The sequence below is a fragment of the Callithrix jacchus genome, chromosome 16, assembly GCF_049354715.1.
Source record: "Callithrix jacchus isolate 240 chromosome 16, calJac240_pri, whole genome shotgun sequence".
NCBI lineage: Eukaryota > Metazoa > Chordata > Mammalia > Primates > Cebidae > Callithrix > Callithrix jacchus.
Window position 1 is genome coordinate 14,711,415 of NC_133517.1, and position 211,922 is coordinate 14,923,336.

At 39.6% G+C, this 211,922-nt stretch overlaps 4 protein-coding genes, 2 long non-coding RNA genes, 1 other non-coding gene and 2 pseudogenes across 16 annotated transcripts; 5 read left to right on the forward strand and 4 right to left on the reverse strand.

The window, feature by feature from the left end:
- Window positions 1–35,054: 35,054 nt before the first annotated feature.
- On the reverse strand, window positions 35,055–45,751 carry CYP7A1 (cytochrome P450 family 7 subfamily A member 1). The gene is made up of 6 exons (XM_002758928.5): window positions 45,608–45,751; window positions 43,153–43,393; window positions 41,533–42,119; window positions 39,904–40,034; window positions 37,858–38,033; window positions 35,055–37,280 (listed from the first exon to the last, which is right to left on the reverse strand). Exons 1-6 carry the CDS (start codon window positions 45,685–45,687, stop codon window positions 36,981–36,983), a joined length of 1,515 nt encoding a protein of 504 aa, XP_002758974.3. The 5' UTR covers window positions 45,688–45,751; the 3' UTR covers window positions 35,055–36,980.
- A 40,880-nt stretch (window positions 45,752–86,631) lies between these two features.
- SDCBP (syndecan binding protein) lies at window positions 86,632–117,664 on the forward strand. Of its 8 annotated transcripts, none has more exons than XM_002758929.7 (9): window positions 86,632–86,677; window positions 98,014–98,079; window positions 103,142–103,220; window positions 104,432–104,541; window positions 108,458–108,619; window positions 110,402–110,577; window positions 114,124–114,295; window positions 115,355–115,446; window positions 116,500–117,664. In XM_002758929.7, the coding sequence occupies exons 2-9, from the start codon at window positions 98,029–98,031 to the stop codon at window positions 116,552–116,554; spliced, it is 897 nt and encodes a 298-aa protein (XP_002758975.1). In that variant the 5' UTR covers window positions 86,632–86,677; window positions 98,014–98,028; the 3' UTR covers window positions 116,555–117,664. The 8 variants fall into 8 exon arrangements, with proteins under 8 accessions (XP_002758975.1, XP_008980932.1, XP_008980930.1 ...); XM_008982684.5 differs by having other exon boundaries at window positions 108,461–108,619; XM_008982682.5 differs by having other exon boundaries at window positions 98,017–98,079.
- Window positions 112,302–113,381, forward strand: LOC144579697 (ribosomal protein uL30-like pseudogene; annotated as a pseudogene). The gene has a single exon (XR_013527846.1). The product of XR_013527846.1 is annotated as a ribosomal protein uL30-like pseudogene (transcript).
- Window positions 117,665–118,332: 668 nt separating the features above from the next.
- NSMAF (neutral sphingomyelinase activation associated factor) lies at window positions 118,333–200,351 on the reverse strand. Of its 2 annotated transcripts, XM_008982687.5 has the most exons (31): window positions 200,211–200,351; window positions 182,104–182,193; window positions 167,094–167,172; window positions 166,931–166,998; window positions 166,814–166,850; window positions 164,381–164,431; window positions 158,918–158,989; window positions 158,582–158,629; window positions 158,428–158,480; window positions 145,235–145,364; window positions 143,081–143,152; window positions 141,117–141,225; window positions 137,976–138,152; window positions 136,677–136,756; window positions 136,056–136,146; window positions 135,895–135,958; window positions 134,759–134,810; window positions 134,541–134,661; window positions 134,016–134,147; window positions 132,994–133,036; window positions 132,515–132,678; window positions 130,840–130,948; window positions 129,480–129,538; window positions 125,459–125,526; window positions 124,612–124,679; window positions 124,057–124,180; window positions 122,382–122,465; window positions 121,297–121,447; window positions 120,741–120,843; window positions 120,494–120,603; window positions 118,333–119,041 (listed from the first exon to the last, which is right to left on the reverse strand). In XM_008982687.5, exons 7-31 carry the CDS (start codon window positions 158,981–158,983, stop codon window positions 118,947–118,949), a joined length of 2,373 nt encoding a protein of 790 aa, XP_008980935.3. In that variant the 5' UTR covers window positions 158,984–158,989; window positions 164,381–164,431; window positions 166,814–166,850; window positions 166,931–166,998; window positions 167,094–167,172; window positions 182,104–182,193; window positions 200,211–200,351; the 3' UTR covers window positions 118,333–118,946. The 2 variants fall into 2 exon arrangements, with proteins under 2 accessions (XP_008980935.3, XP_078208631.1); XM_078352505.1 differs by lacking the exon at window positions 200,211–200,351 and having other exon boundaries at window positions 124,063–124,180; window positions 182,104–182,178.
- On the forward strand, window positions 126,070–126,460 carry LOC108588627 (large ribosomal subunit protein eL37-like). Its single transcript, XM_035277550.3, has one exon. The coding sequence runs from the start codon at window positions 126,098–126,100 to the stop codon at window positions 126,389–126,391; it is 294 nt and encodes a 97-aa protein (XP_035133441.2). The 5' UTR covers window positions 126,070–126,097; the 3' UTR covers window positions 126,392–126,460.
- On the forward strand, window positions 159,935–166,267 carry LOC118148568 (uncharacterized). The gene is made up of 3 exons (XR_004735427.3): window positions 159,935–160,039; window positions 163,013–163,078; window positions 166,047–166,267. It is a non-coding gene; the product is annotated as an uncharacterized LOC118148568 (long non-coding RNA).
- LOC144579678 (large ribosomal subunit protein eL6 pseudogene) lies at window positions 183,181–184,061 on the forward strand (annotated as a pseudogene).
- A 2,922-nt stretch (window positions 200,352–203,273) lies between the features above and the next one.
- LOC118148715 (small nucleolar RNA U13) lies at window positions 203,274–203,377 on the reverse strand. The gene has a single exon (XR_004735631.1). It is a non-coding gene; the product is annotated as a small nucleolar RNA U13 (small nucleolar RNA).
- A 6-nt stretch (window positions 203,378–203,383) lies between these two features.
- Window positions 203,384–211,666, reverse strand: LOC108588629 (uncharacterized). Its single transcript, XR_004735454.3, has 3 exons — window positions 211,574–211,666; window positions 208,333–208,439; window positions 203,384–203,508 (listed from the first exon to the last, which is right to left on the reverse strand). It is a non-coding gene; the product is annotated as an uncharacterized LOC108588629 (long non-coding RNA).
- Between the last annotated feature and the right edge of the window lie 256 nt (window positions 211,667–211,922).

Consider the following 211,922-nt stretch of genomic DNA (forward strand, 5'->3'; position numbering starts at 1 on the left):
TGTAACAACTGTGAAGGAAAAATAAATCTTGGGACCCCAGAATCACTAAACTAAAGGAAAGTCAAGCTGGGAACTGCTTAGTGCAATCCTGCCTCCCATCTCCCATTCATTCTGTTCAAAGTTATCCCGCTGCTCACGGAGATAAAGTCCTGTCTGCCTCCTTGGGAAAGGCTAATCAGAAACTCAGAAGAATGCCACCAATTTTCTCTTATTTACCTATGCCCTGAAAGTCCTCTCCCTCACTTTGAGTTGTCCTGCCTTTCTGTACTGATCCAATGTTCATCTTACACATATGGATTGATGTCTCATGTCTCCCCAAAATCTGTAAAACCAAACTCTGCCCCAACCACCTTGGGCTCATGTCATCAGGACCGCCTGAGGCTGTGTCACAGGTGCACATCCTTAACCTTGGCAAAATAAACTTCCTATATTGAGACCCATCTCAGGTATTTGGGGTTCGTGCAACGTATATTGTTGAAAAGTGTATCATGTTAAAGCGGCCTTATCTGGGATGACACCCAAGGTTTGTTGTCTCATGGCCATGGAGATCAAGGATGCCAACACACAAAGGGGTTAGGAGCTGAAGTTTAATAAGCAAAAGAAATAGACAAATGGGATCAAATTAAACTCCAGAGCTTCTGTACAGCAAAAGAAACCATGATTAGAGTGAATCGGCAACCAACAGAATGGGAAAAAAATTTTGCAATCTACGGATCTGACAAAGGGCTAATATCCAGAATCTACAAAAAACTAAAACAGAAATACAAGAAAAAAACCCATTCAAAAGTGGGAGGATATGAACAAACACTTTTCAAAAGAGGACATATATGAGGCCAACAAACATATGAAAAAATGCTCATCATCACTGGTCATTAGAGAAATGCAAATCAAAACCACACTGAGATACCATCTCACGCCAGTTAGAATGGCGATCATTAAAAAATCTGGAGACAACAGATGCTGGAGAGGATGTGGAGAAATAGGAACATTTACACAGTTGGTGGGAGTGTAAATTAGTTCAACCATTGTGGAAGACAGTGTGGTGATTCCTCAAGGATCTAGAAATAGAAATTCCATTTGACCCAGCAATCCAACTACTGGGTATATACCTAAAGGACTATAGATCGTTCTATAAAGACATGTGCACACGTATGTTCATTGCATCCCTGTGTACATAGCAAAGACCTGGAACCAACCCAAATGCCCATCAATGATAGACTGGACAAAGAAAATGTGGTACATATGCACCATGGGATACTACGCAGCTATAAAAAAACGATGAGTTTGTGTCCTTTGTGGGGACTTGGATGAATCTCTAAACCATCATTCACAGCAAACTGACACAAGAACAGAAAGCCAAACACCATATGTTCTCACTCATAGGTGGGTGCTGAACAATGAGAACACATGGACTCAGGGAGAGGAGCATCACACACTGCGGACAGTTGGTGGGGTAGCGGGGAGAGAGCGCAGGGTGGGGAGGGATAACATGGGGAGAAATGCCAGATATAGCATGCACCTAAAGTAAAATAAATAAATTAAAAAAAGATTTTGGATGTGCTGATTGCTTTTTATAAATAGAATTTTAAAATAATTAAAAAAAAAAAAAGGAGACGAGCTCTCTACTACCATGAGGGGTCCTGGAAAAATTGGTTGCCGATCCGCAGTGAAATGCAGGGAGGGTTATAGATGAGCTAGTGGGGAGGTCTGATATACATAGAGTACGAAAAACCGGTTAGGACCATGTGTGCCATCAGCATAGGGTGCAGATCTCTGGCAGCCCCCAACCCAATCTTCTATTATGCAGGTGGGTTCTCTGCCTGAGCTTCTCCATGTTACCCATTTCTTTCTTACTGTACACGTGCTAACAAAGGAAGATGACGCTTCCATGGTGGACATGCCTGGCCCCCAGGTAGCCCTTTTCTATTGGCATAGCTGCAGGCATCCTCCCATGGAAGCTTCCAGCTTTCTTACCTATGTTTGCAGCTCAATCTTTCAGGCTGCTCTTTCTTAGAAAAGAAATGATTTCTAGGGCTGCTTCTTGTTAAAAGGGAAGTTCCGGCCAGGCGCGGTGGCTCAAGCCTGTAATCCCAGCACTTTGGGAGGCCGAGGTGGGTGGATCACGAGGTCAATAGATAGAGACCATCTTGGTCAACATGGTGAAACCCCGTCTCTACTAAAATTACAAAAAATTAGCTGGGCACGGTGGTGCGTGCCTGTAATCCCAGCTGCTCGGGAGGCTGAGGCAGGAGAATTGCCTGAACCCAGAAGGCGGAGATTGCGGTGAGCCGAGATCGCTCCATTGCACTCCAACCTGGGTAACAAGAGCGAAACTCCGTCTCAAAAAAAAAAAAAAAAGGGAAGTTCTGCCGAGGATTCTTTGGCCCTCACTATCTGCTTAAATAATTTATTTCTAGCTCCTGTATTAGTGTTTGCCTCTTAAGAGTGTCCCTGATCAATGATATGAATATATATAATCCTCTGTAAAGTTTTTAATTAAAATATCTTCTAACCCAAATAGTTTATAAAAAGAGCCCTAGTGCACATGTGGAACAAAGTGTGTGTGTGTGTGGGGGGGGTTATAGTGTATGAAAATAGCATGTGTGTCCCAGAACTGATAACTAGCTCTAATCCACTTAGCTTAACAGTTTTGCCTCTTGGGGATTTATAGCTATGACCTGGGGACGTGTGCAGGGGAAAATGCTCTTTTAGAAAGTTTGAACTTGATGATTCATTGTTGTGATGTTTCTATGTAAAGCAGAGATACTCAGAATCATCCTAAGCGGTGGCTACCTTAAAATTTCCTTTGAATCCTATAGTTTGATTTCAGGTGGGTTCTCTGGCACAGTTCCAAGTGCAGCTACTCAAAGGGAAGCTGCAGGGAAAGAGAATGCTGGTAAACCACTGTTTTGTTGATTACATGGCAACACTTCTTGCTTTCTTTGGAGGGGGTAACAAACAGTTAAACTAACTTACCAGCATGGACTTAAAGACTTCACACGTAATTAGCAATACAGTGCTTTCTGAGGGCTCAGGATTATTATTGAATTAAGGAGTGTATGGTAATTAGGCAACATTAAAAGAGGGTTAATAGAAAGTTTTTCCTCACAAGATTCTCTTTACTGTCCTTTTACCTCCTTCCATTTGCCTCCTTCCGTTTACACTGGCTTGGAAATAGTGTTTAAAATGGCTCACAATTAGTGTCCATATTTAAGCCAGTGCCTTTTCTCACTTTAACCTTGGAGATAGAAGAATATTTAAAATGAGGATGTGTCGTTTCTGTTATGCCTGTATTGATTTTTTGTTTGTGTTTTCCTTACGTAGTATGCTTTTCAAGGTACTCTTTAGAACATTCTTAATTATGAAAAGCCTTTCCTCATAGTTTCTGCATTTAACATCTTCCCTGTTTTATTCTTCAGTTTTATCTTTGTGGGAAAGGCTTGTTGAACAGACTTTATCATTTTTATCAGGAAAGGTAAAAACTACAATGTTTGGTTTTCTTTTCTTTTTTTTTTTTTTATTTTGAGTAGGAGTTTCACTCTTGTTGCACAAACCGGAGTGCAGTGGCGCAGTCTCAACTCACTGCAACCTATGCCTCCCGGATTCAAGCGAGTCTCCTGCCTCAGTTTCCCCAGTAGCTGGGATTACAGGTGCCTGCCACCATGCCCAGCTAATTTTATGTATTTTTAGTAGAGACAGGCGTTTCACCATGTTGGATGGACTGGACTCCAACTCGACCTCAGGCAATCCGCCCTTCTCTGCCTCCCCAAGTGCTGGGATTACTGGAGTGAGCCACCTGGCCTAATGTTTAGTTTTCTATAAGCATCTATGTTGATTAAAAAGCAGCAACAATAAATACAACAGATATTCAGAGCACCAGTAGACTTCAAAGTGAAAGCATGAGCTAGCTGATACAAGTGGAGTTTCAGCATTTCAGGGGATGAGGCGGTTGTTTTTATTAATATAGTAAAATTACCTGCAAATACAATATTTTATACATGTACTTATAAAATACATAATATTGAGGCTAGGAGGGTTTTCTTTACCCCTTGAAAACCTATTATAAGTATTTGTAATGCTACTAGATGTTAGTGTCCAGAATATTGTGTACGTTAGTATTCTGTTGCAACCCAAACTAACCTGACTTTATATTATTTAATTTTAAGCATGTGTTCAGTGCATTTGCAATAAGGTGTACATAACTTTTGGGTTTTTTTTCTTTTGTTTTGGTTTTAGTTTTTTGTTTGAGATGGAGTCTTGCTCTGTTGCCCAGGCTGGAGTGCAGTGGCACGATCTTGGCTCACTGCAACCTCTGCCTCCTGGGTTCAAGCGATTCTCCTGCCTCAGCCTCCTGAGAGCTGGAATTACAAGTGTGTACCACCATGCCCTTCTAATTTTTTTGTATTTTAGTAGAGACGGGTTTTCACCATGTTGACCGGGCTAGTCTTGAACTCCTGACCTCAAGTGATTCACCCACCTTGGCCTCCCAAAGTTCTGGGATTACAGGTGTGAGCCACTGCACCCAGTCAGCAGTACATAACTTAGAGATGACTACCTGGACTATCACTTACTGACGGCCTACCAAACACACAGTCCTGCATTGGCAGGCAGCACGTTACTCAGGGTAAATGACAGTCTGTTACACAATTTGTCCTTCTGACCTCAGCTTAATAAATGCAATGTCTTCAGAAAGGCCTTCGCTGATGCCTCAATCTAAAGTCATCTCTTTTCTCTCTCAGTCACTTTTTATACTTTTTACCATAGCATTAGCAATACCTGATATTTTCTTGTTAACTTGTTTGACTAACATGCTCCTTTCCCATTCCCCCAGACGCTTCACTTTGTGTCCCTACAGCCCAGAACAATATCTTACATACGAGAGTCACTCAGTACATGGTTAATTAGTAATAAATCAGCAAATGAAGAATAAAACCCTCCGGACCTTGGGAGAATATATACATTAATGTTTTTTAAATGAGAGAACAGTGGCAACAAAGTTGATGCTGGTGATAGAAAATGTATGTTGGCTAGGTGCAGAGGCTCACACCTGTAATCCCACCATTTTGGGAGGCTGAGGCAGCAGGATTGCTTGAGGCCAGGAGTTCGAGACCAGCCTAGGCAACATAGCAAGACCCTGTGTCTACAAAATATTTTTTTAAATTAGCAGGGTGCAGTGACACATGTCTAGTAGTTCCAGCTACTCAGGGACTAAGGTGGGAGGATCACTTGAACCCAAGAGGTTGAGTCTGCAAGTGAGCCATAGTCAGGCCACTGCACTTCAGCCTGGACAACAGAGCAAGACTCTGTCTTCAAAAACTATATATATATAATATATAAGATATATAACATATATAAGACAGAGTCTTAAATACTATATATAATATATATAAAATATTTGGGATTTAAAAGGAGAAAATATATAAATACGTATTTATGTATTTTTTAAAATATATAAATACATATTTATGTATTTTTAAAAATATATAAATACATATTTATGTATTTTTAAAATATATAAATGTATATATTACATTTGAATTTGTATATAATATATATTATATTTATATTTATACATAATATATGTGTTTTGATTGGGTTTTAAAGGGAGAAAAAAGGCATTTTAGAAGAGCTGTTCATTCCTTTCTGGGTGTTGGTAATATCTGTATGGCTTTAAATGAAGTGTCCTTGGCAGATTCCTATGGTAGAACTGGAAAGAAAAAGGCTAAGGAATGCCCATATGAAGAACTCACAGTGTGTGAAATACCGAGGATTCAAAGTCTCACTCTTGCCAGGCTGGAGTGCAGCAGCATGATCTTAGCTCACTGCAACCTCCACCTCCTGGGTTCAAGTGATTCTCCTGCCTCAGCCTCCTGAGGAGCCAGAACTACAGGCACACACTACCATTTTGTAATTTTAGTAGAGATGGGGTTTCGCTAAGTTGGCCAGGCTGGTCTTGAACTCCTGATCTTGTGATTCACCCACCTCGCCCTCCCAAAGTGCTGGGATTACAGGTGTGAGCCACCGCACCCGACTAGATTTTCTTGATTCCAGCAGTAGTAACTGCTGTGATTCTAGAAGTCTGGAAATAAGGAAGGACACTGTGCTATGAAGACATTGTAGAAAACCCTCAAGCTGTTCAGTAACTATTTTTTTGATTACTCTGAAACAACCAGTTTCCTGGTCACTTGTCATGCAGTCTGATTGTTTACAGTATGATTCTTACAGATTGTATTTTTATATATAAGCTCTTTTTATATAACAAAGGCTGTATAATACAAGCCTGTGCAGTAGTCATTCTTCAATTTTTTATTGTTTGACATATTCCAACATTTTTAGGCTTTGAATGTAATATCTCATCATTATTTGTTTGTTACCTGACTACTGACACCCAAAAATGACAAAGAGAAGTTAATGAGATTATAAATGTACATAATGACTTTTTAAATAAAAAACTGCATAAAATTAGATGACACTAGAGGGTTTAATTATGTGGCACTCCTGCCCCTGAAATCAAACCAGATCAAGTAGCTGTTGACTTTGGCTACCCACTCAATTTGGCTGAACTTACAAAAAACTTCTCACTTGTCATTCTACATTGTTCTTGTTCTCTAAATTAACTCACTTATGCAATCTTCCACGCAAGCAAAGGCAGTAGAAATGACCTGCAGTTACAGATTTCCAAATAACCTTTATAAACAGACAAGGATATCTGCAAACATGCATGAGTTTCGATGTTGGTTTTGGAATTATTTTTCAGAAAAAAATGATATTATAAATTCCTCTTAATTTGGATGGTTCTTTAAAGTGCCCTTTTATGCATGCTAAAATATTTAACCAGTAATTACTTAATTTCCATGGGTTTTTATTACTTATAAATAAAAATCTTAAGTATATTTGACATTAAAAATGGCACTAAAGTTTACAAGAGATCAGGAGTTCTCTATAGTTAGTTCTTAAAATGAGAAATTACTTTTAACATAGGACTGTATCCACACGCATCTCAGTCCTTTTGTTTTGAGTATAATGAAAATAGCAAAAAACCTTGATGGGTTTCTAGGTCATGTTCATGCCACAGTGAGTGCATGGCATGTATCAACGTGATACAACCTTCTCAGATGCAAAGGATCACTGGATGACTCACAAACTATTTTTTTCTTTCTCCAAATTAGCTCTAAATTAGTGAAAATCATAAAATCATAAAAGATAATTGCATTTCTAAGAGTTTTTAAATTTATGACAGGTTATATTTATGACAAGTTATTTTATACTTGCAAACAGACATTCTAATTCTACTTTTTCTCACTTTTGATGGTTCACTAATCAAAGCTTTTACTTAGATAATGCATTCAAGTATATGCAAAAACGTATTTATTTCCTCATTATTCTTCCTGCTGTAAGCAAGTCAGTATTGACTTTTACTTGTTGTTGTATATATGTTGTAGATAGGTTGTATGCCAATATATCTAAAAAATCTTCATGCTATATGTATGTAGGGTGGGGTAGTGGTGGTGGTTTTTCATTTTACTCATATACTTCTAAATCTCCAACCAACTTTCTGTAAACTTTCATAAACTTTCCACAAAGTTTCAAATCCTTCATAAACTTTCACTTCCCTTCCTCTTATGTTCTTTTATTTCATTGTTCTCCAAATACTTCTAAATATTACTTCCAAACCTTTCTGACTCACTGGGAGCTTTCCTTGGAACATTAAGTTCTCCTGACAGTAACACGTCAGGAGAAGTACAAGTGTGGATGGAATCTTCCCAGCAGCAGGGCAGAGGTGAAGCATCATCAGCTCTAAAAAGGTTCACTATAGGATTAGAAGAGCAAAGCTCTGTAACACAGACAGCTTTCATCGGAACATCTTTACATATAAAATAACATCGGTGTTGGTGCCAATTCAACTTCAAAATAAAATAGTTGTTTATAGATGATTCTCTATCAAGTCCCTTAAGTGCAATCTGAATGATGTAACTATAAAAATAAGTTTACATTCAGCACTTGGGGTCATCTCATTTGTAAACAGAGATATATCTGTAAATACCAACAATGTAAAATCCTATATAAACATAAATCCTAAAATATTTCTACTATGCCAGCACTTGAGTTTATATAGCTTTCCCTCCATACATTATTTCAAAAATATGGCCTCCACAAGAACCCTTGGAGGAAAGCAGAATAAATCTTAGCCCCATTATGTTCCTGGGTAAGAGTTAAGTGACATGAAGAATCACACTGTCAGTAAAGATGAAGTATCTTTTTATGGTTGACATGGTTCGGTTTCTATTCTTTTACAATTTGGGGTAACAAGCACTGTCCTTCTTAATAGTAAATAGCAGTGTAGGTACAGAGATATTGAGATATTCATTTTGTAGATTATTATAAAGGATTAAGTAGTTTTTTAAAGGATATTCAGCAAATATGGTGAGTATTCAACAATACTATTTAATATAGTATTCAGCATATTAAGTAATTTTCCAATGGATATTCCACAAATATAATTCTTGGCTTCACTGCCAAAAACATCTTCAGATGAAATGTTAATATATGAAGATTTGGTAGTTTGGGTTCTATTTAACTCTCTTGTATTGAATGTTCTAATGTTTTGATATATTTTCCTTGAAAGTTTATTGTTTTGTTTTTCAAACTTATCCTAGAAACTTTATTACGTCAGGCCGGGCACAGGTTCCTCCTGTAATCCCAGCACTTTGGGAGACCAAGGAGTGGGTCACAAGGTCAGGAGTTTGACACCAGCCTGGCCAACATAGTGAAACCCTCTCTCTACTAAAAATACAAAAAATTAACCAGGTGTGGTGGTAGGTGCCTGTAATTCCAGCTATTTGAGGCAGGAAAATCGCTTGAATCCAGGAGGCCGAGGGTGCAGTGAGATGAGACCGTGCCACTGCACTCCAGCCTGAGCAACAGAGTGAGACTTCATCCCCGCCAAAAAAAGGAAATTTATTACATCAAAAATGATGTGGCAGGAAAAACCAGCGCATTTGAAAGGCACTGGCACTAATTCTGTAAGAATATTATGTCTTTCTTTAACTGGAGATAGGAATATCAAATTCTTTTTTTTTACATTGATCTAGTGCAAGAATCTGGTATTCTTATTCAGTTGTAAGACAGAAAAGAGAGGACTACATCAGATGTCGTTGGTTGACAGCAATTAGAAATATCAAGAGTACTATTGTTGATTACGTTTTCACTTCTTTGACAAAGTAACTTAGATATATACAAAGACCCAGACTGTAAGACAACTGTGTGGTTTCCACCTACTGATAGGTATGTATGGGTGAGGAGGCACATCAGGTAACAACGATCAGGTAACAATGAGAGATGAACTGTTTTTGGTTTTTATTCCAACGTGTCATTATTTAGCAATAGATACTTAAGGGCAAAGAGCCTGTTAATCTTTACAAAATCAAGGTGCTACTGGTAGTAAACCAAAATCTTGTGCAGTACTTACCTTTTGACAAGTTAACATCAGGTCATCAGAGTATGGGAATTCGGTTGCTTGTTCTCGTCTCCACCAGGGGGTGTATAGGTCCTGGGAAACAATCCATGCCAGTATCTTTCCCTTAGCTGCGTTAATAAAATGAAAGGGACAGGATCAAAGCTACTTGTTCAAATAAGAATTAGAAATTACCCAGACATCACTATCATGTAGATACAGTTTCTGTGATCTCCTGCAGTATAGATGAGGAATACTTGGCTGAATATAATTGGCATTTTCAGAAATGTAAAATAGCTAATGTCTAAACATAGAAATATTGAGAATGTCAGTGTAGTAGGCCTTGGGTTCTTTTTTTTTTTTGAGATGATGTCTTGCTCCGTCACACAGACTGCAGTGCAGTGGTATGATCTCGTCTCCCTGCAACCTCCACCTCCCAGGTTCAAGCGATTCTCCTGCCTCAGCCTCCTGAGTATCTGGGATTATAGGCATTTGCCACCATACCTGGTTAATTTTTTTGTATTTTCAGTAGAGATGGGGTTTCGCCATATTGGCCAGGCTGGTCTCAATCTTCTTACCTCAGATGATCCACCTGCCTTGGACTAACAAAGTGCTGGGATTAGAGGCATAAGCCACTGCGCCAGCTGGCCTTGGTCTTTTAGGGTCATATTGCCCATCAGATTTTTCCCAGATGGTCACTACTTGATTGTATTACTCACTGACCATGCTCCCTGGACAGCATTTAAAATGCCCACTGAGTGCTCCCCTGCCTTCTCAATAATGCATTCTCTATTTAAATGCGCTGCCAGAAAAGTTAGTCTCTAACTCTTTTTCCTTTCTTTTCTTTTAAACCCATTCCATGTCTCCTTCTGTTTTCCTTGACTAAATTCTGATTTCTCAGGTTTTAATTCCTGGCTCTTTTCTACCGTTGCAGTCCCCAGTTCTCACCATACCAACTTCTACTTTGATCTTTACCTTTCCCTCTTGCAAAATGTTGGTGCAACTTTACAATTATCAGGTGTGCTAACAGAGATATAAGTGCCAAAACTGCAAAATGAAAATGGAGAGAATTAGCATAGGAGTTGGCTGTCCCGAATTTGTAAGCCTCTAACACCGACTCTGCAAGTCTCTAGTTTCTTATCTGCAGAATGAGGAGAATAGAACATAATCCTTCGGGGACAGCCATGATGGAAAACAATATGAAGGCTGCTCAGAAGATTAAAAATAGAACTACCATATGGTCCAGAAATCCTACTTCCGCATCTAAATCAGACTTTTTAGTATATGTCCAAAAGAGATAAAATCACTGACTTGAAGAGATGTCTGCACTCCCATGTTCACTGTAATGTCATTCACAGTCTCAAAGACGTGGAAACCGGAGTGTTTGTTCCACAACAGGCAGACGTTTAAAGAAAACATGGTGCCTATACACAACGAAATAGATTCCATTTTTCATTCTTCAAAAAAGTAGAAGGAATTTTCTATTTTTTCTCTGCCACTTGTGATCACATAGAAAAACCTGAAGGACAATATGCTAAGTCACATAAGCCAAGCGCAGAAGGATAAAAAGGCAAATACTGCATGAGCACTTATATGTGAAATTTTAAAAAATGGCTGAACTAATAATAGAACAGTGATTACCAGGGGTTGGGGTGGGGCAAAAATATATTGATCAAGGACCATGAACTTTCAGTTATAAAATGAGTAAGTTCTAGACACCTAATGTCCAGCATGGGGACTAAAGTTAATAATAATGTATTACATACTTGAAATTCGCTAAGAGAGTAGGTTACAAGTGCTCTCACCACACACACAAAAAGTGTGAGATGATGAAGCTTTAATCAAGCTTCATGATAATTGTTTCATAAGGTATACTTCTATTGAAATGTCACATTGTACACTTTAAATTAAAAAATCTTCAAAAATGTAAGTGGTGATGGGGTGTAGGTTTTGGAGACAGGGCTGGTTTGACACCTGACTTCATTTACTAGCGAGTGACCTTTGGTCAAGGCATTAAACTCTTTATGCCTTAGTAACCTCATCTGGCTGTACTACCCTTGAAAGATAATGCATATAATGTACTACTACTGTGCGTTCCCACTAACATACTGCTGGTTGGCCCATGTACTTTTTTCTATTCGTAATTCTTTTTAATCTCTTTTTTGTTCGTCTCTGTTTTAAGCTTTCACTGGATTTCATTCTTATTTCCACTCTTGATTCTTTCGATCTGTTTGTGCACTATGAGAACTCAGTGTGAAGTTACCCTTTGTTACCTGTGTTTATGCCACTAAGTACCCCATTACATAATTATTCACTCTCTTAGGTCTTCTTATCTCTAAAAAGTTCAACAATCCCTGCCTCTTCATCACATTATAGCTCTTCAGTTAGGACAATACCTGTTTTCTTATCGACTCTTCATAATCTTCTTTAGCCATTCATTCCTAAAATCTCTTCCTCCTCCTCCTCCTCCTCCTCCTCCTCCTCCTCCTCCTCCTCCTTCTTCTCCTTTCTCTCTCTCTCTCTCTCTCTCTCTCTCTCTCTCTCTCTCTCTCTCTCTCTCTCTCTCTCTCCCTCTCTTCACCCCCTACACCCTCCCGTATAGACCTTTCACTCTCAGTACTAAGGGATGTAAGGGAAAAATCACTTTTCTTGTTGAACGTTTCTACGCCTCTGACATTCTCATATTTTCTTTATCTTGTACCTAAGCCAAAGTTTGAGAGTAAACTCTAAGCCAAAGTTTGAGAGTAAACTCTAACCCAAAGTTTGCTTCTGAAGTTCTTTGCACATGCACTTGAATTGCCTCAGCTGTCCGCTCTCCAATACTCTCCTCAATTTGTGCTCTTACCTCTATCACCCTTGGTTGTCAGACAGCCATAATGTCTTTTTTAACATCTTTCTTAACTAAATTCAAAATCCCCATTGTTAGCTTAAATCTTCAAATGTTCCAGTTACTTGTGATCGTAATTAAAATACAATCTCATCTTCATTAATTTCCATCCAACCAGCTTTCTTACTTTCCCAGTAATTTAATTCTACCATTTGACTTCAGTCTACTTCACATTCTCTCTCACTCACCCCTCATTTACCAATAATGAAGGTTTCCCCATATTTTCACATATTTAGTTTTTAATTCCTCCAATGTCTGTGTAAACAGCAGAAGCATTCTATCTTCTGGAGTAAATTCACCCAAGAAAATGGACTCTCGGGAAGAACTAATAGTGAAACATAAAATAAAAATGATGATATAGCAAAGGTAATTAATTCCTTTGAAAGCTCCTACTAATTTATTTAGGTATCTGAATATATAGATCAATAAATAATTAGGGTCAATAATATATGGCAAACTGGGATTTCTAGATTGTATGTCACCAGCTGTTCTCCCCATTCCCATAACCATGCACTTCCTCAGTTCCAGAAGGGTTCATGTCACTTTTGTGTGGCCTCGTGGAATAAATATTGCCCTGGAGTTGGACAGAGCTCAGTTAATTCCTAGCTCTCTTACTTATTCCTGAGTGGCTGTGGAGAAGTTACTCGGAGCCCTAGTGTCTCCATTTGTAAAATGAAATAGAAGCTAGGCCGGGTGTGGTGGCTCACACCTATAATCCCAGCACTTTGGGAGGCCGAGTGGGTGGATCACCAGGTCAAGATCGAGACTATCCTGGTCAACATGGTGAAACCCCGTCTCTACTAAAAATACAAAATTTAGCTGGACGTGGTGGCGCATGCCTGTAGTCCCAGCTACTCGGGAGGCTGAGGCAGGAGAATTCCTGAACCCAGGAGGCAGAGGTTGTGGTGAGCTGAGATTGCGCCATTGCACTCCAGCCTGGGTAAAAAGAGTGAAACTCTGTCTCATAAAAAAAAAAAAAAAAAAAAAAAAAAATCTAATAATGTCTTGCAAATATCCTACAATGGTAATAACATTAAAAGTTATGTAAAGATATTTACATATTTCTAAGCACACTCCTCCTTGCCTAAAGAGAGAGACAGAGACAGGCAAATAGACAAGGGAATTTTACCAGAAGTAGCTGTGCTTTCTCTTCTTTTTAACTTCTAGATATGTTTGGCTCCAACTCCATCCTATATCCTGTGAAAGTGAAAAGCCCTTCCCCACATTCCCCCAGCTCCCCAGGAGACTTCATTTTTATGAGCGTCCTTACCTGAAACTCCTCGCTTCTATTTAATCAGTTTGATTTATTATCGTCCCCGTGCCCCCGTATGCAGTATCTATTCATACTGCCTTCACACAGATGTCAAACTTAGAGACCTCTGTGTTCTCTGCACCCATCTTACCCTCCCCAAAGGGAAAACCCTAGAAGAAAAAAACACAAAACTCAGTACACAAACCCGTCTTGATTTTGGCAGCCCATGTTAACGAAAGAAGCTTGCAGGAGAAGAAGAATGAAATAATACAGTATTATAAACAACTGCAACAGAATACTCGACATGCGTTCATTTATTTTTTCATTTTTGAGACAGAGTCTCACTCTGTCACCCAGGCTGCAGTGCAGTGGTACAATCTCAACTCATTGCAACCTCCACCTCCCAGTTCAAGTGATTCTCACAACTCAGCCTCCCAAGTAGCTGGGACTACAAGGTGCACACCACCAGCTAATTTCTGTATTTTTAGTAGAGTCGGGGTTTCACCATGTTGGCCAGGCTGGTCTCAAACTCCTCACCTCAAGTGATCTGCCCACCTTGGCCTCCCAAAGTGTTGGGATTATAGACGTGAGCCACCACAGCTGGGCAACATTTCTATTTCCAAGTCCTTCCAACTGTCCATCCTTGGAGTTTTTCTTTATCCACCTTGTTCCATGCCACACTCCCAGACCTATGCTGTCACACCAACTTCATGTTCCCTGTTTGCAGACAAGATTCTTCCTGAAACTCTGATATGATTGGCTGTGGCCCCACCCAAATCTCATCTTAAGTTATAGTTCCCATTATCCCCACATGACATGGGAGGGACCGGGTGGAGATAATTGACTCATAGAGGCAGTTTTCCTCATCCTGTTCTCATAATAGTGAGTTAGTTCTCATGAGTTCTGGTGGTTTTATAAGGAGCTTCCCCCTTTGCTTGGCACTGATTCTCTCTCCTGCCACCCTGTAAAGAAGTGGCTTCCACCACGATTGTAAGTTTCCTGAGGCCTCCCCAGCCATGTGGAACTGTCAGTCAATTAAACCACTTTATTTATAAACTACCCAGTCTTGGGTATTTCTTCATAGCAGGATGAGAATGGACAATAAATTTGTCCTGCAGAGAGTGGGGTGCTGCTATAAGGATACTTTGTGTGGAAGTGACTTTGTAACGGGATAAAAGCAGAAGTTGGACAAGTTTGGAGGGCTCAGAAGAAGATAGGAACATGTGGGAAGGTTTGGAACTTCCTAGAGAATTGGAGGGCTCAGAAGACAGGAAGATGTGGGAAAGTTTCAAACTTCCTAAAGACTTGTTGAATGGCTTTGACCAAAATGCTGATAGTGATATGAACAATGAAGTCCAGGTTGAGGTTGTCTCAGGTGGAGATGAGGAATTTGTTGGGAACTGGAGTAAAGGTCACTCTTGCTATACAAAGAGACTGGTGGCATTTTACCCCTTCCCTAGAGATCTATGGAACTTTGAACTTGAGAGAGATGACTTGGGGTAACTGGGGTAAGAAATTTCTAAGCAGCGAAGTTTAGGGGAAGTAGGGCATAAAAGTTTGGAAAATTTGTGGTCTGAGAATGCGATAGAAAAGAAAACCCCATTTTCTGGGGAGAAATTCAAGCTGGCTGCAGAAATTTGTACACAGAGCCAAATGCTAATCACTAAGACAATAGGGAAAATGTCTTCAGGGAATGCAGAGACCTTTGTGGCAGCCCCTCCCATCATAGCCCTGGAGGCCTGGGAGGGAAAAATGGTTTTCTGGGCTGGGGAAAGGGCTCCCTTCTCCCACCACCCTCCCTCTCCTCCCACCCCCACCCCCACCCCCACCCCCACCACTCTGTGCAGTCTCAGGACATGGTTCCCTGTATCCCAGTTGCTTTAGCTCTATCCCTGGCTAAAAGGGGTGAAAGTATAGCTCAGGCCATTACTTCTGAGGGTTCAAGCCCCAAGCCTTGGCAGCTTCCACATTATGTTGAGTGTTTAGATGCACAGAAGTCAAGAATTGAAGTTTGGGGACCTCTGCCTAGCTTTTAGAGGATGCATGAAAACACCTGGATATCCAGGCAGAAGTTTGCTACAGGGACAGAATGCTCATGGAAAACCTCTGCTCAGGCCGTGTGGAGGGGAAATGTGGGATCAGAACCCCCACACAGAGTTCCCACTGGGGTACTGCCGATGGAACTATGAGAATAGGGCCACTGTCCTCCAGTCTGCAGTATGGTAGATCCACTAACAGTTTGTACTGTGTGCCTAGAAAAACTGCAGACACTCAACGCCAGCCCATGAAGGCAACTGGAGGGGGCTATATCCTGCAAAACCACAGGGGCAGAGCTGCCCAAGGCCATGGGAACCCACCTCTTTCATTAGTGTGCCCTGAATGTGAGACATGGAGTCAAAGAAGATCATTTTGGAGCTTTAAGGTTTGACTGCCCCACTGGATTTTGGACCTGCATATGGCTTCTTTGTTTTGACCAATTTCTCCCATTTTAAGTGATTGTATTTACTCAATGCCTGTACCCTCATCGTATCTAGGAAGAAACTAACTTGCATTTGATTTTACAGGCTCCTAGGCCGAAGGGACTTCCCTTGTCTTAGATGAGACTTTGGACTTGGACTTTTGAGTTCATGCTGGAATGAGTCAAGACTTTGGGGGACTTTTGGAAGGGCATGATTATGTTTTGAATTGTGAGAATATAAGATTTGGGAGAGGCCAGGGGTAGAATGATGTGATTTGGCTGTGTCCCCACCCAAATCTCATCTTGAATTGTAATCCCATAATCCCCACATGTTGTAGGAGGCACCCAGTGGGAGGTAATTTAATCATAGGGAAAGTTACCCCCATCCTGTTTTCATGATAGTGAGTTAGATATCACAAGATCTGATGGTTTTTTAAGGTGCTTTCCCCTTTGCTGGGCTCTCATTTTTCCTCCTGCCACCCTGTGAAGAGGTGCCTTCTGCCATGATTGTAAGTGTCCTGAGGCCTCCCCAGCCCTGCAGAATCATGAGTCAATTAAACCTTTCCTTTATAAATTACCTAGTCTCAAGCAGTTCTTTATAGCAGCATGAGAACAGACTAATACAAACTCCACATTCTCTCTCTGTATTAGTAGAGACAATTACTTCTCTTCTGCCTCTAATCATAAACTTAGCCCATGAGCAAAACCTGTAGAGGTCCTCAGCAGTAAAAGGTGGGGTGGGAAGAGTGCATTCAATAGGATTTGACTTTCTTAGAATGTGTAACAAATAGCATTTCCTTCATTCATTACATAGTGATTTGGGTCTTGTTCTTAGTGAAAATGTGGCTATTGCATTGCAGTTTTTTTTAAATGCCACTTAATTAGAGTGTATAAATCTAAGAATGTAGAACTACCTCAGCATAAATGTAAGAAGTACAACACACACAAGATCAAGGCTGCATGCCAGTGCAGTTTGCTGTCAATGTTCTCAAAAGGCCGTAGTCCGTAGTTTAAATAATTTTTAAAAAGACTTTGACAAATATTGTTCAAGGTCTACTCTTATCAGTAAACGGCCTTGATCTTCGCTCTTGGATCCAGAGTTGATGAGGAGCTGTATATCAGCTGCTGGCACATGTTGACTTTGGAAGATTTATAGCTCTTCAGTGTCAAAATGCTTGGCATTTCTAAGCTTTCTGATACATATGCAAGTACACAGCATTTCTGATACTTCTTTATGCTAATAGATACAGTCATGAGTTTACCTTTTGTATAAGTCCATTGTTGTATAAACTTTGAAAACTGTGCCATTTCAAAGCAAACAGAACAAAGAAAGGAAAATCATATCTTCAATTCAATTGACGTATCTCTACAGAACCAGCCTTTGGGTCCTCATGCTTTATTTGAGGTTTATTTTTCAAGCACTTATAAAATCTCATGTGTGGCCAGCAAAATATGAACTGAAGATGGAGTGGAGGCTGGTGTGTGGAGAAAGTTCTTACAACCTTTCCTTGAACTTCATAACGTCAAAAATCAGTTGAACAACTAAGAAAAACAGCATAGTCCATGACTTCAGATAATTGAACGATAATTTCTGTGAAATTATAGTAGATTAACATCACAGAAGTGAGCCAATTCAGTTGTTTGAAGTCCTTTGTTTCTCAAATGTCCATGTCTTATATGGATTTCTACTGGAGTAGCGTGATATACAGATGCAGTGTGGTTCAGGGGAAAGAAAATGATTATAACCTGAACCCTAGTCTATTCTACCACTCACCATGAGTGAGGCCTTGGACAAATCGCTCACCTCTGTAAAATGTTATACAACCTAACATATTCACGGGTCTGACTTCTATTTATTTAAGTCCTTATTTGCTTTGCTTACTAGCTGAAAAATAGGAATTATTCCTGTTACTGTTGTAAAATGTGTTTTAATCTTAGGATCTAGCCTTTTTAAAATAACCTGGAAAATGATGAAAGTTATCCAGTTGGTACTGTTGTGATCTTAGAGTTAACCTCTCAAAATGCCTCCTAACATTTGGCCATAGTAGTAATATGTGACCTAGAAGCCTACTTATTTCTCCCCAAACAAGAAATTAAAGATGAGCTGCCTTCTTAAGAGTCTTTCAACTTTGCAACACTTTGAGATTTTAGGAAGATTTTCATCAGGATGGCAAAAGATAAAACAAGTATAGGCAACAAGTTTTGCTTAGTCATTTATGTTTCAGTTAAGTGTAATTCCAATTCCATCCTTGGGCTGAATTATCCATCTCATGTTAGCTTCCTCTATGCTGTCCTCCCCATCCACCCAGCATTGTAAATATCTGAAATGTGGCCTTTCTGTTTTAGTTCTGAACTCTAGACAAAACTGAGTCTTCAGAAGTATTGTCTGGATATGTCTGAGTTCAGAGGTGGACTTGATCACCTACACTGAGAAAGCAGGATTTCCAGGAGGGCAAGCCTTCTTCTAAAGTAAGATTTGATAAAGCAGCTTCATTTCTGTCCTAACAAGCCACGAGCCCACCCAGACTCAAGGAGAGGGAAAATGGACTTCTCTTCTCAATGAGTGGAGCAATATTTTTTATCTGCCACAATTTCCTTGTCCAGACACATTACTCTCCAATGAACTTTTATGCATAAAGGGACATTTCTAAAAACCAAAATGGATTCTAAGAGTGACATAGAGCATTAGATCTAAGACACAGAGTCATTAGGACAGCTCACTTAGGAAGTTCTTTTTGGAGTTGTATACCCAAATGTCAGCACCGTGCCATTGCCCTATTTTGGAATCCATTTCCCTTGCTACTTAGCTTAAAAAATACTCACTCTAGATTAAGATAAGCTATTTCATTAGGCATTGTGGGCAGTTGGTTAGGGAGAGATGATTCTTTCTAAAACAGTTAATATTTATATTTGTATCAAAAAGTATTACTGAATGCTAGAAATAATCTCCCAGGGGCTGCTAGTAGTGCTTTACCTACTTTAATATATAACTACTACGTATTTTTATTTTAAATCCGGTATCTTTCAACTAACAGCAAATGGAAGCTAATCTGCTGCTATTAAGCACACATTGCCTGTGATGTTCAGGGTTTACAGACAGTACCAGCAGGTTCCAAAACAACAACAACTTGAGCAAAACTGTTCGATCTGCTTAGCTCTACGGCTTACACAAACTCACGTTGTCAGCTTTGGAATCAAGCCATTGACTGAGGCAACTGTTATATGAAGAGCCCCTGTGGATGGAAGCTTCTCAAGTTGTGTGCCGTGAATAGGTGACAGCAGGGCACAGAGAGGCAGCACGTGGCAGGCCAGTTGGGCACTGGAACTCTTAGAGCCCCAACTCAACTTCCAGCCTCAAGCAGGATCTTCTAGTTGCTCCGAGGGCCTAAAATAGAATTGTTGTCTGTGTTGTGCTTTCTTATCACGATGGAGAAAAAATTAACATGCACTCACCTAGTAAAGGTTACCATCACCAAAGTTCTTAATAACCGGGTTGAAAGATCTTCTGACCTAATATCTAGGCCAATTTATCGAAGAATACATTTGTTTTCTAATAAGAGCAAGGTTTCTGAACATTGATCTCACCCTCAGTGATTTATTGTATTAAAATACATGCAACAAAAATTCACCATTTAAATCATTTTTAAATAGACATTTCAGTGGCGTTAAGTATATTCACAGTGTTGTACAACCATCACCGCCATCTATCTCCAGAACATTTTCATTTTGCAAAACTGAAACTTTGTACTCATTAAACAAAACTCTTCATTCCTCCCTCCCCTGACTCGTCATTCCACCTTCTTTCTGTGGAAAGAAGAATTTGACTCCTGTAAGTGAAATCACCCAGACTATGTCTTTTTGTAACTGGCTTATTTCACTTAGCAAAATGTCCTCAAGTTTCGCTCTTATTGTAGCATGTGACAGAATTTCTTTCTTTTCTAAGGCTGAATAATATTCCTTTGTATGTATATACCACATTCTGTTTAGCCTGTCTTTGTTTTGGAGCAAGATCCAGATACCTAGATGTCACTGCAGTATGATCCTTTGTTTTTTAAACTATCCTTCTTAAGTAAATCCGTCTTCTTATACATCAGCCACCATACTTCATTTTTGCCTTGGAAATGTGTAATGGATGTTATATGATGAAAATGGGACAAACATTATTCAAACTCTAAAACAGGCTAAAGCATTTGAGTGCCTGTGACATTGAATGAAATGTCCTTTCTGGCTGGGTTCATTAAAGAATTGTATTAATGAAGACTCTTGTTTGCTAGTGATTTACTATGTATCTTACAGGATTTAAAGAGAATCTGAGGAGCAGGAAGGAAAGTATTCATTGAGGATGTAAAAACAAGTGGAAGCAGGAAATCAAATACCATTAAGATCTCCACTTACAATATCTACTTCTATCTGTCTCTACACACAGGCCTTCTCTCTCTGCACACTGGCCTTTTCCATGGCCAGCAAATATAATGACTTCAGAATCTAACTGAGCCTTAACAACTGTCAAAGTGTGGATATTTAATAGCCTTTGAGAAGGGGATCCTCCCCAAAACCCACTCCGGATGTGACTGTGAGAATGAGTACCTACTGCCCAGAGGATAGATCCAGGGACCCCAGGGAAGGACAGACAATGCATTCTCTATTGAGAGAAGGATCAGGGTCTGCTTAAGGACACACATACACACACACACTCTCACACTCACAATGCCACAGCAGTGCCTGCCCTGTGAGATTCTGACTTTGCTACAGAGCAGTGATCGTCGTATTCCTTTTACGAATGGGGGGTTTTTTTGTTTTTGTTTTTGTCTTTTATTTATTGTTTTTGAATTGACAAATGAAAAATTGCATATACTTGTGGTGTACAATGTGATACATGTTTTGATATATCTATACATTGTGGAATAATTAAATCAAGCTGATTAACATATCCATCACTTTCACATCCTTATAATTTTTGTAATGAGAACATTTAAAATCCACTCTCTCAGGAATTTTCAAGCATAGAGTGCATTATTATTAACTATAGTCACCATGCTGTACAACAGATCTCCAGACTGTATTTCTTCCTCCTATTTAATTAAAACTTTTTACCCCTTAACCAGCATTTCCCCATATCCACCCATACTCCCAGCCCCTGGTAACCACTGTTCTGCTCTCTGCTTCTGTGATTTTGACTTCTTAAGATTTCACATGTGATTGAGGTCATGCAATATTTGACTTTTTTATGCCTGGCTTATTTCCCTAAGCATAATGTTCTCCTGGTTTATCCACATTGTTGTAAATAAAAGGATTTATTTCTATCTTAACACTGAATAGTATTCCATCGTGTATACATATCATATGTTATTTATCCATTAAAAAACACTAAGGTTGCCTGGATGTTTTGGCAACTATGAATACTGCTTCAGTAAACATGAGAGTGCAGATATCTTTTCAATATATTGTCTTCATTTCCTCTGGATATATACTTAGAAGTGGGATTGCTGGATCATACAATAGTTCTATTTTTCATTTTTTGAGGAATGTTTATACTATTTTTCTATAATGACCATATTAATTTACATTGCCACCAACAATGTACAAGGGTTCTCTTTTCTTCATACACTCAACAACCTTTGCCATCTTTTGTCTTTTGATAATAGCCATCTTAGCAGGTATGAGATAATATTGCTCAATATGGCTTTGATTTGCATTTCCCTGATGACAGGTGATGTTGAGAACCTTTTCATATACCTGTTGGCCTTTCATATGTCTTCTTTGGGAAATGTCTATTCGGGTCCTTTGCCTGTTTTGTAATTGTGTTATATGTTTTCTTGCTAGTAAGTTACTTGAGTTCCTGATATATTTTGTATATTAACCCCTTATCATATTAATGGTTGGCAAATTTTTTCTCCCATTCCATAGATTACCTCTTCTTTTGTTATGCAGAAGCTTTTGGGGTCACATTCAAAACAGTATTTGCCAAAACCAAAGTCAAGAAGTTTTTTCAGGCTGGGTGCGGTGGCTCACGCCTGTAATCCCAGCACTTTGGGAGGCCGAGGCAGGTGGATCATGAGGTCAAGAGATCGAGACCATCCTGGTCAACATGGTGAAAACCCGTCTCTACTAAAAAATACAAAAACTTAGCTGGGCGTGGTGGCGTGTGCCTGTAGTCCCAGCTACTCAGGAGGCAGAGGGAGGAGAATTGCCTGAACCCAGGAAGCAGAGGTTGCGGTGAGCCGAGATCGTGCCATTGCACTCCAGCCTGGGTAACAAGAGCGAAACTCCGTCTCAAAAAAATAAATAAATAAATAAAAGTTTTTTCCCTATTTTTTTTATAATTTTATAATTTTCGTTCTTACATTTAGTCTTTAATCCATTTTGAGTTGATTTTTGTATATGGAGTGAGATAAGGGTTCAATTTTATTTTTCTGCTCTTGAATATCCAGCTTTCCCAGCACCATTTACTGAAGAGACTGTCCTTTCTCCTGTCGTGTGATCTTGGCACCTTTGTCAAAGATCAGTTGGCTGTAGATGTGTGGACTTACTTCTGGGCTCTCTACTCTGTTCCATTGCTCTATATGTCTGTGTTTGTGCCAGTACTATATTGTTTTGGTTACTACAGCTTTATAGTAGATTTTAAAATTAAGTCATGTGATTCCTCCAGTTTTGTTCTTTTTGCTTAAGACTTCTTTGGCTATTTGGAGTCTCCTGTGGCTTTATACTAATTTAAGATTGTTTTTATATTTCTATGAAAAATGTCATTGGAATTTTGATAAGGACCCTGCTGAATTTGTAGATGGCTTTGAATAGTACGGCCATTTTTACAATATTATTTTTTTCAGTTCATAAACATGAGGCATTTTTCATTTATTTGTATCTTCTTCAATGTTTTTCATCAATGTTTTATAATTTTCAATGTACAGACCTTTCATCTGTTCAGCTAAATGTATTTCTATCCAATTTTTATGCTTGTAAATGGGATTGTATTCTTGGTTTCTTCTTTAGATGTTCACTGTTGGGCAAGTGGGAGTTTTTATTGCAGTTATCTGAGCCTTGTACTCTACGTTCTTAGCTGAAACACAACACATCAAACCACTTTGTGGCCTCATTTTCTATAGGGTCTCCAAGCACACCTGTTTTTATTTGACTCCCTTGTTCTGGTCTCCAGTCCTTCCCTCTACTCACCTCTGCTCAAAGAGGGCTTAGGAAGGGAACAAAATCAATGTTCCTCCCTTTCTCCTCTTAGCCATTTTGTCAAGCCTATCTGGTATACCTCAGATCTTTCTTTCCTCAGAAAGAATTCCGTCACCATCTTCACCACAATCAGTGGCTAATGAGTTGAGATGTAGGTTTTAATTTCCCAATGTCATTAACATGTTAGTGTTGGTCTTTAGTGGTCTGCCCCACTGAGACTCCAGATGTATCAAAATAATATTACGTCCTCAGTGATGACTCTGACTTTGAAAGAAAAATCTTCCCATCCCCAAACCAACTGTTACTAACTAACATCTACCTTTGCTTCATGTGAACACCACCAGTAGGTCTTTGGGTCTTCGCATTGGTGCCTACGGGGAGAGGGGTGTGGTGGGTCAGTGCTAGTCAATTTGTGATCCATTATTACTATTACTCCACTCCTCACTCGATTATTACTATTATTATTTGAGATGGAATCTCATTCTGTGGCCCAGGCTGGAGTGCAGTGGTGCAATCTTGGCTCACTGCAGCCTCAAACTCCCAGCCCATTTTCCCACCTCAGCCTCCCAAGTAGCTGGGACTTCAGGCATGCACCACTATGCCTAGCTAATTTTTTGTATTTTTGGTAGAGAGAGGGTTTCACCATGTTGGCCAGGCTGGTCTCAACTCAAATTCCTGAGCTCAGTCCATCCACCTCGGCCTCCTCAAGTGCTGGCATTACAGCTATGAACCACCATGTCCAGCCCGCTCTATTATTTTATAGACAACAGTCTGCTCATCGAAAAGAAATACACACACACACAGACACACGCACACACACCAGTTATTCAGTTTGAGATTTCTAAGTTCTTTATTCTTAAACATTAGCATTCTGGTATAGAGCATGGGATTTCAAGTCAGATGTCCGGGGTTCAAATGACTGGTCACAAATTATTGATCTTCTATAAGTCTCAGTTTTCTCGTCTGTAAAAAGAACTAATAATGTTCATACTTCCTGTGGTGATTGTGAGGCTTGAATGGACACTCATGAAAGCCCTCGGTACAGTGTCTAACACGTAATAAACCTGCAATAAATGTGATATTATTACTATTAGTATCTTTCAGTTCAAAACATCGGGTGGAATGAGACACCTGAAATTTCTATCTGATTTAATAAATCAAAAGGTCTGATCCATGGAAATCTCAACGGAATTCCTATGTTACTTCCTATCACTAGGCTTTATTAATTACAATAGCTTCTAGGTGATTGATGTATCCACTGTCCTGAACACATGGGTTAGAGGACAGAGTAGAAACTTATGAACTCTGTAAACTTCTCATGCTGCACAACGTGCAGAAAATACTACTTTGGGAGATGTATCCCTGTGCCTTCTGTGATGATCCTCTATAAGAAGTCGGCAGTTTGCCTCTGAATTCTCTTGTTTTTACACTTCCCAGCTGGACAAGCAGATGATCAGAGTGCTTTCCCAGTTCTCTTTCCTGGCAGCTGCATGGTCGTCAGGTGTGTTAGGGAGGCAGAGCTGTCCCCTGAAATCAATACTGAGTTGCAGGGATATGTTTACTTTGACTTTAGTCCTATTGGAATTCTGTGACCTTGGGCTAAAATAGGCAGTTCTCAAATGTATTATTTCTGAAGGGCAAAGTTAAGAGATTTAGCCTTGGGAATAGGAATGGGGACATCAGAAATAGGACAGAGCTGCTGCTCTTCAGGTGCTTGAAAGACTTCTCAAGGTGAGACTTTAGTTCACACGGCGCCTTTTCGCCATGCTCCATGCCATGACAGGGGAACTCGGGCCACACTCTGTCTGGGCAGCCGTTTATAGTTCTGCTATTGCTGATGTTAAGCCATTTTATTTACCTTTCAGTACCACATCTCTCTGGATAATGCAATTAACAAACATAATGCCCACTGTGTAAACGACTACAGAAAGTTCTTACTTTTATCCCAGTAACATTCTGAAGCCCAGAGCATTAAGCAATCCCTTATAACAACGGAAACCTGTGGAAGGCTTACTCGGCGCCATCCAGCAGGTCAAAGCACTTGTTTACTCCTCAAAGCAACCCTCCGAGGTCAGTGCATTAGGTTCTGAGAACCGAAAGGTGAGGAAACCAGGGCACAGAGAGATGAAGACCTTGAGGCTAGGAAGTGGAGGAGCAGAGCAGTAAATGCAGCCTCCTGGTGCAGAACCAGGAGCCCAGCAGCCTCTCAGATGGTCCTCAGTGACCCCAGACTTCTGCTGTTCTCGCCCTTGTGTGGAAACGGATACAACAAAAAACGGTGGGATATCATGTCTGAGCTGAGGTTAGACTCATGTGTGAGTCTACATGAATGAGTCCAGAAGCAGACTCCTCAGGCCCCATCTGGCCTGCAGATGATTGCAGCTTCAGGAAAGAGACTGAACCTCGGGCACCCAGCTGAGCAGGTCTGGGTTGCTGCCCACAGAAGCCATGAGATAAAGCTTGTTGTTGTAAGCCACTACATTTTGGGGAAATTTGTGATACAGCAACATCACAACCCCTGAAACGTGCTGCCAGGTTTTTTGTTGTTGTTGTTGTTTATTTGTTTAAAGCAATATAAGATTTCACAATCAGAAGTCACATTTTTATGTTGCTTGTTAGTTATATGTTTAAAAGGCCTAGAGTTAGCGAGGGCACTTACCCTGCACCTGTGTTGGCTACTGACTCCACTCAAGTTCCTCATTCATGTTCAAGCAGGATTATTTACGTATCAACTCCATGATGATTGAAATATTTTTTTTTTGAAATTTATCAAGACTTTCTGAAATTCTAAACTTATTCACTGCTTACCCTTATTGATTTTTCTCTCTCAGAGAATTCCTCTGGGCATGCATACCTTACTGGAGTTCTGTGAACAACTTCTGTTTAGTGAAGAGTGACGGTGCCTCATAGTAGAGGCTCTCTGAGCTTGCATAGTGTGGAAGGATCACCCGTGGGTAAGCACCCCAGCCTGCCTGCCCCATCTGGTCCCTACAGTGCTTTTAAAATTTCATTTTGCTTTCCTTTATCTTTTCTTTCTTCTTCAGTGTGTGTGTGTGTGTGTGTGTGTGTGTGTGTGTGTGTCCATTTTCAGTCTTCTCCGCACCTGACGCAAATTAACATACTCTGGCCAGACATTTTTTTCCCAGATTCCAATGAAATTATCAAATTGTTTTAGGGTAGGTTCAATCGTTTTTCAACATTTATCAACATAGCTTAAAAATGCTGAGGGACAATAGTATAATCTTGTTTATTTGATAGAAAATTTGATCAGAAGAAACTCTTTAAGGTATTCCTCAGTCAGAATACAGGCCGAGGAGGTATTTAATCTGGGAGTCATCACTCTTTTTTCCTGAAGTCTTTGTCCCATAATCATGGAGAGTTCCATAGAATGCACCCTTGAGGGTTTGCCATTTACAATTGTGACCATTGTGGAAGGTCCCCCAGTGCTTGTGACATTTAGGAATTTGTGGTTTCACCAACTGAGGTTTGTGTACACGAGTGAGGCCCTCACCTAGCAGGTAGACACCTGACCATCAACCCCAACATCAGCATCTTAACAGAACTCTGTTTATATGGAACATAAGCAGAATATATGCAAGATATGGCAGGCATACATTGTGGGGACATTGCACATTACAGCAGTGCTTATAAGGTTAGGAGGTCTGAGAAATACATCTCTAAGAGCAAAGGGGCTACTGAATCTTTTGTCGTTTTTGTTCTCTTGTTTCTTCTCAAATTCTTTTGGCCTGCCTCACTTTTGGTTTGCCATCTAGAGTTGGAATTTTTGTTGTTGTTATTTGAAAATGTCTTTCCCTGCTCTTATTTTGTGTAAATGCAAAGTTTTACTTATAGTTGTGTGTGTGTGTGTGTGTGTGTGTGTGTGTCTGTGTACCATGCCATGCCATATATGGACAAGACTTCAGTTTTCTGCATTCTTTTTTTTTTTCTTTTGAGATGGAGTCTTGCTGTGTCACCCAGGCAACCTCCAACTCCCGGGTTCAAATGATTCTCCTGTCTCAGCCTCTCGAGTAGTTGGGACTGCAGGAGCACGCCACCACACCCAGCTAATTTTTTGTATTTTTAGTAGAAAAGGGGTTTCACCATGTTGGCCAGGATGGTCTCGAACTCCTGACCTTGCGATCCACCCACCTAGGCCTCACAAAGCGCTGGGATTACAAGTGTGAGCCACCACGCCTGGCCAGTTTTATGCATTCTTACCTATCAGCCTTACTGCTACCCTTCAGTGACTTTAGATTCAAATGCTGACTTACCAAGAATGGTTGCATTATTTCACCAGAGGTAACCAAGGTGAACCCTTTGTAAGCCACTATTGACTTTAGATCATCTGCCAAAATTTCAAACACCATGAGACAGCATTGGAAGACATCCAGTGAGAGCTTTCAATTTGGAGCACTGAGCCCCAGGGTGGTTTTGCAGGATTCATGTGCCAAGCAAGTAATGTTAAGGGCCAAAGAGTTTTAATGAGTAAAAAAAAGAGTTCAAAAAAATTACCCCTTGGTGTTTTTTAACTGAGCAGTCAAATAGAAGAAGCAGCCATTGTGTCCTTGAAGCTGGGCTGGCCACCAAAGAGCAATGACTCCCCAGCCTCACTTCAGCAATAGGAAGATGTCTTTACTTTTCTAGAATAGTATCACCCGCCTGCCGCTCAATATCCCTAATATTAGTGGGGCATGCTGGCTCATCCCTGTAATTCCAGCACTTTGGGAGGCCAAGGCAGGCAGATTGCTTGAGCTCAGGGGTTTTGAGACCAGCCTGGGCAATATCTTTATTTAAAAAAAAAAAAAGAAAAATAGAAATCACCTAATATAGAATGAAGTCTTTGCATTCTGCAATTTAGAAGTAAATATCCACACCTCAGAAGATATCATAATACTTTTTTTTTTTGAGATGGAGTTTCGCTCTTGTTACCCAGACTGGAGTGCAATGGCGCAATCTTGGCTCACCGCAACCTCCGCCTCCTGGGTTCAGGCAATTCTCCTGCCTCAGCCTCCTGAGTAGCTGGGATTACAGGCACGCGCCACCATGCCCAGCTAATTTCTTGTATTTTTAGGAGAGACGGGGTTTCACCATGTTGACCAGAATGGTCTCGATCTCTTGACCTCGTGATCCACCCACCTCGGCCTCCCAAAGTGCTGGGATTACAGGCTTGAGCCACCGCACCCGGCCATCATAATACTTTTCATCCACCCTTTGGTATGTATGGAGTTGGAACTAGATCCTTCTAAAATGACTGGACTAGCGCTGAGTGCCTTGAGGGCCGGGAAAGGGTCTTCTCATTTCTATAAATCACTGCTCCCAGCACTGCAGCTGGCACAGCCTAAGCACTCAACAGCCCTCAATTCTTTCCTGCATGACAGATGGACACTGTGAGATGAGGAAGGGAGTACCAAAGACAAAACACACTTCATACTTTTGCTTTGCCTTGTTCCCAAATAAAATAATGTTGGATTAGGCCAGCGGTCCAGTGTGAGTCCTTCTGGTTGCATGAATGCTGTAGGTGCTGGGTAGTTAGAATATTGCCATCAGTTTCCTTCTAAGGGACTCACCTCCTGCAAGGAAATGGAATGTATCGAGTGAGGCTGAGATTTGTTCTGTGATCCCTACGATTCTGCATTTGCCTACTCCAGAGGAAAACAGGAGTGGGGTGGGCCCTGGATATGAATGGATATTTACGCTATGTTTCTTTTTTTTGTTAGCACATCCAACACTCCCCTTGTTATACCTTAGATCCCAGAACTTGGTTTGTATAACCTTAGACCAGTATACACCCTTTGACCAATATCTCCTTGTCCCTGTAACCTCTACCCATCCCCAGCCCCTGATAACCATGGTTCTAGCGCTGCTTCCACGAGTTTGACTTGATTCCACATATAAGAGAAATCAGGCGGTATTTGTCTTTCTGCATCTGATTCATTTCACATAGCGTGTTGTCCTCTAGGTTCATCCACATTTTCCCAAATGGTGGTGTTTCCTTGTTTGGTGGCTGAATAATAATATTCCACTGTGTGTACATACCACATTGTCTTTTTCCATGCAGCCACCCAAGGACACTTGGGTTGTTTCCATATCTTGGCTCTTGTGAATGATGCTACAGCACGGAAGTGTAGGTACCTCTTGATACCGCTTTCGTTTCCTTTGTGAATACACTCAGAAGTGGGATTGCTGGATCATATGGCAGCTCTATTTTTAATTTTTGAGGAATTCCATACTTTTTTTCATAATGGCTGTACTAATTTACCTTCCCACCAACAGCGTACAAGGGTTCATTTCACTCCACGCCCTTGTTGCCAACCTTTGTGATCTCTTATCTTTTTGATGAGAGCCATTCTAGCAGGGAGGAGGTCATGCCTCATTGTGGCTTTGATTTGCTTTTCTCTGATTATTGGAGCTATTGAGCCTCTTTTTCTATGCTTGTTGGCCATTTGTACGTCTTCCTTCAAGAAAGGGCAATTCAGTCTGTGTGGAATGACACTGGTATTTCCAGCCCTGAAGTAAAAGTGAAATGCATGAGGATGAGAATTGAGGCTCTTTAGTCACTACACACGCGCGCGCGCACGCAGACACACACACATGCGCGCGCACGCAGACACACACACACACACACACACACACACGTCAGGCTGATTCAAGAACCAGCAGAAGCCTCCAGCTCCCTCTTCCCCACCATTGCTCAGTGGGTCCTGCTCTGTTCACTTGGCACCTTAATAGTACTACAGCCTCTTTAACTTTCTTCTTGCTTTTTCCCACTCTCTCTGCATGCCATAGGCTGAATTTTATTCCCCTCAAATTTGTATGTTGAAGCCCAAATCGCCGGTACCTCAGAATATGACTGGGCCTTTAAAGGGTAATTATGATTAAATGAGGTCACAAGAGTGGGGCCCTAATCTAACAAAACCAGTGTCCTTTTTTTTGTTTGTTTGTTTTTTTTGAGACAGAGTTTCGCTCTGTCACCAGGAGCCAGGCTGGAGTACAGTGGCGCAATCTCGCTCACTGCAACCTCCACATCCCGGGTTGAAGCAATTCTCCTGCCTCAGCCTCCCGAGTATCTGGGACTACAGGTGCACGCCACCGTGCCCAACTAATTTTTGTATTTTTAGTAGAGACAGGTTTCACCATGTTGGCCAGGATGGTCTCGATCTCTTGACCTCGTGATCCACCCGCCTCAGCCTCCCAAAGTGCTGGGATTGCAGGCGTGAGCCACCGCTCCCAGCCCAGTGTCCTTATAAGAAAGGGAAGTGACGCTGGAGATGCCTGCTCAAAGAGGAAAGACGCTGTGCAGGGACAAGGAGAAGGCGACCATGTGCACACCAAGGAGAGAGGCCTCATGAGAAACTAAACCGGCCATCACCTTGATCTTAGACTCTCCAGCCTCCAGAAGCCTGAGAAGATGCATGTCGGCTGTTGAAGTCACCTGCTCAGGCGAATACACTGCTCTTTCCCACTTCCTCAAATACCTCTGTATGGGGCTGTCTGCCCCCTCCCCTCCACTTCCTGCCTTTACTGGCAAAGCTGAATGAAAGGATATGCTTTGAGGGAAAAGGATAAGCTTTGAAATAAATAAAAGGATAAGCTTTGAAGTAAAATGAGAAATAGTCTTCTGTCTCTTGTTTTCCTCAGCTACAAAATAAGGGAGTTGCATTTGTCTGTAACTTGGAGACTCTGATTCTAAATCACCTCCTCTGAAACTGCCTCCTTTGAAAATACCTAAATGACTCCTTCAGAATCTTCATATTTCATCTCTCATCCTCTTTTAAGACATCTGTTTTCAAGATAAATTAAGACTAGTTCTTAATCAAATTAAAATGTTCATATTTCAACAGTGGGTTTTCTCCCTTCTTTACTTTTGCATTGTAAAATTACTCAAAACAGAGTGACTCATGATATTATGGGTTATACAAACTTTGTTTATTGCTCTGGGAACCTATGTCACATTTATAACATAATTTCTTCATACAATTTCTGAGTCCCAAGTATTCTATTCAAGAGTGAATCTTTGAAACATACCGCTTACGCATTGGGGAACATTTAAACATGGTTGACTTGAAAGATGTCACACATCCTGACACTATTTCTTTGGAAATAAGTTTACATTACTATGAGACAAATTGCTTGGCCTAATTATAATAAAAGGAGAAATCTAACAGGTGGCCAGCATTATGGAGCCATCCTCCAGCCCCAGAAAAGTGTGCAATGAATGGATTTCTTCATTGTGTCTCAAAGCAAAGGCCTGACTGGAACCAGAGGCAGGCTTAGACCTTCAGCAGGCTGAACATTCCTGAAGCCTCCCTTAATAAAGAATAGAAGATAAATGGGAAATTCAGTAAATTAATGACCGGATTGAGGGACAAAGAAGACTCGGTCTGCTTCCCTGCTGGCCTCTGCCCTGTGCCGGTCTAGTGACTGTGCCAGTGGGGCCCACCCCTCTGTGTCTCGGAGCCCCATCTGCAACCTGCTCAGCTGACACCTTCTCCACCTCCACTTTGTTTTAGCAAACAGTAAACCTGCCTTGTCACGCAGCGTGGGCCTGAGCACTAATCAGCTGTGTTCTCAATTCTGTGTGTAACTCTTACCCAATATTTCAATAGAGTGAGAGGTCAATACAGAGAAGCAAAAAAAAAAGCCTGCTAGTAAAGTAACCAAAGTGTTTGCAACTCACTAGAGCCCAAGAAAAACAGAGACCCCCAAAGTGCCCAACACCTCTGCACAAATAACACACCTATTCCATCCCTGTCCTCAACTGCTTGAGCTCTGACTATGTTTAAGGCATCAGTTGGAAGCCTTGGTGGGCTATAGAGTTGAATAAAATACGATTGACCTCCTTGGAGAACTACCACTTTCTGGAATCACTCCAGGGAACTGATGAAGTAAAGGCACTTACAGCCAAGTTTCTGAGAAACTGCTGGCTCTGCTTGATTGTCTATGTCTGTGGCCAGAGCACTCCCAGGGACACCTGACCTCATTCCGATACCTCGCTGTGACCCTGGCACGCTGTTACCTGGAGCGCTGAGTGTTTCACCGAGATGATGTCCCTGTGTTCCTTCATCTACCCCCAACCATCTTCTCACCAACACACTCCAAGAAAAACTGTGAGGAAAAGTATTTTCCTGTACATATTTTCCTGCATGCATATATTTTTGTGTTTGAAAATAACAATTTCTGTTTCCAGTGGAGTTTGAGTTTCACATTTTTTTCTTGCCAGAAAATCAAAAGAAAAAAAGGATCCATTTAGATATCTTGTTTTTGATAGTAGGAAAGAAGATAACACCGCATCACCTCCCTCCTGCTCCCTCCACGGCCATTCCTTGCTCTTCTCCAAATAATTATGGGAGCCAGAGATAAAACCCCAAATTGAAAACTTGAAAGGAAATTAAATATGAAAGCCTTAAGTGAAATTACTTTCAAACCATCTTTCTGAGTAAAGGCAAATGTGGCAAAATATTAGGAGGAATCTAGGTGAAACTGATGGGTATTCACTGTGTTCTCTAACTGTCTTTCATGGATTGAAATTCTGCAAAATAGCAAATGAGAAGCTGATCAGCCCTTCTCCTGTAATCCCTCACTTCTCTCATAAATTCTCTCAAACAAGTTGTTCTAAAACTGTCACGATAAATTGCTCCAGAATTGTTAAGTGTTGAATGTATATTCTAATTAACTTTGCCACTGATGGCTGGATAACTTTCAATGAGAAATGGTTCTTCAAAATGGAGTTGAGGATACCAAAGACTGTGAGTGCACAGATTTTTCAATAAAAGTGGGGAGTTAAGTTTATGAATATTTTTATTTTTTACTTTTTATTTATTTATTTTTTGAGACAAGGTCTTGCTTTGTCACCCAGGCTGGGGTTCAGTGGCCCGATCTTGGCTCATTGCAACCTCCACCTCCCAGGTTCAAGCGATTCTGGTGCCTTAGCCTCCTGAGTAGCTGAGATCACAGGCATGTGCCACGACACCTCGCTAATATTTCTATTTTTAGTAGAAATGAGGTTTCACCATGTTGGCCAGGCTGGTCTCGAATCCTGACCTCAGGTGATCCACACGCTTTGCCCTCCCAAAGTGCTCGGATTACAAGTGTAAGCCATCACTCCTGGTCAGTATTTTTATTCTTAATTCAGTAATTTTATTTGTTCATTGTTTTTTCATATGTAGCTTTACAGATGAAGAAATGGACTTTGTGGAGTCTATGAAACCTATGCCAGCATTTGGAAGGGAGATCCTTAACGTATGTGTTCGTTCAGTGGATACAGCATTTCATGGGCAGAGAGGGCATGCCTTAGAACTTGCTGAGCAACCCTTTAAACAAAAATCGCCTATCCTTTACCAAATGTCAGTTTCTAACTAAAATGAGAGCCGAGACTAGAGGACGTTAAGTAGCCTGTGAATAGTCTGTGTAGCATCAGTGCTGCTGTCTTGACTTCCCTTTGTAGGCCTGAGCCTCTGGTGATGTCAACCGAAGTGGTGGGGAGATGATGCTGGTGAGAAGCTGTATTCCATTATCTACTTATAAGACCAAGGCTGAAGCCTTAAGCCCTTTGCCTCAAAAATGTATAACACTGAGCCTAAGAGAAACAACAAGAGATTACACAATTAACTCCAAGGTGTTGGTGAGATGAAGAGACACCATCCTACGTGAAGGTGAGCACAGTGTATTTGATTATGCTGTGGCTCTTCACGGGCTCTCAGCTAGAGTCAGTCTCCTTCCTGACCTTCCTAGGCCTGGCAGCTACAGTGTCCCACACTCTGACCAACTGATCCTTCCAGACAGTGAGGATTTAGAAACAGAGTGACATGGATTTTGTTTACTGTGGCATATCTTTTCAATGACCTGAGTCAAGATGGTCTGTCACCTGGTCTTGCCACACAAGGAAGAGTGCTGGCTCTGAGTTGGAACAACCTGTACCCCAATCTACCCAGCTCTCACACCTGTCAGCCTTGTGACCTTGAGCCAGTGACCTAACCTTTCTGGAGTTCTGCCTTTCTCTTTTGTGACATAGAGGTAATAGTAGTACAAATCTCAAAGGACTCTTGAGGCTCTGAAGGGATTATGCACGGCACGTGGAGCAGTGACCTGGCCCTGGCATATGGGAATCTGAATGGATTTAACCATGAATACCTCGCGTCCCAGGTTTGTTTGATCTTACAATAGGTTATTATAATGTCTTTAAGTTAGATGCTTTTTCAAAAATAAAAATCTCTTTCCTAAATGGAATGGTTTCATCTCCAATAACAGTCTAGCTTAATGTTGTCTAAGAGAAAATTATATCCATGGCATTTTAAATGCATTCTCCTGACATGCTTTATTCAAAAAAGGCAAAATACTTCATATACTAATGCATTTATACATTTTTTAAATTAATAAAATTATAGTACAAAATGGCCTTTGGAATTGCTCTACGACAGGGATTGGCAAACATTTTCTGTAAAGAACTAGATTTTAAATATATCAGGCTCTGTGGCCACATGCTCCCTGTTGCAACTGCTCAGCTCCACAGTGGCATCGCAACAGCAGGCATAGACAAGAGTGCAGACAGTGGGCATGCTGTGTCCCAGCAAAACTTGACTGATGGGCGTGGAAGTCTGAATTTCATATACTTTTCACATATCATAAAAGATTCTTACTTTTTTTATACTTTTTCTAATCATTAAAATATGTAAAAACCATTCTCAACATTCAGGCTGCACAAAAACAGAGGCAGGGACCCTTTGGTCCGTGGGCTATCAGTTGCCAACCCTTGCTACCCAAGAATAAAGACATGGAAAGATGAGGGATGCATTCAAAAAGTCATAAAATCCATACAGAAATGACATTAGAAATTTAGTTTATAACCATTCACTATAAAGTAGATTTTTACTAATCTTGAACCACATCTAAATGACTTTAATTTTCTTAATACAAAAAATAACCTGCTTAAGGGATAAATCTGTGGTAATATTAAAGAGCAAGATGAAAAGTTTTAATACGTTTTATGTAGTATGAGGAGGGAGATTTTTGAGTAAGTTATTACTTTGAATATTTTTGGAATATTGGAAAATAATAGTATTTTGAATAAATTATGAATAAAATTGTTGTAGTTTGGCTTATCAGTGGACAAATGTTTTAAACGCTCTGAATAATTCAAAATTAAAAACACATAGATTTGGCCAGGCTTGGTGGCTCTTGCCTGTCATCCCAGCACTTTGGGAGGCTGAGGCAGACAGATCACCTGAGGTAAGGAGTTCAAGACCAGCCTGGCCAACATGGTGAAACCTCGTCTCTACTAAGAATATAAAAATTAGCTGAGCGTGGTGACATGTGCCTGTAGTCCCAGCTCAGGAGGCTGAAGCAAGATAATTGCTTGAACGCCGGAGGTGGTAAATGCAGTGAGCTGAGATTGCACCACTGCACTCCAGCCTGGGCAACAGAGTGAGACCCTATCTAAAAATAAATAAATAAATACACATAGATTCATACTTTATTTCTGAAAAACGAATCATTTCAAAATTATCAAATTTCAGAATATTTTCTTCATATTTGTAATATAAGCAAAAAGTTAAATATAATTTACATATAAATACTACACAGAAATATCAATTGACATATATATAGCTGATAATTCGTACTTAAAATATTTAATCAAGGCATTGTTGTACACAGCATTTAAACACTCAGCTTGCCTTAGCTTTTCTTCATCTGCAAGTCATTTAGCAATAAAAACCACTTAATGATTTTTATTAAAAACATAATGTCAAGCTGCACTTAACAAACTCCACACGTTTCATAACCAAAGCTTTCAAATGGTTATTTCCATCTAGTTTTAACTTGAAAACATATCACATGAAAGATACATATTTTCAGTGATAATGTGTATTTATTAATGACAGAAAAACTGCCTTTCTTAATCTCTGAAAAAACTCTCCTCATTAATATGAAATAAAAAAATAGAGAAGATAGTTAAAACCTGAAATAGAGTTTTCAGCAACAATAAGTTAAAACATAATGGAAAATATTAAAATCACCTTTAGTGTTTTGGGTAAATCAAGATTATCATTTTTAAAGCCCTAAATTTTGGATATAGAAAAAGTAGAAAAAAATTCCTTTTTATCAAAAAACATAAATACTCATTTGAAATATCCTTTATGATATATGATCATACCCAATAAAACCCCACCATTTAGTCAAAAAATAATGTAGTTTCACTAAAACGTGAATTTGAACATTTTCCATAATTTTTGGGCAGTTTTATAAAAGTAAAGCAGTTTCCTTAGGAAAAAAAGTCTGCCAATTAGAATACATTTTGTTAGAGACAGGGTCTCACTAAGCTGTCCAGGCTGATTTTGAACTCCTAGGCTCAAGCCATCCTCATTCTTTGGCCTGACAAGTAGCTAAGACTACAGGTGCCTGCTACCACACCTGGATGGAATGTGTATCTTCATTTTGAAAAAAACAATAAAGGTGTTTTCCTCTGAAAATAGTAAAATTCAATCTCTGGCTATATGAACATTCATGGACTTATACAAATGAAAACAAATTCTTGTGCTCCTAGAAACTAGTTCTTTTGACTAGCACAGTCTGTGATAGCATCTGGAAACTGTCAGCAAAATGTTAAGATTCACAAGCAAGCACTGGTGAACAGCATTGGACCTGGCGAATCATTTCTACCACCACTAAATGCATTTGTCCAAAGGGACTGTGTAGCGACGATGTCTTGCAGTCCTGTAATATCACCTAGTGTCTTCTTATTTCAGCCATGTATTCACAAATGCTTGAATTTATATTTAAACTCAATGTCATTCAATGGCGGCAAAATGCCCAGGCCTGCCCGGGACTGGTCCAAAGGCGGACATTTAGCTTGGCCCTCTACAAGTTCCAGTTCAAAATAAGAAAGCATCAGAATCAAAAACTGCTTGATTTCGTGGATAGCGAACAATCTTCCAGGACATATTGTAGCTCCTGACCCAAAGGGCATGTAGTGACACTTTAACTTGAGTCCATTACGATAGAAGGTAGTCTTTGTCTTCCCGTTTTCATCAAGATACCGATCATATTTAAAAGACTGCAATAAAAATACAAAGAAAACAAGTCTTTAAGTTAGTTTTAAAGAAATTTATCTCCTTCTCAACCTGGAAGCTCCAGAGAGTAATTTTCTGTTTAAATCTACTCCATTAGTAATTTAGCTTATACTCCACATTGAATCAGACAGTAAAAAGGAACAGAAGCTTTACGAGCTCAGGAAGTCTTCGGATACCTCCTATCCAGCTTGAACAATTAGTTCCTTAGGCAAAGCTACAGAGAGAAGAGTTCCCAGAAGAAACTAGAAGAATCGATATATTAGCCTCTAATTTCCTGCATTTGGGAGAAGGAGCTGCTTAAAAAAATAAAAAAGTGGCAGATTTATTATCATGACTGCAAATATAATCTAGCAAAGACTATATGATGGCAAATATCAGGACTAAAAATAAAAATACAGGCCATTATCTAAATTTTTCAAAATACATGAATATTTAACACAATTAAGGGGACAATCCCTATGACTACAATAATCAAATCAATTCTACCATTGTAAATTTCCTCTTTATTTAGATCTAGGTAACTATCACCTGGATATTGAACTTCAATGAACAGGCACTTACCGAAGGGTCTGGGTAGATTTCTGGATCTAAGTGCATTAACTGTGGATAAAGAGCGATGATGTCATCTTTTCGGATGTTGTAGGAACCGTCCTCAAGGAGCAAAGTGAAATCCTCCTTAGCTGTCCGGATGTTGAGGGAGGCACTGGAAAGCCTCAGCGACTCCTTGATTATACTATCTAAATATTTAGAAGAGAAGAGAAGAACAAATCAAGTATTTGAGGGTCACATAATATAGAGCCTGAAACACAGACAGCCTGGCAACCTATAACACAAAGGCTATGGGATGCTGATAAGATACAAATTTCCCAAACTTTCTTTCTCTGGCCATTACACTTTTATCAATGATTCAACTGTGTCTGATTTTTTTTTTGTTGTTTTGTTTTTGCTTTTATCCAGGGTCTCATTCTACCGCCCAGGCTGCAGTGCAGTGGCATGATCCTGACTCACCGCAGCCTCAGCCTCCCAGGCTCAAGTGATCCACCCTCCACAGGCCCCCGAGTAGCTGCCACCATAGGCATTTGCCACCACGCCCAGATAATTTTTTTTATTTATTGTTCGTAGAGACAGGGTTTTGCTACGTTGCTGAAGCTGCTCTTGAACTTCTAGGCTTAAGCGATACACCCACCTCAGCCTCCAAGTGCTTTGATTACAGGCATGAGCCACTCACCACACCTGGCCTGAATGTATTTTTAAATCTGATCATCTGAGTTAATAATAATTGTTGGATTAGAGATAATTGCGGTAATAATTGGGAAACAAACTGCCATCATTTTATAGAAAAGTAATCATCTACTAAAATTGGAAAAATCAGTAACCATCTTATGTAAATTATTCAGTTTACTGAGGACTTCTGAGATTTAATATACAGCTAGCACTGATATATACTTTCTTTTTTTAGACGTTTAATGTAGCTTCAGTTCAACATTTACAAAAACCTATTTTTATCCATATACCATTTGATGTGTGGCAACCCCTGCAGCCCGGTAAAGGCAAAAGGGACAAAAAGAATCAACTGAAAATGGCTGAAATATAGAGAGCTCATGAAACGTCCAGCCTAGCCTTTTAGCCTTATCCCTCGACTGTCGTATTTTAGGGTGGTCATTACATGATTGTGTATAAAATCCCAGAATGTTAGCACTTTGTTTTACAGATGAGAAAAGTAAGGCCCCCAAAAGAGAAGCGACATGTCCAAAGTCTCCCTAGTCAGACCCAACATGGAATCTAAGCTTCTTGTCTCCTTAAAGAAAATATCCAAAAAAAGGAAACTTTCTTACTATAAACATATCATGTTGTCAAGGTGTGGTGGTTCGTGTCTGTAATCCCAGCACTTTAGGAGAACCCATAACAGCCCATAAAACCCATCTCTACTAAAAATACAAAGATTAGCCGGGGGTGATGGCGTGCACCTGTAATCCCAGCTACTTGGGAAGCGGAGGAGGAGAATGACTTGAACCCAGGAGGCAGAGGTTGCAGTGAGCCAAGCTCACCCCATTGCACTCCAGCCTAGGCCACAGAAAGAGACTTTGTCTCAAAAAAAATAGATAAATAAAAATTAAAATATCATATTGTTACATTACTAGAAAATATAGAAAAGCAGAACAAAGAAAAATCAAAGAACCTTCAATTCCATCACTCAATCCATGCAGGTAATTGTGGTTTCTTAGTGGTTCTTCTCCCTCCTTTATTTTATGAAACTGACTAATATGCTTCCATTAACCGTCAGATTAGTGGTAAGAGGAATATGAGAAACAGTGTGTGGCAGTGCAGGGTGGTGGTTGAGAGAACAGCATCAAGAGTCCCACATAATAATGCATTTGATTCTACCCTGGCTGTAGCTTAACCCCTAGGTGTCAGTTTCCTCACTTGATACAAATAAATAGTAACAGTCCCAAATCACAGGATTGTTGTGAGTGAGGATTAACCAAGAAAACTCATATGAAATACTTAGCTTAATGCCTAGAATTCAGTAGGTATGGAATTTATGTTGGTCATTAGTGTTAGTTGTAGGACATAGAAAATGAAATGCAACATAACAAGTGCACCCACCTAGTACTGGCAGGTCATTCATTTGCGTTTGACTCAAACAAATGGGATTGCCTTCCAAGCTGACTTTTTGACCAGCATTCTCTAGTGTTCTTTTCACTTCTTCAGTAGCTGCTTTCATTGCTTCCGGGTTCCTATTAAAAGTTAAGAGAAAAGATGGACAGAAAATAAGCTTTTTCCATATTCTGAGATCTGCAAACTATTGGCCTTTCCCCCTCCTGTTAACTAGATGATGAAGGTATCAGTGGGGGAGGGAAAGGGATATTCCTGATTGCTTTTACTCCATTTGCAATTGTGTTTCTGTCCTGGGATATCAGTAAGAACTGCTGCCCTAAAAGGGCCTTGCTACATAAAAGTTAAACTTTGGTCAGGGCTTTTATAAATAAGTGTTTCTAATACTCGGTCAAGAGATCGAGACCATCCTGGTCAACATGGTGAGACCCCAGTCTCTACTAAAAATACAAAGAATTAGCTGAGCACGGTGGCGCGTGCCTGTAATCCCAGCTACTCAGGAGGCTGAGGCAGGTGAATCGCCTGAACCCAGGAGGCGGAGGTTGCAGTGAGCCGAGATTGCGCCGTTGCACTCCAGACTGGGTAACAAGAGCGAGACTCCGTCTCAAAAAAAAATACAGTACATTGAGTCTCAAATGTTTGACTGATAAGTATTTGCAAGACTATCATAAAATATGGCTACATTTTCCTTTATGATTTTAAATTGATGTTGTATACCTACTATAATTATGTGAATTTATTCTGGATGTGCTTTCTCAAGTAATAACTTTGGAAGATAGTTAACATTTGTGACAAATTAGTAATAAGTTCTTGTATCCGAAATTAAGTTTTAAAATATTTTATAAGACCTAAAGTCATCAGCCATCAATAGAAATTTGGCATTCCCAATCCTATGGAGTAGCAATTTTGTGTCTACATGATACTAAATATCCAATTTAATTAGAATAATTCAATAGACCATTCTAATTTCAAATTCCCAAAAGACTAACACTTTGGAGAGAAATCATGTTATGTAAAATATATCTTATTACAATTTTTTCTGTTACATACAGTTTTAAAAGGCAAAACCTAGCTAAGTCTCTTATCAATAATAATACAGTATGATTGATTCATAGCTCTTATAGTTGGTCAGATAAATAGAAAGACAGCAATTCCTAATTGAGTGAAAACATAAACTGTGAATGAACTAATAAAGACGGCATAGTTACTGCCCTGATTTTTGTCCATAAATCAGTAATCACTTAAACACATTTTTATGATTATGAAAACTGCATTTATGGACTTAAGTCAGCGTCGTGAGGAACAGCATGGAGTTAAGAGCAAGTGTGCTGGGCCGAGTGGCCTGAATTGACCCAACACCAGTACCTACAAGCTCTGTGGCTTGGGATGACATTTTCTCTGGGACTGTCTGTTTCTGTAAGACACTTTTATCAGTCATAGCTGTCTACGTTTTTGTGAGGACTGAATGAACTCATATATGTAAACACTAACACGCATTAGTGTTACGTTCTTGATTGATGGCATGAGAAAGCACTATGAGGCTTTTTATCTTTAAGTTAAAATGGTTTAATTTCTACTTTCTTCTAAAATAAAAAAAGAAACGGATAGGGTGTTAGTCACCTAATCATGTGAAATAAACTCCAGAAAGTCGCTGGAATGGTGTTTGCTTGCGATGCCCAGAGGATCACGAGGTGTGTCTTGGCCTTCTCCAGGTCATTGAAGGTGGACAACGTGTCATTCAGAAACATGCGCAGGCTGACCAGTTCTGAGACATTTCCCCTCTTTTTGAGGTTCTCGTGCCTCAAGCTCTCTGCCAGTTTTTCACGGGCATTGTGTGCAGTCCTAAACATGTGAATGGGGAGTCCTGCTACCAGAGCTGGAAAGACTTTGTCGAATTGCTTGAAGTTGTCAAGGTTGTTTAGAATATGTGCTCTCTGTGTGTCCTGACTTGTGAGATCTCTGCCAAAGAGAGTTAAATAGCCAGCTTCAAACATCACTCGGTAGCAGAAAGAATACATCCCTTCTGTCACCCAGGCAGAGGTCTTTGAGTTAGAAAAGACTGGAGGTCTCATGATACGTTGGAGGTTTTCCATCATGCTTTCTGTGAGGGAATTCAAGGCATTGCCCTGCAGGGTTTTGATGAAAGTGTTGTTTATGTTTTCAGTGGTATTTCCATCCCTCGGGTCAATGCTTCCATGCCCAAATGCCTGACACCAAATAAAACGTGTAGAAAAAAAAGAAATTAAACCTGACCTAGTCAGAGTAAATGACTGAAAAATGGATTAGAGACTTTCATAGTTCTTTACTTGTTGAAAATGGGAAATTTCCCTTGTGCAATTTCATAGCAAGTTACAAATAAATGGCCAAATTGTACCTTTCCTTTAAAGCCAAGTTCAGTGGAACTCCCCTGGATCACCCAAGTCATCTATTTCTTATTTCTTACGCTACTGCCCTTATTTACACATATTCCACATAAACTAATTGATAATGTTTTAAAATCATTGGTTATCATTTATATTATTTGTAGATTTCTTTTTCTTTTAGAGATGGAGTCTCACATTGTTGCCCAGGCATTGTGCGTGGCACAGTGATAGCTCACTGCAGCTCAAACTCCTGGGCTCAAGCAATCCTCCTGCCTCAGCCTCTCAAGTAGCTGGGACTACAGGTGTTCCATTGTGCTTGGCTGTAGATGTATTTTAACCAAACTTTAGGTTACTTACTCATAAAGACCAAAACTAATATTTATTTGCAGAAAGTAAGTAGTTGTTAGTTTTTTTCCTCAGTAACAGAGTTTCTTTTATTACATCTAAATGATGTTAAAATATCTTGCTATTCCTTAACAAAATGAAACACTGTGTGGTACGAGTGTGGTAAGACGATTGCTGAATGTTAGGTTTCCATCACTTGCACTCTTGGTGTTGCATAGACATTGCTGATGTGATGAGTTTTTATCTTTCTTACTCATACAGTGCCACGTGTTTCAGTAAAGCATTTAATGTTTATTTCACCCTCATTAGTTGGTTAACATGACAAATCTATACCTATTTTGACTTTCTAAATGATTATTACTAAGAAGCTATGTCTAATTTAATTTCTTTATGTTTCTAAGAATCTCCACACAAAGATAACTCTCTTCACCACTTTTATCTTTAAATCTAAGTACATCAAAATTTCTAAATAGAACCGCACGTAAAAAGGTAGAAGACAAACAGAATGGTATATTAATGTAAAACTGCTTACCTTTGCAGAAGTAGCAAAGTGAAATTTTTTCCAATCAAAATATTTTCCATGGCACAACACCTTATGGTATGACAAGGGATTTGTGATGAAGTGGACGTATTTTCCCATTAGTTTGCAGGTAAAAACATGACCATGTTTCCTTTGATTTGCCCTGAGGAACTCAAGAGGATTAGCACCAAATTGCAGAGCACAGCCCAGGTATGGAATCAACCCATTCTCCAGAGGCGGTTCACCCGTTTGCCTGTCAGACACATATGATAGACATGGATGATTACGTATTTGGCTTTTTACTTACATCAGGTATTAAAATTTGTCTCACTGACTTCAAACTTCAAAACCCTATAGTTTATTGATATTTGTTGTGTTAGATGGACCCTGCTCTTTCACTATGATAATAGGTTATATTAACCTAGTAACATGATATGTTGCTGAAAAGGATTGCTAAATCCATCCATTCATACCCTGTCCATATATACATTCATCCACATATACAGTCAGCAAAGTGACTATGTGCTCATCACTTTTCTCAATGACATGGGTGAAAGGATTTACATGGCCAACAAGATTCTTGCTGTGAGTGTGGAAACAAAATTACATTCTAGTGTTTATATTTTTGCTAAGCATACTTTGCCTAAATATCTCAAAATGTTTTTTTAATTATTTTCTTTAAAGACATAGAACACTGAATAGGAGAGGACTGCAGAACTGAAGTTTTCAAAATCTTCATAGTTTAAAGATATTACTGTTCTGTAGGGAGAGTTCAGAGAAGAATCTCGTGAGAAATTAGCTTATTATAAAATGAAATTGAGTAAGATAAACACGGACAGAATCATCTAGTGTAATTAAGTGCTCTTTTAAAATGTTTTTATTAGAAAATATAAACTTATTTTCCAACATAAACTTCTGTACCTCTTGATAGAAGAATACAGTATGGTCTGGGTGCGGTGGCTCAAGCCTGTAATCCCAGCACTTTGGGAGGCCGAGGCGGGTGGATCACGAGGTCAAGAGATTGAGACCATCCTGGTCAACATGGTGAAACCCCGTCTTTACTAAAAATACAAAAAATTAGCTGGGCATGGTGGCACGTGCCTGTAATCCCAGCTACTCAGGAGGCTGAGGCAGGAGAATTGCCTGAACCCAGGAGGCGGAGGTTGCGGTGAGCCGAGATCACGCCATTGCACTCCAGCCTGGATAACAAGAGCGAAACTCCGTCACAAAAAAAAAAAAAAAGAAAGAAAGAAAAAGAAAAATACGGTATAAAGTAATTATTTTTCTTCTTTTAGTTTGAAGATAAGTAGTTTAATTAAAAATAAAAACTATCAGGCCTGAATTAAAATACCTTAAAGGACAAACTTGCAATAGGTAGACAACACATAGCAATCTACAAAGCTGACATATGCTTGGGGTGATCTTCTCTTTTTGAGGTTAACATAGCAGAGAATATCTACATGCCCTCCCCACAATTACTCCTGGAGCCAATTAGAAGTTAAATAAATGCCGGGCACGGTGGCTCACGCCTGTAATCCCAGCACTTTGGAAATCCAAGGCGGGCAGATCATGAGGTCAAGAGATCAAGACCATCCTGGCCAATATGGTGAAACCCCATCTCTACTAAAAATACAAAAATTAGCTAGGTGTGGTGGTGCATGCCTGTAGTCCCAGCTACTCGGGAGGCTGAGGCAGGAGAATTGCTTGAATCTGGGAGGCGGAAGTTGCAGTGAGCCGAGATCATGCCACTGCACTCCAGCCTGGCGCCTGGTGACAGAGCAAGACTCTGTCTCAAAAAAAAAAAAAAAAAAAAAAAAAAAGAAGTTAAATAAACTGTGGTTCTGGATCTGACTGGTATTTGTATTTCTTGCATTCTTGAACCAATTGTAAATAAGTGAAATTGATGTCACATACACTTAGCAAAGTTTCCCAATTCACCATAGTTGATTAACATTGATTTAAAAACAGTAATAGAATGATCAACTCAGGCTCTATGCTCCTGTCCAGGCTTAGGCTGAGTCTATATGATGCACAAGAATGAGCTTAAAAGAGAACATTTATTTAGTGAGAGTATCCACAAAGTCATGTGATAGAAAGTAATCCTTTCCATTGCAGATTCCCACTTGCTACTTCTATCCTTACTAACTGGGCTTCCTCTTTAGATACACATATAAATGTACATAGAGACCTTATAAAATTTCTGTCAGTTATGTTTAACAGCAGTGTACATTTACATATTACCACCTCTATATGCTGATACTACCAAGGGAAGCTGTCATCATAGATTTTGTTAGATATAGTAAAAAAGATCTCTTAAAATTCAAATTAAATTTTTCATTTAAAAAATAAGGAAGATAATGCTAATACGTGTTAAGTATAGAAAACCAAATTTACTGTGTAATAATGAAGGTTTAAAAAAAACAAATGTATGAATGAAAGAGCAATTTAAATATAAAACATTTCTTACCTTCTCCTTATTCCAAGAATAAGCCATAGACAACAGCATGCTGCTATAGCAATCCCCCAAATCAAAGATATGGTCACCATTTTGCAAATCTAGGCCAAAATCTCTGAGGAAGAAAATCCCTGATTAGAAAGGAAGAAGGTCACTGAACAGAGACTCAAGCTAGGCTTTTTATATACATAGTACCCAGACCCATTAACTTGAGCTTGGTTGACCAAAGCAAACAATTAGCCATTTGTTCATTCTACTAGAAAAAAAAATGGTAGTAACTGGCCTTGAACTAAGTCCACAGGTATCAGAAGTGGTTCCAAAGCAATCAGAGAGCTGCAATACTTGATAAGTTGAAGGTCTCTCAAATATATGTTGACTTAACATTCGGACCTGGGGACAACAGCTAATATTACAAGTTTGGTATGTGTAAAAAAGAACAAATAAGCCTGTTCAAGATAGGCATAGCTAATAAGTATATAAAATATAATAATTTAAAGAAAAAGAAGCATGAGTTATTAAGCTTATAATTTGGTCTCGTTAACTTTAAAGAAGAATTAATTTAAATGCTTTGTCAGAGAGATGGTGATCAAGTTCAGAGGAAAGAGAACTGGTAAAGACATTTCTGTTGCTTCATGTTTCAGTGCTTTTATAAAGTCATAGATATTTTACTACATATAGTAACATGTTACTTACCTAAAGTGCTTTTATAAAGTCATAGATATTTTACTACATATAGTAACATGTTACTTACCTAACATCCTCAAGAGAATATTCTACATAAGTACATCCTTTAGATAAATATAGCTTATGGAAGCATCAAAATTGTATCTATCATTTTTGTAATTAAAATATGGTTATTAATTTTTCTAGTTGTTAAAATAATACATTTCATTTTAAGTAAGCTAAGACTAACTAAAACGTATCTTGGTGGAAAGTGAACATCTGTTAATAATTTCCCCACCACGCTACTCCACTACTCGGAAGTAACCACTATTAGCTGTGTGGCATATATTCTTCCAAACTTTATTTCTGTGTACCCAAAAATATTAGTTGAGCATTTAGTACATGACAAGAACTTTTCAAAAGTATTCTAGTTACAGGCATTAACAAGATAGGCAGGTTTCCCAATCTAATGGAAGCTAGTCCAGTGAAGAAAGAAATAATAAAATACATGTTATAAAAAAACAAACAGGTTATAGAATGCTATGGGGGGATGAGGACAACTTCAGATATGATGATCAGAGAAATGTTACCCGAAGATGTGACATTTCAGATTTGAAAAACAAGGCACTACTCGTGAATATCAGAAGGAAAGATATTCCAGAAAGAGGAAGCAACAAATGCAATGTCCTGAGTCAAGGATCAACTTGGTGAGTCTAAGAACCGGAAAGAAGGGAGTGTCCTACTGACGCAGAGTGAATGTGAACTCACAGAGTTAAGACAAAGGACAAGAGGGTGGGCAAGAGTACTGCGTGTGTGTGTGTCTGTGTGTGTGTGTGTGTGTGTATCTATACATATATATGTATAGATATATATACACACAGTATCCTCTCTATATATTTATATATATAAATATGTATAAATAATTATTTTGAATATGTGTTTAATCTTCCATTGGATAAATGTACTATAGTTTATTTAACTGATTTCCTATTGATGGACATGAGAGTTGTTTCCAGTTTTGGCTATAGACTCCATAGATTTATTTCATGGTGTTTTGTTTTTCTGTGGTTTTTTTTTTTTTTTTGCCTTTTTAAATAGAGATCGTACATCTTTTTGTGTATTTATCATTATAATTATTAACATCAATCATTGTAGGCAGTACATACATTTTTCTTAGAATCTAGGTTTTTGGGGGCCTTCATGCATATTATTGACACAGGTGGATTTTTTAAAAATTAATATATCTTTTAAAAATACAGCTTATAAATAAGCTGACCTCATACACAACCAGTCACAGCAGGGCATCCCAGTCAGATAAATTGCCAATCTAATACACAAACAATTCAGCCCTTTAGAGCCCCTTCTCAGACAAAGGAAGAACAAACACAAATGGAAGGGAGGTCAGACATGGTAGTGTGACGTGGTTTGGCTGTGTCCCTGGCCAAATCTCATCTTGAATTCTCTCATGTTGTGGGAGGAACCTGGTAGGAGGTGATTGAATCATGGGTGCAGGTCTTTCCTGTGCTGTTGTCATGACAGTGAATAATTCTCATGAGATCTGATGGTTTTAAAAAGAGGAGTTTCCCTGCACAAGCTCTTCTTTTGTCTGCTGCCATGTGAGATGTGCCTTTCGCCTTTCACTGTGATTGTGAGGCCTCCCAGCCACGTAGAACTGTAAGTCCAATAAACCTCTTTCTTTGGTAAATTGCCCAGTTTCAGGTATGTCTTTATCAGCAGCATGAAAGAAATGCATTCACAACCTTCCTCACCCCATCTCAGAATGCCAGGAACTCCTTTCAAATGTAGCCTTGTCAGTGTTTATCTAGATTTTCTTTATCCTAATCTTTTTACTCCTGCACTTACAACTCCTCTTTCATACAACAAAAGCACAGGAAACACACACACCCAGAAAAGCAGAGCCTTAAATATTCATATTTATTTATTTTTCTTATTATATCTGGTTTATATTTTCCCTTCTCAGGATGTCACTTCTTGCTGCTGTCATGTGTCCATAGATGGTACCTATCACAGCTCACATATGCTGCTTCTAATCCAATGGCGGAAATTCAGATAGTTTTGTTACGGTTGTCAAAACTATTAATAGACAATAAGGAAATACTGAAAAATTTTCTGATGAGTGCATGGATTTTGTCACATCTTGATGTGTTTTTAGCACAGTGCCTGGTACATCAATTATTGAATGAATGACAGCTCAATGGCATGTCCTTTGACTGTTTTTCTCTTCTCTATGTTTCAGCTGGTAAAGTTTTATCTATTCTCTTTATCTGTGTCTCTCTGTCTCACCATCTTTCTTTCTGTGTGTCTGTCCAGTTTCTCTGTCTCTCTGTGTGTCTCTCTTTCTCTCTCTGTCTCTGTCTCACACACACACACACACACACACACACACACACACACACACACACATCTACTACGTGCCTGGCTCTGAGTCAGCAGTGGAGACAGTGTCAACAGGAAAGCCCTGAGCCCTGAGCCCTGAGCCCTGACCCTGTGGAGTTTCTCCACATCAGGAGAAAGAGTAAGTGCTCTGACAAGGGACAGGGCTATAGTTGCCAGAAAACCTGGCATATAAACTGAGTTTATCTAAATTCTAATCCCGCCATAGCCTGTCAATCTCCTGTGTGTTTATATGGAGTAGTAAAGAGGGCCACACTTCCTAAAGTGTGGAAAAAATACTCGCTCGGGGCCTCAGAAAGCATAAAGCCTGAATCAGATATCTCAACCCCATGAATGGAAATATACAAAACATGGACACTTGAACCAGAGGAGTAGAATGTAGAAAGAACAATTAAAGCTATGAGCTTATGTAAACTCACTTATGGTATTAGGTATAGTTTCTATTAAATTTCTATGCAATGAACATAGAACACACACATCACTCTGATTGCTTTAAATAAAATGAACTGTGAACATGGTCAAAAAATTGAGTCAAACCAGTTGCTTTTCTGAATTCACAAGTTAAACCACCTCTCTATAGTGGAACACAGATTATCACAATTAAGACAGCACTTTGCATTTTCCAAGAACATTACAGAGCTGTCCTGAATCAAGACTGTATATGAGGTTTCTAAGTCAGAGCAGGTTAGTGGGAGTTTGTTGTGGAATGGGCTGGTGAAGTCTTGTGATTAATTTGGGGCTTTCATAATAAATACATTTGAGCCACATTTTCATGAAGCCATAGGAAAAATAAAACCAGTTATGGCAAATACAAATATAGATTTGAATCTTAAATAAATGGTTTTCAGGTTGTAAATGCCTAGCAGGACTAGAGAATAAGAAGGTGTTGACAAATTCTAAGAGAATCATCCTAATTTTTTACATCCATTTTGAAGTTTTCACTTTTTAAAAGCTTCTCATGTGTATTTTTCTACTTTAATGAAATAACTAACTTGGGCAGGACAGGTTAAAGATGGCCATGTTAAAGATGAGGAAATACAGACAGGAAGGTTTAGTGGGAAATGTTACACGGCTTGAATTAGTTTAAATAGTCAATGAAGAGAATGCTGCAATTAAATCTAGATTTGCATTTTGATCATTAAGTATTTACCTTTGAACAAGATGCCTTTCCTCTCCAAGTCTTTGCGTTCTTATCTGTAAAATGAGAATGATTATAGTGCATGACTCGTAGATATTGAGATGAAATAAGACAATGTGTATAAGACAGCCTAATGCTTGGCACAATCTATGCTCAAAATATTTGCTGCGGTTAAAAAACAAAATCCAGGATTCAAGCCCAGATTGTTCTGAATTGAAGTGCGATGGTCCAACACTTGACAGCACAGCGTCTCACAAGAAGGACAGGGGAGTCGAAGGCCTCCTGACTACAGGTTTAGGAAATGGTAAACATACCACCAACTGGGTGTGAAAAAATCACGTTTTTCATTCATTCCTTCACGTGAACTTAATATGTACTTTGCACAGGGCACCTTTTAGGTTCTGGAGATAAAGAGATTGAGACAGGCAAAGTCTCTGCCCTCTAGGGAACATAGCTAACCAACAGGAGAACAAGCATATTTATTTGATTTCTGACCAAAAAAAAAAAAGCACCATTTTTTTACTATCAGAAAAGGACTGACCAGTGCATCAATATTCAGTGCCAAGATCTTCGGAAACTTGCTTCATTTAATCTGCAGGGTAGTACCATGAAGCAGGCAGTGTTGCCTGAAGGTACGGGTGGCTGACTACAGCGAAACTCTGGTTCCAAGCCCAGGGCAGCTCCTACTATGCCTGCTGTAGCGCAGGAAGAACTCAATTCACCCAAGTTAAAGGCGGAATCAAAGACTAAGTGGTTCCTTTACTTTTGTGATAAGGTCTCATCCCAATCAGACTTCTGAAGCTTAGTCCAAGAAGCCCAACTCATTCAATGGACTCATTGGGACCAACTAACCTTACCAGTTCAGGTAGACAGACAGAGAGAGAGAGGGAGGGGAGGGGAGGGGAGGGGAGGGGAGGGGAGGGGAGGGGAGGGGAGGGGAGGGGAGGGGAGGGGAGGGGAGGGGAGGGGAGGGGAGGGGAGGGGAGGGGAGGGGAGGGGAGGGGAGGGGAGGGGAGGGAGGAGAGGAGAGAGAGGAGGAGGAGAGGAGAGAGAGAGAAGGAGAGGAGAGGAGAGAGAGGAGGAGGAGAGGAGAGAGAGAGAGAGAAGGAGAGGAGAGGAGAGAGAGAGAGGAGGAGAGGAGAGAGAGAGAGAGAGAGGAGGAGAGGAGAGGAGAGAGAGAGAGGAGGAGGAGAGGAGAGGAGAGAGAGAGAGAGAGAAGGAGAGGAGAGGAGAGAGAGAGAGAGGAGGAGAGGAGAGGAGAGAGAGAGAGAGAGAGAGGAGGAGAGGAGAGGAGAGAGAGAGAGAGAGAGAGTCAGAGGGAGGGAGAGAAAGAGAAGAGTTTTTTCCTGAATGTGAGCAATCCTGGCTCATTTTTTTTTTTGAGACGGAGTTTCGATCTTGTTATCCAGGCTGGAGTGCAATGGCGCGATCTCGGCTCACCGCAACCTCCGCCTCCTGGGTTCAGGCAATTCTCCTGTCTCAGCCTCCTGAGTAGCTGGGATTACAGGCACGCGCCACGATGCCCAGCTAATTTTTTGTATTTTTGGTAGAGACGGGGTTTCACCATGTTGACCAGGATGGTCTCGATCTCTTGACCTCGTAATCCACCCACCTCGGCCTCCCAAAGTGCTGGGATTACAGGCTTGAGCCACCGCACCCGGCCAATCCTGGCTCATTTTATCTCTCCAATCTCATGAAACTATTTCCAAACGGACATACTAAAGGAAACCAAATCTTGAGCCATAGAAGAAGCCATCTTGTCTTCTCAGGCCAGCGCAGGGCAGTTCATTAGCTGGGGTACAACTTTCACTTTCCTGACTTTCCCTAGCTCCTAGGAGGAAGGCCGAGGTTCCTGAGAGATGAAGCACAGAGAGAACAGAACAAACCTCTGTGTATTAATGGCTCTGGAGTTGTTCCTGAACTGGGTCATTGCTAAAGTACTATTTTCCCCTGCAGATAAAGGGATGAGAAAGAAGAAGAATTTTCCCTATAGGCTAACAGAACAGAAGGTGGTGAAGAACCATGAAGAATGTTAACACCTTGACCACTCACTCGTTCGTCTGTTCTGTTGTAAAAGCCAAGTTAAGTTCTGTTGTCTTCTTTCCGGTATTTTAAGAAAATGCTAAAACGTGATGAACGTATCACCAAAATGTGTGGCAGAGCATGTACTGTGGGGCCAGGGTCTTCACATACATCGTCTCATTTAACCCTTACAATACTGCGATGAGAAAACAGGAGCTCAGCGTTTTCGCAGCTTCCCAAAACTCAATTCACGGGAGTTGCAGATTTAGGATCCAAACCCAGGGCTCTGGGACTCTGCAGCTCACGTGCATGCCCTTTATATTTTAGAGTTTTTCTCCCAGAGCTCCAGGGCTCCCTGTTAGAGTGGGGGAGAAGACCAAAAGAGAGGCTCTGCCCACTGCCCTCTTCTGCTTCATGAAAGGGGACCCTATGTTTCAAGGAAGGGCTCCATAACTAAAACAAAACAACATGAAAATAGCACAAGCTCTTTGAAAATCACTGTGGAATGCCAGTTACCCCACAAACCCCATGCTGTCAGATATTAGCAATGATTTATTTACTTTTTATTCATTTTTCTTTAGATAAAGTTTAAATACCATGATATTTGCCCCTTTAAAGAGTACAATTCAAAATTTCTAACATATTTAAAGACCATCACCCCTGTCCAATTCTGGAACACTTTCATTATCACCAAAAGAAATTCTGTATCCATTTGCAGTCACTCTCCACCCTCCGTCCCTGGCAACCACCAATATACTCTCTGTTTCTATAGATTTGCCAGTGCTAGACATTTCATATAAATGATCTAACACTATTATATCTATATGCAAATATGTGTATATTTGCATCTGACTTCTTCCATTTAGCATAATATTCTCAAGGCTCATCTACATTGTAGCATTTATCAGTATTTCCTTATATGGCTGAATAATATTTCACGATATGGATACAGGACATTTTATTTACTAATCAGTTAATGGATATTTGGGTTGTTTTCACTTTTTACTTACTATAAATAGTGCTGCTGTGAACATTTACAGACAGGTTTTTGTGTGAAAGTATGTTTTAAATTTTCTGAGTATGTAGTTAAGGGTGTACTTGCCTGTCTTATGGTAACTATATTTAACTTTTTGAGGAACTGCCAAACTGGTTTCCAGAATTACTGCACCATTTTACTTTCCCATGAGCAAGGAAAGAGGGTTCAAATTTCCTCATATGGTTTGTCAACACTTATTACTGTCTGTTTTTTAAGTTATAGCCATCCTAGTGGGTGGTAAGTGGTATCTCATTGTGGTTTTGATTTACTTTTCCCTAATAACTAATGATGTTAAAAATCTTTTCATGTGTTTATCGCCCATTTGCAAATCCTCTTTAGAGAAGTGTCTATTCAAGTCCTTTCCTTATTTTGCTAATCTGGGTTTCTGTCTCTTTCATTGCTGAGTTGTAAGTTTATTCCAGGCAATTAGATCCTTATCAGATAAAATTTTTAAATATTTTCTCCCATTCTGTGGGTCATCTTTGCACTTTCTTGATACCGACCTTGATGCACAAAAGTTTTTGTTTTATTTGTTTATTTACTGATGGAGACGGAGTCTCGCTCTGTCACACAGGCTGGAATGTAGTGGTGTGATTTCAGCTCACTGCAACCTCCATCTCCCGGTTCAATTGATTCTCCTGCCGCAGCCTCCTAAATAGCTGGGATTATAGGCATACACCACCACACCTGGCTGATTTTTGTATTTTTACTAGAGACAGGGTTTCATCATGTTGCTCAGGCTGGTCTCAAACTCCTAAGACCTCAGAGGAAACACCCACCTCAGCCTCCCAAAATGCTGGGATTACAAGAGCGAGCCACCATGCCCAGCCTTTTTATTCTTATTTTTTGAGATAGAGTCTTGCTTTGTTGCCCAGACTGGAGTTTATTGGTGCAACCTTGGCTCACTGCAACCTCTGCCTCCTGGGTTCAAGAGATTCTCCTGTCTCAGCCTCCTGAGTAACTGGGACTGTAGGTGGCAGCCACCACATCTGGCTAATTTTTGTATTTTTAGTAGAGATGAGGTTTTATCATGTTGGCCAGGCTGGTCTTGAACTCCTGACCTCAAGTGATCCACCCGCCTTGGCCTCCCAAAGTGTTGGGATTACAGGTGTGAGCCACCGTGCCTGGCCACAAAAGTTTTAACATTGATGAAGTGCAATTTATCTATTTTTTCTTGGCTGCTCAGACTTTTGGTGTCATATCTAAGAAACATTGTCTAATGCAAGGTCATGAAGATGTATGCTTGTGTTTTCTTCCAAAGGTTTCAGTTCATTGATTCATTTTGTGTTAATTTTCGCATACGGGATGAGGTAGTAGTTCAACTTCATCTTTTGCATGTAGATATCCAGTTGTCCCAGCACTGTGGAAACCTATTCTTTTCCCCATGGAAATCTCTTAACTTTCTCATTGAAAATCAGTTGATAAATGCATGTGTTTGTTTCTGGAATCTCAATTCTATTTGATTGATCTATATGTCTGTCCTTATGCCAACAACACAAAGTTTTGATTACTATAAGCTTGTCGTAACTTTCAAAGTCAGAAAATGTAAGTTGTCCCAATGTGGTTTTGTTTTTTTTTTTAAGATGGAGTCTCATTCTGTCACCCAGCCTGGAGTACAGTAGTGTAATCTCTCCTCACTGCCACCTTTTGGGTTCAAGCGATTCTCCTGCCTCAGCCTCCTGAATGGCTGGAATTACACTTGCACACCACCACACCCAGCTAATTTTTGTATTTTTAGTAGAGACCAGGTTTCACAATGTTGGTCAGGCTGGTCTCGAACTCCTGACCTCATGATCCACCCGCCTTGACCTCCCAAAGTGCTGTGATTATAGGTATGAGCCACCGCCCACCGCGCCCAGCATAATATGTTCTTTATCAAGACTGTTCTGAATATTCTGTGGATACTTTACATTTCCATGTGGATTTCAAGATCAGTTTGTCAGTCTCTGTAAAACTGGAAACTGGAGTTTTGATAGGGATTGCTGTTAATCTCTAGTTCGATTTGGAAAGAGTATTCCATCCTAACAATACTGTCTTCTGATCCATAAACATGGGTGCCTTTCTATTTATTTAGGTCTACCGTAAGTTATTCTAATGTTTTGTAGTTTTCAGTGTACAGCTATTGTATTTCTTTTGTTAAATTTATTCCTAAGTATCTTATTTTTATTTATGCTATTGTACAAGGAATTGTTTTTCTTAACTATTTACAGATTTTTTACTGCTACTGTATAGAAACAAACTGGTTTTTGGATGTTGATTTTACATCCTACAACTTTGCTGAACTTGTTTATTAGCTCTATAAGCTTTTATTGTGGATTCCTTTGGATTTTTGATATGTAAAATTAGGTATTCTGAAAATAGTGATGATTTTATTTTCCTTGTATTTCTTTTTCTTGCTTGACTGCCTTAGATATAACTTCCAATACAATGTTGAATAGAAGTGGCAGAGCACTTGTCTTATTCCTGATCTTAGAGGAAAAGCTTTCAGTCTTTTACCATTAAGTATATTAGCTGTGGGTTTTTCACAGATTTCCTTCAATCACGTTGAGGTAATTCTCTTCTTTTTCTAGTTTACTTAGTGTTTTTATCATGAAAGGGTGTTGATTTTTTGTCAAATGCTTGTTCTGCATCTATGGAGATAATAAAGTAGGTTTTTTCCTTATTGTTTTAACATTGTGTATTTCATTGTTTGAATTTATTTATTTTTTATTTTTTTAGAGATGGAGTCTCACTTTGTTGCCCAGGATCGAGTGCAGTGGCATGATCTTGGCTCACTGCAGCCTCCACCTCCAGGTTCAAGTGATTCTTCTCCCTCAGTTTCCCAAGTAACTGGGACTACAGGTGCGTGCCACCAGGCCAGGCTAATTTTTGCAGTTTTAGTAGAGACAGGGTTTCACCATATTCTCCAGGCTGGTCTCAAACTCCTGACCTGGTGATCTGACTGCCTCAGCCTCCCAAAATGCTGGGATTACAGGCTTGAGCCACCTCGCCTGGCCTGTTTGATTTTTTTGTATGTTAAAGTATCCTTGCATTTTGGGGTAAATCTCATTTGGTCGTGTGTATGATGCTTTCATATGTTGCCAGAGTTGGTTTGCTAGCAGTTTGTCTAAGATTTTTGCATTACACTCACAGAGGATATTGGTCGGTAGTTCATTTTACTTAATATCTTTGTCTCATATGAATATCAGATAATAATGGATGGATAGAATGAGCTGATAAGTAGTTCCTTCTCTTCTAATTTTTGGATGAATTTACAAAGGATTAGTGTTCTCTCTTCTTTAAATGTTTGGTTGAATTGACCAGTGAAGCTATCTAGTTCTGGAGTTGTCTTCATAGAATTTTTTTCAATTCTATTTTAATTTTTTGGTTGTAAATCTATTTAGTTTTTTTAAATTTCTTTTTGAGTTAATTTTGATAGCTTGTATCTTTCTGAAATGTGTTTAATCTATCTAGGATATCTGATCTGCTTGCATATAATTGTTTTTAGCATTTCCTTATAATTCTTTTTATTTAAGTAAGGTTAGCAGTAATAATATACTCTCTTTTATTCTTAATTTTTATAATTTGAGTCCCTCTCCCCCTTTCTTTTTCAGGTTAGTTAAAGGTGTGTCAATGTTGTGTTGATATTTTTAAGTAATTAGCTTTTGGTTTTGTTGATATGTCTATTAATCTTCTATATTATTTCTTTTATTTCTTCTCTGATTTTTATTCATTCTGTCTTGCTGCTTGCCTTGAGTTATCTCACTCCTGCTTTTCTAGGTTCTCCAGGTGAAAGGCTAGGTTATTAATTTGAGATCTTTCTTCTATTTTAATGCAGGCATTTCAGTTATAAGTTTCCCTGCAAGCACTGCTTTTGTGGCATCTTGGAAGTTTAGATTTGTTGCATTTTTATTTTATTTTATGTATCTCGAAAGTATTTTCTAATTTTCTTTGTGATTTTTTTCTCTTTATTCATTTGTTATTTAGGGGTTAAGTTTTTTAATTTCCACATATTTATAAATTTCCCAGTTTTTTATTAAATTCTTTTTAATTTTATTTTATTATTATTATTTTTTTGAGACAAAGTCTCCCTCTGTTGGCCATGCTGGTGTGATCTCAGTTCACTGCAACCTCCACCTCCTGGGTTCAAGTGTTTCTTGTGCCTCAGCCTCCTTAGTAGCTGGGATTACAGACATGCATTACCACACCCAGCTAATTTTTGTATTTTTACTAAAGGCTTGGTTTTGCCATGTTGTCCAATCTGGTCTTGAACTGTTCTCATGTGATCCTCCCACCTCAGCCTCCCAAACTGCTGGGATTACAGGCATGAGCCACTGCACCTGGCCTGTTCTATCCATTATTAAAAGTGAGATACTGACGTATCCAATTATCATTATTGAATTGCTTATTTCACCCTGAAATTCTGTCACTTTTGCTTCACATACTTTGGGAATCGGTTGTGAGGTACATATATGTTTATAATTGTTATAACTTCTTGATGGATTTGCTTTGATCATTATAGAATGTCCTTTCTTTGTCTCTAGCAAGTTTTTGTCTTACATTTACTTGCCTTTTTCTCTATTATATGCATTTCTGGAAAATATTAAATATGTTACAATCAAAGCACAAATCAGAAGTAATATGAAAATAAGGTAAATATTTATTGTTCTAGAGTTCGTTCATTTTGTTCATTTCCTAAGGTACAAATGTTTGTGCTAGAAATTTGTTTCATGCTTAAAGAGACTAAGGTGCATATCGCCCTCTAGTGGAAAACCATGTACATTGACACATCCTCTGTAGTTAAGCATGAGGAGGCAACCATAACCCTTAGTGATAGAATCACGAAATAAAATCCTAGAAAGTTCTATATAAACCCAGTTCACACAACCAGATCCCAGCAGTCTCTCATGACAAATTTGAAAGCCAACAAAACCTGGGCTTGGGAAAGATTCTCTTTGGCTGTTGTAAGCCACAGTGACTCTGGTACAAAACAAGATGGCAACACCATTAAGGGACAAGATCCTGGAAAGCTCAGACCTAGAGATACCAGAACTAGTCTACAGGAGTTTTCCTATTTCCATAGCGTGTGGAGGAATATGACAAACCCAGCAGTGGGTCAGATTGCCAGTGACGGCTGCTACTTGACTCCTACTGAACATAAGATTCTTTTGCCAGACTACGCTACTGGACCATAGATAATACTTTTTTCTCCTCTGGCTGCCTTCGAGGTTTTTCCTTTGACTTTGCTTCTCATTGGTTTTACAGTGATATTTTAGGGTTTTTTTCTTTTGAAATGTTGGTTTATTTTCCTTTGTTGATTTTGGATAATTCTTGTCCACCATCTCTTCTTTTACCTCTCTCTCTCACTCTCTTCTTCTGGAGCTCCAATTACACGCATGTTAGACAGTTGTTATTATCCCACAGCTCTCTCTCTCTCTTTTCTGTTTGTGTTTAAGTTTAATTCCGATTTACTTACTTTCAAGTCTGGTGATTCTTCTGTAGTTTCCAGTTTGCTAGTAAGTTTATTGAATGAATTCTTCACCTCTGAACCCATGTTTTTTATTTCTAGCATTTCCACTTAACTTGTTTTTTTAGTTTCTGCATTTCTAATAAAATTCTTCATTTGTTAATGCCAACTGTTCACCTATTCTACTAGATCCTTTAACACAGAGGTTCTCAGCCCCCAGGCTGCTGATTGTTACCAGTCTGTGGCCTTTTAGGAAACACAGCAGGGGTGAATGGTGGGTGAGGGAGCATAACTGCCTGAGCTCCACGTCCTATCAGATCAGCAGAGTCATTAGATTCTCACGGGAGTAGGAACCATATTGTAAACTGTGCCTGTAAGGGATCTAGGCTGTGTGCTCCTTATGAGAATGTGACTAATGCCTGATGATCTGAGGTGAAAAGGTTTCATCTCCAAACCATCCCTCATCCTTCCCCCCAGTCTGTGGACAGATTGTTTTCCACAAAACCAGTCCCTGGTGCCAAAAAGTTTGGGAACTGCTGCTTTTAAATACTAATCATGGTTGTATCAAATTGCCTGTCTGTCAATTCCAACACCTGGGTCATCTCTGAGTTCAGATCTGCCAAATGCTTTAACTCTTGAAGATAGATTGATTTCTCCTACTATTTGTAGAATTTGTCTTTCATGAGATTTAAATGGTCCCATGTCACCTGGCAGGGGAAAAAAATCACCATGAGAGAAAAGGGAATTTACTAAGGACTGTGATTCAATAGGAAGGCTTGGATACTTTCAGTCAAGAGCAGGGTCTGGTCAAAGTATATGACTGAAGCAGAAAGGGTCTCTGAAACCCAGCCCCCAGGGAAGGCAGTCAAGCTTTTGGGGGGAAGAAATGGCATGTGAATATAAAAACTGTAAAAAGCCAATATAGTAATTTTATTGTATAATAAAATATCAGGTGGAACACATCCTGCTGTTTGCACAGGGATTCAGACAAGCAGCATCACAGAGAGTCATCTGGCTGTGTGGAATCAGTTGGGTTTTTTAAATTAATAGAGTTCCCTTTTTGCAACAAGTTTAGGTTTACAGAAAAATTGAGCTGGTAGTATAGAGACTTCCCAGATACCCGTTCCCCTCAGTTTCCCCTATTATTAACATTTTTCTATGCTATGTTACATTTGTTACAGTTGATATATTATTATAAAATAAGTATATTATTAATATTCAAGTTCGCTGCTTCTGCAGTCTTATGGGTTTTTATAAATGCATAATGTCATGTATCTGCCATATTACTATACAGAAAATAGTTTCATTGTCATAAAAATTTCCTTTTTCCACCTAGTCATTATTCCCTCCCCTCAAAACCCCTGGAAGCCGTTGACCTTTTTACTATCTATAGCTTTGCCTTTCCAGAATGCCATAGAGTTGAATCATAGAGTATGTATCTTTTTAGCCCAGCTTCAGTCTAAAAAGTCTGGATTTCACTTATAATATTTATTGAAGACTTTTTCCCTGTGTCATGGCCTGAGAATATTTTTTTTTTTTAAGACGCAGTTTCACCATATTGGTCAGGCTGGTCTTGAACTCCTGACCTCAGGTGATCTGCCGCCTCAGCCTCCCAAAGTGCTAGGATTACAGGCGTGAGCCACCGCACCTGGCTGAGAATTTATTTTTTTAATCATCGAATATATTTCACAGTATGGATTTGCCATAATTTGTTTATTAATTTACCTGTTGAAGGACATCTTGGTTGTGTCCAACTTTCAGCAATTATGAAATAAGTTGCTATTAAAGTTTCTGTGCAGGTTTTTGTGTGAACATAAGTTTTTCATTCATTTGGGAAAAAACCTTGGAACACTCTTATTGGCTTGTATGGCAGACTGTATATACCGCTCTAATAAATTGCCAAATGGTCTTCCAATATGGCTGTACCATTTTGTATTCCTACCAGCAATAAATGCAAGTTCTCGTTCCACATCCTCACCAGCATTTGGTGCTGTTAGCTGGAACCAGTTTTTAGTAGTGTCACAATGTGCAGCAACAGTATTTTAAATGAGAGTCCACTGGGGAACAGATGCGATTTTGTTCTGACTTCTCTTTTGGTGTTTGGGAACAGAACTGACATCTTTGGATTTAGTAAGTCCTTTGGGTGCTTGTACCTTGTTGATGAGAAGAGTTTATGAATGAGTACTGGATGTCCTTCTAATTTAAACAGGTGAATCCTTAAGCAATAAATTGAAAAAATAAGAACAATGTTTTTGTAATGCTACTTTAAACTACGTAAGGAGGAATGTGTCATAAAACATTGTCTCTGCTTGGAAAGGTATTTTGAACAAAGCTATTTAAAATGATCTCCTTTAAGAACCTAGTTAAGGGCTGGGTATGGTGGCTTATGCCACCTAGCACTTCAGGAGGCCAAGGTAGGTGGATCATGAGGCCAAGAGATCGAGACCAGCCTGACCAACATGGTGAAATCCCATCTCTACTAAAAATATAAAACTTAGCCCGGCATGGTGGCACGTACCTATAATTCCAGCTACTCGGGAGGCTGAGGCAGGAGAATCACTTGAACCCCAGGAGGTGGAGGTTGCAGTGAGCCAAGATGGTGCCACTGCACTCCGGCCTGGACAACAGAGCAAGACTGCCTTGGAAAAAAAACAAAAAGAACCTACTTAAAACTGAAGGTTTAGTAAACTGACTCCAAGTGAAACCATGATTATCTTTCACGTACCTCTGGCCCTCCACTTCCCACCCGCTGTCCACTGAGACGGGAAGAAGTGAGTCCAGGCATATTTTATTGGGCTTCAATTTATTGTGCATCTCAGATAGTGCACTTTTTACTAATTGAAGGTGTGGTAATCCTGCATTGAGCACGTCTTTTTATGAATAAGCAAATAAAGTGGTTTCTTGAGATGGAATCTACTTCTGGTGAAAACGCTGTGAACATTGTTAAAATGACAGCAAAGGATTTAGAATATTGCATAAACTTAGTTGATAAAGTGGCAGGATTGACTCCAATTTTGAAAGTTCTATAAAATGCCATCAAATAGCAGCATGCACCACAGAGAAATCCTTAGTGAGACACAGTCAGTCAATGCGGCAAACTTCATTGTCTGTGTATGGTATTCCTATTATGCGGCCAAATGCAAAGTTGAAAAAGAAGAATTTCTTTAAAGACTCCATTACTTAAATAGTGTCAGCAAATACTTAAAGAAGAATTTCCTTAAAGACTCCATCACTTGAAATAGTGTCAGCAAAAGTGACTATTTTGCCTTGTTGATAAAAATACTTATACTCAAATATTGTAAATATTTTCTGGTATACTTTCTCACTCTGTCCTCATGAAAGTCATCTAGACATTGTCTTAAAGTCTAATGCATAGACACCAATTATCAATGTTACTTGTTTCACTATATTAACTACTATTAAATTACTTCAAAAAAGAGTTTGAGCACATCTACAGTGGGATTTGCTCTCTTACAGCTGTTGTGCCAAACCCCTATTAACTTCAATAGGGAGGGCACCATGTTCAAGAGGCCAAAGAAGAGACCCGGAGCCAGCAAAATGAGACATGGGGTTGCATTAAGGGCTTATATACCGGGGAGAGAGTCCAGTGGTGTAGGCTGGACAAGAAGATTGCATTAATTACAGGAATGGCCCAGTGATGGAAAGCTGGGCAAGAACACTGCATGGTCCAGTGGTGATGGGCTGGGCAGAAAAAATGCAACCACCTGCAAACAGCCTGCAGTTTATACAGCATTTTCACTTAACATCCTCCCCTTAATGACCTCCACCTGGCAACCTGCATTTAACCCAAAACTCAGGCCCTCAATCTCCTGTACAGCCTGTGTGCCACAGGACAGGCTGGTGCTCGATGTTTACCATAGATAAGAAATGAGTCTCTGGGTTGGCCACTCCTGGATTCTCTAGCTTGGAACACACATTCAGATGTGTCTGCCATACAGGGTCATTCTAAGGGTATGCCTAAGTTATTGCTTTCAAGTGTGGGTACCCTACAGTCCACCCAGCATACCTTTGAATGGCCCTCACATTCTTCTGCAGGTTCCCTGGGGCCAGGTACGTGGAGCAGCATTGCAGCCAGATGCTAGAGCAGCAATAGAAACTCTAGCAACAAAAGAACAACAGATACAGTAACAATCACAAAGTTCCCCAAGCGCTTGGGAGTTGATCTCAGATGAGCCACGACAGGCCTGTGGTAGAGGAACGGGGCAGTCCTCCTCAGGCCCAATAGTCTATTTAGTCCTAAAGAAAGGCCACTATCTGTACCCAGTCAGCAGTGAGGTTTGCTGCACACTCTATGGGTGGAAGGTGAGATGTTTAGTGGGTACAAGCAAGGCCAAGTCATGACATTTAGTAAGACACAAGAAGTTGTGTCATTCATAGAGAGCACCACCCCTGGCAACAGCCTGGTACCTGGTTTACAATACCAAATAGATTGGTCCCATTTGTGACATGTGGCAGGAGGCCAGAGCAAGACACTGGCAGCACCACAATGAGAGGGTGATTGTCTCCCTATGTGAGGAAGGACCATTACTATTTGTTTCAAGAAATCGTTCCATTTCCTTCTTAATTTCTTCATTGACCCACTGGTCATTCAAGAGCATATCGTTTAATTTCCATGTGTTTGTATAGTTTCCAAAATTCCTCTTGTGACTGATTTCTAGTTTTATTCCATTATGGTTAGAAGAGATGCTTGATATCATTTCAATTTTTTGAATGTTTTAAGACTTGTTTTGGATATAACATATGATCTATCTTTGAGAACGATCCATGTGCTGAGGGAAATAATGTGTATTCTGTAGCCATTGGATGAAAGGGTCTGTAGATACCTATTAGGTCAATTTGTTCTATACTGCAGATTAAGTCTGATGTTTGTGATTTTCTGTCTGGGAGATCTGCCTAATGCTGAAAGTGGGGTGTTAGGGTCTCCAGCTATTATTGTACTAAAATCTAGATCTCTCATTAGGTCTAATAATATTTGCTTTTTGTATCTGGGTGCTCCATTGTTGGATGCATATATATTTGAAATTGTCATATTGTCTTATAACAACCTACAGAATTAGAGAAAATTTTTGCAATCTATCCATCTAAGAAAGGTCTAATATCCAGAATCTACAAGGAACTTAAACAAATTTACAAGAAAAAAAACAAACAACACCTTTAAAAAGTGGGCAAAGGATATGAATAGACACTTCTCAAAAGAAGACATTTGTGCAGCCAACAAACATATAAAACAAAGCTCATTATCACTGGTCATTAGAGAAATGCAAATCCAAACACGAGATACCATCTCATGCCAGTTAGAATGGTGATCATTAAAAAGTCAGGAAACAACAGATGTGGGTGAGGATGTGGAGAAATAGGGATGCTTTTACACTGTTGGTGAGAGTGTAAATTAATTCAACCATTGTGGAAGACAGTGTGGTGATTCCTCAAGGATCTCGAACCGGAAATACCATTTGGCCCAGCAGTCCCATCACTTGATTCGTACCCAAAGGATTATAAATCATTCTACTATAAAGACACATGCATATATATGTTTATTGCAGCACGATTTACAATATCAAAGACTTGGACCTACCCAAATGCCCATCAGTGATAGACTGGATAAAGAAAATATGGCATATATACACCATGGAATACTATGCAGCCATATAAAGCAATGAGTTCATATCTTTTGCAGAGACATGGATGAAGCTGGAAACCATTATTCTCAGCACACTAACACAGGAACAGAAAACCAAACACCGCATGTTCTCACTCATAAGTGGGAGCTGAACAATGAGAACTCATGGACCCAGGGAGGGAAACATCACACATTAGGGTCTGTCAGATGGTGAAGGGGAAGGGGAGAGAGAGCATTAGGACAAATACCTAATGCATGTGAGGCTTAAAACCTAAATGATGGGTTAATAGGTGCAGCAAGCCACCATGGCACATGTATACCTATGTAACAAACCTGCACGTTCTGTACATGTATCCCAGAACTGAAAGTACAAAAAAATTATTATATCCTCTTGATGAATTGACCCCTTTAACAATATGTAATGACTTTCTTTGTCTCTTACAGTTTTTGCCTAGAGATCTTTCTTGGCTGATGTAAGTATAGTGACTCCTGCTCTTTTTTGGTTTTCATTGGCATGAAATATCCTTAACCATTCCTTTATTTTCAGTCTATGTGCATCTTTATAGGGGAAGCATATTTCTTGTAAACAACGGATCATTGGGTTTTGTTTTTTTATCCATTCGGCCACTCAATGTCTTTTGATTGGAGAGTTCAGTACATTTACATTCATTGTTATTTTGGGTAAGTGAGGACTTACACCTACCATCTTGTTGTTTTCTGTTTATTTTGTGTTCTCTTTCTTCTTTCCTTTCCATCTTCCTTTTAGTGACAGTGACTTTCTATGGTGGTGTGATTTACTTTCTTGCTTTTTATTTTTTGTGTATCCATTTTATGTTTTTTGATTTAAGGTTACCATGTAGCTTGCAAATACTAACTTATAACCCGTTATTTTAAACTGATGACAACTTAAGACTAATTGCATAAACAAACAAAGCAAAAAGAAAATTAATAAAGATTCCACACTTCAACTTTGTCTTCCCACTTTTTAACTTTTTGTTGTTTCTATTTATGTCTTATTGTACTGTCCACAGCTTGGAATGTTGTTGTAGTTATTATTTTTGATTGGTTCATCTTTTTGTCTTTCCACTTAAGAGTAGTTCACACACTACAGTTAAGTGAATTTTGTACCTTCAGATGATTTCTTATTTCTTATTTTAATCCTTTTCTTTCTAACTGAAGTACTCTTTTCGCATTTCTTGTAGAACAGATCTAGTGTTGGTGAAATCCCTCAACTTTACTTTGTCTGGGAAAGTCTTTATTTGTCCTTCATGCTTGGAGAATACTTTTACCAGATATACTATTCTAAGGTAAAAGCTTTTTTCTTGCTTCAGCATTTTTAATGTGTCATGCCACTCTCTCCTGGCCTGTAAAACTGAAAATCAGCTGCCAGACATATTGGAGTGACACCGTATGCTGTTTCTTTTCTCTTACTGCTTTTACGATCCTTTCTTTATCCTTGATCTTTGGGAATTTGGTTATCAGATGCCTTGAAGTAGTCTTCTTTGGTTAAATCCGGTTGGTGTTCTATAACCTTCTTGTACTTAGATATTAACATCTTTTTCTAGGTTTGAGAAGTTCTGTTATTATCCCTTTGAATAAACTTTTTACCCCTAGCTCTTTCTCTCTCTCTTCTTTAAAGCTGGTAACGCTTAGATTTGCCCTTTTGCAGCCATTTTCTAGATCTTGTAGGCATGTTTTATTTTCTATTCTTCTGCCTTCTCTTGCCATGTATAGACTGTTTTCAAGCTCACTAATTATTTCTTCTGCTTGATCAATTAAGAGACTCTAGGCCAGGCACAATGGCTTGTGCCTGCAATTCCAGCACTTTGGGAGGCTGAGGAGGGTGGATCACCTAGGTCAGGAGTTCAAGTCCAGCCTAGCCAATATGGTGAAACTCCATTTCTACTACTAAAAAAAAAAAAAATTAGCCAGGCGTGGTGGTGCATGCTTGTAGCCCCAGCTACTTGGGAGACTGAGGCAGGTGGATCGCTTGAACCTGGGAAGTAGAGTTTGCAGTGAGCCAGGATCATGCCACTGCACTCCAGCCTGGGCAACAGAGCAAGACTCCATCTCAAAAAATAAATAAAAAAGAGACTCGAAGGCATTCTTCAGCATGACAATTGCATTTTTCATCTCCAGAATTTCTGCTTGATTCTTTTTAATAATTTCAATCTCTTTGTTAAATTTATCTGATTGAATTCTGAATTCCTTCTCTGTGTTATCTTGAATTTCTTTGAGTTTCCTCAACAAAGCTATTTTGAATTCTCTGTCTGAAAGATCACACATCTCTGTTTCTCCACAATTGGCCTCTATTTAGTTCATTTGGTGAGATCAGATTTTCCTGGATGGTCTTGATGCTTGTTGATGCTCATCAGTGTCTGAACATTAAAGAGTTAGGTATTTATTGTAAACTTCGCAGTCTGGGCTTGTTTGTACCCACCCTTCTTGGAAAGGCTTTCCAGATACTTGAAAACACTTGGATGTTGTGATGTAAGCCATATCTGCAGTAGGGGGGACCACAAGCCCAATAATGCTGTGGTTCTTAGAGGTATTGCCTTGGTGGTCTTAGATAGGATGCAGAAGAATTCTCTGGATTTACAGGCAGAGATTCTACTTCGCCTTCCTTACTTTCCAAACAAAAAGAGTCTCTCTTTCTCTGTGCTGAGCTGCCTGGGCAGGGGTAGAGTTGAGGGTGGACACAGCACCCCTATGGCCACCACTACTGGGACTGCACTGGGTCACACCTGAAGCCAGCACAGCACTGGGTCTTGCCCTAGGCCTGCCATAACCACTACCTGGGTACTGCCTATGGCATCCAGGCTTCACCCAAGGCCCTAGAATTCTGCAATCAGCAAGTGGTAAAGCCAGCCAGGCTTGTGTCCTGCCCCTTAGGGAAGCAAGATCCCCCAGGCCTCTGGCAGGTCCAGAGATGCTATCTGGGAGTCCGGGACTGGAATCAAAAATCTAGGAAGTCTGTCTGGTGTTCTATTCTACTACGGCCAAGCTGCCCCTCAAACCATGGGGCACTTTCCATGGGAAAGCACTCCCAGGGGCCTGTGGTGCTGGTGGCTTCTCTGCCTGTGGAAAGGGGAGGGAAGAGTAGCAAGGACTCTGCCCATTCAAGGACTCAAAGGGGAGGGAACAGTGGGAAGGACTTTTTCCACAGGCAAAGAAGCCTCACTCTACGGCTACCACCACCGTAGGCCCATGGGGGGTACTGCCAGGCCACTGTGGATGTTCTCTTAAGGCCCAAAAGCTCCTCAGTCAGCTGTGGTACATGTTGCCAGGCCTACGACTCACTCTTCAGAGCAGAGGGCTCTCCTCTGGCCCAGAGCCTGTCCAGAAATCTGGCAGGTGGTATTGCTTCAGTGCTACTATCACTGTGGGGCTGGTAACTGAACCAGCATCCGTTCCACATTGCCTCCACCCCAATCCTATGCTTCGGTTGGAATTTCCTGGCAGTTGGTTCGTGTGGGCTCCTGCATGATAAGAGATCCATTCCCAAGATGTATTCTGGGATGGGAGCTATGTATACTCAAGAGAGTTTGGGCTGCTGTTTCCCAACTTGTAATATTAGTTCAAACTGCCTGACTTTCACAGCTCCCACCCCATAGCCATTTATTGCTGTCACAGGCCCTTGGAACCAATGAGTGTTGCCATATATGAGGGTTCATTCAGCTCAGTATCCACTAGGGCAAATACAGTCTTCATTATTAGGTGACCAATATATAGCTAGCCCTACATGTAGGTTCCAGTCCCTGGATACCTTGGCCATCATTACTCTTATTGGGATTCTGAGGCCTTGGCCTTCATACCAGTTAAGTTAAAGGGGTTGTTGTGTGCCATCCCTCTGTGGGAGGGACAGTGGCTGAACCTGAGGCTCCCTAATGAACTGCTGTTTTGACTTGAGCTTTCATCCCAGTCTAACCAGAACAGCATTAGGTTGCTCATCTATTTGCATGGGGTGTCCCTGCCACTCATGCCACATTTGTCCACAGGCCACCTTAATGGGCCCCTTCACTGCCTCCTTCCCTTTGGCTCCCTTGTCTTTTTTCCTGGCAACCCACACACCTGCCTGTGCAGTTTCTCCAGTTCCCCTAAGGAAGAGGCTGCTTGGGCTGCCTGAGGCACTGTCTGTCCTACCAGGGCACTCAGGATAGACACCAGTGTGCCCTGCCATTGGTAGGGTGCCAACTCTAAGATGGCATCTTTTATGCTGTCAGTGAGAGAAGCTCGTTGTGGGACATAGGTAAGGCTCAGCATAATAGCATGCTTCATCCCGAATTCCCTGTGATGTCCCTCTACAGTCTGCCACTGCAAAGGAGACATGGGGACATCTCCCTCATTTGGCCAGGCTGCCCTGCAGCCCACAACCACCAGCTGAGGCCTGATCTCCATTACCAGCACCACAGAGGTGCTGCCTCAGGGCTGGGGGGTGTGTGGCAGATGCTATTTTACTCAAGTTCAGGGAGTATAATATCCTCCACCTTTGAGTTCATAGAGGAAGACATCTGTGACCAACTCCGTCACCTTTTGCCTGAACCTATTTATTGGCTTCTCTAATTCCACAGCAGTGCTGTCCTCATTGTGCTGTGCCATCACCTTTCAGGCAGGGACAAGTTTTGCCAGTGTGCTCCCTGCGGGCACAGGGCAGTCTACAGCCCTTCATACCGGCTACCCACCAAGCCAGGGTCTTCATCTCCGTTCTGTCTGGCACCTGCACTGTGGCGCGCCTGCACTTTGGCTACGCCAAGGTGGCTGCTGAGGACAGTGAGAAGAGCCAGCCAACTGTGGCTGCACCCCTCTGGGATCTGAGCCATCTTGTTCAGATGCACCCCTGCCACTACTCTTCCAGACCCCTCAGCATTTTCAGGGCGACCTGTATTTGCAGGCCCTATCCATCAAGGAGAGCTGCTATCGGGCTCCACGCTGAAGTGGACGGACCGGTAGCCTCAATTTCCTCTGAGGAATTCCCCTTCCCCAATTGCTGTGTCGAACCCCTCTTAATGTCAGGAAGGAAGGCACCAGGTTCAAGAGGCCAGAGAAGAGAACCAAGGCCCATAAACACATGGGCTTTCATAAGGGGCTTACATATTGGAGAGAGAGTCCAGTAGCAGTGGGCTGGACAGGAGAACTGCAATGGGCTGCAAACATCCATGCAGTTTTTGCAGCATGTTCACTTAACACCCTCTCCTTAATGTCCTCCACCTGGCAACCTTCATTTGCACCAAAACTCAGGCCTCAGTCCCCCACACAGCTCATCTTCTATGGGACAGGCTGGGGCTCAGATGTTTATCATAGATAAGGAACGAATCTCTGTGTCGGTCACTCCCAGATTTCCTAGTTTGGAATACACATTCAGGTGCATATGCCATACAGGGTCTTTCTAAGAGTATGCCTAAATTATTACTATCAGGTGTGTTTACTTTAAAACTGCTCAGTCTTTTCCCACAGATACCTTCCAAACATGCTACTGGGCATTTTTAATAATTAGAGTCCTTGGCTGATCACCACTTAGAGGCCACCATATGATTCACATTAAGTCTTTCCCAAACAGACTAGTTCCTCGTTAACCCCAGGGGCACACCCCAAGACCCCCCGTGGCTGCCTGAAATCATGGATAGTACTGAGCCCTAGATATACTGTGATTTTTTGATACAACCAAGATGGCTACTGACCGACAGGAGAGTAGCCCACACGGTGCAGATGACTGGACGGAGATGATTCATGCGCTGGGCTAGATGCGGCTGAACGCCCGGAGATTTCATCACGTTACTGGAACAGTGGCACTTAAACATTTATGAGCTCTTTATTTTTGGAACTTTCTATTTAAAAGTTTTAGATCGCTGTTGACTTCAGGTAACCAAAACCACAAAAATGAAACTGCAGACAAGAGGGATACTACTGTGTAAGGGTTTATTAGCTAGGCATAAGTCATGCCACTTGCCAATAGAAGGGAGAGTCTCTCATTCTGAATACTCCACATGGAACTCCAGTCTTGAAGAGTAGTTACTATCACCAAGGGGAAATGTACTGGGGAAAAAAAATCAAATTAAAAGATCAATTTTAAATGATTGCAGAATCTTAAATTATATTTGCCACCTATCCTTTCGCCTACATATTCAGTATTACTCAGCCATTAGCATTCCAATTTTGGGCTTAGTTACTAGATAGTTCATTTGACAAAGTAAATTGTCTGTTTTCACCGAAATCTTTTTGACACACAATCAAGTTCTAATTTCTCTTATTCTGGCTTTGTCAGTAGATTATTACCAAGTTGTTTCCTCAGTTTATGTAAATAAAAACTTATAAGGACTAAGCAAACAAATAAAAAGTTTGATTCTTATTCAAATAATAAATGAGAAGAATCAAGTTCATTGATTTTGTTAAAAATGATTTGTAACCATCAATATTCGGCATATATCTTGTTTTAATATTTAATATGATATAGAAAAAATAAGACAGTTAATTTAGAACTCTTGTTTCTACTTCCTCTTTATCTAAGAGTTATTTTGTTTCTGTTTTTTGAATTTTCTTTTTTTCTTTTTTGGAGACAGGGTCTTGCTTTTTCACCTAGGCTAGAGTGCAGTGCCACAATTGATTTACGGCAACCACCGTCTCCTAGGTTCAAGCAATTCTCATGCCTCAGACTCCTGAGAAGCTGGACTACAGTTACCTGTGTCTCCACACCTGGCTAATTTTTTTGTATTTAAGTAGAGACAGGTTTTTACCATGTTGACCAGGCTGGTCTCGAACTCCTGAACTTAGGCAATCCTCCTTTGGCCTTCCAAAGTGCTAGGATTACAGGTGTGAGTCACCGCATCCGGCTCTATCCAAGAGTATTTATTTATTTAGAGACAGAGTTTCACTCTTTTGCGCAGGCTGGAGTGCAGAGGCATAATCTCGGCTCACTGCAACCTTTGGCTTTCAGTTTCAAGCGATTCTCTTGCCTCGGCCTCCTAAGTAGCTGGGATTACAGGCCCATGCCACCATGCCCAGTTAATCTTTGTATTTTTGGTAGAGACAGGGTTTCATCATGTTGGCCAGGCTGGTCTCGAACTCCTGACCTTGTGATCCGCCTGCCTCGGCCTCTACAAGTGCTGGGATTACAGATGTGAATCCAAGAGTTATTTTAAAGGATGATTATAAGTTTCCAAATGGAAGGAGTTTGTTCTGTTTTGACTTTTGTTATTTTATTGTGAATTTCCACATTTACTGCACTGTGGTTAGAGAATGTAATCTTACATAAATTCCGATTTTTTAACTCTGAGAGTTGTTCAATGTGGCCTAATATACCATCAGTTTTAGTGAATGTTCCATGTGATATATCCAAAATAAAGCATGTATTTCTACATGTTAAGTATAAAATTCTATATCCTTTTATTATATAAGAATTATTACTTGTTTAAGTTTTTGATATTCTTAATATTCTTACTCTGATATTTTGATTTCTGAGTTGTAATGAACCTTCCTAGGATGGTTAAAGATTTGTCAATTTCTCCTTGTCATTTTGTCAGTTTTCTCTCTATATATTTGAAACTGTTTTAATAGGTACCTATTGGTTTATGATTAAGAAATGTCCCTCTTTATCAATAATAAAGTTTCTTGCCATATAGTCTAATTAGTTTTATTTTTATATTGTTATAACCACATTTTAAAATTAAAACCACATTTTAAAATTAGAAAATATCTTTTCAATTCTTTTTTGGTCATTAAAAATTTTTTTAAGTATAGGTTTTAATTGGCAAAGAGGTGAAATTTGTTTTTAACTCACTATGAGAGCTTCTGTCTTTTAATAGAATGAAATTACCCTTTTTGTGTTTATTTTGGTTTCTCATGTCTATCCTGTTTTTGTTTCCCAATTACAACTCTTTATTTTTTCTTTTCCCCTTCCTACCTTTGTTGGATTGAGTATTTTTCCTCCTATATTTTATTTTCATCCTCTCTGTGGCAAAGGAATTATAGATCTTATTTAATTTTTATAGTAGTTATACTCATGTTTTAAGACATGTATTTATCTTGTATTTTTTTTCTAGCAATAGAGATATTCTGTATCCTTTTGTCTTCTCAATCGTGAGAAAAATTTGGCATGATTTGATTTTCTTCATTTTTATATCCCAGAAACTATGTAGAGATAATTTACAATGTAAATTCCAGGTTGTTATTTTAAAGCACTAGTTCTTTTCACATTATATACCAATGATTAGACTTAACTATATGTTTTGCTAGTATTACTCACAAAAAAAAATGTGCTTTTTATATTCCACATATATATCCCCTTCCTTACAAACATTGTTTAATTTACTAGAATACACCCTCAAATAATTCTTTGAAAAAGGGCATGCTGATATTTCTTTAGCTTGCTTGACTTTGAGAGCTCTTCAGTCATCTGGAATAATTTCTGCCTCATCCAGTTACAGTTTTCTCACTTGGTGTTTTATTTGTGAGGTGACTGAGGCTGCCCTTTGTCCGCACGGGAGGCAGAGAGGGAGGAGGGTGAGTCAGTGTATCTGCTCTGCATCCAGTTCTTCCTAAATAATTCTGCCAAATATCTTGATGACTCTCTCTTGCCTCTTGTATTTAGCTATTTGGGCTTGGAGTTGCTGTGAAATGCACATGCCTTCAAGTCAGAGTTCTTTTGCATATATTTGGGCTAAAATTTTCCTGAGTTTTCTTGCTCTGCTTGGGGGAAAAAAGCCATCTCAGAAACCTGCCCATCACCTGAGTACTTCTGAGGCTCGCCAAGGAGGATTCTGCTTAACTGGTACCTCAGTGTGCTCACAGCAGCAGAGGGCTGCTGTTCAGGTAGGATTTGGCTTTGCTAGATTGTGTCCAAAGCTAAACAGTCTCTTCTTTTCATAGTGCTCCTGTGTGCTAGGGTGGTAGAGAGAATAATGGTCTTCCAAAGATGCCCATGTACTAATCCGAACAACTTGAGAATATGTTAACTTACATGGCAAAAAAGACCTGGTAGGTGTCATTAACTTAAGCATCATGGGATATACATAGTATCCTAGATTATCAAGGTGGGTCCAATGTAATCACAAAGGCTTTTAAAAGGGAAAGGTAAGAGTTTAGAGTCAGAAAAATAGATGTGATCACAAAAGCAGAGTTTGGAATGATACAAAGACAAGGAAGGGGCCATGAGCCAAGAAATGCAGGGAACTTTTAGAAATGGAAATGGCAAAGAAATGATTCTCCCCTAGAAACTCTAGAAAGAACACAGCTCTGCCAACACCTTGCTTTCAAACCAGAATATTCATTTCAGACTTCTGACTTCCAGTACTGTAAGAAAATAAATTTATGTTGTCCTAAGCCAATAAGTTTGTGTCAACTTGTTATAGACATAATAGGAAGCTAATACAGGTGGCATCTTTCTCCAGCAATAGCGATTCTCTGGGTATGCGATATGTATTCCCCATGCTGTCTTTAATGAAGTGCAACCCAAGCCAACTAGCCAAAGTTCTTCAGATAAACCTTAGTTTTCTCCCTCCCTGCCAGAGTTAAGAGAATGGACAGGAGCTGTGCTATCTACCTCGCAAATGGGGAGCAATGGTAGTTTGCACTTCAGTGGAACCATGCTATGGGGTCTTTTTGGCTGCTGGAAAGGCAAAATGAATCAGGAATGCAATTAGGAGATGAAGCATGAAAGAGGGTTTAGGAAAGGGGCAAAGATGTGAGCAAATGAAGGGCTGCCTGCCCTGATGAAACTATCACTGGTTACTGGGTCCAAGGCATGGACCATCTGGCTAAGTTCTCTGCTCCGGCTGCTTTCCAGAGACTCTTGGCTGTGAATCTCTCAGGGAAAGAAATCTCCCAGGATTATATCTTTGTAGTTCTTAAGTTCAAAGTATACATCTGGAAGCAATCTTCTCTTTGAGATGTGCAAGTACTTGTGAAGCACAAGTTGACTTCTAGAGGCTGAGGCTGCTCCAGCCAGGACCCCACCTCACAGGACTAGGAAGCTCCATGCTTCACGTCCTCTCTCTCTGATTCAACATGAGCTGGCTCCCCCTCCAGCCTTATCTTTACTTATTTCAGGCACCCTATTTTCTATGTCCACCTTGAAATTTTATCTGGATCATCCTGGCCAATTCTGAAAGATTTCCACAACTTCAAATCTTAGAGAATAAAGATTCTTTTCCTTCAAGAAGTCTCTGAGCTCTTTAACTAAATTGGTACGTGGTCCTCTCAAATGAGAAAAATCTTACTTCAAGGTGACTCTTCTGTCCCTGGCTGTGACTGTGAAGCAGGTGGCAGTCTCTTTATAAAAAGAGAAAAATTAGAGACATGTAATTTTTGGCAGTGTACTCTTTGGGTAAGGCACTCTGCCATGAGTGAGCTTGAATCATTGTTCTCTTACTTCCCACGAATTATCCTGACTAAAGTTATGCATCACATTGTAATGTCTCTTTAAAGGCAGCAGCCACATTTTACATATCTTTGAATTTCCCATTACTTAACGCCGTTTCTGGCGTATTATAAATGCTCAATACATATTAAATACTTTGAAACAATACTGTGGGGCAGAGAATGCTGATTGGCCCTTACATTTATTCTTTCTTTTTCCTTAGTAGAAGAACCCTAATAAATGTACTTGGATAAAAGATATTTCTTAGTTCCTTTTGCAGCTATATATGGCCAATGAGATAAAACTGTTCTGAAGCTCCCGGGAAGGCTTCATAAAACGAGAAGGCTTGTGGCCTGTGGCCCATCTGCTCTTCCTCCTTTCTGCTATCTGGAATATAGATGTCATGGTTGGAGGAGAATGGAATTTTTACAGCACGAGATGATTTTACTTCTAGATTTCCTTTATGTGAGAACAATTAATGTCTATCTTGTTTAAGTGATGTTATTTTAGGTTTCCGTGTACAGTTAAACATCATCCTAATTAAATCAAACAACTTTTCCCTTGATCATAGAGAAAAAGAAAAAAAAGGAAATATGGAGAGTGGATTGAGAGGAATCAGGACACATTTTTAAAAATGCAATCCAAAATCTATGGGTGGTGTATTCCCTAAAGTCTTTCAGAGAACAAAACAACCAGTGTGTTCTGCTACCACATATGTTTTGGTAATGTGAATTGCCTCATACAAAACTAGCAAATGGGAGAGTGATATTTACCTAATCATGTTGAAATTGTTTTGGTTGATGTGCATGTAATTCTTCCAGCATGTGATTTCCAAGAAATCAGGGGATAAACTTTCTTTACAATTAAAAAGCAAGACTTAGCAATATGCAAACACCTTAAGAAAAAACTTCTACAGTGGTACCTTTCTGTATTGAAAGCAAAGGCTGGGTTAGTGGTTTCAGGAACTGCTATGCATTTCATGATATTAAGCAATCTAGTGAAGTGTGAAGGCAGATAAAGAAACTGAAAAAAAAAATCCAGTTATGTTTGAAAACAGAAAGGCCCCTGAAGCAGATTTATTTATTTACTTTTTTATGTATTATTTTTGAGGTGAAGTTTTGCTCTTGTTGACCAGGCTGGAGTGCAATGGTGCTATCTCCGCTCACCGCAACCTCCGCCTCCCAGGTTCGAGCGATTCTCCTGCCTCAGCTGGGATTACAGGCATGTGCCACCATGCCAGGCTAATTTTGTATTTTTAATAGAGACAGGGTTTCTCCTTGTTGGTCAGGCTGGTCTAGAACTCCTGACCTCAGGTGATCTGCCCACCTCGGCCTCCCAAAGTGCTGGGATTATAGGCGTGAGCCACCATGCCCAGCCAGCAGATTTTTCAACACTGATAAAACTAGTATCTTGAAAGTAAATGCCTCCACATCTCAAAAGAGCAAGCCCCTGAGTTTAAAAAGCTACTCAGGGTAGGCTGCTAGTGGAGACTGACTGAGCCAGTATTTTACAAAGAGAGGCATATTGTTTTTGTTGAAGTTCTCCTTATAAAATTGGGTGGTATGGTCTGTCCCTAGTCCTATTTGTGCTATATGCCCTGTTATTCAAGTGTATGCTTTTGTAGAATGCAAAGCTGGGTGTGAATGCACATGTGGTTTTACAAAGACATGACTGTATATAAGAAAATAAGAAGACTAGCTCCAGAGCAAACTATAACTGATAAAATACTTTCCTTCACACCTTTTTTTAAATTGCATTTTAGGTTTTGGGGTACATGTGAAGAACATGCAAGATAGTTGCATAGGTACACACGTGGCAGTGTGATTTGCTGCCTTCCTCCCCATTACGTATATCTGGCATTTCTCCCCATGCTATCTCTCCCCAACTCCCCACCCTTCGTTGTCCCTCCCCTATTTCTCCCTGACAGACCCCAGTGTGTGATGCTCCCCTCCCTGTGTCCATGTGTTCTCACTGTTCAATACCCACCTATGAGTGAGAACATGTGGTGTTTGATTTTCTGTTCCTGTGTCAGTTTGCTGAGAATGATGGTTTCCAGGTTCATCCATGTCCCTACAAAGGACATGAACTTATCATTTTTAATGGCTGCATAGTATTCCATGGTGTATATGTGCCACATTTTCCCTGTCCAGTCTATCATTGATGGGCATTCGGGTTGGTTCCAGGTCTTTGCTATTGTGAACAGTGCTGCAATGAACGTTTGTGTGCATGTGTCCTTATAGTAGAATGACTTATAGTCCTTTGGATATATACCCAGTAATGGGATTGCTGAGTCAAACAGAATTTCTATTTCTAGGTCCTTGAGGAATCACCACACTCTCTTCCACAATGGTTGAACTAATTTACACTCCCACCAGCAGTGTAAAAGTGTTCCTATTTCTCCACATCCTCTCCAGCATCTGCTGTCTCCAGATTTTTTTCACATCTTAACATCAATCCCCAGTCAGAATTGGCTTTTTAATCCTGCTGCCTTCCATGATGTTATTTAACATCTAGAATCAAATCTTGAAAAATGCAATGCCTTAAACATTTTACCTTTCATGTTTCCTTTCTCAGAAAGTCACTAGAGGACATGCTCATCCAAGATAAGGCAATGAATGAGGGGCCGCAGGAATCAGGAGCTCAGCATAGAAAAACGTGGAATAAAGACACAGATGGTGGTAACTAAGTCCCAGGAAAATTGCTGTGTGGACAACTGAAGTGAAAACTGCTCAGACTGGGTTCTGGAGAGGGAGCTTCTGGGGCGACTAGAACTGAGGGACTATCCAGTATTTAAAAAGTAATGTCTGAAGGTGTTTTCCACAGATCTGTTGGGAATGCCACAATTTCACTAACTGAAGAATTATCAGTGAAAATATGGAAAGCCAGTTCTAACTTGATTTGAGATGTACCATTTCTCAAATCAAGTTAGAACTGATGGTACTTGTATTTCCCATCAGGGGAGTGGATCACATGTCCCAGATTGGCTCTTTGGGTTTAAGGACAATAAAAATGGATGTCATCCTGTTACTTTTTTTTTTTTTTTTTTTTTAAAAGATGGGGTTTTACCATATGGGCCAGGCTGTCTGAAACTCCTGACCTCACGATCTGCCTGCCTTGGCCTCCCAAAGTGCTGGGATTACAGGCATGAGTCACCACGCCCGGCCCATCCTATTACTTTTCAAAAGTCCTGGCTGGATGTGGTGGCTCACGCCTGTAATCCCCGCACTTTGGGAGGCTGAGGCAGGTGGATCACCTGAGGTCAGGAGTTCAAGACCAGCCTGGCCAACATGGTGAAACCCTGTCCCTACTAAAAATACAAAACTTAGCCAGGCGTGGTGGCAGGCTCCTGTAATCCCAGCTACTCAGGAGGCTGAGGCATGAGAATTGCTCGAACCCAGGAGGTGGGGGTTGCAGTGAGCTCCAGCCTGGACGACAGACTGAGGCTCAGTCTCAAAAAATAATAATAACAAAAGTCCCAGTAAAAGCCCGGTAGTTTTAATAGGAGATATACCTGCAATAACATGGGACACCATCCTGCTTTTGTGCCAGTGGTCTCACTCCAGAGGTTTGCTCTATTTCCCCAAATCATGGTCAGGAAGTCCCACTGGTGCACCTCCCTCACAGGTGCAACACAGGAACAGCTCTGTTATTCTGATCCTGCAAGCGGCTCTTCAAGAGTACCTCTATGCAGACCTTTGGTTTTACACAATGACAAAACACTTATTCCTCCTAATTCCTTATGTCCAACTTAGATGTTGATCCTGAAAAATTCTTCTGCTCACTTGATACACCTTGAATGCATGTGTTAGGTGTATTGGTGAGCAGGCTTTCCTTGTCAGGGATGAGACCTCATAGGGACAGTCCCTGATGAGGTTAATCCCCAGAGAGGAAGCTAGAAATAAAATGTGCACAGGGTGAGATAGGAAAATCCCATCCCTTTCTGGCCTTGTTTTACTGCCTTTAATTGCAAGCTGGTTTTGAGTTACTTCATTGTGTAATCTTTTTGAAGGTGCAAATTTCAGCAAAAATTGGAAATCTCTGGTTTATCTTAGAAATGTCATTGTTGGAGTGCTACAAATGCAAACGATAGAACTGAGGTGACAATCTGCTGAAGGGATACCTTTGGACTCTTGTTGAAGGTCACATGTGGGTAGTGAAGGAAACAGTCTCAACTTGCTTTTCGGGCCTGACAGTGGGAATATCCTTTTGCATTAATAATTACAGAAATCTTAATTTCCGGACTGTTAAAATAGTTTTTTTTAATGTTGCTCTTAGAAACAAGAAAATATGGTAGTTCTAGAACCAACCCTTTTTATTTCTCAGGCACTATGCCAGGCATCAAAGACCCTATAAAGTATAGCCACAGCTTTCAGGAAGTTCCTGTCAGAGGAAGGAATGATTGATACTGAGGAAACCACAGGGAAGAAAAGTGAAAAAAAGACCACTTCTGATTGCATGTAAAATTATACAGTTACGAACTATATTAACAGCTGAAGGACAAAGATGAAATCCAAAGGTCAAATAAATTTAATTCCATATCATCCACACACGAGAAGCTAAATGAATGAAAGAAGCAACAGTAATTTTCTGTATAAATATAGTTGAGCAATTATGCATTACCCTGGCTGCACAAATACGACGGCTACAGTTGATTCCGAACATCTGGAACACGTGTGTAACTTGGAACTAAGGATATGGCATTCTTTTTCAGGGTGTGTGTATTCACAGCTTAGGGAAGAATCCTAAATCGGATTCCACAGCTAAAAGCAAAAATAAGTTTTAACCCACTGAAAGAGTACACTTCTGCCTGGTAGAGAGAGATCAGCGAATAAATGATGGATCCCAGGGCAACTCAAATGCCTGGGGATGGCACGGCCATCTGTGGAATGTGGAGGCATTCAGACTTAAATGATTTTACTCTCTCAACAGAACGCAGACGCTCTTAAATATTCCAGATATTATTATAAATTGAACAATATAAGTAGCCACCAAATATTGTAGTTAGGGTTTCTATAAAAATTGTTTTGAACACTGAAGTAGAAAGAGCTGTATCCTTTTTACCAACATGGCTATTTCAAACTTACTATAATATATTATTGTATATTATTGATTACTTCTGTTATAAAATACCCTTTAAAGTATGCTAATATATGTGTTAATTTCTCTCCGCATAAATATTCATAATGGCCAGTCCAAGAAAGTAGAAAATGGGACCTTGAAATGCAACAAATGATCCAGTCAACAACTGAAATGCCTTAAAAAAAGAAAAGAAAAGTCACAAGTCAATTTACCTTTGCTTTCATGGTTTTTGGTAGGCCCATAAAATTGTCTAATTCTGTGGAGAGGAGACATTTGTAAATATAGTAAAATTTGTTTTAATTTTTTAGGAGAGCAGAATTCAACATATTTTTGAAAGAGGATCTAAACACTGTACTATAAGTTAATTTAACTTATATTTACAGGTTAGGTTTAACTTATTGGTATGTCAACCAACAATATTTTCACCACCTGTAAAAGGTATGGGTCATGAATGTGACAATCTTCACTACATAGGATTTCTTCACTATGGCAAAATATTGCATGATGGAAAAACTTTAAGAAAAGTAGAATTAAAATTACCCAGAGAAATGTTTAATTTAGCACTAGAGACTATTATAATTTATACAAAAATGTTCTATTTTAAATACCCAGCTATACTAAACCTAAAGTTAAAAAATCATGTTAAATAAGAAATAGTAATTCACCTTTCAAAAATGCCTAGCCTTTACGAAACGATCTGTTACAATGTTCTTTTCAAATAGCACCTTTAGAAGCACATTTAGAAGGTGACTAAATTGACAAAATATGATTTACATAATTCTTCTTAGGAACATATTTTCCTTCAAGTGAGTTCCTCTAAATGTACGTAAATACATTTGTTCCAGGAAAGTCAGCTGAAGAACGTTTTAAGTGGTGCTTTCACTGGTCAACAAAACATTGTTCATAATCTTGCTGATGGAACATAAAACCCTGAGAGGGAAATGTGTTCTGGAACAAAGGTTGATATTATAAGGAGTTTAGGGCAGACTGATTTATTTGTCATGTGGCTAAGATTTTTAAAAGGAAGAGGAAGTTCCATAATTCAACAGAACAAGTGACCTGCAAATAATCGACATTTAAAAAATCATTTACAGTGAAATAAAATCTTCAGAATGAGCAGTAGTGCTAATTACGATAGTAGTTTTATGTTGCTATTTCAAAAAAGGATTAAATTCTCAGTTCTGAAAATTTAATTAAAACATATGACAATTATTCTCATCTTTACTCCTACCCATAGCAACATTATAAACCAGGAAGAGACCTAAGAAGTATCATTTTGAATAAAGAATGCTGTACTTTAGGGATGACACAGAATATTAAAGAGATTTTTTATGCAATAATATCTTTGGTAACAGTGTATTTATATTTGTGGATTTGTTTTTGCATCAGACCACTGAAAGTCCTGAAGAAGGCACCATGTTCTGGAAAATAACTAAATTAGCATCTATAGTTAAAGTATGATCATGGTTTGGGCCTACACTACTAATACGCTGATCTTACTATGGTTTCATAAATATTATTCACAAATGAGGCATGCAAAGTAATATGATTACATATTGGTCAATTTACCTCTTTCCTCCCTTCCCTACGTTCCACCAAAAGTGAGAATCCCTCACTGTGTCCAAACACAAAACTTTTCTGAGAGATATTCCTTTTAGGACCCAGAGACATTCCTTCTAGGAGGCTCTATCATCCAATTCCAACTTGGATTTCTGCTCTCTGGGCCTTCTACATAACTGTCATCCCAGGCCTTCTCTTCAACAACATTCTGTCACTCTGTTTGCCTCTCTCCTGTGCCCCAGTGTTGTGGGAACCCTGTCACTGCCTTTTCCTTTTTGTTGTTGTAATCTTATGTTTTTGGAGCAAGTGCAACTTTAACTTAACAAAGGGAGCATGAGAAGTAAACTTTGATTTCTTATATGGATTAAATGTCTTCATTCTAGCATACTTGAAAGACACATTTGGCTCACTTGAGACTTCTGGGTTAGAAATAACTTTCCCATATAATTCAGAAGGCATTGCTCCATTATCCACTAGCTTCAAGCATTTCTGTTGAGAAGCCCAATGCCATTAAGATTTCCGGTCATGGATATGTGACCTGTTTCTTTTATCTGGGAACCTTTAGGGTTTTCTGTTCTCTCTCATATTCTAAAAGATCACAGCGATGTGTTATTGTGAGTCTTTCTTAAAATTAATTGTTCTGGGCAATTAGTGCATCCTATCAACCTGGAGACACCCATTCTCCAGCTCTGGTACTATTTGTGCATTAGTTTGATGATTTCTTCCTTTCCGTTTGCTCTTTCAGGTACCTCAGGTCAAAATACTTAACTTAATCACATCTGCAAAGACTCTTTTACTATATAAAGTAACATATTTACAGTTTTGCTGATTAGGATGTGGACATCTTTTGGGGGACCATCATTCAGCCTAGCACAACTGGTAACTCACAGGCCATTCCAAATTTAATAAATCCTAAGATAATCTTTTCATCTTCTCATCTCCAATATCTGCTCATCTCAGTGAACCCCATCTCAGCAAATGTGCCAATATCTACATACGTCCTCATGCCAGAATCCTGGTACTCATTTTAGACATGTCACATTTCACCAACCACAAGGTCTGCCTGATTCTTTATCCTAATCTTTTTAAAATTTTTGATTTTTTCCCATCTTCACTGTAATTGTCACATCAAGACAACTGCAGTAGTCTCCTAGCACAACTCCCCACATCCCAGACTTATTCCCATATCCAATTCATTCTCCAAGCAGTAACCAGAGTAATCATTTCAAATGCAAAACTAAACATGTTACTCTTTTCATAGTTCTAATTCTAACCACGTTCTTGGTGTTTCTTGTGACAAGCCTCCATCCTCAAGCTTTTTAAGGCCCCTCTTCCTCACTCCCCTGACATGAACTACCTCATTAACATAACAAAGATATTCCTAACACTCAGGATATTCCAAGGGTTTTTGAATCTCTGTACTAGGAACCAGAGACAAAGACTTAAATATATAAGCATGTAATTTATGTATTAGACCACATACTGTCCCATGGTTTTTGACAACTGCATAATGTTACGTATCAATCATTATAGTGTTAAACAATAGTTTCACTACCATAAAAATCCCCCGTGCTTCGCTTATTCGTCTGCATCTCCCCCAAACCCCTGGCAACCATTAATCTTTTTTACTGTCTCTATAATTTTGGCTTTTTTAGAATGTCATAATGTTGGAACCATACAGTATGTGGTCTTTTTAGACTGGGTTCTTTCACTTAGAAAAATGCATTTATGAATTTCCTGTTTTTTTTTTTTTAATTTAGAAATGAGGTTTTACTATACTATGCTGTCCAGTCTGGAGGGCAGTGTCTATTCATAGACTGCGGCCTTGAACTCTGAGGCTCAAGTGACCCTCCTGTCTCAGTCTCTCTAGTAGCTGGGACTACAGGTGAGTCCCACTGCGCCTGACTTTCCCATGTCTTATTAAGGCTTGATAGCTCATTTTTTTATTGTTGAATAATAGTCAATTGCATGATGTTCCACAGTTTGTTTCTCCATTAACCTATTGAAAGACATCTTGTTTGTTTCCAATTTTTGGCAATTATGAATAAAGCCTCCTTAAATATTCATGTGTAGCTTTTGTGTGTACATAAGTTTTCAACCAATTTGAGTAAATACCTAGGAACATGATACATGGTTCATATGGCAAGATTATGTTTAGCTTTGTAAGAAACTTCTGAATTGTCTTCCAAAGTGGCTAATAGCATTTTGCATTCCCATCAGCAATGAATGAGAGTCGTCACTCTAGTTGGCATTTGGTATTGGCAATGTTTTGGATTTTAGCCATTCTAATAAGTGTATCTCATTGATGTTTTAATTTGCAGTTCCCTAATGTTACATGATGTTGAGCTTCTTTTCACATACTTACTTGCCATGTCCTCCTTCTTTGGTGAAATGTCTGTTCAGATCTTTAGTCCAATTTTTAATTGGCTTGTTTTATTATTGTTGAGGTTTAACTGTGCTTTGCACATTTTGAATACAAATTCTTTTGTTTTTGTTTTTAAATAAAATAGAAATGGAGTACCACTAAATTGCCCAGGCTGGCCTCAAACTCCTGCACTCAAGTGATCCTCCCACCTTAGCCTCTCAAGCAGCTGGGACTACAGGTGTCTGCTAACACATGTAGCTAATTTTATTTTTTGTTTAGAGATAGGGTCTCACTATGTTGCATAGGCTTGTTTCAAACTCCTGGGCTCAAGCCATCCTTCCACCTCAGCCTTCCAAAATGCTGGGATTACAGGTGTGAGCCACTGCACTTGGCCTGAACTCTTTATTAGAAGTGTTTTTTTTTTTTTGAGACGGAGTTTCGCTCTTGTTACCCAGGCTGGAGTGCAATGGCGCGATCTCGGCTCACCGCAACCTCCGCCTCCTGGGTTCAGGCAATTCTCCTGCTTCAGCCTCCTGAGTAGCTGGGATTACAGGCACGCGCCACCGTGCCCAGCTAATTTTTTGTATCTTTAGTAGAGACAGGGTTTCACTATGTTGACCAGGATGGTCTCGATCTCTTGACCTCGTGATCCACTGGCCTCGGCCTCCCAAAGTGCTGGGATTACAGGCTTGAGCCACCGCGCCCAGCCCTAGACATGTTTTTCACAAATACTTTCTCCCACTCTGTAGCTTGTCTTCTCATTCTCTTAACATTGTCTTTTACAAAGCGAAAGTTTTTCATTTTAGTAAAGCCCAACCTGTCAACCTTTTCTTCTATTGATTGAGCCGTTGTTGTTTTATGTAAAATCTTTTTGCCAAAGCCGAGTTCACCTATATTTTCTCCTATGTTATCTTCTGGAAGTTTCATAGTTCTGCTTTTGAATTTGAGTCCATGATCCATTTATAGTTAACTTTTGTGAAGGGTGTCTAGATTTTTTTTTTTACATGTGGAAGTCCAGTTGTTCCGGCACCATTGATTGGGAAGACTGTCCTTTGCTACTTTGTCAAAGATCTGTTGAATGTATCCGTTTGGGTCAAGTTCTGTGCTTTGTATTCTGCTCCATTGATCTATTTGTCTATTCTTTTGTCAATGCCACGCTCTCTTGATTACTACAGCTTTATAGGAAATTTTGAAGTTGAGTACTTCTATGGACTGAATGTTTGTGTGCCTCCAAAATTTACATGTTGAGGCCTAATCTCCAATGTGATGGTATTTAGACCCAAAATTTCTGAGAGATAATTAGCTATGAGAGTTCAGCCCTCGTAATTACAGTAATGCCCTAATATAGGAGAGAATTCGCTTTATCTATCTCTCTCTCTCTCTCCCTGTTTTCTGCCATGTGGGAATACAATGGGAAGACTGCCATCTGCACACCCACAAGTAAGCCCTTACCAGATTTCAGATCTGCCAGCCACTTGATTTTGGGCTTCCCAGACTTCAGGAATCTGAGAAATAAATTTCTGTTGTTTAAGCTGCCCAATCTATGGCAATTTGTTAGAGTAGCCTGAACTAAGGTACTGTTAGGCCTCTGACTTTGTTACTCTCCTTTGGTATTTGTTTGACTGTTCTGGGTCTTTGATTTTTCTATATAAACTTTAGAATCAGTTGATACCCACAAAATAACTTGCTGGGATTTTGCCTTGAGATTGTATCAAATCTATAGATCAAGTTGGGCAGAACCGACAGTTAAATATCAAGTCCATGAAAATGGAATATCTTTAGATTTATTTATACTTTTTTGACTTTTTTCATTAGAACTTTGTAGTTTTTCTGGTATAAATCTTTAACATATTTTGTTAGATTTATACCTAAGTATTTCATTTTATTTTGGTGCTAATGTCAGTGAAGAAATCCGAAATATGAACTGCTCTAAAATGTGAAGCATTTTGACTGCTGACATGAGGACCAAGGGAATGGCTCACCGGACCATTTTGGTTTTTGGAGTAGGGATGGTAAAGCTGTAATTATATAATGAGAATTTCATAAATGCCAAAAAAAATCCAAAATTGGAAACATTTCTGGTCCCAAGCATTTTGGCTTAGGATCAGCTTGTTTTAAACTTGTTCATGAAAATTTACTGTAATTGCTTTTCATTCTATTTTTTAGGGGAGGGGTGTCAATTTTCCTGGATTTTCTATGTTAGATAACCATCTCATCTGAAAACAAAAAGTTTTATTTTCTCATTCCCAATCTACCTTGTGATTATTTTTAAACGTCCATTTTCATCAGCCTAACTACATATAACCTTACTGAGAGCAAAGTTTTCTTTTTTTATTTTTAATTTTTTATTGCATTTTAGGTTTTGGGGTACATGTGAAAGTTTTCATCTTTAGTTGTCACCTCTTTTACCCTCAGATTTTTTTTATTAGTTTTGCCAGATATGATTGTGGCACTAATTTAGCTATAAACTGCTTGTAAATGCTATTTTGTCAAGCACTCTACAGTATTCCACGGTAACTATGATTATTCTTGGGTAAACTGTGCCTCAGTCTGTCTGTAATGCGATGTTGTATTTATTTTATAGACTGATGTGAAGACCAAATAAGACTATACACTAAGTTCGTAGAGCTATGGCTGGCACATCATCAGCCCTCAAGAAATCATCGTTATGTTTTTGTATTAGGAAACAGTAATTACTTTTGCGCAGCACCACACAGAACTCTCAACAGCGAAGGAATATCAGCTCAGGCGGACAAAGATTAGTAACTTCCCCTTCGACCCCCCACATTTCAAACAGAAAAATAAGGCAGGAGTTGAGAAGGGGTAGTGAGTGAGAGGAACATTTGTGAGCCTATGGTGGAGAGGTACAGCAAGAGGAGAGTGAGGTTAGGACAGCAGTGGTGGAAGTCGAAGGCATCCCAAGAGGGAGCATGGGCTCCCGAGACCTGTTTGAATTGTAGGCGACCAGAACCAAGCGACCGTGAGCTGCTATACACACGGTAGTGAGTGGGTGGAAAGGGGCCAGCGGGCACGAACTGCCAGAAGAGCGGAGAAGACGCGGAGCATAACCGCGGGGCAGCGGCCAGTTGGCACAGCGGGCCACCTGCACGGCCCTACATTGCCAGATACCGGTAGCTGCAGGAACTACCCACGCCCAGGTCCCTTTACTCCCGCCGCCCGGTTACCTAGGGAACCGGATCACCTGACCCGGGGCCGTGCGCCTGCGCGGGCGGAAGGCGGGGGCGGTGCCGTGACGCGCCTCGGGGGCGGTCCTCCGGCTCTCGCCGCTCTGCTACCCTTGGGCCTCAGAAGTCCGTGCCAGTGACCGGAGGAGGCGGCGGCCGTGAGTGAGTCCTTGTGGGCTAGGTGAGAGGCCGAAAGGGGGCAAGAGGGACGCCGGTGCCGGGTCCCGGGCGCGGGGACGTGGGGCAGAGGCGTGATGGTCCCCGGGCCTTTTAACCGAGAGCGTCCTGGTCGCAGCCGTTTTCGGGAGGCGGCGGCGACGCCCTCTCCTCAGGGGCTCCGCGCCCCTCCCTGCGCCGTGCTGGCTGCGGGGCAAATTTGCGGGAGCAGCGCGCTCTGCTCCCCGGGACCCCGCGGGTTTCGAGCTCCTCTCCGGGCTGGGGCTGGGGCTGGGGTGGGTAGAGCCCCGAGGCACGGCCGGGTGAACGCCGGCAACCGCGGCCCCAGCTCTGGGATTCTTCCTGGGACCGTCTCTCGATCCTCGTTGTTCTCGCTCGCTAAGATCTCGAGACAAGTAAAGAAAGAGCCTCTGGCCGCGGTTTCTCCCCGCGTTTCTTGGGCTGCGCTTCCTTTTGGGTTATTTGGAACGTCCTGTCTCCCCGCGTTTCTTGGGCTGTGCTTCCTTTTGGGTTATTAGGAACGTCCTGGATTTGAAAGCAGGAAGGAGGTGTTTAGTGGGCGAAACCTTGACTTGTTTGGAAGCGGGTGGGGAGAGGTTGTTCGCCCTGAGCTTTTTCCTGGTGCTGTTGGACCTGAAGGAGAAACGTTTCCCGCAGAGTATGTTTAGAAGGAAATACTCCTGAGATCTGATGACTCACAGCTTTCCTTTCAGGATTTCCTTGTAATGATGGGAAAGGGAAGGCATATGGATGCGGAAAGTTTTTACTTTGATCAAAGTGGGATTATTGAGTCATGGAGGCTTCGAATGTGCACATTTTTGAAAGGAGTTTCTAGGATCATCTATTCTATATAACCGCATACACATTTACGGTTATTTTTTCCATTACGTACTTTCCTTAGAAAGTACACTCGGTTTACCGAGCTCTAACATCCGCTTGTTTAGTCTCTCCATTATAAACGAAATTGAACTTCAGAGACATTTTTAGTTTTGGGCATTATAGGAAAAGATGTAAAAGTCATAAAAGGGGAAGAATTTGCTAATGGTTGCCAGTTAAATGTACTGTTTAATTAAACAGTTTCTTAAAATGTGCGTGGCACAACTATTTTCCCTGTTGCCAGATTTGGGTCCTTTTTATAGGTATTAAATGCCAAGAGATTATAAAAAAGGAAAGCTCCCCAAACAACTTTAAAATACTTTCTACACTTAGTAATAGTTACGTTCACATTGATTAATTTTCTTTCAAGTGCTGCCAACATCTTTTGTAAATATTGTCTTCGAGTAGGTAAACGGTCACGTGTCTCAAAATTTAAGCAGCATACAAAGGTATATAGTATGAAGTCTCCTTCCTTTTGGCAGGCAGCCAACTGTTTTAAATTTCTTGGGTATTCATCCGGGAATATCCTATCTACACAGGCAAACATACAAACTGCATCTGTCTCCTTTCTTTTAACATAAACGTTAACATTTTATATACTGCTCCACATTTTGCTCTTATTTTTCCAGTTATTGATAATATTTTGGAACTTTCTAATATCAGCATATATAGCTTTCAGGTCTTTGGCTGTTACAGTCAGTGCTGCAGTGAATGAACTTTTACATATGTTGCTTCCTTTGTGCACATGTGTTTGTACAGTTCAGGTCTTGAAATGATACTGCAGAGTTGAAGGGTATTTGAATTTAGAATTTTAGTAAGCTACTGCAAACTCATTCTCCATGGGAATTGTACTAGTTTACGCTCCCACTAGTAGTGTATGAGTGTTTCTCAAAGCCTTGCTGTCGGAGAGTATTGTCAAACTTTGGATTTTTGCCAGTTCAGTAGCTGAGAAATGGAATCCTAGGGGTAAGAATTAATTATTCTACTTAGAGTGGACTTTATATGGACATACTTCTTAATGCCTGATCTTCAGAAACTCCCAGGATATTTATTAAAAAGCAGAGTACCTAAGTCCTTCCATGAAATTTGTATCTGTTCAGGAAGCTGAGGTTTTTTGTTTTTTGTTTTTTGTTTTTTTTGAGAGGAGTCTTGCTCCGTTGCCAGGTTGGAGTGCAGTGGCGCAATCTCGGCTCACTGTAACCTCCGTCTCCTGGGTTCAAGCGATTCTTCCGCCTCAGCCTCCCGAGTAGCTGGGACCACAGATGCATGCCACCACGCCCGGCTAATTTTTTTGTATTTTTAGTAGAGACAGGGTTTCACGATGGCCAGGATGGGCTCGATCTCTTGACCTTGTGATCCGCCTGCCTCAGCCTTCGAAGTGCTGGGATTACAGGCGTGAGCCACCGCTCCCGGCCCAGGAAGCTGTTTTTATAATAACTAGAGCCTCTGGTAATTTGGCTCTGATGAATAGCCATATTGAGAACATTGCTCTGGAAGGCTGCTTAGGATATATAAAATTGTGTTTCTAGACTCCATGTATGAGCTATCTGGAATGCTTACCATCTGGGGGACATGTTATTTTTTCATTTTTTTACTTTTTATTTTTTTTGAGATGGAATTTTGCTGTGTTGCTCAGGCTGGTCTCAAACTCCTGGGTTAAAGCAATCCTCCTACCTCGGCCTCCCAAAGTGCTAGGATTACAGGCATGAGCCATGGTTCCTGGCCTGATACTTTATTTTTATTTTTTACATTTTTCATTCATTTTATGAATAGTTCGCATAAGTGAAAATAAAGAGATAATGCAACACAACTTTACTAGAAATTTTAATAACTGCTTCAACAAAAGAAACACAAATTAGTATTCCAGATTTTCCTGGTTTTGAAGATATGGATAGTTGAAATAGGCAGCATCTTTAAATTTAACTAATTGCTCAACTGTCATGTAATATTTTTTAAAAATCAGTGATTCTGTAGTCCTAAATTTTTATTTTTCCAAAATGTTTTTAATACAGTGGTTCCCAACATTTTTGGCACTAGGGACTGGTTTCATGGAAGACAGTTTTTCTATGGACAGGATGAGGGGATGGTTTCAAAATGAAACTATTTCACAAGGAGTGTTTAACCAAGATCACTATAGGGTTCCTGCTCCTATGAGAATCTAATGCTGCCACTGGTCTGACTTGAGGTAGAGCTCTGGTGGTAATACTGGCTCACCTGCCACTCAGTTCTTGCTGTGTGTGGGCTGTTTCCTAATGGGCCACCGACTGGTATTTGTCCTCGGCCTGGGGATTGGGAACTCTTGTTTTAATAGCTTAGATTAAAACAAGCAGTCACACGTCGTTTTTAAGGGAGGTCAGTGGTAGTTCGTGGTTTGAGAAGATTAATAACTCAGAAAATGATGAATAGTTCCATTCTAGCTGATAGTATTTGGAAAACTTTGCTAATGTTTCCTACTTCATTAATCAGAATATTGTATCCAGAGAGCAAATAAACTAGAATCCCAAAATATCACATACAGCATTTGAGTTGAGGGCCTTTGTTCTGTGCACATATTTAAAGACTTCAAGGAGGTTTCTCTGATATTGCCCTGAAGGTGTTGAGGGACGAATGAGAAACTTGGTACTGAGGTAGACAATATAGATAGATAGATGATAGATATATACATGCATGCATATATACATAGTCAGTCTTTTGGTGTTCTGAATAAGGCCTGAAACTATCCCAACGACTAAAAGATCTCTTAATAATCCCATTTGGGAGTTATTTCTGAGGCCTGGGATACATTGCATTTAGGGGCATTTCATAAGGCATGAGTCACAGAGATTGCAAGTAACATAGCATGGGCCAAACCTGGTCAAAGGGTACGTGGGCAGTACCATTTCTTTCCAAGGAAATAGGCCAGTGGAAAAAAGCTGTAGTGGTCAGGAAGGTTTGATTAAACTCTATCAGAGTAGATGTGGGAGTTTTATCCTGTTAGTGGTTACTCAGCTCAAAGGAAATCCTAGAAACAAAATTCTGTAGTTTAGTTGGTACAGTAATAGTGTTTGATAAGAGTTGCAAGTGAGGTAAAATGAGATTCTTACACTGATGTAATAGTTACTTTCAGAATCCTCTTAAACCTCATTATTTGTCATTATGAAATTCCAGCCACAAATTAGAAGGATTTCTCAGAGTTAGCTTTGTGGTTCTTGCAAAAAGGCTGTGTTTCTGAGAGTTCCCATTTGATTTAAATATAAATACAGGTGACTTAATGGAGCCCTTCAGAAAAATAAAGCATTTATCATTTTTCTAGAAGGCTTTGTACACTGTTAGGTTCCAAAGTATAGACTTGCCCTAGAATATTATGATCTTTTCAATAAGTGTTTAAGATATCTTATTTACTGTTATTTTTACAATATTTATCAAAATATTAACATTTGATATCTTCTTTTTTTAATTTTTTTTTTAATTGGTGAGACAGGGTCTCAGTCTGTCACCCATGTTAGAATGTAGTGATGGGACGACAGTTCACTGCAGCCTCAACTTCCTGGGCTTAGGTGATCCTCCCACCTCAGCATCCTGAGTAGCTACAGGCATGTGCCACTGTGCCTAGCTAGTTTTTTGTAAAGATGGGGTTTTTCTGTGTTGCCCAAGCAGGTTATAAACTCTTGGGCTCCAGTGATCCACCTACCTTGTTCTCCCAAACTGTTGAGATTACAGGCATGAGCCCCTGCACCCAGCTACATTTGATATCTTTGAGGATGAGGATAAAGCGTTTATGCTATGTAAATATATTAAATGTGAATTCTACCGTCAAGTAATGGAGATAAACATGTACCAGCTATAACCTAAGGTAGAGTTGAGAGAAATTGAAAGGAACAAATAATATCCAACTGAAGCCATCAAAGGCACCGTTTTTGAAGAAGTGGCACTTGACCTAGGCTTCAAGGCTGACTAGGATTTTGATCGCTGGAGAAGTCCTGGAAGGACATTCCTGGAAGAGGATATACCTTTTGCAAAAATATGCAGGCATGGAAGCATGTGACCTAGTAATGAATGGTTTGCAGCTACAACATTTATTACTTGGAAATAAATTTAATGAAATGGGTCAAGAAAGTAAAATTGAGGAATGCTTTGTGATTTAGAAGAATAGTGAGAGTTAAGATCAATACACTTAAACCTGAAACTTACTTTTTATGGAAGTGTAAATTAGAGTAATATTTGTTATTTAAAAAAAATTTGAAAGTCCATTTCTCTTCTAGGCTTGAGTTGCTGGGTATGAATTAACTCAAGAGTTGTTCAGACAACTTCAGTTAATATTTGTTTGAAGAGAAATGTCTATGGGGAGAAAAGTTAGGAAATCACTTCATTTTTCAGGTTACAATGGGATTTTGAAGTTAGCCAGTGACAATCAAAAAAGAAATTAAAAACAGAAATAGTATTAGATGTCCAGGTAACATTCTTTTCAGTGCATTTTGGTTGTTGATATTGCAACTTGCTTTGCATTTTGTATATTATGCATCATATGCATTTCATTTATTATATATCATATGCATTTTGTTTATATTGATAGAATGGTTGAACGTTTTAAGGCAAAAAATTGTGTTTAAGGGAAAGGCTGCTAGGAAATTGATCCTTTGAACCCAAAGAAGGTAATTCACTTTGTTCTCCTGGATTAATTCAATTAAATCATATTTAATAGTGCTCTCTCAAGAATGTCCTTTTTTCCCCCACACAAACCTAGATTCTGTTTTTTCCTTAAGGACTGTACCAGGCCACTACTGTTCAGCATTGAATTGGAGATTATAGCCAGAGAAATTAGGCAAGAAACAAATAAAAGAAGGGTAATGTCAGCAAGAAGGTGCAACAGAAAGCCCACACGTTTCTTCTCCCCACAGAGATACTGATTCAATAACAATACACACCCCAGATCTCTTTGTGAGAAATCCAGAAACTAGTTAAGAGACTCCTGCATTCTAGGCGAGCAGAAAACCAGCTGCATCCAAGATGGTAGGAAAATTCATCCTACTTGCTTACCATGGTTCATTCCCCTGGCTCAGCATGGCATGAGCGAGAGGAAACTCCAGACTCCTGGCTTTTCCTTGGGGAGGGAAAGAGAACACTTAAACATACGTTTGAGGTCTGCCCAAGGGACTGGTTTTTATTTTGCCTGAATATAGGCTCTGACAGGAAAGGGCACCAGGTTGCAGGGTCATTAAAAACAAAGTTGACAGTTTAGCATGCACTCACCATCGTCCCTCCCTCTCCCTCAGCATGAAACCAGCAGGAGAAAATTCTCAACTCCTGGCTTCTCCTTGGGGAGACAAAAAAGTTGGAATGTGTGTCCAGTGTTTCGGTTTTCAGTAGGCTGAGGGACTGGCTTCTGTCTTGCTTATCTTGGAAAGCTGACAGGAGCTGGTGTGTCCTGGTGCCCGGGAGCCACTGAAAACAAGAGAGCTGTAAAACTTGTTGCTGCTCTAGAGGACCCATGGTGGAGCAGACAGAGAATGATACAGCTCAGCAGCCTCTCCCTAGGTGTGGCATGAAAGGCCCTGGGGAGAAAATAGTGGAGTATGTGTCTTATATTCCAGCACTTCAGAGAACTACCTAAGGGACTGGTTTCTGTTTCACTTGACTTGGAGCACAGGCAGGAGTGGGCATACTCTAAAAACCCACTGACAGGAAAGGGCACCAGGTTGGAGCCTCTGAAAACAAAAGGCTGGGTGGCTTGCAGCAGCTCCAGAGAACCTGAAGTACGATAGACAGATACCACAGGCAGCAAAAGATTATGAGATCCTGAAAAAGGAAACCAACAAGTTCATCTTGAGAATTTATACACACTAGTCGAGAAGAAGCATCCTTAGGAAAGGTTCAAAAGGTATGCAGAATCTCTAGTCAGGCTGATCAGTGAGATCTTTCTCTGTATAGAGCCAGTTCATAAAGTCTGGGAGAGGTGATATTTTTTCAAATGCTTGGATTCCAACATGATGTTAAAAGGCACACAAAGAAACAGGGAAACATGGCACAATCAAGGATCAGAATATACAGGAACCAACTTTAAAGAAACAGAAGGAATTCAGACTAACCACCATAAAGATGCTCAGTGACCTGAGGAAAATGGTGCATGAACAAAATGATCTCAACAAAGAGATTGAAAATGTAAAAAGAAACCAAACAAACGTTGTAAGAGATGCAATATGCTTCTTTGACTAAATTGATAGATTTACTAGAGGGGTTTAGCAGCAGTGTTTTTCAAGGAAAAGAATTAGTGAAATTAAAGCCAGTCATTTGAAATTTTCCAGTCAGAGAAGCAAAAATAAAAAGAATAAAAAAGAATGAAGACAGCCTAGAGTACTAATGGGATAGTATCAATTGTATCAATATAGATTGTATGGAAGTTCCATATGTTAGAAGAAGAAAGGAGCATTTGAAGAAATAATGCCCAAAACTTCCTAAATCTGAGGAAGGTAGTAGACATCCAGATTCAAGAAGCCCGAGGTAGAACAATCCGAAGACATCTACATGGAACCACACCATAATCAAATTGTCAAAGTCAAAGAATTTTGAAAGCAGCGGGAAAAGAACAACTTGTCATGTACAAAGGAGATACTGTAGGACTATTAAGTAGATTTCTTAGCAGAAACCTTGGAGGTCAGAAAGGAGTGGGATGATATGGTCAAACTGCTGGAAGAAAAACTACCAGCAAAGTACTGTATCTGGCAAAAGTTTCCTTCAAAAGTAAAAGAGAAATAAGATTCTCAATAAGAAATCAGCAAAATAAGAAATAAGTAAAATCTGAGAGTTCATCACCACTGTTTCTGAATGCTGGCAGTTTGTTAAATGGAAACAAAAGGACGTTCAACATGAAAGTTTAAAATGAAATGATAAAACTGTGGACAAATATAGATCTGCATATTCTAATGGTGGTGAGTAAATCACATTTATGTGACATAAATCTAAGACAAAAGTATAAGTGCCTGTAACTATAAAAATGTTAATGGATCCGGGCACGGTGGTGCATGCCTGTAGTCCCAGTTACTCTGGAGGCTGAGGCTGGAGGATCACTTGAGCCCAGGAGTTCTGGGCTGTAGTGTGCTATGCTGATCAGGTGTCTGTACTAAGTTCAGCATCAATATGGTGACCTCCTGGGAGCAGGGAACCACCAGGTTGCCTAAGGAGGGGTGAACCGGCCCAGGTCAGAAACGGAGCAGGTCAAAACTCCCATGCTGATCAGTACTGGTATTGCACCTGTTACCAGTCCCTGCACTCCAGCCTGGGCAACATAGCAAGACCTTGTCTCTAAAAAATAAAAAGATAAAAATGTTAATGGATACACAGCATGAAAGATGTAATTTGTGACAGTAATGCAGTATGGGGGTGGATGAAAAGAAGCAATATTGTATGCAGTTGAAGTTATCAGCTTAAAATAGGTTTATTATAAGATGTTTTATGTAAGCTCCATGGTAACCACAAAGAAAATACACACAAAAAAGAAAGGAATCAAAGCATATCTATTAAAAACTCTGAAACAAGCATGATGGCAAGAGAGGAAAGGAAGGACAAAAAAGCTACAGGAAAGAAAATCAATAACAAAATGTCAATTGTAAGTCCTTCCCTATCAGTAATAACTTTAACTGTAAATGTACTAAACTCTCCAGTCAAAAGACATAGAGGGGCTGAATGGATTAAGAAAAGAAAACCAAGAGCCGGCTATACCCAGTTTATAAGACACTCTTTAGATTTAAGGACACATGCTGAAAGTAAAAGGATGAAAAAAGATATTCCATGCAAATGGTAACCAAAAAAGAGTAGGGGTGACCATATTTATGTCAAATACCACACATCATGTACAAAATTAACAAAATAAATCAAACATATAAACGCAAGAACTAAAGACATAAAATTTTTAAAAAGAAAACATAAGGGTAATTCTTCATGACCTTGAGTTGTACAATAGTTTCTTAGATGTTACATCTAAAGCATAAGCAACCAAGAAGGAATATAGATTCAACTTTGTCAAAACCAAAAACTTCATACTGCAAAGTGTACTGTGAAAAAATGCAAAGACAATCCACAGAATAAGAAAAGTATTGGTAAATCGTATATGATAGTGGTCTATGCTGTGGTCTGAATGTTTATGACCCTGTCCCTCCATTCATATGTTGAATCCTGTAATCATCAAGGGGATGGTATTAGAGTTACCATATGACCCAGCAATTGCATGCTTAACTGTATTCTAAGAAAATTAAAGATGCATTTATTGAAAAAATATGTAAACTTACATATTATTTACTAACAATGCAAATGCTCATTAGCATTTGTAGCAGCATTATTCATAATAGTCAAAAAGTACATATAACCCAAATGTCATCAGCTGATGAATGCATAAATACAAGGCGGTATACATACAATGGAATATTATTCAGCTATAAAAATGAATGAAATACTGATACATGCTCCAGCAGATGAACCTTGAGCATTTGTAAAAAAAAAAGCAACATGCAGAAAGCCACATATTTTTTGTTGTTGTTGTCATTGTTTGTTTTTTTAAAGACGGGGCTTCACCATGTTGGTCAGGCTGGTCTTGAACTCCCAACCTCAGGTGATCTGCCCACCTTGGCCTCCAAAGTGTTCGGATTACAGGCATGAGCCACCACGCCTGGCTGTTGTTGTTTTGTTTTTAGAGATGGGGTTTCGTCTTGTTGGTCAGGCTGGTCTCAGACTCCTCCCGACCTCAGGTGATTTGCCTGCCTTGGTCTCCTAAAGTGCTGGGATTACAGGGGTGAGCCACCGCATCTGGCCAGAAGGCCATATTTTCTAAGATTCTAAATTAAGTATCCAGAATAGGTAAATCCAGAGGCGGGAAGTGTTTGTGTGGTTGTCTGGAGCTGGAAGGAGGGAAGAATGGGGAAGGCATGAGATTTCTTTGGGGTGGTGGAAATATTCTAAGATTAGATAGTGGAGATGATTGTAGAAGTCTGTGAATATACTAAAAACCATTGCATTGTATACTTTGAAAGGCTGTATTTTAGAATGTGTGAATTATATTAATTTAAAAAGGAACTATTATATACTGTCCAACTAGGAGACAGAGACCATATAGTGAGTTTAACAGTAGAGGTCTAATACACAGAATTATTAGTTATAACATGGTTGAAGAAGTAGAGATTGACTCATTAGAAGTAAAGACAACTTTGAAAAATACTGTAAGAGCAGACTTAATAAGCAGCCGCTAACTCCAGGGCTGCTCTCCTACTGGGGCTGATCCAGGTCTGTCTGAAGAGGGGGCAGATGTCACTGGCAGTTGGTGAAGTTGCCAGATATGCTGTTTAACTTCCCTGAAATTCTCCCTCTGGCGTGCTGAACCTTGGAATTTGCTGCAGAAGCCACGTGAAGGGGTTGAGAAAGCTGCTTGGGGAGATTTCCTTGATGGTGGCATTCTGCTGCAAAGTTACTCAACAGAGTGCTGGGGTGAGCATCTGCTGCTTGTGAAACTACTTCCTGCGGGTTGCAAGATGCTATAGGAGCAGGTGCTGTAGGAGTCTGGCTTGAGTAGTACGTTGGAACCAAGAAGAGAAAAACCTCTTACTCCTCCAAGGTACCTCCAGTTGCCTCTACTGACAAGGCTTAACATCATGCCAGCTGGCAACAGAGCAATATGGAAAGGGCTCAGCTCCATTTTGGGAGAGAAAGCAATGAGAAGTGGATTTGGAAATGAGAGGTAATAAATTGATATCTGAATCAAGAATCTTATAAACTGTATACCAGTTTAGCATATATTCTGTTTTATTGGGTTGAGTGCAAGTTATTTATCTCAAAACAGCTAAATAAAATTTAAAATATATATTTATATAATACGTTTAAAGAATTGTGTTTTAAATTATTACAAAACAATTTATGATAACTAAAAAAACATACTTCTACTTAATATAGAAGTATTATTAAATAAAAAGTAAAAATTTCCCTCTTATTCCTCATTCCATTACCATCTGTCTTCCGAAGATAAATCTGTTAGTAGTTGGTATAGTTTCTTCTCTATACATATATGTATGCAAACAGTTTTCTTAGTGATAGAGGTTTCATGTATTGATACTGCATATGATCTGCTTTTAGGCTTTTATTGTTAGAAGGAAATGTAGCTGTGTATTACACAGCTTGTGTATTACCCGAGGGCATTGTACTAAGGGTAGTTTCCTAGTCCTGGCTAAGTTGCAAGTACTTGTCTAAGTTAGGAGTAAGTCACATAACTGTTCTATTTGATTTTCTGAATTTGTAAAATGAAGGGACTTTTATTTGAAAGGAATTTAAAAATCTGTGATGTTCAGATCAGTAATAATATTAGGGAAGGAAGGGTAGTTTGGTAATTGTTAAGTATTAGCTAACTTTTGGTATAGCCTATATATTCCTATTTTTTAATATGTTTTGCAATTTAAATGTTGTTTTAATTTCTGTGACATCAGAGTAATATAACTTTTTTTTTTTTAGAAGAATCCAGCAAAAATGTCTCTCTATCCATCTCTTGAAGACTTGAAGGTAGACAAAGTAATTCAGGTATGATAGTTTAAATATGTTTTTCAAAACAGCCTAACATATATTCTACTTATAGGTGAAGTAAACCAGGATAGCTAAATAGTAGATATATTTGTTCATTTTTGCACTTCATAAACCTTTTTTCAGTTTTATTAATTGCAGGCTAACAAGTTTACGGAAAAACTAGCAATTCGTTTTTCATTTCACTGTGAATAACAGGAATGGGATTTTTTTTTTTAATTTGACTTACACTTTCTACGTGTAGCTTAATTTTCTGACTAAAATCATATGTAATATTTAAGTTGACAAAATATACTCTAATTTTTTAGATATTCATAGTTTTGTGTAAAATTGGTATATTTTTCTTTTGGATCTTTATGATCACTCTTTAAAGTAATTCTGTGCCTCTTAATTGAGGTTAAAATTACAGAAATAGTGGAGTGCATGCTGCTTTTCGAAGAGCAGTCATGTAAAAGCACAAGGAAAGTGTAGTGATTTTTTTCCTTTGAGAGAATGAGCAGCAGACATTTCACTTGCTCACTCTCTAAATTACTGTGTTAGAGATTGCAGCATTTCTAATTGTATTGAGTTGAAAATTTTTATAGTCCTTAGTATTAGCTTTGAAGACAAACGCTTCTGCTTAAGAACAATGTAGAATTGGGATCAATTCTGGCTATATGGGAAATTTTTGGTAATTATTTTAACTGGGAATAATTTGTAGTATATGATTAATTCATCTGTTTATGGTTAGCTTTCAACTTGATCTCTTATCAGTTTAGAATTTCTCAGCTATTGTTTATTATTTTAATTTGACAAGATAAATAAAAACTCTTTACCCTGAAGTTCATTTTACTTGAGGCCCTGTCTTCAATTTACTAGAAAGTGAGATTACTTGATAATTGAATTTTGGACAGTTGTTTTCTATCATAGATCCAGTATGGATATTAAAATGAGATTTGTAAAATCTCTGAAATCTACAGTTCAGCTGTCAAGACTTCGTTGCCTCAGTCATCTTTTAAATGTTCCTTTCAATTCTTCAGTGTTTTGTCAGTAATTTCTTCATGTGATTTTTATTTCCACGTAGTTCATCTAAGCAAGCACTCTTTCTTTTTTAAAGGCTTTTATCTGAAATATTTAGCTTTCCAAAATAACTACTTAACCGTTAATATGACATCAGCACATTAGCTGATAAGGATTTGTAAATGGACCTGAAAGTATGACTAATCTGTTCTTTGTTTTCATCCTTTTTTGTTAGCTTTTTATGGAATTGAATGTAAATCACCATAGTCAGATATGAGCTGAGGCTTATGATTTTGCAAACAGGAGAAGAAGAAGAGTTGATATTGACAAATACTGGAATAAAAAATAAAGAGGGCTACCATCTGCATCATGCTGTCCTCTTTAAGCAGAAGTGAATTGAATTACATAGGTTTTTCCATTAAAGAACCTTTTATGTTCAGAGCAGAAAGCAGCTGGAAGATAGAACAGTGAGTAAAGAGCAGAAAACATGATTCTTTTATTACCCCTGAAGTTGAATTTTAAAATGTTTCTAATCTAGCCATTAAACTCTTTGGCTATATTTTTTTTGCATCATTTTCTAAGGTGATGATTCTCATGTTTGTTTTTATTCTTAGGATTCCCCTGAAACGGTATTATGAAGGAAGGTAGTATTCATTTTCTTCTCTGGTGGCATTTAACACCACAGCAAAGCTAAATTACAGCAGTGAACCAACCATTCATATTTTTAAAACTATTCTGTAGCAGCCATTAGGCTGTGGCTTTTAGCATCATACAGTCCCTAGAACTCTATCCATTCCAAATCCTGACAAAAGCCTATGGTTCCTCTTCTTAGGCAGAGTAAGCTTTTAATAAATAATGATATACAGAACCAGAGCTTATCAGTTTGCTAATATCGTGAGCAGAATTTGGCAGAAGTGACTCTGTAAGCACGGTTTTTCCACATCCTTTCTGTTAATGACTGAAACAATAGGCCCTGGCATGCTCCTTGGGGCACCCCAACCCCTTTTTATTAGTAGTGTCAGATTTCAAAGTAAGTTTGAAATAGGTAGCTACATTTAATGGTTTACAGTACTTGAATTTGGGTTACATCCTTTTCTTTCATTTTTATTGCAAATAACATAATTAAATTTATATAACTTTGTTTACAGGGAGCTTTCTATATGTATTCTTCAGTATTCCTTGGATTAAAAACAATAGCAGTAAAAGAATAGAAAATCGTAACTACATACAAAGGAGAGGTATTTTCATTTAATAAGCTGTGTTTTAGAGCAATTTTGGATTCACAACAAAATTGATCAGAAAGTACAGTATACCCTCTGTCCTCACACATACACAACCTCCCTCAGTATCAGCATCTGCACCAGAGCAGTACATCTGGCTCACTAGTTACCACCCAAAGTCTACATGTTTACATTAGGGTTCACTATTTTGACAAATGTATAGTGACGTGTATATAGTCATGTATTGCTTAAAGATGGGTATGTTCTGAGAAATGCCTCATTAGGCAGTTTTGTTGTGCAAACATGATAGAGTGTACTTCCACAAATCTACATGGCATAGCCTGCTATACACATCTAGGCAATATAATATAGTCTGTTGTTGCCATGCTGCAAACCTGTATAGCATGTTACTGTACTGAATACTGTAGACTGTTGTTACATAATAGTATTTGTGTATCTAAACACGGAAAAGGTACGATAAAAATATGGTGTGAAAGATTTTAAATGGTACATCTATATAAGGCACTTAACATGAATGGAGCTTCCAGGACTAGAAGTTGTGCTGGGTGAGTCAGTGAGTGAGTGGCGAGTGAACGTGAGGCCTAGGACATTACACTGCTGTAGACTTCATCAGCACATTACACTTGGACTGCACTAAATGTATTTAAAATTTTTTTTGTTCTCAAATAATAAATTAAACTTAGCTTCCTGTAGCTTAATTTTTTTAACTTCCTACTCTTGTAACATACTTTAAAACAAACACATTGTACAGCTGTATAAAATATTTTCTTTCTTTATATCCTTATTCTAAAGCATTTTTTTATTTTTTAAGTTCTTAGTTTTTAAAAATTACTTGTAAGTTAGTTAAAAACTGAGACACATACTCATATTAGCCTAGGCCTGCACAGATTCAGGATCATCACTGTCTTCCACCTCCACATTGTCCCCCTGAAAGATCTTCAGAGGCAGTAACATGCGTGGAGTTTTCATCTCCAATGATAACAGTGCCTTTTGGAATACTCCTGAAGGACCTGCTGAAACTGTTTTACAGTTAATTTTTTTTTTTTTTAAGAGTCTCACTCTGTCACCAGGCTGGAGTGCAGTGGCTTGATCTTGGCTCACCGCAACCTCCGTCTCCCAGGTTCAAGCGATTCTCCTGCCTCAGCCTTCCAAGTACCTGGACTACAGGCGCAAGCCATCACACTGAGCTAATTTTTGTATTTTTAGTAGAGATGAGGTTTCACCATGTTGGCCAGGATGGTCTAGATCTCTTGACCTCATGATCCACCTGCCTCTGCCTCCCAAAGTGCTGGGATTACAGATGTGTGCCACTGCGCCTGGCCAAAAATTTTTTTTGTATAGACAGGGTTTTCCTATGTTGCCCAGGCTGGTCTTGAACTCCAGACCTCAAGCAGCTCTCCTACTTGGGCTTCCCAAAGTGCTGGGGTTAAAGGCCTGAGTCACCATGCCTGTCCTAATATTTTATTGTCTCCACACTTCTGCATTTTTCAAGATGTCATATAGTTGGAATCATAAAGTATGTAGCCTTTTGAGATTGGTTTCTTTTAGGAATATCCACTTAAGTTTCCTCCATGTCTTTTCATATCTTTATAGCTCATTTGTTTAGTGCTGCACAGTGTTTTTTTTCTTGGACATGATTCAAGAAGTAATACAACAAGCCACTAGCTCCTTTTAGCTAATAGGTGGCGAAAGAACTTTCAAAGTTCAACCATGTTCGGTTTGTGGATTGTTATTTATAATAATAAAGATTTTTGTGCTGTATTTTAAGCGTAGAATATTTAACAAATTATGAAATAATTAAAGGATGACTCAACAGGTATATCAGAATATATGATTTTAGTACCATTTATAGCTTTTGTAAGCGTATGTAAGCTTTCATATCTCTAAGCATCTTTAGGACTACTCTTGACATTGATTTTAGGGCTAGATTGAGATACTACTGTGAACTTCCTTTTTTTAAATGATACATTCCAATAAGTAAAAACTTGGTAATTAGAGATTGGTCATAGAACTTATTATCAAACTTGTCTCTAATGCCATATAGCTATTTAAGAAAGTCAGATCTAATTGTAAAGGATAAAGTGTTTCAATCAGTGAGATACATCATATGATGTAGGCCATCAAGGCAGCTCTCAGAAGAGGCTACTTGAGCGTGAGTAGCACTGATAAATATTTACCTTATCAGAGTGATTTTGGCAAGTTTGTTTAACAGTTACAAATTACATTACCCTGTCATCATCCATTTATGTCAGTGATAAAGTGTACTTTTTACATAGTTTCTGATATTTTAAAAGTACTTAGTATAGCATAAACTCCTTATTATTTATACTTGCTGCAATGAAGACAAAGATGATTTCAGTGGGACATGCTAAAATGTTAAATATTAGCAGCTTGGTATTAGTTTTTTAGGTGTTTTTCTGATATGTGACTTTTTATATAAATATGGCTGAGCTTTTTTCTTATGCAAATAAAATATTTTTACTTGGACTAGTAAAAGAATAATATAAAATTTATTCATTTTAGAATGCACTTTGAAAATACTTGTGGCAGTGCTGTGAAATACTGATTATAAGATGTATAGAATGGTACTTCTCCAGTTTTTTGTATGATAGCCTTAAAAGTATTTAGAATATCAAATATAGTTTTGATTTACAGATTTCCTTTGAAAAATGTATTGCTGACATGTTTGAAATTATACCTTGTTAAATAAGTCTTCCTTTTTTTGGTTTCTTTTTGGAAGTATTGGACTTAACTTATAAATTGTATAAGAATATAAAGTAAGTATGGCATATTGTTAGAATTTTCTTTGTTTTCTTTTTCAGGCTCAGACGGCTTTTTCTGCAAACCCTGCCAATCCAGCAATTTTGTCAGAAGCTTCTGCTCCCATCTCTCAAGATGGAAGTAGGTTTATATTTTGAGTTTATTCTCTGTGAACAGAAATATTGTTGTCTTCTTTGCTCAAACAAGGAATCCAAGATTTTTTTTTGACAAGCTGCATAAAATCAGTGGTTAAGCTCTAGTAGTTATTAATAAGAAAAAAGTTTACTTTAAAAACTAACCCTTTTTCTAATCAAGAGAGTGAACTGTGGCTATTCGGATGTATTTTATGGTTTAATGTAAATTGATTTTAGCCTCACTCATAAATCCCTTAAATGTGACTGATTCATTTATGAATGAATTATATCGATGAATTCACATATATAAGAACTATGGTTGCCCTATGCTGCTGCTGTTGAACTTTCTGAATTGTCCTCTGTCTTTCCTGTGGGAGCTTCTGAAATTTCCAACCACCTCCTCTTTGGGGAGCTTCCTAAAACTTGAGGTCTTTATTCATTCTCTGTATCCTGTCTTTGGTCCCTTTTTCTTCAAGGTTCAGAGGAATTCAGGACAAAGCTCCTAAATATTATAACTTAAGATACAAAATAAGTGTTAAATAGGTTTTTGTGGCCTGTCATTTTCAGTTTATAACATTGTGTCTCATAGAAAATGCATTTTAAGTCACAGATAATTCATTTTAAGTCTCATGTAAAAAAGAGCTTTCGGAAATAGTATATAACTACTAATAAGTGAAATAATGTTAATATTTAAAAATATTTCCAGGATTTCATTGGAATGTGGTTAACGTTATTAAAATAAGACTAAATAAATGTACAAGCGTTCAAAAAAATGGTTCAGAAGAATCATTCCATAGCCCTTTTTACAGAATGAGTTATCAGTAGCTGGCTTGACAAATAGATATTTTGGTCAGTTCTGAATTGGAGAATCAGTGGTATTCTTAATAAATTCCTAATCAAGTAGATTTAAGAAACAGGAAAGGCAAGATAGCTTATTTGGAAAAATTATTTCTACTTTTGAATATTTAAGAATCTCTGGTTGTTTCAGTTCAGATGTCTTCATATTTTAAGAATTTTAAACATTTTCTGTATTTTCCATTTCTGATCATTACAGAGATGGGGAGATGCCTTTCCAAATTGCTACTTTAAACTCATTCTAGATTTTATAACTTAAGTGTAATTTTGTTAATACACAGAAGCCCGTAATAAAAGTTTTCATTTTGTGTATTCTGTAAGTGCTTTTTAATTTATTCATTCATTCATTCATTCACTTATTAGATCTCTATCCCAGACTGTATCCGGAGCTCTCTCAGTACATGGGCCTGAGTTTAAATGAAGAAGAAGTACGTTCAAATGTGGCCATGGTTTCTGGCGCACCAATTCAGGGGGTATGTATACTGTAATTAATTTTGAATTATATAAAACCATACTCTACATGTACATATAAGCTCTCCTCTCTGTGACTAACTCACAAATATATAACTAGCATTGAACCTCACTTAGCAGAAATTTTAGACTTCCTTTGGCTATCATTTCTTACATAGTCTACTTCATTTTGTCCTATACTGTTTTAGTTTATTAGGACTTACATTCAGATACCTTTTAATAGTCCATTCTCCTTTGTCCTCTGCATTTAGTCAGTTTCTAAATCCTATTGATTCTGTTTGTTTCTGTTTCTTCTATTCATTTTATCTGTTTTTTATCCATTCTAGTCCTACTATAACCATATTCAGGGTTTCTCTACTTCTAGCCTTCATTATTTTAGTACTCTCTTAAATTTCCTGTAGCAACTTATTTCAGACAGCCCTAAGCTGCTGCTAAGTTAATCATTCTGAAATGTACATACATGTCTATCATATCTTTGCTCATAATCTTTTTTTTTTTTTAAGTCAGTCTCACTCTGTCACCCAGGCTGGAGTGCAGTGGCACAATCTTGGCTCACTACAACCTCCACCTCTCGGGTTCAAGCTAGTCTCCTGCCTCAGTCTCCCAAGTACAGCCAGGGACTACAGGTGCATGCCACCATGCCAGCTAATTTTTTGTATTTTTAGTAGAGATGCGGTTTCGCCATATTGGCCACTCTGGTCTTGAATTCCTGAGGTGATCCACCAGCCTCGGCCTCCCCAAGTGCTGGGATTATAGGCATGAGCCACTGCACCTGGCCTTTGCTCTTAATCTTTTAACATTCTTTTTGAAATCCAAAGCTCCATGTAATTAGACCCCAGATTCTAGTGTATAGTGGATCTGATAACCTTTTATTAAGATTATTGCTATGACCATAGCACTTTGTACTACTTATTATAATCGTAAATACTTCATGAGAGGTCTGTGTCTGTCTTGTTGTCATATCCCAATGCATATACAGTACGTGGCATTTATGTATTTACCAAATATTTATTGAAAATTTGCTTTTGTTAGTGGTGATGCAGTTGGGAAAACAAATAATAGTAGGTATTTCAACAGAGGTAATTTAAGAGGTTGAAAAATTGAAAAATATAAATGGACATAGATGTAATCGCAGATAGCTAGCTGCTTCACCTAGGGCTGGGGTAACACAGGGGAGAGATTAGAGTTAGCAGAACCTAGAAGCTTGAGGGAAGAGCCCCACAGAGCTGGGACTCAGACCTTGGACAAAGGGACACTGCTAGTACCTCTGAGGCATTGTAACGAGGCTAGTTCTTGGAGTGTCAGTAAAAGTTGCAGAGTGGAACCAACTGCTGCTGCCAGGGCTAAAGGCCAGGCGTACACAATGCTGACAGGAACAGGAAGCACACAGGAAGGAGCGAGCTGCTTTTCACTCCAGTCACTGACAAACGAAAATATAATTTGGACAGTTAGGCCCAGTGTCACCAAGTAGAGTCTACAAGGGTAGATTTGGAGCTATCAACAGTAGGTTACCACCTTCTCCTTTGACTACTCAGTATGTCCACACACACGTACAAATACTTGAATTGCATGTGACAACAATAACAACCTTATACTTTCTCCTTGAAAGATGCACTTCTTCATAAAATCAAAGTTCAAACTTTATAAAGCATTCCATAATAAATACCTTAGGCTTCATGTTCACTAATGATCTTTATCACATATTATCGTTGTTTGTTTACAATCTTTAAAAATATAAAAATCATTCTTAACTCAGGGGTGTACAAAATGAAGACATGTACCCCTCGATATAAATGAAGTTGCTCTTACCCTTTTTCCAGAAAGGGATGATACCAGTTAATGTTGCTATCTCTGGGCAGTGGTCACGGTGTTGATTACTATATGATATTAATGGCCGGGCATGGTGGCTCACGCCTGTAATCCCAGCACTTTGGGAGGCTGAAGCAGGTGGATCACAAGGTCAAGAGATCGAGAACATCCTGGTCAACAAGATGAAACCCCATCTCTACTAAAAATACAAAAAATTAGCTGGGCATGGTGGTGCGTGCCTGTAGTCCCAGCTACTCGGAGGCTGAGGCAGGAGAATTGCTTGAACCCAGAAGGCGGAGGTTATGGTGAGCCGAGATCGTGCCATTGCACTCCAGTCTGGGTCACAACAGCGAAACTCCGTCTCAAAAAAAAAAAACCTATATGATATTAATTACCCATCTAAGTATTCACTTTTCCAACAGAATATTTTTAATTTAAAGGCAGAAGTGTAAAGTTAACCACCACCAACAGTTCTTACATAAAGGTAAAAGGAGGTATAAAGGAACAGAAAGGTTAATTGCTGTATTTACAGAAAATATACAGATACAAAGAAGAAGAGTCATAGCTGCTCCGATTCTTATTTTATTAACTGGTCATGAGGCTATAGTTAAAATTTAGAAGTTCCTTTTTTCACTACATGGATGGTTAGATTCTTTTGCCCTTGGGCAATACTTCAACTGGTCTTTTTTAAAAAAACTTAATACCTAGAAGGGTAACCTAAACCTTCATTTTTTGTGTCTGAATCTCCAGGGTTCCTCAGTGCACCATTGCCTTTTCTTTTTCTTCTTTTTAATTTTAAATTACTTTAAGTTGTTGCTGGAGATTTCTGTTAACTCTCCACATCTAGTGAATTTTTCATTTCACATACTTTTTTTCTCTTGATGTTTCATCTGGATCTCCACCCCACCCCCAGCTTTATTGAGGTATAATTAACAAATAAAAATTGTTTATATTCAACTGTGTATTTCGGTACAACTTGATGTATCGATACACACACACACCGTGAAATCATTACCAGAGTCAAGGTTATTAATATATCTGTCACTTCACGTAGTTACCATTTCTTTTGGTGTGTGGTGAGAACACTTGGTACTCTCAGCAAATTTCAAGTATACAGTACAGTGTTATTAACTATAGTTACCATGCTGTACATTAGATCTCTAGAATGTACTGATAACTGAAAGTTTGTACACTTTGACCAACATTTCCCTTATTCTTTCCCCTGCCCACCCCAGCCCCTGACGTGGACAGGGGAAAGAATGAAGGTAACTCTACTTGTGTGAGTTTGACTCTTTTCAGATTCCATATATAAGTGAGATCTAGACAATACTTGTCTTTCTGTGTCTGGTTTATTTCACTTGACATAATATTCTCTAGGTTTATTCATGTGCCCAAATGTCAAGATTTCCTTTTTTTGATAGCCTGATATTATTCCATTTTCTTTTTGATTGGGGAAAGGTTCCACTTAAAATAAGAAACCAATTTTGGTCAGGAAAACTTGAAAAAAATTAGAAACTTGAAGCATGGTACCTGACACAGGTCCCTAATATAGGTATTCTGGGGCATTCTGGTTTATGCCTGTGATTTGTTAATCCATAGATGGTCATTAGAGGGGAGAAGACATAATGGTTGACTGTCTTACTTGTGCCAGGTCCATACACATACGCACTTTTCATTTAGCCTTCTCAGTAACACTGAGTAGGAAGGTTGTCCCTTTTTGGAAATTCTGAAAGGATAAGTAGATTGTCAGAGATCATGACATATAAAAGAATCCTCTGGAAAATGTGTTTCAAGCATGTGGCCTTTAAGTTCAAAGGTAATGCATTTGAGATGAAGACAAGCCAATGTACCAGTGAAACAAATGTCAGTGAATTCAAAAGGTAACAGAGAATCATTGAATCTATTAGAGATGATATATGTGGGAATAAGTTAATGAAGAATTAATAATGGAGCCAGTGCCATTTTCATAGACATAAAACTTTATCTGAAGGAAATTATTTGTGGATTGCTTTTTGGAAAGCCATAATTGAGTATGTTCCAGTTAATTATCATTGTTTTTTTCGAGGAGAGTGATTCTAAATATTTACACATCGTATATGGTTTTGTCAGCAGTTGGTAGCAAGACCTTCCAGTATGAACTATATGGTGGCTCCTGTAACTGGTAACGATGTTGGAATTCGTAGAGCAGAAATTAAGCAAGGGATTCGTGAAGTCATTTTGTGTAAGGATCAAGATGGAAAAATTGGTCTCAGGCTTAAATCAATAGATAATGTAAGTATTTTTAATACCTGTATAAGTGACTAATGTTAAAATAATTTGAAATGGAAATGCTTTAACTATGATGGTGTATCTATAGTTGAGAATATTTTAAATATACAAATTTTGTTCAATTGGGGATGTTCTCTTTTGCAGAGGCAGAGTTGGGACTTCTGACCACATTACTTTAAAAGACATTTTTCTTTTCTGAGTACTCTAACTGGAATACAGTTCACTGGCCTACATATATTATAATGTAGTTTGTATAGAATTGTGGCAATTAAATAGAGCAGATGTGAAGGTTAAGAAAAAACTGACCAATGAGAGTTGATGTCAACATGTGTGCATTTTTAAACCAATCAGTATTTGTGAGATGGTTTTTACTGTTATTTGAATTTAATATGTCATTTTCTGAGTAAAAGTTTTTTTCTAATTAGGGCAGCTATTACTTGACTTTATGATTACTTTACCTCTCACTTTACCATACTGAAGATATGAAACTCTCAGGAACCATTTAGAATTGTTAAGGACATGCTGAGTCTTTACCCCGATTTATAGTTTTAGCCATTACCTCACTGGATTCAGTTTCAGTCATACATCTCTAGCGTAGTGCACTGCTGTAAATGGAGAAGCCTGATCTTGGCAGGAAGCCCCAACCCCACCTGCCCACCCAGGGGGCTGAGGCCATTGATGGCCTTGTTCACTTATATCTTATTCAGAATACATCTGCGTGCTTGGTTGGGATGCTCTGACTTTGGTGCCCTTTCTGCTTTTCTCTTCAGGGAATACAGTATATTGCTGCCCCTTATGCCAGGATTGCTCTTGTGTTCTTTCCTCTGTCCTAAAGAGAAAAGATACTTTTCACAGACCCCTTGGCCCCACTGTAGGTAACACTTGGAGTGGATTTGTTCACTTGGCCAAGCGCGTTGGTTCATTTATGGGGCGCTGCCTAATTCTTGCTTATCCCTCTACAGTGTAACAGACGTGTGATAGAAATGTCTTACCTCGTTTGGGATTGTAGGAAGGGTCTAGCCTTGTAGATGCTCTTATATTCTACCTGTCTTATTCTTCTTTTATACTTATCTATTTATATTTTGTTCAATTTCTGATAGAGATTTTACATAAGTAACTTTATCCATATAAGTGTAGTTACTGGTTAACAGTACTAGAGTTTTCTATATTTATTTCATAGTGTGTTCTTTACAAGCCTGTGCATGTAGATTTAATATGCCCATCTTTTTAGGCTATCAAATAAACTTTAATCTTACCTGATTTTATACAATGTAACAAATGGGTAAAGGAACACTTCAGCTCAAAAGGTACAATTATGACCTTAAACTGTCATTTATTAAGCTGTAAAAGAACTCACCAAACTTTCTAACATGTGACTTGCTTGTCCCCTAAATATGACTGATGATGTAGTGATAATTTGGTATTCTATGAGACTCATAGATGCTTGCATTTATTAAAGTTGTCCTTTATTTTCCTTATGTATTCCAAGTTGAAAGTGGTGGGGGTTGTGGTTGGTCAGGTGGGTTATGATTTGGTATAGAAATTGCCATTGAAATCTCACTTTTCTGCTTTCTTCTTTGGAGTTACTGCCTTGATAAATGTTTCGGTTTCTTTTGAGGTGATAACTTGATATATTACACTCATATAGTTTTTTCTGTTTTTTCTTTCTTTTGTCACAGGGTAGATTTTTTTTTTTAACATAAACAGTTGTTTCCTAATTTTCCAGCATTTTAGAACCATACCATAATAGAGGTTAATGACAAAACTTATTTTCTTATTATCTAGGGTATATTTGTTCAGCTAGTCCAGGCTAATTCTCCAGCCTCATTGGTTGGTCTGAGATTTGGGGACCAAGTACTCCAGATCAATGGTGAAAACTGTGCAGGGTGGAGCTCTGATAAAGCGCACAAGGTGCTCAAACAGGCCTTTGGCGAGAAGATTACCATGACCATTCGTGACAGGTAAGCTGTTACTAAACAGTTCAAATTCAACTTCAAGACTAGTTTTCCATTTTGGGAGCTTTCAGAGTCTGTGAATGTATTATTTTGTTGCAGAAAATGATCAAATGTTATGATGAGCCTTATAGTCTTGCAGTTGTGTGGTGCAGATTTGTCTTACATCGTTTGTTTTTAAAGCATTCTGATATGATACCTTATTTCAGAGTTTATAGGACCAATCTCTCTAGAAAATAAAAAAAATGTATGTTGGAGAAGTAACTTGAGTAGCAAGGCATCTCTGTGCTCACTTTCCAACTTACTGCTTAGATAGATCCAGCCTAGGATGTTCACACACAGTGCTGGTCCCTCACTGTGAGGGTCAGAGCCCATGCAAACTTCCAAGTAGTGTGGGAGTTCTGAAAGCCCTGTCAAAACTTGTGGGTAGTTTCGAACTAGTAGTTTTCAAGAACATGGAGTATTCTATTTAGCAGCTCATTCATTTAGAACTTTAAACAGCACATGAAATAGGACCCTCCGTTTATTTTCTTGTCTACTCCGTACCTAATTAAGGGTGGGTCTATATCACATCGTTATAGTAAGCTTTTGAGTTTTTGTTCCTTCTCAGTGAAACTTCTGTTTTCTGTGTTTCCAGTTTCTCATACAGTTTAGGTATTTAGTAAATGTTTCAGATGAATGTCCTTTTTACTTTACATCTAAAGCAGAGTTTCAAAGAGTAAGTTGTACTAACAGAATTTGGTAATGTAAACACAAGTTTATCATAAAACCCTTATGAGAACATGGGAACAGAGTAGAGAATCAAGCAAACGTAACTGGTGTAACAGCTCTAGAGGGACAGTTGGATGCCTCTTAATAGCTGCATGCCTTCCTTTCCAAAGGGGCTTGGGGAACGTTAGGTATCATTGCTGGCTCTAGTTCTTCTTTTCAAATAGAGCAATGTGTAAAATTTTTGTATTCAAGATGTGAGAAGTATTTTAAAGGTTTTAAATAAAAGAAATAGTCCCTAAAAATGATTTGGCTCCAGAAAATACCAAAAGTTAATAAAAAATAAAAATTATTTTTACCACTGTGATTGTTAAAAGTCTTATCTCATTCTTAATGCTGTAAAGTCTAATTATAACGAAAAAGCAGCCGGGCGCGGTGGCTCATGCCTGTAATTCCAGCACTTTGGGAGGCCAAGGCGGGCGGATCACGAGGTCAACAGATCGAGACCATGGTGAAACCCTGTCTTTACTAAAAAAATACAAAAATTATCCCAGCACTTTGGGAGGCCGAGGCGGGTGGATCACCAGGTCAAGAGATCAAGACCATCCTGGTTAACATGGTGAAACACCATCTCTACTAAAAATACAAAAAATTAGCTGGGCATGGCGGCGTGTGCCTGTAATCCCAGCTACTCAGGAGGCTGAGGCAGGAGAATTGCCTGATCCCAGGAGGCGGAGGTTGTGGTGAGTCAAGATTGCGCCATTGCACTCCAGCCTGGGTAACAAGAGCAAAACTACGTCTCAAAAAAAAAAAAAAGAAAATTACTTGGGGGTGGTAGGGTGTGTCTGTGGTCCCAGCTACTCAGGAGGGTGAGGCAGGAGAATTGCTTGAACCCAGGAGGTAGAGGTTGCAGTGAGGCGAGATCACCCCACTGCACTCCAGCCTGGTGCCTGGTGACAGAGCAAGACTCTGTCTCAAGGGGAAAAAAAAAAGGATATTCATAAAGCCATACAAAGCAGTTGTCTCTGATACTTAAAAAAGGAAATATTGGAAATATTTCCTCTGCTACACTGGAAAGATGGCAGAACAAGAGCAAAGAAAAATTCCTTTGGTTCCAGAAAATCTCCTGAAAAAGAGGAAGGCTTATCAAGCCATCAAAGCCACTCAGGCAAAGCAGGCACTTTTGGTAAAGAAGGAGCAGAGGAAAGGAAAAGGGCCTAGGTTTAAGCAATTGGAATTATTCCTACATGATTCCTGGCGGCAGACACATGACAAGGTGCATGTCAGACGACTAGAAGTGAAGCCTCACGCCTTGGAATTGCCAGATAAACATTCTTTGGCCTTTGTCATACACATTGAAAGGATTCATGGTGTGAGTTTACTGGTGCAGAGAACCACTGCAAGGCTTCGCCTAAAGAACATTTTTAGTGGTGTCTTTGTAAATGTCACTCTCCAGAACCTAAAAATGCTGCGTATAGTGGAACCTTATGTGACCTGGGGATTTCCAAATCTGAAGTCTATCCGGGAACTCATTTTGAAACATGGACAAGCCAGGGTCAAGAATAAGACCATCCCTCTGACAGACAACACTGTAATTGAGGAGCACCTGGGGAAGTTTGGTGTCATTTGCTTGGAAGACCTCATTCATGAAATTGCCTTCCCAGGGAAGCATTTCCAGGAGATCTCATGGTTCTTGTGCCCTTTCCACCTCTCAGTGGCCTGTCATGCTACCAAAAATAGAGTGGGCTTCCTCAAGGAGATGGGCAGACCTGGCTGTCGGGCTGAACGCATCAATCAGCTCATCCGCCAGCTGAACTAGAACCAGGTGCCAAATTGCAATAGATTTTTATCAATGAAGTGGAAACATGTGTTTTTGGGTTTGGAGAATTTGTATCAAGTATCTTCAGAGAAGATTACTTCCTACTTTATCTTTAAAAACTGGAAAGGAAGGGTCAAAGAAAAGACAGTAGCTGGCCAGGCGCAGTGGCTCATGCTTGTAATCCCAGTACCTTGGGAGGTTAAGGAGGGCGGATCACCTAAGGTAGGGAGTTCGAGACCAGCCTGACCAACATGGTGAAACCCTGTCTCTACTGAAAATACAAAAATTAGTGGGGCATGGTGGCCCATGCCTGTAATCCCAGCTACTCGGGAGGCTGAGGCAGGAGAATCGCTTGTACCCGGGAGGCAGAGGTTGCAGTGAGCCAAGATCGTGCCAATGCACTCTAGCCTAGGCAACGAGCGAAAAACTCTGTCTCAAAAGAAAAAAGAAAGGAAAAAAGTAGCTTATGTTCATGGCAAGCACCTCTCATCACAATCCAGTTCCAAAGAAAAATTCCAGCATTTTCTACATTGGCTGCTGCCTTGTCTGAAATCGGCACATTTCATGGAGGAAGGAGTCCTGCTTTGCTGCATCTCTTATCCTAGGGTTTAATGTTGGTAATTGAGTAACTCTATCATTTGTACAAGGCTCCCTAAGACTCCTGCAGCAGTGGACAAGCCCAGGGACATAATTGAATCTAGTGATTCCTGGGGCCTTGTGAGAAGGACTTGAAATACAAATAGGAGGAAAGGTACAAAAATAAATGTTTACTTTGTCTCTGAAAAAAAAAAAAAAAAGGAAAAAGGAAATATTGATTAGTAAGTCAAGTCAAACCATAATAAATAAACTTAAAAAAAACCTTTTACACAAAGATGTTCTGTGAATGTATAAAATCAGAGCCATAACTTGCTTTTATTAGAAAGTGTTTATTATAAAGATATTCAATATGGCAACATTTATGGCATATGAAGTTCATTAAAAGGTTTACCTGAGAATTAAGTTTTTAATTGAACCCATTATGTTTGTAGGCCCTTTGAACGGACGATTACCATGCATAAGGATAGCACTGGACATGTTGGTTTTATCTTTAAAAATGGAAAAATAACATCCATAGTGAAAGATAGCTCTGCAGCCAGAAATGGTCTTCTCACAGAACATAACATCTGTGAAATCAATGGACAGAATGTCATTGGATTGAAGGTAAGGAATAGACTTTATGGCTTGTTCTGCTGCAGTTTTAGAAAATGTCAGTCTCTTGATTCTATTTAGATGGCACTGTTTTTGTATTGATTTAGGTGGGAAATGGGGAATGTGGGGTCTGGGCTCTTGCTCTGCCCAGTCACCAAAATTATTTGGGCTGTCATCTGGAACTACAGTTCCTGTAACAACAGGGCTGGAATAAATGATCTCAGAAGTACCTCATGCTAGAATTCTGTGGAAATATGGCCAACAAAGATTTTTATGCCAGTTTAAGTGAATGGTTGCCCAACATTTCTCAACCCAGGAATATAAGGAAATGAATAATAGTTTTGGTTCATATTAGTATCTTGTTTATATAGTTTTTCCCCTCCACAAATTCCTAAATAAGTCTGTCTTACGATCAAAGGTTTTAAGTGTGACCTCCTCATTTCATAGTCTTTGGTTTAGAATATAGAGTTAACTAAGGTAGTATTGTATATGGGAAAAATTATTTAATATTCAGAAATGGAAAGATTTTTTTAGCTAAAATATTCAACTCAGTTTACTTAAGCAATTTGATTACTAGCTGTGAAATAATGTACAAATAAACTGGGTAGGCCGGGCGCGGTGGCTCAAGCCTGTAATCCCAGCACTTTGGGAGCCCGAGGCAGGTGGATCACGAGGTCAAGAGATCGAGAACATCCTGGTCAACATGGTGAAACCCCGTCTCTACTAAAAATACAAAAAATTAGCTGGGCATGGTGGCGTGTGCCTGTAATCCCAGCTACTCAGGAGGCTGAGGCAGGAGAATTGCCTGATCCCAGGAGGCAGAGGTTGCGGTGAGCCAAGATCGCGCCATTGCACTCCAGCCTGGGTAACAAGAGCGAAACTCCGTCTCAGAAAATAAATAAATAAATAAACTGGGTAAGAAACACTAGAAAAAATTAGAAATACAGGATTTTAGAGATACTAACAAAACGTAACAGGACATATATTTTGTATTTATTTACTAAGATGGCATAGTTTTGTACTTATTAAATAATGCCTCTGTGGAATTAATTTTGAATATGTTTTTATCAGGACTCTCAAATTGCAGACATACTGTCAACATCTGGGACTGTAGTTACTATTACAATCATGCCTGCTTTTATCTTTGAACATATTATTAAGCGGTAAGTAGACAATTTCTCAACTTAATGCATATGGTCATGTGACTTAATATAAGCACCATATACTTTTAATTCTCAGCCCTTTGGTTCTTTTACCTAAGGAATGGATACTGGTGTTTATCTAGAAATTTGAAGTAAATTATTTGAATCAGAGGGGTTGGTAAGGATGAGCTCTTACAGCTTCCCAAGTGTGAATAAAATTCACATATACTTGATCAGTTTTGATATTGCCCAGTAGAAAAAAGTATCCAAGGAGAAGTGGGCATGCTTTCAGCTTTCAATTTGCAATACAACTGACTGCAGTTGTACTGCCTACCACTCTTCTGCTCAGTATAAATCTAGCTGTGGTGGTTTGTAATGGAGAATTCTTGCTGTTGGAATGCTAGAAAAAAGTTTCCCTTCTCTCCAGAATCTTGGGAGGCAGATAGACATGTGTGGTGTGTTGATGCTATCTGTGCTTAGGAACTGAGGATTAGAATGCCAAGTGATCAGAACTGAAAAGAGGCAACAAGGGTTACTTCTATAGATCTTTTCAGATCCTAGCATCTACCATAGCAGTTTTTGTCAAGCCTGCTTGGATTACTTTTCAGAAGCTCTATCATACATGTGAAAATGAGATTTAAAAGATTCATAAACATAACCATTCTAACGAAATTTTTGTGTCAGCTTCTGGATAGAATGCACTTAGCTACTCTTGGAAGGGGTAAAAAGGAGTTATTGTCATGACTAATTGTTCTAGGGTTCTCTTAATTCACTGATGGATCCCTCTACCTTAATTAATCACAGTCTTGTCATTTTCTCTCTCTTTTTTAAAAATCATCAGGTTTAATGTACAGTAATTCATTTGTATCCTAACTTAGCCCAATACAGATAGCCTCTCCCACCAGCTAGATTACCAGAGATGCTTCTAGACTCATTTAAAAGATCTTTCCCTTCTCTCCATTCACCTTTGATGCTAACAGGTGCTAAATTGGAATTGGGAATTTTCTTGGATTAATATAGCATTTTTGAAACAAAACATAACCTTAGTATATAATAAAAGTACCTCTCTTGTAGGATGGCACCAAGCATTATGAAAAGCCTAATGGACCACACCATTCCTGAGGTTTAAATTCACAGCACCATGGAAATGTAGCTGAACATCTCCAGTTTCCTTCTTTGGCAACTTCCGTATTATGCACATGAAGCTTTCCCGGAGCCAGCGAGCATATGCTGCATGAGGACCTTTCTATCTTACATTATGGCTGGGAGTCTTACTATTTCATCTGATACCTTGTTCAGATTTCAAAATAGTTGTAGCCTTATCCTGGTTTTACAGATGTGAAACTTTTTCAAGAGATTTACTGACTTTCCTAGAATAGTTTCTCTACTGGAAACCTGATGCTTTTATAAGCCATTGTGATTAGGATGACTGATACAGACAGGCTTAGCTTTGTGTGAAAACCAGTCGCCTTTCTCCTCGGTCAGCGAGTAGTGCTGTTCATATTACTTCAGTTCTATAGCATATTTGCATTTTTAACATGCTACCATAGTACATTTAGAATGATTTCCTTTGATTTTTTTAAAAAATTCTGTTTGTGTGTGTGTAAAATGCCAATTAAGAACACTGGTTTCATTCCATATAAGCATTAAACAGTGTATGTAGGTTGCAAGAGATGGTGAGGATTGTTTTTAAATTTTAACTACCTTCACTTAATATGCTTGAACTGTCGCCTTAACTATGTTAAGCATCTAGACTAAAAGCCAAAATATAATTATTGCTGCCTTTCTAAAACCCAAAATGTAGTTCTCTATTAACCTGAAATGTATACTAGCCCAGAACAGTTTAATGGTACTTAGAGCTATAGCATAGCTGCTTAGTTGTTTTTGAGATTTTTTTAGTCAACACATAAGGGAAACTTCTTTCTTCTAAAAGTTGCCAGTACCATTTAGTGAGAAGCAAATAGCTATATATTTAATGTAAAAATTATTTCACTAAACAGGATAAACTTTTGATTCCCCTTTTGTTTTTTTGTGGATTAAGTGGTATAATACTTAATTTTGGCATTTGCTCTCAAGATTGTAACCTAGCTAGTTCAGGATGGTCTTAGAGTATTTTTCTGGTAATTTGTTCCATTCTGTGACTTCTCCTTACAAACAAAATGATAGTGACACTTTATCCTGATTTTTTGATTCTTTATGGTTTATGTCTATTCTAATTAAATATGTATACATAAAGTTACATTTTAGTCTGTCTGTCATTGCATCATTTGCTTTCACCAAACTTACCCACTATGCAGAAGATAGGCATGTGAGGTTCACTATCAGCTATGGGCGGCAGTTGTGATCTCTCAGAACAAGCTGACGTTCAGGTGCTCTCAGAACAGCTCTCAGTGCTGAGAGACTGAATGTCAGGAAAATTGCTTCCAGCTGGGAACCCCAGATTACCAGGTGCCAGAGAGCTGGTTCACACCTGCCATGCAGCAGGAACTCATTGAGGCTACTGATTGTCCCTGACAACACCTGACACCAGGTAATATTTAATAACACTTGAAACTGACTTTGAAAATTCTATCAGTGTGATCTGACTTAAGTTTTTTTCTCCTCTGTCATAGTACCTGCAAGATATAATAGTGTTTTAAAGAGGACAGAAAAAACAAGTCACATAATTACCATGGTTCAGAAGTTGAATATAAAAGGAAGTCTGCTACTGCTGTACAGCTTACCTTGTTTGAAATTTAGAAGAGAAAACCAAAATATTTGATTATCTACCTTGAGTCTGAAGATAATTTCAAAAGTAATGGAATTACATTCGTATCATTAAACATGGTTTTCTAGAAGAATCAATACTTGTGGTCTTAAAAACTACTAGTCTTGAGTCTTATGTTACATAAATAAAATGAAAACAGCTTTCTTTAGAGAAAAATATTTTTAATGTAGAAAAGATGGATAGCTATAATGAAATACAAACCGTTCCTATACACAGTAAACTTACTGTTATAAGAACTGCTAATCCTTCTCCAGGTTCTTAGAATCTGGGTACAGCAATATAGAAAGTAACCACTCTATGAAAACACACACCCAAAACCTGATGGGTGGCAATTGTGATAGACTAGGGAGACAAAACAGAGAGCCTCAGAAGTAGCAGAGAGTACTGCACATTTTCTTGGAAAATTCTTAATTCTTCAGTGCTTTCTGACAAGTTTCCCCAGCCAATTTATCTCTTAGCTACTCTCTGCTACTCAGTCCTGTCTTCTGACAATCATCATACTGGGATGATCATCTGCCGTTCGATGTAACATTTTTTTCCCTAACAAACACTGCCACATTTCATCTGCCTTAAGAGAATGGCAACTAATGGCTTTCAACGAAGTCACCATGATTTTGAAAGTTTAAAACCACACATTTTCCATGTTGTAAAGCTTCTAATTACTATCATTGCACATTCACCAGTCCGTTTAAAAGTTTGGTTTAAAAATGCATTAAATAGCGTTCAATTTAATATTCAGGAGAGGAAAAGGCACTTAATACTGTAATTTCCAGAAAATAATTTGTCTGTCTTCCCCTCCTGTGATGATACTGCTACACTGTTCATTCATCCATATACATGTCACAGCACCTGAGAGAAAAAGACATTTTGGTTAGGTAGGAAGTTGACCGGGAGCACGCAAAGATGAACTTGACCCCTGATGCTTACTCTTGCTTTGCTATTTGTTTACTAAAGAAGTGAAGTAAGTTCTGTTTTTCTTGTCTCCTTTCTATAACAAAACTCTTGAATAAAAATAATTGCTTGGTACAAAGATCTTGTTAGGAATAAGAACCATTTAAGTGTAAATCTAAAGCTAAAACAATTTGGAATTACAGATAAAGAACAGAATGCAAATAAATACCTTGGCAAAATAGGTATAATCAGGTAACATGACAAAAGTTAGGAGACAGATGTGAAAAAAAAGGTGGGGAATTGGTGTAAGGTTATTGGTTTATTTCCTTTTCCACTGGAAGGGGCCTGACATTCAAGTTACTAAGTTAAGAACAAAAGTCATAAATAATTTCATTTTTTTGAAACAGTGTCGCATTCTTACCCAGGCTGGAGTACAGTGGCATGATCAAGCTCACTGCAGCCTCCATCTCCTGGGCTCAAGCTATTCTCCCACCTTAGCCCTTTAAGTAGCTGGGACCACAGCCATGTGCCACCACACTCACCTAATATTTTTTATTTTTAGTAGCAGTGAGGTTTCACTGTGTTGCCCAGGCTGGTGGTCTCAAATTGTTGACCTCAAGCAATCCTCCCACCTTAATTCTGGTATTATAGGCCTGAGCCACTGAGCCTGGCCCAGAATTTTTAAGACACATATTTAAGAAGAAATAACCATATGAAATCAAGTGACACAGGGAAGAGAATGAAGGTAGGAAGTTACTGCTTACAGTGGGAAGTCAACTTAGGTAACAGAAGATTCTGTGTCTCACTAGAAGAATTAAAAACCAAGTCCTCCAAATGATGAGAAAAAAAGCAAAAAGTTGTAAGCAAACAATCTAATGAACCTCCAAGAAATATTACTAAATGAAAAAGATGTGTAGAACAGTTTAGTACACTCCACATAAATAATTTTATACACATACACCCTCATTCACAGGACACACATTGGTAAAGTACTGTAAGGAGGACTGGGAGACAGAAGTCAGCATTAGAAAGAAGCCTTAATTTTCATTGTAATTCTTTACTTTTGTATTGTTTCTGGGTTTTTTTCTTGCTTGCTTTTTTTTTTAACCTAACAATTTAAGATCATACTGTTATCTGTAAAAAAATTATAGCTTTATGATGGTTTTTAATTGTCCATATGAAAGTTAAAGACTTCCTTTTTGGAGTCCAATGCCTGTTAACAGAAATCTAAACCCTACGTAACCTAAGAGATGCAGATGACCTGGACAATCAAGATGCTCCAGGGATACGTGAGTATGGAAAGAACATGGGTGTTTTCTGCCCTAGAAGACTGTGTTCCCTGATGGAAAAGGCAGGCTTGAGTTCATTACCCTAAGAACAAACATCAAGACAACTGCAGTAGCTGCTTACCTGTGTGGCCCTGTATTCTCTCACTGATTTTTGCTCCAAGGAGATCCCAAATGAGCAGTTCACCAGACTGACTTCCAGATAAAACGGAATTTCCATCCCAGACAAAGCACCTGCAAGAATGATTTAGAAATAGCTCTTCCTTCATCATGAAGGAAGGACTATGTTAAACTGGCCAACGTAAGCCCAAATGAAGCGATCATGAACGTGTTTGTAAATGTCTTCACCCCCCGTAACTGACAAACTGTACCTCTGGGGCTCATCTGATGTCATAGAGGAGATGAGCATTCCTGTCTGCACATCGATGACATTAAGACAGCCATCTGCTCCTGTGCTGAGGACATGGCGACTATCTGCAATACAAGGTGGGACTCAGATATGAGTGACGTTTCAGAATGTGGTTTAGATTATTCTGGATTTTATTTCGGAGTCCAGTGGCCTAATCTCCACATTCGTTTTATTCAAAATCCTTGTACTTAAGCAATGACTATCCTCTCCTTGAAATGGTTCCAGCAGTTTCCAAGATAGGGATGAGATGACCCTTTGATTATGAGTTCATTTTTACCTTATAAATTAATTTCTCTAATGAGTTGAAGAATTAAAAATAACCAATCTTGCTTTTCTATCTGATACAAATGCCACAAGTATACTGTATCCTGGCATAAAGCAGTGTTAGCTATAAGAAAAACCTCTTTTATCAGCAAAATGTTTCTAAATTTTATTTTTTATTTCAAAATTAACAATATTGTTTATTTCAGAATTCCAGTTTACTTGATATTATTTGTTTTAAAAAGGATAATATCTACCTGGGCTAAAAGCAGTGTCACATACAATCCCTGAATGGCATGGAATCTGGTGCATTAAGGTGGCCGTTGTGAGGTCCCAAATATTCACTGTGCCTTCTTTGGTGCCGGAAACTAACAGTGTGCTTGCAGCATTTAAACTGATTGTGTCTACCTAAGGAAGAAAACACATTGATACATATTCCATTTAGATTTATGGTCATTAGCTATGTTTCTCTAGTCTTCAAATATGTGGCCATCATGATGTAAATTAAACCCTGTTGTACAGTGTGCTGGTTTTGCTAATGCAGATGTATTTCAACATAGAAACGAAAACGAAGTCTTGCTAGGGTAAATGTAATGCTGTTTTAAAATACCTTAAAACTGACAGTCTCAGAAAGATAACTCTATGAATAATAAGTTATAGTGAGGAGCCAAAGTGCCTGAAGCACAGCCAGTCCATGATTATTTGAGGGATTTCTGGGAATGGGGGAATCTCTCGAGGCTACACTTGCATATCATCATGAATTACATACTAAATATTTCTCAAACTCAGCTAAGCTGAAGACCATGGAAATTAGGCACCAGTTCAAAACCTCACAGAAAAGGCAGTACTGTGACCCGGAGAAAACAGCAAGTGAGAACTGAGTGCCTGCTGGCTCTGCCAACAGGCTGCATGCACTTGACCATCTGAGACAGCTGGTCACTGTCCTCCACTGTTGGATGAGTATCTCCTGGACAGATGGTCCCCTTCCATCTTTTGGGTCAGAAAACATGAAAAATCATAGGCCCTGTCTTGTTACCTCTAAGAGTTTCAGGATACCCAAATATTCAGCATCCTGCTTAGAAACTACTATTCTGGAATTCTAATTGGACGGTAGCTAATTCTCAGGGAAGTGTACAAAGAAGCAAATTGGAGGAGGAAAAAAATCAAACTCGATTTGTAAACTTAAAGAGTCAACACAAAGAAGAGAACTGAGATTTAGCCTGTCATCTTCCATTAACTAAATAAAACAAAGCAAAACATCAACAAAACCAAGAACCTTCTTCCAGCCCAACCCCCAGACTTTTAAGATCAGTTTTCTGCACAGTTTGTTGCTGGTACTCACACTGACATCATGTTCCAGTTCAGCCAGTAAGTCAAAGTGGTGTCTTTTGGTGCCTGGCATCTCTGCAGGAACACCAGACCATACCTAGGATGGAACATGTTGCAGAAGGTATTTTCAAACATTTAACATAAAGTCATTCTGGTGTATTCAATAAAAACTCCACTGCTCAATTTCCATTCAACAGACTTGACAATAAAGTTAAGCTGTACAGTGCTCCAGCTCCTCCTCTCTATGCCTGCACTTTTTCCTACCAGCATGAGCTTGCTTACAGCCCCTTGACTGTACCTGTGTTTCCTTCAGCTGCACTTGCTGCTATAGTCATGTGACTTTAATACGTGAACTAAGGAAATGAGTGCAGACATGTTACGGTATTTTCAGAACACTATTAATGTTTTGAGAAGATCAAAAAGTATGTTACCCCCAAAATAACTAAAATTAGGTACAGGCAAATAAACTTATCTAAAAAAATGGAAGAATAATTTCTGAAAAACTCCTGGAGGAAATCTAACAATTTTAGCTTCTTGCTTTCTTTTACACCAACACAAAATAGAAACTGAAAATAATGAAAGCTGGTGTGGTGTATGTAAGATTCCAAAGAAAAGACTGAATATAGTCCTACATTGAAAGAATGGTGGCTGGGTGTGGTGGCTCACACCTGTAATCCCAGCACTTTGGGAGGCCAAGGTGGGCAGATCACCTGAGGTCAGGAGTTTGAGACCAGCCTGGCCAACATGGTGAAACCCCGTCTCTACTAAAACTATAAAAATTAGACGGGCAGGGTGGCAAGCACCTGTAATCCCAGCTACTTGGGAGGCAGAGGCAGGAGAATCACTTGAACCTAGGAGGGGGAGGTTGTAGTGAGCTGAGATCACGCCACTGCACTCCAGCCTGGGCAACAGAACTAGACTCTATCTCAAAAAAAAAAAAAAAAAAAAGAATGGTGAATGAATATGCATTCAGATGATTTATGTTTAAATAAAATGTGTCTTTTGATGATTCCTCACTTTAACTTGACATTTTCTAATTAACTGTAATCAACTAATAGTTCTGATCATGGCAGATGAAAGGGGCTGCTACTATACATTTCTTTTTAATTCTGCTATTGAATGAACACTAGACCATTCACCCCACAATGGAATACAGAAATCATGATAAGCCTCCTGTTATATTAAGAAGTGGCTATAATTCTCACCACTGCACTTCAGCCCCAGCTTAGATGACAGAGCAAGACCCTGCCTCTTAAAAAAAAAAAAGGCGGGGGGGGGGGAGTTTTTTAATTAAAAAAGTACATATCACAAAATGTACATATCACAAAGTTATGTGAAATGTAAGGATACTGAATGTTATTGCCTGTGTTTAAAATATATGTTATATAAATAAAAAATATATAACATATTTTACATATATAATATATATTTTAAATATATATAAATGATATATATCATATAAAAATATATAAATATAGATATATTTTTATATATCTATATTTTAAACATAAGCAATAACATTCAGTATCCTTAAGTATCACATGCTTTGTGAAAAAGACTGAAGTGACTGAACATGTTAACACGTAGCTGAGTGGCTTATAATATCTGTATGTACAAACATTTCAAGCTAAAAATTATATATATGCCATATAGCATACCAAGTTAAAAAATGTTAATTATATATAAACCTTCACCGTAGAGTCCCAGGATGCAGAGTAGAGCCTGTTGTCATGCCAACATATCTTACTAACAGCATCATCATGTCCCATTAATGTGTCCTGGCGTCTTCCAAATGCTATGGAATAAAAATAGCTAAAAGATAATGAGAAGTATTAAAACAGTAGTCTAGCTTAATTTTAAGACTCTTAAACACATATTAAAGAAACATTAAGCTGTTTAATTCTATACTTACTAAGGCTTGCTAGAATTACAAATTGCTTATTCTCAAATTACTAAACAAAAATTCTAAATTTAAATTGAAAATTACAAATTTCCATGTCTGGCTCATCTGTGTTTTTACCTCAATTTAAAACTTAGAGAAAAACAGATGCCAATGGGAGAAATTATTCGATTCAAGTAATTGTATTCAAATCCAACCATACTGTCCTCATCTCTAGTATTTGTTCCCTTTAGAAAACAGTGCAGTATCCTAGCAGGGAAAGCTTCTGGCTTTTTACACCTCATGTCCGCAGAGGCAGCTATTCTGTACGTGGAATCACAGAGCGGGGTGCACAGATACATACACATTATTATCCCATGAAGAACTTATGACAGTGGCATCTCCTGGTAAAAGTAAACATGATGATAAAGCCTGAAATACAAACGATTTGACATTAACAATCTATAATAATTAGTAAGTCTGTAACATAGTAAAACTATCTTATAAGCTCTTTCAAAAATTAATCCTCAAATTCTCTTTATGGTGGCTCCCCTGTTTACCCAGATTTTCTCAACTGGCTAATTCTAGGTATAAGGTTTCTTCCCAAATGCAGAAAGAAATGTCCAAGTGTGTCAAGGGTATCAATCTAGCCTGATGACTCTCTAGGGTCCCCTGGGCTGGAAGAAGCCCATTCACACTTTGGAGTAAATCTCCACGGGAGGGCAGGCTGGGAATGATTTTCATGAAAGAAAATACCCCCCCCTCTGGACTATAGACTTATGTGAGTCAGAAAACCTTCCAAAATTCCTTAGGGAATTTCCAGATCTTTTGCATGATTTATATTAAAAATAAAATGTGTTATTTCAGAAGAATTGGTTTTGTCATATTCAGTATCCTACCAACTCAGATGCATAAATTATTTAAGTAGCACATAACATTTAGTCTAACAGCTAAAAAAAGGAAAGCCTTATTAAGTAAAATCCTACTGGGTAGCTCTCCAAGTATTTTAAGCTAAAAATGAAATCACAACAGTATGAGAAAGTGGCAATCTGAAAAAAAATTGAAATTAGAAGTAATCTAAGATATTTGGTGGATTTACTACACAGGAATAAACTCAGCTGTTTTGGGAGAAATAAAGTATCATTGTATGTGTGTGTATGAAACAAACTACTACATGGATTTCTATCATAATACTAATAAAATGAACTCACCATATTTGAAAATGATATACTTCTTTGTAGCATTTTCGATTCTTTAGAAAACATCTTCAAGGTGGAATCTAATTTAATAATGAGAAGTACACATATAAGAAAGATTTCCTGGCGGGGGGTAGTGGCTCAAACCTGTAATCCTAGCACTTTGGGAGGCTGAGGTGGGTGGATTGCTTGAGCTCAGGAGTTTGAGACCAGCCTGAGCAACACGGCAAAACCCCATCTCTACTAAAATACAAAAAAATTAGCTGGGCGGGACGGCATGCACCTATAAAATCAGCTACTCGGGAGGCTAAGGCAGGAGAATTGTTAGGACCTGGGAGATAGAGTTTCCAGTGAGCCACGATCAGGCCATTGCATTCCAGCTTGGGCGACAGAGTGAGACTCCATCTCTTAAAAAAAAAAAAAAAAAGATTTCCTAACCATTACAGGTGTCAAAAAAACAGCTGCCCTTCTTGTTTCTGTGGCCAACAGTATACTTTATACTCCAAAGTATAATCTTGTGGAAAAACCAAATGTAAACATGGCTAGATAATCTGTGGCCAAATCCAACATTAAGATTCTATGACCTGTACTCCATGACAAAGAAATCAATTTAAAAATCCAGCACAGCTTTCTGGTCCCGGTCGCAGAAGCAGGATGACGAAGGGAATGTCATCGTTTGGGAAGCGTCGTAATAAGACGCACACGTTGTGCCGCCGCTGCGGCTCTAAGGCCTACCACCTTCAGAAGTCGACCTGCGGCAAATGTGGCTACCCCGCCAAGCGCAAGAGAAAGTATAACTGGAGTGCCAAGGCTAAAAGACGAAATACTACCGGGACTGGTCGAATGAGGCATCTAAAAATTGTATACCGCAGATTCAGGCATGGATTCCGTGAAGGAACAACACCTAAACCCAAGAGGGCAGCTGTTGCAGCAACCAGTTCATCTTAAGAATTTCACCGATTTAGTCATGCAATAAATATTCTGGTTTTAAAAATAAAAAAAATAAAAAAATAAAAATCCAGCACAGACATGGTAGATCTACTCTTGACATTTCAGTAAGACTATATGCAGAAATGTCAAAGCTGATAAATGCAGAAAGTTACAGGGAGGAAATGGCAATTTTAATAGTAATACAGAAACAGTAATTTAAATACTAAATAAGAAAAATACCTTGGCAATGTTTACTTTAAACACACTGCCCAATTATAGTGTGATACCCTTACACTGAACGTTAGTTATAGAAGGGGACCACTGACTTTCTAAATAATAATAAAGTAGAAATTAAAAGTCCAAGCATTTAATTTTCTTGTGTAACAGAAACCTTAAATTGTGTGTGTGTGTGTGTGTGAGAGAGAGAGAGAGAGTTGCTCTGTTGCACAGCCTGGAGTACAGTGATGTGATCTTGGCTCACTGCAAATTCCACCTTCTGAATTCAAGCAATCCTTGTGCCTCGGCCTCCCGAGTAGCTGGAATTTATGGTGCGTGTACCATACCTGGCTAATTTCTGTATTTTTAGCAGAGACTGAGTTTCACAATGTTGGCCAGGTTGGTCTCGAACTCCTGGCCTCAAGTGATCCATCCGCCAGCTTCCCAAAAGGCTGGGATTACAGGTGTGAGCAATTGCGCCCAGCCTCAAAACAACTTCTTAAAAACCAAAAGTCACAAATTACAAGGCTCTAATGTGCTTCAAACATCCTATATTTGAGATATGTAACAATCTACTTTCTAACATATAAAACATGTCAGAAGAAACTTTAAATAATTTTCTCTGCACAGTATAACTTACTAATTCAACCCAATTTTTGCAACCCCAACACACAGAATTCCTGACAATTAATAAACATGAGCCTTAATAAGACACTCTTTTAATTTGAAAACGAAAACAGAAGAATGGACATGGTATCATTTGAGCTTTTCCCCGAGCAGTATAATTAGATCTGATAGTCTTCCCAAACTTGCTTTTGATTCTTTTAGGCAATTCCAAGCATTCACCACAAAATCTGTTTCAGATTATTAATTTGGGGCATCCTACAAAAAGAAACATAAGCCAGTCGCGTGTATAAGGAAGGGTGTTTTTCTCTCCTTGATGTCTACTGGTTGGGATTTGGTGCTCTCACTGCAGCAGCCTGGGTTCATTTCTCAGGGAACCAAAAACATTTAAAAAGAAAATAATAAAAGAAAAAAAAAGACGTTTTTTTTGAAATCACAGATCGCCCGTACTAGAGGTGATCACGTTAAAGACTACAGGAAAAGCTAAGCTCGTAAGTGGTGGGTTCTGTGCATACCCACATACCTAAACACACTGTATACTAGAGGAAGATATGTAACTTAGGGGTGACCATCAGGAGATTCATAAATCAGTAATATGAATTATGAAAATCTAAATGTGAGAAGAAACTAACAGAAAAAAACAAAAGCTTTTGACTTTATTTTTAAACTCTCGTAGCCGGGAGCAGTGGTTCATGCCTGTAATCCTAGCACTTTGGGGGCTGAAATGGGTGAATCACCTGAGGTCAGGAGTTCAAGATCAACCTCATCAACATGGTGAAACCTCATCTCTACAAAAATACAAAAACTAGCCAGGCATGAAGGTGGGTGCCTGTAATCCCAGCTGCTTGGGAGTCTGAGGTTGGAGAATTGCTTGAACCCGGGAGGCAGAGGTTGTGGTGAGCTGAGATCAGACCATTGCACTGCAGCCTGGGCAACACCGCAAGACTGTCTTAAAAAAACAAACAAACAAAAAAAACCCAACCAAACAAACAAAACCTCTCTCTCCTTTATTGGGAAAATCCAGAAAAGTGACATAATACTTAAAGCCGCAGAGGTGTGAAGCCACAATGCTCATAAAATTCATGGTTCACAAGGTCATACAAGTACGATGGGCAGAAGGATTTAACAAACCATGGCAGACAAATCCCACTAAGAACACGGGTTTTGCTTATTTTGTCTGAGGCTATAATATTGGCAAACTCTGTAAGTAGAAATCCTGGCAAAATACAGAGAATTCTTTCAGAGAATTGCCTTGGTGACCCCGGTGTGGCCCAGTTTGGGAACTGCACATGAACTTCATTTTGATCTACTGTGTAGAATCACTTCTATTCTTTGCAGAAAATTCTTTTATATACAATCCAACACAGTATTAGAAAAAGAAAAGAATGAAATGCTACAGATGATAAACAATGATAAGAGCATCTGAGAGTAGTAATCCCGATTTTCCTAGAAGTGTTTAGTTGGATAGCATGTTGTCTTAATGAAAGAAAAATAAAATTTCCTGTGATAAAGACTGAAGAGCGAATAGCCTTACTTGAAAAAGTTACAAACTTTGTCAGAACGAATTGTCTTCTCACGGAAGCAGGAAGCAAAGACGCTACCCCTTCACCTCTGCACCTTCTGGAGCGCCAACACAGTTCTCAACACGACGAGGCCAAGACATACTTTAATCAATAATACGTAATGCAAACTACCAGGGAGAGAACAGTGGTGTACATAGTAAGGGATGCTTTCTGCTTTATAGCTATAAGTCGCATCACTGACACACTGCAAGGGCTTTTATAATTGTGACAATGTATAAGCATACGAAATAATATATGAATTTGATGTTGAGTTAAATCCTACGGCAAACAGCCATAAGTATAGACTGAATGACAAAACCGAAAACCGTACCAGCAAAACTGCATCTCTGTGTGCTGACAGGCACGCGCCAATTTCTGACACAGCACTTGCTACTCGTGGCCAGTCCCAGCAAGTGGACAGGGCACCCTCTCATGGCAGGCAGGAAGGCCGACCAAGCAAGGGTGTGGAAGGGAGGCTGTTTCTGTCCTATACCCTCAACTCTGGGAAACCTTATCAGCAACAGAAAGATGTTCATCATTATTTTTGGCAAATTACAATGAAACTCTATATAATATACCACAAAGAAACTGCTCTAAGTTGATTTTATGTGGAGGCAGCACATGCAAATGCAGTCCTTGACCACGAGCTAAAGACTCACATTCTAGGATTCCGGTTAAGCCGCCTCTCAGGGAGGAACACTGACCTTGGGATGTTGTGAAGACTGAAGATCCATTGCGAGAGACCGTGATTCCTGTAACTGCCCTGCTCAGAAACAAAGTTTAACAAATTACTACTCATCATGTGTTAGGACACCCTCTTTGTTTCATGTCCTTGATTTAATTTTACCAAGGTTCCTTCACTTTTTTCTTCACAGCATGTCTGCCGGATCTGTCCCAGCATAAACCTGCCATTACCAAATCACCGCTTGGCACCTTCCAATGTTCTGGCAACACCTATGGCTAGAAAACAGCCCCACTCTTTGCTTCCCTATGTGCCACATGCAATGCTTCACATACTCCTGACAATTTCTGGCAATTGGAAAACTTTTCCTTCTAATTCCCCTCATTTGATCATCACCAAAATGACAAACTCTTCTTCATAGTCTCTTCACTTGCTCATTACTGAACCTCATTTACTCAGTGACCGTTCAATGATGAGAAAATTGTTTCCAACCTGTCCTCTTAAAGGATCGTTTGTTCTTCACGACCTTGGATTACAAGGTCCTTTCCTATGTGCCATTTAGAGGAGTTGAGAAAAAACAGCCACTGTCATCATGAATCAGCCAGAACTCCTTGTTTTTCTTCAGGAGGCCGGACTGTGATGTGAAGCCATCCATCTAATGCAGAGCATCGGGCCCAGTTCTCCCCATGACCAATATGCCAAAGCGGCTGTCTGTGGTCATGGAACGGGGCAGGGGCCTACTGTCTGGGCCTGGGTTTCCTCTCTGTAGCAGGATGAACAAGCTAGGTCAGTGCTTCTCAAGCCCTTCTACCAGAGAACATGACGATCCTTAATGACAGAGAGCAGAGAACACACATATCGCCTCTGGGTCCAACAGCAAGCCCAATTTCTTAGAAGTATAGTTATTGTTATAGGTTTTTTTTAATATTCATGTAAACTTTGCAATGTTCTCTCTCTCTCTCTCTCTCAGAGAGCTAATTTTTTTAAGGTGCCTTTTGTATAAAGGCACATTATGTATAAATTCAACACTTGTGGAGTATATATCACACTTCTCCCAACGAAGATTCAAGGAGCTGTGTACTCCAATTTGAGAGGGACAAAAATGGCTGCTCTCTACAGACCACATCTTGTACTGTGAAACCACAGACTGCAGAAATGACAGCAAGGGAGCCACCAGAAATCATTTTGTGCCAAACTTTCCCTGACTACATCCACCTCAGGTGGAGATCGCTATAAACATTTTGGGGAGATTTTTAAAAAATCAAGACAACATTGAAAGGGAATTTTCCCTCTGACTCAACTTAAAACAGTTCAATCCCATGCCAAGATCCTAACTTTTGCGAGGTCTATCAGCTGCTGAGAAGAAGCAGAGACATGCTTACTCTTTGTGGATTTTATATTGCTCGTGTAACTGCAGTTTGGCGATGCTATCCCAGGCGAGTGTTTTGCTTTCTTCAGTCAAGTCTTCAAAAGACTCTTCACCTGGAGAGACTACATTAAAGTTTTGCTAAGTCCTCTAAGTTACTAACAGACTACAGCATCAGATTCACGATATTTTCTATTAAAATCAAGCAACTAAGAAATGAAACACCCTATCACAATATAACTGCTTTGAAATGAACCTGTTAAGACGGTTCCGTGTTAGTCAAGGAAAACATTGTACAGAGAAAGATAAAAAGTATCTTTGAATAATACTGGAGTCTTTTTATGCTTTTAGAAATGTTTGCAAAATTTTCACTTGGCAGCTAACTTATGAATTTCAGGAAATACAAGACTGAGTCATCATTTCCTTGTCAACATTCTTTCAAAAACCTGACAGTTGCCTAAGAATGCTGCAGTTTTGCTTTGGTTTGAGGTGGGGAAAGCAGAGATGAAATCAATTACTGCAGGAGCTTCTGGCAGAAGTAATCCTTTTACTTCTGCTTTAAGAAGGGCAGAAACAATTAACCTCTTAAAGCAATCACATGGCAGTGGTTATGGCCTGGTGACTAAGCAGAGCACAGTTTGGAAAGGCATCACAAGATAATCCTGTGATCTTTATGACTTAACCCTCTAGAGCATTCTCTCTTAAAGAAGCTACCCCTGGGCCACGTAACTCCAGGAAGCTATTTCTCCATGCTTGAGACACTGCTCAGCTGTGTATGCCTAATAAGTCTGGATGTGCTTGGAACAGAGGAGGACTGGAGATAAAAAGTGATTTTGCTCTCAAGGCTCCACAGAGTGTCGGCCTTCTTCTGGAAGCTTGTAGGTTTGAAGTTGTCTTATGTAAAAGGTAAAAGATGGGTAACTGGAAAAAGGTGAATATTCTTTACCACCTTTCCAAATATTAGATGAAAGAACTGGGTCAAGTTTATTTTAGTGCCAACCATCTGCCCAGCGCAGAACAGATACCCTGTAAACGTTTGTCCAAAGTTAAATAAGAAAGTGAAAGCCCGGTGGCTTATGCCTGTAATCCCAGCACTTTGGGAGGCCAAGGTGGGTGGATCACCTGAGGTCAGGAGTTCAAGACCAGCCTGGCCATCATGGTGAAACCCCATCTTTAAAAAATTTTAAAAATTAAAAAAAAAAAAGAAACTGAAAGCCAATGAAGAAAAGATAGCACTTTGAATTCAAGATCTGTATATGGATATGGAAGAGCATAATTCGGGCCAGAGAAAGTCACTTCTCAGAGACAGCAGGGCTGACAGTGACTGGGAAGAATACTGGACGGCCAGGACCGTAAGCATGAAAAGGTAAATAGTCAAGGATCAAACACCAGCTTGAAAACCACAGAAAAGAAAGAGAACCACATCAAAACATATATGGCCAAATTTCACTCATATTCAATTGCCAGAAAATAAAAGTGATTTGATTTCCCTTAAAGTCTATAGCTGAAAATAAACAACATCAGCAAAAACAGGTATTTGTTTTCAGAAGAACTGCAATAAGGCAGGAGAACACAATGATCTCTAAGTAGCACAACATACATGTCTTATCTCCTCTTCAGAATCTTCAGAAACAGCTAATCATGGAAGAGAAACAAAAGGTGCTCATGTTTATTCTCTTTACAAAATTTACCTGGGGAATCTGCCATAGAAGCATTATAACTGGAGGTCTGGGACCAACTTTTAAACTTCGGGGTGATCCTTCGAGGATGTGGTGTCACAAATAGTTGCTTTGGTGTCTGACCAAATTCCAGGATTTGCGTAAGCATGGCTACCTTCTCATCAGGATCCTGGATGCTTTGGGACAGAACACAAATAATGTATTGAACCACTAGGTTCGAGCTACTTGAAAGCACACATGTCAAATAATACTGATCAGTAGGAGGGATAACCCTCAAATAATGAGAGCCACGATGTGCCAGGGTTGTGTACACCTTGCCATAGACCTTTAGAGTATTTTCTGAAGCTCAGGAACACAACAATGAAAGCAAGACAGAATTCAGTTTAAAATTTCCATACCTTAACATTCAAATAACTATCTTAATAATTTAGATAAAGGCACAACTTACATTACTTAGAACAAGCAGAAACTCCTTACTGACATATAAGTACCTGGTCAAGTCTACACCTCCTTCGTAAGTCAGGGGATGAAATACTGAAAAAGACATACAAAACACTATTGAAAGATGTACTGTGTCAATATAATACACACCTGTTCAGAACTTAAACAAGGCCACGACTTAAAACTCATGTTCAAAGAAATTACTATTCACTTCACAAAACAGACTAATATCCGACTTCAGTAAATACTAACCTCAATATTACTTTCAGGTGAACAAAAATCTCATTGTCAGGTAGAGGACCTGTTATTTCAGTCAACATTTTCTCCTGAGAGGAAGCATGACTTACAGAATTAATATAACTGAATTTCCATGTAAAAAACTAGATTTGAATTTCCAGCTACAGCTCCTTGTTATGACATGAGAGAAGTGAATTATATGTGAATTTGTTTATTTAAAAAAGAAAACACACATGAGAGACGTGGAAGAAAATAAGCACTGAAACTGAAGAGAAGGTATATTGCTGCTGTTTTCTTTCTGTTAAATTTTTAAAACTCAGGCAGCTTCTTGGAAGGCTGAGGCAGGAGGATTACTTGAACCCAGGAGCCAGAGGTTGCAGCGGGCCAAGACTGCACCATTTGCACTCCAGCCTGGGTGACAAAGCAAGACTTTGTATCAAAAATAAACAAAAAATGAAACTCTGGGTCTTTCATAGGAATTGAGGCCACTGTTCTATTATACTATCATAGAGTTTTATTGAAATTACTGAATGGGATGGAGAGTATACGCTAAAATTAAAAGACGTTATTAAAAAGACTTCTTGGGGCCATGATGAGGTGGGTGTTACTTGGGCAAATGTCCTCCCTCCTCATCAGTCACTCAATATCTAATTCAGGGTCACAGAGCCAGTGGGCACTGTGCTGTGACAGAACAGGCTTCCGCTGAAGAAATAAGCCTAACTGCTCTGGCCTCTTTTTTGTTGTTGTTGTATTGTTTGCTTTCATTTTCCAATGCAAATGAACAATGCTAAATATTCACCCGAGGCTAAATAAAATTTCAGTGAATATCACATACCATTATGGGCCCCAACCGCATCACTCCCTTTCTGCTTGTAGCCAAATATTAGATCAATCCACTCGTGGAGGTGTTCAGACACATAACTGCTTTCCAACGCGTCTTTGCTCTTCTGGAGAAAATCCTCGGGACCTATTAGATTAGACTCAATCAAAAACTCATGGAGTCTTCATTTTTTTCCTCCCATTTCTTTTGACTATCCACAAGTAGATAAAGCTTCTAGAACTGGCAAGAGGGTCATATTTCTTAATAAGACTTATTTTCTATCATATGAAATGTAAGTATTTTGGGGGGAAAAGTGGCAAGAATAATTTTCACATGAAGGTCTCTCAAATACATATGGATGTTTTTACATCACAGACTCATAGACTACTTCTGATATGGAATAGGACTCATATTGCCTCATTTAGATAGAGAATTATATTGTGATTTTTTAAAATCTAAGCAATAAAATAATTGTTGATACTGAAATTGCACTACTTAGTAATGAGTGTCTATAATACAACACCTCCAGGGGGGACTCACTTGAGGCCCAAGGGGGAAGTTCCACATCGTCAACCATCTGTCCTCCTTGTCTCTTTCCCAAATCCAACTTCAGACTATTGACTAGAAAGCTCACATCATCACCATAGAATTCTGGAATTAACTGAAAGTTTCAGAGAAAAAAAAAAAGAACAACAAACATGTTTTAAAGCAGTTAGAAACGCAAGTCCAGCTAATCATTAGCTTTATTAACTGCTTACCTCTTTAAAATCCGTTGCGCCATCCAGACAGTTTTTCCAAGTCTCTGCAATACTACATATGAAAGAAAAATTCACCATCTTTTCAGCTATGGAAATAGCAATAGCAGTATTTCCTTTGCACTTGGGGGTTGTTCTACACTGTCTGTCATTCACTCATAGTTCTCATCATCCCTCTGAGTGTGCCACTTTAACAGAAAGGAACACTGGGACCCAGAGAGTTTCTGTAACTTCTCTAGGGTCACACGGTGGGAGTGAGCATGGAGTCCATGTCCAGCCCATTAGCCACGCTATAGCCACTGCCTCATCCAAGGGCCAAATGGAGGCGGGTGCCTACACACTGAAAGATTAGCACAACTATCTGAATGGCTCATTGTAAAAGGAATTATTATTAGATACGTGTAGGATTCAAAAGAGATGGGAAGGACAGACCAAAAAATTAACAACAATTATTATCTCAGTGTGGTGGGATACCAAGTAAACTTATTTCCTTCTTTGTATTTCTGATTTTTTTGGTAAGAGAATATTACTTTTATAATTAAAAAAAAATAAAGTCATTTAAATACACCCAGGGAGCTGCATTTAATTCACAGCAAATTTATTAAGAATAATAAAGTGTCGGAAACAATCTAAACGCCCAACAATAGAGAAAAGAAGTTGAAATAAATTATGGTGTATGTTAGAATGTGATAAAAATAATTTAAAAAAAAAAATCACTGTTTTGAAGAATACCTAACAATATGGGAAAAACTTTAATATTTAATACTAGGCTATAAAAGGCAGGACAAAAAGCTGTACTTAAAATATGTTCTCATATTTACACACACATACATGTCTAGAAACAGCCCAAGAGGAATAGATAATAACAATTAGTGATTTTTTTACATTTCTTTAAATTTTTCATTATATCTAGTGCTTTGAAACAGTATGTTGTACATATACAATCAGAAAGTGTTAAAAACGATAAGCAGGCTGGGCATGGTGGCTCACACCTGTAATCTCAGCCCTTTGGGAGGCCGAGGCGGTGGATCACCTGAGGTCAGGAGTCCAAGACCAGCCTGGTCAACATGGTGAAACCCTGTCTTAAGTTATAAAAAACAAAAAACAAAAAAAAACGATAAGCAACATTTGTATCAAACCTGTTGAACATTCTATCTGCATTATCAAATCTTCCATTCTGCAGGCACAGCATATACTCTGGTGCTAGAGGGAAAAAAAGTCAGAGGTAAGTCAGATCACAGAATCATTGAAGAATATTGTGAAATAAACTTTAATTGGGGGTAATGATAAAGAATCTTACCAATCCTCACAAGATAAAAAAGCACATAACCCGGGGAAGAATAGTGACTCCCATACATGAACTTTGGTTCATGCATTTCCTGGTAGCGTGTCTAGAATACAGAAAAAACAAAAATAGTGCTAAGTGTTCGTTATGAAATAATAACTGACAAGCGGTAAAAGCCTAAAAGAAATCATAATGTGGATACACCATATTCCTTACTTTCTCTCTTAGATAAGAAAAGGAGAAGATAAAAGAGAATGAAAATCTGTGACTAAATAGCATTCCTGAGACAAGTATTTTGGTTTCCTTGGCTTAATGGTAACAAAATTTGGCCTTAGATTAAATAGAACTGATTTTATGCATCTCTTATGCAATTTACCAAAGAACGCCTTCGTGAAAATAATTCAGTGAACCTGTAAACAGGTCGCCCTCCTCCTTCCAAAACTAGACAAGGAATGTAAATGGTGAGCAGCTAAATTCATGGTCAGGAGAAAAGCAAGAAAAAAACTCTATGTAGAGTCACTGAGTCACTCCCGGTGTAATTCTCGTAGGCCTTGGAGAAACGAGTTTCCTTCCGTAAAAACACAGGCTGTGACTCCTGGTGTTGCTTAGAAACCAAGAATCTGTAAGTCCACATACCAGCAGTCTCTCCAGCCGTTCCTTATTTAGGGCCCCCACTGGCTTACTAAGATCCCGGAAGGTTCCTGGATTTGAGAAATCTATAAACACAAATCAATAAATAATTTCAGCTTATACTTAGTACCATTGTCCTCCTGAATTAATTCAAATATACACATTTACGTCACAAAATAGTTTTTTAAAAATTGAGACAGATCCATGAGAGTTACATTTTTTTTACTTATGTACATAGATGTTAAGGCTAGAACTTTCTGAGTTTTAAGTTAGCCATAACCACTTAAGAACAGGATCTCTAATTTGAGAATTCCTGAACGTTAATTTTTTTTTAAAGTTTCTGATTAAAAAAAAATATATTCCAATTAAAAAAAATAAAAAACAAATTTTAAAAGCTATTATTCTTCTACCAAGATTTACTTTCTACGCTTGAATTCTAGTGAATATTATTATTCTGCAATATTAGCCTAAATATTTAGGCCCCTAAATATTTTCAGAGAAATAAATTCTCATATTTCTAGAAAATCTATTATCCCTTTCAAGTACAAAGGTTCAAGGTAACATGTCAAAAGGAACTACCTATTCACAATATATAACTTTTAAATATTACAAAATAAAGTTACAATACAATTTTTCTTAAAATAATCTGAGGGAGCAAGAGAAGAGGCGATATGCCACGAAGGTAAAATGGTTATAGCTCCATAACATCATTATGAACGATTTTTATTTCCGTCTTTGATTATTTCAGGACTTTCCAAGTGTTCTATAATGAACAATCAGTTTTTTATTTTTCATTTTTGTTTTAGTTTTGTTTAGAGACTGCGTTTCTCCACGTTGGCCAGGCTGGTCTCGAACTCCTGACCTCAGGTCATTCACCCCCTTGGCCTCTCAAAGTGCTGGGACTACAGGCGTGAGCCACCGCGCCCGGCAAACAATCAGTTTTTAATGTGATTTTTTAAAAAATAATATAATAAGGTGAATGATAATTTTCAAAGTGAGAAGCAAATATTTCAAAACATGGTACTTATAGATAATAATGATAACCCTGAATTAAAATTATGCCCATTTTTTTCCATGTGTGTCCTTCAAGAAGTATGGTGGAAAAAACACACATAAAACACTTATGACACTTACATAGCATCTTGGAATGGAAATTGGCAATCCTTAGCAATACAACTGAAAAGAGTTGTCATTTGTTCACGTATCACATCATGATTATAAAATAGAATTTATTATCTCCTTTAAAAACAATACAGATGACCACTTCCCACTCAGCTTGGTCAGAATTCCACAGGTGGCAGTTACCTAGTTCTGAGCTGGAATAATCATGTATTATCCACGGAAACACTGGGTACTGGGAGAGGTCGTTGCAGCTGCGGTCGGCCAGGTTGTTGAGGTGAAGGAGGTACTGGTAGTTGGAAAGGTGTCCGCGCTGCCACTGCAGCATGTAGCTCTCAGCAGTGTGCTCCGCCACGTGGTGCTCTGGGGGAAGAGGACCCACGAGGTCTGCCACTCACCTTCGAAAACTTAGTATGCAAAAGCTAGGGGCTTAATGTGTAGACCTTTCCTGTGCATTCTGGAAAAATACATTGGAAGAAAAAGAAGGCCGGGCGCGGTGGCTCACGCCTGTGATCCCAGCACTTTGGGAGGCCTAGGCGGGCAGATCACAAGGTCAAGAGATCGAGACCATCGTGACCAACACGGTGAAACCTCGTATCTATTAAAAGAAAGAAAGAAAAAAAAAAAAGGAGCTGGGCACAGTGGCTCACGCCTGTAATCCCAGCACTTTGGGAGGCCGAGAAAGGCAGATCACAAAGTCAAGAAATCAAAACCATCCTGGCCAATGGTGAAACTCCGTCTCAACCAAAAAATACAAAAATTAGCTGGACGTGGCTGTGCACGCCTGTAGTCCCAGCTACTTGGGAGGCTGAGGCAGGAGAATTGCTTGAACCCGGGAGGCGGAGGTTGCTGTGAACCGACATCACGCCACTGCACTCCAGCCTGGTGCCTGATGACAGAGTGAGACTCTGTCTCAAAAAACAAAAAAAAAAACAAAACAGAAAAAAAAAAAGAAGTGCCTGATGACAGAGCAAGACTCTGTCTCAACAAAAAAAAAGGACAAGAAAAGTAGGCTGCTGATTTTTTCATAAAGTAATTGTTCAGCCAAGCATGAATAGCTCCAAGATCAAGGAGGGGAAATTACTAAATACATTGAGCTATTACCCTACCCTCCACAATAGGATATAATCTAAACAAATATGAAAGTGTAGAGAAAGTATATAAATATTACACATTAATAAGTAACATCTACACAATAACAAAGAATCCTTCCAAATGTGCTGGGTCTCCATGGCCATCTATGAAAGCTCACTTCTCTTATGATTTATGAAATTAAATCAATCTTTTTGTTTTCTTTTGGGCATGGAAGAGATGTACTACTGCTAACTGGTCAATGACTACCTGTTATTTATGCAAGTGAGGACTAAGGAAGAGAAGAGAAATGGTTAAAGAAGCAAACAGGCATTGGGCAGGGACACCCATTCTCAAGCTGAAAGAATGAGGCCTGTCCCCCGAAACACCTCAGGAAGAATGAGATCTGAGATAATGCAGCAATGAGAACTTCCCTCTCAGAGTGTGGAATGAATTAACTGTCCTGCAAGTGGATTCTCCCTTTTGTTCAGAAAATTCTGCTTTCAACCTCTTCCTGATGCATTCGGCATCTTAACTCTTAATATTTCTTCTCATTTATTTTTACCAAGTTTCTTCTCTAATCGATAACTAGGAAAGGACTTCAAAAATCAAAACACACTTTCCACTCATTTTCTATTTTTGAAACTCCTCAGAAAAAGTATGAACCATCTTAGGAATAAACTCAGTGACAACTGACAGCTTCTTAGAAGATGGATATTTTAGAACCTGGCAAAGTTTTTGGCTTGAGATTTTAGGACTCACTATGAAAGTTGAGCTTTTTATTGTAATCTTATTACAGTTAAAAAAAAAAAAACAAAAAATTAGATCAGGAGACAGGAAATTAAAGTAAACGTATTAAAGCTATACTTATACATAGTTATCTTGAATAGTTTAATGTATGAAGAAAATACTAGCTATATATAAACCTACTTTAAAATAAAATATATTCCCTATTGAAAGCCAACTATTCCTCCTTGAAGAAAAATTTCATTTGTAAGGGAAGATGTACTTTACTATATTTCGTAAATGTTTTCGTGTTACACCAAAATAACAAACACAATTAAGATGGTATTAATGAAATCCCAAAATCCATGTTTTTTTCTGAGACAGGGTCTCACTCTGTCACCCAGGCTGAATTGCAGTGGTGTCACCACGGCTCACTTCAGCCTTGACCTCCCAGGCTTGACTAATCCTCCCACTTCAGCCTTTTGAGTAGCTGGAACTACAGGCACATGTCACCAGGCCTAGCTAATTTTTAAAGTCTTGAGGTCAAGCCATGTTGCCCATGCTGGTCTCGAACTCCTGGGTTCAAGAGGTTCTCCTGCCTTGGCCTTCCAAAGTGCTGGGATTACAATCATGAGCCATGATGCCTGGCCGGAAATCCATTTTTAAAGATAATTCCATTCTAGTTAATTAGCAACTTTGTAAATTAGAATAATTTAATTTAGCCTTGCAACTTACTAAAAAAAACTTTGGGCTTGAAAATAAAAATACAAGTATTTTTTCTCGTAATGGTGAGAAAATTCACTTTTTCCATGAAGAACTGAGGAAATATTATTAATTAAAAGCAAATTTCACTCCAAAGTCAGTATACTGAGCATAGAAGGTTTACATGTTCCTTTTGCAGTCTTTCAGCTTTGTGGTTATGACCACAATCAACGATCACAAACGTGTGAATAACTCACTTCCTCACAGTGCAAAACGGAGTCTTGGCTTTCATAAACTAATATAAGACCTGACTGAACATAAAAATATTTGGGTGGATTCTTCAAAATCCATTCAATGTGGAGGACGTTAAAACATAAGAGCATTTAAATATATTTATGTAGAGTTTTTAAAAGATACATTCAGAATGAACTGTTACCAAAATGAATTTATATTTCCCAGAGTTTTAAAAATATTGTTTTGGCAATTACAGTTACTAATGAGAAGAAATTAGAACCCCAAAGAGGCAATTCTAGAAATGATATTTTTCTTATTTCCTATCCCAGATCCTTAGGAGTCTACCTTCATGTGAACAGAAATCCCGTCTCTATTAAAAATACAAATAAAATTAGTGGGGCATGATGGTGTATAGTCCCAGCAACTCGGGAGGCTGACGTATGAGAACCACGTGAACCTGGGAGGCAGAGATTGCAGTGAGCTGAAATTGTGTCACTGCACTCAAGCCTGGGCGACAAAGTAAGACTCAGTCTCAAAAAAAAAAAAAAAGAAAGAAAGAAAAGAAAAGAAAACCATGAAGGGTGAGCACCACACCTAGATACGTGGCAATATAAAAATAGAGATCATCTCTATCTTGAGGTTCATAGAACTTTAGGTAGATGTCGGAACACAGATCATCTTCTGTGCAAAACACTTCCAAGCCCTGTAAATTCAGAAAGAAAAGAATAAAATAAATAGCATTGTATTCATCTTACAATCCCAATACAAGTATATAATTACAAAAGCTTTCAGTTAAACATTTGCGTTTTTAATTTTTATATCTCATATTCCTATTTCCAATCTATAAATTTAACTCAGTGATATATATACATATATATGTTGTGTTTAGAAATGTTCTGAGAACAACATAGTATCTCAGCTAAACTTAGTAAACCACCTTGGGTGTTGAATATTTTCATTAATAAAAGCTTTTGTGAACTTACTATGTTGAAATTAAAAATTAGCTGATCCATGTCTTCTCTTCTTCAATATAAATGTTTAGCTTTCTTTTATAAGTTAAATTATATATATTTTTGAGGCCAGGTCCTGCTCTGTCACCCAGGCTGGAGTGCAACGGGGTGCCACAGCTTTAATAGTACCTGTTTCCCTGATCTGCCTCGAACTCAGGCTCAGCTGATCCTCCCCCTTCAGCCCCTCAAGTAGCTGACACTTCAGGTGCACCATGCCCAGCTAATAAATTATAATTTCACAGACCTAACAATCTGATAATTGAATTAGCCATTCAATTAATACATTATAATTATCTTACAAAAACCTATGAGATTTGTGACGATAGTGTTGGTAAGACTGAGCTAGCAAAGGAACAGACAAAGCCAGGATGAAAGCCCAGAGCTGCCCTTGGTTCAAATACAGCTTCCACCGTGTACTACCTGGAAGCTAAGGAAGTTAGCCCCTGGAGGCTCAATTTCTTTATCTGTAAAATGCAATACTATCTACTTTCACAAGGATTATGAGGACAGATAAATGAAACATTATATACATTATATATATATATGCTTGGCACACAGAAAGCACTTAATCAGTGTTATTTTATTCTCTTTTTCTGACTGCAGCTCTATACTCAAAGGAGATTTTTAATAGTATCTGTTTCCCTGGTCTGCTATTAGTGCTGGAAATGGAGGAATGGCCTTTTAAGTAAAACAGGCAGCAAAACAGTTGAATTTCACAAATTAAAAGCACAAAAATGAGTTAAAACTCCACAATGCTTTTGTAATGTCACCAAGTTCTGGTTAATCTCCAACAAAGAAAAAATGAATTTCTACTGGTGTCAAATTAACAAACCTTGGAATCACACCTTCTGTAGGGATTAGTTACCAAAGTAAGGCGTGTCATAAATACCTCAGTACAGACATACACGCATTCAGGGAATGCCGGAAAGACCTGCCTCCATGACTTAAACAGTTATTTTGTCTATTTCTCTCTCTCAGCAAGCCTAAAGGTTGAATTAATGTAAGTTAGCTGTGAATATACTAGTTCCACTAAAGAATTAATTTTACAGTATCTTGCGAGTTTAGCTGCTGGAGGCAAGTACGATACAGGGTTGGTTTTGCACAGATCATTCTAGCCTGAGCCTGAGAAAGCAGGAGTGAGAAACTCAAGGGCACTCTAGTCCTCTTGCTCTTGGAACCAAAAATATTTCAATATAGCACCTCTTCTCTATATGAAAGAGTTATTCCTTTATAAACTTCTAGCTTCTCCAAAAGAAAGAACAGCAAAGGCCAGCCGAAGTGGCTCATGCCTGTAATCCAAACACTTTGGGGTCCAAGGCGGGCGGATCACCTGAGGTCGGGAATTCAAGACCTGCCTGACCAACGTGGTAAAACCCTGTCTTTATTTAAATAAAAAAAGAAAGAAAGAACAGCAAAATCAGAGTCTATTTGCTTACAATACAATGTACTTGCACTTTCAGACATCCCATAGGTATGTATTGTCAATAAACCGCTGGCTACACTGAAGGTGTGACAATCCTCCCCCAGCACGGCCTCCCAGGGACTCACCAGAGGCATCAGGCCGTGCCTCCTTTTGTAGATACGGCGGACGTCTTGGAGTGTTATCTGGACCACAGGTTTCTTTAAAAGTAGAAAGACAATCTCAAACATTGTTGTTCTGACACAATTAAAAGTTGTTCTTTTGTATCAGAAAGGGGGAGAAAAATCACCAAATCTTACCTTCCTAATGAACCAAAGGAAATCTTGGGACAAGGTGATGTCTGGTTTCCCATTCTGCTCTGCCATCTTTCACTAGCTCTGTGACTGTGGGCAAGTCTCCCTCCACCCATGTGGCACCCCCCCAAATGATAATGCAACCATCTATCTTTTAGGTATCTTTCAGGTTACTTGGGTGGGGTGATATCTTTCAGGTTAGATTGTGGGGTGAAAGAACTGGCATAAATAACTTCTCAGAAATCTTGCTATCTTTTTCTAGACAAATAGTTTGCTTACTACTGACACACATCTCTTTTTAAAAATCCTTTTATCTCATTAAAAGTTAACAGTGTATTAAGGCTCACAAATGACTTAAGTATAAAGCAAGGCCTCTAAACTATTTCTTTGCTAATGAAGAAGAAAATTGTCTTGCTTTTCTCTAATAAAACACCAGTAAGAGAGAAAGGAGGTTTAGGGCCGGGCCCGATGGCTCACGCCTGTAATCCCAGTACTTTGGGAGGCCGAGGCGGGTGGGTCACGAGGTCACGAGATCAAGACCATCCTGGTCAACATGGTGAAACCCTGTCTCTACTAAAAATACAAAAAAATTAGCTGGGCATGGTGGCGCGTGCCTGTTATCCTGGCTACCCAGGAGGCTGAGGCAGGAGAATTGCCTGAACCCAGGAGGCGGAGGTTGTGGTGAGCCGAGATCACGCCATTGCACTCCAGCCTGGGTAACAAGAGCGAAACGCCGTCTCAAAAAAAAAAAAAAAAAAAAAAAAAAAAAAAAAAAAGAAAGGTTTAAAAAGGCACTGAGATTGGCTAACAACTATGCGTCCGTGGTCCTCCTCCCAAGTGGGAGGGATGATGGGTGTGCAGAGGTCAGCCTCTCCCTCTCCAACAGTGAAACTGCCCTGGAGGCCAGGAGTTAGGTCTTGGAAACTACTGGTCAAGGATCCTGGCCAGTATTGGGAAGAGGTAAAGGCTCATACCATGGATCGCGAAGCTAGGATACACAGACATTTTTTTCTCAAAATTTCGGACCCAAGCACTGCTAGCAGCCAAGGCAATGTATTACACTCCCCGAGAATGCTGCTCCAGCCGCATGCAGTGAATACAGAACTAAGAAAGTGAGCCCCACCACCACCTAGTGGATAGAATCGCTATAGCATAATCTTTCACTCAGAGTTTGAGATGTTTTAGTGCCCTGTAATGATCAACCTGCAGAATTTCCAAGGTGGAACTTTCTCCGGCGGAAAACACTCCTAATTCTGGGGCCCTGCCAAATGGCCCCACAGCACTACTAGGGTGTGTTAGGATTTCTGTTCTTTTAATGGATCATGCTAAAAAGTGGCCCGATCTAGATAAACAACAAATCTTTTACATGTTTTAGCATGGAAATCTAAGTTTATCTTTACTTTCTAGTCTTGTAAGTCTAGTGTCACTGTGAAAGAGAAGATTGTTTCCAAAATTCTAGCAAGAGCCCGTGACTGCCAGACAGCAGGATCTCCACATGCACATCTGTATTGGCTAGGAGAACCTGCTCATGGTGTTCCTTCAGGAAAAATTCAGATCTACTGAGGCTGTTCATCATTAGGTAGAAGCAAGAAATACCAACATCTATGTACATATAAAAAATATGTTTAAAAATCCATTTCTTATTAACCATAGTACACTTCACTGGTCTCTCACAAGTGCCACCTAGAAGAAAGGTCTAAATCTCTGACAACTGCTAAAATCAAGAGAAACAGGGTTTCTTTTCACCACACTGAGAGCAAGTGCCCCCAACATGACTGAAAACAGATCAGAAGAACTCAAACTGCGGAGACTTCACATCGAGATTACATACAGTGTTTGGAAAATACACAGCTGCTCCTGGTGAAGAAAGTGAGTGGGGACATGATTTTTGATCCTCATCAAAAAGTGAGGACCCTGGCATTGTGAGAACATGGTCTGGAAGCAGCTTAAACATGGGCAGCTCCCCACCTGATCCTGTGGTCTACGCACCGGGTAGCCATTGAGAGGCTGAAAGTACAGGTTTGTGTCCGTGATGCACACGTGTCCAGGATTTGTGACCAGAGGTGTCACCATTTCTGCTTTGCATTCCATGTGCAGCCTTTCACAGATGTTTTGGAACCTGAAAATATGTTTTTCAGCAAAAGTAAGAAAAATCAGAAATTGATCTACTTCCTGGGTTTATCTAAGAAAGCTACAGTGTGACTTTGTATGACATTTGTCTAAACACTATATTTAATACGAGAAAAATGGTAATATAAATTGATTGCTTAAATCAAACTCACTCTTTAAAAATGGCATGATAAAAACTCGGTTTTTAAAGAAAGAGGTGAGCTTATGTACCACAGAAGCCATGACAGACAAGTAAATAACACCAAATAATCCTTTAGCTAAACTCATTCATCCCCAATAAACAGGCCTTGAAACTACTCTTAAACTTATTTCCTAGTCTATTTCCTATTTTTCTGTCACTTAGACCTATTTCTATTGTCCTATAAACCACTCTGACACAGGTGGCATTTATTTCACACTACACTACATAATTATAAATTACTTGAATTATAATACATTAGAGTAATTGCATATTCCTTGGAATATTCTTGAGTATATCATTTTATGGATTTGCCACAGAACACCAGTGAAAAATGATCTCTCCACTACCCACTCCTAAAATATTCAATCAACAAAGTCCCTTCTCATTCTGCTTTACTGATTTTGAAAAAAAATAAAGGGAAAACAACCAAATCAGCAACATTTTAAGGCAATGACTGAAATATCTGGGTTAAAAATAAATCTCTTTATAAATGACAGGACAAAAAGATAACAGGGGAAGACCTTCACTCAAGTTAGGGTGGGAAAGCTATAAGAGACTGTTGAAGCTTTTACGCTAACAACCATGGCCAGGCACGGTGGCTCATGCCTATAATCCCAGCACTATGGGAGGCCAAGGTGGGTGGATCATGAGGTCAGGAGATCGAGACCATCCTGGTCAACATAGTGAAACCCCATCTATACTAAAAATACAAAAAATTAGCTGGGCATGGTGGCGTGCGCCTGTAGCCCCAGCTATTCCAGAAGCTGAGGCAGGAGAATTGCCTGAACCCAGGAGGCAGAGGTTGTGGTGAGCTGAGATCGTGCCATTGTACTCCAGCCTGGGCAACAAGAGCGAAACTCCATCTCAAAAAAAAAAACAACAACCAAAAGGAGCTGGATACACTGAACAATCTTCATTGATTTTTTTTTTCTTTTTGACACAGAGTCTCGCTCTGTCACTTAGGCTGGAGTACAGTGGTGTGATCTCAGCTCACTGCAAACTCTGTCTCCCAGGTTCATGCGATTCTTCTGCCTTAGCCTCCCAAGTAGCTGAGACCACAGGCACGCACACCATGCCCGGCTACTTTTTGTATTTTTAGTAGAGATGGGGTTTTACCATTTTGGTCAGGCTGGTCTCGAACTCCTGACCTTGTGATCTGCCTGCCTCGGCCTCCCAAAGTGCTGGGATTACAGGCGTGAGCCACCATGCCCGGCCCAATCATCATTCTTTTCTTAACTCTCTGGAATGTTGAGGATGCAAAGAAACCTAAATGAACATGATTGCAAAAAGGAAAGGAGAGACCAACAGGTAAGTAGCCGGAGGAAACGACAGCGACGACAGAAGTGAGCAAGGGCTGCAGAATGAAGAGAGATCTTCAGGGAAATGGAAAACCAGAGTTGAGACTGGAGAGTGAAGAAAGCTTTCCCAGAGATCCAAAAATGCTGTTGACTGGGGTGCAAAGCAAGAAAAACCTCCCGCAGTTCAGAAACCTGATGGCTCAGCTGTGAAGCACAAAGATATCCCTAGAATCCTTCAAGCGCTCAGATCCCAAGTTCTGTGGAAAAGAAAGTCTTGATCACTCCCTCAGTAGAGTTGCAGGCAGTGTTGGCTTGAATTTAACCACAGCTGCAACAAAGTCTTAATGCAGCTCAGTTACAGATTTGATTGACAGAGTCTCCCTGTGGGCATGACCACTTCTGGAGGTAAATATTATTTAGTTTGGTCTCAAATTTCCTTTTTAACAAATTGTTCAAGAAAATATTCCAATACAGTAAAATTATAATACATAACAAAGAAGCAAGAAAATATGACACATGCTCAAGAGAGAAAAGAAAGACTCAATAGAAGATGTCCCAGACATTGGATCAATCAGAGGAAGAGTTTAAGATAACTACAGTAACTACTATAAAGGATCAAGAACAGTCCAGGCATGTTGGTTCACACCTCTAATCCCAGCACTTTGAGAGGCCAAGGCAAGAGGATCACTTAAGCCCAAGAGTTTGATACCAGCTGGGTAACACACTGAGATACCATCTCTACAAAAAATAAAAAATTAGCCAGACATGGTGGCATGTCCCTGTGGTCCCAGCTACTCAGGAGGCTGAGGATCACTTGAGACGGGGCGGTGAGGCTGCAGTCAGCCATGATTATGCCACTACACTCCAGCCTGGTTGACAGAGTGAGACAGTGTCCAGAGCAATGGAGAAGAGAATAGCTGGACAGAGCAATGGAGAAGAGAATAGCTGAGAACTGATGGGGAAAAAAAGAGAGAGAAAAGGGTCAACAAGGATGAAAGACGGACAACACATGTGGAAGGACAGAGAGTTTCAGCAGAGAAACAAAGTATAAAAAAGAAGCAAATGGAAACATAGAAATAAAAATGTTGATCTCATAAAGAATTAATTAAACAATCTTCACAGACTAGACGCAGTGAAGGAAAGGTCCAGTAAGGCTGAAAACAGGTCAATAAAAAGTCTCCCAACTAAAACAAACCCAAAGGAGAAAAAAGAATAAAAAAAAAAAAAAAATACAGGAGAGTGTATCTGAGATCTGAAAGAACATATTAAACATCCTAACGTAAGTATAACTGACTACAGAAGAAAAGACAGAAAATAGGACAGAGCAATGGAGAATGGCTGAGAACTGATAAAAAGCATCAGTTCATAGATGCATGTTACTCTGAAATTCAGTGTGACATAATAAAAAAATATCATTTGGTCTCTGCTCCCAGAGAATGGAACAGAGCTCCTGAAACTTGTGTAATTTCCTGAGCAACAGAGGTGTTAGGTGCATCATTTGTTCTAATATTTGGTCTTTGGTCCTGATTCCTGACATAGACCTCCTAATCCCTTGGAATTTCCTGAGTTATAGAAGCATCTTTTGCTCTAATGAGGCAACTGTTTGTGGGATCCTGGATGGTTGCTGGTCACCAGAAGGATCAAGCCCTGATTAGAGGCTTAGAGATTTCAGCCACACTCCCCTTTCTCAGGGTAAGGGAGAGAGGCTGGAGACTGAGTTAATATTTGACTATGCCTATGTGAGGAATTCTCCATAAATACCTCAGCTATGAGGCTGGATGAGCTTCTGGGTTGCTGAGACATCTATGTGCCAGGAGGGTCCCCCCTCCACAGGGACAGCAGCTCCTGTGCTCAGGACCCTTCCTTCCAGATCTCACCCTATGCATCTCCTCATCTGGCTGTTCATCTGTACCCTTTATCATGTCCTTAATTAGCATAATAAACTAGTAAACATAAGTAAATATTCTGAGTTCTGTGAGCCATTCTAGTATCAAACCCAAGGAATGTGTTGTGGGAATCTGATTTATAGCTAGTTGGTCAGAGCACCTGTGCTCACAACTTGGATTTGTGATTGGCATCAAAGGTTACAGGGAGGGTGCCTTGTGGGACTGAGCTCTTAACCTATGGGGTCTGTGCTAACTCCAGGCAGACAATGTCTGAACTGAATTGTCGAATACCCAGCTGGTATCCGAGAACTGTTTTGTACAGGAAAAAGCCACACAGCTGATCACTGAAGTGTTCTGTGCTGACAGCATAGCAGGAATTTCCCCATCATACACTCTGAAATCCTCAAGCAAAATAAACACAAGAAAACCACATCTCATATAGGTAACAACAATGCAAATCATGGGGCTCTTCACCAGAAATAACAGAATGACAATCTTTAAAAGTGGTGAGAAACCTGCCAATCTAAAATTCTATATCCAAAAATGTCCTTCAAAACTGAAGGTAAAATAAGTATCTTCTTAGACAAAGTTGAGAGAGTTCATCTTTAATGGATCAGCATTGGAATGCCACAGAAAGTGTTTCAGACTGAGGAGAAATGATAGCAGGTGAAACACCAGATTTGCAGAAAGGAAAGAAGACTAGAAATTATAAACATTTAAATATCTAAGTGTTAAAAATATTTTTAATATTTTTAACTTCTATGCGAACACATAGTATGTATCTAAATTATTTTAAAACTTATTGATTTTTAGGCCAGGTGCGGTGGCTCATGCCTGTAATCCCAGCACTTTGGGAGGCTGAGGCAGGCGGATCACCTGAGGTCGGGAGTTCAAGAGCAGCCTGACCAAGATGGTGAAACCTTGTCTCTAAAAAAAAAAAAAAAAAAAAAAAGTATTGATTTTTTTTTTTTTTTTTTTTTTTTTTTGAGACGGAGTTTAGCTCTTGTTACCCAGGCTGGAGTGCAATGGCGCGATCTCGGCTCACAGCAACCTCCGCCTCCTGGGTTCAGGCAATTCTCCTGCCTCAGCCTCCCAAGTAGCTGGGATTACAGGCACGCGCCACCATGTCCAGCTAATTTTTTGTATTTTTAGTAGAGACGGGGTTTCATCATGTTGACCAGGATGGTCGCGATCTGTTGACCTCGTGATCCACCCGCCTCGGCCTCCCAAAGTGCTGCGATTACAGGCTTGAGTCAACGCACCCGGCCAAAAGTATTGATTTTTAAAGCACAAATAAGAATACCGTATTGTGGGTTTACGGTACATGCATAAATTAGCTACAAGATAAGATCAAAACTAGCAGGAGAGGCTAAATGGAAATACATTGGAGTAAGGTTCTTATATGTTGTAAAGTAGCATAAAATAATATTATCTGAAGGTACACTCTGGCACGAGGTGCTTATTGTAATCTCTAGAGTGGCTACTAAAAATAACAATACCACAAAGTGGTAAAGCTAAAAAGTCAATCGAGTAGATACAATGGAGTATTGAAAAATACTAGATTTACCCAAAAGACAGGAGAAAAGGAGGTACAGAGGAACATCAAAAAAAAAAAAAAAAAAAAACGAGACACTAAGAAATAAACACAGAAACAATGTGTGCCACGGAATGATGTCTTGGTCAATGACACTTCCTATACTAGTGGTCTCAGAAAATTGTACTACCATATTTTTGTTTGTTTAGAAAAGCAACATGACATAATACCATATTTTTACTCTACCTTTTCTATGTCTACATATGTTTAGATACATAAATACTTACTATTATGTTACAACAGCCTATAGCATTTAGTACAAATTGAGTATCCTTTATTCAAAACACTTGGGAGCAGAGCGTTTTGAATCTTGGATTTCTGAACGTCTGCGTCATACCGTTGTGCGTCCCTAATCACAAACTCTGGAATGTGCAATGCTCCAATGAGCAGTTCCTTTGACTATCACGTTGGCGCTCAAAAAGGTCTGAAGTTTGGAGCATTTTGGATTTTAACTGTTTGGATTAGGTATACTCAAGTGGTACAGCAAATTGTTGTGCAGGTTTATAGCCTAGGAGCAATAGGCTATACTGTATGGTCTAAGTGTGTGCTCAGCTGGACCATTCTGTTTGTATAAGTGCGCCCTACGATGTTCTCACAGTGACCAAACTGTCTATCAATACATTTCTCACAACACATCCCTGTCATTGAGTGGTGCATGACTATCCTTAGATACTAGGCTTAAAAAACATCCCTACTGAAAAGCAGAGACTGTCAGAATGCATAAAAAGTAAGACTCAATTATATATTTAAAGTACATGTTTTATTTTAAATGGAATAAAGACACAGGTTAGTGTTAAAAGGGCAGAAAAAGATATATCATGCAATCACAACACATAAGAAAACTGGTGTAGTTACTTTAAAGGAAGACAAAGTAGACTTCAAGAAAAAGAGTATTAGGGATAAAGAGGGACATTTCATAATGAAGAAAAGATCATTAAGAAAACATTATGCATCTTAATGTATATGAATCTAGTAACAGAGCTTTACAACACAAAATGCATAATTGAAAGGAATAAGAAAAGAAATAATTCCACAATCACCAGGGACAATTTTAACATCCTTCTCTCGGTACTGATAGCACAAGTCAACAAAAAAAATTAATGAAACATATTTGATCCAAATGACCATCAACCTACTGGACCCATATGGCATTTGTGAAATACTATTTTCAACAACTGCAGACCTCACATTCCTTTCAAGGGCATATGATATATTTACCAAGAGAGACCATATAACAAATTTGAACAAATATCAAAAGACTGAAATCACATAGAACATATGAGTTCTGTTCTGATCAGAATATTCTGTGATCAGATATTAAATTATAAATCAGTATCTATACAATATTTCCAAATATGTGGAAGTTAAACATATTTCTAAATTACCTATAGGGCCAAAGGAGAAATGATGATGAAAATTGCAAAATATTTTTATGTTAATTATAATGAAAACATATCAAAATCTGCAGAATGTTGTTAAGCAGTGCTTATAAAGAAAATTATAAGTTTAAGTGTTTCTATTACAAAGAAAGGCATAAAACTGGTAATCTAGGCTTTGTTCTTAAAAAGCTAGAAGAATAAGCTTAAACCCAAAGCAAGCTGAAGGAAGAAAATGATAAAAGCGGACATCAACTATAAGTAAAGTGCAAAAACAGAAAAATAACAACAAAGTCAAAATGTCGTCATTTGAAAGGTTAATAAAATTGAGAAGCCCTGGCAATACCGACTTTTTTTTAAAAGAGAGAAAACACAAATTATCTATATAAGGAATGAAGGAAGAGTCAATACTGCAGATGCTGCTGGCATTAAAAGGACATTAACAATTTTATACCAATAAGTCTGACAACTTAGATGAAATCAACAATTCATTTTAAATATACAGGTTTCAAAACAATAAAAAATAAAATCACAGACGAAACAGACAAATGGAATAGTCCTATGTCTAGTAAATAAATGGAATCCCAAAGGACACTTCAGACCTAGATGGCTTCATCGATAAATTCTATTAAAAATTTAAGAAAGAAATAACACCAGTCCTACACAAACTTTTTCTGAAAACAAGAGATAAAGAAAACCTCCATACTCATTTTATGAGGTCAGCACAACCCTGTACCACACCTGACAAATATATTACAAGAGAATTACGGAGCAATATCCCTCATTAATATAGATGCAAAAATACTAGCAAAGCAAATCCAGTAATATGTAAAAAGGGTAAGATATCATGAACTCAAATTAGATTTAGCCCAGAAATACAAGGTTGGTTTAACATTGAAAAACAATCAATCAATGTAATTCACAGTAACAGAATTAAAAAAGTATGATGTCATTGAATGCAGAAAACATATTTGACAAAATGCTACACCCCTCATTGAAGAAACTCTTGGTAAACTAGAAACAGAAAGAAACATTTTCATTATGTTATAGAGTATCTATGAAAAACCTAGACAGCTAGCATCATCTTTGAATGATGAAGCATTGAGCCCATTTCCTGTAAGATCAAGAATGAGGAAATAATGTTCATTTCCAGCACATCTATTAATAAAACTGTGCAATGAGGCAAGAAATAGAAAATAAAAGTCATAGGGATTTCTCTGAAACTGTCATTATTCACAGATTAAATGATTATGTACATGAAAACTCCATGGAATCTATCAAGATCCCTCTAAGACTAATGAGTGAATGTAGAAAAGTCATACTATGGTCAATTTAAGAAAGAAATTTCTATACAAGGTCGATTTAAGAAAGAAGTGTATTTCTATGTACCTGTGACAAATAGTTGGAAAATAAATTTTAAATAGTATCAAACAATCAAATATCTAGGCATATGTCCAACAAAAGATGGCAGCATCTATGTACTACACAGAACAGGGATTCTGAGTGGGGCGTAAAAGAGAAATCTGCACCATCTTTTGGTCTTTTCTTCTTAAATCTACAACCATTACAAAATAAAATATTTTAAGGAAGACTTTTGGGGTAGAAAAAAGGAAATTTTACATATGAAACTATAAAGTGATATTATGATTTTATATTTTAATACTTTTTTATATTTTGTTATGATTTTATTTATTTTATTATATGATATATTAAATGGTATTACGGAATTACTGCTAATGGAATATGATAGTGGTATCAGGGAATGAAGAACGATCCTTCTAACAAGAACCTGCTGAAATACTTATGGGGAAAGTGTCATGATGGTTCAGAAAAAAATATACACATCTACTACATATATATAATACATACATACACATTTATACATACAAATAATACACATACACACAGAGCAAACGTGTGAGCAGAAGCAGGCACTATCTAAAGAAAATTTGGCCCAGTGTTAACACCTGGTGAATCACAGGGGACCTGCCTTCATTGTATTAGTCTTTTCAACTTGTGATGGTTTAAAATTTTTCAAAATAAAAATATAAAAAAATAGTATTCCTTCTATTCTTTTAACAAAAAATTATCTCCTCAGAAATATGACAAAAGCTTATCTTAGCAGAATTTTACCGTTTTTTTCTTCTAGAGGAAGTACACAACACTGGAATATTTCATTTCATATTGCAAAAATCCTTTCCCCCAAATTCTTTAGCCTAAAATTTCAGCAAATGGAAACAATAAAACATTCATAGTGAACCGTTTTTTAAATGAATGTCCTGCTGAAGCCCAGAATTGGAGTCTAAATTGCTACTTAGAAAAATGACACATTCTAAGTAGGTCAGAATAAGCTAATTCTTCTTATTATTATTCTCTTTCCTTTCTAAAATGGAAACTATTCTTCCCTAAGCAATTCACTTACTTAATGTATCCTGCCAGTATAAGAATGGAAAATGCTATATACTGAAGCAGAGAAAGAATCAAACTAACATCAACACAAAAAACACATTACTGGCCAGATGGCTTTACTAGAAAGTTCTTTAACACATTAAAATGTAGAGGAAAGGTCAAGATGACTGATGCCCAAATCTCACAAAGGTAGCAATAAAATAGAATATTACAAACTACTCTCATTTATAAACATAAGCTTCTAGCAAAAGCCTAGCACATAATAATCCAAAAATAAATGAACCTATTCAACCAATACTTTCTGCTTTGTCCTAAGCATGAATGATTACAAATGCAAAAATCAAAAATAAAAATGCTGGTGAATAAAGACTGCAAATAATTCACAGATAAGATTTTGTAAATATAAAGAATCTAAATATACAGTTAATGGAACTGGTCATAGAGTTTAGTAGGGTTGCTGAAAACAAAATGAGTACACAAAAACCTATTGCAGTCTATATATTGACAATAAACAGAAAATGCAATTTTTAATAACATACCATTTATAATATCAGCACAAATACGAAGTACTGGGAATAAATCTAACATAAGATAGGAAATATCTTTATGAGGAAAATCATAAGGAATATATTAAAGGGGACCTAAATAAATAGAAGACTATAGATTCACTGCAATTACAATCTAAATCCCAGCACAGTTGCTTTTATGGAAACTGACAAGCTGACTCTCAATTCACTCTAAATTCACATGGCAGTGCCTAAGACCAAGAATACAAAAGACATAAGCGTAAAAGAAAAATTAGGTCTGGGGCCCTGTACTACCAGATATCAATAGTTACCATAAAGCTATAATAATTAACCTACTGGTATCAGAAATGAAGACACAGATGAATTACCCAAATCTACTTAATAAAGGCAATAAACAAGTAAGAGAATGGGATAATATAGAAATATCACTTTTGCACAAAATACATTGTATACTTAAGAAAAGCCAAGAAAGTCGATGAAAAAAACATTAGAACAGTAGGAGTGTACTCTCTGGGACCCTGCAGGGTGCCACAGAAAGTACTCATTGCAACCTGATGACTCAGGAAAGACCTTCTAGAAGAACTGAGAGCACAGCTGAAATCAGAAGAATAAGTAAGAGTTAGCCAGGTGCAGAGAAGGAGGATGAGTTTTCTAAGCAGAGAGAACAAAAGCAAAGGCTCAGAGCTAAGAGACAACGTGGCACAACAGAAACTACAGGTAATGCAAAAATTAGGGCACAGAATTGAAGATGCATCATCAACAACTAGTAGTAAATGAGAGCTAGAACCTAAGAGGCTTGGGGCCATGTTAAGGTGTTTGGCTTTACCCTGAAGGCACTTAGTGGGGGGGTTCTTGAAAACGTTTATTTATATTTTAATGGCCTTTTATTATATCACTTTCTCTTGGCAATATGAAACAATCCAAGGAATTTTAAAATTCATGGCTATAAAAGACTATGTTTCATGGTACAGTAAACTTTGATATTGTCAATGAAAGAGAGGCACTTAATTGTTATGAAAACTTTTTTTATTGCATTTTAGGTTTTGGGGTACATGTGCAGAACATGCAAGATAGTTGCATAGGTACACACGTGGCAGTGTGATTTGCTGTCTTCCTCCCCTTCACCCACATCTGGCATTTCTCCCCATGCTATCCCTCCCCAGCTCCCCCTACCCGCTGTCCCTCCCCTATTTCCCCCAATAGACCCCTTTTGCTTGTTACTGCTCTAGGAGCTGGTCAGTGGGCACATGATCATGTTTGTTTTAGGAAGATAACTTTGTGGACCATATGAAGAGGCTGAAGGAGGAGAAATAATTCCAGTTAGACAAAGGAGAGCTAATGGGGGTCTAGAAAAATGCAGTGGCAGTAAAATGGAGTGAAGCCATTAATTTCATTCACTGTAATATACCATACTCTGTGGATGCAAGAGACCAGACAAGTTCCTACCCTCAAGGAGTTAATTTTTTAATTATTATTTTTTAACTTATATTTTAGATTCAGGGGTACATATGCAGGTTTGTTATATAGATAAAATACATGCCTTGGGGGTTTGGTGTCAGATTATTTTGTCACCCAGGACATAAGTATGGTACCCGACAGGCAGTTTTTCAATCATCACCCTCCTCCCTCCCATCCTCCACCCGCTCAAGTAGGCTCAGTGTCTATTGTTCACTCCTTTGTGTACATTTGTACTCAATATTTAGCTCTTACTTGTAAGTGAGAACATGTGGTGTTAGTTTTCTGATCCTTATTAATTTGCTCCAACTCCATCCATGGCCTCCAGCTCTATCCATGTTGCTGCAAAGGGCATGATCTCTTTTTTTATGGCTGAAAAGTATTCCATAATGTATATGTACCACATTTTCTTTTATCCAGTCTACCACTGATGGGTATTTAGCAACCTAAATACCTAAAAACTCAATGTCTTTGCTATTAATATTTTGAATAGTGCTGTGATGAATCTATGTGTGCATGTCTATGGTAGAATGATTTATTTTCCTTTGGGTATATACCCAATAATGGGACTGCTGGGTCAAATGGTAGCTCGGTTTTAAGTTCTTTGAGAAATCACCAAACTGCTTTCTACAGTAGCTGAACTAATTTACACTGCCACCAACAGGGTATATGCATTCCCTGTTCTCTGCAACCTTACCAGCATGTTATTTTTTGAATAATAGCCATTCTATTAAATTTTTTAAAGTAATAACCATTCTAACTGTCATAAGATCGTCTCTCATGCGGTTTTGATTTGCATTTTTTGAATGATTAGTGATGTTGAGCACTCTTCACATTTGTCGGTTGCATGTATGTTTTCTTTTGAAGTGTCCGTTCATGTCCTTGGCTTACTTTTTAATGAGGTTGTTCATTTTTTGCTTGTTCCTTATAGATTCTGGATGTTACACCTTTGTCAGTGCAGAGTTTGCAAATATTTCTCTCATTCTATGGGTTGTCTGTTTACTCTTGATAGTTTATTTTGCTGTGTAAAATTTCTTTAGTTTAATTAAGTCTCATTTGTCAATTTTTGTTTTTGTTGTAATTGCTTTTGTGTCTTTGTCATGAAATCTTTGCTGGGCCCTATGTCCAGAATGGTATTTCCTCGGTTTTCTTCAACAGTTTTTATAGCCTTAGGTTTTACATTTAAGTTTTTTTTTTTTTTTTTTTTTTTTTTTGAGATGGAGTTTTGCTCTTGTTACCCAGGCTGGAGTGCAATGGCACGATCTCGGCTCACTACAACCTCCACCTCCTGGGTTCAGGCAATTCTCCTGCCTCAGCCTCCTGAGTAGCTGGAATTACAGGCACGCGCCACCATGCCCAGCTAACTTTTTGTATTTTTAGTAGAGACGGGGTTTCACCATGTTGACCAGGATGGTCTCGATCTCTTGACCTCGTGATCCACCCGCCTCGGCCTCCCAGAGTGCTGGGATTACAGGCGTGAGCCACCGCACCCAGCCTACATTTAAGTTTTTAATCCATCTTGAGTTAACTTTTGTATATGGTGTAAGGAAGGAGTCTAGTTTCAATCTTGTAGAATTTTAAACAAGCAGGTGATATGATCAAATAAGTTCTTTAGAAAGAACTTTTTAAAATTTATTATTCTCATTTTTTGAGATGGGGTCTCACTCTGTCTGGAGTATAGAGGCATAATAATGATGGCTCACAGCAGCTTCGACCTCCTGGGCTCAAGGTATCCTCCCACCTGAGCCTCTCAAGTAGCTAGAACTACAGGTGTGTACCATCATGCCCAACTGATTTTTTAATTTTTATTTTTGTGGAGACAGGATCTCACTATGTTGCCCAGGCTGGTCTCAAACTCTGAGCTCAAGTGATTCTCCCACCTTGGCTTCCTAAAATGCTGGGATTATAGGCATAAGCCACTGTACCTGGCCCTTAGAAAGAACATATTTTTAAAACAGTGTCAGGTAAGGGAGGAGAAGAGAAATGGAGAAGGAAAGATGGAGTCAGGTAGATGAGCTAAAAGCTGTGCTAGTATTCTGGGTGGGAGATGACAGTGGCAACACAATGACTGTGGCAACACAACTGGGAAATGACAGTGGCCACACAACTGAGGCAACACAATGTGAAAACACAGAAGCAGAAACCGAAGCATCAGGATGGAGAAGAGTTGAGGAAGAGTTCTCCTGCACTGAGGCTAAGCCATTCTCTAAGATAAGCAGGTTTTGGGTGAGACCAATGATGACCTCAGGCTTGGACTTGCTGAATGAGGCATACAGATGAAAATGTCCACTGCTTTTCTAATTAGAAAAGATCATTAGCAACTTACCTGTTTTTGTCAAATGATGTTCTAGCCAAACGAGACTGCAAAATAGCTGTTATCTATAAAAACAGAACCAGAAAAAAGTATGAATGTATTTATGAGTGAAATATTGATACAAGTTAACTGACAATCAAAGACACACGTTGTAAGGAACACTTACCATGGCGGTTTGATCACCCAGTTTGTCAAGGCAGGATGCTCTGTGAAGCTACAATACCATAAACAGACATGAATTTATTTTTTCTCTCAGATGATATGAAGTATTTCTTTAGAAGCAATGAAAAACAGCAATCATTCTGTTACTTAACAGTCAAGATAACTTCTGATATACCTATGGCTTCTTCTTAACATACAGTTTTCAACGTCAACATTTCAAGTAAATCTGCTACATATTTAGAAAACAGATGATGATTTGGGTAAGATATGTCAATATGAAATTCATAAAAACAGTTTCTGCCTCAGTTTGCTTTGAATTTTCTACCCAGCAAGTGCTTACCTGAAGCAGCGTCTCCACAACATCTTCCACTTTCCCAGGAACATCCAATTCAAAAACATATTCCATTTTGCCCTAACAAAAAGGGAAAGATATCAAAATACGCTACTTTAAGAATGTGCCTACAGAACCTGCTATAATGAAATATGTATGTTTTACCTAGTGTAGCTTCCCCCGGAAGACAGTTGTAGGGGAGCCAATCTATATAATTTGTGGCTCTATTTATTATTAGTTATTATGTCCTTCTTTCTGCTAACTTTGGGTTTAGTTTGCTCTTCTTTTCCTCCTCTAAACTCTTAAGGTAAAGAGTCAGAATTTTTTATTTTTTTGAGACAGAGTCTTGTTCTGTCGCCCCAGCTGGAATGCAGTGGCACCATCTTGGCTCACTGCAACTCTGTCTCTCAAGTTCAAGTGATTCTCCTGCCTCAGCCTCCCAAGCAGCTGGGTTACAGGCATGTGCCACGACATCCGGCTAATTTGGGGACTTTTAGTAGAGACAGAGGTTCACCATGTTGGCCAGACTGGTCTCAAACTCCTGACCTCAGGGGATCGGTCTGCCTTGGCCTCCCAAAGTGCTGAGATTACAGGTGTGAGCCACCAAGCCCGGCCTAAAATTAGGATTTTTATTTGAGATAGTTCTTCTTTTTTAAGGAAGACATTTCTATAAACTTCCCTGTTCATACTGCTTTTGCTGCATGGCCTAAGTTTTGATATATTATGCTTTCATTTGTTCCCAGATTTTCTAATTTCTCTTTTGTTTAATTTTTGTTGTTGTTGTTGCTGTTGTTGACCCTTGGGTTGTTTGAGAGAATGTTGTTTAATTTTCACATATTTGTTTATTTCCCAGTTTTCCTTCTGCTGTTGATTTCTAGTTTCATTCCATTATGATTAGAAAAATATACACTTGTGACTTTAATCCTCTTAAGTTTGTTAAGACTTGTTTTGTGACCTCACATGTGATCTGTCCTGGAGAATATTCCATGTATTTGAGAGGAACGTGTATTCTGCTGCTGTTGGGTAGAATGCTCTGCCCGTCTGCTAGGAACAGGGTCTACTGTGTTATGCAAGGCCTCTGTTTCCTTACTGATGTCCTATCTGGATGTTCTACCCATTGTCGAAAGTGTGGTATTGAAATCTCCTACCATTATTGTGTTGCTATCTATTTCTCTCTTCAGTTCCATCAATGTTCACTTCATATATTTAGATGTTTTGAGGTTGGTTTTATATATATAGGGTGACAGTTAATTTTATATGTCAGCTTGATTGGGACACAGAGTGTCCAAATATTTGGTCATACATGATTCCTGGGTACATCTGTGAGGGTATTTCTGGATGAGATTAGCATTTGAATTAAGAGACTAAGTAAGACAGATTTCCCTCCCCAATGTGGGTGGGCCTCATCCAATCCATTGAGGGCCTAAATTGAATAAAAGGCTAAATAGGAAAAACATTCTTTCCTCCTGTCTTCCAGCTGGACATTGGTTTTCTCCTGCTTTCAGATTTGGATTCACTCAGAGTAGACCCTATACCACTGGCTCTCATCTGAGTCTGGATTTCTTGACCTCTATAATCATACGATTCAATACCTTATAATAAATCAATTTCTCCCTCTGTATATATACAGATATCCAGACATATAGCCCTATATGGTTGTATATGTGTATATATGTATATGTATGCATGTGTATATATGTATATATGTGTGTGTGTGAATGTATGTACACATACATCCTATTGGTTGGCTCTGTTTCTCTGGAAAACCCTGACTAATACATACATTTGTAATTATTTATCTTTCTGGTAAATTGACACTCTTATCATTATATAATATCCTTCTTTGTCTCTTGTGACAGTTTTTTGTTTAAAGCCTATTTTATCTGATATAAGTATGGCCAGCTCTGTTCTCTCCTAGTTACCAACCAAGCATGGAATACGTTTTCCCATCCTTTCACTTTCAGCCTATGTGTGTCCTTAAACCAAAAATGAGTCTCTTGCAGGTGGCATATAGTTTTAAATCTTATTCGTTTTAATTCGTTCAAGCACTCCATATTTTTTGATTGGGAGTTTGATACATTCAAAGTAATCATTGATAGGGAAGGACTTACTATTGCTTTCAATTGTTTTCTGTCTGTCTTGTAGCTCATTTATCCTCTTTTCTCCTCTATCTTCCTTTGTGTTAAGTTTATATTTCATGTTGACATAGTTTGATTCCTTCCTCATTTTCTTTTGTGTATCTTCTTTTTTAAAATGTATTTTGAATTTTTGTGGTACAGATGGTTTTTGGTTATATGAATAAGTTCTCTGAGACTTTGGTATACTTGCCATCCAAGCGGTGTACACTGTACCCAATATGGAGTCTTTTATCCCTCACCACCCCAACACTTCCCCCATAAGCCCCCAAAGTCCATTATATAATTCTTATGCCTCTACATCCTCATATCTTAGCTCCCATGTACAAGTGAGAACATACGATATCTGGTTTTCCATTCCTAAATTATTAAACTTAGAATAATGGGCTTTAGCTCCATCCAAGTTGTGCAAAGGCAAATATTTCATTTTGTTTTATGAATGAGTAGTATTCTATGGTAGATATATGACATTTTCTTTATCCACTTGTTGGCTGATGGGCATTTAAGTTGGTTTCATATTTTTGCAATTGCAAACTGTACTGCTATAAATATGTGGGTACATGTGTCTTGTTCATATAATGGCTTCTTTTTCTTTGGGTAGATACCTGGCAGTGGGATTGCTAGATTGAAAGGTAGTTCTACTTTTACTTATTTAAGGAATCTCCATACTGTTTCTATAGTGGTTGTATATATACAGTGGTTTACATTCCAACCAGCAGTGTAAAAGTGTTCCCTTTTCACCAAATCCATGCCAACATCTATTATTTTTTGACTTTTTAATTATGGCCATTCTCGCTAAGTAAAGTGGTATCTCAATGTGGTTTTAATTTGCATGTCTTTGATAATTAGTAATCGTGAGCATTTTTTCATATGTTTGTTAATTGTTTGTGCATCTTCTTTTGAGAATTGTCTATTCATGCTCTTTGCCCACTTTTTGATGGGCTTATTTATTTTTTGCTTGCTGATTTATTTTAGGTTCCTTGTAGATTCTGGATATTAGCCCTTTGTCATATGTGGGTTGTGAAAATTTTCTCCCACTCATAAAGCAAAATGAAATAATGGCCTTTGCACAACCTGGATGGAGCTAAAGGCCATGGTGTCTAGATGTCTGCTCTACCACAGGTCCTTTGAAGCAGGAGCATGCTACTCAGCCCCCTTTTGTTTTCAGTGGCTCCAGGCATCTAGAGAATGCAGGGTTCTATCTGTACTCTGAGACAGAGACAGAAGCCAGTCCCTTGGGCGGTTCTCCCCAAAAGTTAGTACTTTGGATGTATAGTCCAATTTTCTCTTTCCCTCTCTAGGGAGAAGCTAAAAGCTGGGAAATTTCTTCCCAATCATGCGGTGCAGTGTGGGATAGTGCCAGATACTGACACACATTTTTATACCAGCTTTGATGTGGTTAGTTTCATGTTCACCTGGGGACAGGATCCTCTTAATTGGTTTCTAGATTTCTCATAAATAGAATTAATCCATATGTTGTTGAATCAGTGTCTTCAAAGGAGGAAGGAGGGCCTAGAACTTCCTATTTTGCCATCTTGCTACTGTGACTCCACCTCACCCTTTTTTTTGAGATGGAGTTTCGCTGTTGTTACCCAGACTGGAGTGCAATGGCACAATCTAGGCTCACCGCAACCTCCGCCTTCTGGGTTCAAGCAATTCTCCTGCCTCAGCCTCCTGAGTAGCTGGGATTACAGGCACGTGCCACCATGCCCAGCTCATTTTTGTATTTTTAGTAGAGACGGGGTTTCACCTTGTTGACCAGGATGGTCTTGATCTCTTGACCGCATGATCCCCCCGCCTCAGCCTCCCAAAGTGCTGGGATTATAGGCGTGAGCCACTGTGCCCGGCCTTTTTTTTTTTTTTTTTTTTAAATCTGAGAAGGCTTTGGTATTCTAATTCACATGGGAACAAAAGAGCTTTTCTTTACTCAGACAACCTCACTTTTATTTCCTTTCACATAATTTTTCAGTGAATCATGTGCAGCCATGAAATTCAGCTTGTTCTCAGGAGAGCCTTTAGAGGCAGAGCACCCCAGGTAAGTGGTTCTCAACTTGGGGTGAGGGTTTTCTACTGCCCCAGAGGCTTTTGTCAATATGTGAAGGTGCTGTAACCACAAGGGGAGCAGTGTACAAGAGGCACTTGTTAGGTGGAAAGAGCTGTAATATAAGTGACAGCCCCACACAATAAAGAACCATCCTGCCCCAAATGCCAAGAGCAGCACTTGAGAATAATGAAATCTCAGTATTTATAATTTCTGACTAATTAGCACATGCAAGTATTTCTTGTCCATAAAACCCAGAGGTCACTGACTATACAATTTGTGCTGCCTAAGAGGCTGCACACTGGCCTGAAACTGAGACTCAGATTCAGCCTGTGGGACTGTGTTTGCCCAGAAGGGGTGGCTTTTCCTAATTCACAGAGGGGTCAATATAAGGAGCACTAGCCCTACCTTAGGTCCTGTAAACACTCTTGTTTACTAGGAGTTATCCCTCTACTATATATTAAGCTAAAGCATAAAGAATTAGAGCACAGAACAGTTAAATGAAATGTCTATGCTTACTTCAAAAGCCCTGGGGAACAAGACACTGTATTCAAGTTTACTCATAGTTTCTGCCTAATTAAGAGTACTTATAAATTATTACTGAGTTCTCAAATAAGAGTATTTTATAACCAGTAAATATTTCTAGAATATTTTTAAAACTAAATTTTTCAGCTGGGCGCAGTGACTCACACCTGTAATCCCAGCACTTTGGGAGACCGAGGTGGGCGGATCACGAGGTCAAGAGTTCGAGACCATCCTGGTCAACATGGAGAAACCCCATCTCTTCTAAAAAATATAGCCGGGCATGGTGTTGCATGCCTGTAATCCCAGCTACTCAGGAGGCTGAGGCAGGAGAATTGCCTGAACCCAGGAGGTGGAGGTTGCAGTGAGCTGAGATCTCACCACTGCACTCCAGCCTGGACAACAGAGTGAAACTCTGTCTCAAAAGAAAAGAAAAACCAACTAAATTTTTCAGTAATGTACTGGTAAATAAATTATCAGTAACACCCAGTAAACAATCTTATAAATAATGCATATTTTGATTTTAATTTCTAACCTAATCATTTGAGTGTTTTTTTTTAATTAGGCACTTTTTTTTTTAAGTCAAAAGTTAATTGAATTCTCTTGAACTAAAATCTGTGGCTGCCTTGGGTAATTTTGTTATAACTTCCAGGTAAGAAGCTTTTAAATACTCATTATTATTATATTGGATTAAAGATGTTAAGAGAGTCACAAAATCTTATTGCTCAAAATGACTATAAAAATTGCCGGAAATACATGAAAAGCTTTACTTACCCTTTCTATTTTATATGGTGCAACAACATTGTGTTCTTTAATGAAATATACCTGAGCAAGAAAAATCAATACTTGTAAAATAATAACCAAAATGTTTCATTATAAAGAGTAACTAAAAATTAGGATATTATAAAGCAAACGTTTAAAAAATAAATAAAATAAAGCAAATGTTTTAAATCATTGTTAAATAATATCTATTTCCAAAATTATTTGCTTTAGTATTAGTATTAATACTAAATTAATACTAATTTAGTATAATACATAATACTAATATATAAATACTAAATTAGCATTAATTTAATATTAATTATATATAATATAATTAAATATATTTTAAAGCCATACTAGAGGCTATAAATATATAATACATATTAGTATAATACTAATTTAGTATTAGTATTATACTAAATAATAGTATAATATTATTATACTATTATTATAGTCTTCAAATAACAAAGATCAAATTAAAAAGAGAATTATCCAAGCAACAAGACAGCAACAATTACAAGATAAATAAATATCTAAGATGTTTTATGAATGTCATCACTTGTACCAAGTAATCAAGTAGACACGGAGGGAGGCTAATCCATGTGCTGATTTTTTAAGAAACAAGTAAAACAAAGTTACTGTGGTACGAAATATGCTCACTAACATAAAGAAACTTTAGAGGTAATCTGGGCACGTGGTGTTTTCACAGGCACTGGGCCACCTGTCCTCACGTAGCATATTAATAACTATGTGGAAAGCGACACCATCCACCAGAGCCATCAATCTCCTTGTACCTGTACCTTCACCACTGCTTTTCCTCCTGCAACAATGAAAGCTGCCCACACTCTCAAAGTCCAGCCCGTCTACTAGGGCACAGAATGTGGGCACCTCCCAAAACCTGTCAGATATTCAAAAACTTTGCTCCTAGGATTATACACTGTACTCTCTTCCTTTTACACACACCGCCCCCAACACACACACTTCCCCTTAATCTCACATCCTCTTTTCGTCATTTCTGTTCCTTTCTGTGGCGAAATTCTCTGCAAGAGCTGTCTGTCCCTTTCCTTGGGCCCATGACAGGTTTTCATCCCTACAATTTAAACCACTTTCAGATGGTCACATGAAATGTACAAGATCTCCACGTCACCCTACAGTCAATGCTCAAGTCTTCCTTGACTCTCCTTCTCAGAGCATGTGACAGAACTGATGGCTCTTCCTGAAGCAGTTTTCCACATGGCTTCCTGGACACCCGCTCCTGCTTCTCTTCAACCTCACTGGCTACTTCTTCCAACTACTTTTGGATCCCGCTTTCTTCCCAACCTCTTAAGTTAGAGAGCTGCAGAGCCTTAGTCCTCATACCTCTCTGTCCACCCTCAGTCCCCAGGAAATCTTATCCAGCCGCAGGGCTTTAAAAAGTCTCTAGAAACTGTCAACTCCCCAGTATTTCTTGCTAGCCTCTGCTTCCTCTCTGAAACCCAGATGGATGCATCCAAATGCCTGCTAGACGTCCCCTTAGAGGTCTCGGGGCCATCTCAGATCTCACATTCTACATGAAGCCTGCTCCTTCCCAACTCTCTTCCCCTTCCCATTTGCCTCTTTGGGATACTCTGCTCTGTCGCATGAGAGGATTTCAGTCAAGTTCTGAAGTCAGAAAGTCTGTGCATCTTTGTTCCCACAGTTTTTCTTACCCCTTACTTGATCCCAGAACAGTTCTTCTCTGAATACGTCAGCACCCCAAAGGAACAAGAGCTCTGCAGAGAGTCAAGGCAACATCTGCCAACCCCTTTATTTTCAAGACGAAGAAGGTGAAGTCCAGAGCCAAAAGAAAGTGGAAAATATCTAGCTCCTTCTTATTTACAAATTTTTTAATCTACATACTAATTAATAATATAACAGGAGAAAAAGCATGTTTTAATTGACCTGTTATTGCCAATGCTGTTCTGTGTGCCTATCTTGAGTGCAGCGGTGGGTACATAAATGTAAAGAGAACAAATCTGGAATGAACAAAAGATTATGACTGCAAGAGTCATAATGATACAAGACCACCAGTCCCAAGTCATTGCCTTGATTGTCCTGAGTCCGCAAGATAATATAAGTGCATAACTCTAGCCTCTCGCCTTCTAAACAGCTAGGAAGCTACAGGGAGAGCTGCGTTCCTTCATTTCAAACCTCGTAAATGGTAAATCATAGAACTCCAAGGACAAAACCACAAGCCCACAGATACCACACACTTAATAAACATTGAGAAGCCCATTAGGGATCACATCCTTTAAAAAGCATATTTCCCAATGACTGAGTTCTAAAAGCATTTGAATTCTAGTCCATGGTCTTCATCTGATAGTTCTACAGATAAATAATTTCATTCATGCATATATATATATATATATATATATATATGAATGTCCATTCAGATAAGGAAAAAATATTTATTTATTACATGCTTACCTGACTGAAAATGAGTGAAATCCCCCCAGATTTTGCCCTAAAATGCAGAAAAAAGTCATTAAATATATACATCTTTTTGGATTGAAGTAAAATTAAGCAGTGGTGAAAATGACATACTTTGTGAAGTGTCTATTGGCTCCATTTTCTCCATGCTTTCCTATTGTTATACAGTCTCTCAAAGGAATCTGGATAAAATTGAGAGAAACATTATAAAAATCAAGAAAGGTAAGAAATACACAAAAAATAAGGATGTCTCTGTTCATATTTAAAATGTATTTACCTTGATGATGGGCTGGGATATTGCATCTGGTTCAAAAATCACTGATTTTGAACATATTTTTAAGGAGCCTCTGATTTTCCTAGGGATCCAAGTACAACAGATTATTTGATGAGCATAACGAAAATCACAAGAGAATCATAGTACATTTTAACTAGAAAGCAGGTTACTAATGCATCAAATAAAGATTGGCCGGGCGCAGTGGCTCATGCCTGTAATCCCAGCACTTTGGGAGGCGAGGCGAGCGGATCACGAAGTCAAGAAATAGAGACCATCCTGGTCAACATGGTGAAACCCTGTCTCTACTAAAAATACAAAAATTAGCTAGGCATGGTGGCATGCGCCGTGAGCCCAGCTACTCGGGAGGCTGAGGCAGGAGAAATGCCTGAACCCCGGAGGCGGAGTTTGCAGTGAGCCAAGATCGCACCACTGCACTCTAGCCTGGGCAACAAGAGCGAAATTCTGTCTCAAAAAGAAAAAAAAAAAAAAGATCAACAATGCAAATAAAGAGAACCTCTCTATTTATAGATTAACTGGTAAAACACTGAATAGTTGCTCATATTGGCATTTATAATTCAAATGTTAGAGTTTTAAATTTAACTTCTTTGTATCTCCATATAGTTCACAGAGTCTACTGGTTGGAAAATTAATGTATCCAAGAAACATCACATTGAGAAACAGTGTTATAGGCTGAGAATGCCTACACTCACCCCACCCCAGAGTAACGCTGCCTATTGTTTTGTGGGCAGCAAATATTTACTTTAGCTTTCTATGGGCAGTGCTCAATATACATGTACTGAATAGATGAGAAGGCCCATGCTACTGAAGGTCATGATTTAGTTTGCAATTCTTTCTCAAGGGTTTTTGACATTTTATATCATATCATCTTTCCAAGTTGTTAACTGCATTTACTTTTCTAATACTCAAAATTACCCAATAGTAACTTTAAAACTTTTATGAAGTTTCTAAACATACACAAATAGAATAGAAAACTCCTATGTACCAATGGCCCAGCTCTGCAAGTTACTATGTGGTCATTCTTGTCTTGTGTAAAACCTCCGGGACCATGCTGAACAACACAGAAAATTATTGATACCATATACTTCATCCATAAATATTTTAGCAAAATCCTTTAAAGACAGGCTCTCTTCATAAGTGACCGATCACAAACACACCCTAAAAAAGTCGTAATTCCTTAATGTCATCATGTATACAGTCAATGTTCCAATTTTTCTATTTCATAAATGTGTTTTCATAGTCAGCTGGCTCAAATCAAAATCCTAGCAAAGTCCATTTTACATTTAGCTAACATATCTTTTACATTTCTTAATCTAAAATAATTTTCTCACATTATGAATTTTGCTGAGTACATCTCTGTGGCATTCTTCTAACTTAGGTATTGCCTCTAAATTACTTATAACATTAAAAGGCCTGACCAGATTCTGGTTGGATCTTCTGACAAGAATACTTTCAGAGGTGCTGCACAGGTACTGCCTTCGCATCCAGAGGCATTGGGAGGATCAGCTGATGTCAATCTCCATACATCCAATACAAAATTTTCCAGCAGCTTCTCTCACCTACAGGTTTTAGCATCCATGGAAAACTACTCTCTAGATCAAGGGTTGGCAAACTCTATGTAAAGAGCCAGATAGTAAATATTTTTGCTTTGTGGCCCACATTCAGTATGTACACAAATGGGTATGGTTGTGTTCTAGTAAAACTTTACAAGAACAGGTGGCAGCTCAGACAGGGCCCAAGGGCTGTAGTTTGCCAAGCCCTACTGTGAACCCATTCTTTTATTAGGCATTGAAATTTCATCATTCCTTCCACTTTATGAGATAGAATTTGTCAACAAAGAACAACTTTACTTATCAGCAATTTGGCTACCCTGAAGTACAAGTTGTACAAGGAAAATAACAAAAATGCTTGATTCTTTACCTTTATTTATCAAGTGCCACAAAAATGAGTTGCTGTCCTCCTATCCTTTGAGGGTAACTGATTAAGATTATACACACACACACACACACACACACACACCCCTTATAAAATTATGTACTCATAAATTTTAACATTTATGAAACATTTCAATCTACTGTAGTGGTTATTATTTTTTCATGCTTACGTTGTCCCATTTTTATCCCAATGTTTGCCTCCTCTAATTGGCCCTGTGTCCTTTTAATTCATTTACAAGTAGTCTTTGATACCTTCCTTACTTGCCAGTATGACAGGATGTCCCAGGTTCATCTCACAGATTTCCTGCCTCTGACTAAGAATCAGCCATTTCTCCAAAGAACCCTCAAGCTTTCAGTGGGAAGTGGTATTAACAGACCATATTCTTTTTTTTTTTTTATTGAGACGGAGTTTCGCTGTTGTTACCAGACTGGAGTGCGATGGCACAATCTCGGCTCACCGCAACCTCCGCCTTCTGAGTTCAAGCAATTCTCCTGACTCAGCTTCCCGAGTAGCTGGGACTACAGGAGCGCACCACCATGCCCAGCTAATTTTTGTATTTTGAGTAGAGACTGGGTTTCACCTTGTTGACCAGGATGGTCTCGATCTTTTGACCTCGTGATCCACCCGCCTCGGACTCCCAAAGTGCTGGGATTATAGGCGTGAGCCACCGTGCCTGGCCAAGAGACCATATTCTTGGTGCTGATTGCTACTGAGTTATTTCTAAAGATGGAGGCAAGAAATACTGTCATTTAAAGAGAAAAGCAACACAAAGGTGCCCACTCTCACCACTTCTATTCAACATAGGACTGGAAATCCTAGCCAAAGTAATTTGGCAAGTAAAAGAAAGAAAAGGCATCCAAATTGAAAAAGTTAAACGGGGAGAGGACTCAAGATGGCGCTGTGAGAACAATCCAGGATTGGAGCTCTCGTTGAATTCGCAAAGAGGTGAGTCGGAGTTGCATTTCCAGACTGATCTTTGTTGCCCACAGAACGGGGAAACTCCCAAGTATAAAAAAGACACGGGACGCCAGGCAGTAGGTCTGCCTGGCGAAGCCGGCAACCGGGGCAGCGGCGGCCGGCCCTGCCCAGCAATCACCACAGGGCGCGCTTGTCCAGGTGCCCTGTTGAACCGGCAACCTGAGACTTGAGAGGGCTGGACTTGAGACTGAACGAGACTTGGACAGTAGGCAAGCCCATGGGAGTGCAGGGACAGAGCGTTCGGGGTACCCAGTGGGACAAACAAAACCGCGATTTCAAACTATCCCGAGCAGACGGTCCGAGACGCTCTGTGGGGGAGGGGCATCCACCTCTACCGAGGCAACCCGTCCCAACTGAGATACACGCCCACTGCTGACACAGCCTCCCGTTGCCGAGGCAACCCGTCCCTACTGAGATACACGCCCACTGCTGACGCAGCCTCCCGTTGCCAAGGCAACCCGTCCCTACTGAGATACACGCCCACTGCTGACGCAGCCTGCCGTTGCCGAGGCAACATGCTACAACGAAGAGACTCCACTGCAAGGCGTGGCAGAGACCACAGCAGAGCCTGCAGGAACAGGGTGAATCACACAACAGCAGGGCGGAGACTCGGCAGGCAAACAGTGGCTAGTCTGCCTCCTAGCTGGGCAGGACACCTCAACGGACATCGAAAAATAAAGCCCGAACCCCCCAACACAGAGCATTAGAGAAAAAAAGGGTTTTTTTAATGAGCTCTGTTGCAGCAGAATCAAACATAGCAGCCTAACAGCCCTGAATGAACAACAGAGCTCACAGCTCAGAAATTGAGCTCCTAAAAAGAACAGACTGTCTCCTCAAGCAGCTCCCTGACCCCTCTATATCCAAAAGACTGACATTTGGCAGGCATCATCCTGGGACAAAGATAGCAGAAAAAGAAACGGGTAGCATCCCTCACTGTGCCACAGCTGCTAGAGGTGCACCCCAGACAAGCAAACCTGGAGTGGACCTCAGCAGTCGTACAGCGAAGGGGTTAGGCTGGTAGAAGGAAAACCAAGTAACAGAAATACTTCATCATCAACAATCTGGGTGTCCACTCAGAGACCCAATCGAAAAATCAGCAACTACGCAGACGACAAGCGGATAAACCCACAAAGATGGGAAGAAACCAGCGAAAAAAGGAGGAAAACACCCGAAACCAGAACACCTCGCCTCCTAGAAAGGACCAAAACTCCTCACCAGCAAGGGAACAAAGCTGGACGGAGAATGACTGTGACGAAATGACGGAATTAGACTTCAGAAGGTGGATAATGAGAAACTTTTGTGAGCTAAAAGAACATGTTTTAAATCAATGCAAAGAAACTAAGGAACTTAAAAAAAGATATGAGGAAATGATAACAAGAATGGATAACTTAGAGAGGAATATGAATGAATTAAAGTAGCTGAAAAACACAATACGAGAACTTCGCGAAGCATGCACAAGTTTCAATAGCCGAATTGACCAAGCAGAAGAAAGAATATCTGAAGTCGAAGACCAACTCAATGAAATTAAATGAGAAACCAAGATTAGAGAAAAAAGCGCAAAAAGGAATGAACAAAGTCTCCAAGAAATGTGGGACTATGTGAAAAGACCTAACCTACGTTTGATAGGTGTACCAGAAGGGGACGAAGAGAATGAATCCAAGCTGGAAAATACTCTTCAGGACGTCATCCAGGAAAACTTCCCCCACCTAGCAAGACAGGCCAACACTCAATTGCAGGAAATTCAGAGAACACCACAAAGATATTCCGCAAGAAGAGCAACCCCAAGGCACATAATCGTCAGATTCAATAGGGTTGAAATAAAGGAGAGAATACTAAGGGCAGCCAGAGAGAAAGGTCGGGTCACCCACAAAGGGAAGCCCATCAGACTCACAGCAGATCTCTCGGCAGAAACACTACAAGCCAGAAGAGAGTGGGGGCCAATATTCAACATTCTTAAAGAAAAGAACTTTGAACCCAGAATTTCATATCCAGCCAAACTGAGCTTCAGAAGTGAAGGAAAAATAAAATCCTTTGCGAACAAGCAAGTACTCAGAGATTTTGTCACCACCAGGCCTGCTTTACAAGAGCTCCTAAAAGAGGCACTACACATAGAAAGGAACAACCAGTACCAGCCATTCCAAAATCACACTGAATGCTAAAGAGCATCAACATAATGAAGAATCTACAACAACTAACAGGCAAAACAGCCACTTAGCATCAAAATGGCAGTATCAAATTCACACATAACAATATTAACCCTAAATGTAAATGGACTAAATGCACCAATCAAAAGACACAGACTGGCAAATTGGATAAAAATCCAAAACCCATCAGTGTGCTGTATCCAGGAAACCCATCTCACATGCAAGGATACACAAAGGCTCAAAATAAAGGGATGGAGGAAGATTTACCAAGCAAATGGAGAGCAAAAAAAAGCAGGAGTTGCAATTCTCATCTCTGATAAAATAGACTTTAAAGCAACAAAGATCAAAAGAGACAAAGAAGGCCATTACATAATGGTAAAAGGATCGATAAAACAAGAAGAGCTAACGATCCTGAACATATATGGACCCAATGCAGGAGCACGCAGATACATAAGGCAAGTTCTTAATGACTTACAAAGAGACTTAGACTCCCACACAATAATAGTGGGAGACTTTAACACTCCACTGTCAATATTAGACAGATCAACCAGACAGAAAATCAACAAGGATATCCAGGGCTTGAACTCAGACCTGGAGCAAGCAAACCTGATAGACATTTACAGAACTCTCCACCCCAAATCCACAGAATATACATTCTTCTCAGCACCACATCACACCTACTCAAAAATTGACCACATAATTGGAAGTAAAGCACTGCTCAACAAATGCAAAACAACTGAAATCATAACAAACAGCCTCTCAGACCATAGTGCAATCAAGTTAGAACTCAGAATACAGAAACCAACCCAGAACCGCACAGCTTCATGGAAACTGAACAACTGGCTCTTGAATGTTGACTGGGTAAACAATGAAATGAAGTCAGAAATAAAGAAGTTCTTCGAAACCAATGAGAACAAAGACACAACGTGCCAGAACCTCTGGGACACATTTAAAGCAGTCTCTAGAGGAAAGTATATAGCAATAAGTGCCCATATGAGGAGAATGGAGAGATCCAAAATTGACACCCTATCGTCAAAATTGAAAGAGCTAGAGGAGCAAGATCAAAAAAACTCAAAACCCAGCAGAAGACAAGAAATAACTAAGATCAGAGCTGAACTGAAGGAGATTGAGACACGAAAAACCCTTCAAAAAATCAATAAATCCAAGAGCTGGTTTTTTGAAAAGATCAACAAAATAGACCACTAGCCAGATTGATTAAAAAGAAAAGAGAGCACAACCAAATAGATGCAATAAAAAATGATAAAGGGGAAATCACCACAGATTCCACAGAAATTCAAACCATCATCAGAGAATATTACAAACAACTCTATGCACATAAACTAGTAAACATGGAAGAAATGGATAAATTCCTGGACTCCTGCATCCTCCCAAGCCTAAACCAGGAGGAAGCTGAAACTATGAATAGACCAATAACAAGGTCAGAAGTCGAGGCAGCAATTAAGAGCCTACCACACAAAAAAAGCCCAGGTCCAGACGGGTTCACAGCCGAATTCTACCAGACACACAAAGAGGAGCTGGTACCATTCCTTCTAAAACTATTTCAAACAATCCAAAAAGAGGGAATACATCCCAAATCATTTTACGAGACCAACATCATTCTGATACCAAAACCCGGCAGAGACCCAACAAGAAAAGAAAACTTCAGGCCAATATCCATAATGAACATAGATGCAAAAACCTTCAATAAAATATTGGCAAGCCGAATGCAACAGCAAATCAAAAAACTTATTCACCATGATCAAGTAGGATTCATCCCGGGGATGCAAGGCTGGTTCAACATACGCAAGTCTATAAACGTAATTCACCACATAAACACAACCAAAAACAAAAACCACATGATTATCTCAATTGACGCAGAGAAGGCATTTGACAAAATTCAACAGCCCTTTATGCTAAAAACCCTCAATAAACTCTGTATTGATGGAACGTATCTCAAAAAATAAAAACTACTTATGACAAACCAACAGCCAATATCATACTGAATGGGCAAAAACTGGAAGCATTCCCTTTGAAATCTGGCACTAGACAAGGATGCCCTCTTTCACCACTCCTATTCAATATAGTACTGGAAGTTCTAGCCAGAGCAATCAGGCAAGAAAAAGAAATAAAGGGTATTCAAATAGGAAAGGAGGAAGCCAAATTGTCTCTATTTGCAGACGACATGATAGTATACCTAGAAGACCCCATCACCTCAGCCCAAAAAATCCTGAAACTGATAAGCAACTTCAGCAAAGTCTCAGGATATAAAATCAATGTGCAAAACCCACAAGCATTCGTCTACACCAATAACAGACTTAAAGAAAGCCAAATCAAGAACGAACTGCCATTCACAATTGCTACAAAAAGAATAAAATACCTTGGAATACAACTCACAAGGAATGTAAGGGACCTCTTCAAGGAGAACTACAAACCACTGCTCAACGAAATCAGAGAGGACACAAACAGATGGAGAAACATTCCATGTTCATGGTTAGGAAGAATTAACATCGTGAAAATGGCTATACTGCCCAAAGTAATTTACAGAATCAATGCTATCCCCATCAAGCTACCATTGACTTTCTTCACAGAACGGGAAAAAACCACCATGAACTTCATATGGAACCAAAAGAGAGCCCGCATAGCCAAGTCAATTCTAAGCAAAAAGAACACAGCGGGGGGCATCACACTACCGGATTTCAAACTATACTACAAGGCTACAGTAATCAAAACAGCATGGTACTGGTACCAAAACAGAGATATAGACCAATGGAACAAAACAGAGGCACCGGAGGCAACACAACGTATCTACAACTATACAATCTTTAATAAACCTGACAAAAACAAGCAATGGGGAAAGGATTCCCTATTTAACAAATGGTGTTGGGAAAACTGGCTAGCCATGTGCAGAAAGCAGAAACTGGACCCCTTCCTGACACCTTACACTAAAATTAACTCCAGATGGATTAAAGACTTAAACATAAGACCTGGCACCATAAAAACCCTAGAAGGAAATCTAGGCAAAACTATCCAGGACATAGGAGTAGGCAAGGACTTCATGAACAAAACACCAAAAGCATTGGCAACAAAAGCCAAAGTAGACAAATGGGACCTAATGAAACTCCACAGCTTCTGCACGGCAGAAGAAACAGTCACTAGAGTGGATCGGCAACCAACAGAATGGGAAAAAATTTTTGCAGTTTACCCATCTGACAAAGGGCTGATATCCAGAATTTACAAAGAACTCAAACGGATTTACAGGAAAAAAACAAACAAGCCCATTCAAAAGTGGGCAAAGGATATGAACAGACACTTTATGAAAGAAGACATATATGAGGCCAACAATCATATGAAAAAATGCTCATCGTCACTGGTCATCAGAGAGATGCAAATCAAAACCACATTGAGATACCATCTCACGCCAGTTAGAATGGCGATCATTAAAAAATCTGGAGACAACAGATGCTGGAGAGGATGTGGAGAAAAAGGAACACTTCTACACTGTTGGTGGGAGTGTAATTAGTTCCACCATTGTGGAAGACAGTGTGGCGATTCCTCAAGGCCTTAGAAATAGAAATTCCATTTGACCCAGCAATCCCATTACTGGGTATATATCCAAAAGACTATAAATTGTTCTACTATAAGGACACATGTACACGAATGTTCATTGCAGCACTGTTTACAATAGCAAAGACCTGGAATCAACCCCAATGCCCATTGATAACAGACTGGATTGGAAAAATGTGGCACATATACACCATGGAATATTATGCAGCAATCAGAAATGATGAGTTTGTGTCGTTTGTAGGGTCATGGATGAATCTGGAGAACATCATCCTCAGCAAACTGACACAGGAACAGAAAATGAAACACCGCATATTCTCACTCATAGGCGGGTGATGAAAAATGCAAACACATGGACACAGGGAAGGGAGTACTAAACACTGGGGTCTATTGGGGGGAAAACGGGAGGGCCAGTGGGAGGGGGAGGTGGGGAGGGATAGCCTGGGGAGAAATGCCAAATGTGGGTGAAGGGGAGAAGGAAAGAAAAGCACACTGCCATGTGTGTTCCTACGCAACTGTCTTGCATGCTCTGCTCATGTACCCCAAAACCTAAAATCCAACAAAAAATTAAAAAAAAAAAAGAAAAAGTTAAACGGTCTCTGTTTACAAATAACATGATTTTATGTATATAGAAAAAACCCCTAAGGATTCTGCCAAAAAAATATTCAAACCAATAAACAAATTCAGTAAAACAGAAGAATACAAAATCAATATATAAAATCCAGCATCTCATTTCTATATGCTAACAATGATCTACCCAAAAAAGAAATTACAGAAACAATTCAATTACAAACTCATCAAAAGAAAAATAAACACTTAGGAATAAATTTAACCAAGCAGGTGAAATATCTGTACGTGGAAAACTACAAAACACTGATGAATGAAACTGAAGTAGACACAAATAAATAGAAAGATATCCGGTTCTCACAGACTGGAAGAATTAATACTGTTAAAATGTCCAAATTTCGCAACATGATCTACAAATTAAAAGCAAACCTTATCAAAACCCCAGTGGCATTTTTAACAGAAACAGAAAATAATCTTAACATTGATATGAAACTACAAAATAAAATACCCAAAGCAATCTATTTTGTTTCATTTTAAGAAATGGGATCTCACTGTACCCCACAGGCTAGAGTGCAGTAGCAGGATTACAGTTCACTGCAGCCTCAAACTGGGCTCAATTAATCCTCCTCCTTCAGCTTTCCAAGCAGTTGTGACTCCAGGTATGCACCACCATCCGCAGCTAATTGTTAGTTTTTTTAGAGATGGGGTTTGCTAAGTTGCTCAGGCCTGTCTCCAACTCCTGGCCTCAAGTGACCCTTCTCCTCAGCCTCCCGAGTAGCTAGGATTATAGGTGTGAGCCACCATGCTCGGTCCAAAGTATTCCCGAACAAGAAGAACAAAACTGGTGGCATGACACTACTTGGTTTCAAAATATATTAAAAAGCTACATTAATCAAAACAGCATGATACTGCATATAGATCAATGGAACACAATAGAGAACCCAGAAATAAATCCACATATTTGCAGTCAACTAATCATCCACAAAGATGCCAAAAACACACAAATGAAGAAAGGATAGTTTCTTTAATAAATGTTGTTGAGAAAACTAGCATCCCCATGGAAAAAAATAAAAGTGAACCCTTACCTCATCCCATACATAAAAATCTACTTGAAATGAATTGAAGACTTAAATGTTAAGCCCTGAAATTGTAAAACTGCGAAAAGAAAAAATAGGGAAAAGCATCTCCACATTGGTCTGGGCAATGACATTTTGGATACGACCCCAAAAGCACAGTCAATATAAACAAAAATAGACAAATGGGCTTACATAAAACAAAAAAAGCTTCTGTACAGCAAAGAAAATAATTAACAAGGTCAAAAGATAATCTGGGAGAAAATATTTGAAAATCATACCTCTGATAAGGGGATAATATATATAATATATAAGAATAATATCCGAAATATATAAGAAACTCAAACAACTTGATAGTATAATAAGAAAACAAATGACCTATTAAAAGACAGGCAAAGGACCTGAATAGACATTCTCAAAAGAAGACATACAAATGGCCAATAAGCAGATGAAAAGATCCTTCGGCAGCCTTACTCATCAGAGAAAACCAACTCAAAACCACATTCAGCTATTGCCTCAGACCTGTTAGGATGGCTATTGCCAAAACACAAAAGACAAGAGTTGTTGGCGAGAGGATGGAGAAAAAAGAACCCTTATACAATGCTGGTGGGAATGTGAATTGGTTTAGCCATTAAAGAAAACAGTATAGAAGTTCCTCAAAAAACTGAAAATGGAACTACCATACAATCCAGCAATGCCACTTCTGGGTATACATTAAAAGCAAATGGAACCAGTATGTTGAAGATGTATCTGGACTCCCATGTTCATTACAGCCAAGATTTGGGATCAATCTAAGTGTCCATTGATACTTGAAATAATTTAAAAAATGATATATATGAATATATAAGATATACAAATTTACATGCATACACACAATGTAGTATTATTCAGTCTCAGAAAAGAAGGAAGTCCTGTTACTTGTGACCATGTGGATGGACTTGGGGGACATTATGCTAAGTAAAATAAGCCAGGCACGAAGGACAAATCCTACATGATTTCATGTAGAATCTAAAACAGTTGAATTCAAAGAAGAGAGTAGAATGGAACTTAAGAAAATTCCTTAAGTGGGAAAGCTCTGAGCTTTGTGCAGGCAAGAATAAGTTTAACTTCACAAACTTAAAGGGGGTGGGGGTGGAAGGAATAGGGAGATGCTGGGCAAAGTGCACAAACTGTCCATTATCCAGGATACGTTCTGCAAATTTAATGTAGAGCTACTGACCACAGTCCACACCGTACTGTACACTTGAAAGTGGCTCAGAGAATAGAACTTATGTGTTCTTACTCCCACGCACACAAAAGGAAGTAACTGTGAGGTGATGGATATGATAATTAGCTTGACTGTCATCACTTCACAATGTGTATGTGTATCAAAACATCACATTGTATACCCCAAATATATACGACTTTTATTTGTCAAATCTATCTCAATAAAGCAGAAAAAAGGAGGAAAGTGCATGAAAAAGGCTTTATTTCTTTAATATTATATGTATATCTCTTTTCTTTTACACTGGAAAATCTGAGTCTTGGCCATATTTATTCAATTGTTTTATCCAATTAAATAAATATTTGTAAATATGTGTATAAAATAGTATCAAAATAATAATACTAATATTATACTATTAATGACAATATTGCTGGCCGAGTGCAGTGACTCACGCCTGTAATCCTAGCACTTTGGGAGGCTGCGGTGGGTGGATCACCTGAGGTCAGGAGTTCAAGACCAGTCTGGCCATCATGGTGAAACCCCATCTTTTAAAAAAAAAAATATATATTGCTACTGGAAAGTTTACAATTACTTTGCATTCTATTTCAACTTCTTTGCAATTCTTTTTCATCTTACTAGAGATACACAGTCAAATTATTATATTGTAAAGTTGACTAAAATAATTTTCTGTGGCTAATTTTCCAACTTTATAATTAAATTCATCCGTTTCTTATCTTTTCTTTTTTTAACATTAATTGTAATAAATAGAAAAAGAGGTTCGCTATGTTGACCAGGCTGGTCTCAAAGTCTGGCCTCAAGAGTTCATACTGCCTTGGCTTAACAAAGTGCTGGGATTACAAATGTGAACCACCTCACCTGGACTGTTTCACTTTGATTTTTAGGGTTTACTGTTTCTTTTTTATTATTTATTTATTTATTTATTTTTTGAGACGGAGTTTCGCTCTTGTTACCCAGGCTGGAGTGCAATGGCGCAATCTCGGCTCACCGCAACCTCCGCCTCCTGGGTTCAGACAATTCTCCTGCCTCAGCCTTCTGAGTAGCTGGGATTACAGGCACGCGCCACCCAGCTAATTTTTTGTATTTTTAGTAGAGACGGGGTTTCACCACGTTGACCAGGAGATGGTCTCAATCTCTTGACCTCGTGACCCACCCGCCTCAGCCTCCCAAAGTGCTGGGATTACATCTTTTTTATTTTTATTTTTGAGACAGAGTCTTGCCCTATCACCCAGGCTGGAGTGCAGTGGTGCGATCTTGGCTCACTGCAACTTCCGCCTCCCAAATTCAAGCAATTCTCCTGCAGTCTCCCAAGTAGCTGGGATTATAAGTGTGTGACACCATGCCTGGCTGATTCTTGTATTTTTGGTAGAGACGAGGCACCATTTTGGCCAGACTGATATCAAACTCCTGGCCTCAAGTGATCCACCAGCCTTGGCCTCCCAAAGTGCTGGGATTACAGGAATGAGCCACCACACCCGGCCTTAGTGTTTCTTTTTAAATTTAATTCTATATTAAAAATCTACAAAAGATCGCATCTCAGCCTTTTGTCTAAGATAAAGTGTAGTAAAAATCCATAAAATATTTATATTGTTCCAAAAGGAAAGTTATAAAATAAGGTACATTTGGAGAAGTCTGTATTCCATCTCTATATTCTTCTCTTGATCCCTCCCTCTTTTGTGTAGATAACCATCTCCACTAGCTTTTAGTTTATGCCTCCAATTTGTAAAAACATAATGATAAATTTGCCCCCTTCTTATAAAAGTAGCTGATGACACACAGTATTCTTCCCCCTGCTTTTTACACTTAACACATGTAGAGATCACTTCACAGCATTACGAAAAACCGCGTTCCTTGCTGCAGCTGCACAGTACTTTGTCATGTAGCCATTCCTTTTCAGTTCAGGCAGTCTCCCGTAGGACTGCTCCCGGTGTGTGCTATGACAAATAACCTTGTGCATATGTCCATTTATGTATTTGCCAGTGTCTCTTTGAAATAGTATCCTAGAAGTAACATTGCTAGATCAATAGATAATCTTACCAGATATTACCAAATATACCTACATGGGCTGCTGTATCCTTTTACCCTAATTGTTACTTTAAAATTATAAAAACAGGTTTCAGTTTGCTACCCTGTATTTGTATTAGTAATAAACAAGTACATTTAATTTTAAGCAAGGCATTATTATGATACAGGATAGAAGAATGTTTGGAGAAAAGATACAGAATTAGGGAAAAGAATATAAGCAAACTTCCATAGATAAGAAAGCAAGGTGCTGTGTTCAAGGATTAATAATTGTCTAATTTGATTGAATGCCAAGGAAATAGATAAGTCATAAGCTACTAAACAAAAAAACAAGTGATTTTTTTTTTTTGAGACAGAGTTTTGCTCTTGTTGCCCAGGCCGAAGTGCAATGGAGCAATCTCTGCTCACTGTATCCTCCGTCTCCCAGATTCAAGCGATTCTCCTGCCTCAGCCTCCTGAGTAGCTGGGATTACAGGCATGTGCCACCATGCCCGGCTAATTTTATATTTTTAGTAGTAGAGATGGGGTTTTTCCATATTGGTCAGGCTGGCCTTGAACTCCTGACCTCAGGTGATCCACCTGCCTCGCCTCCCTAAGTGCTAGCATTATAGGCGTGAGCCACCATGCCCAGCCAAAACCAAGCAATTTTTACCTTAGCTTGTATTTAAACAAATATCACATGTTTTTGATCCTTTAAAGATAAAACCTGAAGAATAATAAAAAATAAATGTATTTATCTAATGTCAAAGAATTTTCTAAGTTATGGCTTATAGTTGTTAAGTAACCTCCCAAAAGGAAATCATTAGCAGATACATTTTTGCTGGAATAATTTTCATCTTAGTTCATTCTAAGTTGCCATTTTAAGCAAACAAAAAACTTCATTACATACTTTTGTACATAGTGTTCAAAAGGTTAAGTCAAAGAAACAATCTGTTTTTATAGTAGTGAGTAATAGTTATTAACATATTGAGAAATCAGATATTGCTTCTAGTTCAAATAGCATTTTTGTTTTGAAAGTGCTGATTTTATACCACTCTTGTGGTTTATAATCATTACTTTATAACACTGTCATCTGAATAATTGAGAGCAGAGGATACTGTATAACTACAAGAGGGATGCAAAAAAAAATGGTGGGATGGATTGCAGTCCTATCAAGCTTAAGACATCCACAACCTTAGAAGAATTAGAACAAATGCTTTTTAGCTTTGAAAAACGTTTCAAGTGCTAAATACACTCTCTCATTACTTCCCTAATAAGAAAAAAGATAAAAAAAACTTCATGGAAGATAAAATAATAAACAGCAAAAACTCTCTAAAAGACTCTCCTGGGTTATAATCCTCAGTGAAAGTCTAAATAAAATTTGCTCTAATTGTTTCAAAGTCTAATATTTAATATTTTCTTTAGTTAACACCTATATGACCACACAGTTAACTTTAAAAATATCATGTATCAGAAAGGTTTGTTTGTCCATGGAGATCGCAAAGCTTCCTTACCTTTCATGGTGGCTGTCTTTGTGCCAAATGTGATTGGCTCTATGTTGTTCAAAGTAGTACTCCTCCAAGTTAAGCAGCAGCAAGGAAAATCTAGATTCGGGGGAAAAAACAACTTTCAGTTTATTTTTCAGTAAATATAAGAAAGCAATATATTTAAAATGTCTAGCTGGGCCCGGTGGCTCACTCCTGTAATCCCAGCACTTTGGGAGGCCGAGGCGGGTGGATTACGAAGTCAAGAGATCGAGACCATGCTGGTCAACATGGTGAAACCTGGTCTCTACTGAAAATACAAAAAAATTAGCCGGGCATGGTGGTGCATACCTGTAGTCCCAGCTACTTGGTAGGCTGAGGCAGACTAATTGCTTGAACCCAGGAGTTGGAGGTTGCAGTGAGCGAGACCGTGCCATTGTACCCCAGCCTGGGTAACGAGAGCAAAACTCTGTCTCAAAAAAAAAAAAAAAAAGTCTGATCCCAAAAAGCTTTTCCATTCGTGAATTTAACAAACACTTAGGAAGCATGTATACCATTCCAGGCAGTTCTTTATGGGCCTGCCTCGTGTCCAAATAACTACTATGTCAAAAATAAAATTACTCACCAGGTGGATATACTACTCTTTTACAAAAACGCCGAATTTCGCGAAGTTAAACTTATCCTCACCTGAAGAAGCTCAGAGCTATCCCACTTACGGAATTTTCGTCACTTGTTTCCCCTGACTAAACAATGTTAGGCTTCCCTACCTCTTCCGTGCCACACCCCCTCCAACATCCCTCTCATGGGGTTATCAGAGTTACTCCCAGAAGACCACATGCCTCTAGGAGACAGATCTTTAGATATCTCCCTGCGACAACCAGCCAATGCTGCCTACACAATGGGTGTTCAATAAGTAAAATGAGTAAACCAAACTGAATGGGATTGAAATACAGTTCTTTTTAAAGTTGTAAGTGGCTGGGTGTGGTGGCTCACGCCTGTAATCGCAGCACTTTGGGAAGCCGAGGCAGGAGGATCACCTGAGGTCAGGAGTTCAAGACTAGCCTGGCCAACATGGCGAAACCCTGTCTTAAAAAAAAAAAAAAAAAAGCTCTTTCCCATCTTGCAAGATGGCAGGTGAAAAAGCTGAGAAGCCGGATACTAAAGAGAAGAAACCTGAAGCCAAGAAGGCTGATGCTGATAGCAAAGTGAAAAAGGGTAACCTCAAGGCTAAAAAGCCCAAGAAGGGGAAGCTCCATTGCAGCCGCAATCCTGTTCTTGTCAGAGGAATTGGCAGGCATTCCCGATCTGCCATGTATTCCAGAAAGGCCGTGTACAAGAAGAAGTACTCAACGGCTAATCCAAGGTTGAAAAGAAAAAGAAGGAGAAGGTTATTGCAACTGTTACAAAACCAGTTGGTGGTGACAAAAACGGCGGTACCCAGGTGCTTAAACTTTGCAAAATGCCTGGGTATTATCCTACTGAAGATGTGCCTCGAAAGCTGTTGAGCCACGGCAAAAACCCTTTAGTCAGCACGTGAGAAAACCGAGCCAGCATCACCCCCGGGACGATTCTGATCATCCTCACTGGACGCCACAGGGGCAAGAGGGTGGTTTTCCTGAAGCAGCTGGCTAGTGGCTTGTTACTTGTGACTAAACCTCTGGTCCTCAATCGAGTTCCTCTGTGAAGAACACACCAGAAATCTGTCATTGCCACCTCAACCAAAATTGATATCAGCAATGTAAAAATCCCAAAACATCTTACTGATGCTTACTTCAAGAAGAAGCAGCTGCGGAAGCCCAGACACCAGGAAGGTGAGATCTTCGACACAGAAAAAGAGAAATGAGATAACAGAGCAGCGCAAGATTGATCAGAAAGCTGTGGACTCACAAATTTTAACAAAAATCAAAGCTATTCTCCAGCTCCAGGGCTACCTGCGATCTGTGTTTGCCCTAACAAATGGAATTTATCCTCACAAATTGGTGTTGTAAATGTCCTAATAATCTAATTAAATAACTGATTACCTTTTTAAAAAACTGAAAAAATAATAAAGTTGTAAGTGATTTAAACTTTTAAAAACCAGAGACAGGCCAGGTGCAGTGGATCACACCTATAATCCTAGCATGTTGGGAGGCTGAGGCGGGTGGATCACGAGGTCAAGAGATCGAGACCATCCTGGTCAACATGGTGAAACCCCATCTCTACTAAAAGAATACAAAAATCAGCTGGGCATGGTGGCATGTGCCTGTAATCCCAGCTACTCAGGAGGCTGAGGCAGGAGAATTGCTTGAACCCAGGAGGTGGAGGTTGCAGTGAGCCGAGATTGCGCCATTGCACTCCAGCCTGGGCAACAAGAGTGAAACTCCGTCTCAAAAAAAAAAAAAACAAGAGATGACATTAAGAAAAATTATTAAGTTCATTGTATCATAGCTACAGCAACAAACACATGACAAAGAAGTGAAAACAGGCTTGTTTCGTGTTTTGTGATAAGGACCAGGAAACATCAATGGTATCCAGAGTTACAGGCAAAAGCTTTCATGAAAAGTGTGACTTGAGATGGGCCTTAAGTTCCAGTGTGTTGGAGGAAGAAACTTACATTAAGCATGGCAGGTTACACATATATGTTTGTTTTACTTCCTCTTGAAACACTGCTACAATGTGAATAAAACTATTTTTAAATGGTAAAACCCACAGGCTAAAGCAAATTGGAGAAATATTAAAGCAGAGAAGAGACATGAAGAAATCTGTGAGAAATGGAAAGCATATGGGGGGAATAAGTGGTGCTCAGAAATCAGAACTTCAGATCCTTCCAGAGAAGGCACCACTCAGGAGAAAACCAGCTCAAGTCACTGGGCTTACAACAAGTTCAGAAATTGCAGTATCAGGTACCAAGAGGGCAGGGTTTGTAAAGCATGAGGGGTGGTTAAAAGGGAATGAAGGCAGCGGTCCTCAGTTCTTTTTCTGATGGGTTACCCCTACTCCACTCTGACATGTGTTTTTTGTTTTTTTAGATAGGGTCTTTCTCTGTTGCCAGGCTGGAGTGCAGTGGGATGATCTTGGCTCACTGCAACCTCCACCTCCCAGATTTGAGTTATTCTCCTGCCTCAGCCTCCCAAGTAGCTGGGACTATAGGCATATGCCACCATGCCCAGCTAATTTTTATATATTTAGTAGAGACAGGGTTTCACCATGTTGGCCAGGCTGGTCTCAATCTCTTGACCTCGTGATCCGCCCACCTCGACCTCCCAAAGTGCTGGGATTATAAGTGTGAGACACTGTACATGGCCACAGGTGGTTTTTCTGTTAAAAAAAAAAAAAAAAAAATGGAACAAGAGGCTCCACACTAGGTATCAGGCACAGTGGAGAGTGGGATTGTAGTGTGAAAAGAGGATGACTAAGCAAAACACGAAATAGATGAACACTAGTGGGAGAACACATATTACTCTAGGCAGGAGTCTGGTACATTAGTTTTGGAAAAAACTAAATAGCACCAGAGAAAAAGCCGGGTCTCTGCAACCTTATCCCACAGTGAAACTCAACACAAATGGCCCATTCCCAGTGACACAGAATTACATGCATCATATTTAAATCTGAATGAACAGCCAAAGATCACAGTTTCCAGCATGAAAGAACAAAGCCAAAGCAAGCGGGAAGAATGTAACGTGAAGGACTGAACACAATGCAGAGAACAGAAACAAAGGTCAAAAGGCTATAATTAATGTCCCTGCAAAGAAGTTGTATCCATGACACTAGAAGAGTTGCTCATTAAAAAAATAATAATAATCTGAACCAAAAGAAAGTAACTCAAAAAATTAAAAATCGGCCGGTCGCAGTGGCTATAATCCCAGCACTTTCTGAGGCCAAGGCGGGAGGATCACCTGAGCTCAGGAGTTTGAGACCAGCCTGGATAACATGGTGAAACACCTTTTCTACTAAAAATAGAAAATAATTAGCCAGGCAAGGTGGCTGGCACCTGTAATCCCAGCTACTCAGGAGGCTAAGGCAGGAGAATCACTTGAACCTGTGAGGTGGAGTCTGCAGTGAGCTGAGTCACGCTATTGCACTCCAGCTTGGGCAACAAGAGCGAAACTCCATCTCAAAAAAAAAAAAAAAAAAAAAAATTTAAAAATGATAGCAAGAGGCTGGGTGCGGTGGCTCAAGCCTGTAATCCCAGCACTTTGGGAGGCCGAGGCGGGTGGATCACGAGGTCAAGAAATCGAGACCATCCTGGTCAACATGGTGAAACCCCGTCTCTACTAAAAATACAAAAAATTAGCTGGGCCTGGTGGTGTGTGCCTGTAATCCCAACCTCTCAGGAGGCTGAGGCAGAATTGCCTGAACCCAGGAGGCAGAGGTTGCGGTGAGCCGAGATCGTGCCATTCCACTCCAGCCTGGGTAACAAGAGTGAAACTCCGTCTCAAAAAAAAAAAAAAAAAAAAGATAGTAGGAACCAGTTTTACCATCCTAATCATAGGCACAGGAAAGCAAAGGGGTGTTGTGTATTTGCCACCTCTACTCTCAATACCCCAATAATCCTTAACTTTTATTGACCTGTCCTCCATATTTAAATCAGTGAACAGGAATAAATTACAGAATAAACTGCCAGAGTGCAAAATAAAATACACCCTATCAACACTTAATCTGAATTTCAATAAAATCACAAGATGGAATTGGAGCTATGCATCCTTCCTTCTCTTTTCTAATCTCCCAACTTCTCTTATAGAAAGGGAAAAATCGAGTAAGCATTCTTCAATAAGACAATGGCATAATTTTATTTCTGTGAAGCACAAGTAGCCTTCGGAGACAACAGCTCTTCCATATAATTATTAAAATATATCAACTATTTTAGAACTAAAATCCTATTTCATTAAGTGAATTAATTATAGCCTCTAATTTATCAATATGCACATTTTGCAAGAAATGTAAAACACATAGTGAAGGGATATAACCAAATCATATTGTTTGAAGTTAAAGGATTAAGAAACTTTTCTGAATCTGTTTTATTCTTACTAAAGTGTTGTTATACCCGCTTTAAAATTTTTCTATCTAAAAATTATTACAATTAAGTATCATGATTTTTAGAAGAGTGATTTTCAAACTACATTTTTCAGAGTAAAAGAGTCCATGCTTTAAAAAAAAATTAAAATCACCGTTTTGTAATTTTATGGTCTCATTCATTGGTATTGTACCTGACTATAAATTATTTCTTTAGAAGACTCTTGGCCCTGCCTCTACATATTCCCAGTTTAATCCTTCTTTACAGTGGTGTGGTTTCATTCTCTTAAGAGAAGTTGCCTCACTCAGCAATTCAACATTCCTAAGATGTTTTCCTATTCTCATATCACCTAAATTTTAACCTACGGTACAACACTTAACCAGAACTTAAAATAGCTGGAGTAAGCTTGCATTCCACTCAACAGTTATTCAACACTTAGCTGGCGAACAGTATTTACAGTGAATCCAGAAGGTATTGCTAGTCAGTGCTTTTTCTAACAGCCTTCACTGTGATGAGAAGTGTAAACCGAGCTCACTGGGAGGAAGTACTGTGACACGGTGTCGCCTTCATGATGTGTGCAGGGACACATGAAAGCACAGGGGTGCTGTGTATTTGCCACCTCTACTCTCAGTACCCCAACGGCAGCCTTGGATGAAGCTGGATTATAGTGTCCCTACTAGAGAGTTAGTATAGTGTCTCTACTAGAGAGTCGATTTAATTAAACAGGGCATTTTTAAGAAGCTTCTGAAAATGATTTTTGAAATAAGGAAGAAATTAAGAAAACTGTTATAGACAAGGCAAGATTGCAGTCCTACTACCCACCATTGGAAACATCCCCCCAGTAATACAGTGGACAATTTACAGTTTGGACATTCTGTCTCCTCCATATCTGATGTTGAAATGTTGGAGGTGGAGGCCTGGTAGGAGGTGATTAGGTCACGGGGGCAGATCCCTCATGCATGAGTCAGCACCATCCCCTTGGTGATAAATGAGTTCACAATTTGTTCACACAAGCTCTGGTTGTTTAAAAGGGTCTGGGACCGTCCCTTTCTCTCTTGCTCCATCTCTTGCCTTGAGATATACCTGCTCCCTCTTTACTTTCTGCCATAAGTAAAAGCTCCCTGAGGCTTACCAGAAAGCAAGCAGATACTGGTCCCTTGCTTTCTACACAGCCTGCAGAACCATGAGCCAATTAAGCCTCTTTCCCTTGTAAATTACCCAGCCTCAGGTATTTATAGCAAAACAAAAACAGACTAAGACATAAAATTGGCACCAAGGAGTAGTGCATTTTATTATGAATATACATAAAGATGTGGAAGCAGTTTTGGAACAGGGTAACAGGCAGAGGTTGGAAGAGTTTGGGGGGCTCAGAAGAGAAGAGAAAGACAAAGGCAAGTTTGGAACTTCTCAGAGACTGGTTAAATGGTTGTGACCAAAATGCAGATAAAAATATGGACAGTGAAGGCCAAGCTGACATGGTCTCAGATGGAAATGAGGATATTACTGGGAACTGAAGCAAAGGTCGCCCTTGTTACAACCTAGCAAAGAACTTGGCTGCATTTGTGTCCATGTTCCTAGGGATCTGTGAAAGTTGAACCAAAGAATAAGGACTTAGGAAGAGCATGTGGCAGAAGAAATTTCTAAGTAGCAAAATGTTCCAGAAGTAGTCCGGCTGCTTCTAAAAGCCTACAAGCAGATACGGGAACAAATAAATGACTTAAAGTTGGAACTTACAATCAGAAGGTAAGCAGAACATAAAGGTTTGGGAAATTTTCAGCCGGGCCATGTGGCAGAGAAAGAAAAAGCATTTTCAGGAGAGGAATTCAAGCTGGCTATGGAGTAATCTCTTCCTAGAGAGAAGAGCATGACTAAAAGTTTGCTAAGGGCTAACATCTGAAACAATGGGGAAAAGACATCAAAGGCATTTCAGAAGTTTTCAGGATGTCCCTCCCATTACAGAGGGCCTAGGAGAGGCAAGAACAGCTTAGGGGGCTGAGCCCAGGTTCCCACTGCCCCACACAGCCTAGGGACACTGCTCCCTGCAGCCCCACTGCTCCACCTCCAGCCATGGCTCAAAGGGCCGCAAGTACAGCTCAGGCTGCTACTCTAAAGGGTGTAAGGCATAAGCCTTGGCAGCTTTCCTGTGGTGCTAGGTCTGCAGGTGCACAGAATGCAAGCATAAAGGAGCCTTGGCAGCTTTGCCCTAGATTTCAGAAGATGTGTGAAAAGGCCTGGGTGCCCAGGCAGAAGTCTGTTGCAAGGATGAAGCCCATACAGAGAACCTCTATGAGGGCAGCATGAAGGGGAGAAGTGGGCTAGAGCCCCCACACAGAGTCCCCACCAAGTGGAGCTATGGGAAGGGGGCTACTGGCCTCTAGACTCAACAATGGTAGAGCCATCAGCAACTTGCAATCTCAGCATGGAAAAGCTGCTGGCACTCAACTCCAGCCTGTGAGCGAAGCCATGTGGGCTGCATCCTTCAAAGCCACAGAGGCAGAGCTGCCTAAGGCCTTGGGAGCCCACTCCTTACACTGCTGTGCCCTAGGTGTGGGACAAGGAATCAAAGGAGATTATTTTGGAGCTTTAAGACTTAATGACTGCCCTATTGGGTTTCAGAATTGAATGAGGCCTATTGTCCCTTTCTTTTGGCAGATTTCTCCCTTTTGAATGGGAATGTTTACCCAATGCCTGTACCATCATTGCATCTTGAAAGTAAATTATTTTTATTTTACAGGCTCATAGGTGGAAGGAGATGGGTTTCAGATGAGACTTAGGACTTTGGACTTGATGTTGAAATAAGTTAAGACTGGGGGACTATTGGAAAGAGATGCTTATATTTCACAATGTGAGAAGAACAAGAGATTTAGGGGGCCAGGGGCAGAAGGATACAGTTTGGATGTTTGTCCCCTCCAAATCCCATGTTAAAATGGAATTACCAATGTTGAAAGTAGGGTCCAGTGGGAGGTGACCAGATCATGGGGGCAGATCCCTCATGAATGCCTTAACACCATCCCCTTGGTAATAAGTGAGTCCATGCTCAGTTATTTCAGATGAGATCTGGCTGTTGAAAAGAATCCTGGACCTCCTCCTTCTCTCTCTGGCTCCCTCTCTTGCCATGTAATGTACCTGCTCCCACTTCACCTTCTACCATGAGTAAAAGCTCCCTGAGGTTTCAGTAGAAGCCAAGCACATGCCAGTGTCATCCTTCCTTCCTATACAGCTGGAAGAACTGTGAGCCAATTAAACCTCATGAATTACCGACTCTCAGATATTTCTTTCTTTCTTTCTTTTTTTAAAGACAGGGTTTCACCATGTTGGTCAGGCTGGTCTTGAACTCCCAACCTCAGGTGATCCACCCGCCTTGGCCTCCAAAGTGATTGGATTACAGGCGTGAGCCACCACACCCTACCTCAGATATTTCTTTATAGCAACATGAAAATAGACTAACGCAAACATCTCTCTGAAGAGAGTCATTCAAACATTATTATGCCACCTAAACTATACTTATTTCCCCTTTTTCATTTGTGTTATGACGTCTTCACCAAAGCAAACCTTCAGCCAAAGTTCAGATGAATTAAATCTACTGCCTTTTCCTGACTTTCCTGCATTTGACCTGACTTTAAACAAAGTCAGAACTCTGTTAAAAGAGATGAGATTAGCAGCATGACATAACTTCAATGTGAATTCATGCTGGGGACTGGGGACAACTTCCTTTTCTAGTGGTTTATAAATAATCTGTCTGATCTAGAATTTGCATTAAATCTATTTATGCACATAGGTTCTTTCGGCACCTTTCAAAGTTCCTAGATCACTGAAATAATTCTGTGGTTCTAAACTCAAACTCTCCCAGGATTTTATGCCAGGAGACACAAGCACATGGGTACCCTTGGCATCTTCACTCATCTTGCAAAAGTTCATCCTGTCTCTTTCAGTCTAAAAGTGAGTATTATCAACAGAGTACAAAATAAGAGCTTTCTCTGTCATAAATCAATGTTACACTACCAGGCTACGCCTACACAGTAGCCTAGTACTTCCTAGTTCCAAAGGCAACTTTAGAAGACTTTTTTTTTGTTCTTATTGTTTTAACCTGTACCATTTTTCAAAGCTTCCACTCATTTGGGGCTTTAACCTTTTTGAAATTAACTATGTATAACCTTCTTGTTTTATACTAAAATTAATAATTATAAGCTCAGAGAAATACTGCCTGTATAACCATTCTTTGTTTATTTGCTAGTCTGATTTTCTTTTTTTTTTAGCTTCCTTCCAACATGTAAGCTTGCCTGATTTTCTGTAACTCTTCACCAAAGATCATTTGCATTAGATGTTCTGAATTACATTTTTGACAGTTGCACAAAGTTCCTTGGGTCACTATGCTTACAAAAGGTAAGCATATTTTTTTTCCTTGAAACTTTCAATATCTGCTTTCTTAAAAGTCTAGATCTGTGTATGACAGGATCCCTCTCCTGAGCTTCAACAATAAACAACTTGATATGACTGCTTTTTCTGATGGTTCATTTCATTGCTACTTGGTTAATAATTTGTCTTTAATATTCGATATTAAGTAAAGTTCTCAAGTTCAGGAGAAATTAAAACTTCAACAAAGGAAGCCAAGGAACTGTATTTAGATCTCACTAAGCATTTCAGCTAGCATCTCCTTCCTCACTTCCTGTTTTCCCATTTACACCAGGTACACAGCCACCATTTCTTCTACCAACTTAACGTGGCCTGTTAACGAAAGAACACAATCATGTGATCTCTGTTCCACTTTCCAATTATGTTCTGTGGGTTTTCCCCTCGGGATGCATGGATCTCCTTCAGATGTATGCCTTCTTAACCCACAGAGCCCACTGCCTCACCACCCCACGGGTCTTTCCTTTTCAATAGTCTGCAGCTTGTCAACACAAGATTCCAATCTTGGGTCTCATCTTACAAAACTCCAGTGATACCTAAAACACACAGCCTTTGGTTACAAGACCTGGCTCATTTTATCATCCATGTTCTCTACATTTGCAGAGAGATATCTGAGGGACCAAATATTTTTTCTAGTTCCTGTACCAGTTGTTTTCTCCTATAAATTAATTACTGGCCCTTCCTCCCTCCTAGAAAGAGTTCTTCTCATGAATTTAAACAATTTCACTCTTTCACCTGGCCTTTCTAGCCTTTCCCCTCAGTAGTTAGGTTAAAGCTTTCTATCACTCAGCCAGACTCTAGAAAATTATGTTCTCCCTGACTGTGAGATGCAGTGACTTCCAGCCAAGATGATTCAGATAGCAAAATCCCTTTCACTGACACCATCTATAAAGTCAGTCAATTCTATTTTCAAGTCTCAGCGATTTATGAGAAGAAATGGTAAAAATGTCATCTATGCTCTCAAAGTCCTTCAGTTCCCTCATCAAGGGTAAGAGTGCAGGGCAGGAGCTTCCATGAGCCTTTTTTATATGTACAATCAAGAAGTTGAAGAAGAAAGTTCAGTTGGAAGAAACAAACAAATAAAAAATCAAAATGAATGCTGAATTACTATTATCTAGAGCAGCACTTCTCAAAGGTTAATGTGCACACAATCATCTGGGAATCTTGTTAAAATGCACATTCCCATGCAGCAGCTTCAGGGTGTGGCCTGAGAATGTGCATTTCTTTTCTTTTTTTTTTTTTTAAGATGGGGTTTCACCATGATGGCCAGTCTGGCCTTGAACTCCTGACCTCAGGTGATCCACCCACTTCACCCTCCCAAAGTGCTAGGAGTACAGGTGTGAGCCACCACGCCCAGCTCGAGAATGTGCATTTCTAACAAGGTCCAGGCATGCATGCACTGCAGGCCCATGGATCACACTTTGACTAACAAGATTCTGATACCTACATAAAGCGGGCTTCATTCATTCCTGAATCAGTCTAAACTTCAAGGATCCTATAAAAATAAGCACTGGCCAGTGGCCCACAAACCTATTTAAAATAGAAGCAGTATGGTACAGTGTAAAAGAGGCTGGATTTGGATCAGAGAACGGTTGTTCTAGTCTTAGCTCAGCTTGGCTCCAAATTTTCCAAAACTATTCCAGCTTGAGGAAACTTAAGCAGGACAGATGAAAATAATCCCTATATCTAGACAGCAAAACACCACAGAGAGGAGATCTTAAAAGCAGCCAGAGACAAATCACCTGAGGTCGGGAGTTCGAGACCAGCCTGACCAACATGGAGAAACCCTGTCTCTACTAAAAATACAAAATTAGCCGGGTGTGGTGGTGCATGCCTGTAATCCCAGCTAATCAGGAGGCTGAGTTAAGAGAAACACTTGAAATCGGGAGGCAGAGGTTGTGGTGAAGTAAGATTGCGCCATTGCACTCCAGCCTAGGCAACAAGAGAGAAACTTCATCTCAAAAATAATATAAAAGCAGCCAGAGAAAAGACAGATTACCTACAAAGAACAATCAGATTTAAAAATATTGGTTTATTGCTAACAATAAAAGCTGGGCGCGATGGCTCACGCCTGTAATCCCAGCACTTTGGGAGGCCGAGGCAGGTGGATCACGAGGTGAAGAGATTGAGACCATCCTGGTCAACAAGGTGAAACCCCGTCTCTACTAAAAATACAAAAATTTAGCTGGGCATGGTGGTGCGCACCTGTAGTCCCAGCTACTCAGGAGGCTGAGGCAGGAGAATTGCTTGAACCCAGGAGGTTGCAGTGAGCCAAGGCCGAGCCATTGCACTCCAGTCTGGGTAACTAGAGTGAAACTCCGTCTCAAAACAAAACAAAACAAAACAAACCATTATTGGTTTGCTGCAGGATGGTCTCCCAGAAGAGAAGGTGGCCTCCTGCAGTTTCAGGGAAAGCTGCTATGACTCTGTGTTTAAGGCAATCAAACCTCATCAATCATAAGGCTTGAACCTCAGTCCCCTAATCATACCAGGAAAAATGCTGGTGTTTACTGGAACACCCCTGCCAATCAGGAACAAGCCCTGCCACATTATACAGCCCCAGTCAAGCCAGTGAGGGAGTGAGGATAGGATACCCTGCAGCCACAAAGGCTGATCTGGGCTGGGTGAGCCAAGGTTCCATCACAGCATGATCCAGCTGTACTCTGGCCACTGTGGAGTCCTGGTTTCTACTGCAGTCTGAAGTTGGCCCAGCCAGGTAGTTGAATGCTGCTACAGGGCAACAAGGCATAACTATCACTGACCTTTCTTTGTGACGTCCCCCAGAACACGCTAGAGCGCCCCAGCAAATCTGGTGCATATTCCCTGGCCCTTTGCCTTTGTTTGCACAATCTTCTAAATGCTAAGAGAGTTAAACATCTAGCAAAACTGATTTTCAAAGCAAAAGCAAAATAAGGATGTGTTAGACAGATGAAAGCAAAGATAGCTTATCATCATCTGACCCTGATCAGAGGAACTTCTTCAGGAAAGAGAAAATAATGCCATAAAGAGGATATGACATATAAGAAGAAATATTGAACAAAAGCAATGGTAAATATGCATGTAAAACTACAGAAGCATTTATTGGGCAATTAGTAATGTATAATCTGTAGGCTTAAAATAGAGAATAAAAATACTGACAATAACAGACTATAATTGAGGATGGGGGACAGGAGTTAAGTATTCCAAGGTTCTTACATTGTTAGAGAGGAAAGATAATGATTAGCTTCAGATCTTAAATTTAATATGCTAACATTTTAAGGATAAGCATTAGAAAAACAAATGGAATATATAACTTCCATACTCTGGGGAAAAATGAAAGGGAGCAAGAAGGCCTTATTTAATCCAAAAGAAGAGGGAAACAAAAGCAAAATAAAAGAACAAACTAAAAAGTAAAAAGTGAATTCAGATATATCTGTAATAATTACCATAAGCAGACTAAACTAATTCATTAAGACAAAAATTATCAAAATGAATAATTCAAAAAAAGTCCAAGTATAAGGTATTTATAGGAAACAGGCCTAAATAAAGCCTTAGGACGCAGAAAAGTAAAAGGTAAAACAATGGAAAATCCCATACAATGAAAATAACCAAAAAACGGATATAGCTATATTAATATCAGACAAAATAGAAAAAATCATTACTAGAAGTAAAGAGGTCATTATATATTGATAAAAAATTCAATTCACCAAGAAGATAACAGTTCTAAGTTACTGAGTACAAGTTAAGAAAATATAACAAAAAGATAATTTGCAAAATCTTGAACATTTTAAGACACAATTCTAAATATCCGATGGTTCAGCTGGGTGTGGTGGCTCACACCTGTAATCCCAGCACTTTGGGAGGCCGAGGTGGGTGGATCGCCTAAGGTCGGGAGTTCAAGACCAGCCTAACCAACATAGAGAAACCTCGTCTCTCTAAAAATACAAAATTAGCTGGCCGTGGTGGCGCATGCCTATAATCCCAGCTATTCAGGAGGCTGAGGCAGGAGAATCACTTGAACTTGGGAGGCAAAGGTTGCAGTGAGCCAAGATCGCGCCATTGGACTCCAGCCTGGGCAATAAGAGCAAAAGGGTAAAGTCATATAAATCCTAAATTAACCAAGTAATGTAACATTTATTTTCTCTCTCACTGTGTTTTATGTGAGAAAAATAAACCCCATTTCTTTAAGTAACAGGTAGATTTCTTGGGACCTGTGGACATTCCTGACTTTATCTCCACTGATCTCCATCTTCAACACCTGGTATATCCCACAAACAGATCTGAAAAGACTGGGATTATAAACCTTAGAAATGAAAGATTAGGCCGGGTGCAGTGGCTCAAGCCTCTAATCCCAGCGTTTTGGGAGGCCGAGGCGGGTACATTACCAGGTCAAGAGATCAAGACCATCCTGGCCAACATGGTGAAACCCCGTCTCTACTAAAAATACAAAAATTAGCTGGGTGTGGTAGCATGCTCCTGTAGTCCCAGCTACTCGGGAGGCTGAGGCAGGAGAATTGCTTGAACCCAGGAGGTGGAGGTTGCAGTGAGCCGAGATTGTGTCACTGCACTCCATCCTGGCGCCTGGCAACAGAGCAAGTCTCTGTCTCAAAAAAAAAGAAAAGAAAAGAAAAAGAAATGAAAGATTAAAGTATAACAATCACTTTGCCCTCTCAACAAGTGCTTTTAATATAAAAAATATAGACTCAAATTGATCAAACATACTGAATAAATTTACTATCAGCATAACCAAGAGTATTATACACTCATGGAATGTCCGAAACCAAGTTGAACCTCCAAGTGCCTGCTCAACTAGTAATGTTATTACATTATGTAGGCACCCAATATGGAATTCAGGATCACTGATTTCCGTCCTCGAGCGGCAGCTTGCAAACCACAATAAGAATTTATTCTGACATTAGAGATAAAACTATGACTCTTCCTCAGAAGGAAACATATCTCAACTATCTAAATTTCTTTTTTTATTATGTATGTATGTATTTATTTTTGAGACAAAGTCTTGCTCTGTTGACCAGGCTGCAGTGCAATGGCACAATCTTGGCTCACTGCAACCTCCTCCCAAGTTCAAACGATTCTCCTGTCTCAGCCTCCCGAGTAGCTGGGATTACAGGTGTGTGCCACCATGCCCGGCTTTTTATTTTATTTTATTCATTTATTTTTTTTAAAAGACAGGGTTTCACCGTGTTGGCCAGGCTGGTCTTGAACTCCTGACCTCAGGTGATCCGCCTGCCTCGGCCTCCCAAAGTGCTGAGATTACAGGCGTGAGCCACCGCGTCCGGCCAATTTTTAAATTTTTAGTACAGATGAGGTTTCATCATGTTGGCCAGACTGGTCTCAAACTCCTTACCTCAAGGCCCCCTGGGCCTCCCAAAGTGCTGGGATTACAGGCATGAAGCACTACTCCCAGCCTATTTATTTTTTAAATAGAGACAAGGTCTCCCTGTGTGGCCCAGGCTGGTCTCAAACTCCTGAGTTGAAACGATCCTCAGGCCTTGGCCTCCCAAAGTGCTGGGATTACAAGTGAAGCCACAGCACCTGGGCTACTATCTAAATTTCTACATTACCTAAGAAACAGCTGTCATCCCAACACTCCACAATGGATGTTAAAAAAAAAAAAAAAATTCTTTTTTTTTTTTTTTTTTGAGACGGAGTTTCTCTCGTTGCCCAGGCTGGAGTGCAATGGCACATTCTTGGCTCACCGCAACCTCCGCCTCCTGTGTTCAAGTGATTCTCCTGTCTCAGCCTCCCAAGTAGCTGGGATTACAGGCATGTGCCACTACGCCCAGATAATTTTTTGTATTTTTAGTAGAGACAGGGTTTCACCATGTTGGCCAGGATGGTCTTGATCTCTTGACCTCGTGATCCACGCACCTCGGCCTCCCAAAGTGCTGGGATTACAGGCATGAGCCACCGCCCAGCCAAAAATTCTTAACAATTAACCTACTTTAATCTACTTCTAAATCATAAATAGAAATATCTTTTTTTTTTTTTCAATAGCATCCAGGCTGGAGTGCAGTGGTGTGATCACTGCAACCTTGGACTCCTGGGCTCAAGCGATCTTCCCACCTTTTAATATATTTTACATTAAAATAAAAATGTCTTAAATAGCAACAGTTTGTAGAATATCCTCATCTTCTAGCCCACTGCATATACCTGCCGTCCCTGACAAATCCAAGGAAGATATGTAAATTGCCTTTAAAAAATGTTTTCAATTTTAACCAGGATATAAGTATGCTTAATTTCAATGGTCAAGTGTCTATTTGTTTTCTAATCCTTAAAATTACCAAAGCATTTATTTATAAACATCATCAATAAATGGTACCACTTTATAGTTATTTGAACCAGAAGTCTGAGAGTAGAATTTCTATGTTTAGCAAATAAAAATATCATATGCCCAGTTATATTTGAATTTCAGATAAATAATATACTTTTAAATTTTTAGCATAAGTATATCCCAAATTGCCTATACTATTGCATTTACTTATACTAAAAAAAAAATTAGTATAAGTATACACTAAATATTGCATATATTATTGCATTTACTTATACTAAAAAATTATTCAGTTTATCTGAAATTCTAACTTAACTGGGTATCCTGTATTTTATCTGATAATCCTAGCTGGTATTCTTGCTCTATCACCTCTCACATACAAGACACCCCACCAAGACCTGTCAATCACACTTCCTAAAAACTTCTAGAATCCATCCACTTTCCTCATCTCTTCTGCCACTACCTTGGTCTAAATCACCACTGCAAGAATCTCCTAGTCAGTCTTTCTGCTTCTGCTTTTGCAGAAATATCACTCACTTTAAAAAATTTTTTTATTTCAAAGCTACCGCAAATTAAAATATCACTCACTTTAAACACAGTATATCAACTTAAAAATAAGAGAAATAAATGCTAATTTCTGGAAATTAGTTCTGGAAATCTAAAATCCCTAAATCAGCATGAGAGTCGCCAGTAAACTTACAATGAACAGGTCAAGGCCCCTCATGAGTAAGTAACCTCTGAAACAATCCCTCTTGTTATTTTCCAAGGAAAGTAACAATTTTCTTAGGTATGCTGGAGCCAATGACCAATACAATCCATTTGCTAATTTGTGTTTATTGATGCAAGGGACAAACTGGGAAAAAATCTGGGCAGAAATGGTAAATTTGCGGCTCAATAAAGTTGTTTTAAAATATTCTTCTGTTTCAGAATGAATTCTAAGATTATTGATGAAGTGTCTCCTTGATTATAGTGCACCACGGTGAGCCAGAATTCTATCACCTGATTGTGAGACAGAATCCTGTCATTCAGAGTTGCAAAGCCCTGGGGCAGAACACTAAACAATTTGGGCACTCAGCAAGTCAGAATTCAATAAATATAAAACACGTGGCGCCAACCTTTTCAGATGACTGATGCTCAGGAACAGTTGATGAATAGATCAATGTTTTGGTTGTGAGAGCTAGAGTTCCCTCTGAACACTGCCAGCCTATCACGTTGTCGTCTAATCAATGAATTCTATCAAAGCAGCATACACATGGAAATATAAGTAGAGGTTTCAAGTTTGTGTGACACTACAGAGCTGTATGAGCTAGCCAAACTGAACGCAAATTATTTCCAACAAAATAACAGCCAGAACCAAGGAAAACACGTTTCCCTGTATATCACAGAGGCCTCAGTATTGGCACAAATGACTCATATCATAAAACTTGATGGCAATTGAAGTGTTTCAAAGTTCTCACAATTTAAATCTGAATGTTCACCCACTTAATACAGAGCGCCACCAAGCCTTAATATTGTTGGTACTACACAAACGCCACTCAAGCTCTTTCCGCAAGAAAAAGGCATTACAAATGCAGTCAGAAGGGCATCTCCAAAGATGAGTATATAGTTAGGGCTCAGTTATTTAATAAACAAGACATTCTGTGACTAAAACCTAATCATATCACCAAAAACATTTTTGGAAGCCATATCTGAGATATGTTTTCAGTATATCTAATCTTCTCCTCTACAGCAGGAAAATGACATTTCAGACTGTAGATACATTGACCAACATTACAGATTAGGGAAGGATGAAATTTCTGGATGAAAGGTGTCGAGTGAACGCTTATAAAACAAGGGGAGGCAAATCTTGAAGCCTGCACTTGTATTCCCCACGTGTAACCCGCTTTGCTGGTATTCGTTGATGAGACAACGTGACACGCCAGCAGCACTGGGAGATCTGTAGCTCTCACAGTCAAAACAGTGTGTTTGTGAAATAATACAGCTCCCTTTCCTTTTGGCATCTGAGCTGCAGACCCAGCAAGTTGTTTCCGTCACTAAAAATTCGCTGGAGGTACACATAGAGCCGAAGTGAGCTTTCTTATGAGACTTCCCTCGGGGACAGGTCCAGAAACTCTAAAAAGAAACTGCTGTGAGACCATTTTAGCCCGGGAGATCCCAAATCCTTAATGGGATGCTGCCGCGCGGAATTTCGACTGCGAAGCTTTCCAACACCCTTACAAGGTCCACTGCTCGGGGAGCAACTGTCTGGGGGGCTTTCCTCAGAATCAGGCCTTTCTGGCAGCCCTCCCCCAAGCCCTGCAGGGCAGCCGGCTAGTCCTGTGTCCAAAGGCGCGGCGATGCGAGTGGGGTGGTCGCCGGCCAGCTAGGTGCCGCCGGGTGACCAACTCTGCGGCGCGGGCGCCAAGTGCCGGGACCCGATTAAGGGGAAGGATTAGAAAGGGGGTGCCCGCCGGGCCGCCTACTCACCCTCCCCTGCGAACGCCCGGCGCCCGGGTAGGGATCCGCGCCCCGACCCCGCGTGGCCTTCCGGGTGAGCTGGCCGTGGCCGCCGGGACCTGCACTGCCGGCCGGCTCCACGTGGCTCGGCTCCGCAGCGGGATCTGGACTGGCCGGTCATCCGGTTCCCGTCCCAGGCGGGCTCCGGCCCGGACCAGGCCCCCGGCCTCTCACCCAGACCTCAGGCTTCCACCACAGCTCCCGGCCCCTGCCTCTGTGCCCGGCCCCCACGCCGCCTCCCATCCCTCTCATCTCCGGCCGGCGTCCCCACTACCGGCCCGGGCCAGGCCCCCGGCAGGGCCCTCCCTCGGGTGGGCGCGCACCTCTCCTTGGAGTACAGCTGCAGCTGCTGCTCCTGCTGCTTCTTCCGGATAAACGCCATGGAGAGCAGGCGCGAGCAGGCGCGGAGCGCACAGGCAGGCCCCGCCGCCGCCCGCCGAGGAGGTCAGGAAGAGCCGGGGAGGGCGGACTCCGTAGGCGGCTGGGGAGCGCGCGGCTGCGGGCCTGGCTTCCCCTACGGCGCCGCTGGGCGGCCGAGAGCCCGACGCTGCGACCCGGGGCCCCGCGGCGTCCCCGCCGCGCTCACCGCAGCATCCTGGCGTGGGGACTCTGGCGGCGCCGTGACTCAGGGCCGGAGGAGGGGCGCGCGGTGACACGAGGAGGCCCAAACTCAGGCGGCCTCAGGGGATCGCCAGGTCTAGCAGCCAGACTAGGATCCGTCCTCACATACTCAACGTTTCAGCACTTTACCATCATTGCAGGATGCGTTTTAAGTATTTTACGCATAAAAAGGGTGCTGACCCATAAACCACCAATCTGTTGGCCACAAGGACTTGAAATGACAACGTTTTGGGTCCTCAACTGTGAAAAAAGAAATGACAGCAGTTAAAGAGGTGAAGACAACTGGATCTAACTATTCCAAATACACCAGGAATAAGTGGGATTTTATAACCAAGGAGCAAGGAGAAGGTGTTCAGAAAATTGCTAAGAGGAAACATCAATTAGGGGGGAATTCTGGCTGAACCAACCTAACAGGAGTCCCACTGAAGGCAGACCAGGGGGTTCAGATACCAAGGTAGGAAGTAAAGAATTTTGATCACCTATGGAGGGTGTGGGATTCTTGCTAAACTGCCGTGTGGCAATGTTACTTCTTAATACTGCCTGTACAAGGAAGTGCACACAAGGACCTGGGAGAAGATCCAGAAGCCTGGCCTGAAGTTTGACCAAGCAAAGAATCTTTAACACAGTCTCCTGATTGTTGAAATAATTGGTCTCTTTTTTTTTTTTTAATTTGTATTTATTTATTTATTTATTTTAAAAATAAGACGGGGTTTCACCATGTTGGTCAGGCTGGTCTTGAACTCCCGACCTCAGGTGATCCGCCCGCCTTGGCCTCCAAAGTGCTTGGATTACAGGCATGAGCCACCACACCTGGCCTCATTTTTTTTTTTAATAACAGCTTTATTGGGTTATAACTTACACACCAAAGAAGTCAGCCATTTAAAGTGTACCATTCAGTGATTTTTAGTATATTTCCAGTATATTTTTTAGTATATTTAGTATATTGATGTTCAACAGTCACCACAATTTGAGAACATTTTCATCACATGTGAAAGAAACCCATACCCTCTAGCTATCAGTCTTCCTAACTCTACTCTCCAAACCCCAGCCCTAGCAAACAATAACCAATTTTCTGTCTCTATGGGTTTGCCTATTCTGGACATTCAATATACATGCAGCCATGCAATATGTGGCCTTCGTGTCTGGTTTCTGTCCTTTAGCATAATGCTTTCAAAGTTCATCTATGTTGTAGCGTGTATCAGTACAGTACCTCGTTCCTTTAGATTGCTGGAGTATACACTACATTTCGTTTATCCATTCATCAGCTGAGGGACATTTCAGTTGTTTCCACATGTTGACTATTGTGAATAAGGCTGCTGTAACAGTCATGTACAGTTTTTTTATGGACATATGTTTCCATTTCTGTTGAGTGGAATTGGAATCTAAGAGTGGAATTGCTGGATGAGGAGGCTAAAACAGCTCCATCTTGGAAGCTAATCCTCCATGTTGGCTTCTGATTAACCCCTGTTCTGGGAAAGCCTCTAAGATTTCTACTTATCTATTTTCCTTGTGTAAGAGCAGGTGCCTACCCAGTTTGTCCTGTCCTTAGTTCAAACAACCTTAATGTAATTATACGTCAATTGTCCTACACATCCTTCTGAGCCATCCCTCTCCTATGGTATATAAGCCCTACGGGGCTGGAGTGGTGGCTCACACCTATAATCCCAATGCTTTGGGAGGTTGAGGCTGAAGGATTGCTTGAAGCCAGGAGTTCGAGACCAGCCCTGGCAACAAAGCAAGACCCGGTCTCCACAAAAAATAAAAAATAAAAATTAGCTGGGTGCAGTGGCACACACCTATAGTCCCAGCTATTGGAGAGGCTGAGTCAGGAGGATCACTTGAGTACAGGAATTTGAGCCTTCTCTGAGCCATGATTGCACCCCAGCCTAGGCAATACAGAGAGAGAGAGACCCTGTCTTTTTTTTTTAAAAAAAGCACTGACTCTAGGGGTGAATGGCACAGAAATCCACCATCTCATCTTGCTGCCCAAGACAAAGACATGGCTTCTGTTCATACGTCATTATTAAATGTTTCTTCCTAAGGAACTGTGTTTGTCAGCCTCTTTCTTCGCCTCCCAGCATCCTGGGACTTTGAGATACATTTGTATAGGCCTGCCCACCACAGAACACTGGGTCATGTGGTAACTCCAAGTCTAAATGTTTGAAAAACTGCCAGACTGTTTCCCAAAGTGGCTGTATCATTTAACACGCTCACTAGCAGAACAGAAGTGTTCCAGTTTCTCTACATCTTTGCCAGTATTTGTTATTTACCAGACTTTTGTTTAGAGCTATCCTAGTGGGTGTGAGTGACATCTCAATGTGGTTATAACTTATTAGTATATGCTGAGAATGAGCCTCTGATTATTTACCTTTGAGGGATTCTTGAATAGAAATCCTCTACATTTCTTTTTCACCTTAAACAGCTAGTGTGCCAACGTTGTAACAAGGTTCAAGGGTGGCATATCTGACAGCTGCACATGAACACCCAATCATCACACTTACGATCCACAAAAAGATCCAAACCTGTAAATTGTATGTTTGTGGAAACATTTCTCATACTCTCAGAAGGTTCAGGTTTTGCATGTTTCAGTTTTTAAAAGCTTCAAGGTAAATGTACGTCTCAGCTCTCTCTAGTAAGTCGCAGGGCTCTGAGGGGAAAGAAGGGAAACCAAAAATAAAAACTGCAGCTGCGTCTTTTTAATTTGACCCCTAGCAGCACTGGACAAAATGCTATGTATAGTGAGGACACCCATTAAAAATTTGGGGAATAAAGGCTGGGCGTGGTGGCTCACACCTGTAATCCAAGCACTTTGGAGGCCAAGGTGGGCGGATCACCTGAGGTCTGGAGTTCAAGACCAGCCTGACCAACCTGGTGAAACCCGTCTTTTTTAAAAAAAAAAAACAAAATAAAAATAATTTGGGGAATAAATGAAGGTGCCTGGGTACCCTGTGACTGTGACTGAGTCCCTTCCATGTGTCCAAGTCCTGCGCAGAACCTATAACATATTAGCTCAACATTCCTGGAGGAATTCGTGATGCTGTCTGGTAGCCAAGAAATAAATACATGAACAGGTACACAATGAAATAAGACAGTAAAATTTGCCAAGAGTTACAACATGACACATTTCTTTATGAGCAGTACTACAAAAGGTCTGTGAGTTCGAAGACAGAGATTATATTTGGCTGGAATAAGGAAAACAACAACAAAAACTCAAAATGTAGTTATCTCCTTGAAGTCAAACATTAGAGGAAGAATTAGATGTGAGCTGATAGGTAAAGAGTGTTAAAGAATCTCTCCTTAACCCAACTCCAGCTAAATTATTCTGAGCCCACTTCTCGACTAGGCCTCAACCTTGATCTATAAAAACCAGACACCCAGCACAATAATTTAGTACACTCCCCAACCCCTACATTAAAAGGCTTAAACAAACAGCCATAGTTTCTAACAGTTCAAGACCACATTCCTAGGATAACCCAGCACCCCTTAACCTACCTGTCTGAAAAAGCTCAAGGTAATCAAAAGAATTTACTATTTGTGCCCAGCGCAGTGGGTCAAGCCTGTAATCCCAGCACTTTGGGAGGCCGAAGTTCGAGACCACCCTGGCCAACATGGTGAAAACCCATCTCTACTAAAAATACAAAAAATTAGCCAGGCATGGTCGTGGGCACCTGTAATCCCAGCTGTCAGGGAGGCTGAGGCAGGTGAATCACTTGATTTCGAGAGGCAGAGGTTGCAATGAGCCAAGACTGTGCCATTGCACTCCAGCCTGGTCAACAGAGCAAGATTCCATCTCAAAAAAAAAAAAAAAAAAGAACTTACTATTTGTTCCAGCCAATACCTGACAAAGGCCCCTGAACACCCTTTCTTAGAACATTTAACAAGAAGGACTTAAATTGTGAATCACTCCTCTGTCCCTTTAAGGTGTATATGTGTCTCCTACAACTCAACTCAGTGTCATTCTGAAGGACCTGAAATCCATTCCTTTGAAATGTAATCATCAGGAAGTATATGCCCTTGTCTTTCAGGCTCTGTGAGAAAACAGAATCTCAACTTCAATATTGGCCAGCTAGCAGACACAGCTGACCTAATCACATTTACACTGACCAACCCTTTCCAGTTTTTTACTTCCCTTACTCTATTCAGCACCTGATTTCCCCCTCCGTGCTCCCCCATTTTCCCTTCAAAAATGTTCATCCACCTTTGCACAAATCAAAAGTTGAATTCAGTTCATGCTGGCTCCTGTCTCCTATTGCAGTAATGTATTACTGATTAAAATCTGTCCTTACCATTTGAACTAGTGTCTGACTTTGTCTATCTTTAGCAAAAGAAGGGAAGAAAGACAGTCAAAAGGATTATCTTGAACAATAGCTGAAAAGAGACAAACTTCTGCTATATAACAGTTTGTGTTTGTGGAGAATTAAGAGAGAACTGGAGGCTGGGCATGGTGGTTCACACCTGTAATCCCAGCACGTTGGGAGGCTGAGGCTGGTGGATCATGAGGTCAAGAGATCAAGACCATCCTGGCCAACATGGTAAAACCCCATCTCTACTAAAAATACAAAAATTAGCCAGGTGTATTGGTGGATGCCTGTAGTCCCAGCTACTCAGGAGGCTGAGGCAGGAAAATCACTTAGATCTCGCTACTGCACTCCAGCCTGGCGACAGAGCCAGACTCGGTTTAAAAAAAAAAAAAGAAAAAACAAAAGAGAGAACTGAAACCGGAGCTCCCTCAGCCTCCCCTCATCAAAGCACCCACCCTACTAGCATCTGCTCTTTTATGCTTTGTCTTCATTTCTGCTATTTTAAGGTATATTTGCTCCCAACAAAAGCCAACTTTTCCTTTCTTCCCTACAATTTAGCCTTTGCAATGACCCTTTCTCCTTTCTTTCTCTCTCTTGCTTTGTCTAATTCCCTCACTATTGAATCACTTCTATTAAAACACGCACTCTGAATGAAGAGACTCCCAAGCAGGCTTTGTGTGAGCAATGTGGCTGTTTATTTACCAGGGTGCGGCTGGGCTGAGGCCGAAAATGGAGTCAGTGAAATGGGGTGGGATAGGAGTTGGTTTTATAGGTTGTGGGGAAGGCAATGAAAAGTTACAGGAGTTGCTGAGGGTGGTGGCTCACGCCTGTAATCCAAGCACTTTGGAGGCCATGGCGGGTGGATCACCTGAGGTTGGGAGTTCAAGACCAGCCTGACCAACATGGTGAAACCACATCTTAAAAAAAAAAAGAAAGAAAAGTTACAGGAGTTACAGTTTAGGGCGTTTTTTTGTAAGCTGGGAGAGGGTCGTAGGTTTGCAAGCTGGGAGGGAGTCTTAGGGTGTGGAGTCACGAGGTTGGCCAAGCTTGGGCACAAAGTCCCTCTATTGAGGTGGGAAAAAGAAACAACAGAAGAATGTCTCAAGTTAGTTAAGCACCGCAGGGGTTAATTATTTCTTCCAGGAACTCAATTCAGGCTGTGCTGTACGTGCAAGTCACAGAGATTACCATGCCTTTCAAGGCACGGTCAGACCTTACAATTTACATTTGAATATAAATGTAGTTTTCAAAAAACTTTCCCTTTTTCCTACATCTCCCTCCAACTCCCCATTCACAGAGGAACTTCTTGGAACATCTGCCTACATATGCTGCTCCATTTTCTCACCTTGTTTTCTTTTCTTTTCCTTTCCTTTTTTTTCTTTTTTTTTTTTTTTGAGACGCGGTTTCACTCTTGTTGCCCAGGCTGGAGTGCAATGGCACAATCTCGGCTCACCGCAGAGATTCAACGATTCTCCTTCTGCAGCAGGAGTGGCCATGGGAAATGGATCTCTTGGACACCGAATACAGGAGGAAGGAGTTTATTCGGCCGGGAGCAAGGTGGCATAGTTGCCTAACAGCCAAGCTCCCCTAACAAAGGAAGGTTCCTTCTTTATATAGGCTTATATTTTAGATGTTACACATGGAAGAATCTTAGGTTTATAGCTTAACATATGAAAAGGGTCTCAGTTTACAGTCTTAGGAATTACATATGAAAAGGGTTTCAGTTTACAGTCTTAGGAATTACATATGAAAAGGGTTTCAGTTTACAGTCTTAGGAATTACATATGAAAAGAATTTCAGTTTACAGTGTTAGGAATGAAAAGGGGAAGTTTACAGTCTTAGGAATGAAAAGGGGAAGTTGATCTGAGATGCCTGGGTCTCCCTCTTCACTTCCTCAGCCTCCCAAGTAGCTGGAATTTCTATAGTTTATTCCAATTGGACTTCCAGGCTAGGTGTGGTGGCATACGCCTATAATCCCAGCATTTTGGGAGGCTAAGGCAGGAGGATGGCTTGAAGCAGGAGTTCAAGACCAGCCTGGGCAACATAGTGAGACTTTATCTTTACCAAAAAATTAGTGTCAGGTGTCGGCCTGGTGCGTTGGCTCTCGCCTGTAATCCCAGCAATTTGGGAGGCTTAGGCAGTTGGATCACCTGTGGTCAGGAGTTCCAGACCAGTCTGGCTAACATGGTGAAACCACGTTTCTGCTAAAAATACAATAAATTAGCAGGGTGTGGTGGCATGTGCCTGTAATCCCAGCTATGGGGGAGGCTGACGCAGGAAAATTGCTTGAACCCGGGAGGCAGAGGTTGCACTGAACCAAAATCGCCTCACTGCACTCCAGGCCGGGTGACAGAGCAAAACTCTGTCTCAAAAAAAAAATTAGCCAGACATGGTGGTGTGTGCCTGTAGTCCCAGCTACATGGAAAGCTGAGGTGAGAGGATAGGTTGAGTCCAGGAGTTTGAGGCTACAGTGAACTCTAACTACATCACTGCACTCCAGCTTGGATAACAGCAAAACCCTGCCTCCAAAAGTAATAATAATAATTGGACTTCTTTTTTCCCCTCCCCCACTCTTCCCTCCCCACCCCTCTCCCTCCCCACTTCCCCTACCCCTCTCCCATCACGATCGCCATTATCCCAGCGCAGTGGAGCTTTCCCTGACATTAAACTTCTCTCCCCACCCTGCCATCTCAACTGTTCTTATAATAATGTAAATATTCCTCACCCCACCCTGCCATCTTGACTGTTCTTGCCCTGTGAATATCCCTCCACCCCACCCTACCATCTTGACTACTCTTACCCCTTACCCCACCCGCCGTTGTAACTGAACTTATGGCAATGTATATTCCTTGCTCCTACCCCCACCACTGTAACTGATCTTACACTGTACCACTGCCCACCCTAAACCTATGAGGCCAACCGCTATCCCACCACCCTTCGCTGATGCCCTTCTCAGCTTCAGCCCACCAGACCCAGGTGAACAGCCACGTTGCTGTTCAAAAACAGGTATTGTACAAAACCTGTTTGGAAGATCTCTTTATTAAATGTGTTTAATATTCCATACTATTAGACGAGAATAACAGTAATACATAGCATTAATGTACCTCCTCACTGGAGGGCTTTGCTCCCATTACTTTCAAGGGCCCACCGTCTCTTTGCTTTTCTCCTACCTTGGTTCTTGCTCCTTGTCAGTCTCCTAAGTTGGTTTCTTTCCTAACTTAATGTTGATTCTCTGTACTCATCTCCATGCAATTTCAACTGGTGCTATGACAGAGGGCTGTTGAGAAAGAAGTTTCTGTTACAGTTTGAGCTTCCCAAATCCAAAAATACAAAATCCAAAATACTCCAAAATCAAACTTTTTGAGTGCTGACATGATGCTCAATAGAAATGCTTCTTGGAGCATTTTGAATTTCTTTTTTAATTTTTATTTTTGTAGCATTTTGAATTTCACACTTTTGGAAGAGATGTTTAATCAGTATCGGCCGGGCGTGGTGGCTCACGCCTATAATCCCAGCACTTTGGGAGGCTGAGGCGGGTGGATCACGAGGTCAAGAGATCGAGACCATCCTGGTCAACATGGTGAAACCCCATCTCTCCTAAAAATACAAAAAATTAGCTGGGCATGGTGGCGCGTGCCTGTAATCCCAGCTACTCCGGAGGCTGAGGCAGGAGAATTGCCTGAACCCAGGAGGCGGAGGTTGCGGTGAGCCGAGATCGCGCCATTGCACTCCAGCCTGGGTAACAAGAGCGAAACTCCGTCTCAAAAAAAAGAAAGAAAAAGAGAAAGAGAGAGAGAGAGAGAGAGAAAAGAAAGAAAGAAAGAAAGAAAGAAAGAAAGAAAGAAAGAAAGAAAGGAAGAAAGAAAGAAGGAAGGAAAGAAAGAGAAAGAGAAAAAGAAAAAGAAAGAAACTTGAATGGGGCGGGGCATGGTGGCTCAAGCCTGTAATCCCAGCACTTTGGGAGACCAAGGCATGTCGATCATGAGGTCAGGAGTTCAAAACCAGTCTGGCCAATATAGTGAAATCCCGTCTCTACTAAAAATACAAAAATGCTCCTATATTCCCAGGTACTCTGGAGGCTGAGGCAGGAGAATGGCTTGAACCTGGAAGGTGGAGGTTGGAGTGAGCCTAGATCGGGCCACTGCACTACAACCTGGATGACACAGTGAGACTCTGTCTCAAAAAAAAAAAAAAAAAAAAAGGAAAAACAAAAGAAAGTTGAATGTGCAGATCCTGGGAAAAGGCATTTCAGGCAGACAGAATAGCAAGGTCAATAGCCTGAGCCAGCACTTTCGTGTCTAGAGCACACTAAGGGCAGGGGATGGAAGCAGCAGGGCCCAGACCACAGGACAAGGATGGGCACTGGAATTTTTGTTATTATTGTTATAAATGTGTGACAGAGGCCACTGGAGGGTTAAGAGCAGGAAAGTGACATGATTGTTTTATATTTTAAAGTTTGACCACTGTGTTACAAGCCTGAAAGAAGCTCAAAACTAAATGGAGAGCAAGAAAATTTAGATAGAGCTGTGGTCAGTTCTTTCCTCTTGCACATTTTGCTTAAATAACAAAGGGAATTCTGTGAGTCTGGGTTCTCCAGAGAAACAGAACTAATAGGAGTTTATATATAGGAGTCTGGAATGTATATATCCAAGTCTGAGCCTGAGAACCTGAAAACCAGGAGAGCCAATTGTAAAATCTCCAGTCTGAGCCCAACCCCGGAGGTGGAAGCATAATGTCCCAGCCCAAAGACAGTTGGGCAGAGAGATTACTCTGTCTTACTCCCCTTTGTTTTCCTACTCAGGCCTCCGATACATAGGATAAGTCCTCTCCGCATTGGGAGGACTGTTTGCTTTACTCAGTCCACCAACTCAAACGGAAGTCCCCTCACAAACACACCCACAATGTTTAACCAAACATCTGACCCCATGGACCAGTCAAGTGGACACATAAAATTAGCCATCACAGAAACTGGTAGCTCAGGTACCTGAAAATCCAAGGTATAATATGCATCAGTGTCCATTATTCCAATGACTCACAAGTTCATCAGAGACACAGTTTTTCGTCATCTCCCTGTTAGGCTTTCTGCATAGTTAACTGCCTTCTAAGTCTCATTTCCCTCCCCTATGGCTGGTGATACGTAGTTTCTGGTGTTCGGCCAGCTGCCTACTTTCTCCCTCAGGGCAAAAGACTTCATCTAGCCCAATTCTCTAGCAAGAATCCAGAGATTTCCTTGATCGACCCTCCTAGTTCACCTGACTTCCCTCAATCAAGGCTGACCAAGGAAATGGGACGTTCTCTGGGATTTAGACAGGGCCAGCTCTAGAACTGGAGGTAGAAGTTAGCTTTCCCCAAAGCTTTCCCTCATGGGTTAAGTAGGAAAGGGGTGGAAAAACAAATGAAAATGTGTGTGTGAGTAGCACAAGGTCCCGGGGCAGTAATGAGATTCGAGGCAGTTCAGTCACAGGAGACGTTGTGTGTAACCACCTGTGTTTTCTCACTATGGCAATGCAGGTGCAAGCCTCCTCTTCTCCCTTTCATCCATATCTAGGCTTGTGAGTTAGTGTTGAAATTAATGGAGAAATAAGACCTCACATTTTTTTTTCCAGGCAATACTTCTAAAGTAGATTTTTTAGATGATTTTTTTCCCATGCAGTTAATACTGTTTCTGAGGTTCTGATGCTTGTGTCCAGTAGAAAAAATAAAATAGAAACTGTATACGCCCATATTGGCATAAATTGTCCCTCCTTGAGTTCTATATAGTTGCCCGAGGGCATCTGTTGTCACCTGCACAGTTTCTCTTCTTCGCTTGGGTAAAGATTAGTGTAATTCTGTTGGTGGGAGTGTAAATTAGTTCAACCATTGTGGAAGACAGTGTGGCAATTCCTCAAGGACCTAGAAATACAAATTCCATTTGACTCAGCAATCTCATTATTGGGTATATACCCAAAGGTTTATAAATCGTTCTATTATAAAGACACATGCACACATATGTTCACGGAGGCACTGTTTACAATAACAAAGACCTGGAACCAACCCAAATGCCCATCAATGACAGACTGAATAAGGAAAATGGGGCACATACACACCATGGAATACTATGCAGCCATAAAAAACGATGGGTTCATGTCCTTCATAGGGACATGGATGAATCTGGAAACTGTCATTTTCAGCAAACTGACACAAGAACAGAAAACCAAATACTGCATGTTCTCACTCCTAGGCGGGTGTTGAACAATGAGACCACATGAGCACAGGGAGGCGAACATCACACACTGGGGTCTGTTGAGGGATGGCTAAGGGAGGGACAGCGGGGGCAGGGGTGGGGAGGTTGGGGAGAGATAACATGGGGAGAAATGCCATATATAGATGATGGGGGGATGGAGGCAGCAAACCACCTTGTCATGTACGTACCTATGCAAGAATCCTGCATGATCTGCAGATGTACCCCAGAACCTAAAGTACAATAAAAAAGAAAGAAACAAACAAAGGTGAGTGTAATTGCTGGAATCATCCCTCATTTAAGATTTTCTCCCTTGTACTTTATAAATCCAGCAATTTTTTTTTTTTAAGACAGCGTCTTACTCTGTCGCCAGGCACCAGGCTGGAGTGCAGTGGTGCAATCTTGGCTCACCACAACCTCGGCCTCCTGAGTTCAAGCAATTCTCCTGCCTCAGCCTCCTGAGTGGCTGGGACTATAGGCACGCACTACCACACCCAGCTAATCTTTGTATTTTTTTTTTTTTAGTAGAGATTCGGTTTC

What these genes read in the sequence shown, in the direction of transcription:
- SDCBP (XM_002758929.7), top strand. Translation starts at nt 98,029, where the DNA reads ATGTCTCTCTATCCATCTCTTGAAGACTTGAAGGTAGACAAAGTAATT. An exon ending in AGGTAGACAAAGTAATTCAG is followed by an intron (nt 98,080 to 103,141) that starts GTATGATAGTTT and finishes TTTCTTTTTCAG; the next exon opens with GCTCAGACGGCTTTTTCTGC. An exon ending in CTGGCGCACCAATTCAGGGG is followed by an intron (nt 104,542 to 108,457) that starts GTATGTATACTG and finishes TGGTTTTGTCAG; the next exon opens with CAGTTGGTAGCAAGACCTTC.
- NSMAF (XM_008982687.5), bottom strand. Translation starts at nt 158,983, where the DNA reads ATGGAATATGTTTTTGAATTGGATGTTCCTGGGAAAGTGGAAGATGTT. An exon ending in AACGGCTGGAGAGACTGCTG is followed by an intron (nt 136,147 to 136,676) that starts GTATGTGGACTT and finishes TCTGTATTCTAG; the next exon opens with ACACGCTACCAGGAAATGCA. An exon ending in CCTGGGACTCTACGGTGAAG is followed by an intron (nt 122,466 to 124,056) that starts GTTTATATATAA and finishes GTTCCATCCTAG; the next exon opens with GTATGGTCTGGTGTTCCTGC.
- CYP7A1 (XM_002758928.5), bottom strand. Translation starts at nt 45,687, where the DNA reads ATGGTGACCATATCTTTGATTTGGGGGATTGCTATAGCAGCATGCTGT. An exon ending in ATTCTTGGAATAAGGAGAAG is followed by an intron (nt 43,394 to 45,607) that starts GTAAGAAATGTT and finishes TGTGTCTGACAG; the next exon opens with GCAAACGGGTGAACCGCCTC. An exon ending in GAATGACCTGCCAGTACTAG is followed by an intron (nt 38,034 to 39,903) that starts GTGGGTGCACTT and finishes CTAAATATTTAG; the next exon opens with ATAGTATAATCAAGGAGTCG.
- LOC108588627 (XM_035277550.3), top strand. Translation starts at nt 126,098, where the DNA reads ATGACGAAGGGAATGTCATCGTTTGGGAAGCGTCGTAATAAGACGCAC.